The 270,374-nt window shown below is 47.9% G+C and overlaps 1 protein-coding gene and 1 long non-coding RNA gene across 6 annotated transcripts; one reads left to right on the top strand and one right to left on the bottom strand.

Annotated features, from left to right (window-relative positions):
• Nucleotides 1–37,624: 37,624 nt before the first annotated feature.
• Nucleotides 37,625–251,943, top strand: SLC2A9 (solute carrier family 2 member 9). Of its 4 annotated transcripts, none has more exons than XM_080797062.1 (14): nt 37,625–37,654; nt 40,986–41,084; nt 48,283–48,381; nt 74,980–75,140; nt 93,348–93,472; nt 105,811–105,956; nt 144,037–144,169; nt 170,897–171,084; nt 183,795–183,905; nt 201,517–201,618; nt 204,375–204,450; nt 234,376–234,503; nt 246,744–248,044; nt 250,576–251,943. In XM_080797062.1, exons 2-13 carry the CDS (start codon nt 41,022–41,024, stop codon nt 246,993–246,995), a joined length of 1,584 nt encoding a protein of 527 aa, XP_080653188.1. In that variant the 5' UTR covers nt 37,625–37,654; nt 40,986–41,021; the 3' UTR covers nt 246,996–248,044; nt 250,576–251,943. The 4 variants fall into 4 exon arrangements, with proteins under 4 accessions (XP_080653188.1, XP_080653189.1, XP_080653186.1 ...); XM_080797063.1 differs by lacking the exon at nt 37,625–37,654 and adding an exon at nt 38,265–38,375; XM_080797060.1 differs by lacking the exons at nt 37,625–37,654; nt 40,986–41,084 and adding an exon at nt 45,843–45,973.
• LOC308338776 lies at nt 42,966–46,768 on the bottom strand. 2 transcript variants are annotated; one of them, XR_013966431.1, is made up of 4 exons: nt 46,642–46,768; nt 44,934–45,135; nt 43,899–44,113; nt 42,966–43,221 (listed from the first exon to the last, which is right to left on the bottom strand). It is a non-coding gene; the product is annotated as an uncharacterized lncRNA (long non-coding RNA). The 2 variants fall into 2 exon arrangements; XR_013966432.1 differs by having other exon boundaries at nt 44,945–45,135.
• Nucleotides 251,944–270,374: the final 18,431 nt, after the last annotated feature.

Raw genomic sequence — 270,374 nt, 5'->3', positions numbered from 1 at the left:
ATCAAATCGCTCTGTGCGCTGGGCCCCTCACCTCCCTTCTGTGGGCCTAAATTTGTTTTATTTGTAAGCGGAAAACATTGGCTCAGATGATCTAGGGATCCCACCCGATTTGCAAGTTCTGGGGCAGCCCGTGACCTTTCTGGCACTGCCTTCAAAAGAGGGAAGTAGCACACATTTAGGCACTGAAGAACACTAAATTTCGAAACATTCCTATTAATCATGAAAGGTGATCTTGGCTAGAAAGAGAACACCATAAAGATGTCTAAATTTGCAGTTCCAATAAAAAATACTTTCTCCCTTCTGATTTCATCATATTGGTTCCACAGTTCATATATGAAAAGGGACCTAAGAAAGGAAAAGAGAATTAAATGTTACTCTGTAATACATCTAAAGCTGGGGCCACCTCAGAACAGAGTGGAAATGGGCTTCATGCTTCTGTATTTGGATTCCAGACAAATACTAGATCAATTTGGGTACCAATCTGAAAAAATAAGATTGCTTACTTGTCCTTACACCAAACTAAAAGTAGCTCCAAGTTTTTAAATTAATTTTAAACAATGGAGTTTAAATAATACTGGAAGAAAACTTCAGGGACTTTGTGTCCCCTCAGACATGTCATTCTCAGAAAGATAAAAACTATAAGGGACAAAAGATTGATACATTTGACTAATTTGTAAGAGTATCGAAGCAGGAAAAAACCCACAGTGACGGCATGCTTTTCTACACATGCTAGGCCAAAGAATGTGTAATGTTTTGATGCTCAGCCTCATTTTCCTTGAGCACACAGGATTTTTCAAATGGAAATTTGTCCGTATGTGGGACAGTTTTCAAAATCTGTGATAGAAATTCAGTGATAGAATATTGCATATAAACCAACCACATTTATGGAAAAAGACTACAGGCCTTCAGGTTGAGAAGGGCTGGGAGGTGGGAGGGTACCCACCAGCCAGCCAGGGTCCGCCTCCCTCAACTCCACTCCTCGCTAGAGACTTTTTAAAGCAGAACTTGAGTTTGGCCCACAATCCCTACCAGCAGAGGGAGAGCTTCATACTGCACCCTGTGCACTCTAAGGGAGAGTAGGGGGCACTTCCAGACAGGCGCCTGAGTTTCCGTCTCTCTCCCCACTCCTGACTTGGGAGGTCACATTCCAGAAAGGCTTGGCCACAGATGGAGGAGGGTCGCCAGACCTGCAGAGTGTGGCATGAGCAGCAAGTAAACCCGTATTCCATCCATCCCCTGAGATATTGTTACTGCAGCAGAGCCCATCCCAAGCTGACTTAAGACAGAAACAAAAAAGAACGGCTTGCGTATCGGGGTTGTCAGTGTCCACAACAGCATGCGTCAGTTTCCACGTCTGTGAGATGAGGGTTATACCAGTGAGATACTCCAGGTAAAGCTGAAGTCTGGGTTTGGGACACCTTAAATGCAATAAATGTGACATAAATGTAGAAGGACGTTGGCTAAAACAAAGTAACATGGTAGTTATCACTGTGTATGCAGGACACAAAATAAGTTTCCATCAGATGATATTGTATGACAAATTGTGGCCTGTGCCCCAAGAGGAGCATCTCAGGAAGGAAATCGGGGCAGGCTTCCCGGAATAGGCGGGCGGTCTCTCGAAGCTAGGGAGGAGGCTTTCAGAAAGCCAAACAGGAATCAGGTTGTGACATTCCTCAAAAATATCCGGGAGTATTTAATATCATCCAATGTCCTTGCTTCAATTCATTTGTCTGTCCATTCTATGGAGATAAACAAGTATAAACTTCATTCTTTAATACAAAAATCTTTTTTTTCCCCTATTCTTGCATTAAGTCCTAGATTTCTGTGACAATGCTGTTTTCTGACTTACTGCTGACTATCATAATCCTGTCTAAAATGAGTAGTCAGCAGCTACTAGGAAACAAACTGAGAAGAGAAGTTGATTCATGGGTTTACTGTAAGCCAGGATTGTGAGGGGTGCAGGGCACAGAAAATCTCGGGAGAGGATGAGGAAACGGCACCGACCTACAGCTTTCCCCACTATCCAAAAGTACAGTGCGCCTGTAAAACTTTTCCTGAGCAAAGAAGCAGTTACCATTAATCCCTTAGGGAAATTTAGTGGCATTCCCAGACCCCCAAATAAAACCTCTCTTAGGCTTTCCTGATACTTAGGACACACCTTGCTAACGGATGCTAACAACAGGTGGAGGTGAAGCCCGGATGCTCACACATAGTTCAGAGTCGGTGGCCCCACGCGGAAATACTGAGGGTAGTTCCCGCAGAAGGCGCTGGAGCCGCCACTCGCCAGCCAGGTTGTGTGCTGCCTCTGTTCAGGCTCCTCTCAGGGTAAACCCCACTGACCACTACTTTTGCTTTTACATTTTTCGTAAAAGTGAAAATCCTCTTTGGATTTCCTTCAGTTCATGAAAATGGGTACTTATGTAGGTCTTTCGTACAAGCGAAGGGGCATAACAACAAGTTTGGAACAGCGAGGGAAACTGGTATGTGTGTCTGTGCTTTCCACTTGTTGCGGTGGAAGTTTGGGGCCCAGTGTCCCTCCCACTCTTACCTGATGAGGTAAAAACCTTGTTGCCACAAAAGTGTTCTTGCTAGGGGGCTCATAACTTATTAATTTACCATCGATTCTTCATTTCTCAATTAATCTTCTTAATAACTGAAATCAATTCTTCTGTTAATCATTAATAAATATTGATATAAATTAATATTAATACAATTAATTCTTAGCCACTAACTGACTACTTTTAAAAGGAAAAAAGAACCTTGAAAACAATTGACCCCAGCAGGTCCCGAGACTTTAGAAATCCCATGTCAGGAAGGGGTGCAAATGTAAAAACTTCTTTTTGCCCGAGCCAGCCTAGCTCCAGTGACCCTACTCTGGGTCTTTTATTTTGGATTCTGCGGCATTTTGTAATTGTGTATCTGATCTGGTACCTTCCAAGCCCTAATTAAAAAAACAAAAAGAAAGAAAGAAAGATGACAACCATTTTGCCCACCAGACTAGTGCCTCGCAGGTAGATGGCCATCATGTTGCAGGGGGAGAGGGGAGCCGCTCAATCTGTTCCTATCACAGAGTGGAAAACCTTCACAGCCTGGTGAGTGAGGCAGCACTCTCTCTGCTTTTTCAGGTGTGGGGAATAGAACTGGAGGACTTGACTTGTAGGAACTTAGGACACAGAGGGACGGAGTTGGCTGCCAGGCCGGCCCCAGAGGGCAGGTCCACGGCTGCTGCCCGAGGATGGAACAGAGAGTGGGGGCCGCAGTGAGCAATGGAGGAGGCCTCAGGACTTGCCTTGAGGCTTGGCCGAGCCAAGGAGGCTGCCGTTGGACACATTCAACTTGAAGCCAGCAGAAATACGAATAGTTGTGCATTTCCAGGACCCACCGGCCGTATCAGACTCATTAGAACAGCCATTGGTCCTGGATCTGCTTCTCACCTCCTGAGGGATGGGGACAAGCTAAGTGTGTCCATGCTGAGCCTCCAGGTATAAAGTGGCAAGGGGCAGGGAAGCCAGATTTGGGATGACTTGCAGGGAACTATGGTGATGAACTTACTCTGGGACGTGTATTCTTGCATCATAAAGAAGTTAGCTTGAACAAGTACAGCCTTCACAGAAGATTGTGTTGTGTATCCTCCTTAACTCCCCCCAGAAAAGACTGTGAGAAATGTTGGCTAGAACCATCGGTGTGGCCACGTGGAGGGCAGCATAAGCTGTTCACAGGTGGAGACCGACACCGTCCTACTGGCAACCGAATTATAATCATCAGCTGCTTTCCTACGATGTGGTCATAAATTAGACTCACCTGCAGCTGAAGGATAAGTCTGAGACGTGGTTTTTTTTTTAAGAGATAGGGAGTGGGAAAAGTCACACTTCTGACTGTTCCAAGAGAATCGCCAAGGGGCCTTGTCTTCCGACTTTCTGCTTTCCCCGATGTCCTTCATGCTATAGGAAAGCAGGTGCAGCAATGTGCTCCAAATAACTCGTATTGCTGACAATCGCGCCTTTTTTTTTTAAATTTTTTATTTATTTTCAGCATAACAGTATTCATTGTTTTTTCACCACACCCAGTGCTCCATGCAATCTGTGCCCTCCTTAATACCCACCACCTGGTTCCCCCAACCTCCCACCCCCCGCCCCTTCAAAACCCTCAGGTTGTTTTTCAGAGTCCATAGTCTCTCATGGTTCACCTCCCCTTCCAATTTCCCTCAACTCCCTTCTCCTCTCCATCTACCCTTGTCCTCTATATTATTTGTTATGCTCCACCAATAAGTGAAACCATATGATACTTGACTCTCTCTGTTTGACTTATTTCACTCAGCATAATCTCTTCCAGTTCTGTCCATGTTGCTACAAAAGTTGGGTATTCGTCCTTTCTGATGGAGGCATAATACTCCATAGTGTATATGGACCACATCTTCATTATCCATTCATCCGTTGAAGGGCATCTTGGTTCTTTCCACAGTTTGGCGACCGTGGCCATTGCTGCTATAAACATTGGGGTACAGATGGCCCTTCTTTTCACTACATCTGTATCTTTGGGGTAAATACCCAGCAGTGCAATTGCAGGGTCATAGGGAAGATCTATTTTTAATTTCCTGAGGAATCTCCACACTGTTCTCCAAAGTGGCTGCACCAGTTTGCATTCCCACCAACAGTGTAAGAGGGTTCCCCTTTCTCCACATCCTCTCCAACACACGTTGTTTCCTGTCTTGCTAATTTTGGCCATTCTAACTGGTGTAAGGTGGTATCTCAATGTGGTTTTGATTTGAATCTCCCTGATGGTTAGTGATGATGAGCATTTTTTCATGTGTCTGGTAGCCATTTGTATGTCTTCATTGGAGAAGTGTCTGTTCATATCTTCTGCCCATTTTTTAATATGATTGTCTGTTTTGTGTGTGTTGAGTTTGAGGAGTTCTTTATAGATCCTGGATATCAACCTTTTGTCTGTACTGTCATTTGCAAATATCTTCTCCCATTTCGTGGGTTGCCTCTTTGTTTTGTTGACTGTTTCTTTTGCTGTGCAGAAGCTTTTGATCTTGATGAAGTCCCAAAAGTTCATTTTCGCTTTTGTTTCCTTCGCCTTTGGAGACATATCTTGAAAGAAGTTGCTGTGGCTGATATCAAAGAGGTTACTGCCTATGTTCTCCTCGAGGATTCTGATGGATTCCTGTCTCACGTTGAGGTCTTTTATCCATTTCGAGTTTATCTTTGTGTACGGTGTAAGAGAATGGTCGAGTTTCATTCTTCTACATATAGATGTCCAGTTTTCCCAGCACCATTTATTGAAGAGACTGTCTTTTTTCCACTGGATATTTTTTCCTGTTTTGTCGAAGATTATTTGACCATAGAGTTGAGGGTCCTTATCTGGGCTCTCTACTCTGTTCCACTGGTCCATGTGTCTGTTTTCATGCCAGTACCATGCTGTCTTGGTGATCACAGCTTTGCAGTAAAGCTTGAAATCAGGTAACGTGATGCCGCCAGTTTTATTTTTGTTTTTCAACATTTCCTTAGCAATCCGGGGTCTCTTCTGATTCCATACAAATTTTAGGATTATTTGCTCCAGCTCTTTGAAAAATACTGGTGGAATTTTGATCGGAATGGCATTAAAAGTATAGATTGCTCTGGGCAGTATAGACATTTTAACGATGTTTATTCTTCCGATCCAAGAGCATGGAATGGTCTTCCATCTTTTTGTGTCTTCTTCAATTTCTTTTAGGAGTGTTCTGTAGTTCTTCAAGTACAGATCTTTAACCTCTTTGGTTAGGTTTATTCCGAGGTATCTTATGGTTCTTGGTGCTATAGTAAATGGAATCGATTCTCTAATTTGCCTTTCTGTATTTTCATTGTTAGTGTATAAGAAAGCCACTGATTTCTGGACATTGACTTTGTATCCTGCCACATTACTGAATTGCTGTATGAGTTCTAGTAGTTTGGGGGTGATCCCCAAACCAGGCAAAGACCCTACCAAAAAGGAGAATTTCAGACCAATATCACTGATGAATATGGATGCTAAGATTCTCAACAAGATCCTAGCAAACAGGATCCAACAGCACATTAAAAAGATTATCCACCACGACCAGGTGGGATTCATCCCTGGGTTACAAGGATGGTTCAACATTCGCAAATCAATCAATGTGATAGAACAAATCAGTAAGAGAAGAGAGAAGAACCACATGATCCTCTCAATTGATGCAGAAAAAGCTTTTGACAAAATCCAGCATCCGTTCCTGATTAAAACGCTTCAAAGTATAGGGATAGAGGGAACATTCCTGAACTTCATCAAATCTATCTATGAAAGACCCACAGCAAATATCATCCTCAATGGGAAAAAGCTTGCAGCCTTCTTGTTGAGATCAGGAACACGACAAGGATGCCCACTCTCACCACTCTTGTTCAACATAGTATTAGAAGTCCTAGCAACAGCAATCAGACAACAAAGAGAAGTAAAAGGTATCCAAATTGGCAAGGAAGAAGTCAAACTCTCTCTCTTCGCAGATGACATGATTCTTTATATGAAAAACCGGAAAGACTCCACCCCCAATCGTGCCTTTTTTAATCCTCTCTTCCTTTCTCCTCTGCCTTCCTTCCCCCTCCTTCCTCCATCCCTCCCTCCCTCCCTTCTTCCCGCCTTCTTTCCTTTCCATTCTAGCATCCAGCTCACTGGTTTGGGAAAAACACTGATAATATCTGAGGGTTACAAAATACCATTCACCAAAAATGAAACCAACACTCCAGGTCTGGCCAAACTAAAAGGCCACACACACCACAATCCCTGGTCTGGGAGGAAAGCTGTTTTAGCTACAAGATGCGAACACATTTCTGGGTTTAGCTGGCACACGTGTCCTACAGAGACACCACCCATTTCCTTCCGGACACACACAGATGGACCAATTCTTTGGCTTCTGCTGATATAACTTGTGAAATCTTATCTGAGTCATTCTTATCTGGGTCAGTTTTTCAGTCTTGCTTTCAACTGGAGCAAGTTTGTCCCAAGCAGCTTTTGCTGATGCCACTTTGCAGCAAAGCAACGTCACCACTGGCCTCCCAGTAGACCGCCTGCCCACATCTGGCTCTCTTGGCCCCAACACTATGCACAGTTGGCATAGGATATGTCTGTGTTGTGCTGGACCCCCCTGTCCACCTCAGGAGGTGTGCTAGTGTCCCTGACCTCTACACACTAGTTTGTTAGTACAATCCCCTGCTTCAATTGTGATGACTCCAGATAGCCCCAGTCATTGTCAGTTTGCACAAGAGCGCCCCTTTCTATTTTGAAAGAGGCAATTTTTTTTTTTTAGGAAGAAGAGCTTTATAACTCCATGATCCTAGTAGCTTGATTCTCTGAAGAGAGCATGAATGAGATATTTGACTTCTTCATTCGTCCATTCCAAGTCCGCTCCATTATTAACCCACTCATGTAGTCCACAAAATATTCATTGATCATCTATTAGGTACCAGGCAACACATCCTGTGTTGGGAATCTACTGAACTTTGCGGGAAGACGGACACTGTTCATCTTGTTTCACTGGGTTTCTAGAGAAGTTGCGGAGATTGTGAAAAAGAGGACACTCTACCAAAGGAGCTGCGGGGCCCAGGGAGGGACATGGGGCCCAGTCGGGTGGTGGGGAGCGGGTGGGAATTACAGCCCACCTTCCCTGCCCAGAGCCTGGCTCCTTTAACACCCGCCTCTCCCTTCCCCTGCCTGCCCCCAAGTGGAAGGCCTTCTCCCATTCTGGGCCCTTGCTGCTGTGTCTGGTTCCTGCGGCCCCTGGCTGTAGTACTCAGCTGAGAACAGCAGAGAGCAGCTGGAGATCGTGGCTGGGCCAAGGCTGAGCCAGCCCGCTGAGATCCCTGGAATCTGGAAAGATAATTGGCTCCTGGCGGCCAACACAACAGGCAGGCCCTCCTTCCCTCACCTCTGCCAGGCTGCCAGCACGAAGCCAGTTTTCTGGCCTTCTGACCTCAGTAAAATTGGCTGGGTCTGTGGCAAAATGGCTAGAATCAGCTGAAAGGAATGGTTTTCCTATAACGGCCTCTGCTGTCAGACCTGCTGGGCATTGCAGGAAGAATGCCATCTCTCTTGCTTCCCACAAGCATGCTCCGGTGTTAAGAGCATGGGGGAAATGGCTTTGCTGTTAGTTTTAGGTGAGTGGAAGGGACCATCGCTCCCCATACAGACAACCCAAGGTCCGAAGCGGATCCCTCTTTTCCAGCCAATAATTGGACATTACTCTAGCTCACAGTTGGGGTGAGAGAGGGCTTGGTTGATGGGGCACAGTGACCTGGATTCTCACTTTCCCACCCCCATCAAAGCTTCCCAGTTCTCAGCAGCTTTCTGTTGGGCAAAAGTAGTGCATTGCAAGGATTTGTTCCGAAGAGGTGCTAAGAGATGGTGTAAGTTTAATTTCTCATCCTTCCCCCTACCTCCCCAGATCACTTAGCTGGTATCTCACTGGAAGCAAGCTCATGCCCCAAGAACTCATACCCCAAGAACACATTCAAGGGAATAATAGGACTTTTAGCTAAGTAGGGTTTCTCAACGTGTGGTCCAAGACCACCTGCATCAAAACTCCTCTTATATGGAATTTGAGAACAGACTAAGCTAACCCGTGTTGATAGAATAATGGCTACCTGGGGAGAGGGGAGGGGCTATGGATTGGGAAAGGGCATTTGGAATGTTGGGACTGTTCTTCATCTGGATCTGAATGGTGGTCGGACTGGTATAAACACATTTGAAAGAACATGTCTGTGCAGGTACATATGCTGGTGTATTTCCTATACCGCAATCCATTCTTGCAGCAGGATTACATTTGCCTTTATGATATCTTCTAATATCTAATAAGAGGATCTATTTTATTATTTTTCTTTTTCAAGATATTTTGGCATTATGTCTATCTTTCTACACATTTTTCATGATCAGTTTCAAAGTTCCTTTGTCAAGTTAAAAATTACCTCGTTGGCCATGTCTTCATTATTATTATTACAGAGTTGGGTGTGGGCTCCCCAAACATACCCTATTTAGTGATACCTACATAGATGGTAAATCTACAAAGAAAAGCAGAGGAATGATCAAATGGTTTCTTCAGGTCTGAAGTCTGGGCACAGCTTAGCTGTGTTCTCTCCTGGGCTATAAGCAAGGTGTTGGTTGGGGCTGTGGTCTCATTGGAGGACCTACTGGAGAAGGCTCTACTCCCCAGCTCACACAATTATTGGCAACACTCAGTTTCCCACAAGGTGCTGGGCTGAGGGCCTCAGGGTCTCACTGGCTGTGGACTGAAGGCTGCCCCAGTTCTCACCCGTGTAGCCAACACAGCACATGATGGATGTTACCATCTATGTAACATAATCACATACATGCTGTCACATATACTCCCTCACTTTTGTTATATTCTCTATGCCCAGAAGCAGGTCATGGGTTCTACCCACACTCAAGGGGAGGGATCACACAAGCACATGAAAGCCAGATCATGGGGCACCTGGGTGCCTCAGTCATTAAGTGTATGCCTTCGACTCAGGTCTTGATCTCGGGGTCCTGGAATCGAGCCCCACATCGGGCTCCCCAGTCAGCTAGAAGCCTGCTTCTCCCTCTCCCACACCCCCTGCTTGTGTTCCCTATCTCGCTGTGTCTTTCTCTGTCAAATAAATAAATAAAATCTAAAAAAAAAAAAAAAAAGCCAGATCATGGGGTCATCTTAAAAGTCTGTCCACCCTAGCTGGTTACATGAGTATTCATGTAATTATTTGTTAAACTGTGTGTGTGTGTGTGTGTGTGTGTGTGTATGTGTGTGTAATATTTCTAAACCTGCGCTATGTTTCACAATTTTAGATTTTTCCAACTGTAAAGCATTTTTCTTTCGATAAATTAGGTTGGATCTGAGTGAGTCCAGCAGTAGCCAAGCAAAAAGAGTCTCATGGCCATAAGTGACCAAATCTGAAATGAAGTCTAGAAGTGACTCAAGGGCTCAGGAGACCTGACTCTTTTCTTTAAAGATACTAGAAGTTGCTGCGAACACAGAAGGTACTCTGCGTGGCACTTGGAAACTTTTGAATTGTTTCAAAATTATTTCGGTGCCTAATTTTTACTTGAAAAAGAAAATTGTTTTAACCTAGAACTAATTTGAAAAGAATCAACATTTTTGCACTGTCTACCATGTGCACAGACCATCTCTCCAAAGATTGAATCTTCTCCAATATCCCTCAATAAAGTTCGTTGGTTGTGTTCATTAACCTACCTCAGCTCTCTTACTAAATTTATCCCTAGATATTTCATGTTTTTTGTTGCTATTATGAATAGGATCTTTGTTTTTCAGTATGACTTCTGCTTCCTCTTCCTATTCACCAGGAACATGACTGAATTTTGGATATGCACCAAGATTTTTGTTAAATGACTTTGTTGTTTTTTTTTTTGTTTTTTTTTTTGTTTTTTTTTTTTTTTTAAATATTTTATTTATCCACTTGACACAGAGAGATCACAAGTAGGCAGAGAGAGAGAGAGAGAGAGAGAGAGGGAGGGAGGGAGGGAAGGAGGAAGGGAAGCAGACTCCCTGCCAAGCAGAGAGCCCGACGCGGGGCTCGATCCCAGGACCCTGGGACCATGACCTGAGCCGAAGGCAGAGGCTTTAACCCACTGAGCCACCCAGGCGCCCCTGTTGTTTTTTTTTTTAACGAAAGTCTTTGTTAAGTAACTAACGACTCTGCTCCCATACTAATTTTAATTTCTGTTTTCGTAGGTTCTCTAGGCACATGATGGGGATGTCTGGGAACTCTGGTATGTTTTGCCTTCTCTTTTTCAAGTGGCTATAGTGGCTATATAATCCTGATTTATGTCTTCCGGAAGCAAAGTTCTTAAAAAACATTAACCTTCAGAGTCAGATAAATCCAAGACTGTCAGCAACATTCTTGGGCAACACACTTAACCCCTCTGTTCCTCAGTTTCCTCTCTTGTAGCCTGGGTCCATCACAGACTCTTCCTTATTGGGTAATTGTGAGGATATGATAATACTTACTTTTAACAGTGTCTGTCTCAAAACTCAGCACATGTTAGATTAAGCATAGTTGTTACTATATTTTAAGAGGAACTTAAAGAAAAATGACAGAGAAGAGACACCCAGGTTATTAATACCATGCTGAGTGGTGGGAATAGGCATAAACTGATATATGATGTATGTTGCATTTTCTTCCTCCCAGGGACTGTGCTAGGGGCTTTCCAAGCATCTTCTTAATTGACCAACAGCCTCAGGGAGGTATAATGGTTGTTCCAACATCACATAACTCACTTGGAGAGAAGTGGGACTCAAGCCCAGCCCACCTTGCTGCAAAGCTTGTGCTTATCTCTGTTGGTCCATCCTGAGGAGAACATCAGACATTCATTCTGCCCAGGGGCTCTCAACCTTGGCCAAATATTAGGAACATATGAGGATTGCTGGCAATGCATCCATGCCTGAGCCCCACCACAGACTAAATGGGTCTGGCTCTTCAAGGGTGACTCTGACACTGCTATCCTTTCAAGGCTCCCTAGGTGATTATAATGGCCAGGGTTTGAGAACCACTGATGGCCCCAGTGTGGCCTCTACAACATTGACATTTCAGATAGTGATCATGGACGTCTGGAAGTCTGGCCCCATTTTCCAGATGAGTTCAAGATAAGCTTAAGGCATCCTCCCTTTCTTTACCATAAATTAGTTCATCCTTGCCACCTGTGATGATTGTTCTATGCACCAACTTAGCTGGGCCATAGTGCCAGATTTGTGGTCAAACATTGTCTTGGATGTTTCCATGAAGTTGTTTTCTGGATGAGATAAACATTTACATCAGTAGACTTTGAGTAAAGCAGATTGCCCTCCATAGTGCTGGTGGGCCTCATCTAATCAGTTGAAAGCTTTCAGAGGAAAAAGACTGACTTCCTCTGAGCAAGAAGGAACTCTGCAAAAGATAGCCTTTGGACTTGGCCTACAACTCTTCTCTCAGTCTGCAGACTGCTGTTTTGCCCTACAGATTTTGGACTTGTGTCTACATATATATATATGTATATATATCATATATATGATACATATGTATCTATCTATCATACACACACACACATACAGACACACATCCTATTGGTTCTGTTTTTCTGGAGAACGCTGACTAATCACTACCATAATGGAAGCTGACCTCTTGTTCAACACAATCATAACTAAAGCACCCTACTTTTGTTTTTCTTTGGAAACCACAACTAGAGAATGGGTGATACAGAGGCATGGATTTTCAGTCTAGGGGAGAATAATACAGATCACTCAGTCCAGATGAAACAGAGGCACGAAGGCAGAATTATCCCTGGGGTGATTTTGCCCCTTAGGAGACATTCGGCAATGCTCAGAGACATTTTTGTTGTTGTCACGGGGGTGGGGGGGTGGGGGCTGGGGGCTGAGGGTTCAAGGGTGCTACTGGCATCAAGAGGGCAGAGGTGCCAGGGATGCCACAAAACATCTTGAAACACATAGAATTATCATTAAAAGGCGAGAGTGCCAGGTTGCGAAACCCTGGTTAGGATGGGGAAATAGTCGTTAAGGAAATTAACTTCTCACCCGGTGAAAGGAGGGGGATTGCAGTCACATCAGGAAGGAGCTCGAAAGAGGCCCCGGGAATCTGACAGGCGGACTGGACAAACAGGCGGGGCAAATATCACGGAAAAGGCCAAGTAGATTCAGGGAAGCTCTTGAGAGACCAGCCCTATGTGGAGGGAGGACTGGGAGTCTGGCCAGTGGGAACCTCACAGGCGCGACGTGGCTCGAATTAGGCTCCTAAGCGGCCATGAGCTCAGAAACTCTCCCAGAGGCGCCAAGAGCTGAGCACGAGACCAGAGGCGGTGAGTGGCTGTCTTGTGTTTAGTGGCTGTGGTTTGTGCTGTTGTTTTAAGTATTGGGGGGCCCAGTGGGCAGAGCTAGGCAGCCAGAGTTCTGGCCTTCTCTCTCTCTCTCTCTCTCTCTCTCTCTCTCTCACTCTCTTTCTGTCTCTGCACACAGCTTCACATCCTCCCTTCTCAGCAGCAACGGGGATGCATCCGGGGGGTGACAGCCGTGGGGGGATGTTCCAACACAAGCAGACAGCCCATGCTCAGCAAGGTTTCGTAGAACGTTCCCAAAGAAGTGCAAATTAGTGATAAGCAAGCAACACTGCAGCTCCTTCATCTGTAAAACAGGGATAGGAAAACACCTAAGGTGGTTGCGTGAAGCCAATGGGATGACAGAGGGACAGGGCTGAGAAAGCTCACACCCCAGGGGGTGTTTCCAGGAGGACGTGCAAAACACAGAAAACCAGAAACGCAGCACTGCATTGACATGGATGGCAAGCAGCATACATGTGACGAAGGGCACAGAAGCCGGTCAGACACACAGGTTGGAGGGGCACGTGAATACCCAGGGAAGCCTTCCAATTCGCGGGGAACTCTGTACGCGACAAGTGCTGGGTGCTGCCTTTAACCCAAGTGGAGACTGGAGACTCGGAGCCTTCGCTGATCAGAGGTGGAGCTGGAAGGGAGGAGCTGGAAGGAGAGGCCGTCCTGCCTCGCTAGGCTCGGGGGAGGAGCTGGGTCAGCCCGGGACACCACACCCTAGGACGGCCAGGGGAATGACAGGGACCCGTTGGTAGAAGGACATAAGACCCTATGGACTCACTTATTCATGATGTAACCAGCAAAGCAGAGTGCTGCATTTCCCATAGCCGCTGTTACAAATTCCGACCAACTCAGTGGCTTAAACCGCAACGCGTTTACTCTCTTACAGTTCTGGAAGTCAGAAGTCTGACATGGGTGCCTTCAGGCTAAAATCGAGATGTTAGCAGGGTCACGGTCCTTTCTGGGGGCTCTCAAGGAGAGCATTCATTCCCTTGAGGCTCAGGGCCCCTCCTCCATCTTCTAGGTGGAGGGATGGGGGATGGGGCGGGGGAGGGGCAGAGTCCTTCCCACATCCCATGGAGTCTCTGACTCTTTCTCTTCTGCTTCCTTCTTCCACTTTAAAGGACCTTTGAGATTATACTGGGCTCGCCTGAATAATCCTAGATAATCTTCCTATATTAGGGCCAGTTTATTAGCAACTCTAATTCTGTCTGTGACCTTAATTCCCCCGGGGCCATGCAGCCTAACACAGCCACAGGTTCCCGGGGTTCACGAGAGGAATCAGGGGTGAGAGAGAATCGTGCTGCGCACCACCAGGTCCCGGGCTGTGCAAAGCATGCCTAGGGCAAATCAGAGGTGGTCTCTTCTCTCGTAGGGGTGTGCCTCCTAGAGAGGAGACAGATACAGAGAAGGAGTCATACGTCCCAAGTTTTAATAAATGATAGAGAATGCATAGTGTGGTCCAGGGATGGAAAGCTATGGTGCACAGTGTGACAGTTTTCAGCCTCACGGTGTCCAGAAGCCTCTGAAGAGGTTATGTCTGAGCAGAGCATGGACTGTGGAGGAGGAAAGACATTCTGAGGCTGAGCTCCAGGCAGAGGGAGAAGCAAGCACCATGGCCCTGAGGCATGTTTAGGGGATTGGGAAAAGCCAGCTGTGTTGCTGGAGTAAGGTGACAAGGGGAAGAGAGGAGGGAGATGAGACTGATGACAAGTGCAGGGGTCAGATCACTGGGTCATCCCTGGCCAAATGGCTTGGGTTGAAATCTAAGGAAAATGGGAAACCACAGAAGGGTTTTAGAAAGGGTAATAGCACGCTCTGGCTGACATTCAAAATGCTCAGTCTTGGGGCTCCTGGCTGGCTCAGTCAGTAGAGGGCATGACTCTCGATCTCCGGTCATGAGTTCAGGCACCACACTGGGCATAGAGCCTGCTTAAAAACACACAGGTGGTCTCAAAACCCTGTATCCAGGCATCTTACTAAAGCAGAAAGGTATCAGTGGAAATAACATAAAGGGCTCAATAAACATATTTTTAAAATAATGATAAATCTGGGCACTTTGGTGACTCAGTCGGTTAAGCATCTGCTTTTGATTTCTGTGCAGGTCGTGATCTCAGGGTCCTGGGATCAAGCCCGGAGAGACTGGCTCCATGTTCAGCCCAGAGTCTGCTTGAGCTTCTCTCTCCCTCTCCCTCTGCCCCTCCCCACCCCCATGCATAAGAACTCTCTCTCTCATATACATAAATAAATCTTTAAAATAATAATAGATACAATGCTCTGTCTTATTGCTGAGAGCCAGTGGATTGCAGGGGAGGCAGGGGGAGGCAGGGAGAGCAGGACAGAGACACTGCAGGGGTGCAGGAGAAGGTGGGGATGGCTGACCCAGCGTGGAGTGAACAGAACGGGCAGCAGTGGGGTTGGTCATACCACTGGAGCCCGCAGGAGAGGTTATGTCGGGCGAGAGGAGCAGTGAGGGAACAAGGAAGGTTAGCTTCTTGGCTTAAGCCCGTGTGTGTGTTGACTGAGACCGAGGGAGGATGGACGTGCACGTGGAAAACCAGTGGCTTCTCTTTGGCCTGAGGGCTCTTTAAGGGAAGGGGCTAGTGAGCTCGGAGAAGAGGTCCTTTGGGTCAGGGGTACACGACACTCCCTGCCAACGGGTGAGTGCCTGTCACGGGGAGCAGAGATCCTCTATGCCCTTAGATGCCAACACAAAGCCCAGGGAAGTCCAGGTAAACAGGCAGACTGCAGCTCTCCTACACCTCTCGGGATGGAAGGGGCATCAGCCATGGGGTCCGAGGAGCTCACAGCCTCGACTCTGCTGTCACGGGGAGTGCGATTGGGACAAGTGACTTCAAGTCTTTGCAACTCCATTCACTACTCCTTAAACAGCAGAAATAGCACTACCATAATGTTAATGACCATGGCAGACATTCAGCTCGTGCCTTTCCTGTGCCCCAGGCATACCTTTCCAGGTAATAACACACTTGCCACTCACAGGAGCCTGACGACACAGGTGCCGCCGTCATTGCCCCCTTGGATAGAGAGGAGGCTCAGAAACGGGGAGGGGCCAAGAGCACACGGCAAGTGTGGGGAACAGTCATCACACATTGTACTGTGTCTACAGGAAGCAGATTGGAATGTGCTTCTCCTTCATCACAACCTACCAGGGATGTCGCCTGGAACGCAGTGTGTAAGGTCATGAAGGTTTTGTGATGGTGCAACGCTGTGCAGTTTCAGCGTCAAAAGTAAACAGCCTCAACAGTCTGAAATTGCAGACGGGAACCAGCAAGTTGGCATAAAACGTGGACTGATGGCAAGGCATTCCGCATTTCAATTTCAGATCCAGTCCCACCGAGTCTCACAACATGGCTCGGATCCCATCTGGAATGTTCTGCTCCATTGCAGGGGTCCCTTCTTGGAGAGGCATCCTAACAAGCTGGAACCTCTGTGATCTGATGAACGAGATCACATCAAAACAGGATGCCTGTCTCATGTGAGGACATCAGGGACAAATCCATGGGTGACAGATGGGAGCAAAGTATCTGTAATCGCTGAAACTGATGTGTGACTGTAGTCGACCCTTGAACCATGGGCCCATCAGGGCGCCAACTCTTCTGCACAGTTGCATATCCACACATAACCTTTGACTCCCCCCAGAGTTAACTACGAATAGCCCACTGTTGACTGGAAGCCTTACAGATAGCATGAGTAGTTGATTGGCCCATGGTTTGTATGTTATATGAATTATATGCTGTGGTCTTTCAATAGAGTAAGGTGGAGAAATGTTACTAAGAAATTCCCAAGGAAGAGAAGCTATGTTTGCAGTATTGTCAATGGGGACCCGCACAGATCAAACCTGCATTCTCGGAGGATCAACTGTATCCCCACGATGCACAAGGGACTTCTGGAAATTCCCAAGAAAAACAGCAGTGGGGATGGAGGAATAGACAAGGATATTAACAGGCAAATCATAGACACAGAAACAGGAAGCCTGATCGATCCTTTAAGGAGAGTTTCCACCAAAGCAAATTCCCAGAGGCTTGAAGATGAAACCAGGGCACCTGTTCAACTAGTCGCACTGGGAGACTGGGTGACTCACTGGTGAGGGCAGGTCTCCGTGTGCAAGGGACCCTCAGCTCTACGGTTTGGGACCATGATGACTCAGCAGGCCATGCTCGGTGTTGGTGGGGATGTGGCTGGGGCAAACTTTCTCAAGTTAAATGAACTCATTACTATCTAGAGCCAAGTAATCTGTCCCCACAAGGGGACAGCTAGGAGCACATTTGCTGTTGTACTGGCCTTGAGCTTCTGAAGGCCATCTGGGTCTCCATCCCAGGGTAACGATTTCCCATTCATCCAGTAAAGCTGGTACCATTTCTCCCATTTTACAGATGAACAAATTGAAGCTCAGGGAAGCAGAGTAACTGGACCAAGGTCGTACTGCTCGTAAATGGCAAGGCTGAGACTCACATACTGGTTCCTACATCAGTGTATCTGTCTGCCTGACCACCCCCTCATGACAGGAAAGAAGAGGCAGAATTAGCGAAAAGCCTTCTTTCCTGTCACTCTCATGGCTCCTGCCATCTTGTATTCCTTCCTTTGTTCCAGATAAAAGCAGGAGAACAGATAGGATTACAGAAAAAAGAAGTCTGGAAGGAGTGACGGTAGAGGAGTCATTCTGACCTCCTAGAATTCTGACTTCAGTTGAGATTCTTACCCGGGGCCCCTGATGACGTTTTGCATCATAAAAATTCCTAAAAGAAAACTAACAACAAGCATATGCTGAGACCAGTTGCCAGGCACCATTCTAAGGATTTTCTGTCTGTGTCAGTTAATCCTCACAGCAACCCCACGAAGCAGGTGGGGTGTTTATCATCTCGCTTTATAGGCAAAGGAGCAGAAACCCGAGAGGTTAGGTAACTTGCCCAAGGTCACACAGCTGGACCAGGAGCCCAGGCTGTCTGAGTCTGGGCTCCACACTTGCAGGAAGCAGGGCTTAGCCTGGGAGGCTGTGCTGTGAGGCAGAACCGCAAGCCTGCATTAGCTTCTGCTCCGCTCCAGGCTAATTTGCTTTGGACAGATCACAGAACCACCCTGAGCCTTGGTTTTCTTGGCGACAGGCGTGGATAGAAAAGGTGTTCCTCCTATGGTTGTTATAAGATGTAATGTCTGCAAGACAATTAACAAAGGATTGTCAGCCATGTGTCATTGTTGGGGGATTGCACATGTGTTCCCTAGAGGGATCGGTGCCCCAGAAGGAGTGTGGGATGCTGTGTGTGGAGCACGTGGACCCCGTGGGGGTGGCCAGAGGATTCCAAGGAGCGGGGTGGGAGGAAGGGTGGTGAGTGCATTTAAGAGGGAAGTGAAGGAGGAGGGGTTGAGACGCTGCCCTGGCAAGGAGACAAGGTGGGTTCAGCTGACCCGATGTGGGCTGGGAAAATCCAGCCAGCTGGCTCCAGAGGCTTGAATGGGGAAGGGAAAGACATGGGGGAGGGCCAGCCCCCAGGCTTTGGCACCCGGCAGATCTGACTTAGAGTCTCTCCTCGTCTCGGCCTGTGTGTGACTTTGACACCTTCCTCAGGCTTTCCTTGTTTAGACATGGGCTCTTGCTGGCGCCCTCGCCAGGCGCTCAGGGACTCAGGAAGTGAGCTGAGGCTTGTAGGCGGGCCGCATGTGGCAGTCGCTGGGAAAACCACGCCTTCGCTGTCCGTTGATGGCCAGAAGCGCAGGGGGGCTGAGCTCAGCAGGCCCTGGAACAAGTCTGCCCTCGTGACTTCAGACAACGGGCCCCATTCGCCGGCTTGGGTTTCCTGATTTCTTCTTTACAAAAACAGGAAGGAAAACTGGTGATGTCCCTTGGCAACCGCCCCTCCCACCCCCAGCTTTCTGTCTATGCAGTTAGTTCTCTCTCTCTCTCTTTTTAGATTTTATTTATTTATTTTGAGAGAAAGAGTGAGACAGAGAGCACAAGCTGGGGGTGGGAGGAGAGGGAGAAGCAGGCTTCCCGCTGGGCTGGATCCCAGGACCCTGGGATTATGACCTGAGCCGAAGGTGGACGCTTCACTGACTGAGCCACCCAGGGGCCCCACAGTTGGTTCTTACAATAAAAACGTATTCTTTTTTTTTTTTAAACTTGACTCTTAGAAGATCAAGATGGGTTTTTTAATGAAATGTTAAAAGTCAGAATTAGAAGAAAACAGCACCAGACAAAAGAGGGAAAGACTCTAAGATTTTTTTTCTCCCTGTGTTCCCAACTTGCTCCACCACCAAAACCCAGCAGAGGAACAGAGTATTTTTAAGCAGACGCATGCCTCCGACAGACAGAAATACCAGTGTCATGACCGACGGTACACATGGAACCCTGGTTCTCAGAAGACCTTGCAACCTTTCCCCAGGAAGTAGCCAGGCTTTCGTTTTTGTATGTGAGCATTTAAATAGGGTAAAACAGGGAGAGGAGAAGGAGTGATCATGAAGCATCAGGGGAGGGAAGCATTGGGCCGGGGGAAGTTGTCAGATGCTCACTGGATGGGCTGATGGGGTGAGCTTCCCGTGTCCTCCTTGGCCTCCTAGTGGACAATCTGCATGGAAGGAATCAGTCTAAAATGTCCTGGCTGAGCACCTTGGCTCTACTCTCAGTTCTGCTCCAGGACGGCTGCACCTGCCAATGATTTCCAGACGGCACGCTGGAACAGACCGTTGAAGGAAGGTCACCTCCATGCAGGCTCCTCACTGCACAGATTGCCTCTCCTTCCTCTGCCCCTGGCGCTGCACATATTAGCACTATGTCTGACTTCATGGATTGGTGCTTGGAAACATGAGTATTGGTTCTTGGTTCTCGTGTGGTGGGCTGTTCCTGTCCTCATCTGCGTGCCACTCTAGAGCATGTTCCCATAATAGCTCAGCCAGCCTTTCATTGCACCTTTAGCACTAGGTCACTGAGATTTTGTGGGGCACTTTCTATGAGTCAGACACTGTGCTGACTGTTGGGGGGGTACAGCAGTGACAGGGACAGACACACAGTCCCTGTTTGGGGGAGACAGCAAACACCAGGCGACAGAATGATCTTAAGTGTGACAAGCCACTTAAGGATGCAAACCAGCCGCTGGATGGAGAAGAAAGGCAGGGTGTGGGGACAGTGCAGAGCATCCTTGCAGTGCAATGGGAAGCTGGCATTGACCCTGCAGGAGAGGTGCTGAGAGCAGGTGGCAGCCAGGTGACAGATGAGGGGATGCTGAGAGGTAGTTTGGATCTAGAGCCGGTGAGCATTATGGATGCACGAAGAGAAGGATTCATGATGAAAAGGAAGCAGAAGGAACAAGGAAGCTGCCAAGGTTTCTAGCTACCGAAGGATGCTAGAAGAGCTGCTTACTGGGATATTAGGGCAACAGGGGACCCAGGATGGGGGAAAAAGTTTGAACTTGGGAAAGTGTTCTGAATCAGATAGACAAATTTCAAGCAGTCAGCCTACAGATGCCCTGGTCTTCAAGGTGCACGTGATCTGGTCAGGAATAGAGTTTGTAATGAACTGTAGCATGCATCACAAAACCAAGATTTACGTTAAATCGAAAACCAGGCAAGCAGAGGAACACCCACTGATTCGGGGGAGGGGTGTTCGCTGGAAGAAGGACATTTGAACTGAGTCCTGAAGGAAGAGCATGTGGAGGAGGGATCTGGGCCAAGGCACAGTCTGGGGAAGGACTCATACTATCCAGGGAAGGAGGAAACAGTGCGGGCAGCATGGGTGGAAAGCCAGGAGATGTGAGGCTGGAGAGTTACACGTGAAGGCCAGCTTCCAGAGAGCCTCATGCGTCACACTGCGCACCCCGACGTCGGGCCGCGAAGTGGATGACCAGGTGCACCGCCCGAAGCTCTGGCCATGGGAGCCGTTCCCCAGCCGTCACCTCTCAGGCCACCTCTGAGTGGCTGCAGGTCAACAGTGGATCATTTGGGCTTGCACCCATGCCAAGCTGATGTATGCACGATCGGCTCCGATGACTTTCTTGCTTGGTCAGCCGGTGTTGTGGACTGGATCTGTGCACCCTCCCCAACCCCCCAGTTCCTCTGTTGAAGTCTTGACCCCCACTGTGACTCTACCTGGAGATATGGCCTTTATGGCTGTGATTAAGGTTCCAGAGGCCATAAGGGTGGGCTCTGCTCTGATAGGATGAGTATCTTTTGAGAAGAGACATCAGAGAAGTCGCCCTTCCTCCCTCTCCGCCAGGTGACGGCACCCCGAGGAGGCAGCCATCGGCGAGCCAGGAGGAGAGCCGTCCCCAGAACTCAACCGTGCTGGAACCTTGATCCCAGACTTCCAGCCTCCCGAGCTGTGAGAAAACAAATTCCTGTGGTTTGTGCCACACATTTACGGTGTCATTGTTACGGCAGCCTGAGCAATCCAAGGGAATTTCCCATAGGGCCAAAGGTGTGAGCAGCCAAGAAGCAACTATCTCTCACCTCTGTGCTGGTAACTGTTATGCTCCATATTGGATAATAATAGTACACCCCTCGCTCCAACCACGGTCGGCTGGGAGGGACTTGTGGATCCTTAGAACAACATGTTCTGGATGCCTCAGATGGTCTACTGGGATGACACTACTGCTGAATGTTAGCCAGAGCTCACAGTCAAATCCTTTTCATTGAAAACCAACAAAGACTTGGTCCCTTAGAGCTGGAGAAAGGATATGGCCATTCAGAGCTTCTCAGTGAACGCATTTTAGGAATGCTAACCTTTTGGAGGTACCCGGCCCCTACCAAGCCGGGCTGTGGGACTGGCTGGTCCAGAAACTTGCTCTAGAAGAAATCGATCCTATTTTCATATTTTCCCCTTTTCTGCTCTCATCACCACCTCCATTGTGATTAAAAATGCCAATCAGTAAAGGAGAAGACTGCCATTTCAAATTCATCCCTGAGTCCTTGGGCTCAGGAGGGACTCTGTGCTGGCAACCTCAGGTGCAGACACCTGGGACTGAATGAAGGAGTCATTGCTCTGTGTGACCAGCAGAGAAGGCAGAGGAACGGGACAGATGCACACACATCGCAGAATTGAGGGAGGGCTAACAGGTGGCACTGCAGTTAGCAACTTGGCTGCCTGGGTCCCATGAAAGCTTGTAACTGGGCCAGTGGGGAGAGTGGTAGGATTTATTCATGACGTAGGCCATGGTGGGGGGAGGGGGGAGGGACAGTTCAAAACCCTGCCTTTGCTACTTCTTGGTTCCTACAGGCTAGGCAGGAACGGCGAGGCCAAGGGGAGGAAGACTCGCATATTCTGCTGAAGAATTTAGGCTTTTTATATACCAAAGGTTTGAAGCTTAGTTTCTCCATTTTTAAAACAGGAAATACTATAACCAGAAGATTTGGGGGTTGATGTTGAGGGTTCCTTGTGGGGGGGGTGGAAGCAAGACTTAGGTTGAGTTTAGAGAGATGATTGTGACCCAGAGATGAGGGAGAGGATGGAGAAGCGAGTTCCAGATCCACTCAGCCTCAGTCCGAGACACAGGGAGGCAGTCCACGGCTAGGTGGACACGGGTCTCCGGCAAAGCCCTGTGGGGGTGGCACACCAGGACTGGGGGACAACGGGGGGGTCTCACAGCCACACACCTGACTCACGCGACTCATCTGTTGCCAGACAAACAATCTTAGGGCTTTCCAGTAACATCATGTAACACAAGACACTCGAGGCAGTTATGATAAGCCAAGAACGACGAGCAGCGTCTCAATTTTCATGGAACACAGGACGAAAGGAAGAACTTGAGTCAGACATTCAGAGACTCATGGGCATTCGAAGAGGATGGAGAGAATGTGTTACCAAAAATGGTGTGTGTGTGTCGGAGGGGTGGGGGGTAAGCTTTCCTCCAGTGCTCCACCGAGCCTCATTCCGAGTCTTACTTCATGGCCACGCTTGTCCTGCTCGGAGAGGTTAGAATTTCCCTTTCCCAAAAAAGGGAATTGTAGCTCAGAGTGCTTCCGTGGCCTGTCCAGGGTCACAGGGCTACGCCCTCAGAATTGGAACCCTGCCCAGTGTGTCTGTAGCCAGTCTCTGCGCTGCTCTCATTCCCACAAGACCCTTCCCGGAGAGTCTGAAGGACCGTCCTGGTGCCTCCGCAGCCCGATCTGAGGACACAGGCCATATGGTGATAGCAGCTACGCCGGCCCCTCTGTTCCCCGTGCGCCAGCGGCATGCACTGTCTCCTGGGATCCTTGGAACCGCCGTGTGAGTGAGTCACTCTTGTCGGCCTCACCCTCATCTAAACCATCATCTCTCATGTGGACAAGACTGTGTCCTCCCGTGTCTCCCCAGTGCTAACACCCCAGCCATGTAACTGCCTGAGATGCCAACCTTGTCATCCCGCTCAACCCCCTGGCCAGGTTTAGAGACCGTCAATCCTTCCCATCCCTCTTAGGATTCAACCCCGCATCCTTAACCTCATCTACAAGGCAGGCTAGGCCCAGCCCCGTGGTCCCTCAAAGCCTCACACACACAAGTTCCTTCCAGCCTGGGCCTTCCCACCTGCTGCCCCTTCCCCCTGGACTGGTACACCACCCCCATCCCACCTCCACACATGGCTGACTAATGGTCACTCCTAAGCTGAGGTCAGAATTTTCTGGTGTTGCCTCTCATACCACCTTACACCATTTTCTAGAATTTTCTGTAACTGCACCTGAACATCTACATGACTGTGCAGTTGTTTCATGTCTGATTCCCCATTATGTGTGAGGGCCAGGAAATTGGACTCTTTCTGTCTTGTTCAATTCTGGGGCCATAATTCACAGAACAGAGTGGGCCTGACATGGAGCAGGTGTTCGGGGCACACCGTTGAATGAATGAATGCGTGAATAAAGGAATGAATGAGTGGGTGAACCCCAAACAGCCCAGCTGCATGCCTCCTCTCAGAACCCCGTTTTGCCTCTGTTAAAGTGTGCCGGAACATTCTATGTCTGTGACTGTCCCCCACCCCCACCCATGGTGCATTCCTAGGGGACAGGAGTGAAACCTTATTCATCTCAGTGTCCGTGGCGCTGGGAATCCAGAATGATATCAGCTTCAGGCTGTGTCGTATCTTCCCCCTCCTGTTCTGCTAACTAGCCACGTCACTCTGACTCATTTGTTTCTTCATCTCCAAAATGAAGTTCTGTGGCATGACTCCCTGATCCCTTCATTGCAAGGGCTGATATTCTAGGATTGTATAACCAGAAGCATCCACTGCTTCCTTTGGAAACAAACTACATTTGGGGGATTCCTGTCAGCATCTTCTTGTGCCCATAAGGAGGTGCTTTGGAACCCCCAGAGCGTGAGCCTCCAAACACAGAGCCGTCGTGGGCCACCTGGGAGCAGAAAGGCCTCCTTCCTTACTTTGGAAAATACACAGAGTGTCTCACTGGTCTTTAGCGGGTCAGGAAATCTGAAACTAATTACTTAGGATCAACACGTAAAGCAGCCTGTTTCCAAAGTGCTTTTGTGCAATTAGGATTTGCCAGGACTTAACGGTTGTAAGCCAGCCAATTAGCTACACAAACGACTGAATAATGATAAATCATATCTTTATAATGCAGGTGAAGTCTTGACTTCTCAAGGAGATGAGATTTTATTCCTTTTTTCTAATCTTAGAAGAAACGAGAGGGAGGCCTGAAACCGCTGCAGGGATAAGTGTGGTGAAGCTGGCCTGTTTGTGGAGGGTGGTGCTCAACCACACGCCCTTGACCCACGATGCCCATCCTTTGGCAAGCCTCTTCCTTGGCTGCTGGCACAAACCGGTACACGTTTAGAGTCCGGTTGGCCCTTAGTCCGGCCCCGCAAGAAGGCAGGGCTGCTCACCTCTCGGCCACTGGAACGGTGGAGAAAGTGTCTTGTTCGGGACCCGGAAGCGGGTGTCAGACTATTTGAACGAACATCCCAGGAATAGAAGAGCCAACATTTGATCCTCTAAGCCTCAGTTTCCAAATCTGTAAACTAGGGATGATAACGATGTCCCACAGTGGGGGACCATGCTGTGGGATCACGAGGTCATTCACGTGCCGTGACCCAGGGAAGTGTAGTACATCTCAGAGTCTCAGTGAGAGGAATTATTTGTTTGGACGTGGACCCCAGAGACCAAAAGCACCTTTCCATCTTAGACTAGGGTTTCTCAAAGCGTGGAACTCAGGGTGCTTTGGGGTTGGTTGTGCGTGAGCATGCTTTTATTGACACGTTTATGCCTACACTTTAATGTCCATTAGATTGTATGCATATCATTGCTTAAGGCAGTGGTCCTTGACCATGGCCACACCTTACAATCGCCCAGGGAGCTTTTCAAATGCCAGAGCCCACAGAGGGGTCTGGCTTTGAGATTTCATACAACATTCTGCAAGCTCCTTCCTTGTGAACAGCCAGGCTGAGAACTGCTGGCTTAGGGCAAAGCCGGGTAAAAAATAGAAATAACTCAAAGTAATGGATCATCAAGGTGGCAAGCTGAGGCTGAAGCTGGGGAAACGCAGAGAAGCCGCTGGTCTGTTTGAGGCCCACATGTCAGGATCAGCTGCGGGGGGGGTGGGTCGGTGCTCCTTAAATTTCAGACGCCTTGTCCCCTGCCAGATTCATTGAATCAGAATCGTAAGGGGTAGACCTGGAAGATAGATCTTTTCTCTCATCAGCCTGCCAGCCCTGGTTCTCTGGAGGGCGTTCAGGAGCCATTCATTTGTGAAGGTCAAGGCCATGCCCAGGAGGAAGGGAGGCACTCCGAGGTCTGCCCAACAGGAGAGGGAGGGGGACGCTGACCGGCCAATGTCAGCCAATCCCCACTTTGACACTCGAAATGTGTTGAGCCAGCATTCACTCCAGAGCAGCGTGGGGGCAGAGAGGCTGTAATTCTGGGGGCCCTGGGGACTCCCTGGGGAAGGAGAGGGGGCATGTCCAACCCAGTTCCCTAGGACAGGAAGGAGACAGACAAGCAGGACAAACGCCCCATCCAAGAACAAACTGTAAGAGTCTGTGTGGCAGGACTGTTTCCTGGGTGGTAACTTCATAGGTGAGCTTCGTGTTCAGACGGGTAGCAGGACAGTGAATAACTTCCCTTCTAGAATCTCCAATATTTGCTGCCCAGAAGGCGTAGATGGGTCATCTGGAGAATTCCATACCTACTTTTGCCTGCTGTGCCTGCAGTCTGGTCGCCGTAGGAGCTGGGAGACTGCAGAGAAATTAAAGAGGAAGGAAAGCCTGCATACGCTGAGTGACCACCCCCACCCGCCCCCCGCCCCCCCCCCCCCAGCAAGTGTCTACACTACAGGCAGCAGGCAAGCCACTTAGCCTCTGAGTCTCAGTGTCTGCATTTCGAAAGTGGGTTCCTGCAGGAAGATCAGGGGGATGACCCTCAAGAGTGTATCTCAGGCTCTGGCACAGGGTAGGCTCCTGATACTAACAAGTGGTTACTTGTCACAGGACCAATGCAATGCCTACTGATTCCCATCTTTGCTTTTGCACCGACCTCTCGCTTGGGGCTCTCCCTGACACCCGTAAAATGAGCCTCTCAATTGAACTCAGTTCCAGATACCCTGGCTTGAGAGCTCTCCAGGAAGTGGTGGGCTTTCTTAGCTGGAAAGAAGCCATGCTGGGAGGGGGTTGAAGCCTGTCATGGGGGCAGGGGCGACTTCTGTTCCTTTGAGCATCCCTTCTCAGGGTCTCGTCTGGCAGAACCCCACCCAAGGGCGATGGTGGCAGCTCTTTATTCCAGCCTTCCCACCTCGGGGGTGGTACTTGCCACCATCGCATCCCGGGTTGCCATTGACATTGAAAAGAGATGAGACGATGCAAATGAACCAGTAAACAGAGTGAATAATACTTTTATTGAATATAGTCATTTACTTGTATACTTACTGATGGATGGGTGGGTGGGTGGATTGACTGGTCAGGATGACTTTGGAAACTGTAGAAGGGAAGAGCCTTGGGGAGCGTCTTGTCATGGGAGACGTGGGGAGAGGCCCGGGCTGAGAACCAAGAAACCCAGTTCAGTTGTGACTCATTTAGAACTCCCCGTGCGACCTCCAGTTACCTCTCTGCCCTTTGGTCTTCTCGTCGTTAACATAACCCCTGGGTTCCCCACAAAATTCCGGGGAGGACTATCTCTGATGATAAATGCAAAGGCATTCTATAAATTGCAAAGCTCTCAAAAAATGCCGTTTTCCCCCAGTTATTATTTAATTTGCATTATCATCACCCGTTCCCCACGAACTACCTGTGACACTGGGGAGTAGCATCTCCGAGCTCAGAAGGTCCCAAAGACATATGCCCACTTCACTAATGCTACCTTTGCCTGAGGGGATCCTTTCTGGGCTGCCTGGCCACAGCCCTGGAAAGATAAGCCTAAGTGGGAAAAGTGCCCACATGAGCCAGGAGTCCAGACACCCAGAGGGACATGGAGTCCAACAGTCTCTAGTGAAAATGTCCCCCACAAATCCAACTCCCTCTCCACTTGGTGGTTCTTAGTCAACACCCATTTGTTGTTTCTTAGTCTATGAGTCCTGTTTTGTCCATTTCATTTTAGCATCAGCGCCCTCAACTCTTCCCGGATCAGGTGGGTCAGAACCACGTCCGTGTGGGGAACTGCCAAAGCTTGGGGGTGTGTGTGAGCTGAACCATGTCTCCCCCCAAAAAATGTGTTGAAATCCTAACCCCCAGCATCCCAGAACATGAACTTATTTGGACATAGGGTCATTGCTGATGGAATTGGTTAAGATAGTGTCATACTGGAGTAGGGTGGGCCCTGATCCAATATGACAGGTGTTTTTATAAGGAGAGGACGCACAGGGAGAAGGCTAAGGGACGCAGATGGAGACTGGAGTTAACAGTCACATACCAAGGAAGGCCAAGGGTGGCCAATGACCCCGGAAGCTAAGAGAAAGGCACAGAGCAGCATCTCCCCTAGAGCCTTCAAGACAGCACCTTGATCTTAGACTTGTAGCCTCTAGGACTTGTAGCCTTCAAGACAGCACCTTGATCTTAGACTTGTAGCCTCTAGAAATTTCTATGGTCTGAAACTCCCTGGTTTGGGGTACTTTCTTATGTAGCCTGAGGAAATGAGTACAGTCAAGGACTCTGCCTTCCAGCCTTGCCTCATGTGGCCACACTGGCTGAGCCTCCGTGGCCAGGTCTCCGGACCTCACATTTTGTAGCTGTAAGAAAAAGGGAGTTGTGTTTGCCAGTTTTGTTGATAATTAGAATTACTTGGGACACCTACTAAAAATCATTGCTTGTTAGACCTTTCCTCTGAATTTTCGGAGTCAATGGGTCTGGGCCAGGGCCAGAAATCTACGTGGTTTTTTTTGTTTTTTTTTTTTTTAAGATTTTATTTATTTATTTCATCAGAGAGACACAGCGAGAGGGAACACAAGCAGGGGCAGAGGAAGAGGGAGAAGCAGGCTTCCCGCTGAGCAGGGAGCCCGATGTGGGGCTCGATCCCAGGACCCTGGGATCATGACCTGAGCTGAAGGCAGATGCTTAACAACTGAGCCACCCAGGTGCCCCAGAAATCTACGTTCTTGAGAAACTCTCCAGGTGGGAGCAATGCTTGGCATCTTGCCTTCACTGCCCTCCCTGGTGTTCCAGGCTTCTCAAGGGTCAAGCTTTGCCCGTTGACCCCAGGTGCTCTATTGTAAGCCTACTGTGGATGGTGTGTGTTTTAATCTGTATCCCCTCACCTTGCAAGCCCAAGAGGGCAGAAGCATGTCTGTATCTCAGCCAGAGTGCCTTGGAATCATGCACTGAACAGAGGGGTAAATGATATTTCCTGCAGATATACCGCTCTGGGATGTGTGACCCAGGACCTTGGAGGCTCTTGTTCTCAAGCTCTCTGATGTGCCTCCCTGCCACCAGTCTGTCCCAGGCCCTGGCTCCATTCCACCCTCCAGGCTCTTTTGGAGGAACACACAATACAGATGTAACTCTAAGTCACTTGATCCCATGGACTGAGTTCTGTGATTCTTCCCATTTCACAGATAGGGTAAAAAAAAAAAAAAACAACAAACCCTGAGGCTTCCAGAGGTCAACAGACTTGCTCAAGGTCACAGAGCAGGTGTGGAACTGCGGTTTGAACTTAGGGGGCCAGTGTCAGCACCCAAATCTCTTCATCACACCCTGTGCCTATAGGATCCTGTCCAGGCAACTAGCCTGGCCCATCTTTTGGCCACTTCCCTCCCTGGAAAGATCTGTCCCTCTCCTCACCCATTCACTGCACTCTGGTTGCTCCTCCCCTATTGGCCCCTCTCCCTGAGCTGCTCTTCCATTGGAAACTCCTTTCCTTCCTACCCAGAGAGCTGTCCCTCTGGGCAGCGACGGAGTAAGCTTCTGGGGTATGTGGCCTTTGTAACACATACGTTGTAACCATTTAACTTGCCCACCTGGCTCAAGCCCTCCCTTCCTTCACGTCTTTGCTCACATGTTACCTTCTGGGTGAGGGCTTCCAGAACCATCTTTTAAACATTTGCAATGTCCTACCCCATAGCCCTCTATACCTCCTTCTTTATGGTTTTCTGATGGCCCCTCTCTAATCTAATCTAATCAACTATCATTTAATAGTTGTGTGGTCTACCATCCGACACCTTTCCCGAGAATGCAAGCTCCATGAAGACAGGGAGCTCTGTTTGTGTGATTTCATGGCTCCATCCACAGTGCCTGGGACCAGGACTAGGCAGCCGAACAGGGAAGGAGCACGTCCCCGGGCTGCTGTGTGTCTGTCTCCCTCCTGGGAGTGTGAGCGCCTTTCAAGAGGGACTTTCTCTGATCCATTTCTGTACCTCCAGCAACTATCAATAGGCCTGGCTCTCAGGATGACCTCAGCAAGCCTGGGTTGAATGAATGGAAGGCAGCTATGCTCACCACTATACCACCAACGCCGACCTGGGTTGAATGAATGAATGAGGAAGTGAATGAATAAATGAATGGAGGAGAAGGTGGATTTCTTTTCCAGAACAAAGTTTGCTTGGCACAACGCAGCCAGTAAGCATCTGTTTATTGCCTTGCTGGAGGCTGCTCCTCAGGGTAGAATGCACTCCCAACACCACCTCTGGGACGTTTATAGCCCCAGGAGGTCATTATGCTGTGCACGTTGAAAAGAGAGATCAAGTGCCGCCAGCCTGGGCAAAGCCGTGCCATCAGCTGGGGTGTCAGTCTCGCTGGTGCCCCTCCCTGGCTCTGTCACTTTCCCTTCCCTGGAGGGAGAACTTGGCTTCCCTTCACTTGGTGAGAGAAACTGGCCTCCTCACCCCAGCCTCACAGAGGATGTGCCTTTGCTTGCTCAGAGGTCCCTGGGAGCTGCTTCTCAGGAAACAGAGAGTAGGAAACGGACAGCAGCCGCAGGTGACCGTCCACTCCCCACTCCCTGCGCCTTCTCGCCCCCCCCCCGGCACTTGGATGTGCTGCTCTGGGCTTTTTCTCTCTGTCCCCACATTCCGGCCCATGCCTCCGCAGACCCAGGAGAGTGACTGTCCGCTTTGGAAAGCTAAGGTGCTTGTGGGTGTCCCTTCTAGGTCCACTGCTGCTTCTCCACCCTGAGCATTGTCACAGGCCAGGAAAGGATGGCTTGCTGGCTGGAAGCTGGGTTAACAGGGTAGCCGAGCGGAACCTCATAGGCCGGTGCTCCTCTCTTGCTGCAGAAGCCACAGGGCTTTCCCTCTCCTGGGTGCAAGGGTGTGGATCCTGGGGGTGTCCCCAGAGCGGGAAGGAGTCTTTGCCTCTGGGCAGAGGGTGAGCCCAAATGCTCCTGGCACAACTCAGAGGGTGTGTGGCCAGGCCGGGAAGGTGCTCCAAGGTCAAGGGGATCTCAGAAACTTCATCAGTCTGCCTGGGAGAAAGGGCCTGTATTAACCTTCAAGGTAAGAGCCAGGAGACAGTTTCAGAACTCTGCTAAGCACACAATTCGAAGGAACCCACAGATTCTGTTTGTTTGTTTGTTTTTTCTTTTTATGCTTCCTTAAAAGTTAGCTCATTGGTTTAATTCATTCTTTCCTTCAAGAAGTAAAATGGCTCTATTCATTGATCTATTCATTCCTTTAAGTAGCATGTTGATTTTCTCCCATTCATCCTTCTGCTGATTAATTAATCAGCTAATTAATTAATTACAAATATTTATCAAGCTCTGTGTTTCAGACTGTATTCTAGGTGCCAGACACAGCAGTAAACATGACTGGATGGCTGGGCTAGGGTTTCAGGAGGGAACCGAACCCACCCCAGACAATAGGGGTGGAAGAACAGATGAAGAATGGCCAGGCTCGGAGCCATTACCGCTGGCCCTGAGGGCAAGGGAAGGAAGTGGCATTGAGAAGCTAGGCAGGGAGGACGGCCACCTGCAAGGACCTGCACTTGGGGACGCCACTCAGGGACAGCTACTGCCAGAGCTGCTGAATTGGCCATGGGGGTGGGGGTAGCAGGGAAGAAGCGCCCACTTCCTTGTCTTCCTCTGATCTCTTGCCCACACTTTTCTTGGGCTGACAGCTGGTTGCAAGGGAGTCAGCCAATGCCATCCCTCCGGGCCGGCTTCCCAGGGCAGGAGCAGGATGGGGAAGGTGGGAGCGGGAGCCAGGGAGGCAAGGAGGGTGACCAGCACGAGACCCAATCCCAGCTGTCTGGACTACACATTCTAGCTGGAGGACAGAGATCAGCAAACAAGTAAATACTCAGCAGGGGGTGGTTGTTGGTGCCATGACAAAGGAAAATCCAGGCAGGATAGATGGAGGTCATCGAGGGAGGGGATTAATTACGAGCTTGCATTTTATATCAGGGGTAGGGGGACCAGCTCCAATGGGTCCTATCTGGGTGGAGGCCAGAGGGAGGTAAGCTGTGAGTCCTTTGCAGATCTGGGGGAGGGTGTTCTGGGCTGAGGAACAGCAAGCACAAGAGGCTCTGAGATAAGGGTGTAATAGAACCGCTGGAGGACACGAAGGGAGCCAGTTGACCAGAGTGGGGGGTGGGGAGGGGGAAGGCGGGGGAAAGGGTCAGGTATGAGTCACAGGCCCTTGCTAAGTCCTGAAAATATAACCCTGAACTGAGAGGGTCGGTGCCATCGGGAGGGACATTTTCTGAGCTCGGGAGGGATGAGCTCCAACCTACACTATAAAGAGCTTTGAGCTCTGTGGGGAAGTGGGGGGCAGGGGCAGGGGCGGGGAGAACAGGCAAGATGTGGTGGTACTGGCTCCTCCCAGAGCTGCCAAGACAGCTGGGACTAGGGCTGAAGAGCAGGAACTGATGGGAGGCGGTTAGATTCTGGATCCCTGGGGCGGGGCGTGGGCAGCAGGTGGGATGGCAATGCCACTTACCAGGATAGGAAGACTGTGGAGGAGCTGGTTTGGGGGGGAGGAGCGAGGAGGGTGGCAGGCTGCGGACCTGGGTGAGTTTGAGGTGCTGATTATTCATTCAAGTGTGCTGGTTGAGTGCAGCCCAAGGGGCCCACCCTGGCCTCGGACACATGACTCCCTCCAAGGACTTGCTCGGTTAGGAACTGACCTGGCCACTTCATCGGCTTCATTGGGTCACCTTCATTCTGAAGTTCCTATTAGGCCCCAAGCACCCATGTCATGTGGGCTGGCCTGGAACGTGGGACACCTGGGCTGGGATGTCGTCAGCAGGCAGGTGGGATCAGAGCCGCCCAGGAAGACAGTGCAGACTGAGCAGGGTGAGGGGGAGGGGGAGGCCCCAAGGAAGAATTTGTGGAAGGCGGCCAGAGAGGCAGGAGAGAACCCAGCAGCCGCTCAGATGAGCACTTCTGCATCTCAGGAAGATCTGAGCCAACTGGCATCTGGCCCACAGCCCTTCCTTGGACATCTAAGGGCCACACACTGAGTCTCCCTGGAGATCACAATTTTCCCGGGACCTGCTCCGTTCTTGTTTGTCAATTCTGGTCAAGCTGAACAAGAAGCTGGGAGGAACTCTGAATGAACAGCTAAGTATAAATATTTACTTGGATCTTCTGAATTTCATAAATGGTTGGCTTACAAGTGTTAAAAATGGGTACAATGGACAAGTCTCTGCCAGGTGTTGAGTATTAGGGCCATACATTATTAATCCCCTCATAGGGACCTGTTGTCGTGTTTATGATCTGGGCAAGGAAGCTGAGCTCAAGGCGGTTAACCGCATTGTTTAAAGTCACACGGCTGGCTGGGGGCAGTCATGGTGGGTGTCAGAACCTTGCTCTTTCCTCCTAAACCAAACTCATGAGCCAGGAGGAAGGGCTGAATCTCCAGACAGTCCGCTCCCATTTTGTTTTCGTTTTTGTTTATTTTTTTTAAACAAGTTGATATTTCAAACTTACTCCAAAATGGTGATCAAACTAAGCAGAGGTCTGCCCACGCATCTCCTTAGGTCAGAGTAAGAGTTCCCCAAGGGCTCCAGGCAGCCCAAAATGATATCAAGCAAATGTGCTGTAGGCATGCACAGAGAGGCTGTGCATTCAGATTCTGGAAATATGCAGAGAACGTGGGAAGCGGGAAGCAAGAAAACCACTTGGTTAGGAGGTCCCTGACCTCCCACTGCTGGACACTGAGTGCTGTTGCCACCAGCCTCTTATGAGAGAATGCTTCCCTTCCTCCATGGCACTGGCAGCTCTGGGTCAGACTTAGAGCCTGGTGCTGGAGGGACCCCCTGGCAGCCAGTCTATAGTGAGCACTTTCACTGGAACTTTCTGCAGTCAAGAGAGTTCAGTGGGCACGGCGGCTTCTCCAATCGGTTCATCACCAAATATGCATGAAGGACCTACTACGTGCTGGACTCTGTTCTGGGCACTGGGATGACAGCAGTGATGGGAGACAAGGTCTCTCCCTGCCCCCCATGGGGTTGCATTCTGCAGGGGAGAAAAGACAGGAGCCCCGAAACAAATAGACAAAAAAAGAGAATGTCAGGTATTAAGTATGTTGAAGAAAATAAAAGGTAATGAAAGAGAGAGAAAGAGGGAAGGCAGGAGAGAGAGGAAGAGGGAGTGGACAGGGACAAGGAGGAGGAGTCAGGGAAGCAGGGAGAGACAGACAGACAGATAGGCAGGCAGGCTTACTGGCGTCGTGTGGGTTTGGTTTAGTCAGGGAGGCGAGAGAAGGCCTTTCTAAGGAGATGTGTGAGCTAAGATCTGCAGGACAAGAGTGAAGCAGCCCTATAGTGGTTTGGGGATGGATCTCTGGGCAGAAGGAGCAGCAAGTCCAAAGGCCCCAAGATGGCAGAACCTGGGTGTTTGGGAGGAAGGGAGAAGGCCTTGGTGAGGAGTGTGTGTAGGCCAAAGGAGAGAGTAGAGTGAAAAGTTGGAAAGGCAGACATGGGCCTTGTCACCAGGGACCTTCAAGACCTTCTTAAGTCCCGCAGCTGGAACCCAGGCCAGGAGGGGCCAACCCCTTGCTCTTCTTGCATTACTTGGATGAATGATGGGGAGGGTCTGACTCTGGGCACAGGGAAGGGCACGTCAGGCCCTGTTCTAGGAAAGTCACCAGAAACTGTAAGCAGAGTGGGTCCTGAGGCTGGGTGTTTGTGGAGGATGTCACTCCCGCCACTGGATGGAGAGCAGCTGTAGGAGTCAGGGGAGGAGGGAGTCAGGCAACTGTCTGGAGGTTGTGCAGCAGGATCCGGGGAAAGATGGGCCATCTGCCTGGGGTATAACTGGGAGCCTCGCTGGTGAGGGCTGTCACGATTCGGACGGGCACCAGGAGGGAATTCCAAAGAAGAAAGGAGTCTGCTTTTTCTGACTAGCGCCAAAACATTTTCATCTCCCCCAAACCAACCCATTAAGTACTGGCTTCCCACTGGCCCCACCCCCAGCCTGTGACCACCACTAGTCTGCTTCCAGCCTCTATGGGTCCACCTTTTCTGCACATTCCATCCAAATGGAATCATGAGACAGGTGACTGTTGGTGTCTAGGGTTTTCACCTCCACCTAAGGTTTTCGAGGTTCAGCCACATTGTAAACATGTATCCCGGCTTCATTCCTTTCTGAATGAGTAATCCAGGTGTGGATAGACAGCAACTGTGTACCCATTCATTAACTCATGGATATCTGACTGTAACTGTGTATCCATTTATTAACTCATGGACATCGGGACTCTTTCTACATTTGAAGTACTATAAATAGTGCTGCTGGGAGCATTCAAGTACAAGTTCTATTTGAACCCTTGTTTTCGAGTCCCTTGAGTATACACCCAAGAACAGTATTGCTGGATCTCAAGGTAATTCTATGTGTGCTCTTTGAGAAACCATCAAACTGTTTCCCACCATCGCTGAAGCAGTTGACATCTCCACTGGCAATGTAGGAGGGCTCTAGTTTCTTTACTCCTCGCCAAGGCTTCTAGATTTACTTATTTATTTGAGACAGTGAGAGTGGAGGGGCAGAGGGAGAGAGAGAAGGAGGAAGCAGACTTCCTGCTGGGTGCAGAGCCTGACGTGGGGCTCAATCTCCAGACCCTGAGATCAGGACCTGAGCAGAAACCAAGAGTCAGATGCTCAACTGACTGAGCGACCCAGGTGCACACCGCCCCCCCCTTCAATACTACCTTAGTTTAGTTTTTGGTTTTTAGTTGGTGATGTTAAGGTACCTTTGTATATAGCCTAGAATGATCCAATAGAAAAGGAGAGGTTGATGATGCAGAAGGGAAATGGGATAATTGCTGGAAGAAGACCCCTGAGAAGGTGAGAGGAATGTGCCCACAAGACCCACAAGACAGACCTTCCAAAATGAGAAGTCTTTTTGGATGCTGGATTGCCAGAAGAGAGAGAGAGTGAGAAATGTGTCTGACACCATGGTCCTGAGGCTCACTCTGATGGGTTTGTCCTTTCTGGTGAGAGGCGTCCCCCGCACAGCAGCAGTGAACAGAGGGTGGGCAGGGGGTGGAATGGGTGGTTTTTCTTTAAGTGTCAATTGGGTGACCTCAGGAACCCCAGTATGCTTGGCCACAGAGTGGAGCTAACAAATCCTTAATGGCTGCTCTTAGGATTAAATGAGGCTGTGTATAACTAGTGCCTAGCACACATTCGGTGCTTACTAAGTGCAGGTCCCTTCCACTGGCTCATCCTTCTGACTCAATTGTGAATTACCTGTTGGAAGTAATAGATTTACCCTTCTTTGCAGCCTTCTCAGTATCTGGGAATGTGTTAGCCACATACTAGGTGCTCCACAAACACTTGAAAAAGAATGAATAAACAAGAATAAAAACATTGATCAACAAAGAGATACCCCCAAACAATAGCAATACTGCGTGCTTGCTACACAGCGGGCAATTCCAAGGGCAGCATCCTGTTTGGTCTGTACAACATGACCCTCAGATGAACACTCCCTTATCCCCACCTTGAAGATAGGTGACTTGTCCCGTGTGACGTGGCTGGGGAGTGGCAGGGCTGGGGTTCGAGGTCTGACATGAAATCCCAGGCTCTTAGTCATCATGTTACACTATCTATCCAGATGCTGGTAAACCAATGGTTGAATACTCCTGGCATTGCAAATGATCTGCTGTAGCTAAAAAGATGTCAAGAGAGAGAGAGGTTGGGTGACTAACTGGGGAAAGAAAAGGCTGGGCACCAGCTGGATGACTGTGGAAGCTTTGAAACGCTTGGGGGAACAATCACACTGCCCAGGTGTGTCTGCACTTCCTTACGCACAGCTGAAATCACGCTGCGCACAGAAATATCGTCTTCCTGGTGTGCAAGTTGTGTCAGACATCAGAGGTTGGTTGCTAAAAACACCGGTGGTAGATGCTTTGCAGGGATCAGGTGATTTCTTCCCACTCTCCAGGCCACCCTTCTGTCAGCCTCAAGGTCGGGAGACTGGGGAAATGGGATTAGCGATGAGCAGGTTGCCTGGGTGCTCTGAATTGGCACCAAGGGAATTAGATGGGCTTTTCCAGGTTCCCCAGTTGGTGCTGTCTCCCAGGACCTAAGCACATGCCTGAATCAGGCACGGAGTCCCTTTGCCATGGTGGGGGGGACGCCCAGGAGCCCGTCTTCACTTCCCACGCTATCGGCTCTCTCTGTGAACTGGTCAGGAGGCAGCTGTGGGTGCTCTTGACTGACCTTGGATCTTGCCCCACACTGCCCCGCTGTGCTCTTGGATTCCTTGCCTCTCTGTCCCTCGAATCTCTGCACCACTCCAGCCTTCCATTTATCTCAGGGTCCTAAAGGCAGAGTAGGATTCGCACGTGGGCATCTCTTTCGTGTTAGAGGGACAGGTCAGGAGGACATTGTGGCATTCCTAGAATAACAACAACAGAAGTGCCCACGGGTACAGCATTTCAGAGTCTACGTCTCTCATGTATTTCTCATTGGGCTGATTGTCTTCCTACATCGACAGAGTAATGCGAGTAAACCCTTCATCCTGATCCTTTGGGCTTAGGACCCGATCACTGTACACCCACCTGGGTCCTGCTTTACAGCTGCTGTGTGTCACGTCACTTAACCCTCCCTACCGCCTGGCAGGCTGGTCCCACGCTGGCCACACCCTCAGAGTAGCAAGAAGCCCTCTGACACCCAGGAAGTTCAGCCTAATAATCAGCAGGGGTTTTGAGGGAATACCTTTGCCTTTGACTCTGGTCCAGAACTCGTTGACCCTCACCTGGCACATATGTGATAAGCTGGGTTAGCCCTCAGTAGTCCACTGTTAATCATTTATCTCTCACAGGTGGAGATAGGCTTCTCCGAATGTTTACAATAACAGCTGGATACCGGTTAATCATTAACTCAGCTTTCTTTCACAATTTCCCAGGCTTACATAGGATTATATGCAGAGCTGAGTTATCTAGGAAGCATATGCTCCTTGTTCTTTAGACTGTAACAGGCAAGGGAAGCTCCAGGAACCAGGTGAGTTATGCTCACAGACGTGAATCAGCTTTGAGGATGATTTCAAGAGTCTCTGAGACTCATCAAGCTGCTGGAATAAGGGAATTGAAAAGTGAAGGACCTGAAATTCAAAATTTGGTGAAGATGAAATGAGAAAATACACAGGAAGTGCTCAGCATGGTGTTTGATCAATGTTAACCTAAAAATGTAATTGATTATGAGTGGTTATGGCTCATGCAATCATTGCGATGCCTGATAATCCAGCAATCTCCTTCTACCTGCTCCCCTCCTGCCCCCTCCCTCTCCTATTTCTCTCTTTCTCTCTCTCTCACAAAGCTGCTCTATTTTCTGCATTCCCTTTCAATATGTTTTAGGGTTAACTTTAGCTCAATGCCAAAGTCAGCAAAGACCTCACCCTGAAAATTAAGAATAAAGACATAGCCAAGTGTTACTCAATCAAAAACGTGGTGGGGGGAGTAGGAATTATGTGGCATTTCCTGGTGACAGGCTGTCAGCCAGGGGCTGGACCGTGCACGAGGCAGCACCCGCAGGCCTTTCCTGGGAGGTGGCCTCCAGCCTGCATGAGCCCGCTTTGGGAGGATAGACTCACCTGTGCTGTTGGACTGATGTCAGCAGCACCTTTTTTTTTGCCTCTGTCCCTCCTTCCACCCAACACAGGCTTGCGAACCGTGCTGTGACTTGAAGCTGTCTGGGCTCAGATCCACCCTCTGCAACAGGCTGGGTGGGTAAGGATACTTCTCCAAGGCTTGTTTGATTTCCAGCATGGCTGGGCATCACCATCCACATGGTGGTGCCCAAGAAACTTTCCTTATCAGTAGCAGAGGCGGTTTTCTAAATATTTAATCCTAGGTACAGCCGAGGGTGCGAGGCCATCAGATGGCTAGGAGCAGAGCCCTGGTGCACCCGTAGGGTGGGCATTAACCCTGTAGCTGCTGGGCTGGGGCAGATGGGCACCCTGGGGGCTGGCGATGGTCATCAAAGGGGGTGGCGCAGTTTGAACTTGTAAGTGGCACGGCCACACCCGTGGACCCTGGCAGAGGGTGATGTTGCAACAGCAGCACTTTCCCTATTTTTACTGCAGATTGGGAAGACAGGGAGCTAGTGGTTTTAGAACCTCATGCCCAAAATGTCTAGTTATACTGTGTTCTATTTATTCTTGATTCAAGTTCAGCCTTCGAGAATTATTTTGAGGCAGTTTAGGGTTCTCTACTCATACACCAGATGGTTCCCACTCCTTTTTTCTCGTAACTACTTATAAGACAGCATCTTAGAATGGCATTCCACGAGGACCCTGACGAATGACCGGTCTATGCTCCACAGAGACCATTTGCTGGGTGTCTGGTGATGGTGGTGACCATTTAGCATTTACCATGTGCTTCATATACACAGACTCATTTCATCTTCACAGAAGCCCTGTGACATATGTCCTGTTGCTCTTCCTCACTTGACATATAAAGAAACAGAGATACAGAGAGGTTAAGCAACTTGCCCCAGGTCACATAGCTAGAGAGCTAGAGAGCTGGGGTTTGAATTCATGGCTCCCTGTGGCGTGGGAAGCATGCTGTCTGCACCTGGCCTTGTGCCGTGCCATGGGACCTGATGTCTCAGGGATGATGAGGTCATTGTTGTCTCTGTGGTAGTCTCTGCAGGGTGAGGCACAGGGTCTCCCCTTCAAGGCTCACCTCCTCTGCAGAACTGTCCATTCCTTCTGGAAAAAACTAAGCCACTTCCTTCTGTGCATAGAGAGGAGGAAAGGCTAAGGGGTGGCCAAAGGAACTTGAGAATTGCCTGAAAAGGGAGGTCCAGTGGACTGGAGTGTCCCGGGGTACGTGCTGGGACGAGACAGGCAGGGTCCCTCATGGTTGGGGGGACCCCCCGAGTGCTGCCCACAGAAGCTCACCAACCACATTCCCATCAGGCCAGCTCAGATGACTTCGGGATCTCAGAACCCATCATCCTATCAGAACTAAATATTCTCCCAGAATTGTTTTTGCTTGTTTGTTTGTTTGTTTTATGTCTATCTGACACCTTAAAGACTTAATTAAAATTTTTAAAATTTAACGTAATTTTTTAAAACTTGCTTTTCTAGTTATAGAAGTGGGTTTGTGTGTGTGCGTGTTTGTGTGTGTGTCAAAAATTGGAAAAACATAGGAAAACAAACCAGAATAAAATGGGCTAAAATATCACAACCAAGTAGGAACTTCTGTTCTGTTTTGCTACTTCCACGGCATCTATTTTCACTTCACATAAATATGTGATGCGTCCTCTACTCATTTTGGCCGCCTGGGCTCCTGCTTCTACCCCACCTTGGGCTGGGCCAGGCCCCCCCCCCCTTCCCCAGGCTCTGGGAGCCTTCTGTATGCTCTTCCCAAATGGGCTTTTCTAGAATGGAAGCACCATGAGAGCAGGGCAAAGTCTGTCATGCTCTTACATAGATTTTAGGAGCCTAACAAATAATCGTGGAATAAACAACTTAATGTCTCAACACTTAAAAAATCTTAATTTTGTATAAAAAAACAAATGAGCATAGTTTATGTCCTTGTATCACATAATAGCATGGATTGTTACTATGTACATCTACTTTGAAGGTGAATCTACTTTTATAGATCTCTCTCTGTCGAGAAAGATTATGAGCATTTACCCATGACGTTAATTTTTTAACATCGTTTTAAAATGCAACATGAGTTTCCATATGTGGATGTACCATAACTTCTTTAAACTTTCCTGTTAGGTGTGTTTTTCTATACTGATACCCATTTGTTAACAATCACAGGCTGAAATCTGTGCGTGTTATTACTGCTTTTGGATAACTTTTTATAAATGGAGTAGTTGAGCCAAAGGGCCTATTTATTTTTTATGGCTCTAGAAACTTATTTCCAAACTCCAGAAAAGCTGCACATTTTTCTACTTCTGTCTTGCCAGTGATTTCAGTTGCAATTTTGGTGACTGTTTCCAATTTGACAGGGAAGGTTGGCACTTGGTTTTAATGAACACCACTTTTATTTTCACGTCTTGGGAACAGAAATTTTGGTGTTTCCAAGATCTTCCCCACCATAAGAATGACCATCTGATTGAGAATGTTCTGGGGAGGGGCCTGTATTTAATAAGCAACACGGTGGGTGTGGGAAACACAGATGTCCTTCATCCTGCAGATGGAGACACTGAGCCATGAGAAGAGCGCCAAGATGCCTCTGTCCCCAGGGGAGCTTGGCACTAACATCCTATGTCCTCAGCAGGCAAACCACCCCCCCCCATTTGGGGACCACCTCCCCTAATTACCCATTGGTGACAGCAAGTATCTAATGACTTCTTCCTTTTTTTCTCTTCTTAGGAACAAGGAACCCCCCTAAAATCTGAAAAATACACCATGAAGCGCAGTGAAAAGGACTCAGCAGATTCCAAAGACAGTGATTTGGCGAAAAAGAAATTGGTCAGTCCTGGTTTCCTTCTCTCTCCCTGTTCTGGTGATGTTGGGGCAGTCCCTCCTGGCCCCCTCGCTGCTCCCCAGGGAGATGTAGGTGGAGGCGAGGTCAGGTGGAGAAGACAGAGTGCGGGACAGGAGCAAAGGTGTGTGGGAAGTTGCCACGTGAACAGGAAATCATGTACTACTAGGCACGGGCCACTGATCGTATTGTATTTTGGTTGATGGTGACTGTAGCGTCTGCTGGTGGCCTTTGGGACCTGGGGAGGTGGTTTCCACTCCAGAGGTCATTTCACAAATGAGGGGACACTGCTGTGTGAGAATGATGATGTCACAGTCCTTGAGGATATACTGACCCCCACACCCCCGCCCCCGCAACTACAAGGCCCAGTCCTCCTGCCCCAGAGAGGCTCTCCCTCCTCAAGGATCTTTGCACCTTCTTTCAAACCAGACTCCAAAACCAAAGCCAGACAGCATCTGTGCTGCATGGGGCCTTTACCCGGCTCTCTTCTTTGCTTCTCTTGGCCACACCACAGCGAACCCATCACCACTGTCATTCTGCAGGCGAGGAACTGTGGCTCAGGCAGGGATGAAGCAGCTTGTCCAAGGCTTCGTACCTGGTTTGAGGGGGAGCGGTCTTGAACCCTGGTCCCTTTGTGCCTCATTTCCTGTGATAGCGGCAGAAGCAACCAGGACACAGAAGAAAATATGTCCAGATTTTTAATAAACCTTATTTAGCAGGACAAAGAGACACACAGGTGTATTTATCAAACTGCCAGGGAAGTGTGGCACTGGCAGGTGGAGAGTGACTGTCCCCACCTCCAGGTGTGAAACAGAGGCCCAGGGAGGGTCCAGCTACCCCACAGGTCCTCCAGGGACATGGCAGAGTCACGTTAGATAAATGGTCATTCCCTCCAAAGATGCACTCATGTGAGGTGGGGTCAAGGCTTTCCTGTCTAAGCTTTTGGTGTAATTTAGGAAGTGGTACAGTCATCTCAGTCATTCTGCTCAAACGACAGTCCATGAAAAAACTCCCCCTTCTTTTCCTTTCTTGGCCTTTCCTGGTAGAGAATTTTCATCTTGTCCAAGCTGACTTTCCAGCTTCAGGACATCATCCAGAGGACCGACTGACTTCAGTTCCAGAAAATATCTACTTGGCCCCTTCCCCGAGTGAGGTGGGAAGAAAACTGGGAATCCAAAGAGGCTCAGGAAACTGGATTAGCCCACTCAGGCTGCCAGGACCTCACCACAGGCTGGAGGCTTAAACAAGAGCGATACGCTTTCTCACGGCCCTGGAGGCTGGAGTCTGAGATAAGGATGTTGGCGGGGTTGGTTCCTTCGAGGCCTCTGTCCGGGCGTATTGATGCCCGTGTTCTCCCCATGTCCTTACAGGGACTTTCTTCTATATGTGTTTGTGTCCCAAGCTCTTCTTATAAAGACACCCATAATCTCGGATTAGGGTCTATCCTAGTTACTTCATTTTACCTCACTCTCCTCTATAAAGACCCTGTCTCCCAATACATTCACCTTCTGAGGTGCTGGGGGTGAACAGTTCACCTGATGAATTTGGGGAGGGGGACAGAGTTCACCTCACAAGAGACACAATAGAGTCTGCCCTTGGTGAGTTCCGGTCCAGAGGGAAAGGCACACATGAGGACTGATGCTTGTAAGCAAGGATGGACACAGCCGGTGTAGCTGTGAGCAGCATACGGAGCACAGAGGGGCAGAGAGAGGCCCAGCGGAGTTTCGAGGGGAGCTGGTGAGAGAACAGAATGCTGAATGAGGAAAAAAGTTATGGGTAGTCAGAGGGCAAGCCTGAGCAAGGGCCAGGAGAAGCTGGCAGAAGTAGGTACTCAATAAATAATGGTGGATGGGCGTGTGCTTGCAGGAATCAGCGTCAGATGAGGGTGATCGGGCCCCAGCCCCAGCACACCTGGGAGCATCTGTCTAATGGTCATATCCTTGATAGGGTTAATTTTCCCAATGTGACACCGTGGGCTGAGCAAATGTGGGAATGGCACCAGGTCTCCCAAACGTCACCTCCTCCGGTGCATCTGCGTAGCCCCTCCTCTGATGGCTGCCGGAGGAGTGGTGACATCATGGGTGTGAACACAATTGGCCAAGGGCAAAGCTGTGTAGACATGTTCTGTGAAGGGCAGGACAGGGGTGCTTGAGTTATGGGAAATCCCGGTTAACGGCCGTGGGGTCTAGGGAGGTGCAATGCATCATGTTTGCCCCGGAGAGACCCATCTCGAGCACTGGAACAGATCTTAGCAATTGTGCAGTGACATCAACTTGACCCCAGACCTCCCCGTTTACTGTGGAGGACAACTAATTTCCTACAGGGGCCCAGACCTTTCTACCCAGAGCAGATAGGGTGGTACTTGGCTAGAAAAGAGTGAGAGCATTGGGGTCCGGATAGAGCATGTTATCTGGGGACAAAGTGGTTTCAGTACTAATGAGTATTCATCGTAGGCTTGCTGTACGCCAGCTGCTGTTTTAGCTTCCACAGTTGGGCATGCTTTTCAAGTATAAACTCATGGAATCTTCCACAAGTCTATAAGGTGGACACTGTTATGCCCATGTTACAGACAGGGACACTGCCCCACAGGGAGGCTGAGGGAACTGCGCCCGGGCTCACCGGTCCTAAGTGGCTGAACGGAGGCTCAAACCCAGGCAGTGCGCCACTCGTGTCTGGGTTTTAGGCCACTAAGCTGTGGCAACAGGAAGGGACAGCTCCTGTCACCTTCACCAAGGTTTCCCAGAAAGTAGAGCTATTCGTTTTGTCACCCTGAAAAGCCCCAGGAATTTGAGATCGCTCACCTGCCTCGAGGCAGGCAGTGCAGTTAAGGTGAAGGCTGCTCTCTGAGGAGTTGGAGGCTGGCCTGGAACTTGAGCTCCTGCTCTGCTCTCAGGTGTGTGACTTCGGACCTGGCTGCTGCCTCTGGGCTGGTTTCGGGGGCAGGCCGAGGAGAGAAGTTATGGATGGCCAACTCCACCAATAAGAGGACCTCTTCAGGCCAAGCACCGCCTCCAGGCTGGGGGACCAAAAGGGAAAGCAAAGTCTGTGCAGGTCCAGTCTTAGGATTGAGGGCAGGGCCTGGTGCAGGCTCGGACAGCTGGTCTCCTTCCAGCCCTGCGACCTGGATCTCCTCTGGCTTCTGGCCTCGGAGCTCAGAGTCAGCAGGTCTTGAATCAGGGAGGCTGAGGCAGGAGAGGTGTACGGGGATCTCTCTGACAGGGGCTTGTGGCCACACTGGGAGCCCACTGCTGGTCTGCGGACAGGCTGTGCTTGGCGGGCAGGGCCTTTGATGCTTGCTGGCTCTGGAAGCCTTCACAGTGTGAGGGAGTCCCAGACACCAGAGGACCCCCCCACCCCCCCACCCCCCCGCTTCACACCCAACTGTAGTTGCATATTTGTGTTGACCTCCTGGGTCCTGGGGCCTACTGAGTTTTCAACCCCAATGGGAAAGCATAGAACAATTTTAAATGTCGAGGGTTGGGGGGAGATCACCCGATTCAGTTTGAGTTTTAGTGAGATCAGGTGAGACCCCCTGTTAGTGATGAGGAAGCCAGGCAGAACACGCGGAAGGGCCTGAGCTAAGGACGGGGAGGAGGAAACGAGGATGAACACGAAGTCCCCATCAGGACAGCACAGTGTGCGTCCCCCAAGACGTGGGGAGGCAGCTGGCCCGCTCCTTCCCTGCCCCTTCCGACACCTCAGGACCCAGTCATGATCAATTACTCTACTCCCCGCCCCGCCCCACCCCGTACCCCAGGGCATCTATGCCTGTGGGTTTTGGCGTATGCTCTCCCAACCCCCACCCCTCCTCTGCCTGCATATTGCCCCTGGCTTACTCAGGAATCACCTCTTCCAGAGAGTCTTCCATGATCCAGCTGATCCACTGAACCTAGTTTGCTTGCTTTTTGTCTCTTGGTGGACTTGATGCCTCCCTGGCCCTCGAGGGGTTCTGCATTCCCCAAACACGCCTTTGCCAGCTGGCCTCGGTATCTGCCTTCTGCCTGTGGGAGCAAATGGCCGAGGCAGGCTGTCCCAAACCTGTCATGATAAAAGGTCCTTCTCTGACATCTGGGGCAAATTGGGAACGTGGTGAATTAATTCTCGTGACGTCGAGTATGTGTGGAGGCGTCTTGCCTCCTTCATGCTTTCCCTGAGCCGGCCCGGGTTGGGCAAGAAAGAGGTTTTCCTGAGCCAACGTTAAGTGAGCAGGACAGAGTAATGACCGAAGGGCAGATCCCTTTTCTTCCAGACCCAGAGCCTCCCCATCTGCTGGAGAACAGCAGGGAAGACATGCCCACGTCCAGCACAATGTGTTTTCTATCTGAGCCTCAGAATGACTACCAGACCCACCGTTCAGGCAGGATCAGTCTTCTGTTTTGCACTTGTAAACGCTGTAGCTCAGGAAGCAGTGACTTAGCTTAAGGACACAGTTAGAGGGACAGGGTTGAGACCTCACCAGGCTTCCACTGCCACCAGTGATGTTCTTTTCTGTCCCTATCCCTGGGGAGGTACACTGGCTTCATGCCCAGTGCTCTCTCGCTGCACGAGGTTGGGAGGGAAAATCAAAGGTGCCGAAAGGAAAATCCATGCCCCGGATGGTGATCCCTGAGAAGGCAAGTTTCCCTTCCAGGCCTCTTGGGTTGCTGCTCTGACTGGGAACAGGGGAAAGCCCACGGTGCCTATTTCCTGTTCAGACAAGACAGACTGCCGCATTTCCTGCCGGGTCCCCGCCCCCTCATGGACTCTGCCTCCTGCTCAGAGATGCCCTGGCACAGCCTGTGGCCAGAGGAGCATGGACTCCCGGGCCTGGGCTCACACAGGGGCTGCTGAGCGTGGCCGCGCCCGGAGAGGGACACCAGGCAGGAGGACGAGAAAGGTAAACATAGAAACTAGTCTCTGGACTATGCCACGGGGCTCAGAGGCCCAGTGTGGGCGGCTGTGTTTCCTCCCTCCACTGCCTGGAAGGCTTGGGGCGCTGGGTCGTAGAAGCCTGCCGTAGGTGCTGGCATCCTGGTCCCCATGACCTTGGCTGTGGAGCTCCCACTCTGGAGCTGTGGTTTCCTCTGGCAACGTGGCTGTGCTCATGAAATGAGTCCACAGCAGAGAACTGCCTCACGTGTGCTGGGTGGCATCCACGCTTCCTTTCCCGCCCCTGCACCTGGTACCCTCTGTCCCCGGGGTGGGTGATGAGAGGGGGTGGGTACAGGCTGGCCGAGCAGGGACAGGGGCTCCAGGGAGAGGCTCCCACCTGCCCTTCTCTATCCTCCAGTGGATGCAGACAAGGGGCCCGTGATCAGGGCTGGAAGCAAGGGGGCCCAGGGACAGAAGGCACCCAGGACAGCCCAGGGAGTCAGGAGGAGTGACATCTGAGCCGAGACCCGGAGGATAAGGGACTATGGAGAATGGGTATTTTGTCCAAAATGCAGTTCTGTTCCATTCATCTTCTCTGTTTCATGAAGTCCAGGCCTCCCCTTACTGCAGGAAAAGATTCTGGCCCCACACCTGGCAATGTCCTTCCCAGTGGCTTATGAACCCCCTTCTCACCTCCATCCGATCACTAGCATTTCCCGAAGACCTTCTCTGCAGCAGGCTTGGATCCTGGAAGCAAGACCTCCACCCTCAGAAAGTAAGACCCTTGCCCATTGTCCAGCCTCTGCTGCTAACGCTCGAGGGCACAGTGTTAACTCAGCATAACAGCCCAGGAGGTGAGGTCTGTTATCATCCCATGTTCAGATAAGAACACTGAGTCACAGAGCAGCTATGTAACTGGTCCAAGGTTACAGAGCTAAGTGGCAGAGCCCGGCGTAGGACAGAGTTGAATCATAGAGAAATGTCAACATGAAGAAGTGGACTTTTCCAATGAGATTTTGGGAAAGAGGATGCTGGTCATGGGTCTTGGATACAAAAGTCTTTAGAAGGGAGAATTCTGGTTGTACATAGCCACACAGGCCAGGCCAAGAGAGACCTTGGCACCTGACCCAAGCAGCAGTCATTCTGTGTGGCTGGACCAGAGGAAAAGCAGAAAGCGTAAGCAGCCTTTGGAACCCTCCCTGTGTGCATGCAACGTTCTAAACATCCTTATTCAGAGACACATCGAGTCCTCAACCACCTGCCAGCGCTGTTCTTAGATCCATTTTCCAGTTGGGCAAACTGAGACCTAGAAAGGTCAAGAAACTGACTCTGGTTCCCACAGCCGAGTGGTCAGAATGTCCAGCATTGCATCCTGTGCTAGAGGAGACTACTGGGATGGGCAGAGCAGGAAATTGGCTATTGGGGTCCTGCTTTCCCTTCCAAAAGGTATTTGATGGGCACATTTCCCAGAACTGTGGACCTTGTCTCTTTTGTTTGCCACAATATCCCTGGAGCTTTAACAAGGACTGGCCCGAGAAGTGCACATGCATTTCCGGATAGCAGAGAAAGTGGCTTCCAAGAGCATCTAGGTCCCCTCCATCTGGAGCCTGGCCCATGTTCCTCTGGCCAGCTTCAGATGGCAAACCCTCCCGCCTCCAGCTCCTGCCAGCTGGTCAGCTTTGGCCAAGGGGCCCAGATGTTTCCACTCCAGGGCCCTGTCCTGATTGTGACCATCCTTGGGTGAGGCCAAGCGACAGGATCACCTGAAGGCAGAGGCCTCGTCCTCCAGGCTGAGCCATGTCTGTCTCTGTAGGTCCTTGGCCGGGGCACTCACAGTGGCCTGCAGATGGACAGCTGAGTCTGGACCAGCACGTGCAGGGTGTGTGTGTGTGCGTGCGAACGTGTGCGTCCCTGCGCAGCTGTGAGAAGCTTTAGACCCCTAGACACTGTGCCCAGACAGAGAGGCAGTGGGGGAGAGGTCCCTTGGTGCAGCGGGAGATGGCATGGGCTCCAGCCCCCATCCCGGACAGCACCACGGACACCTCTGTGCCTGCTTGCTCACCTACGACATCAGGATCAAACAGCACTGATCTAAGGATTCCACGAGAAAATACCCAAAACAATGCCTGGCCCATACCTCTTGTAAGCATCAGCGGCTACTACTGGCGGCTGAATCTGGCTTTGCTTTTTTGCTCCTATGTGTTTCAGAAAGTGGCCAAATTCAGCAGAAATAATAGTATGTGGCTGCATACAGAGCACCTGCTAAGGACGTCTTGTGGGCCCTAGCTCTGTGCCCAACTGCCAGATCTGACGTGCTGTCCTCTCCTTTCCCAGGACTGGTCCTGCTCGCTCATTGTGGCCTCTCTCGTGGGCGCCTTTGGCTCATCCTTCCTCTACGGGTACAACCTGTCGGTGGTGAACGCCCCCACTCGGGTGAGTGCCCCGCGACTATGAGATCGGCCCAACAGAGGGCGCTGCGGCCGCGTGGAAATCTTCCGGTGGTAGCACCTGGCAAACCTTTGCAGGCCTGTTCTGTGCCAGACCTTTGCCACAGGATCTAGGAGAAGGATAGAGAGAGTGAGAACAGCTCCCGCCTCGAGGGGGAGATAAGAGACCCAGAAACAGATAATGTCACAACACAAGGGGTTCAGTTCCTTGCTAGAGTGTCCTGGGAGAGTGCAGGGCAAGGAGAGGGGTCTTCGGAGTTCCCAGGGGCTGATCCCGAGGGTCTTATTCCTAGGCATGGAATCCAAGGAGTCACGGAGAGACCTTATGCATAGATGTTTTCCTGATGTTCTTTTTGTGTTTATGGCTTTTAATCACAGCTAGAGGTCACTTGGGTGTCTGTTGGTTAAGATCCATTGTTGGCTTTTGTTTTCATCTGGAATCAAGACATTAGGTATGTCAATCAAGAAGAAGAAGCTGTAAAGCAACCAAAAGTGTTTATTTGGGGTCTTAGGGTTTGCAATGTGGGAGGCACAGAGAGCACCGAGATTGTGATTGTGCTCGGAATTGCAATGGGAAGTGCAGGCTTACAGAGGCAAAACCCACAGGGTTGGGTAACTTGTTTCAAAGGAATTGTGGACAGAGCTTAACTGACCACCGGATGCAGGACTGACTCTGTAGTTAACGGGTGTTACATTATCTCTAGCTCATTCCGCAGTAGAGGAGGTGTTCCAAGAGGTGGCCAATGTGCAATTGGCAAGTCATAATGGACAAAAGTCAAAAGTTCATGGTGTTCTCAGAGTTGAAACAGGAGCCATGGGCCCTGCTTCCTCAGTATCCTCCGCACCCCATTTTGAGGGGCTGTCTTAGGAATACTTCCCTTTTAGAATATCCTTTTACAGGCACAGTTCCCCAGGCCCTCCTAACACCTCCCTGTTGGTTTGCAGGTTTGGTTTGGTTCTGCCTACCTAGACTATTAGGTCTGGGGGGGTGCTGGCTTCTGCTTCATCCACCTCCACCCTTGAGGGTAGAGGTGGATGAAGGGTAATAGAAGGCTTCCTGGAGGAGGTGATGCCTCAGCTTTGTCTTAAAGATAGAGCAAAAGCACAGAGGCTTGAGATCTGTGAAAGATCAGGAAAGCAAGTGTGATGCGGTTGGAACGCAGGATGCTCTTTGGGGAGCCTAAGGAAGGAACTAAAGTGTCAGACTGAAGCCAGGCTATGGAACTTCCTGGAGGCTTTTTGGGCTTTTCCTTGTCTGGTCCCCAGCATCCCCTGTGCAAAATGCAAGGGAGGCTGGACCATGGGTCTCAAAGTGTTCCCAGGAGCCCTGGACTTTGTAGAGGTGCCTTTTTAAAATTCAGAAGTCCTTCAACAGTCCTGCAACATCTTTTATAGCTGGTTTGTCCAAATCAGACCAAAAAAAAAATCAGTGCCTATATATGTAACAGTAATATAGAAAAATAATTAACAACCATGAAATCTAGATGTGAATGTTCATTATTTTCTTCCCTTACTTTCCTATGCATTTGAAAGTTTTATAACATAGTCGAAAATAATTACATCATTACATCTTTGCCAATGTGTCTACATATGGAAAGGAAGGGGGAGGTTTCCAAATCATGCTACTGAACACGTCCTGTTCAGGTTGTCACCAACTATCTGGACAATAATATAGGAAGGATGTCTATTGTATTTCTCAGTTGATGAGCTGGAACGAATAATGAATGTTTTAGGAAATGAAACGTGTTAGAATCATGAGTCTGGATAGTTCTGATTTTTTTTTTTTTAACTCTGTTAACTCTTGTACATTTTGGGGTTTCTAGGCAAGTTCATTTGAAAACTGGATTCTGACGCTAACACCAGTTTGAAAGCCAGAGGCCTAGATGGCCTCCCCGAACCTTTGCAGCAGCTTTGACTTGGTCATTGTGATGTCATTCTGACATGGGGATCTGAGTTGCCCATACTTGTATTTAAAAGAAGATTGAAGGGATGCCTGGGTGGCTCAGTCGGTAAGCCACTGCCTTTGGCTCAGGTCATGATCCTAGGGTCCTGGGATCGAGTCCTGCATTGGGGGGTCCTTGCTCAGCAGGGAGCCTGCTTCTCTCTCCACCTCTGCTTGCTTGTGCGCTCTCTCTCTCTCTCTCTCTCTCTGACAAACAAACAAATAAATAAAATCTTAAAAAAAAAAAAAAAGGAAGATTAGAAGTTGACATTCTTGCTTTATCTTGACAGTTCAGCAGAAACTCCAGCAGAGGGTGGAAAACCTTTGCCCTCATGGTTTGTGGAGCAAGAGGCCCTGTGAAACTTGAACCCTGAATCCAGTGATGTAGGTGGAAAAACACAAGTTCACGCCCCAACTGTGGGAACAGGAGGAACAACTCTGTTATTCATCCATTTAAAACTTGTTTTTAATTAATAAACTTTATTTCTTAGAGCAGTTTTAAGGCAGTTCACGGTAAAATTGAGTGGAAAGTACAGAGAATCTGCCCATATCCCTTATCCCCACAGCGTACGGCTCCTCCCTCTACCACTGATCTGCCCTAGAGAGGTGCATTTGCTGTCGTCAGTGAACCTGCCTCAATTCATCTTCATCCCCCAAAGTCCAGGAGTTACATTTAAGGTTCACTCCTGGTGTTGTGTATTCCAGGAGTTTTGACAAAATGTGGAATGACAGGTACTCACCATTGTGGTATCTTACAAAACAGTCTCACTGCCCTAGAAAGCCTCTGTTCTCCCTATTTCTTTTTCTCTCCCTATTAACCCCCTGGCAACCACTGATCTTTTTACTGCCTTCATAGCTTTGCTTTTCCAGAACGTCATATAGTTGGAGTCATACAGTATGTGGCCTTTTCAGACTGGCTTCTTTCACTCAGGATTATGCAGTTAGGTTTCCTTCCTCCATGTCTGTACATGGCTTGAAAGCTCATTTGTTTTTTAACACTGAATACTATTCCACTATCTAGATGGACCTGTGTCTTGAGCCCCTCACCTGTGGAAGGACTTCTTGATGGCATCTAAGTTTTGACAACGATAAATCAAGTTGCTGTAAACATCCATGCATAGGTTTTTGTGTAGACAGAAGTTTTCTATTCACTTGGGTCAATACCAAGGAGCATGATTGCTGAATCGTATGGAAGAATATGTTTAGTTTTCTAAGAAACTGACAAATCATATCCCTAAGTGACCACACTGTTTTGCATTCCCAGAAGCAATGGATGAAGGTTCCCATTACTCCCCATTTGGTGTCCTTAGTGCTTTGGATTTGAGACAATCTAATAGGCATGTCCTGGTGTCTCATTGTTTTAATTGTAATTCCCTAATGACATATGATGTTGAATACCTTTTCTCATCATATGTTTTTTGCCATCTGTGTATCTTTTTTGGTGAGATTTCTGTTCAGATTTTTGCCCATTCTTTAATCAGATTGTTTGTGTTGTTATGGTTGAGTTTTAAGAGTTCACCACATATTTTGGACAACAGTTCTTTATCACATGCGTCTTTTGCAAGTATTTTCTCCCAGGCTGTGGCTTGTCTTCTCAGTCTCTCGACATTGTCTTTCCCAGAGCAGAAGTTTTTAATTTCATTGAAGTCCAGCTCATCAATGATTTCTTTTTTTTTTTTTTAAAGATTTTACCTATTTATTTGACAGACAGAGATCACAAGTAGGCAGAGAGGCAGGCAGAGAGAGGAAGGAAAGCAGGCTCCCTGTCGAGCAGAAAGCCCAATGTGGGGCTCGATCCCAGGACTCTGGGATCATGACCTGAGCTGAAGGCAGCAGATTAACCCACTGAGCCACCCAGGTGCCCCCATCAATGATTTCTTTCATGGATTGTGCCTTTAGGGTTGTCTCTAAAAAGTCACTACCATGCCCAACGTCATCTAGATTTTCTTCTAGGCTGTTTTAGGAGTTTTATAGTTTTGTGTTTTACATTTATGTCTGTGTCCTATTTTGAGTTAATTTTTATGAAGGGTATAAAGTCTGTGTTTGGATTCTGTGTGTGTGTGTGTGTGTGTGTGTGTGTGTGTTGTTCCAGAAACGTTTGTTGAAAAGACCATCTTTGCTCTATGGTATTTCCTTTGTTCTTTTGCAAAGATCAGTTCACTATATTAACGTGGGTCTATTTCTGGACTCTCTGTTCTGTTCTATTGACTTATTTATCTGTTCTTTCAGCAATACCATGCTGTCTTGAATACTGTAGCTTTATCAAAAGTCAAAGTAGGATGGCATCAGTCCTCCACCTTTGTTCTCCTTCAATGTTGAGTTGGCTATTCTGGGTCTTTTCTTCTCCATATAAACTTTAGAATCAGTTTGTTGATATCCACACAACTCATTAGCTTTCTACCTAAGGGTTTCATTTTCTTTAGTGCTAATGTTATTGGTAGTGTTTTTGATTTAAAATTTCATTTTTTTCATTGCTGGTATATAGGAAAGAAATTGACTTTTATATATTAATCCTGTTATCTTGCAACTGTGCTACAATCAATCACTGCTTAGTTCCAGGAGTTTTTTTGGTCAGTTCTTTCAAATTTTCTACGTAGATGACTGTGTCATCTGTGAACAAAGACAGTTTTATTTCGTCTTTCTCAATATGTATATCTTTTGTTTCCTCTTATTGTCTCATTGCATTAGCTAGGACTTCCAGAATGATGCTTACTTTGAATTTAATTTTCTCTTCTTTTTCTAGTCTCCCAAGATGGAAACTTACTGATTTTAAGTTTTTCATTTTTTCTAATATATTCATTCAATGCTATACATTTCCTTCCAAACACTACTTTTGCTGCATCCCGCAAATTTTGATGAGTTATATTTTCATTTTCTTTTAAATCAAGTTATTTTAAAATTTCTCTTGAGATTTCTTCTTTGATCCATGTGTTATTAAGAGGGGTGTTGTTTAATCTTAAAAGTATTTTGGGATTTTGCAGCTATATTCTGTTACTGATTTCTAGTTTATTCCATTATGGTCTGAGGTCACACACAGTGTATGATTTATATTCTTTTAAATTTGATAGTTTGTTTTATGGCACAGAATGTGGTCTATCTTGCTGAATGTCCATGTGAGCCTGAGAAGAATGAATATTCTACTGTTGTTGGAGGAAGTAGACTATAGATGACCATTGTATCCCATTGGTTGATGGTTGAGTTCAGTTATCTTCTCACTGATTTTCTGCCTGCTGGATCTGTCCATTTCTGACGGAGGAGTGTTTCAGTTTCCAACTATAATAGTAGTTCATCTATTTTTCCTTACAGTTATGTTAGCTTTTGCTTTATGTATTTTCATGCTCTGTTGTTAGGTTCGTATACATTAAGCCTTGTTATATTGTCTTGGAGTATTTGTCCCTTTATCAGTATCTGATGCCCCTCTTTTTCCCTGTTAACTCTCCTTGCCCAACGTACTTCCTGTTTGAAATTAATATAGTTATTACTGCTTTCCTTTCATTCATGTCAGCACAGTATATCTTTCTCCTTCCCTGCACTTTTAATTTGTATATGTCTTCATATATTAAGTGTGTTTCTTGTAGACAACATATAGCTTGGCCTTGTTTTTTGATCTACTCTGACAATCTGTCTTTTAATTGCCATATTTAGTCCACTGGCACTTAAGGTGATTATTGATATAGTTGGATTAATATCTCTATATCTGTTACTGTTTTTTATTTGTTGCTCTTTTTCTTTGTTCCTGTTTTTGTCTTTCATAATTCTTCTGACTTTTGTGGTTTTAACTGAGCATTTTACATGGCTCTGTTTTCTCTTTTCCTAGCATATCAATTTACCCCCCCCTTTTTTTTTTACTTTCTTTAGCGGTTGCCTGAGAGTCTACAATATACATTTTCAACTAGCCCAAGGCTACTTACAAATAATACTATCTTACTTCACTGGTAATGTTAGTACTTTATAATAGCAAATAACAAAATATTTCTAATTGTGTTATTCATTTCACTTGCACATAAGCATATTATATGGATAATCAAATATATCACTGTTGTTATTATCTTGAACAAACTGTTATCCATTAGATTAAGAATAAGAAAAAAGGGGGCTTTGTAGTTCAGTTGATTAAGCACCTGACTCTTGGTTTCAGCTAAGGTTATGATCTCTGGATCTTGAAATCAAGCCTTGTATCAGGCTCTGTGCTCTGCAAGGAGTCAGCTTGAGATTCTTCCTGCTTCTCCCTGTGCCCCTGCGTGCCTCAAGTAAATAAATAAATCTTAACAAAATAAGAAAAAAGTTTCCATTTTTACCTTTACTTATTCATTCTCCTACACTCCTCTCTTTATGAAAATCTGAGTTTCTGAGCAATCTCAGGTTACTTCTCTCTGAAAAACTTCTTTTGATTTTTTTTTGCAAGGCAGATCTACTGGTAACAAATTTCCTCAGTGTTTGTCTGAAAAAGTCTCTACTTCTTATTCACTTTTAAAGGATAATTTTGCAAGGTATGGAATTCTAGGTTGGTTGGTTGTTTTTTTTTTCTCAGCATTTTGAGTATTTTGTTTTACTCTCTTCTTGCATAGTTTTTGAGAAGTTGGGGTGTGGATTCTATCTTTTGTCTGCTGTAGGTAATTTTTCTTCTGGCTTCTTTCAAGAGTTTTTTTTAAATCTTTGATTTTCTAAAGTTTGAATATGATATGCTGGGTGCAACTTTTGTTTTGTTTTGTTTTGTTTTGTTTTGTTTTGTTTGTTTTATACTGTTTGGTGTTTTCTAAGCTTCCTGGATCTGTGGTTTAGTGTCTGATATTAATTTGAGGAAATTCTCAGTCATTATTGCCTCAAATATTTCCTCCTTTCCCACCTCACTCCCTTCTCCTTCTGGGTGTTCCTACTGTGTATATATTACACCTTTTGTAGTTTCCCCACAGTTCTTGCATATTCTATTCTATCTTTTTTTTTCCTTCAGTCTTTTTTCTCTATGTTTTTTCAGTCCATTCTTCATTTCTGTTATAGTGTTTTTGTCTGTTTTTTTTTCTTGTCTGCTTGTTTTTAAAAAGATTTTATTTAATTATGAGAGAAAGAGAGAGAGAATGAGCAAGGTGAGAAACAGAGGGAGATGGACATGCAGACTCAACACTGAGCATGGAGCCTGATGCAGGGCTTGATCTCATGACCTTGAGATGGTGACCTGTGCCAAAACCAAGAGTCAGATGCTTAACCAACCGAGTCACCCAAGTGTCCCTTCTGATACAGTTTTTTTGATCTCTACCAATTCTTTTTGATTCTTTCATAGATAACCATCTCTGTGCTTACATTGTTCATCTGTTCTTGCATGCTGTCTACTTTCTTCCAATTAAGCCTTGAGCATATTAACCAATCAAAAAATTTTCTGGTTTGATAAGTCCAATATTCCTGCTATATCTGACTCTGGCTCTGATCCTTGTTTACTCTCTTCAGACTGATTTTTATCTTTTAGTATGTCTTGTAATTTTTTTGAAAGATGAAATGATGTATTGGGCAAAAGGAACTTCAGTAAACAGACCTTTAGTAATATAAGGCATGAAGGGAAAAGAAGCATGTTACAGTCTTATGATAAGGTCTCAGTCTTTTGGTCCTCTGGTGACCCTGGACCATGAACTTCACAGGGCCTCTCAGGTTCTGCTCACTCCCTCCTTAGCTGGGACAGGATGGCTGGAGAGGGCTGGTGTTGGGTATTTCTTTTGCCCTATGAGGATGGTTGGAGGAAGCTGGCATTGGGTATTTCCCTTCACCAAGGTAGGCTAGGCTCTGATAAAACTCCAGCAGGTAGATTAAGCTCAGGTAAAATTACTTCTCTTGGGGGCAGGGCTTGCAAAAAATGGGATGCTTTGAGGTATTTCAAAATGGTTCTTTTCCTCTCCCCTGCTGGAAACATGAGGGGATTTTTCTTGGATATTCACTGGGAAGATCTGGTAGATCTCTTGGTGGTAAAACTCACAAAATTTTGTCACAGGGGTTGTGACAGGGCACCCCTAGAGTTTGTAACTCTGAGCCATGTCCATACTGAGCCTCCAGCAATCTGTCAATCAGAGTTCAGGTTTTTCCTATCCTAGTGCTGCCTCCTGCAGAGGTTTCTACTGTGGGTTTTTGCCCTGGTAGGTTGTGGTTCTCTGCATCTGCCAGTCTGTCTCTTCAATTGTCAGGACAGTTGTTTGTCCTATAACCTCATTTCTCTGATCTAAGAGTTGCCAATTTTCAATTCATTCAGCTTTTTACTTGTTAAGACAGAGTAGCAACTTCTAAGATTTTTACATGCTGGACTAGAAACCAGAAGTCTCATTTAACAAATATTTACTGAGGGCCTATCAGGTGTTTAATGCTGGGAATCAGGGAACACAACATGGCATTTGAGCTGAGTCATGAGATGTGGGTAGGATTTCCATGGGCATCACGGAAAGAAGAGGAGAGCTGAAGCATATCTAAAGGCCAGGCCATGCTGACATGTTGGGGATAGTTAGTAGAGGCGTGATGTGCTGATACCCAGGGGAAATATGGGGATGGGATGGAATAAGAGGTGGAAAAGCAGGTGGAGCCAAAAGCAAAGGGCCTCAAATCTGAAGCTACAAATTGAGATTTAGTCTGTGGGTATGGGGAGCCATGGCAGATTCATGAGGTAGGGATGATACGACTTGTCTTTTAGAAAAAAACTTTATTGTCAGTGGGAAGAAAAGAAGGGTCCAGAGCCTGGAGGTATTTAATGGGAGAGATGATGAGCTGAATGGAGAGGGTTTGATTATCTGTCCTTCTAATCCAGGAGAGGAGGTGATTTCTGAAGATCTACACATAGTCAGGGTGGCTTTTCAATTTCATAATATTAGTAATAAATGTTATGACAACTTCAGTAACAACACACATGGAAGGATCACATTTTAGGTGCTAGCCCTTCCTTCAAACACTTTCCATGCACTCGTACTGGGCATCCTCATGATGACCTATGAAGTGTGTTTCATCATTATCCCCATTTTATAGACGAGAAAACTGTTGTATACTGTTAACTGGCTTGGCTTGCCCATGGGCAGAAAATAAGTGGGTGCCGGAGTATGACCCTGGCCAGTCTGGCTTCAGGGCTCATCCTCTTGGGCATCGCCACTGTCCAGTTTTAGGTAAAAACTTTAGGTTTCATGGTCATTGGCCACATTTTTAATCAGGTCATTTTCTGTACCGGCCAGATTCACACCATGAGATGTCTTGTTTGGAATGTTGTGGCTGTACTTTTGTGACTAGTGTGCCCAGCAAACTGTTGAGTCATTGTGACAGTGTGAGGCATTTTCAGCCTGGTGGTCTCAGGCTTTGGGGACCATGGCTCATTATACATATTTTAGAGGGACCAAGAGAGCCCTAAATGCAGTGCAGTGCCCAGCCTGCCTAGATACAGAGGACTGGGAAAGGTCACCCCTAACTGCTTCCCAAGCTCCACTCTCCAACATTGTGGGAGAACACAGAGTTGATCACCAGCCTGCCATTCCTGTAATAAAATGCTGTATGCTGGGTACATAGATATCTCATAGACATGCTAATGTATTAGTCTGCTCAGGTGGCTATAACAAAATACCACAGGCTGGGAAGCTCAAACAACTGACATCTATTTCTCATGGTTATGGAGGTTGGAACTCTTACGTAAGGGTGCTGACATGGTCGATTCCCGATGAGAGGCTTCCTTCTGGTTCACAGATGGCAACCTTCTCACCATGTCCCCATGTGGTAGAGACAGTAAAAAAGCAAGTTCGCTGATGTCTCTTCTAATAAGGGCACTAACCCAGCCATGAAGGCCCCATCCTTGGGACTTCATCCAACCTTAATCACCTCCCCAAAGCTCAAGCTCCAGACACATTCACACTGCAGAGCAGACCTTCAGCATATGAACTCGGGGAGATTACCATTCAGTCCACAGAAGTTAGTAATTGACATTTCATGCCACATCATGGATGAGGAAACAGAGACTTAGAGTTTAAGCAACTTGCTCAAGGTCACACAACTAGGAGGTAGCAGAGCTGGGATTTGTGCTCAAATCTCTCTGACTCCGAGGCCCATGCCATTTTGACCCCTTCACTGTCCACTATTACCCGTCCCCAGAAGTCCAGCAATGGGGGAGCCTCGGGATGATAAACTAAGGCAAAGGATGATTCTGGGAAAGGCCAAGAGGACCCATGATGAACCCAATGGGCTGTTAACCCGTGACACCCACCACCTGAATGGCTGTGTGGACTTTATTTATGGCAACTCCGGAGTTTTGGGGACCGATTCTGATGGTATTGGGATTGTGGCACCACTAGGGACCTACAAGGGCCTGATTCCTGCCCTTGACCCCTACTTCCTAGGGGCTGTCCTTGGAGGGAGCTCTAAACCTGGCCAGCATGAACCAAAAGAGAAGTGAAGGAGTCCTTTCATATTGGCCAGGCCAGCCCCCAAGCCCCCCTCCCCATTCCCATGGGGTCTTAGGGTCAGGAATCCCCTCTTGTGCTCTGTCTGAAGGTGTTCCATGGGTCATACCTAACATTTCATGTGTCTGTCATGTTGCTACTCAAACACAGAGAGGGTAGGTAGGCAGTAAATCCCCTGGACCTGTTCTGGGTGTTTACCTTGCATGTTAGATGTCGTTAAGTCTTGGGGGTGGCAAGACAAAAGGACACATGTCCTTGTCCTCAAGACCAGAAGCAGTGACAAGATATGCTGCGCAGAGACATGAACCCAGGGTCAGAGAAGTACATTCTTCTATCTGGGGAAGGCAGGAAGCCAAGCCTTGGCTTGAGGGAGAGTATAGAGCTTTCTGGGAATGGGGATGAGCTGGAGTGCTAGATGGCAGGCTCTCAGGGGTGGATGGGGAGGAAGCTGGGAAGGGGGCCAGGGCCAGCCCAAGGAGGATTGCAGGGGCTAGAACAGGAACATAAGCTAGCACTGACCAGCCTTTGCGCGCCAGAGCAGGACCAAGACCAAGGCTCAGCCTGGGAGGCCCTCCCAGGGTGGGAACCACCGTAAGCAAGAGACCCCAGCCCCTGCACACAGGTGCTTTGGCAGGGGTAGGGGGCAGTGACAAACCCCTAGTCAGTGACTCATAGTGACACTGTTGGAACAAAAGAGGCCTGGTAGAGGAGCTCAGCTCATGTCCAGGGATTGCTTGATGCTCTCTGCCCTTTGCAGTGGGCATGGGGAGGGGTGAGTGGGCATCTCCAGTGTCCAAGAATCCAGGATGGGAACAGAGATCCCAGAGTGTGACTTAATGCACATGGGAAGGGCCTAGTGGTATTTTTTGTGTGGGGGCCAATCTGCATCAGGGCTCTGGCATTGTGGAGGGATCCCCATTTGCATGAGATGCAGATATTGGGGGTGGGGAGATGTCTGCCCGTAGAGATGGCAGACAGAAGCTGCCACAGGGGGTGCTGATGAAAATAAGTCACAGTGGGGACACTGACCCACATGAAGGGATGCTGGTTTAGCAATGACACAGGGCCCCGAGGCCCCTGCTAACCAGCTTTGTCTCCTCAGTGGTGGGATAATTGGGGTGCAAGTGGTGGTTGGGGGAGCACAGAGGGACTGCAGGCCATGGCTGTGTACCACCAGGTAGAGCAGAATTTCACAACTTGAAGAACGAACACGGTAGCAGACATTGGCTCTGGCCACTGGCCAGCCACAGCTGCCCAAATGTTCAGTGCTTCTCTCTCCCCAGGTATTTGGAAACCATCTGGGATGCTGATAATGGAAATGATTCCACTGTGAGCACTGACCATGCCTGTCTGTGTTAGGGTCAGTCTATAGGGCATCAGATTTCATTCTCATTACAGTCCTGTGAGGACGCCATGACTCACCCCATTTCATAGATGAGGAACCTGAGTCCCAGAGAAGTTAATGTGTCCAAGTTCCTGGGGTAGATTGGGGGGCTCTTTAACCCCCACTCCTTAAGTTTCATTGGTTTCCCCTCAAAACAGCCATTCTCGAATGTACATCATGTCCATGCCCCATTTGGAAGGGAACATCCACAAGCCATACACATCCGTGAGGGGTCCCTTGGCCAGTTTTGGACAATGGGATGTGAACAGAAGTGAATATAAGCCACTTGACGCCAAGCCCTTGAAGACATTCCAGAAGGTTCCTCAGTTCTTTCTTCCCCCAGATGGCACAGGTACAAGATGGCAGAGAACTGTTCAGCAGGTGCTAGGCACTACATGGACTAGACAGAAGTCTTTCCTGTCTGCAGCCACAGAACCTTCAGAGTTTCTAAGCTGTGGGCAGTGTGTCCACCACCATGACTAAAGATTCCAACAGCTACCCTTCAAGGCAGTCTAGCCTGGCCCACCATGGGGTCTTCTGGTTGGTTTTCCTATTTCCGCGGTGGTTCCTACAGTTTATCCTCAACCCAAAGGCCAGAGGGATCTTTGACCGAGGCAGATCTTATTGTTGCTTGAGCTTAAAACCTTCCAGAGCCAGCCAGCCCACTAGAAGCCCTCCCAGATTGGGGTAGCCTGCATGCCCAGGGGTCTGCTGCTTAGTGAGCACCCGGCCCTCACTGCTGGCACGTTCCCTCCCTGCACCTGCTCATTCACACTCACCTGTCCCCCACTGCCGCCTCAAACACACATGCACCTTGGTACCTTAGCCCCTTGGCATTTGCTATTCCCTTTGCTGGGGACTGCTCTTTCCCACACATGCCTGTGCTCTGTCCTTTGATGGCTTCTGACCTCTGATCAAATGTCCCCTTCTCAGAGACGTCTGATATTATATATTTATTTGCTTCTCTTCTATCTTTCCCTTTATTTTAGAATTTAAGCCCCATGCAGACACAGTCTTCACCCCGAAAGGGTCTGGCATGCAATCAGCCTTTATAATGAATATCTGCTGAGTCATGAGTAAATATACACATTTAAGATTTTTTAAAAGTTCTTTATGTGTAAATGCAGTTCCAAGACAAGTCCTCTAGACCTCCTCATCCTCAACAAAATTGCCGACTGTCCTCCATAAAAATTCTAGAGCTGCCTCAGCCCCATTCACACAGATGCGGACGAGAACTCAGGTCTGTCTACTTCTGAAATTTTTCTTTTTTCTGCTCCACCAGCTGATTTGCTGGGGCTTGTGCAGACTTTTGGCTTAGTAGGCTACAAGGTCTTCATCCCAACTACTCCGTTCTGTCTTTGTAGTGAGAAGGCAGCATGAGACAATAAATAAATGAATGGGCAAGGCTGTGTTCCAGGAAAACTTTATTTACCGAAGCATGAAGTGGGCCAGATTTAGCCAACTGGGCCATTGTTTGCTAAACTCTGTACTTGAGGTTCTAGGAAAAGAGCGAGACTCCTGTAGATGCTGGGCTCATTAGACCCTCAAAGAGCTGGCTGGGTTTATGAGCAATTAACCCATGAGTGGTGAGTTTTCCCATAGATGTTACATTTCTTGATATTTTTTTCCCGTGTCCATTTATTGTTACTTGTCTAAGCCTTTGTCTTCTCTTTACAATGACTAATTCTAATAGACATAGTTATACCTGTCTGTCTAGCCATCCATTCCTCCAGCCAGCCAGCCAGCCACTTCTCTTTTTCTCTATCTACTTACCTGTCTCCTATCTATCTTACCTGTCTTCCATCAATCTACTTATTTATCTTCCTAACTATCTATCATCCATCACCCACCTGTCTACCTAACTAAATCATTTCATGCCTTTGTAAAAGGCTGTGCATAATCCAGGGCTAATTTACACACCAATCAAATGTAACGTGATGCCTGAAATTTTCAAGCAGTCATGCATGCAAGCTCAAGATGCCAATATGAAATCTTGCGAATGGCCTCAGATCTGTGCCATTTTAAGCCTTGACTTTTAGTAGAAGAATACTGCTTGCCTGAGGTCTGCTTCAGTACTGCTTTTAGTACTGCTACAGTAGTCTGGGGCTGCCAGAGTTGTGGTGGGAGGTTTTCCCCTGGTGCCTAAGGGTGCCCGATTTTCGGGTTCCCACCTGAGAGGCCATTGAAGGCTGGATGAGGGTGTTTAGAGGCAAGATGGGAGTTTCTGGGTTCATGGGGTTGTTGTTGGGAGATAAGGTAGGTGCCCATACTTGGGAAGACAGAACTGTGTCTTGGGTGAGGTGTGGTTTCAACTCAGAGCATGAGTAAAAATTCCTCTTGCTCGTGGATACTGACCTGAGAGCCTACAGGAAGATTCTGGAAACAGTCTTCTGACGAAATGCAAGGTTTGAGCCTGAGTGGACAATACAAAGCCCAGGCTCTAGTCTTAAGAAGTCCCACGACGATGAGGGTAGAGCCAAAGGTGATGGGACTCAGCTGCAGCCAAACCAGAGGAGCATCTGGGGAAGAGGGGTGGGACAGCAGGATGAAACCACAGGCACATGCAAGGGGCCTGGGAGAGGGGCCAGCCTCAAGCAGAAAGATCACTGGGGTGGACATTAAGAATAGTTGCCAAGGGATACCTGGGTGGCTCAGTCAGTTAAAGGTCTGCCTTTGGCTCAGGTCATGATCCCAGGGTCCTAGGACTGAGTCCTGCATCGGGCTCCCTGCTCAGTGAGGAGCCTACTTCTCCCTCTGCCTGCTGCTCCCCCTGCTTGTGCTCTCTTGCTGTCTCTCTGACAAATAAATAAATCAAATCTTTAAAAAAAAAAAAAAAGAGTCTCCAAGAAAGACCAGTGTTGAGCTAAATGAGTGTGTTGGATAGGAACCATGGGTTACAATGGAAATGAGAAAGCAAATAGGGACTGCTGAGGCTGGAAGAACAGACAGGAAGGTGGGCAGGAGGGACGCTAAAGGGCTAATTCCAAGGATGGAGAGTGAACACCTGGCACTCGTTTGCTCATTCCTGGCCTATAGTTCAGGCAAGTGCCTGAAACAGCAGACAGGATTCTACAGGTCCAAGTGTCATTCCACAGAATCTTGGTCATGCTCAGGGGAGCTCCTGGTGCAAAGATTTGTGATGACTTCAGATGCTGACTACCCAGAGGTAGGCCAAGTTCGAAGTTAAGAGCACAGTTCTCTAAAGACTGGCCTCATGTCAGACACTAGCTGCAAGCTTGGGGATCCCAGGACTGGTCATCCTTCTTACAAACTGGGGAGTTCCCACTACCCTCTCAGTTTTGATAAGTTGCTCGAACAGCACACAGCACTCAGGAAAGCTGTAACAACTAGTTTTATTATAGCTAAAAGGAGACAAATCAGAACCAGCCAAAAGAAGAGGTACATAGGGTGAAGTCCAGGCGTTTGAAACACTAAGATTCTGGTCTTCTCTCTGCAGAGGTAGGATGCATGAGCCTCCCGGTAGGGGGATGTATAACAGTACTCGCAGAGTACTGTACCCCAGGGGTGGTCACCCAAGACTCTGTGTCTAGAGTTATTACTGGGGTTTCCTTCCATAGGTATGATTGATGGAGTCAATGCCCAGGCCACCTTCCCTTCTTGGAGGTAGGGCTAATATCACCTGGTGTGAAGCCCCAAGCCTCTGATCACCTGCTTGGTCTTTCCAGTGGGGTCAGCCCCTTACCTGAGTTGCCTCATCTGCATAAATTTCCAGGTGAGGGCTAATCAGCCCACCGTGAATAACAAAGACACTCCTATCCCTCAGGAAATCCCAACGGTTTAGAGGCTATTTTCCAAGTGCAGGGACAAAGGCCAGCCAAATTCTTAATTATCCAACTGTATACATGTGATGTATGTCGTACACATGTATGTTCTCAACATGAAAATACTCAAAGACGTTTGTTAAATGAATCCGTGAATGACAGCAGGAAGGAGTGAGAAAGGAAGAATGAAAAGGAGAACTTTGGGCTCTAACTGACTATCCCATGCCCATGCCTTGTCAATTACGACTTAATTTAAACAAAACCAGAATCCAACAAAAGAAAGTGAATGGTTAGGCTTTTATAATGAACTACTCACCGTTCCATTGATTTCTGAGTTGGTGATGTTTGGTCTTCTGTTGGCACTGGAGACAGTTTGACCCCCCCACCCCCACCCTGGTGTCAGTACAGCAACCCCGCCCCCCCCCACTTATCTGTGGGTCCACTTTCCATGATGTCAGTTGCCCTCCATCAGCTGTGTCCTGCAAGCAGATGATCTCCCCTCTGACGTATCTTCCAAGGTCAGGAGGGGTCTGATGCTACGTCCTGGTGTCTCTGTCGCTCACCACACCTCATCTCCCCACCCAGGCATTTTATCACACCGCACGTCGTCACGAGAAAAAGAAACTCAAGTACAGTACAGAAGGCATCATGAGAGAGAGAGAGGCTGCATTCACATAACTTTCATTACCGTGTATCATTAAAATTGTTCAGCTTCGTTATTGTTACTGTTAATCTCTTACCGTGCCTAATTTAGAAATTAAACGTCGTCATAGATATGGGTATGTAGCTAGAAGAAAAAACATAGTAGATCTAGGGTTCAGTTCTCTCTGCGATCTCAGGCATCCGCTGGGCATCCTGGAATGCACGCGGGGTGGATTGTGGGGGGCACTGTATTTAAGCCAAAGGTTTCAGCAGAACACTTAATTTGACTCCCTATGAGTTACCAGCAGAAATGGTGTATTTCATCCTTTTTGTCTCCCCTAAAGGCAGGTAAACAAGTGGGGATAAAAATAAAATCATCTCTCTGCAAGAGCGGAGCTGCCCCAATTAGCTGCAAATGTGAGATGCCAGTCAAAGGAAGGATTCCAGCGAACCAGCAGGCAGAGAACCCAGAAGCGAGTTCTGGTCCTTTCAATTAATTCCACCCCATACTGCTGTCTGAGTAACTGCTCTGGGAGCCCCAGCACCATGAGGGAAACAGAGACACAGGGCAGGGCTCCTCCGTGGGGCCCCAGGTCTGCTCTCGGGGAACCTGGCAGAGCGCGATGAGTGTGGATCCCGTCAAAGACACGATGAGTGTGGATCCCGTCAAAGACATCGGTGCTGGACGGGTAAACAGAGAGGTGTGCTGGGGCTTGGGAGACAGCTGAGGTTACAGGAGAACCCATGCATTTGTCATTACAAGAACAACTGGCAATTATTTTGACGAAGCAGGTATCTCTGGTTAATTTAAGTGTGGAACAAGACTGCCTTTGATTTTTATATCTCAAGGTCTTTCTCTTTTGTTTTCTTTTCTTTCTTTCTTCTCTCTCTCCTCTCCCCCACCCCTACCTTGTCTCAGTAGTTATGTAAGCCAAGCTACTTCTATTAGCAAAAGCAAATGGCACAAATTCAATAATTTAATAATAAAACTACTGCTATGAATCACTTTCTGTATTTCTCATTTGTACGGCAGCCCACATCGCAGAAACTGAGATAATAATCCCATTGCACAAGTGAAGGAGCCTGAAGGGGGGAGGCCGATGAGCTGGCCCAAGGCCGCTCGGCTCATGGGTAGTATAGTAGCTTGTACCTGAAAAAGAGACTAACAACCTCAGCCCCACCTAGAGGTCATTTTTAAGCCTTTTTCTAAATTAATTCTGTTTCCAAAGAGCATCCAAACCTGCTATTTTAAATCTTTTTGGGGGGGCTTAATATCTATATTACAAACATTTTTCCATGTTTTTGAAAATCCCCCATCGCCAGGATCTCGGGTAGTATATACCACGGTGTCCTTGGCTGTCGCATCTTCCTAATGTGGGTCTCTTTGATGGTTCTCAATTTTCCTCTAGTGTAAGACGCTGCTACATTGTTTAAATTGGGAGTTGTGAGTCATGGTTTGGTTTGCTTTGGTTTGGATTGAATCAGGGCTGGCAGATCAGCAGGCGGTGGGAGGAGGGAACTTTCCAGGCCTGGGGGTATTGGTGTCTGTGTTTTCTAGATGGTGGCTGCCACCCGGGGCCCGCTCCAGCCTCTCAGGTCCCCAGCTGAGTGGAGCTCAGAAGCCTGCAGCTTTGATTCAGAGTTTTCCTGCTTCCTCAAGATTTTCTGGGGGAAGTGCCTTTGTTGAACCTAATAGAGAAGGGACCATGGCCCCATCAGGGCTTGAGGAAGCTCTGTGTTGAGGTGGGGGGCAGTGCTTGCTGCAGCCAGATGGAGGGAACGGAGGATGGGTTAGCCCAGCAAGGCATGCGGTCAGGAAGACTTGGAGGGGCCTGTCAGAGTTGAGACTGCTGGTGTGAACAAACCCAACTAGTAAAACTAGAAACATTCTGTTTCTGACCCATCAGAGAGAGGCACTGAGATTTACTGAGCGCCTACTGCGTGCTGGACATCATGCTAGGGGTTACGTGCCTTCACTTAATCCTTCCCGTGATCCCCATCTGCAGGCTGGGGCTTTTATTCCTTTTCTATAAATAAATTACTACAGAACCAGTTCTCAAAACCATCACCCTGAACTTGGATAGGATCAGATGCCTATGAAAGCCACCAATGCCTCAAGACTGATTTTTAGAAGCCGAAAGCAATTTGAACAGTAATGAAAACTCTCATCATTTTTACCCCAGCCAACCGGAGGACCTAAAGAAAGGAGTGGAAAGTGTTATTTCAGAATAAATGACAGATGTGTCCATGTGAATGCACTGTTCCCCTGCAAACACAGCTTTGCAATAGCTCTCCTGCTCTTCTAGCAGGAGAGAGGCCCAGGATTAATTTTCCTTGAATTAGGAAGATATTTGGGAGTGCACACACTGTCATGCTCCTGCCTGGGGCCAGATAGAAAATGAAACTTTCTTTCTTCATGTCCTATATAATTAAACTCAAAGCATCCCGAGAACCCAGAATGTCCTGGAAGTCTACTTGCCTGACTATTGCTTGCAACGATGTTTCCTCTTTCATCGGGTATAGTTTTCATTGTGGAAGCCAAGCTGTGGGACTAGAATATACTCTGGTGTCTCAATACAGAGGACTCTTTCTCACCCAGTCAGTTCGCTGAAGTCCTCCTGGAGACTCACACAGCAGGGAGGAAAACCCCACCACAAACTTGCAGACTAAACTTCAAGCTGAGTCTCAGTGGGACCTGGACATTGTCCTTAGGGCTGGGGGCTGCGTCAGGTCCCCAGGATCACCCCCCAGGTTTGGTAATTCATTAGGAGGACTCAGCATGTCAGGACTCACTCCTCTCTGCCCAGGGCTGGGATTTACTCCAGGGAAGGGATTCACTCTAGGGAAAGGATTCAAAGCCAAATCAGCAAAAGGGAAAGGCTTCTGGGACAAAGTCTAGAGGAAGCCAGGAGCCAGTCCCCAGAGTCCTCACCCAGTGAAGTTGCTTCATTCATCCTCCAGCAATGAGTGTGACAACACATGTGGGAGGCTGTCCCCTGGGGACAGGGCAGTCCCCTAGGGGCTGGTCCCCAGGGCACCATCTACTTGGCCGGTGCACAGCTTCTGACTCCCAGAAACAAAGCAGGTATGTAGCACAAACTGGACTCTAGACAGTGGGAACCCTCTAGCAATCCAAGCTCCCGACAGCAGCCTATGGTCAACCCTGCATGCGGGCCTTTCAGAGAGCCGTCTCAGGCCAGATATGTTCACTTTCCCTGCACAGGAGGTCTTACCTCTGCTAGGCAGGTGACATCAGGTGGCACTGCTGGGCTTGCGGATTGTCCTTGTGGGGTCCTTATTTCAAGGAGCCTGGTTTGGTGGTGGGTACTTTGGTAAGGACTTCCATATCGTTTTCCAGTGTGTTCCGCAGTGTGGGCTGTCCTTCCAGATCCCTAAAAGAGTTATAGCCATTGGCCTGCTCGATGATGCCATGCCAAGTGTGCTATTTATGTGTATTTGTATAGCTCTCCTGAGAATATTTTTAGATGAATTCATGACAGGCTCTGTGTGAATCAGTAAGGAACATTAATATTGTAAAGCAGGCTACAAGGTAATTTGCCTCCCATTGTCTGGCAATTTCCTGCCGTTATTTGGAGGTGTTCTAAGCTGGTCTTCCTGGCTGGGAATTGTGTGAGCTCAATTCGTTGCCAGAAGTGTAGCCTCTGAGTAGTTGGCTGGGGAGTTGGTGGTAATTATTCATGGGATTCCTAGGCTGGAGAACTAAACAAATCTAGGCCCTTTATTTTATAGATCAGAAATAACGGTCTCCACCCTGCCAGCAGCCACCCCGACTTCTGATTTGTATTGTGTGCTTTGTGGGGACCCAGATCTGTGCTTTGTATTCATTCTCACGTTAAATCCTCATAGGAACTCTTTAAGGAGGGAAACGATTTAACAGATCAAGGATCTGAGGCACAGAGAGGTTAAGTCACTTACCCAAGATCGCCCAGCAGTGAGGGGACAGAGTGGATCAAGTGGATATCAGGGCCCTTCACCACTTAGAAGCCTGCCCTCAGAGGCAGAGCCACTTGCTGGATGTCAACAGGGGACTCAGTGGCCTTCTTGGATTTAACCACGTGACCTCTTACTTATTTCTTTGCAGCTTAGGCTTAAGTCCGAACTCGCTGTAATATGAATACTCCCGGATGAGTTCACGAAAGAGTTCTCTTCCACTCAACATCCCTTGCCAGCTGTGGGTCTTTCTGGCTGGGCCGGCCACCTCCAGTCTAAACTTACTGAAACAAGCCCTATGTTGCATCTACAGGGAACGTTGTAAAGCATAGCTTCCTGACTGTATGCTCGGATCCTCCGACCACTCCCCCGCACCCACACGATTATGGACTCCTCAGGCTGAGAGTCAAGACCACTTATGATGAGCGTCTGGGTCTTTGAGGATTCTGTTTCCTCTGTTGACCACTGTCCAACCCAAGCCCACTCCCACCTGCTCTTCTTGCTCACCTGATGTGGTGAGCATGGCCTGGCTGGGGGACCATGGCCTTTCTTGCTTCCTTCCTGCCATCGCTGCACTTGCTTCCACTGCACGTTGTGATTGTGCGTTTACTCCACTGTTGTACCTGCTAGCTAGACTGGAGCTCCTTGAAGGCAAGGGGCTGCAGCACTCCACTGTTGTACCTGCTAGCTAGACTGGAGCTCCTTGAAGGCAAGGGGCTGCAGCACTTGTGTCTAGAAGACAGGATGGGAACCTGGGCTCCTTGTGGTTAGGAAGCAGGGGTGCAGAGCCAGAGAGAAAGACAAGAATGGGCCTCTTGGAAAGAGACCCAATGGAAAAGTGCAATGTGGAATCCATGAATAAGATGGCCCAAATCAGGCCTAGAGATTAGCTAGCAAGCAAGCTTAAAACGGTACTTCATTGCAGAATACTTTTTTCAAATGGAGTCTTACAAGTTGCCCAAAACATAAAAGGAAACCTCTAGCTGAAGGCTCATGTCTCCTACTCACCCTTTATGACTTTGCTGAAATCCTCCCTCTTTCTTAAAGACTCAAGGCACAGTAATTGTCATGGCTTGGGCTTTGGAGTCAGGTGGATTGTTTTCAGATAGAGTAGCTGCTCTAACAATCAACCCTTAACTCTCAGCGGCCTAACACTGTGAAAGTTTATGTCTCATCCACGCCCCCATCAAAAGCCTGTGAGCAGCGGCACTCTGCTTCTTGGAATCTTTCAGGGACCCAGGCTCCTCCAGGTGAGTGGCTCCACCATTCCTTAGGGCTTCAGAGGTCTATGCTGGTTATTTTGTGAATGATCAGACTATAAGGAAAGGGAATGAGTGAGTGAGTGAGTGAGCAAAGAGAAGGCACACAAACTCTTAATCCCTCAGTGGAGGTGACACACATTTACTTCTGCTCCTACTCCTTTGCTGAAAAGTAGCCATATGACCACACCCAGAAGTAAGGCACTGAGAAATGTGACCTGGCAGTGTGACCAGGAAGAGGAAGAGAGCCCAGACATTGTGAACAGGGGTGCTGGGGGTCGTCAGGGAAACTCTGTAATTCCGCTAGATTCTGTATGGCTTTCAGATGCATTTCTCAACTCTAGAGTTTTCTGTTCTTTTTTTTTTCTTAAGTATTTTTTTTAAATTAACATATAATGTATTATTTGCTTCAGGGGTACAGGTCTATGGATCATCAGTCTTACATAATTCACAGCACTCTCCATAGCACACACCCTCCCCAATGTCCATCCCCCAGCCACCTTATCTACCCCCAACCCCCAGCAACCCTCAGTTTGTTTCTCACATTAAATCCTCATAGAAACTCTTTAAGGAGGGAAACGATTTAACAGATCAAGGATCTGAGGCACAGAGAGGTTAAGTCATTTACTCAAGATCGCCCAGCAGTGAGGAGACAGAGTGGATCAAGTGGATTTCAGGGCCCTGAGATTAAGAGTCTCTTACGGTTTGTCTCAGAGTTTTCTGCTCTTAATAAAACCTTGCAGCATGGCTGCAAGAGTCAAACAAGATGAGCTATATAGGTGTCTGATAATGTACTGAGCGGTCAACCGGGGCTCATTCTATGTCTTCTCTACTCCCCTAATCCAGTTTTCATTGTGCAACAGAGGTACTGATATGATCTCCTTTGTCTTTTCTATACTGAGCTGGAATCGAGTAGTGATTAAGAGATGGGCTCTGGAGTCCAACTACCAGCATCTGAGTCCTGACCTTCCCACATGCTGATGGCATGACCTTGGGAAAAGCTCCTAATATATGCATCTCTAAGGTTCCTCATCTGACTAAAGAGAAGTCAAAAAGCGGGACCTGTCTCATAGGCTTGTGGAGGGGATAGAATGAGTTCTTCTGCTTCCAGTTCTCAGGATAGTGCAAGGCATGTTATAAATATGTGTGGGTTACCTATTTTTATCACTACAAGGTGACTGACACACAGCATCTCAATTTAAAACACAAATACTTATTAAAGCACCTGTTCTGTACTATGCAGTACGAGTCAGTGTTCTCATGTATCAGGCCACAGATCACAACTTGATGAGTGTCTGTGTCATGAATTAGCAGAACAACCCTCATCACCTGGCTTCTACTATCACGTAAGCCTTCAGGCTGCCTTTCATCTAGGACTTTGCTCTATTCATCCCTGGAGAAGACAAACATTTAGTCATTAAAGCCATCACTTTGCAGCCAGCTTTCAAGATGATTGAGAAATGTGTCTCTGCAGTGGGCATGGGCTTTGCTGCAAGTCTTCCAGCTGTCTTCAGCTCTCTGCAGAGACTTCTGTCCATCCTCCAGCTTCCCCAAACTGAAATACGAAATCTCTGCAGGGATGCCCAAAGCAACACCTAGGAGTGTGTGATATGAAAGCTACCCCCTTTCTCAGCAGGCTCCAAAATGCCTGGAAAGGAAGAGAAAAGTTGCTCCCCAACAGCATCGCTCCAGTTTCAGCAAATCAATTCTAGTAAACTGGTCGCTGCTGCAGGGGTAGTGTTGAGAGGCTCTCTAGAGTGGGTGTTAGCAAGGCTCCTTGCAAGATGGTTGTAATTGCTTGGATCAGTGTGAGATTGAAGTAGAGACCAAGGTCACATCCAAGAATGGCCTTCTATGTGTTGGCAGGTAGGGCAGAGGGGAGGCTCCTGCTTATTGGGCAGCAGGAGAGGTGCCTGTTGAGTCCTGGGGACTGATTCCTTATACCAGCTTCTCCGAGGGTCTTCACCCTGTGAATGCTCGCTGTCTCCCTATGGGTCCTGTACCTCTGCCTTCCTGAGGCCCCTTCAGCTCCCTGCTTAGCAGTTCATCACACTCTTCCTCCCGCTATGTTCTCTGCCCCTTGGTGGTCGCCCTTGTACTTCAGGGCCCAGCAGAGTATCTAGCCCATAACAAAGACTTAATTGATACTTTTAAATCAATAAGTGCAACATTGTACTTGGCTGCTTAACGTTGCCACCTTGACTGTGAAGCTCGGAGTCCTGATAGCAGAGCTGTCCTTTAGCGCTCAGATGTGAGGCCGACCTCACACAATCCTCCCCTCCTCCACCTGTTTAACAGGTGACCATGACCGTGGGCAAGTTGACAACTCTGGGCTCCCTCATCTGTCAATGAGGCATTCTGCCATCCGGGTTGCCGTGGGGCTGAAATAGGATAATTTCCGTGTTTTGGTAGAGTCTCAGCAGTTGGAAACAAAAACAGCAATTTTGTCTGATTGAAGCTGAAAGAGTTGTTGACAAAATAGCAGCTCGCAGGGTTGTTGGCAGGGCTGGTGAGCCAAGCCCAGAAGCTCTGCAGCCTAGGTGACGCCCCACCTCACGCCCAGGAGCTGCCACTGCCAGCTAGTGCTCCGCTGGTACAGGACACCGGGGCTCCCCCACAGCAGCGGTTCCCAGACCCATTACCACCCTGAAAGGAGTCCCAGCCCCGCCTCCCGCAAAGCCCCGCCTCCTGCAGAGCCCCGCCTCTCGCAGAGTCCCGCCTCTCGCGGAATCCAGGCCTCTGATCCGCTGATCCTGAGTCACGTGGCTGCTTGCTAGCTGCGAGGGGGATGCTTGGAGAGCGGGGGTCTGGCGCCGTGGACACACAGTCGTGAGGAGTCCTGCCAGGACTGTGGGGCAGGAAGCTCCCCCAGATGGGAAGGGGGCTCCTGATGCTGGGCACAGGGTGACAGGCGGCCACACAGGACACGGACAATAAGGGTCAGCGTTGATGTGCAGCCTCTGACAGCACGTGGTTCCTGGGTGAGCTAGCTGAGCCGGCAGCAGCTGTGGTGGCCCCACGAGGTGGGTGGTGCCCGGACCGGCGTGGGTGGGCCCAGTGGTGACACAATGTGTCAGCCTGCTGGGGTTGCCCAAACTAGGAAACAACAGGAGTTTATTGTCTCCCGGCCCTGGAGAAGAGAGGTGTGAGATCAGGGAGCTGGCGGGGTCAGTTCCTTCCAGGGCTTGTGAGGGACGGGTCTGTTCTAGGCCTCCTCCTTGTCTTGCGGGTGGCCGTCTCCAGCCTGTGCTTCTTCACATGGTCTTCCCTCTACCCGGGCCGCTGTGTCCACGTCTCCCCCTTTTGTTAGGATGCTAGTCATTTTGGACCAGGTCCACCCTAATGACCTCGTTTTAACTTGATTACCTCTGTAAAGACTGCCTCAAAATACCTCACAGTTTGAGGCACTGTGGGTTAGGACTCAACCTATTAATTTTGAGGGAAGACACAGTTCAACCCATTAAAGAATGATTATAAATCTAGCACCCCGCTAAGTATAAGAAGATTAAGAACAGAGGATCCTGCCAGATGCCTCACCCAGATCATTTCTTCCACCGTCCCCCCTCAGAAGTAACCACTGACCCGACATTTGCAATAATTCCTTGTTTTCCTTTGTGGTTTTACAATTTATTTGTAATTCCCCCAAAACATCTATATTTGCATATTTTTGAATTTACATATGGCATCATACTATATGTATTCTTTTGTTTCTGGCTTATTTTGTTCAATGCTATTTTGTGTGAGATTTTATTATATGTGTGTTTGCACATTGCTGTAATTCATTCATGTTTGTGATGCTTGTGTTTTTCATTTGATGACTATCTGTTCTACTGTGGGTGAGCATCTGAGCTGTTTCCCAGTTGGAGCTGTTGTAAGCAATGCTACATGGAATTTTGAGTAGGTGTATCCTAGGACAGGTGGAAAAGAGGAATTTTTTTAAGAGGAATTCTCTAGAAATGGATTTGCTGGGCTGCAGGTTTGGGGCATCTTCAACTTTACTAGATGAGGCCGAACTGTTTTCCAAGACAGTTATACAAATTAAACACAGCACATGAGAGTACACTGCTGATCACTACTTGGTCTTACCATACCTGTTAGTTTTTAGCCTCCTGGAGATTGTGTGAGCTTCACTCAGGCACTGGCCACTGCTCCAAACTCTACTGTGACCCTCATAACAGCCCTGAGACATCAGTGTCATCATTCCCATTTTGCAGATGAGGAAGCAGAGGTCCAGCTGGTTTAAATCATTAGGAAATTGTTGTTGTGCTGGGATTCAAGCTCAGGTCTGTGCCTCTGGAAACTATGTTTATTCTTGAGTGTCATATATAGCTCTGGAAAGGTTTGTGGGCCCATGTCCCATATCAGTAGATAACTGAGCATCTTGGGGATGGAGCTCCCTTGAGGAGCTTAGTGCCATGACCTCAGTCTTTGGTGCACATCAAAATCACCCAGTCACCATCACAAACCCATCAAATCAGGACTGACAACAGTGGGGATCTGGACAATGCCACGTGGTATCTTGTTATGGTTTTAATTTGCATTTGCCTGTTGACTAATGACATTGAGCATCATGTCATTAACTTACTGGTCATTTGGATTTTCTTTGGAGTCTGTTCAAGTCCTTTGCTCATTTAATTGGGTTGTTTGTCTTATTGAATTCTTTATGTATTGTGGATATAAGTCCTTTATAGTATATGTGTTGTGAATGCATTTTCTCAGTCTGTGGCTTGTCTTTTCATTTTTTCAAGGTATCTTTTGAAAAATAGAACACTTTAATGTTGCTGAAACCCGAAAGAATATTTTGTTTTTGTTTTATGGTGTGTCTTTGCCTACCTCAAGGTGGGAAAGACTTTCTGTTATATCGGGTATGTGCATTTTTAACACATTTCCCATTGGTTCTGCTGTGTGCCAGAGTTGGAGAAGCTTGGGTATAAGTGGTTACCCTGGATTTGGGGTCAGATCTGAGTTTGACTTCCAGGTTTGCCACTTAGAGAGCAAGTCATTTTGTCTCTCTGAGCTTCAGTTTCCCTATCTGCAAAATGAGGCAAAATAGGGCCCATCCACAAAATTTGTTAGAAGGGTTCAATGGAATAAAGCTCAAACAGAACTTAGCAAAATGCCTAGTGTGCAGAAAATGCTCTATAAAATTTGTTTTTCTTTACCTACTGGTTGGTTTCAAGCAGCAGGATGGAATAACATGGTTTATTCTTTGTTTTCAGTACATCAAGTCTTTCTACAATGAATCGTGGGAAAGAAGGCATGGGCATCCTATAGACCCAGATACTCTGACTCTACTCTGGTCTGTGACAGTGTCCATATTCGCCATCGGTGGCCTCGTGGGGACTTTAATGGTGAAGCTGATCGGAAAAGTTCTTGGGAGGTTAGTGGGGGTTGTCTCTGCTTGGGGATCCTCTCTGTGGTATTTATAATATGTCTGTATCATAGTGAAGGTCCCAGAAGGCAACAGAATTCCATTTAAACAGTTCAGCTGGAGAGATTTCAATGCCAGAAAAGCAAGGGGAGGAGATAGGGCTCCCGAGGTCAGGGAGGAGTGAAGACCATGGACAAGGCCGACAAGCAAGAGCTGAGGTTGTGAGGGCTGTGTGAACTGGGCTATGTCAGGCCGCATTGTCCAAACAGGGAGGGAGTAGGGGAGAAATATCCTGCCTTCTCTCTCCTCCCACCATCCAACCTACCACCAGTGCCCGTCAATGGTCAAACCCAAGTAATAACCAGAAACACCAGGAGCCTGCTGGTGTAGTCTGGGAGGACCAGCTCCCAGCGTTCAGAGCAGGACAGGGAGGGAGGAAATGGATCTGGCTGCAGGGGCAGATGGAGAAGGGTCAGCAGAGCGTCTTCGCAATTGTTCCAGACAAGTCCTCATAGGACAGTGTTTTGTTATATGACTGAATGATAACTTACTAAACCAATCTCCCATGGATGGACATTGAGTTTTTTTTTTTCAGACCTTTTGTATTGCAAGTACAGCTGCAGCGAGTGTCAAACACTTCATGTTGAAATTTCCCACCTGGGTCCTCTCTAGTCAGGTCCAGTTTACCTCCTCAGCTTCATTTCTCACTTCTTTCTGTCCTGAAGACTTCTCTGAGATCAGACTGATTATCAGTACATTTCTCCAGACACTTTCTCTGCGTCTTCACTTGGAACTTCCTCAGGGATTTTGAGGTGTTAAGGGAAAAGTAGAGTCTCTGCAGCATTCGTGTCTGAACTTGACTCATGAGCCTTCCACTCTCCAGTCGTGTGCCTTTGGCCAAGTCCTTTAATGTATTTGAAACTCAATTTACTCCTCTATAAAGTGCCTGCAGGAAGTGTTACAGGGACCAGAGAAAGTGAGTGGAGGGAGAAGAGTCCGTTAATAGGAATCCACTAAGTAGAAGGTACCCTTATTTACCAAACGGCTTGCTGTCCTCCTCACCCTCCTGACACCCTCACATAGCAGGTGCTCCCCAGCTCTCCATATTGCAGTGACCTGAACTGGAAAGGAGATTCAGCAGACCCCAGAAAATCTTTCCACTCCTCAGGCCTAGAGAAGCACTATTTAAAAAGTCGCTACCCCTTTCTTTACCCTCAACCTCACATGCCCATCAAGGAGCAAGTTAGAGCTGATGGTGTTTCAGAGCAGGCTCTCATGAGGCTGGGGCAGGGAGCCAACCTGAAAACATGCATATCATGCTCATGCAGTCCCCCAGTGAGGCAGGGGAGGTGCTGCCATCTACCTTGACCCTAAGGCCACTTCCAGTGGTAACTTGTGGGAACTCTGCCCTCCAGAGAAATACAGCTATTGCATAGTGGAATGAGGGCTGCCGTCTGCTGAGGTCCCCCAGTGTTCCAGGTGCGCGAGCACACACACACACACACACAGTCTTCTTTCATTTGCTCCACTCCCTGAATTCTTGAATGGGGCATGGAGTTCAGAGCTTACACGGTGCCTGAGCTCAGGTTGGACCCAGCTATACAGCCTCGTGCCCCTTCCACTGTGCCAAACAAATCATGAGTAGGGCTCTGCTGGCAGTGGTACTATAAAATCCGTGACTGTTTGACCGCAGGGAGGTGACTACATGGTCCCCTGATCGGCCTCACCGGCCAGGGTCCATGAGACACTGTTACTAAGCCCCAGTCCTCTGACCTATTCTAGTTAGATAGAGTCACCCCTGGCCCCTGGATTTATGGCCTGTCACATACACCTGCCTTGTGTCTGGCCATGGCACTTACACCCCCAGGCTGCCCCACAAGGAGTCTCTGAACCCAAGTGGATGGTACAGGGACAGCCACATTGTAGTCGGGGTCAGGATGCTGTGGCCCAGCAAGTCCTGATGCCCCAGTTTGCCAGGTGTGTGCTGTGGGACTTTGCCCCCTCACCTCTCATCCAGCACCTTCCCCACATGTAAAACGAAGGCAACAAAAGCGGCTTTGCAACTTCCAGCAGCATGGTGCAAAAACAAAAATAGAAGGAAGGAAAAGAGATAGTAGCTATCAAAGAAAGTGATTTTCTAAGTGAAGGAGGAGTTCTAGGTTGGAGAGAGATTCTATCAAAAGGTGTTGGTCCTTATGCCCCAGCCAGCTGCCAGTTCCTCTTTTCATCATCACAGGAATAAAGGTTGAACTGAGATGAAGTCTCAGCTTGAGTAGGAACTGTTGGGAGGAAAAGGAGCAAAACCCAAAGAAGTCTGCTGCCATTTATTCACTCCCTGCTGCACAGCAGTGCTTGACATTCCGTACTTCCTTACTTCTGCAACCTGTATTGTTGTCCCTATTCTACAGGTGATGAATCTGAGGCTCTTAGAGGCCTAGCAACTTGTCTGAGGTGACAGAGAATGAGGTTGACCTGAGATTCAGATCTGGTCTGTTTGGCCAGAGCCTGTGACTTTCCTATCATGTGGTGTCTATTAAAACTGCCTCTTGATGCCTCACTGTTTGTTTCCCGGGGCAGGGGCTGTTGCGGAGAAAGAAGAGGCTGGGCTTAATGAGGAAGGCTGCGATGGGGTCCCACAGTAGGGGCTCAAACTTGAGACTGGTGGGGGAAAATTTAGGTGGAGTTGGGGATCCTTGGAGTCAGGTGGGTGTGGTCCCCTGCAAATCCAGTGGGGAGCTATTCCTTGCTAGGACATGCTGAATTTATCTCTCACGGGGGTACAAGTTCCTTGTCTCCTGGAGTCTTTGGCTTGGAGAATTCTGCTTGAATCCCTCTGCTTTTTTGGGGTCATCTGTCTCTGGCCACCTGGCTCTAGTGACAGAGCTCTCCTTCCCTCATGAGACAGGTTGGTGACCATGTTAGCACATGGATGCTGGCTAGAGGTTGGGGCCATGTATGAGTCATTCAAGTTCTCCAAGCTTGGCTTAGTTAGTGACAAAACAAATATAAAGCAATGGCCTATCCAAGGGTTGTCATGAAGATGAAACGAGATGGTGGGTATAAAGCGCTCATCCCAGTGGTTGACATGGTGTGTCAGTGCCCACTTTATGTTGGCTAGTGTCATGGTCATCCTTGTCCCCATCCTCACACGGTCTTCCTGCGGCCCATGAGCCCATCATTCAACGGAGCTGGCTGTGAATATGTTCTTCCAGTTGCACTGAAGTCGGCCTCCTTAACGCTTATTGCTGGATCTAGTTTTTCCCTTTAGAGCAGAGCAGAGGAAGTGTGCAAAAAACAAAACAAAACAAACAAACAAACAAAAACAGAGGGAAACTCACCTGGACTTTGAAATCGGGTCCTTAAGCATCTTCTTTTTTAATTAAATAACTTATTTTTTAATTTCTTTTCAGTGTACCAGAATTCATTGTTTATGTACCACACCCAGTGCTCCATGCAATACACGCCCTCCATAATACCCACCACCAGGCTCACCCATTCCCCCACTCCCCTCACCTCCAAAACCCTCAGATTGTTTTTCAGGGTTCATAGTCTCTCATGGTTCATCTCCCCCTCTGATTTCCCCCAACTCACTTCTCCTCTCCATTTCCCAATGTCCTCTGTGTTATTCCTTATGCTCCACAAATAAGTGAAACCATATGATAATTGACTCTCTCTGCTTGACTTATTTCACTCAGCATAATCTCTTCCAGTCCTGTCCATGTTGATACAAAAATTGGGTATTCATGCTTTCTGATGGAGGCATAATACTCCATAGTGTATATGGACCACGTCTTCCTTATCCATTCGCCCGTTGAAGGGCATCTTGGTTCTTTCCACAGTTTGGCGGCTGTGGCCATTGCTGCTATGAACATTGGGGTACAGATGGCCCTTCTTTTCACTACATCTGTATCTTTGGAGCAAATACCCAGTAGTGCAATTGCAGGGTCCTAGGGAAGCCCTATTTTTAATTTCTTTTTTTTTAAATTTTTTATTTTTTTAATTTCTTCTTGGTGTATTAGAATTCATTGTTTATGCACCACACCCAGAGCTCCATGCAATACGTGCCCTCCATAATACCCACCACCAGATCAGGCATCTTCTTGAGCAAGCCGAGTAACCACATTCACCCACCCAGCAAATATTTTTGAACACTGACTAGGAGTCAGACACTGTGACTGGCACTTGGGTCTCAGCGACAAACGGCAGAGTGCGAGCCCACTTCCTAGCTGTCAACAATCCACTCTGCACATCATGGCGGCACCTGAAAGCCCTGCGGAGGGGGGATGGGGAGCAGAGATGCAAGAAGAGGCAGCTGGTGACTCTTTCAGTTTTAAATCTGTAAAGTCCAGGTAAGCAAGCCCCACTAAGGGGATGGCTTGTGAGGGCGGCAAGAAATACTATTTACAAAATGCGTCATGTCACTCACGCCTGTGACAGGAACACAACCAGTCTGGCTCGGGCCCAGATGGAACTAATTGGCTCACGCAACTGGAATATAAGCTCAGCTGAATCCACCTGTCTGTTTTCTCTGTCTCAGCTCTGCCTTGCTCTGTGTTGGCTTCAGGTATAGGTGCTCTCTCCCTGGTGAGTGCAAGATGGCCCCGGCAGCCCAGGGTGACACTGCTCCTGCTCAGCATCCCCAACACAGGCTTCTCCAGCCAGGAGTTTTAGTAAAGTCCCAGGCCTTCATCTCATCTACTTGTATGAGGTTGCATACCCTTGGAGCTTCTGAGCCAGGGCCAGTTTTGCCCCTGCCAGGGACATTTGATGATATCGGGAGGCGTTTCTGGTTGTCACACCTAGGGGGTGCTACCAGCACCTAGCAGAGGCCAAGGAGGCTGCTGAGCATCCCACAATGCCCAGAACAGCCCCCATACAGAGAATTTTCTGGCCCCAAATGTTAATAGTTCCCAGGTTGAGAAATCCTGGTAAGTAGCATTCTAAATTTAATTTAAAATTACTGTATCATGTGCCCATTCTTGGAGCCACAGTGAGGTGGGGTTGTGACCACCATGAGCCCCCACATAAAGTGAGGGTGGGAATGTTTCTTGGAGGAAATCCAGGGGACTCCCACCAGAAGAAGTGTGATGGGTATTGAACAAGCAGTAACAACCAGTCTCCCATACATCATGCCAGGCAAATAGCAGGTTCTCAAAAGTGTTATTTTTCTCCTCTTGTTCTACTTCGAGATTTTGGGTTTTTTTTTTTTTAAGATTTTTATTTATTTATTTGACAGACAGAGATCACAAGTAGACAGACAGGCAGGCAGAGAGAGAGGGGGAAGCAGGCTCCCTGCTGAGCAGAGAGCCCGATGCGGGGCTCGATCCCAGGACCCTGGGATCATGACCTGAGCTGAGGGCAGAGGCCTTAACCCACTGAGCCACCCAGGTGCCCCCTACTTCAAGATTTTAAAGTGCGTCTTTACTTTATGGGAATGAGAAAGAACATTAGCTCTTTAGATGCTTGCTGGAGGAACCCGCAGGGTACATGGCAAGCACATATGAGGCTTGAACAACAGAAATTTCTTCTCTCGCAATTGGAGAGGCTGCAAGTCCAAGATGAAGACGCCAGTGGGATTGGCTGCTCCTGAGTCCATTCTCTTCGGCTTGCTGGGGGCTCTCTTCTCACGGTGTCCTCACACAGCCTCTTTCCCTACGTTCGAGCACCCCTGGCATCTGTTCTTCTTATAAGGACCCCAGTCCCACCGGATTAGGACCCCATCTTTAGAACCATAATTACTTCCTTGAATGCCCAATTTCCAGATGCAGTCATGGGGGTGGGGGTTAGGGCTTTAACAGAGGAATTGGCACACAGTTCAATCTGTAATAGAACAGACACACTGGTTGCTGACTGTCTCCTCTTTCAGGCTGGAATTGTCTTAGGAAAGTGAGTTCCAGGAGCAGAGCCTGCGAGGGGGATGATATGTTTTGTGGAGGGAGGGCTCTTCAGGAGTTCCCTTGAAGGTGGTAGAAGCAGAAGAGAGAAAAGGGGCAGAGAGCTAAGACAGGCTGTGTCCTCTGATCCGGTCTGGCCTTGGCTGGCCTGCAGGGGTCTGGAGCATGAATCATACCCTGGAGCTCACCCACCTGGGGCCACATTCTCCTCCCACCACTCTCCAGTCAGTGGCTGCAGGCTGCTCTGGAGGAGAGGACGTCTTCTGGGGTAGGCAGTCCTCTGGAGAAGGGCCAACAGGTAGTCTTGAGCAGCCACAGACACAAAGCAAGGGATGAAGGGGAGAGCTGAGGGACAGGTCCCCACTGGGACTCCTGATACTCCACCTCCATTCTGCCAGCCTCGGAGGCTTGCCATGAACTGTGAGAGTGACAAGGACTCTGGGAGAAGAAAGCCCTCCTGGGGTTCAAGGTAGATGATGCGGAGAAAGACTGGGCCTGGCGGACGTGGACTTCAGGAAGGCAGCAGTCCGAAGTCTAAAACAGAGAGTCAGCCAACCCCAAACGTGCAGCAACTTTGCTACAAGTTGTTTCCGCACCATCTGTTTGTCTGATTGTGGACAGGACCCATTTGGCATTACTGATGCACGAGCTGGAAATGACAGTTAAAAGTCAACAAATAGTCACTCCTGCCCCACACTGCCCACCACACATCTGTTAGAACCAAACACTGGCCTCCTCTGGGCTCACATAGGACTTTCTCTTTTCCTCTGTCATGTCACTTAGCATTTTATGCTGTTACCACTTAATTACAATTACATTTATGTCTTTTCGCTGCAAGGGGAGCTCCTTGATGCAGAAAACGTGTGTATATATGAGCCCACATGGTGCAGAAGCTTGTACACGCTAGGCAAGCAATAAACGTTTGTTGGGTAGATGGAAGAACTCATGAAGGAATGCTTGATGCTTGAGGGGTTTTCTACTATTACTTCCCAAGGTGGCCACTTTTCTCCTGCTTGCATACTTTCATTCACTCATGCATTTATTTTCCCAAAAAGTATTTATCGAGCACTTGCTATGTGCCAAGCACTCAGGGGTGAACAAAGGGAATAAAGCCCCTGGAGTCACAGGTCTCCTGGCAGAGGGAGCAGTAAGTGCAAATATCCTGGGGGGTGAACAGGCTCAGCTTCCTTGGTGTTAAGACAGGATGTCAGTGTGGCTGGGGCCAAGTCAATGAGTAGAAACTGAAGCTGGGGAGGTCACTGAGATTGGATCCAGAGGGCCTTGTGGGGCAGAGTTGGGACTTTGGCTTTTACTCTGAGTAAGACGGGAAGTTACTGGAGTGTTTTAAGAGTGGGCCTGCCTCACAGTTTGAAAGGCTTGCTGTTATCAGTGCATCTGGGGAGGCCAGTTAGGAGCATCGTGCCATCATCCAGGTGGGGTGATTTTGTTGGCACCAGGTGTGAAAGGCAGTAAGAATTTTATGCATTTGGGACATATTTTGGAAGTAGAGAAAACAGACCTTACTGATGTATGATATGTGGGGAGTGAAACAGAGAAGTAAAAAATATTGCTAACATTTCTGGCCTGAGCATCTGCAAGGATTGTAGTGTGTTGTTTTGGTTTGGGTTTTTCATTTGTTTGTGTTGTTTTGAGGTAGGGAAGCCCATGTGAGGAATAGGGGTTTTTTGGGGCAAAGGAAGAACAATATTAGGAACTCAGTTTTAGGTATATCCACCGTGAATGGCCCATTAGACCCCCTCGTGAAGACACGCAGCAAGTGGTTAGATATGTGGATCTAGCCCTCAGAGGGGAATGCAGAGCTCGGATGTATGTCTGGGTGTCGTCAGTACGTAGGTGACATTAAAAGCCGGGAAATGAGATCACCTAGGAAGTGTATGGAGGCCAAAGGAATGGACTCAAGGGCTGAGACCAGGAGCCCTCCAACACTGAGAGGGTTGGGAAGATGATAAGGATCAGCCAGTGAGGAAGGAACAGACCCACCACTGCATGAAGGCTGGAAAACACATGAAGGAAGGAAGTGGTGATCCCCTATGTTCAGCGCTGCTGAGAAACGAAGACCAGGCCTGAGCTGTGGTCGATGGATTCAGCAATGTGAAAGGGTGTTCCAAAGGCATGGTGGGGAAGACCAACACTGGAGTGGGTTTAAGAGAGAAGAATAACTTGAGACAATGAGTCTAGATGAGTATGGTTTCCTTCTAAGATGGGAGCTACAGCAGGGTGTAAATGAGTTATTCCAGCAGAGGGGGAAATCGGTAGTCAGGAGCAAGAGATGAAACTTGCTGAAGCTACTCTTGTGCAGGTGAGAGGGTCAGGGGAACTGGTCAGTAACTGGAGGGGTCAGCCTCAGATGAGAGCAGGGGTGGTACATCCATAGGAACACGAGGGGAGACAGTGTGTGCACAGAAGCAGGGAGTCGATGTATGTGGAGGAAACACGTGACATCCTCTCCAGATTGTTTCTGCTTTTTCGGTGGCGTAAAAAGCAGGGTCATCAGCTGAGAAGAAAGATAGGGGATTTGGAGAGAGAGAAGATGTGCGAAATAGTCCTGTAGGAGAACAGGAGACCGAATAATCCAGGGAATCACAGAATGACTGCTAGGGGTCCCGAAAGCCCACTTGAGATCAGTGCTCCTGAATTTCAAGTGACACCAGTCAACACAGTTGTGGGTTTTTCCCCAGCCATGCTGAGCTCTGTGGTGCATGGGTGAGGTAGGTCAGGATCTAACCAGGGTTGGGGTTTGCCAAGCATGTGTAATGAAGACAATTGGGTCCGTGGGTCAAGGAGCTGAGGGTGTATGGCTGTTTAAAATGATGGATCATGGAATTCCGGCTGGGTAAGCAGGAATGGGTGGACATGAGGAAGGTGAGGATTGGTGGAAACAAGGTGTGATCTCGGTTTATAGGCTAAGCCAGGCTAAAGAATTGTTGGAAGGGTGGGTGGTGACAGCCGTATATCCAAAGGCTCCCCATTCCACTAGGCCTTTACAGAAGTACTTTCTAAATCCAACCTAAATATTCCCTGTGTCTTCCACCACTTGGTCCTGTGCAAGCATGACATAGTGGAAGCTCTCACATTGTCTCCGAGCCTTCTCTTGTCCAGGTTCAGTGTGCTGAGTCCCTTTGGCCCTTTCTCAGGTGACCTACTCTCCACCCTCCTCATCACCTTATCACTCTTCCTCATATTTGGCCCCTTCTGCTGGGAGCTGATGATCTTCTGGGCTGCACAGGAAGATTCTACACTATGGGAAAACTCAGGATGATGGGTCAGGTGTCCCAGGTGGGGTTCTGTGCTCAGAAATGGCATGGCCCTGTCTCCCTTGTTTCTGTTGCCATGTTCATCCCCTGGGAAAAATGGGGGTGGGGTGGGGAAATCATTAAAATCCCTATGTCTGAACCCCAGTGAGTCAACTTTGTAAATTATTTTGCAGGTAAGGTTTCCATCTTCACTGGGACACTGTCAGGCTGGGGGTTATTTTGGGAAAGAATATATTAATATGATGAGCTTGCTTAGAGGGTGTATGGCCCTGTTTGCAAATATTTAAAGTCAGACCTGAATGTGATTCTAACATTCTCTGCATAGCACAAAATACACCATCACGTCCAGTGCATGAGCTAGGTCTGAAGCACTTTGTGGCATCCTCGGCTCCTCTTTCTCTCTGCCTCTGTCCAGTCCATCTGTAAACCCCATCAGCTGTCTTCAGAACATACCAGGATCTGACTACGTCTCCACTGCTGCCATCCTGGTCAAATCACCATCAGTACTTGAGTGATCCATCGTCAGATCTTCCTAGCTGGTCTCCCTGTTTCCACTCTGACTTCTACAGCCCTTGGTCAACATAGAAGACTGTATGATCTTGTTAATAAAAGGTGTCAGTCAGGGGGCCATGCCATCCCTCTCCTTAGAATCTTCCAAGGGCTGCACATCTCTTTCCAGGTGAGAACCCAGGTTGTCATGGTGGCTCATACAAGACCCTCATGAGCTCCCCTGCCCGTCTCTCTGCCTTCATTCCACTACTTGTTCTCCTGCCCTCCTCTGCCTCCAGCCCCCTGGCCTCACCGGCATACCTGAAAATAGCCCATGTCTTTATACCCCCCTACTAAGATTGCTGCTCCCTTATATCTGTATGGCTCATCTGCATTCCTTCTGTGCTTAATGTCTGTGCTTAATGTCACCTTCCCAGATGTCTCCCTGTGTAAACTTCCTCCCCTCCCTGCATTAGTTTTCTCTACAACACTTGTCACCATCTGACATGCTACATATGTTTTATTTTTATTTGTTTATTGAAAAGAACACAAAAGCAGGCTCTTGGGCATGTTCACAGCTATATGCCAGACCCTAGAACAGTGTTCATCACTCAGTCCACACTCAGATGTGTGTAGAGTGAATGAATGTCAGTGGAATGAATGAATGATCATTGAAAGAATAAATGGCTGTGAGTAATATAGCAGCCGCCACTGTGGATAGCTCTGTGTCAGGGTTACTGGGATGGTAAATCTCCCATTTAATAGTATGTCCGCTTGACCAAGTACTCAAGTTCTGGATCTGTTTACTTCATGTGGGAAATGGGGTAACAAGATTACCTAACTCATGGGTGTCCAGTGAGTATAAAGTACTTAAAATAGTGCCTTGGCACATAGCAAGTACCCAGTGAATATTACCTATCACCATGGATTTTGTTTTATTTCTTTTTTAGTTTATCGAGGCACCAAATAAGTTCTAGGTGCCATCCTCAGCACTTTTCATAAATCATCTGATTCTTACAGGAGCCTTACAAGATAAACACTGTTATGCCCATTTTACAGTTGTGGAAACCAAGGTTCATAGGGTGTAGGAAATCTGCCCAGGGTTGTTTAGTTAGCATGTGGATGGGCTGTCCAAGCGGGAACGTTATTGGAGGTGGATTCGGGAGAACAGTATTTATCCTGCCCATAGACTTAGAGGCTAAAGGAAGACTCAGAATAGGTCAGAGCTGGGCAAAAAGGAGGAAGCTTGGCTTAAGATGACTTGCCTTCTAGAATTTACTCCTTCATTTATGCAACAAAGAAATATGAGGCACTTGCATGTGCCAGGAATAAGTTTAGTCCTTGGGGCTACAGCGACAAGGCAGAATCTCTGCACCCATGGAGCTGATACTCTAGGAGGGCATATGCCAACATAAACAAAAGAAACGTGGGCTCATATTCTTTGTTGTCTGGGCCACAAAGAAAAATAGAAAGGGTGGTAGGGTTATGGGGGATGGGCCCTGCAGCTGGGGGGAGTGGCTGCATCAGATAGTGTCAGAGATGGCATTTGAATCACTTGAGTGAGATATGACTCTGACAATGAATAGAGGGCCTCCCAGGACAAGGGTTGTGGGTCAGGAAGGACCCTGGCACCCCCAAGAGATGGCAGGAAGGCTCATGAGTGTGAAGACATGGTGTAGCAAAGGCCATTTCATGCAAGGTTTTGTAGGCCCAGATGAGGAGTTGATCCTCAGTGTAGTGGGAAGCCCTAGAAGGTTCTAAGTAAGGGGAAGTATGTCAGTGTTTGCTTGGCAAGGATCGATGTAGCTGTTCTGTGGACCATGAATTATACATCAGGCCAGAAGTGGAAGCAGGAGTCCCCCATGGCTCCTGCATTTGTCAGAGTGTAAGGAGACGGTGGTCTGCTCCACTGTAGCACTGTGGACTGGAAATGGAGAAGTACTTTGCCCTGGGATGTATTTTGGAAGTGGTGTCGGTAAGACTCCATGATGGAGTGCCTGGAGGTCAGAAGGAAAATAAGAGAGGGAAGTATTATTCCCAGATTTTTGATGTAAGCCACTAGGAAGATGGAGTCTTTATTTACTCAGATCGGGAAGACTGAGGAAAGAGGGGTTTAGATGTATTTGTTGGGGGATTAGCACTGGGAATTCAAGAGTTCCATTTTAAATATGCGCGGATTGAGATGCCTTTTGGACATGCAAGTGGAAATGCCTAGGAGGCAACTGGGTGTGTAAGTCTGGGTTGAGATGACTCTAGGCCAGAGATACAGTTGGGAATTGCCATCAATTAAGGTAACAGGACTAGGTGAAATCACCCAGGGAGCAAGTGGACAGAGAGAACAGACCAGCCTTGAGATGAGAAGGGGAGGCTGGTAGGGAGAAAACAGGAGAGAGTGGATCCCAGATATCCTGAGAAGACTGTGTTTTAGGAAGAGTACACAGTCAACCCTATCAGATGCTGTTGAGAGGCTGTCCTGGGGGAGACAACAGCTGTGTTTGTCAGGTTGTGTGTTCCTGGTCATCTTCACAGAGGCAGTCTCCACGGAGTGGTAGCAAGGATCCAATCAGTGGGATGAGGAAAGAAGGGAAGGGGAGCAGACAGTACCCTTTAAGGAGTTTCACTCTAAAAGGAAGCTGACACAAGGGGCAGTGGCTGCAGAGGGATGAGGGCCAAGACATAATAGCTATGTTCGTATGGGAATGATAGGGTGGAGGGTGGCTTCTCTCCAGTAGTGGACAGCCAGTGTGCAGGAGCCCGATGCATCCTACCTTTCTGGGGCAGCTTTAGCCACACGAAGGTGGCTGCCACCTTGTAATGCCTCCACCTCCTCCTCAGTGAATTGTCCAGGTCATGGGTACTGCTGGCTACAGGTGTGAGAGATGAAATGAATGAAATGAGACCATTTATGTAAAAGCCATGCTCTTCCTAGACTCTTCAGATGGCCTCTTGTTGAGTCTGCATCAAGTATTGGGATTCTCTAGGGATGGACCAAAGATTCTCTCTTCTTATGTGGTGTTGGTGGATCTGATGAGAATCCAGCCTTGAGAACCACCAACTAATGCCAGCATTATTGCTACGAATGTCATGACCATCATCCTAGCATCAGAGGTCCAGCTTAACTGGAACAGGGTCATAGGAGTTGATGTCTGACTTCTGATCAAACCCTTCATTTCTCAGTCTATAGGTTACAGAACATGTTGTTTTGCTCAACATCCAGGAATCCTCTGAGTCTGGCCTCAGCATTCCTCCCATCTCTCTCTCTCCACAACCTCTTCACAAACTTGACTTGCACTGGGCTCTGCATCCACAGGGGTTTGTGCTGTGAGGTTTCAAGGAGTAGAACTGAGGCCAGAGATGGAGCTGCAGGGAGAACCCTTCGGCCTTTTGTGGGAAATCACTTTTTCACAGACAAGCTGCTGCCATACCTGGGATGGAAGGCTAAAAGGCTGAGGCAGCACTGCTGGGACCTATGAGTCAGACCCACTCAGTGGCGAGGGGCAGGGTGCTGGCATCCCGGAAAAAAGGCTGGGGCTGCAGAGCAGATGCACCTGCTGCTATGGGAGCAGGGAGATAGGGAGGGAGATACCCAGACTCCCCTTTTTGCCAGAGGAGATTAACATCAGGCATATCTTTGGCCAGGCATACCAGAGAGCAGGAAGCAGAGAGTTTGGGAAATATAGTTCCCTTGGAGACAGCAGAGCGGAGGAAGGATTCCCTGGATAGACAGGCCAACGACAGGCACAGGTCCCACTTAATACACTCTCAGCATCAGTATCTTTACTTCTAATTGACTTCTATGTGACAGATCATTTTTCTGTGTCCCTAACTAGATTTAAAAACCCAATGAAGGCAAGGACAGGGACTGACTTACTCCCGGTGGTAGACCCCATGTCTAGCACTCACTAAATACTCGCCAAGGGGAAACGCTCGTGACAGCCCTCGCTGCTATGAGGGTGCAGGTCTTCCCACCACCACCCTGCTCTCTTCTTAAGAGATATGTCAGTTCCTCAGAAGACTGAAGGGAAGGGCTGTGAGCACTACACAGACCCAGGGCACTAGCCTGCTCTCACTGTGCTTTGAGGTCTCAGTAATAACAGAAATTAGTGCCTTTGGGTTCATCGTTTTGAAGCCTGAGTCTGTGACCTTCTGCAGGAAGGTCAGTTTAGAGGGGAATATCTATTTTAAGTCTTGGCCAAATCATAATTTCCCTCATTATAACATCCATTTAAATTAATTTTTTGACAGGGAGATTGTATTTATATCTTGAATAATTAATACATTCATATGGTATAACTTTCAAAAGGACCAAATGAGTGTCAAGTAGAAAGTTTCCATTGCATTTCTCTCCAATCAGATCCCCATCCTGGAGGCAACCTGTGATGCCACTTTGTTGTGGATCTCTTCAGAGGTTTGTGTCTGTTTTTTCATGCATGCATACACGCACACCCGCACACTTCTTCATCACACAAATTGTTGCATATTCTACAAAAAGTTCTGTACCTTGCTCTTTGCAGTTAACAATCTATCTTTTTAATTTCTTTTCAGTGTACCAAAATTCATTGTTTATGTACCACACCCAGTGTTCCATGCAATACGTGCCCTCCATAATACCCACCACCAGGCTCACCCAGCTTCCCACCCCCACCCCTTCAAAACCCTCAGATTGTTTTTCAGGGTTCATAGTCTCTCATGGTTCATCTCCCCCTCTGATTTCCCCCAACTCACTTCTCCTCTCCATTTCCCAATGTCCTCTGTGTTATTCCTTATGCTCCACAAATAAGTGAAACCATATGATAATTGACTCTCTCTGCTTGACTTATTTCACTCAGCATAATCTCTTCCAGTCCTGTCCATGTTGATACAAAAATTGGGTATTCATGCTTTCTGATGGAGGCATAATACTCCATAGTGCATATGGACCACATCTTCCTTATCCATTCGTCTGTTGAAGGGCATCTTGGTTCTTTCCACAGTTTGGCGACTGTGGCCATTGCTGCTATGAACATTGGGGTACAGATGGCCCTTCTTTTCACTACCTCTGTATCTTTGAGGTAAATACCCAGTAGTGCAATTGCAGGGTCATAGGGAAGCTCTATTTTTAATTTCTTAATTAAATAATAATAATAATAATAATAATCTCCACACTGTTTTACAAAGTGGCTGCACCAACTTGTATTCTCACCAACAGTGTAAGAGGGTTCTCCTTTCTCCACCTCCTCTCCAACATACATTATTTACTGTCTTGTTAATTTTGGCCATTCTGACTTGTGTAAGGTGGTATCTCAATGTGGTTTTGATTTGAATCTTCCTGATGGCTAGTGATGAACATTTTTTCATGTTGTCTGTTAGCCATTTGTATGTCTTCATTGGAGAAGTGTCTGTTCATGTCTTCTGTCCATTTTTTGACATGATTATCTGTTTTGTGTGTGTTGAGTTTGAGGAGTTCTTTATAGATCCTGGATATCAGCCTTTTGTCTGTACTGTCATTTGCGAATATCTTCTCCCATTCCGTGGGTTGCCTCTTTGTTTTGTTGACTGTTTCCTCTGCTGTGCAGAAGCTTTTGATCTTGATGAAGTCCTAAAAATTCATTTTCGCTTTTGTTTCCTTTGCCTTTGGAGACATATCTTGAAAGAAGTTGCTGTGGCTGATATTGAAGAGGTTACTGCTTGTGTTCTCCTCTAGGATTCTGATGGATTCCTGCCTCATGTTGAGGTCTTTTATCCATTTCGAGTTTATCTTTGTGTATGGTGTAAGAGAATGGTCAAGTTTCATTCTTCTACACATAGCTCTCCAATTTTCCCGGCACCATTTATTGAAGAGACTGTCTTTTTTCCACTGTATATTTTTTCTTGCTTTATTGAAGATTATTTGACCATAGAGTTGAGGGCCCATATCTGGGCTCTCTATTCGATTCCACTGATCTATGTGTCTGTTTTTATGCCAGTACCATGCTGTCTTGGTGATCACAGCTTTGTAGTAAAGCTTGAAATCAGGCAACATGATGGCCACAGTTTTGTTTTTCTTTTTCAACATTTCCTTAGCCATTCGGGGTCTCTTCTGATTCCATACAAATTTTAGGATTGTTTGCTCCAGCTCTTTGAAAAATGCTGGTGGAATTTTGATTGGAATGGCATTGGAAGTATAGATTGCTCTAGGCAGTATAGACATTTTAACAATGTTTATTTTTCTGATTTATGAGCATGAAATGGTCTTCCATCTTTTTGTGTCTTCTTCTATTTCTTTCATTAGTGTTCTGTAGTTCCTCAAGTACAGATCATTTACTTCTTTGGTTAGGTTTATTCCCAGGTATCTTATGGTTCTTGGTGCTATAGTAAATGGAATTGATTCTCTAATTTCCCTTTCTGTATTTTCATTGTAAGTGTATAAGAAAGCAAATGATTTTCTGTACGTTGACTTAGTATCGTGCCTTACTGAATTGCTGTTTGAGTTCTAGTAGTCTGGGGGTGGAGTCTTTTGGGTTTTCCATATAAAGTATCATGTCATCTGTGGAGAGTTTGACTTCTTCATTGCCAATTTGAATACCTTTTATTTCTCTTTGTTGTCTGATTGCTGTTGCTAGTACTTCTAATACTATGTTGGACAAGAGTGATGAGAGTGGGCATCCTTGTCATGTTCCTGATCTCAAAGGGAAGGCTGTCAGCTTCTTGATCTTCCCATATAGAATATATAAAGCCCCTGTGCTTTAATGTGTGTACAATGTACCATTATAGAGATGTGTCATAATTTATTTAAATAGTCCATTGCTGAAGGACACCTGGGTTGTTTCAGTTGTTCACTGTTAGAAGTTGTTCATCAACGTAGAAAGCTGTTGCCATGAGCAGTCTTTGTACCATCATCACTGAGCTGCAAAAGTCATTAGCTTTGGGATTCTCTGAGAAGATGTAGGAAGTGGGAAAGTTTAATGAAATGTTTGAGATAAGTAAAAATTGTGTAAAGAGCCCTGGCCTGGAATTTAAGGGTTCTAACCTCCAAAGGTAATAACAAAGCCCCTTTCAAGTCCCTAGCTTCTTGCAATTTACAAAATAATTTAGTGTTTGTTAACTGATTGAATCATTAGGGAAAAATGTCCTGTGAGAAGCTATGGTGTTTTCCTCCAGCTTCTTGATTCACTAGCTGTATGACCTAAAATAAGTTTCCAATTTGTCTATGTCCTGGTTAATTTATCTATAAAATAGGGTTGATAAAGTGCCTACCTTATAGGATCATTTTGAGTAGCAGTTGAGCTATTCACATAAAGTACTTAGAACAGGGTTTGTCATATAGCCAGTGTTCAGTAAGGATGAGCTATTATGATCATTTTGTAAGTGAGGAAAGGAAAACATAGAGCAATCAAGTACAAAGTCACCTAGCTCATAAAAGCTACAGCTGGTGCAGGGACTTGGGTCTCCAGGCCTCCAAACAAGTCACACTTCTCAATCAGGAGGTCTTAGGGATATGTTCACAGAATAGTGAGAGTAGTCCCAGGACAGAGCAGCTAATAATATTGCCATAGGGGTTTGACTGACTGTGTTGAAGGGGATTAGTTCAATCTCACAGTTAGTGCTGTAGTTCATCAAATTGAAGATGTCATCACATGTAAGAAGCATTGCTACATGAACTGCAGAAGAGGGAGGGAGGGAGAGAGGAATGGAGAAAGAGAGGGAAAACAAGGGAAGAGAAGGGAAGAAGGAAGGAAAGGAGGGAGGGAGAAGAGAAAACCTGCCAGTTAAAGCTGTAGGATACTGCACTGGTTATTAAGCTATTGTCTCTCCACTCCAAACTTACTCCTGATACTCTGCTCTATGATGCAGGGGCTAGGAGTGGCATGCCTCATCTGCCCTTTGACAAGAGGGGCACTAGAGGAGATAAGTAAAGCGGCTTGGTCCTTTTGGTTTGGTTGAATTTCCTACTAGTCCCAGCAGTGAACGTGGCAGTTGAGTTTAGTTCCCAGATTATGTCTACACCCCAGAACATGGTGCCCCTCAGAGTAGCAGCCCCAGTGGGCCAGCGCCCATCCTTGAAGATAAACCAGGGGTTAAGAGTCCCTCTTCCAAGCCCCTAAAGTGTCAGCACCAAATGGACAGCACCTCTCTTCAGAGATTCCCCCTTTGACATCTCAGTCTCCCAGTGCCTGCCTAACCAACTCCCTATGTTAAATTCTCTCTGTGGTTTCCATTTCCCTGCCTGAGCTCTGACTCTTGGATTCTAAGACACACCTTGATGTCAGAAATGTTAAGTGAAGGTCTTAGAATTGATACATATAGTAGTGCATCAGGTAATTCATAGATTGCGGCAATGCTTTTGAAGGTGACCTAATCAGTCCTGGTGGTGAACTGAGAGGGAGGAAGTGCCTTGCTCAGAGTCACACAGCCAAAGGTGGCAAGTGGAGGCTTCTGGGGCTCTGGGCCCTCTTTCTGACCCTTAGGCTAATGCTCTTTCTACTGTGCCTGAGTCTTGCTCTGCTGATCCATTTTGAAGGCCTGACCCCTGCTTCTGAGATGGGTAGGTTGATGTCCTCATGGTGGGCCTCCTCATCCAACCACCCTTTGTTTTCCAGGAAGTACACTCTGCTGGTCAACAATGGGTTTGCAATTTCTGCTGCACTGCTGATGGCCTGTTCCCTCCAGGCAGGAGCCTTCGAGATGCTCATCATGGGACGCTTCATCATGGGCGTGGATGGAGGTAAGCCTTCACCAAGGCAGGGCAGGACATGATCCTCGGGGGTGTTTGGAAGTGTGAGTGGTGTTTGGAGCTGTCACATGACTGGGCTCCTACTAGTATTGAGTTGCCAGGGACCAAGGATGCAAGAAGTCTGCATAAAGGAGGGCAGTCCCATGAGATGAACCACACACGAGGTTCTGGCCTGAGAACCGAGAAAAACTAAGTGAGAGAGACCCAAGTCAACTCTGGAGACCTGGATGGTCTTCAGTAGTATGTCATGCCTTTTTCTTTGTCATCTTCACTGTAAAATTCATATTCCAAGGTTGTCTATGGTTTCCAGGGAGTTTTTAATGAGGGTTGTGTTTCCTCTCTGAGTCTCTGACTTATTCATTCTTTCATGTATTCACTGAGCATTCATTATGGAGAACCTGCTGTGTCTGGCATTCTTCTCCATCATGGGGACACAGTGGTGAACGAAGTCCCCGAATCCCTACCGCTGCAGCTTACATTCTAGTGGGTGAATGGATACATAATTGGATGCGCAAAGTAGATAGGCAAGCCCTAGGAGAAAATTGAAGCAGGACAGGAAGATAGTGGGGGCTATTTTAGATAGGCCAGCCAGGGAGGACCACTTAGTGTAGGAAACATATGAGCAGAGATCAAAATGAACCAAGCGGGAGAACCAAGAGAGTATCAGGGGAATTGGGTTCTTGACCAAGAGAAGAGTGCATTGACCCTTAGATGGACTCCCTGCTTGGCATATCGAAGGGAGAATGAGGAGGGAGCATGGCTGGAGCTTGGTGAGCTGGGGAGAGTGGTTGCAGATGACATTGAAGAGGGGCTGGTCACATCATGTTGGGCCTTGCAGGATTTGTGCCAAGGGTGATGGGAAGCCAGAGGAGGGTTGAGAGGAATGTGACATGAGCTGGTTTGGTGTTTCAGTAAGATTCCTCCTGCTTCTGTGTAGAGAAGAGTATAAAGGAGGGTAGGAGTGGAATCAAGGAGCCAGTTGTCCAGGGGAGAGAGCCATGGAGGAGGGGGCAAGATGACAGCCGGGAGGCAGTGGGGTGTGAGAGAGCAGGAGCCTCAAAATATGTCATTATACCCAGCCAACCAACCAACAAGCCCTGCTTTCTTTCTAAATATTTCAGGTCAGTAAGGTTTCACTTGTAGGCATTTGTGGAAAGATTGCAGGCTTTTGGATTAGAAATCCCTGCCTTTGTGTTGAAGTTCTGTTGTTTGTCAATTACTGACTCTGGCAAGTTGCTTAAATGGCTCTGAGCCTCAGTTTCCCCATTTGTAAAATTGAAATGACAATACCTACTTTGAAGGACTGTCATAACGCTCACAAAATGCTGTGTGTGTGTGTGTGTGTGTGTGTGTGTGTGTTACATATGTATATGTAATCTGCCAAATGCTGTTGGAACCTGTGAGCTTGTTAAAGGCTAATTTCCTTCCTTGCTGATTCTTGCACGCTGCAGGCACCAGGCTTTTGGGAGTGAGCCCAACCACAAGTATATATCAGGGAGAGGTGAGCAGGAGAGTGAGGACATGAGGAAGGTCAGGGGAGAAGACTTCCTGTCCCTTCCTGCTGCTGGTGGGAAATATTCAGGATTAGTAATAACCAGACTCAGGGTGAAATTACTTCTCTGTCTTGGTATTCAAGTAGAAAGGAGTTGGCTATAGAAAATGTTATTTGGTAAGAATAATGTCTGGAGTTTATGTGGTGCTTTACAGTTAACCAGTCCTGTTCATGGTTTCTTCTGCTCTGATCTCCTGCTAATGCTGAAGGACTGTCAGTTTGTCATTTTTCATCAAGGACACCATCAAGGCTCAGAGACATGTGACTGAAGTGGTTAAGGCTGAGGTCTGTGCGTTTACACTGACTGCCCCCCCCACCCCCACCAAACCTAGCTTGATTTCATTACTTTGTATCAGTTAGGTTTTGTTATCTGAAGCCATTAGCAAACATAACATAATGGCTTCAAGCAATAACCCTTTTGCTGAGCTTGGGGTTCTGCAGGCTGGTGGGGCAGTTCTAATGTGGGCCACCTCTGCGGCTCACCAGTGGGCTCACTCCCATGCCGCCGTGTGCTGCAGCCCAGCCAGCGGAGGGCTGACTTTACATGGGCTCGCACACCTATTTGATTCTTAGCAGCTGGGTTGGTGTCAGGGGATCCCAGCAGGACCAGCTCATCCTGGTTGCACATGGTCTCTCAGCCTGCGGTAGGGCAGCCCCGTCTTCCCATGGGATCCTCAGAGTGCCAGAGAGTGGTACTGGGGGCAGGACCCCATGTGCAAGCACCTGTCAATTTACTGCTCGTGGTGCTTGTCAGTGTCCCACTAACCAAATCAAGCCCCCTGGCCAGGGGCACCATCAGTGTTGGAGAGACCTACGCCCTAGAGATGCAGATTCAAGGGGTGCTGTGAACCAGTGGGGCCACACAGCAGCATTCTGCCTCACAGTCCTGGCCTCTTTCCTGGGCTGGCAAAGGGGCTCAATCAAAAGCCCCCCTGCTCCCCAGTGGGATGCAAAAATTAACTGATGGCAGGAATGTGTGAGAAGCGCATACTACATTCCAGGCCTATGGTGCCTTCCCTGTCACCGGGAATGGTGACGGGATCATTGCCATTCTTGGTGTTATTCCTTTTATTCTCAGCTAATAAGGTACACATCCCAGATGTAGACTGAGATGTCCGGTCAAAGGCCCTGCCCACTCAGGACGAAGGCTAGGTGAGATGTGGCATGGATGGCCTTTCCCAACAGAGGCCATGGAGGGTCTGCCTTTCCAGCACATTTACATTTTATCTATTAGCCTCTTTCCAGTGGTCTTGCCTCTCCAGTTCTTCTGGGGAAGGTGACACTTACTTCACAGAACTAGTTTCTCTCTGAGTTTCCTTAATTAAAAATAAGCTGGACTTGAGAAAGGTCATTTTTACAAAGCCTCATATTCAAGTCAGATATCTGTTAGACCCCTTTTCTGATGATATTTCCAAAAAGAAACAGGAAAAAAAGTAAGAACAAGGAAGGGAGAAAAAACCAGACCCCTCTGACTTCTGGAATACAACCTACTGGAGGTGGCCAGGACATGGAGGCTTCCTGTCATTTATTCTCGTCAGACCCTCTCAAAGCAGAGCTGGGGACTTGCAGGCATTTAAAGGAAGGCATTTGGTCAGAAATAAGGGAAAATTGCTGGCCAGGAGATGAATTGTCTGTCCTGCTCATAATAAATAATTTAAAGCCAAGTGATAAGCCTGGAGGATTTTCAGAAGGCTGTGCTGCTCAAGCCAGGTTTGTGGGCGGTATTTGGAGCCATAGTAGAAGCCCAGGACACCTTCCCCAAGCATCCTTTCTCTAAAAAGCTTGGCAAAAAAAAGAAACACATTTTCACATTGAAACAGACTTGGTGCAGCTTGGTGTTAGAGGCAAAATCCATGCAGATGGTAAGGTCAAATTAGAAGGGTACAGAGGTGTTTTGTTGTTTGTGGAAGATTGCATTGGACAGGTTCCCGCCAAGCTGCCCCAGGACCGCCCACACTCCCAGGGGTACAAGTCCATGTCCGCACTAGGAGCTCTCTGATAGACAAGCTTGTCAATCATATTAGCTGGTCTCTGGTGGACACATTTGAGTAGCAGCATTTAGAGAAGTATATGACATGGGAAGAACATGAAATCAGGATCAAGGATGCGACTTTAAGTTCTGGTTCTACCAGTGACTTACCAGGTGACCGTGGGACCATCATTTCACTCCTCTGGGCCAGTAATATAATCTAGAAAGTAGGGAGGATTGGACTCTGAGATCTGAGGTTGCTACCAGCTCTAAAATTCTGCTTTGGCTCCTTTTTGTACCCATCTTAGAGCTACTATCTTGAATGTTCTCTGGAAGCTTCTGGAGCTCACATGTCATGCAGAGCTGTATTGTTTACTCATTAAACAACACAGAATAGGAGATTGTGAAATAAGAGTATAGGGCAGAAACACTGGCCCTCCTGTCTGGTGGGGTCAGCTTATGTGTACCATGCCCCGAGGACCTACCCAGTCATGTCCCAGCACAGGCTCCTAGCAAGGCTGTGGGCCACTCTTATAAGCAAATTGTTATTTATCAATATTCTGCTTACTGCCCCAAAGACATCCACATCCTCATCCCTAGAACCAGCAAATGTGAGCTGGTGGGGCAACTGGACTTTGTAGATGGGATTAAGTTAAGGACCGTGAGATAGTCTTTACCTGGATTATTCAGGTGAGTCGCATAAGATCACAGGGGTCCTGATAAGTGAAAGAGGAAGGAGGAGTCAGAGCCAGAGCAAGGAGACCAGCAGTTGAGAGCAGAGGCTGCAGTGATGCAGGGGTGGGGTGGGGGTGGGCGACAGCCACAAACCACTGGGTATGGGCACCTCTGGAAGCTGGGAAAGGGGTGGGGGCAGACTTTCCCCTAGAACCTCCAGAAGGATCATAGCCCTGCCGTCACCTTGATTGTAGTCCCAGTCCCATTTTAGACTCATAACCCCTAGAATTGTGTGATAAGAAATTTGTAGTGTTTTACATCACTAGGTTTGTGGCAATTTGTTATAGCCACAGTAGGAAACTAGTAAAAACACTAATACTATTATTCACTTATTATTATGATTTGAGTCAAATCATAACATGACAAAGAGCATGTGAGGTGTTCAGAAGGGTGGATTCTGGTCCCAGCCCTGCTGCTTACCAGCCCAGTGACCTCAGAGAGACTTCTTCATCCCTCTGAGCTTCCATTTCCTCAAAGCTACCTGACAACGTTCAGGTACTGTACAGGGGTGCATGTGTGTCTATGTATTTCTGCGTGTGTGCATGTCTCTGTGTTTGTGTATGTCTGTGTGTCTGTGTGTTTCTGCATGTGTGCATATATGTCTCTGTGTTTGAGTCTGTGTGTGTGTGTGTGTCTGTGAATATGTGTCTGATTCTGTGTGTGTCTGGGTCTGTGTATGTGTGTTTCTTCATGTGTGCATGTCTCTGTGTATGTCTGAGTGTATGTGTGTTTTTCTGCATGTGTGCATATATGTGTCTTTTAAATGTCTCTGTGTTTGAGTCTGTGTGTATGTGTGTATATGTCTGAGTCTGTGTGTGTTTGTGTGTGTCTGAGTCTGTGTGTATACGTGTGTGCCTCTGCGTGTATCTGAGTCTGTGTATGTGTGTTTCTGTATGTGTGCATATCTGTACATGTGTATATGTCTGTGTATGTGTCTGTGTGTCTGTGTGTTTCTCTGTGTGTGTGCATATATGTGTCTGTGTATGTCTCTCTGTGTTTGAGTCTGTGTGTTTCTGTGTACATGCATGTCTGTGTATGTGTGTCTCTGTGTGTGTCTGAGTCTGTGTATTTCTGTGTATGTGCATGTCTCTGTCTATGTGTATGTCTGTGTGTCTATGTGTTGGTGTGTTTCTGCATGTGTGCATATATGTGTCTGTGTATGTGTGTTTTTGAGTCTGTGTGTCTGTATATGTGTGTATGTGTCTGAGCCTATGTGTGTGTGTCTGGATACATGTGTATGTGTCTGAGACTGTGTTTGTGTGTTTGTCTGAGTCTGTGAGTATATGAGTATGTCTCTATGTGTCTCTGTGTGTGCCTAAGTCTGTGTGTATGTGTGTTTCTGCAGGTGTGCATATATGCGTATGTGTCTGAGTCTGTGTGTGTGTGTGTGTCTCTATGTGTTTCTGTGTATGTGCATGTCTCTGAGTTTGTGTGTGTGTCTCTGTATGTGTGTGTGTAAAAAGAAAAAAGAGAAAAAATTAAAATACACAACTAAAATAGCATATAAATCAGGAAGACAGTAAGTAAAGTTAGTGTGTATTAAATTATTAGCATTATCCAGGAAATACTAAAAGTACTAATTTATATCAGATTTAACTAAGACACAGATTCATGAAATGATCTTTGGAGCAATTCTTAAAAGAAGAGAAAATAGCATAGAACAATCAAATGACTTAAAAAAAAAAAAGTAATCCAGAAGAAGGCAAAAGAGGAGAGAGAACAGAATATTCCAACTAAATTGAATTTAAATAAGGAATTAAAAAAGAAAACACAGGATATAGAAGAGTGCCACATAGAACAGCCAACGGTAGGATGTTGTATTTAAACACAAGTATGCCAGTACTCCAATTAAAAGGAAGAATGGTTACGTTGGATAAAACAAATACCTGTGTATATGCTGTTCGTACCTTAGATATAAAGATATAGGAAGATTGAAAATAAGGTGATGGGAAAAACCCACGCCTGTAAATCCGGTACAGCAACACTGCTAACTGACTAAGTAGATCTTAAGGCAAGAAGGATAACCAGACATGAGAGAAGCTCTCAGTTCATCAGGAATACAACCATTCTAAAGCTGATATGCACTTCGTATAGAGCATCACGATGTATAAACAGAAAATGAGTATAAACTGAAAATTAGTCAAACGAAAATGAGAAATATGGTCTCAGTATCTGATAGAACAAGTGGACAAAAACAGCAGTAGGAGGTTTGAGCGACACAGTGGACACCTATGAGCTAATTAACATATATGGAACACTAAATCTTAGGACCATATAACACGCATTCCTTTTCAGCATTCATGGGCCATTTATAAAAATTCACCATATGATGAGCCATAAAGCAAGTCTTAACACATTTCAAAGGATTAAAGTTGGACCGTGTTCCCTGACCATAACAGAATTGAGTTAGAAGCTGATTACAAAAATATAGGGACAAAATCCTCATAAGTTTGGAAATTTAGATGTAAGTAGCATACACACTAAGTAATGAATGTGTGTTTCCAAGTAACTGGAGGGGCAAAAAGAAATCACAATGGAATTTTTTAAGTCGTTTGAATTAAATGATAATGTAAATACTACATAGGACATTCTAAAGCCATATTTCAGGTAAAATTTACAACCTCAAATGCAAATATTTAAAACAGGAAAGGCTAAAAATAATCTAAGATTCCATCTCAAGAAGTTAGAAAAGGAAGTTTCATTGGAAAGCATCAGCAAGGTCAAAGTAAGTTCTAGAAGAGATTAATAACATTGATAAACACCTTGTGAGACTGTTTACAAAGAGAGAAGGAATTAATAACTAATATTAAGAACTAAGTGGATAGATCCTGAAGCATAGATAGAGAATATATCATGATGTGATATATTTGAAAATGTAAATGAAATGTACAAATGCCTAGAAAGAAAAAAACTTAACCAATAGCAATGACAGAAAAAATAGAGTATCTGAATTGTCCTAGTCTATTAAATAAGTTGAACATATACTTGAAAACTTCTCATCAAAAGAGATTCAAGTCTCCTTTAAAAGAGAACAATGCCAACTCCTTATAAACATTTCCAGGGGAATACTTCCCAACTCATTTTATGAGATGAGCATATCTTTGATAGCTAGCCCTATAAGAACTTCACAGGAAAAAAAATTACAAGTTAAGGAACATAGATATAAAAATCCTAAACAAAGAATTAGCAATTTTAACAATAAACATAACAATATTTCAACAATAAAACATAAAAAGATAATATGTTGAGACTGAGCTGAGTTATCCCAGCAGTGGAAGATTGGATTAACATTTGAGAATCAATCAAGATAGTTCATATTTACAGAATACATTTTAGACAAAAATCATATTATTTGATATATGCAGGAAAGTCATTTGATGATGTTCAGTATCTATTTATGGAAAAAAGGAAAGGAAAAACCCATATAGTCAATTTTTTTTCTAAACCAACTAATTTTCTTAAACTAATAAAGGCTACCTATCAAAACCTATAGCACTCGTCATATTGAGTACAATGTTAATAGGTTTTTCTCTGAGCTCAAGAGCAAGACAAGATATATGCTGTCACCACTCCAAGTCATCATAGTACAAGAGGTCCTAGCTAATGCAATGAGGCAAACAAAAACTTTTTAAATGTAAGATATAAAGATTGGTAAAGATGAACTAAAACTGTCATCTGTCACAGATATCACGAATGTATAAAACATCTAAAGAATGTGTAAATAAGCCTCAGAATGTGTGAGTGGATTTGGCTGCCAGGGTATCCAGATAAAAGGTCATCATACTTGTATACTTGTAATACTAAATGCAATGTCATCTTTCTATATAAGGTCAATAAACTAAAAGTAATTTTATTTGTGTATAGAAAATTAAATTTATAAGTTATACCATCTGAGATGTTATAGAAACCATTACCCAAGAATAAGTCCAATGGGAAACATGCAATGTCTCATCTTCTTATTATCTACAAAAAATCTATAAAATATTGTGGAGAGAAATTAGACCATAAATAGGGGGTGGTCTGTGTTCATGAATTGGAAGACTCCACGTTATGAAGGTTTTCCCTCTGTATTGATCCGTAGATGCAGCGCAAACCAAAGCAAATCCAAGCAGGTTTTGTAAAATGGAAATTGCAGGTTGCTTCTAAAATCTATATGAAAATGCGTAGTGCTGAGAATTCATCAGATCATCTTCCAGAAGAAAAATGGGAACACTTAATCTACTGGGTATCAACACTTAGAGAGTTACAGTGGTTCAGACAGTACAGATTGGGGCAAAGACAGAAAAATAGATCAGTGAAAGAGAAATGAGACTTCTGAAGTTGACCCATGCATATATGGGCACTTACCTATGGCAAAGCGGTAGCTGGAGAGCTGAAGGGAAGGGGTGTCTTTTCAGCAAATGATATCCAAGTCAGCTGGGGTCCCCAGCGGTTGTGAACTGCAGGCTGGTCCTCGGTTATAATTGTGCTCTATGAGAACGGGCCCCAATGGTAGCCTGAGGGGGGCTGCCGACTCCAAGAATGGAGCAGGCATGTATATGCACCTATGTTTTGGGGCTTGGAAAATTGTATGTGAAATTTGCTTAAAATGGAATTATTTTATGTGTTGCATCTTTCCAGAAACATGGATTTTTGGGGTAACAAGGAAGGAGAGTACTCATCTTGGCAACCATAAAAGAACTCTTTTTGCTTATGTGTACAGCCATGGAATTTCTACAGTGATAGCTTTAGTTACTATTTCTACAGCTTAGCTGTTTATGTAAAGCAGAGGTTTATGGGTCAAGAGTTGGTGTGTGTATTTTTCTGCTGCCGCTCCTCCTTGGGGAATTGTCTTAGGGATAAAGTACAGACTGCACCATCCAAGATGCTGAATGCTGCATCTGTATCGACACTGACATTTTCATTCCATTAAAAATGAAACTTGAACACTACTTTACCTCATACACGCAATCCGTCCCACGTGGATTGTAGCTCTAAAGATAAGCAGTAAAACAGGAAGTTTTCTAAAAGATAACGTGCTATATAGACTTTCCACCATCTTAGGATAGGGGAAGATTTCTTAAACAGGCAGAAAAGCACTAGTTTAAAGTAAAAGAATTGATAAATTGAAATACATTAAAATTAAAGACCTCATGTAAAAAAATCACCATTCATGAAGGACGAACACAGAGAGCAGGAAAATATTTGCAGTGAATGAAATCGACAAAGGGTTCATATACAGAATACATTAAGAACTGTTACAAATCAATAATAAAAACACAGAAAAACTCTTACAAAAATGGCTAAGAGATGGAACGGGCATCTTCACAAAAAATGGCCAAAAGATACATAAACTCATATTAGTATTCCTCAAAAAGTTAAAAATAGAACTCCCTTATGATCCAGAAGTGACAAGACTGAGTATTTACTTCCACAATACAAAAACACTAATTTAAAGGAATACATGTGCTCCTATGTTTATAGCAGCATTATTTACAATAGCCAAATTATAGAAGCAGCCCAAGTTCCCCTCAATAGATGAATGGATAAAGAAGATGTGGAATACACACACACACACACACACACACACACACACTGGAATAGTACTCCGCCATCAAAAAGAATAAAATCTTGCCATTTGCAATGACATGGATGGAGCTAGAGAGTATAATGCCAAGTGAAATAAGTCAGTCAGAGAAGGACAAATACCATACGATTTCACTCATATGTGGAATTTGAGAAATAAAACAAAAGGAAAAAAGAGAGCGACAAACCAAGAAACAGACTCTTAACTCTCTAGAGAACAACTGATGGTTATCAGAGGGGAGGTGGGTGGGGAGTGCGGGGAATAGGGGCTGCGGATGAAGGAGGCACTTGTGATGAGTGCTGGGTGTTGTATGGAGGTGTCAATTCACTATATTGTCCACCTGAAACTAATGTCACACTGAATGTTAATCATGCTGGAATTAAAATAAAATCTCTCATTAGTAATTACTAGTGAGCAATTAGTAATTAAATAAGTAATTTAATGCAGATTAAAGCCATGATTGCTAAAAATTAAAAAGACCAGTAATGCTGAATATTGGCCAAAAATGTGGAGCAAAGTATATTTCATACATCTCTCATAAAGGTGTAAATTGGTATGATAATTTCAGGAAATTGGCTCTATTAAAACTGAACAAATGTATCTTATGGTTGCAATTTATATATATAAACGTGCATACATGTGCACCAAGACTTGCTTAAGAATGTTTAGGGGGCCCTGTTAGTGTTGATCCTAAACTGGAAAGTGCTGGAGTGTCCATCAATAGGAAGGTGGATGAAGTGGGATATACTCATACCTGGGACTATTAGAAAGCAATAAAAACAAATAAATTGCAGTTACATGCATGCTACAACATGGATGCATTTCACACCCATGAAAAACACGAAGAGATGAGAGACAAAAGAAATGCATCGGCTGTGGTTCCACACACGGAGCGTTGGTGATAGCAGTCAGGCTGGTGGTGGCCTCTGGGAAGAAGGGGGAGGATGAGGCTTCTGAGGAAGCACGGGGTGGGAGGCTTCTGGGATGCTGGTAGTGTAGGTTGATTCTTGACCTAGGTGGGGGTTGCACATCTGTGCGCATTTTGTGATCATTCCCCGGACCACATTGTGCAATTTAAAGATGTGGGTCATATTTTCATTTTCAAAAATTAAGACTATTCTGTTTAGTAAAATGCTTTGGACTGGACTCAATTTTTTTTTTTTTTTGCACCCCAGTAAGAAAATGTACATTTCCAGTTGTCCCTAAAGTATTTCCTTCAGCATCTCTGATTTCCCTAAAGAATATTTTCCAAGGTCCCTTCTGCTTTTCACAAGCTGAAAGCCGCTGCTCAAATCGGACTCTAGGAGGACTGGGGCCGCTAAGCAAGCCCTGTTTGAGGGAGTGTGCCCCTGACCGCTCCTTGTGCACCATCAGGCCGTGCACCTCAAGGAAGGGGAAGGCCTATGAAATGAGGCTCTGTGTTCCCAACATGCTGTGAGTCAGCCTGGGACAAGTGCATCTGTATACATTGGCAGGCCTGTAAAGGGCTTTTCCACACAGCTGCAGGTGGAAAACATTCTTGAAACTGACAAGCACTTATAAAATGCTGTAAACTGGCTAATACATTATCTGCCCGACCTGAGTGCCCTGATTCACATAGAGGCACTGCTAGCTAGTGGGAAGAGCTCGAGTTCCAGAATCAGAGACCTGATCTTCGGGGCAAAATAATCTCTTTGGGCATCTCTGGACGTCACTTGGTGATTTGGGAAAGTTACTCCATCTGTACCGCAGCTTCCTTATGTTTAGAATAAGGATAATAATAATACATTTACTTCAATGGCTTACTATAAAAATATATAATATATGTAAAGGGATAAGAAGGATCCCTGCTATTTGGTAAGTCCTGGCTATGTTGGCTGTTTAACACCACATTTACCATCACTGACACCCCCTCTACCATCACCTTCACATCCACCACCTCCATTATCATCGTCACCACCACATCCTCCTCCATGGCTGTCACCCCCACCATCACCTCCAGCATCCCCTCCACCACCTTCACCTCCATCACCATCACCACTACCACCACTATCACCTCCATTACCACCATCACCACCACATCGTCCTCCACAGCCATCACCCCCATCCCACCACCACTACCATCACCTTACCCCCCCATTGCCACCATCACCCCATCACCACCATCATCACCACCACGATCACTACCACCACCACCATCACCAACACCACCATCACTACCACCACCACCGTCACCATCACCATCATCACCACCACCACCACCACCATCATCATCTATTTCCCCTTCTATGAAATCTACCTCCCATGCATACATTAAAGATGAAATAATATAGGGCATGTGAAAGCATTGGCAGTCCATGCAGAATGCTGGGAGTGGCGTTGTGGTTACGCTGCTGTTCTTGAGAGGGCACGTGGAAGAGGGAAGGGCTCTGACCCGTCTCCCTTGAGGATGACGGCCCTCATACGGACCACGGTACTCCTCCCTCGGAGAAGACTGTCCTCTCATGGCTGCCATGCTTCCTTCACAGGCATTGCCCTCAGTGCGCTCCCCATGTACCTGAACGAGATCTCGCCCAAGGAGATCCGTGGCTCTCTGGGGCAGGTGACTGCTATCTTCATCTGCATCGGCGTGTTCTCCGGGCAAGTGCTGGGCCTGCCTGAGCTGCTGGGAAAGGTAAGTGTGGCTTGCCAGCCCACCTTGACCCTTCTTATTTCATGCTGTCCTCTCAGTTCCCCGTGTCCCTTCCAGGACCAAGGGTAGTCGGGAGGTGAGCCCTGCGTCCAAAGGCTTATCTCTGTGTCTTGGAATTCCCGAGTGTTCAGGCCTTTCACTTATTATTGGGAGACAGCTGCTGAGTTCCTTTGATTGCATTGTTTTTTTCGGGGTTTTTTTTTTTAGAACATAAAGAACACATAACAAATTCAAACCTTACACAATGTTCAGATCCGCCCACCCAATAGCTGTTGTCAGCAGCTCAATTTGTATTTATTGAGGCTTTCTTCTTTGCTTATACAAACCTATATAAACATATATACATTTTTAAAATGGAACCATGCCATGCATGTTGTTCAGCAGCATGCTGTTTTCATTTACTATAGCTTGGGCATCTTTCCAAGATGTTTTGCTTTGCTCTACCTTGCTCTTTCTTTCCTGCATACATATGTGGTTGCACAGTCTTCTGTTTTGGGAAGTGGGAGGGTCTGACTTTGAATCCCAGTTCAACAGCTGACTTGCTGTATGGCCTTGGCAAGGAGGAAAGCCTCACCCAGGTTGGGGTGGGGAGAGTGGGATCAAGGAAGGCCTCCCAGAAGAGGTGGCCTCTAGACAGAGCTGTGCAGCTGAACAGGAGTTAGGCAGGTGATGATGGGGTTTGGAGAGAAGACATTGCAGAGGGGGGTAACGGAAGAAAAAGCCTGCAATGAGGACTAGCCCTGCCAGGATTCAAGTACCTTGAGGTTCTAGGGGAGAGCCTGTGTGCAGAGCATGAGAGGCGAGGTGCCTGTTCATTGAGCCTCAGTAGACTTCATCCTGGAGTACTGGGGAGCCCAGTGGCACTTGAACAGGGAAGTGACATGGCCAGCTCCAAGTTAGAAGGTGGCTCTGGGGGTAGGGATGGTGTGGACATGTGGACTCGGTGGGGAAGGGACGGGAGGGGAGGACCCGGCAGAGACTGGAGAGAGGGACTGAGGCAGTGGTCCTGGGGAGAGGGGGAGGAGATGGAGTCCATAAACTTGCTTCCTGTGTGTCCCACCAGGATGAGGGAAGAAGGGCATGGCCTTCCCTCCTACACTGGAAGATTGGAGGGAGGGAGGAGATGGATCACTGGTACTGAAAAAATTTAATTTAATTTAATTTAAAAACCAAAAATCAAGGGCAGCGCTGTTGAGATCACTGGCCATCATCAAGGGAACTCAGTCTCCAGCCCTTTGTCCTCCTTGGAGGTTTCAGGTCACTCAGTTGGTTGGCTCCGTGGCATCCAGCCCCCATCCTTAGATGCTTTCCAAAAGTCACTTCATTAACATAAACTCAGGTGTGGCTTAAAGGGGTTCTTATGAATATCAAGACACCTTTATTACCCTTATCACTTAGGAAATTCCAAGGGTTTGAGGAGCTCTGTGTCAGGAATGAGGAAGACCAAAATATATGTTTCTTTTTATAATTCACAATAAGACAGTAAGAGCTTAGGTAGGGAGATATAGGGCCCCTTTCTGCCTGAGCCTCGGTGACCCTGGCGCCAGCTCCTGACTCATTCAGGGAAGGTTTTGCAAGCTGAGGAATCAAGCCTGGCAAGATAATGGGAGCTGGATGGCATTTATCAGTTAAAAATATTTTCGAGTGTTTGCTGACACTTTTTATTATGTTAAAATATGCATAAGATTTAGCATTTTAACCATTTTTGAAGTGTATTGTGTAGGCCTTTTTATACTTGACCTGATTCCGGTCACTGAGGAAACATCTTCTCATCTTTCGTTATCAGTCCTTTTGGGTTATTATGGCGGCTGTTTTGTTTTTCTCATTTGCAAAAACAAAAACAACTCACACCTCACATTTGTGGTTGTCACATGCGTGATGATTTCTATAATTAACGCGAGCATAGTGGAAACAGTCTCCTTACCCAAGTGAGATCCCACATTAAAGAGACTCTTTTGCTTTTGGTTTTTAAACTATTTTAAAATTCTAAAAGTCAACATTATGTGTGTGACATTTGGCAGTGTGTCAGTCGCCAACGGCCAGTGATCTCAACAACCCTGCCTTTGTAAAGAAGCCTCCATAACCCCCCACAAAGGATGGGGTTCAGAGAGCTTCCAGGTTGGTGAACATGGATGATTCTGGGAGAGTGACATTTGGGAGAAGGAAGGAAAGCTCCATGCCCTCCGCATGCCTTTCCCCATGTGTCAAATGTGTGATAAAAATGATGTAACAATGACAGCCTCTACCCCTTAAATGTAAAAATATATTTTAAAGTCAACAAATAGGACTATGGTTCTTGGAGTAAGAAAGTAAACAAACATCTGCCCCCATAGAGGCTAAGTTTTTCTCTTTCAAGATAAGTTCTAGCTCCTTATCACATGGCTCATCTCACATCAGCTTTGTGTCCTTCCTGCCACTGGGAGCTCAGGCGATTGTAGCAAATACCACAGGCTGGGCAGCTTCCAAACAAGACAGTTTGTACCCCTCATAGTTCTGGAGGCGGGAAGTCTGAGATCAGGGGACCAGATCTGGAGAGGGCCCACTTCCCGCCTTGTGGGCCGCTGCCTTCTCACTCTGTCCTCAAATGGGGAGAGAGATTCTCTTTTTCAGGTCTTTTCGGATAAAGGCGTTCATCCTACTTGTGGGGGCTCCACCCTCATGACCTAATCACCTCCCAGAGGCTCCACATCCTAACATCATCACCTTGGGGTTTGGTTTCAACATGTGAATTGGGGTGAGGGGGCACAAACATTCCATCTGTAAACTGTCCCTCGGTCTTTCTTAAACCTCTGTCTTGTCTCTTCATTCACTCACTCCTTTACTCATTCAACACATTCTTGAATACTGAGTTGGGTGCTGGAGCCGCAGCTTTGGGCATGTACGTGAACTGGGTATATTCTGACATTTATGATGTTCATGATCTGCATGGACCCTGTGACCCTGGGCAGCTCACCACCTCTGTGAGCCAGAGTCCTCCTTGGTAGCAGGCATGCTTCCAAGTGCCAAGTCCCCAAGCTCCATTCCAGCATGACTTCCCCTGGGGAACATCTCTGGCAAACAATGACACTGTTCCGCATGTCCCCGGAACAGACACCTTACACAGGTACCTGTCCCATATTATCATTTCGGTTTGCCTCTGCGTCTTTTCCCTCTGGTAGATCCTGTCTTACTAATGTGTATGTACACGAAATCCAGGGGTAGCAAGTTAATTCCCTCATGCAGCAAATATTTGAAAGGTGCTCTGTACCACGTGTTGGGCTGGTTTTTAGTGGCCGTGCACAGAGGAGATCAGACTAGTCCTTGTCCTTGGGGAATTCACAGGAAAGACAAGTAACCAGAGATCACCAGCATGATGGGGGGAAGGTAGGGCACTGTCCTAGAGCAGGGTGCCCAGAATGGTTGGTTTTCCTCTAGAAGTGACATTGAAACGCATGCCTTGAGGATTAGTAGGATTTACCCAGGCCAGGCTGATGGAAGGAGAGAGAGGCAGAGGCGAGAAACTGTTCCAGGTGGAGGGGAAGGTATAAGTGAAGGCTCTGTCATTTGTCCAGAGCTGAAGCCCCAGGGGGATGGGGCACTGAGAGGGAGAGAGGAGGGGGGCATTGGGAAGGTAAGAGGGGCCACATTCCGGGAGCAAGGAGCCCCACATACCATGGGGTGCAATGAAGGGTGGGCAAGATGAGGGGGCTTAGTGGTCCTGTGGTGACTGGGAGGCCGAGCCCCATCCAGTGAGACCAGCTGCTGCTATTTCCACGCCAGATACTGGGCTACAGCTGATAAATTTTCTGATTTCCAAGAGAAGTTAGAATCCCAGTATTTATGTTGTATTTCTTGATTTTTAAATATTGGAAACCATTTGGCAAGGAAGGAAGGAAGGAAAGAAGGAAGGAAGGAATGAGCAAGCCTTCCATTTGTGGGCTGGATCCTGCCTGGGGTTGACTTCTCACAAACCCTGATGGGGAGCAAGAGCACCTGTGGAGGCTTAGCTTTGTTCAAGAGTCCTGAATAGTCCTCCACAGGCGGAAGTAAGGCAACAATGGGATAAGCCATGCACTTGAGAAAAAGAGGCCTGCGTGGCTCAGTCAGTTAAGTGTCCACCCTTGATCTCGGCTCAGATCATGATCTCCTGGTCCTGAGTTCAAGCATGCATTGGGCTCCACACTGGGTGTGGAGCCTACTTTAAAAAAAAAAAAAAAAGACTTGGGATGCCATGTGGAGAAAATATTAGACCCCAGTCAAACCCAGAGAGACTGCACTGGTCCAGTGTGGAGATGGGAGCTTGGATTAGAGTAGTGGCAGTGGGCACAGGGACAAGCAGACGAGCTCGCCTGGTGAGTGGTGGGGCACAGTGTCCAGGGGAGGAGGAGTCAGGATAAGTCCTGTTGTCCTGCGCATCAGATGCTGAGATAGGGAGTCCTGGAGGAGAAGCAGCTTTGCAGGGGACAAGATGACAAGGTCACTGAGATGAACTGCCCAAGTCACAGAGCAACTTGAAGGCAGAGCTGATTTGAAGACCCAGGAACCTGGATTCCCAGTGCCTAAATTCCCAGGCAGGGGTTCCCCCACAGTAACAAAGCTTGCAAGCCTGGTGCTGACCAATGGCACAGTGCCCAGGCCCGCCACTGGCCCCGAGCCAGCCGAGAAGGTGAGCCATGGCTCCCCAGAGGCTTCTTCCCATCAAGTTGGATTTTTCCAGAGTCTTGGACCTGGCTAGAGGATATGTAACTCAGTAACTGCCTTATTTTCAAAGCCATGCTCCAGGAAGATGGATATGGGGTGTCCATCACAGGGAGGAATGTCAAATGGAAACTCTTCATTGATCTCTGCAGGCACTGATGATATTCTGGTTACGTGAGAACCACAGTTATTTCACCTGAGTGTAAGAATCTCATTTTCTCTGTTTTCATCATATTTCTCATTTACCTTCAAAGACAGAGACAATTGAACTTGTGAGGGGAAAAAAAAAAGAAACCCTAAAGAGAGCAGGACTGTGTTTCCATGCAAGCAATTGCTTTGAAATGCAGAGGCTGGAGGAAGTAGTGGGAAGACTTCTAGAACAGACCCCCGGAAGGCAAGACAGGGAAGTAAATGTAGGAATTAACACTTAGCTGCAAATTTAATCAAACACACATCATAGAATATGTGGGAGTTGAACATTTATGTGACATTTTATGCTTCCAAAGGATATTTTAGAAATATATTAATTAGCTGTTTCTCCTGCATTGAGAAAGAAGAAAGGAACTTGGATGAAAATTGTAGGCAGAGGTGTGAGAAGACAGGGGACCACGTGGGGCCATCAGCGTGTGGTTCATATGCCTGGGGGTGGGGGGCGTCCGTTCCGGGTGAGCTAGCGGGCCAGGACAGATGGGGGGGGGTGGCTCCCAGTCCATCACTGTTCTTGGGGCATACACTTCACAGACGACTTACATCCATTTTGTTCTTTTGTAGAAATATCTTGTGCTCAGTTCAGAACATTTGGAAAACGTAGAGAAGGAAGTAAAACCACTTGAAATTCTGGCGTATTAGGGGAGGCAGTTACTTTGAGCCTTTTGGTCTGTTTCTTTCTGTGTTTCTATATATCTGTTATCCAATAGAGATTAATACTGTGCCCAGCTTTGTGTTTGGCTTTTAGAAAATCTCCACCATATCAAAGTCATTTCTGTATCTCACTAAAGACTCTTCATAAGCACACTTGTAAAGTAGTGTCAGTAAACATTCAGCAGTAACTTCGTAATTCCATCAGAAAGGTGCCCTGCGACTGTTGTCCGTTACTGAATGTCTTAGCCTTTTGAATTTTCACCGTGAATGATATCAAAACAAATACCTCTTTCATAAATCTTTTTCTTTAAAGTTTGCATCTAAGTTCCAGTTAACATACAGTGTAGTATTAGTTTCAGGTGTACAAAATGGGGATTCAACACTTTCAGCGCTCATCACAAGTGTGTTCCTTAATTCCCATCACCTGTGCCACCCATCCCCCCCCATGAATATTTTTACTCTTTCCTGTTGACTTACTTGATTCTTCTGATCATGATACCCATTGTGTACAATATGGAAGAATGTGGAAAATAAGAGCATTAAGCTTCTATATTTTACCATTTCTGGATAAAGATTCTAACAGCTTTTAATTTTTCTTGCTATTATTTTTAATCATATAATCTTAGACACACACACACATTTACTTCATTCCATGTATAATTTTCTATATGCTGATTATATTGTAACATTATGTTGTGAACAAGGCATTGAAATTATTTGGCATGATAATTTTAATAATCATACAATATTTTTTGAGTTACCATGGCCTGTTTCATTGTTCCTTTATTTTCTGGAAGTTTGGATTCTTCCCAGTGTTTATTAGTGAAACACTGCAATTTGAGAACTTGAGATGAACAATCCTCTCCATAAATCATTACTCAACTCTCTAATTATTCATGTGGTTTAGTGCCCCAGAAATGGAAACAATAGGTCAAAGAATACAAATTTATTTAAGGATTTTTTTTATTATGTTAAGTTCGCCGCTGTATAGTACGTAATTAGCTTTTGATGTAGTGTTCAATGATTCATTAGTTAAGTATAATACCCAGTGCCCATCACAGCACATGCCGTCTTCAATACCCATCACCCTGTTACCCACTCCCCGTACCCACCTCCCCCCTGAAACCCTCAGATTGTTTCCCCGGGGTCCTAGTCTCTCATGTTTCATCTCCCTCTATGATTTCTCCCCCTTTGGATTTCCCTCCCTTCCCCTATGGTCCTCTGTGTTATTGCTTATGTTCTACATATGAGTGAAACCGTATGATAATTGTCTTTCTCTGCTTGACTTATTTCACTTAACATAATCCCCTCCAGTTCCATCCAGGTCAATGCAAATGGTAGGTATTCATCCTTTCTGATGGCTGAATAACGTTCCATTGTATATATGGACCACATCTTCTTTATCTGTTTGTCTGTTGAAGGGTGTCTCAATTCCTTCCGAAGTTTGGTCATTGTAGACATTACTGCTATGAACACTGGGATGCATGTACCCCTTCTTTTCACTATATCTGCATCTTTGGATTAAATACCCAGTAGTGCAATTGTTGGGTCATAGGGTGGCTCTATTTTTAACTTTTTGAGGAACCTCCACACTATTTTCCAAAGTGGCTGTACACCTTGCATTCCCACCAACAGTGTAAGAGTGTTCCCCTTTCTCCACATCCTCTCCAACACTTGGTGTTTCTTGACTTGTCAATTTGTGCCATTCTAAGTGTGGTTTTGATTTGAATGTCCCTGATGGCTAATGATGATGAACATTTTTTCATGTGTCTGTTAGCCATTTGTATGTCTTCTTTGGAGAAGTGTCTGTTCATGTCTCCTGCCCATTTTTTGACTGAATTATTTGCTTTTTGGGTGTTGAGTTTGAGAACTTGGATATCAGCCCTTTATCTGTAGTGTCATTTGCAAGTATCTTCTCCCATTCTGCGGGCTGCATCTTAGTTTTGTTGACTGTTTCCTTTGCTGTGCAGAAGCTTTTGATCTTGATGAAGTCCCAAAAGTTCATTTTTTATTTTTTTATTTTTATTTTTTTATCCTTTTTTTTATCCTTTTTTATTTTTTTATTTTTTATTTTGTATCCTTTGCTTTTGGAGATGTGTCTTAAAAGAAGTTGCTGTGGCCAATGTCAAAGAGGTTACTGCTATGTTCTTCTTTAGGATTTTGGTGGATTCCTGTCTCACATTGACGTCTTTCATCCATTTAGAGTTTATCTTTGTGGATGGTGTAAGAGAGTGGTCAAGTTTCATTCTTCTACACATAGCTGTCCAATTTCCCCAGCACCATTTATTGAAGAGACTTTTTTTCCTTTGGATATTTTTTCCTGCTTTGACGAAGATTAGTTGACCATAGAGTTGAGGGTTCCTATCTGGGCTCTCTATTCTGTTTCATTGGTCTCTGTGTCTATTTTTGTGCTAGTACTATGCTGTCTTGGTGATCCATCTTGGTTTTTAATAGACTATATGCAATGCATAAAATATCTTCTGATTTTTATTAAGCTATTGATGCTTTTCTGTTACCTGACAATCAATTATTGGATGTGTTATAATATTAGAATGTCTTATATTAAACCATCCTTACCTTCCTGGGATACATCTTCCTTGGGCTTTATGGAATATTTTTATATGTTGTTAAATTTGATTCATTCGTATCTTGTTTAATGTTTATATACTTAGGTCCATAGATGAAATTTGTCTAGAATTTTTTGTGTTTAACCCATATTTTTATCTCTCTTCATCTTTTACTCTTTGTAGAGTAGTTTCTGTAACATTAGTTGATAATTAAAGCATCAAAAGAATTCACTAGTAAAATACTCTAAACCTAGTTTTTCAGGAAGAAATTCTTTGAAGAAACTTTATCAGTTTATTCTTTAATATTCTAATCTATTTTCTCTTGGGTCAGTTTTGTTAATTTCTATCTTTTCATTTAAGTCATGTATTTCATTGATGCTTTCAAATATGTGTGCTGCCATACCTTCAATTATATAAGTTTTAACATCCTTCATGTCTGTATGTCTTCTCATTCAATTTAGTTTTACCTGGTGGATTTTGCATGCTCTCTCTCTCTCTCTCTGTCTTTTTGTTTTGTTTTTGTTTTGCTTTCTCTTTTTAAAAACAAGATTTCCAAGTGGTTGCCTCTAATTTTGTTATTTGATAGACTAAACTCTGTTATTAATTTAGTGCTTCCCAGAGTCATTAACTTCTGCTTTGTTACTATTCATACATTTTTTTCTTTGAACTGAGATTGCCAACATTCGTGCAATTGTCATATGCCACTTTCTCAGCATGATTGTTTTCTAAATAATTTGTCATTTTGATTCTGTATGCAGAACAATTAATTATTTCAAACAATGTTCTCAATCCTCAAGTAGATGTGACTTTGTTATTGTCCCTCATTGCCAGTTTTGCTTTGTTGTATAAAGAGAAAGTAATCCATTGTGTCTCCCACTCTGTGGCCCATTTGTGATCCACCTGGGTAAACATTCTATGTTTGCTTAAGGACAGTAGCTCTTTCTTACGCCACTATACCCTATAGACCTGGCATTACCAAATGGTCATATTTCATCCCAGTCATTATTGTTGATCTACAAAATAACAAAGGGTCTCATACCAAAGAATTCCACCATGAGATTAAAAAGAGATAAGAAAATGTGATTCTGTAACAGAAGAGTGAACTCCAAACGGAAGGTCACGGAACAGCTTCAGCTGCAGCATAGTACAGTGTGGCGCAGTGTGGAGTGGGATGGAGTGGTGCAGTGAGGTGTAGCACTGTGTGGTGTGGGGCATCGCAGTGGGTATGTGGGTTCCAGTGCCAGACTGCATAGGTCTGTATCCCAGCACCGCCACTCCTTGCATGGTGGGATTTTGAGTAGGTTACAAAACCTCTCTGGGCCTGTCTCCTCCCCTCTTCAATGGGATTACAGTGGCACCTGTTTCATGAGCCTTTTGTAAGGCTTGGAGAAGGATATGCATGCCAAACACTTGGAACAGTGCCTGCAACTGGTGCTAAGTTGATGTCAGCCAATATCTCATTTAATTCATGTAGCAGCATTTGGGACGAAGTATTATTATTTTCTGTTTTACAGATTAAAAGCTCAGCCTCAGATAGGTTTAATTATTATTACCCAGCTGACTGCAGCAGGAAGGCTGTGCACCCTAAGTTTCCTGGCTTTGAAGCCTGTGACCTCCTTGCAGTAGAACCAAAGTCCAGACTTGTTTTAGGGGAACTCAGGAGAATGTTCCCAAAGCTTAGAGTCCTGGGATAGGGAGCCAGCTGGGGTGGTCCTCTTCAGTCTTGTGTTTTTCTCAAGTAGACTGAAACCCTGAGTGTGTGTGAGCACTTATTTTCTGTGAGCTTTTGACCCAGAACTCTCTGAACCTACCAGCCCTGGAAGAAAAGAGAGCTTGATTTTATAAGAATATACAGGAAACATATTCATCTATGTTAAAATGATTTCAAGCCCCAAATAGCCCAATATTCTCTTCTGATAAGAATCATCTTTTTTTTACGGTGACTTCAAAATCATACCTTTCCTCTTTGAAATGAAGAATCTCATTTTGGGCATGACCCAGCTGCTTTCTATAGCTGGAGAAAACATTCAGCTGGGTTGCGAGCCACCACATGATGAATTTCCTTTAAGGGAAACAGGAAACGAGAAAATTGGAGACTGTCATCTCTGCATCCTTCCCTCACTTCAGAACTCCTCACAGGTTGATGGCCATGCTCCTTTAAATGACATTCAGAGACCCAAACCTTTTCTTTTACATAATTCAGCCTTTCCAAGTGGGGACAGTTCGAGTCCAGTTAGCTCCTGGAGTTAGCTGTAACTCAGAGTCTGCCTCTTTAACAATATGAAAAGGAATTATGTTCTGTGTGGAAAGTGGTAGAGCTAATGTCTGAAAACTGTGATGATTAGGGTTTATTTGGTGACAGCCCACAGCTGTGGTCAAAGTGCTCCCTTTCCTGGCTCCTCAAAGTGTGGTTCTTGACCAGACCAGTTCCTTCCAAATCTGAAACTCCGGGGTGCAGCAGCTCAGCCCTCTGTGCTTTTTTTTTTTTTTTAATTTTTTTTTTTTTAAGATTTTATTTATCAGATAGAGATCACAGGTAGGCAGAGAGGCAGGCAGAGAGAGAGAGGAAGGGAAGCAGGCTTCCTGCTGAGCAGAGAGCCCGATGCGGGGCTCGATCCCAGGACCCTGAGATCATGACCCGAGCCAAAGGCAGAGGCTCTAACCCACTGAGCCACCCAGGCGCCCCAGCCCTCTGTGCTTTAATGAGCCCTCTGGGTGCTTCTGATGCCTGGTCAAGTGATTCAAAGCAAGGACCCCAAGACCAACACCCAGGTTAGGATCTCAGCTCTACCCCTCACCAGCTTTGTGACTTTGGGCAGGTTACTTACCCTCTCTGTGCTTCCGTATCTTTGTTGGTAAAAAGAGGATAAGTGTGCACAGCTCACAGAGTTGTTGTGAGAATTTATGTTTTCAGGACAATGCCTGGCATGTGGGAGTCAGTCTCTCAGTGTCAGCTCTGTTCCGTTTCCCTGTGTGCACAGCGTGTGCTAGACGCTTGATATATGTTATGTCCTTCCAGTGAGCCTTCAGAGTTGATTGTTCTCATGTCAGTCTTCCCCAAATAATCCCTTCTCAGACGCAGAATTTCTTTGTCCCTTTGTCCCTTTGTGGGGTCAAGTGGTCATTCCCCTGCTGGACTTTCCCGGGAACTGAGGTCAGAGAGCTCATCTTTGAATCACGGTGGGTCTGCCCAAGCTGTTGGTGACACTGAGATGCTCCCTAAATGTGGAAGGACTACAGAACCTTCCTTGATCTCAGAATGACAAAGAATACCCCAATTCACGAGTTTTCTTTTTTTTTCTTAAAGATTTATTTTTTTAGGGAGGGGAGGGGCTGAGGGAGAGAGAGAATCTCAAGCAGACTCCCCGCTAAGCATGGAGTCCGATGTAGGGCTCGATCTCATGAGCCTGCAATGTATCCTGAGAACATGACCTAAGCCAAAACCAAGAGTTGAATGTTTCACTGACTGAGATCCCCAGGGGCCCCCAATTCATGAATCTTCTAATGCTTCTTCACTTCCAAAAATGCAAACAGACCCCCTCGCTCACTGGCTGTGAAGTTTGTGAGCAAGACTCGGGCCACTGAGTACTACTGACAGTGCTGTGACTTTGGGCGAGTGACCTCTCTTGACCCTGAGCTCCTCACTTGCAGTGAAGTTGCCCTGGGGCTCCTCTCTCCTTCTGGTGTGATGGCTCATGTGGTGTGGGGATGCATGTCCCTGGCTTGGGGACACTTGAGCCCCTCTGTCAGCTCAGCTGGTATCTTAGTCTACAACAAGGAAGTTTGGAGGGATACAGAGATAAATTTAATAGTTCTTAAAGCCATGTCATCTGGAATCTCAAAGAAAGTCTTTGAAGCTTGCCTGAACTTTGCTGTCCTGTCTTCAGGACAGCTACAGGGGAAAATGAATAGTTGAACTGCCCACTTGAGTGGGTGGCCTGGAGTGGGTGTTGGAAAGCAGAGAATTCCTGAGCCCACGTCAGGAAAGATGAGTGGTTCTAGAGATGGCTTGGCCAGGAGACTCCAGCCCTATGACTCCCATGATGCTGACAACCAGGCTGGGATTGCCTTGGGGTGAAGCCTTGAAGGCAGAGGGATTCAGGAAAGATCAGCCTGAGAGCACAGTCAGCATCATCAGACCTGGGCCCAGAGCTCCAAGACTTGACATGTGCTATGGGCTCCTCTGTTCTAAGCTCGGTCCATATGTTAACTCATGGAGTCCATGTATGAATTAGGCACCATCTCTATCATCTCCATATCACAGATGAGAACCCTGAGCCACAGAGAGATTAACAAATGTGCTTCAGGGTCACCCAGGTAGCAGGCAGCACAGCTGGGTTTGAACACAGGGTGGTAGAATTCCTACTGCTGCCATTTTGGCCTTGGCCTTTCTTGGGCAGATCCCAGCTCAGCAGAAGCTCTTATATCAAGATGCTCCCAGTCCATGGGCAGCTCTTCCTACCTGGTTGGTCTGGTTGGAACATGTTCCTGTCAACAAATGCTTCTGAACAACAAAGATGCACCCTCCCTGCCTCCCGGTGTTTGGCCATTATGCCATCATTCCATTCCAAGTGGATGTTGGGAAGATGAGGAGATGGAGTAGAAGCTCTGTGATCCAGTCATTCCTGCACACATGTGCTGGGGGCCACATTATCTGCAGCCTCCAGGGCTCTTTGTGCAGCAGAGTGTCCTCATGGAGGGCAGTGGGGTCCACAGACCCCAGTCTCAGAGACATGCAGCACCTGACTCTGAGCTGCACAGTTGCCGAGGAGGACGGTGCCCCCAGCCCCAGGCCGACAGGCCCAGCTTTGTCCACAGCACCATATAGAAGCCACTTAACAGGTCCTGAGCCCTGAGCTGGGTGCTGCCACGTGCCCTCAAGCTCTCCCAAATACCCCCTGGGGTAGAGGCTCGGTGCAGGCGAGAGGACTGAGGCCCAGGGAGGCTGAGCAACCTGCAGGGGGTGGCAAATCCCTCACCTAGCAGAGGGGAGAGGAGAGGGTAGACCGGGCACCAGAATATGCAAAGGGTACCTTGTGTGAAACATGGGCTCTTTCCATAACCCTGGACCTGGGAAGTACCTTGGCTGTCCCTGCTTGACAGGCTGGAACATGGAGACTCAGAGCAGGAACCTTGCCTAGAGCCATCTGGCTGGTAGTCTTGGACATGATCTGAACCTGGGTAGGGGCAGGCATTGCTAATTTGTTGTAGTGGGTGAGACCCCTTAGTATTGTGTTCAGTCCTTCATCTCCTGTCTGTGAAGACAGGGGTATGTGAGTCAGCGGTCATCCTGTGAGCAGGGAACATGCCTGCCACCCAGAAGGCACATAGCAAGTGTCACTGAATAAATGGGTGAAAGCTTCTCCCCTGTTTCTCAGAAGGGTTTCCCAGGTCAGGAGCTGTGTATTCTCCACCAGCATCGTGTAGTGTGATCTGCACAACACACAACAAGCCTATCAGCTGGGATTGCTATGATTTATACCCATTTTGCGGAAGAGCAAAACTGGTCCCAGCAGAGTTTGGAGAACTTGCCCAAGGCCACACACTAGTAGGAGTTCTGGCCAGTACTCAGGACCCCAGCCCAGGAGCCCTGGTTCCTATCACCCTTCCATAATCAGGACTCTTGGCCCAGGGCTCCCTCTCTCTGGGGAGCTGCTGCCCAAGATGCAGGGTACAAAGTTTGCGGTGCTCAGGAACACTGGATCCAGATCTGGCTTGTCACTGGGCATCCTCTAGTGTTTACAGCCAACAGGAGCCCAGAGCCTTCATTTGGACCATTTGGACAAACTCTTGGTGTATTCATTCATTGGACAGACATTTCTTGAGTGCCTACTCTATGCCTGGCACTGTTCCATGCTCTATCCAGCAGTGGACAAAACAGACCAGGATCTCTGCCCTCATGAACCTTGCATTTTATTAGAGGACATAGATCAGAGACAAATGAATATATGACGTGAAGCAGAATAAAATGGGAAGGCAGGGGAGGGTGGCGATGGAGGCTGCTTTAGACAGGATGGCTGGTGCAGGGAGGCCTCTGGGGCTGAGCGGAGTAGGAAGCCGGGGAGTGGCTGAGGCAGATCCCTGGGAAGCATGTCATAGCTCTTCTCCAGAGATGCCTCTGCTGGACCACTTTCCTGACCTGGCTTTTCCCCTCTCCCTGCTGCTCCTGCCATCTCCCTCTAAGTCTCCCTCTTATTCAACTTTTTTCTCCCTTTCTCCCCTTTCCCTCACCAATGCCCCCAAATTCAGGCCCTCCTCTCTCCTCTTCTGGGCTGCTGCAGACAACTCAAATCTGTAACCTCCTGTAGCCATATAATTCTGATCAGCTCATTTTGGTCAAATCACCCAGTATTTACTGAGCGTCCATCATGTACCAGACCCTCTCCCAAAGATGAGGGCTGTGAAGTCCCACCTGCAAGGGGCACATGGAAGGGACAGCAGACAGTGGGGGCCTGTGTAGGAATTCCAAGGGTGGGAAGACCAGGGGAGCAGCCCCAGTGCAGTAGAGGAGGACCAGGGAAGCCTTTTGGAAAAGGTGGTGTCCTCCCTGACCTTTAGGGTATGACTGGGTAGCCAGTTGGGGGATTGGGGCGGGGACACTGTCCCAGGTCAAGCAAGCAGCCTGTACAAAAAACCCAAACCAAGAAGACTGAGAGAGCGCTAGGCACATTAAAAACCTGACAGTGGCTCAGTAAGACTGCCAGGGAGGCCAACAGAGGTGAAGGGAACAGGTCAGCTGGGGCCACGTGCACATTCTCCCCAGCCCTCCTTGCTCTTGTCATTTCAGTCCCACCTGCTGAACCACCTTCTCTGGCTGTGCTTTGCTGGGGTCTCACCAGCTCCTCCGTAGAAGGGCACAGAGCATGGTGGGATGCTCCGACTTGGAATTCGTCAAGTTACAGATTTCCTACCCCTGCTGTTTTCTAGCTGTGGAACTTGGACAAGTTCCTGCTGCTCTCTGAGTCTCAGTTTCTATATATGTAAAATGGGCGCAATAATGCATACTCAGTGGGGTTAATGTAATCTTTGAAAGACATGCTGTATGTAAAGCGCTTATCACTATACTCTGTAATAGTTGCGGTCTGGCTAAACAGTGGATGCTGTGTCCACCAAAGGAAGCCCAAATTCCTCAGTCTGGCCTCCAAGACCCCCACATTCCGGTCCAGGGTCCAAGCCTAATGCATCTAACCTCTAGCACCATTCAGCTGTCCACGCTTTCCTGAATGTCTTCTGCTCTTCCACCATCCTGTAATCCTCCTGCCATCCCCTCTGCCTGGTACCATTGATTCTCTCTTACCTCTTTCAATCCACGTCATTTAGCCTCTAAGACAGGCCCAGCTCCAGCAGTTACGAACTCTGAAAAGGAATATAATTTAACAGCCTTTCTGAAAATAGAAAGGAGAAGCTAAACATGAGTTGAGCTTGGCCTGATGCTCCCAACAAAAGCTTTTCCCTCGCTCTGCTGAATTCCCATAAAAGCATTTTCTGGGCCTTCGGTCTGATAGGGCAACGTTGGGACATGCCCTTTCTTACTGCTTCCCTCTGACTTCACATTGACTGCAATCCCTTCGGGGGCCAAGCCTCTCTGCTTCGGATTCACCTTTTCTCTCCCTGCACTGCCTGGTGTGGATGGACGTCACCGATATTGTTGACTGACTGAAAAAGCATTTCATCGGGGAGATTAAGTGGCCTCTTTTATTAGCTTAATTCGATGGAGGGCACTCAGGGGTTGGTGAAGGTAGAGCTTGCTTTCCAGCCTGAAGGGCCTGCTCTGTGTCTTCAGTGCCAGTCTGTGCAGTTTCGTGGAGGCTGAGAGACTTGGTAGGCTTAGGGCCCTGGGGAAACGCAACCCAGACGCCGTACTTCCATAATTAGATGAGGCAGATGCTGCTTCTGGCAGACTTCAAGTCCTAATGTTGGAACCATAAGATTCCTCTCACATGTAACTTGACCTCTGAGCTTCTCAAACAGCCCTCACTGATCACAGTTCCTTCCTATGCTTTGAGCACTGAGGGGAGAGTATCACCCTGTTAGCCCGAGTCCCTGTCCAAGAGAGCTTGGTGTTGGAAATAACAGTGCTTTTAAAGAAATCATCCCGTCTCATCCTGTGCACACACACCCTTACCCCTATGCACACACATATGCACAACACATCCTGTGCACACACACCCCTACCCAACCAGCTATGTCATACCTGGCTATGATTCAGCACCTCCCTGAGATCAGAACATTCAGGTTGCTCAGGCCCAGGCCAGTTCATGTTGTGTGGATGAAGCACAGCGAAGGAAACTGAACCTAGAGACTAGGGATTCACCACCAGAATCTCGAGAGGGTGCACAAAACACCAGAAAAGTATCCCCAGTAAAAATATTATGTTAGAACAATGCATGGGAATGGTTTAAAAAGGAATCCTATACTACTAAAACACTTGTAAGGAATAACAGTGGTCCATTACTTCACCCACTTGAGTCTCTTACAGTTCTTTTAGCTGTTATTTGATAATTCTCCAACATTTTAAGATAATTTGAACTAGTTTCTTATAATAAAGCATATCTATGTATAATCTTTATCTATATATAAATAATTGGTTGTAACACTACTTCTAGATTCATTAGTTTTAGACATTTTCATTGATGTCCTAGTGTAATAATTGAGGTCTAGGCATTCTTACACTACTACCTCTCTTTTTCCTTTCTGTATCCTATCAATACAGTTACAGCACAATCTTTCATTAATCACTGGTTAATATTTATATTGTGATTATGTACCCCAGTTGCTTTCCTTTTTCATGCAACTTTTTGTTTCCCCTAGAGTTAGTAATACCTTTGTTATTTCTCACTTTCTTAGTTTTCTTTGTACCTACAGTTAATTTTTTTTTTCAAATGCTTTAATATTAAGTATTTGGCAATAAGTTTGCAAAGTGCTAAAATATATTGCAAATGTTCTATGAATTTGAATTTTGTACCTCAGTCATCTGGCATGTTGTTTTACTCTAAACTGGTTGTCTCTGGTCCTGCTGCAGACCTGTCCTGGGTTTCCTATGTCTCTCTAGAAGATAAGATCCACTGGTTTTTGGGTCCCATGTCTTCCTCATTTATTTTCTTGCTTTTCTGAATCATTTCCTCAAGTACTTACCTAAGAAAACATGAGGGAAGGAAAATCTTTTGAAACTTGCTATGTCTAAAAATTATTCTACACATGCACCCAGTTGGTGGTAGGTTAGATAAAGAATTCTTGGGCGGTTATAATTTTCCTCAGATTTTAAAGGCATGGCTCCCCTATCCTCAAGTATCTGGCAATGCTGATAAGAAATCTGATGACTTTATTTTTGCTTACTTGTAAGTAAACTATTTTTTACTTCTGGAAGCTTCTAGAATTCCTTTTTATCTCTTGTTTTATAATTTTACAATTTATGGCCTTTAGTGTGGATCTTTTTCCTTCATTGTGCAGAGTTCTCAGGAACCTCTTTCAGTATATAGACCCATGTCCTTTCATTCTGGGAAATTTCATTTGTCACTTCTTTGGTAGTTTTTTCCTCTCCATATTTCTATTTTTCTCTTTCTCAAAATCCTTGTAGTCAGATCATAGACTGACCTTCTAATTCTGTTGTTAATTTTTCCTTTCCTTTCCTTCACCTCTCTCTCACATGGGAGTTTTTCTCAAATTTGTCTTCCAACTTACTTATTGTGTGTTTTTATTATTTGTTATCATATTTCTAATTTCTAAAGGGATTTTTTGCGTGTCACTTTTGCATGGTATCCAGTTCTTGTTTCCTAAACACAGCATCTGCATCTATATCACAGTAGGTATTACTGATGGGGCTTTTGTCCCCTACATAAATTATTTTGTCCAGCTACTACATTTTCTGCTTCTACTCCCAATTTCTTTCTTTTCATTGGTTTCTTTTGGTCTCTCTTCTAGTGCAGGTCAGAGACCTCCTCAAATGCCTGGTGCTCCCATCGAGAGTTAAAACAGGCTGAGCACAAGCCCTGGGTGAGGGATGGGGCTCCACTCAGGGAGAGGAAAGTGTGAGCAGCATTGTTGTCGGCAGGCCCTAGTACATCAGCGGGAGATGGCTTTTCCCTTTGGAGGCTGGTTTCTCTAAACAGAACAGGAGGTCCATGGCTTGCAGGAGCAGGGTCAGATGCAGGTGATTAGGGGCTTAGAGACTTATTTTCTAGTTTTCAGCTAGAAAATATGTTTTGTTGCTGGGCCTGGTATGCCCATGCCTGAAGGTACCATGTGGTCCCACTAATTATGAGAATGAGCCAGTCTACCATAGGGAAGAGAGCTGACTGGCTGCAGGCATGGGCAGAGGATGAGGGTCCGTGTTCTTTCACACAACCACACCTGCCTTCAGCATTCCCTTGTTCCAAGCACTGGGGTCTCGCTTCCTCTTGGTTCCCCCCAAGGGCTCGAATTGCCCCTTTCCCCACTTTGCTATCCCACCTTGCCCACTGTCACCACTACTGTTTTCTTGTTCTCACAGTTAATACCATTGTATTCCTGGACTGTCACTTTCAAGAATCAGAGAAGGTAATGGGCAGTCTGCCTTATTTACCAGATAATTTCCATGCCTTTTTTTTCTCAATCCTTTAATACCCAATATAGAAAAGGTACCCAGGAAACTTCTAATAAATGGATTTTAGAATGTTCAAATTACAAAATGCTAGACTGAGAAAACACAAAGGAAAGCCTGCAGTATGCATATCATCATGAAGGATGGAGGCTCAAATGGCACCCAGTCTCCTCTGGAATGCCTCTAGTAAGAAGCTTTCACTATTTCTAGAGCAGTGGTTTGTAGGAGGAGGGGGTATGCTTCAGAGGGGCCTATGATACTTATTTAAAAAGGAGGGACCTGAGCCCTACCTAAGACCTCCTGAGCCAGAATCCTTAGGGAATGTCTGATGGACTCAGAAAGGTTTATACCTGCTCATCCACATTTGGAACTGTTGAAAAATGGAGGTCAGACCTGTCAACGTGTTGGGGTTCAACACAAGGCCTGGCTACAAGAGCAACAAGTCAGCCTGCTTTGCTCCCCAAGGGAGCTTAGGGGTCTGCAGAGCTGACACCCACTCACCTCAGGTTGCAGCTAAATCTTCACCCAGGGGAAGAAACAGAAAGAGGCCTCACCCCTGTGTATACAAGTCTTTATGAGGTTAGCTCCACCCTGCCAGCCAGTGTGGACCAATGTTGGGCCACCCAATAACCCAGTAACTGGTGTGGGGGTGAGTATGGGGTGGGGCAGAAGGCCAGGAGTGTGTAGGCAAAGTCACTCTTCATGCAGCCCAGGGCAGTGGAGAGCGAGGGTGCCCCATACCCGTCCTAATCTAGGTCTAAGCAGGTGTAGTTTTAAACAAGTTTTCCAAAGGGACAACTAGGCTAGAACCCCACATCCATGGCCTGGTGCTCTGGGTAGTGCGAAATAGTAACAATGGTAAACACTGTGCTACTCAGAACCGGACACCAGGCTGAGCACCTTACATGCTGCCTATTTCACTGTCATGAAGGTCTGTAATGTAGGTTTTATTATCCTTATTCTACTGATAAAGACACTGAGGATCGTAGAGGTTAAATATCATGTCCATAGAGCAAGAAGTCAAAGCCAGAGGGGCTTGGCACCAAATGCCTGCACCTGGGCTCACCTGGGCTCACCTGGGCCCACCTGGGCTACTCCAGTTCTGTAAGTGACAGGATAAAGTGGGACTTTGGGACAGGCAGGTTAATGCCATGGAGTCTCTAGTCACTGCTCAGCTGTCATACCATGGGCGAAGCACCTTCCCTGTCTGGGATTTTGTTCTCCACCTCTTACCCATGGCCAGGGCAAAAATAGTTTCAGGGCCATCTGCAAGACAGAATGATTCAGAGCTAAAGTTCTGCCCCATTTTGCCAAGTCCCTGGACCAGAGTAGCAGATATGTGACCTGAATACCCTGAAAACTTAAAATTTCAGGATTGAAGAATTTAAGTATTCTAACTCATGACTCAAAGAGACTTGGTCAAAGAACATCAAAACCATAAATGCATATGATTTTAGGGCTTTTGCAAAGCATTTACAATACAGGAGTTACAGGACATTTGGCTCATACAGTCCTTGAATCGAAATTGACCATAGCGGGGGCACCTGGGGGGGCTTAGTCGGTTGAGTGTCCAACGCTTGGTTCTGGCCCAGGTCATGATTTCAGCATGGTGGGATGGAGCCCTGCATTGGGCTCCATTAGCTGGGAGTCTGCTTGAGGTTCTTTCTCTCCCTCTCCCTTTGCCCCTCCCCCCATGTACTCTCTCTTGCACATGTGTGCTTTTGCTCTAAAATAAGTAAATAAAGTCTTAGAAAACAGGAAGAAAGAAAGAAAGAAAGAAAGAAAGAAAGAAAGAAAGAAAGAAATTGACCATAGCAGAAAGATCTGACTTCTTTTAGAATGCAGAAATCTCTTTCAAAAGAGCTCTAACATTCGGATCACTACATTTGTATCTTTAGGGTAAATACCCAGTAGTGCAATTGCTGGGTCATAGGGTAGCTCTATTTTCAACTTTTTGAGGAACCTCCATGCTATTTTGCAGAGTGGTTGCACCAGCTTGCATTCCCACCAACAGTGTAGGAGGGTTCCCCTTTCTCCGCATCCTCGCCAGCATCTGTCATTTCCTGACTTGTTAATTTTAGCCATTCTGACTGGTGTGAGGTGGTATCTCCTTGTGGTTTTGATTTGTATTTCCCTGATGCCAAGTGATGTGAAGCATTTTTTCATGTGTCTGTTGGCCATCTGGATGTCTTCTTTGCAGAAATGTCTGTTCATGTCCTCTGCCCATTTCTTGATTGGATTATTTGTTCTTTGGGTGTTGAGTTTGCTAAGTTCTTTATAGATTTTGGCTACTAGCCCTTTATCTGATATGTCGTTTGCAAATATCTTCTCCCATTCTGTCAGTTGTCTTTTGGTTTTGTTAACTGTTTCCTTTGCTGTGCAAAAGCTTTTGATCTTGATGAAGTCCCAATAGTTCATTTTTGCCCTTGCTTCCCTTGCCTTTGGCAATGTTCCTAGGAAGAAGTTGCTGCAGCTGAGGTCGAAGAGGTTGCTACCTGTGTTCTCCTCAAGGATTTTGATGGATTCCTTTCTTACATTGAGGTCCTTCATCCATTTTGAGTCTATTTTCGTGTGTGGTGTAAGGAAATGGTCCAATTTCATTTTTCTGCATGTGGTTGTCCAATTTTCCCAACACCATTTGTTGAAGAGGCTGTCTTTTTTCCATTGGACATTCTTTCCTGCTTTGTCGAAAATTAGTTGACCATAGAGTTGAGGGTCTATATCTGGGCTCTCTATTCTGTTCCATTGATCTATGTGTCTGTTTTTGTGCCAGTACCATACTGTCTTGAAGATGACAGCTTTGTAATAGAGCTTGAAGTCCAGAATTGTGATGTCACCAACTTTGGCTTTCTTTTTCAATATTCCTTTGGCTATTTGAGGTCTTATCTGGTTCCATATAAATTTTAGGATTATTTGTTCCATTTCTTTGAAATAAATGGATGGGATTTTGATAGGGATTGCATTAAATATGTAGATTGCTTTAGGTAGCATAGACATTTTCACAATATTTGTTCTTCCAATCCAGGAGCATGGAACATTTTTCCATTTCTTTGTGTCTTCCTCAATTTCTTTCATGAGTACTTTATAGTTTTCTGAGTATAGATTCTTTACCTCTTTGGTTAGGTTTATTCCTAGGTATCTTATGGTTTTGGGTGCAATTGTAAATGGGGTTGACTCCTTAATTTCTCTTTCTTCTGTCTTGTTGTTGGTGTAGAGAAATGCAACTGATTTCTGTGCATTGACTTTATATCCTGACACTTTACTGAATTCCTGTACAAATTCTAGCAGTTTTGGAGTGGAATCTTTTGGGTTTTCCACATATAGTATCGTATCATCTGCAAAGAGTGATAGTTTGACCTCTTCTTTGCCTATTTGGAAGCCTTTAATTTCTTTTTGTTGTCTGATTGCTGAGGCTAGGACTTGTAGTACTATGTTGAGTAGCAGTGATGATAACGGACATCCCTGCCGTGTTCCTGACCTTAGCAGAGAAGCTTTCAGTTTTTCTCCATTGAGAATGATATTTGCAGTGGGTTTTTCATAGATGGATTTGATAATATTGAGGTATGTGCCCTCTATCCCTACACTTTGAAGAGTTTTGATCAGGAAGGGATGCTGTACTTTGTCAAATGCTTTTTCAGCATCTATTGAGAGTATCATATGGTTCTTGTTCTTTCTTTTATTAATGTATTGTATCACATTGATTGATTTGCAGATGTTGAACCAACCTTGCAGCCCTGGAATAAATCCCACTTGGTTGTGGTGAATAATCCTTTTCATGTACTGTTGGATCCTATTGGCTAGTATTTTGGTGAGAATTTTCGCATCTGTGTTCATCAAGGATATTGGTCTGTAATTCTCTTTTTTGATGGGATCCTTGTCTGGTTTTGGGATCAAGGTGATGCTGGCCTCATAAAATGAGTTTGGAAGTTTTCCTTCCATTTCTATTGTTTGGAACAGTTTCAGGAGAATAGGAATTAATTCTTCTTTAAATGTTTGGTAGAATTCCCCTGAGAAGCCATCTGGCCCTGGGCTTTTGTTTGTTAAATAGCACTTTTTTTTAAAAGCAAAACTACTGAGCCCATAATTACATTTTGACATTGACCCCACAAGTCTCTGTGTGTGGAACATGGCAAAGTTTAAGTCTCCAGAACCAAAAAAGACCAGTGTGGAGCTTTACTATAACAATATTTTTCTCTTCCTAAGATGTGTGTTTTGAGACTGATAGTATTTCTTTAAGGAGGTCATGTATTGTATGGAGCATTGGGTGTGGTGCATAAACAATGAATCTTGGAACACTGAAAAAATAAAATTAAATTAAAAAAAATTACCTATTCCAAAATGACTCCAAGAACAAAACAAATGCCTCCCCAAAATTCCAGAAAGTAACAACAGAGATGAGGAAATTGATTCACCACAACCAGAGATAAGAGCGGCCATGCCTTTTGAAATCACATAAAGGTGGGGAAGGAATGAAGCCAGAAGCAGTGGATGTCAGTTTAATTCTGAGAGCTGTTCTGGTAAAAGCTGTGGTAGGAAAGTAGTTGGAATTCATGGCCTCAGTGTGTGACATGGGGAGTTGTGCAAGCTTTGTCATCCAAGCTTGTTTCTTTTACCTACTACTCTCTCCCAGTGAGCGTTGCAAGACCAGCACTTATCCCCAGTGGTTAGAACACTGTGTCCCAGGTACACAAACAAGAAGCCATGTGTCTTTATTTTCCCACGCCAACTCAGTCCAACCCAAGTTCACACTCCCTGGGGCCAACCAGAGTCTCCTGTGAATGGCTTCCTTGGGTACTCGCTTCCTTCTCAGGGTCGTATTAGGATCCCAAGGCCTACATGTGCTCTGCTGTTTCTCCCAGTGTTTCTTCCGTGGCTCCTCCTGTCTGGGAGGGAATCGGCTGAGCAGATTACACTTGCCCAGCCTCCTGCCCAGTCTGGATGTCCTTGTGATAGCAGGTGGTTCTGCCGGTGATAGATATCCTCTCTCTGGCCAGCCACGCTGAAGGACCCTTGATGTTGTCTGCAGCCGTGACTCTCGGGGGCCAGTCACCTTAGATGTCCATATAGCCATCCCCTACATGAAGTTCTGCCACTTCCACAGAGCTTTAAGCAAGAGAAGGACAGCTTTCAGCTCATCACAGAAACTACACTCTTGTGTTCTTTCTCAGTTCTGAAGACTCAGATCACCCTGTTTTCTCTTATTCTTTCCTCTCAATAATACCTAGACTTTCAGTTCCTGCCTATTCTTTCCTTGGAAAGCCTTGAGTGATTGAGAGTCTGGATCAGAAAAGAACAAATTTGGGGGTTAGGAAAATGTTAATTGTCTTTCCATCAGAAATGAATATGTTTCTCCGGAGCAGAAACATACATTCTGCCTGGGCTTTCTCATCCTGCTAGTCTGACTCCTCGATGATTCCTGTTTAACTACTGATCAGCACACACTCTGGAGGCTGTTTTGTTTGTTTGTTTTAAGACTTTATTTATTTGAGAGAATGAGAGAGAGAGAGAGAGCATGAGTGAGGGGCAGAGGGAGAGGGAGACGTAGGCTCCGTGCTGAGCAAGGAGACTGATGTGGAGTTTGATCCCAGGACCTTGGGACCACAACCTGAGCTGAAGGCAGACTCAAGGGACTGAGCCACCCAGGTGCCCCAGGGCTAAGTTTTGACTGAGCGTTATCCAGTAGCCCAAGCACAGTTCACCAAAAGAGAGCTCCGTGTGCTCTTGTTGGAAGTAGAGTCACCCCAAGTCTGTCCTCCCCATCCCTCCCCCCACCACATAAAACACAGCTACCACCACAACAGGAAACATTAAAAAAGAAATTGACATTACATGGACATGGGTTCCAACATCACCCACTCACTGGCAGTCCTGAGCACATCCAAGGTGCTACTCCCTGTCCTACTCAGAAAGTGATGAGATAGAGAGGCACCTGGGTGGCTCAGTCAGTTGAGCATCCAACTCTTGGTTTCAGCTCAGGTCATAGGCTCTGGGCTGTGAGATTGAGCCTCACATCAGGCTCCACGCTCAGCATTGAGTCTGCTTGAGATTTTCTCCCTCTGCCCCTACCCCACTTATGCTCTTTTTTTAATAAAATAAATAAATAAATAAAATCTTAAAAAGTGACAAGACAGGAAACACCTGTGGGAATAGTCGAGCTCAGGAATAGATGGTCAGAAATTAGCAAGACAGGAAACAACGTGTGTTGGAGAGGATGTGGAGAAAGGGGAACCCTCTTACACTGTTGGTGGGAATGCAAGTTGGTGCAGCCACTTTGGAGAACAGTGTGGAGATTCCTCAAGAAATTAAAAATAGAGCTTCCCTATGACCCTGCAATTGCACTACTGGGTATTTACCCCAAAGATACAGATGTAGTGAAAAGAAGGGCCATCTGTATCCCAATGTTTATAGCAGCAATGGCCACAGTCACCAGACTGTGGAAAGAACCAAGATGCCCTTCAATGGACGAATGGATAAGGAAGATGTGATCCATATACACTATGGAGTATTATGCCTCTATCAGAAAGGATGAATACCCAACTTTTGTATCAACATGGATGGGACTGGAAGAGATTATGCTGAGTGAAATAAGTCAAGCAGAGAGAGTCAATTATCATATGGTTTCACTTATTTGTGGAGCATAACAAATAACATGGAAGACACGGGGAGATGGAGAGAAGGGAGTTGAGGAAATTGGAAGGGGAAATGAACTGTGAGAGACTATGGACTCTGAAAAACAATCTGAGGGGTTTGAAGGGGCAGGGGGTGGGAGGTTGGGGGAGCCAGGTGGTGGGTATTAAGGAGGGCACATATTGCATGGAGCACTGGGTGTGGTGCAAAAACAATGAATTCTGTTACGCTGAAAAGAAACAAATAAATAAATAAAAGGAATAGATGGTCAGGGAAGGCTTCTTTGAGAGGTGGCATTGAAGGTGACTGGTTGGAAGGAGCAGGCTTACAAAAATGGGGAAGAGGTCCAGGCCAAAGGATGGCAAAGGCAGGGATTAGAAAGAGAAAACATGGCTGGGGACAGGAGTGAATGGGGAGGGTGGTATGAGACAGAGGTCGAAGAAATAGATAGGGGCCAGATATGGGGAGAAAAATGGCTTCAAATCTTTTGCTTCTGGGGCACCTGTGTGCCTCAGTCAGTAAAGTATCTGCCTTCAGCTCAGGTCAAGATCCTGGGGTCCTGGGCTCGGGCCTTACACCAGCCTCCCTGCTCGGTGGAGATTCTGCTTCTCCCTCTCCCTCTGCTACTCTCCCCGCTTGTGCCCGTGCTCTCTCTCTCTCTCAAATGTATAAAATCTTTTTTAAAAATCCAACTTTTTCTTCCCAAAAACCCACATAAAGTTTTGTTTCCATCCATGATTAACCCTCCTACTTTAAACCACCAAGAAACAGACAAAATATATGAAACTGGTTTTTAAAATTGGGCAGCAGTCAGTGCAAGCCAGCAGTTCTGAGAGAAGGAAAACAAATAAGGGAGACCCCACACCTGCCTCAGCAGCATGATCGGGGGGAAATGCTGGAGAGGAAGGAGCTACCGGGAGGAGAGAGACAGAGAGAACCAACTCTGGATACCAGCAAAACACAAATACAAAAGCAGCAGGAGATCTGTCGCATCAAAAATCAGGCCATGGTGTCCCTCAAAGTATTCATTTAGAAGCTGGTATGTCTAGAAGGAACAACAGAGCTGGCCGAGCCAGTCTTCTCAGTGGGCTGATGAGGGAACCATGGGAATGACTTGCTCGAAGACACAGGACGGCCCAAGGGCAGTAATGACAGTCAGTCAATCAGTTAAACCAAACTCGGGCATAGCACCAACTCCGTGACAGACACATTCCAGGCACTTTGCACATATTGACCTATGTCGTTACGACAATCCTGCCGAATGAGTTGACCGGCATCATACCCATTTTGTAGATGAGGAAACTGAGGCACAGAGAATTTCAGTAACTTACCCAGGGTTTCTCTGCCAATGAGCAGCAGAGCTGGGACAGGAATTCAGGTGTCTTCAATCAATGACCCACCACCTTCGCAGGGGATTCAGTGTCTTTAGCTTAGGGCAGCCAGACCCCTCAACCTGTGACCCCCAGCCCCCACACTGAGGCCCTGGACCCCAGCCCTGCAGGTGCTCTCACGTGCAGTCAATGTGCATTCGCTGCCGGCCAGTGATCTCTAATATAATCAGCTTCTCGGCCACATTGGGCTCCAGCAAGAGAAATAGGCACAAAGACAACATGAGCCCACTGCCATATTAGAAGGGGTGTAACAGAGGCCTGTGCCAGTGGAGCACCAACAAGGGATCCTTTATTTCTGCCTGCAGGTGTCCGGGCAGGCCTCACAGGGAGGTTTGCAAGGATGAAGCAAGAATTTGTCAAGCAGGCCAGAAGAAGTCAAAGGTTTTCCACACAAAGGGAACTGCACCTGCAAAGGCTCAGAGGTGTCAGAGACCAGGAGCTCCCTGAGAGAGCCTGGAACCCCTGGGGATGGGAAGGGGCCAGGGAAGGAGCTGAGGCTGCAGTGCTGGCCACGTGGACCACTTTGAGTGCCAGGCTGAACAGTATGAGCCTTATTATTCTGGTAGTTTCTTTCCACGACAGGGTGTGGCCTCTCCTGAGACTCCCAGACACAGGCTCCGCTGGTGCTGGCTGGCCATCTTCGCTGGCCCAACCAGCCTTTTCTCTCAGGCCCCTCCACCCACCTGCCTGCTTGTGGGGACGCACAGTCTGCAAGTGGGGACGCCCCTGTGCTGAGGGGCTGGTGACAAGAAGCAGTGCCAGAAAATAGCCCTTGGCTTGAAATCTCTGCACTTTCTTTGGGTTTGGTCTCCTAACATTTAAGGTATTTGAAAGATAAGGAGGAAGAGTGAGGCTCTGAAAAGACCCTTCTTCATAAAAAACAGTAATACTGAGTGGAGCCTCTGCTCATCCGAGTGTGACAGGCACCCAAGGGGCTGGGACGTGTTGACCACAGCTCTATGAATAGGGGGCGTGGTGGAGGCAAGAAAGCTGTGAACAGGACACCCTGGGTGGAGCTAAGGATAGGCCTCCCCACCTGCGCTTCTGTTCCCGCTGTTACTGCCCTCCGACCCGCCCTGTCCTTCAGGACATGCTCCCGGGCTGAGTGAAGGCAACGTGAGTGAGCTGAGGAAAGGAGATCCTAGCAGCACTCTGGAAGTCCAGCCTCGCACCCTACATGGGCTGAAAGCCAAGGGCACTCAGGTGGAGGGGATGGGCATGTGTACCTCTATGCAACCTACATCCCACAGATGAGGAGACAGCGCCCTAGATAGAGGGGTGCCATGCTCCTTCTCAGTGCACTCAGCAGAGGGCCACTAGGGCTGTCTGTGTCCAGAGTAGGAGTACCAGCTAGCTGGACAGAGGCCCCGGCGGGCGGGGGAGCAAACAAGGAGGAGGGGCAGAAATTCAGTGGGGGCCCCTGGGAGCTGGTATGCTGGTCCTCAACTCCTAGACTTCCTGTGTGGATCTGAGATGTGAGTTTCATATACTCAACCCAGACTCCATGTCAGGCTCAGGGCAGCGGGTCTAACCTCAGCCCACTCTTCGATCAGGATGGGCCACCTGCACTGGCTCAGGACCACAGCAAAGGGGAAAAAGAACTATCTCTTGGGTCGCGCCCATGTACCAGGCCCATGCTTAGGATATCATCTCTATCACCCCCAGAGCAACCTGCAAAATAAGTGTTCATCACCGTCCGCATTTTCTAGCTGAGAGAACTGTGATTCTAGAGAGAGTAAGTCATTTGCTCAAAGCCCCATAACTTGTAAGGAGAAGAACCAGAATTTGAACTTGGAGCTAACTCCAAAGCTGAACAGAGCTACAGAAGGGAAAGACTGGCATCCAAGGTCACAGAAGCCTTGGTAACCTGGGTTGCTCCTTGGCCTCTCATGCCTCATGGGGCACCTGGGTTGCTCAGTGAGTTAAAGCCTCTGCCTTCGGCTCAGGTCATTATCCTGGGGTCCTGGGATCAAGCCCCACATCAGGCTCTCCGCTCAGCGGGGAGCCAGCTTCCCTTCCTTTCTCTCTGCCTGTCTCTCTGTCTACTTGTGATCTCTGTCAAATAAATAAATAAAATGTTAAAAAAAAAATCGTGCCTCACACTGTACATAGGCCCTAAATTGAGGTCAGCAACAGGAAAATGCAATTCACATGGATGTCCTTATGCTTTTAAAGCCTCAGAACAAACCATTATTTGTCTCCCTTTCTTGAGTTCCACTCGGAGGACACTATCCGACGGTAGATGACCTACAGTGGGGAAGGTGGAGGAGGTGACAGACAAAGCCATGGTGTGAATGAGTCTGAACAATGAGACCCAGAAACCAGGATGACTCAGCTAGAACACAGAAGGCTGACAAAGGGATTAATAATGGGCTTCAAGTGCAGAGAGCTTTATTTAGAAGAAAATGGGGCTACCTACCTAATTCCACAGGAAAGAGAAAGGCGATCTCTATAAATGTAAAGTCAGGGAAGTCAGGTCTGCCTCAGCAAAGTGCAGCTGAGGAGTCCCTTCTGTCCATGAGGCTAGCGTGGGGGTTGAGAGTGTCGTGCTGGGTACCACGTCGCCTGGGGTTAGTCCCCGCTTGGCCATTTAGAGCATGCATGACTCTGTGCATGAGTTAACTTCTCTGTGCCTCAGTTTCCTCGACTGTAAGATGCGGATGAAGGCAGGGGTATTGAGAGGATAAAACTGAGTTACTGTGTATGAACCACCCAGCAAATCTGAATGCAGTGGGTGTCAGTCTCTTGCTGTAGGTTGGCTCGGAAAGGTACTCCGCAGGACCACAACCTTTTAAAACTGCGTGGACTTCTCTCTCTCACATGGAGAAGGGACAATCTTGGTTTTATGGAAGATCTTGCTACAGGATCCACTGTTCTCTCCACCTCAGTATCCTTATCAGTACAATGGGAATAGTAGCTTCTGACCTTACCATCCCGTACGACTGCTTGAAAAACTAAGCAAGGCATAGGACAACAAAACCTTTGACAAGCAGGAAAATGTTGCAGGAAGGGGGGCGGGGATCTGGCCTGTCTTAAAAAGCAATTATGGGTCACTACTCGGGTGCTTCCCTCACACCTAAAACTCACAGCATCTTTCTGAGAGGCGAGTGTTATGCCCTTGGAGGGTAATGTCAGTATTATTTCTTACACAGGAAAAGGCAGGAGTACTCTGAAAGCCCATGTTCTTGAGATTCCTATTATTGTTCTGTTGAAATAGAATCAGAACCTGAATACATACAAGATTAGTGATTCTAGAACAATAGGTTTGCTGCAGTGAGTTGAACCATAGTAGCCTGGATTGGGCTCTGTAGGGTCAGATGGTATTGATTTCTGCATGACCTAGAGTGGAGATGGTGACAGATGGACCCATCGGCAAGCCTGTGTAGACACAGCTGGGCATAGGTTCCCCCCTCCAGGGCTCTGTAAAGCTGAGGCCAGCAGGGTCCCTCTCTGAAAGGTGGTTATAGGGATGGCAAGGTCAAGGGATTCCATGCACTTTTGTGATTGAGGCTGAGGCCCTTGGAAGACCTAGCTCAACAAGAGAGGGACATTCACACATTTCCCCCAGCATACCTTCTGCAGGTGAACACATTTCCACCCTGTTTTTCCTTATGGAATATCTGCCCTAGCTCCTTGCCTTGATGGAATCCCTGATGTTTCGGTAATAGACAGAGCCAGAGCCATTGGAGCTGAGCTGGAGTGATCTCTGATGAGTTCTGTATAGGATTCTCTCTGGAGAAGCAGGACGGGGTTGAGCCTAATATTATCTGCTTATAACTTTTCTATTCACTCAACAGCTACTGTGAGGGAAGGTGATGGTGTGATGTCAGGAATAATGTCCTGGAAGGAGACCCATGTAGGAATCAGAAGAACCAGGCTTTCATTCAGCTGTACCCCGCCCCGGTTTCTCACCTGACCTTGCATCGGTTGCCTGACCTTTCTGGGTCTCAGTTTTCTCTTTTACTTATTTCTATATTTATTTATCTTTAGACTTGATTTTTCTAAAGATTTTATTGATTTGAGAGCCAGAGAGAGCACGAGCAGCAGGAGGAGCAGAGGCAGAGTCAGACTCCAAAGCATGGAGCCTGATGCAGGTTTCGATCCCAGGACCCTGAGACCAAAACCGAGCTGAAGGCAGACAGATGCTTAACCTTCTGAGCCACCCAGGTACCCTATGGGCCTTGGTTTTCTCTTCTATAAACTGGAAATTGTAATAGTACCTCAGAGGGGAATATCTTTTATGGCATTTGGCCCTTTAATAGGATACCATTTGGGAAGTTGGAGCATTAAAAATGCTAAAGTACTTTAAAAGCAGGGGTGTGTGTTATTTCACAGTTCCGTCTCCAGCAGGAGCATTGCTGGCCTGTGCCCTTCATCTCACCCAGCTTGCACTCAGTCAGCAAGCTTTAATGGGACACCTGCCACGCGCCAGGCACTGGGCTGACACATGAAAGAACATGGCAGGGCGATGGCCCTGAGGAGCTCACTCTAGTCAGAGAGACACACCCAGAAAGAAATCCACCACTACACGAAGTAATGAGAGCTTTAATGGAAGTCTGTACCTGCTGGAGATGTCATCCATGGGTTGGAACGTTAAACATGGAAGGATAGGTAGGTGCTGTGCAGGTAGAGGGCAGGCATTCCCCGGAGAGGAAGCAGGCTGTGCAAGGGCATGGCATCAGCAGGTAGAGTCAGAGAGGCTCTTAGATCTGATAGGCAGGACCAGAACGGAGGCACCTGTGCTGCTATCCAGCCTGCATCAAGGCAGGCATCTTAGCAGGGTTCTGATAAGACAGGGCTTTATACCCCGGGCTGAGAGATTTGGGCTCCACCTCCAGGTCAACGGGAAGCCCCTGAAAGGTCTTAGAGAAGTAATTTGGAACACCACAGGCACCTTGCAGAAGGATCACTCAGGCTATGAAGGATGGAACAGAATGTGGAGGATTTGGGGACAGTCGAGATGCTGCAGCATGAATCCAGGTGATCTGTGGGAAGGAGGTCCCCTAAGGCCAGTGCTAGCAAAAGAGAAAGGGAGGGAATGCATGAGAGAAAGACTGAGAAACAGCTAGTGGGGCCACAGCAGGGCAGGCGGTCAGTCAGATGTCAGTGGGAGGGCTGAGGGCCAATGGCAGGTGTGTAGACATTAAGTTTCCAAACTGGGTTTCTGGATGGGTGGTGATCAAGGGCCAGGACTGGGTAGCCTGCGAGGTCAGAGACCCTGTGCTTGGATGTGGAACCAAGAGTTGTCAGTAGAACTGCCACTGAGTACCTGGCATTAGAGGATCCCCAGGCAAAGAAGAGAGCTGGACATGGACATTGGGAGGCATGGGTCCACAGGCATGTCCTAGGTCGGGTTTCCAGGCAAAGAGACCCTGAGATGGAGGTCGGTGAGCAGGAAGCTGATTGGGAAGTGTGCTCAGCTCATACCTGCCAGGAAGTAAGGGAGGTGACCCTCAGCAGAGGAGGGAGGTGAGCTGCCCTCAGTCATGCAGAGACCTTGGCCCAGCTCTGGACCTCGGAGGACCCCTCTGATTGTCCCACTTTCAGACAGAGGAGGAGGGGCAGGCCTTTGTGTCCCCACGTCAGCCAGCCCCTGGAGGCAGGTTGCTCCTGGGGAGGGGTGGGCAGGCTTGGTGGACAAAGCATCTTCCAAGGGTCCATCCTGGGGAGATCCAGCTGTGGTCCCACAGCCAACAGTACTCCTGGCAGTGGGGGATGAGCCCCTTGGTTCTGCGCCCTGCACCATCATCCCCTGCAAGGGGAGGGGATGCCCTGGGCTCTCACTGCCCCTGGAGCCCCCTGCAGAGCATGAACAACCTGGCTCCCAGGCCAGAGAACCCAGGATCTCTAAGTAGGGGAGACAGTGGGCATCAGTAGTTTTTAAAACTCCCCAGGCGATTCCAATGTGCGGCCAAATTGAAGAGGCATGGCCCTGGGGGAACACTGGAGATGAACAGAAAGAGTACTGGGCTCACATCGCCGGTGCTTGAGGAAGCTGGAGGAGAGCCAATAGAGCTGGCCTGGGGCTTAGAGAGAAGTGGGGGCCCACAGCAAGAACCTGCCTGGTGCCCTGCCTGGGGGGAGGGTATGGCCCAGCTCCTCTGAAATGTGCCTGGGATTGCCTTTAATCAGGTATGCCGAGGGGACAGACATGGAGACACTGTTTTTGAAAGAAGAGTTCATTGTTCACAGTTCCCAATTGCAGGCCCGAAGCCACTCCACACAGGGCCCCAGGAGCAAGCACAGGGTCCCTCAGGAAGTGGAAGGAGGGAGGGGTGAGCAAGGCCTAGAGCCTTTATTTTGGTTTTGGCACCAGGTATGGGCAAGGCAGGGGAGACGAGCTTGAACAAGTTTAGGGCTGCATAGTTTGAATGATTTCAGGCTCACTCTGGGCTGTAGGGGCCATCTAGCTGTCTGCGACCTGACCTTTGGGGAACTTAGGGCAGGAGAAATATTGGTTTATGTGTGACTGTTGGATAAAGGAGGTCACTGCGGGTGTGGGCTCTGGTTGGTTTGCTTGTGGAAAGCATGCTCTTGGCAGGTTGTTTACGATGACCAGACTCAGCCACCCCTGGGAGGGGCAGTCTCTGCAGGATCAGTAAGGACCCCAGATGCCAAAGCATCATAAAATACAGAAAATGAAAAGCATAATTAAGAAACCTGCCCCACGGGCCCTCAGCTTGGAGATCGGAGTGGGCTAGATTTCAGCAGCAGTACCCCGTGGGACTTACACAACAGCACACGGTAGCCTTGCCCCTGGATTTCTTGGGGCTGCAGAGGACATGAGTCTTTAGAAGAGTTTCAGGGGTGCCTGGGTGGCTCTGTTAGTTAAGCGTCTGCCTTCAGCTCAGATCATGATCCCCAGGTCCTGGGATCCAGGCCCACTGCCCAGTGGGGAGTCTGCTGCTCCCTCTCCCTTTCCCCACCCCTGCTCGCTCGCTCTCTCTCTCAAATAAATAAATAGAATCTTTAAAAAAAAAAAATAGAAGAGCTGCAAACTCCCAAGTCAGAGGAACTCCAGGGGGAGAGAGGGTGGGATGGAGGGGTTGGACACGGGCCTGAAGCTGCAGAGGGGAGAGAGGAGTAGGAGAGAAATAAGAAGCAGCCATCCGCCCTCTGCCCCCACCCCCACCCCGGATTCTTTCTGCCACAGCTCCAAGCCCAAAGCAGGCTTGGACTGGGGTACAGAAAATTTGCCGTTCAGTCAGGTTTATTTTGATTATTGTTTTGAAAATGACCCTGAGACTCTGTCCTAAGATTGAGCCCCTGTGATGGGGCAGAGAGGAGCATCCCTACCAACTAAACATTAAAGGAACATAGGAGACCAAAACCAAGGTTGTACTTTTTGAGGGCATCACGAATGGTGTGTGTGTAACACATGTTGCGTTTGTGGGGTGCTGAGCACAGAGCTTGGCCCACGGAGTGCTCGACAAACATTCAGCTGTTACTATAATCAGATCCTGAATGTGATAAAATAGAAAAATACTTCATTTCGTCCCCCCCATTGGCTCTGTGAGGTAGGCTTCATTCTTGCCCTTCTCACCTCCAGCAGCACCAAGTTGCTGGCCCAGGAGCCTGTCCCGTTGGTGGTCTGAGTGCTGACCAGCCTCGCCTCCCCTGTCCTGCTTGTCTGGGGGTAGAGGGCCCGCGGCCAGGTCTTTCCTAACTTCCTGACTTAGGGTAAGATCAGTGGTTCCAACTCTACTTAAGATTTTGTGCTGTCTCATCACAGTCCAGGAGGATAGTATTTATGGAAAGGCCTGAAGTCATCGACAGCTTGGGGGCAGTGCCACCCAGAAGTCGATTTTAAAAAGGAAACCTTGCAGACTCAGGAACAAGATAATTGCATTATTGTGCAACCCACTCATCTTACCCGAAAAGGAGTTGGAAATCATCCTGGCCAACAAGATGATGCATTTTTCTTTCCTCCTGAGTAAAATAAGCAGGGTTAAGAATCCTGACCTCATATTTTACCCAACATAGGAAGCTCTAACTGGCATCACGGAGACTCATCTGAGATTGACTTTCCATAACACCTCGTGGTCCTGTGTTAGGCGAGTAATACATGTTCTTTAAAACATGCCTTCTGCTGTGAGCAGCTCCTGAAAAAGAGAGTGAGAGGCTATCCTCAGCAGTTTGCCAAGGGTTCTGTGTGAAGGCGATCAGTGTGTACAAAAGCCCCTTCCCACACTTGCTCGTTTCTTCCGCAGATATGCTGTGCCAGGCACGGTCTCTGCCCTCAGGAGGCAAGCAGTCCGAACTGCGGTACAGAAGGTTGAGTCCTGGGTTCTGTGCTGGGACCAAATGCCCAGGAGCACCGTCGAGAGCCACTGAAGGTTCTTCGGCCTGAGGTGATGGGAGAAAGTCAGATCCCGTGTCTGGTGCCATTGTGACCCCTCCCCTGTAGCTGAGGCACCTGGGGTCAGGCTCCACTGATCAGAACTCAGGTTCTCAAGACCTGATGTTCAGTCATGGCTCCGTGACCAAAATGTGCCTTAGTGAACTGGGTAACCCCTCTGTGGGGCAGTGAGTACTTTTGAAATGTGAGCGTGGTAATGGTCTGTACCTCAGAGGGCAATGCGGTAATTCAAGGAGATAATCTAGGAAACGGGCTTCTTACCACACTCTGTCTCATTGAATGTTTACAATGTGCGGGGTCCTGCTGAACCCTTGATAGACCCATTAACTCATGGAACGCTCCTGACGACCTGTGAACAGGCATTCCTGTTATCCCTATTTTACAGAGAGGAAGACTGAGCATAAGCACTTAGGGTGCCCAAGGCCACAGAGAACGGGCAATAGAGGCAGGATTCAAATCCAGACAGCTGTGGGATTTGGGGTTTTATAGCAACCAAGTGCATGAACTCCACTGTTGGCTAAGCTTGGCTTCTCCTGAGTCAAGTGTCCCCCAAGGTCTACTCTGGACATTCCTGCCATTTTCTTTCCCTGGTCCAGACCACTAGCATCCTAAGCTAGGAGTGGCCCACCCTGAGGTCAGTGAATCTGCTTTTCTCCAGAGGCAGAGTCCAGACCACAGCCACCAGAGTGATGTCCTTAGGAAAGATTTACGACATCACAGATCACAGGCTATACCACAGACTTGGCTTGTCGGTAATAATAGAAATCCACTCACTATGCTCCCTGACAGTGTGAGACCAGATCTGCTGGACTGTAGATTCAGGAAGGTGTGCAGAGCCTTCCCCAGCTCCTGGCGGTCCTCGGAGCCACGTCCAAGTGTCATGGAATGGCAGCCAAGCTGCCTCTGACCAGCCTCCACCCCAGGTCCCATGTCTCTGTCCCCCCTTGTCCTGCGCTCCCGCCACAGTGCTGGTTTCTCGGTGAGCCTGGGAGGATCAGGCCTTAGTTGTCAGGCTGTTCCTACTCGCACTGTCCTTCCAGCTCCTCTCCTCCTTTCTCCCTTTGGCAGCTTCTAGGATCTCACCCCTGAAAGCGCCCCTCTGGGAAGATGCTATGGGAGGAGCTTGGCGTGATTCCCTCTGCACAGCTGCTGGCTGGCTAGCAGCCCCTAGCCTGTGCTCTTATGTCTCCACATCTGGAACGTGCAGCAACAGCTCTAGCTGCCAGGAGGTGAAATGAGACAGTTGTGTGACAAGCTCACACCATGCCTGGCACATAGTAGGAGCTTAATTGGGTTAATTCCCTTGTCTTTGCGCCCCCTCTCCCCAGCTTTCTGTTCTGCTCTTACCGACGCAGCAAGTAAACTCTAAGAAAAAACAAAATCAGCAACAAGACACACACACCAAGTTGGCATAGTGAATGTCCCACTTACACATATGATACTCTTCTTTCTTCCTCAGTCTTTAAAAAAAAAAAAAATGGAGCTATAATTCACCTCCCATAAAATTTACTACTTAAAGTGGTTTTTAGTGTATTCACAAAGTTGCATGATCATGGCTCTTTACTAATCCCAAATCTTGTCATCATCCCCCCAAAAAGAAGCCCATCCCTGGGGGCAGTCACTGTCCCCGTCCCCACTCCCTCTGGCCCTCAGCAACCGCTAGTCTGCCTTCCACCTCCCCAAGCTGGCATTGGTGTTTGGAGTTTGGTGAATATAAATCACTGTTCTACAAAGAAAAGGAAGTAGGACCAAAGGTCCCTGGAAAATCAGGACCTGGTCTTTGCCCTTCTGTGAGCCAGTTGGCCTGCTCCATGCTTCAGGGGTCCCTCCCCGCTCGACTCTCCAAAGATCGGACAACTGGGAACTTACGGGGGTCTCTGGCCTCCAGGGCCTCCTGAAGGAGCCAGCCCTGGGAGAACCCTAGACGGACGTTCTGCCCCCGAGGGCGCTCAGAACCCGACCTGAAGCTAACCCAGCCTCCCCCTGGTGCAGCGGCCCTGTGGCTCATTGTGTGAAGTCTTAAGTTCTGAAGGTGCCTCCTTGCGGGCCTCCTTTTGCTTTTTGAGGAAATAGAACATGCCAAGAATTTGGCATTGAGTGTTTTTGCCTTTTCCCCATCAGAACTGCCTCCCATTGGCCTTCTCTTCCTGCAGAGACCCAGTGAGAGCTCCCTCTGTAAACCTGGGTTTAAAAATAAATAAACAAATAAAGCAACTCAAGAAGAATGCTGCTCTGACCAGCATAGGAAGAGCACCTGCTGCACGCGAGCTGCATTGAGATGACGGGTGCCGCTTGAGGTGGCCCAAATGCCCCTCCGGCGCAGACTGTAGGGCCCTGCCTGCTCAGCCCCAGACACGGAAGAGTCCCCTGCCTCAGGGGCCAGCTGTACCCCAGCCCCACCACACCTGCCTGCAAGAATCAGGGAAGCTCCAGCCACTGTCCTTGTATGTCCTCTGACAGGACCAAAATGGGCTGCATCTCATGGGCCTTGGAGGCATCTGGGGGCTGACACCAACAAAACAGTCTTTTTTCCCATGCACCTACTGTGTGCCAGGCCCGACAGCCCAAGCTCTATCTGATTGCACTCTCAGGACAGCCTGTGGAGTGGCTGTGGCTGTCCCCATCCATGGTTGAAGAGACGCAGGTTTCCAGGGGCCACGAGTGTGGTTTCCAAGGCCACACAACCAGGAAGTCTCACCATGATGCCCCAGGGGTCATGGTGTCAGCCAGCCCTGATATCCTTGCATGGCCTTGCCCCACCTGAGCCTCTCAGGTCGCCACCTCACAGGTGGTTATGAGAACTGACCTACCTTGTGCACAGAGAACGCCATACATGTGAGGCTAACCCTGTGTCCGTTCCGTTGCTCAGCCTGTTGGTGGGGATCACAGTGGTGTGGGAGGGACTTCTGCAGAGGGCCAACGCTGTTTTTTCCAGGGGCCCAGCCCCAGCAGGATGACTGGAGGCCACATCCATTCACTGGCCTCCTGTTTCTCCCTTCAGGAGAGCACCTGGCCATACCTGTTTGGAGTGATTGCTGTCCCGGCCTTGGTCCAGCTGGTGAGCCTGCCCTTTCTCCCTGAGAGCCCACACTACCTGCTCTTTGAGAAGCATGACCATGCGGGAGCCGAGAAAGGTAGGGGCCCATGGCCTTTCCCACACGGTTCCAGCCTCTTCACGGAGTCAGCACTGTAGGGCATGCTGGGACCTGGTGCCATTCTTTTCTACAGGTGCTGTGCTGGGTGCCCCTGGACACTCTGTGTTGCTTTATCTTCCCAGCAGTCTGCAGTGGGGACACAGATCACACAGGGAGCTTGGAAAAGCCAGGGCAGAGCAGGATAAGACCCAGGTCTGCTCACTTCTAGGTGATGTCTCACCATTGCCGCCGCTCAGGTGGTCCCAAGCACAAGACAACACGAACCTATTATCTTAGCGGTTTAGGTCTATTTGGCTCTCTCCTTATATTCTCACTTCTTCACTGCCCAGTTCTGCTGTCCTAACACTCACAGGAGAAGAAATGTGCAAGTGCAGAAAGAGCAGCCATGTCCTGCTGGCCCGGGGCTGGGTGCCAGCCTCCCTGCAAAGGAGACAAAGCATGCCCTTTGACAAAGCATACGTGAGAGAAACACAACCCCCACAATGGGGGTGGGGACTGGTCTTAGGTCGCTTTCCTTAAATCCCCTGAGTGGCAAGATGCTGGGTCAGATGCCAAGAATGCAGAATCAGAGGCACTCCTACAAGGCCCCGAAAAGGCAACCTGTTTTGCCCAGAGATAGACAACATGGAATGAACAAGGCATCCTTCTTGTAGAAGGAGACAGCTGACAGCAGCCCCGTTGCGCGGGAGGCAGGAGGGGCTGGGTGAACCCGTGTGGCCTTCCCATGCCCAGCTCTGCTGCCTGACCTTATTCTAACCTTCCTGAGCCTTGGGACCTTCATCTGTAGGAGGAAATGATAGAAACCTCCCTCTGGGCTTGTTATATATAATGATTAGATGATACATATGAGGTTCATAGTAGCATTTGCTGTCATTATTCTGAGAACTCTGTCCATTTTCTTATCCATATCCTATCCTCTGATCTCAATTTCACTAATGTCCACTCTGAGAAAAAAAATTGAGAGTTATATAGTCTTTAATACAACTTGTGCAATGCTTTTTAAAACCCAAACAACCTAAGTACTTTCTGAAGTAACAAATGGGCTATTATTAATTGCCTCTATTTGCCTAGCAGTGTACGGTTGGGATCCATTTTCTCATTTACAATATTCCCGTAAAAAACGTGGAATCAGAGAACATTTTCATTACCTTCACTGTTTATGCAAAAGAACTGAGGCGTCCAGGGTTGATGTAAGCTGACCGAGGCTGTGGTTCTCAGTTTTTGGTTTCTGGAGGCCTTTAAAAATATGCTGGGAGCTTCTTCAGGAGACAGCCCAGAGTCATGAAATTCTCAAGAGCATGGCAGTGGGGGTGGCACTTGAGCCCTATTCCCCTCCAGGGGATGCTGGTTAACAGCCCTCCCCCATCTGAGAGCCACAAGCTTCTAGAGAAGGGCTGGAACCAGAGGAGAGTTTCCTCCCATCCCAACTCACGCACAAAGGGACATCGGTGGGTTGTGTTCTAGGAGATTCTCTCGGGGCCCGTGAAGAGGCAAACCATCCAGAAGTCAGGCTGCAGAGTAGGAGGTTGATTGTCAGACGGGGGAGGCTCTGGAGCAAAACCAACATGGCTGAGAAAGAGCCGAGGGGATCTGAGCCCCCAGAGTAGCCAGGTTATGGGTCGGTGGAAGGTGGTTATTCCTCCAGTTCCATCCCTGCTGCTTCATCGGCAAAAGCTCTCAGGAAACGCATCAGTAAGCACAGTCGGATGGGCCGTGCACGTAAATGCCTGACAGTGAAAACGGTTTATGTCACAGCACAGTAGGGAGTGAAGGAGAAGTCCGGTTATAAAAAACGATAAATATTACACGAGTGCTTTATGCAAAGAACAAAGATATTGTTGGCCTTAGATTGAAAGAGAATTGTGAAATTTGCATCTGTGCTAATAAAAGTAGAGTTTCACACCAGATGTTCAGCAAACGCTGGATATTTACCGTGCTGGGTACTCTGCCCGGTGACGGGGAGAGAGGGGAGCATCAGACCAGCATTCCAGCCCTCCGAGGGACGAGGGCAAGGGTAAGAGGAACAGGAAAACTCATTAATAGTTCATCTCACCTGAGAATTTTGTCATTCTAAGTACTTCACATGTATTAGACCATTCAAGCCTCTCATCTGTGGAAAGTAGATCACATTATTATTCCCATTTTAAAACAGACAGACAAGAACTGAGGACTGGTTAACTTGACCGAGGACACAAAGCTAGCAGGTGGTGGCCCTGGGATTCGGACACTGACAGTCTTGCTCTGGAACCTCTGAGCATAAACAAAACACACTCTATGACTGAGCACCTTGTTTGGCACTATGAGAGGTACGCCTTGTCTGGTCTTTGGGTAATTTGGGGGACAGGGGCCCTGTAGCAGTCAGTTATTGCCATAATAATTATCCAACTACCTTGAAACTCATTGGCTTGGGATGATAGTATTTATCATCCCCAAATCTGTGGGCCAGTGGTGAACTTCTGTTCGTCTTGATAGGTCTTGCCCTTGCAACGCATCTTGTCTTAGCAGAAGTTCTCCAGCATGCCTGGGGGTCCACTGGCCGATCTGGGCTGGCCTTGACTCTGTTGCACGTGCTGATCTTCCAGCAGGCTAGCGCAGGCATATTCTCACAGCGAGCACACAGGTCCCAGAAAGGAAGTGGGAAACACAAGTGATTTTTCACGCTTCAGATCAGCTGAGATCCTGTTGGCCAGGGTACCTCATGGGGTCAAGTGCACAGAGTGGGAGAGGGTGCACAGTTATAGAGCAAAGGACACACACGTAGGGAGGTCATGAATCAGGGTCATCGATGCAACCCATCCACACCACAGCCCTCTTGCAGTCTTTCCCACCCTGCCTCACCCCCGGTCCATAGTTGTAGGTGGGTCTCATTTATTGGTGGCCCTCTTGTCAGTTGAGGAGAATCCCCCAGTGCTTAAAAATAGGGAAAAGGAGTAATGTCCTTACTTCCATTATGAGAAGGAGAGGATATTTAATGGATAGAAATGAAACATTAGCCTAGGCAGTGTGCTAGGGCAATGCTCCAGACACAGGGGTCAGGAAGGTGGCACTGAGCAGGACTGTTTGGGTTGTAAGAGACAGACGTTGCAGCCTAAGCAGAAGGGAAACTTTTAAGTCCTGTCTCTGTGAGTGGTATTCGAGGGCACCAAAAATTAACACCCCGCTTTCTGGCCCACACTTGGCAGCAGTGGAAAGATGGATGCAGGAATGGAAGAGATGAGATAAAATGTCACGTTCAGTGACAAAGACTCCTTGGTCACTTGGCTTTAGGTCTGATGTCCAGGAGAGCCTCCTAAGGTGGTATTCATGAGCTGACAGGCTCCGGGACAGGCCTGCCCTGAGACACTGAGAATACAGAAGAAGAGAGAGTACGTGCTCCTCCAGCCAGACAGACCCCCAAATGAGAGAGGAGCCAGGCCATTGTTCTCCCCAACTTACCAATTAGCCCAGTGCCGCCTTCTCATCTCTTGGAGAAGAGTGAATAAGAGACGGAGTGAATGGCATGCTAATGAAATGCCCTCCAGGAGGAAAGTCGTATCAGGAGCGAGCAGTAAGTGCTAGGCAAAATCGAAGTTTATTTCTCTCTTACGTAAGAAAACGTTGAAGGTAGGCTGTCTGTGACTGTTAACGATTCTCCGTGGTGTCAGGGACTTCATTCCTTTCAATCCCTCCACCTGCCATCCTTGGAAGGTTGCCTCATGGTCCAAAGTGGCTGCTGTCACAGCTGCATTCCAGCCAGGAGGAGGAGGGTGAGAGGGAGGGGTGACTTGCCCTGCTACTCGAGAAGTCTTGAAGGCTCGCATACTCGGTCTGTTTGGTCAGGACGTTCTCCTGTGGCCTCTCCTAGCTTCCAAGGAGCTTGGGAAGTGTTCATTAATGAGCCTATTCTCAGAGAGTCAGGGCTGCTCCGAGGGGAACGGGGAGAAGGAATTACAGCAGCAGTGGACCTGTGACAGGCTCTGACACAGCGTAACCAAGAAGCACAAAAAGCACTGTTGGCCGGGACCAGGCAAACAACCAGACCGAGGCATTCTGGGCACTCTGAAGGCTGGTAACTTGTGGCTCCTTCCAGAGGGCCCTGTTCTGACAGCCGATGATGCTTAAAGGTGAGGCTGACTGAGCTCTGGAAATGAGCTACAGAACCCGCTCAGCCAAGCCCTGACTTGAGTGGGAACTGCCTTCATTTGTGGCTCCTGAACACTTCCGTGGCTGTCCCGCTCCCACCCTGTGAGGCCTGGCTACCACCTTCTGGTAAAGTCAGCCATCTCCAGCTCACTACATTTCTAATGATGCCTCATGCCTTAGGGAGTGTCATGGTGCCTCTTATCTATAGAGGGCCTCAGTGACCCTGGCTGGATGAAGGGACTGTGCCCCCGAGTCTGTCCACATCCTAATCCTCAGAACCTGCGCATGGCACCTTACATGGCCCAAGGGGCTTCACTGATGTGACTAACTCAAGGATCTTGAGGTGGGGACAGTTGCCTTGGATGGTATGGATGAACCCTGTGTCATCACAAAGCTCCTTGTGAGTGAAACAGGGAGGAGGGACACGGTCCGAGAAGGACATGTGGCCATGGAAGCAGGTGTCAGTGTCAGAGGGAGACTGAGGGTGTCCTGCAGGTGCAGGACAGGGCACCTCTCGAGGCTGGAAATGGCCAGCAGGTGGAGTCTCCCCTGGAGCCTCCAGAAGGATCGCAGCCCCGTGACACCTCGGTTTTAGCCCCGTGAGACCCATTGTAAATGTCTGACCACGCACGGAACAACTTGGTGCTGTTTCGAGCCCCTCGTTTGTGCTGATTTATTGCAGCTGGACAGCAAACTCTGTTAAGGCAGGGACATCAGTGAAGGCTGAACTATGACTCTGTCTTACTTTTAAATATGGTTCCAACATTTTTTTTACTTGAACTCTCAAAATTGCCAGGTGTTCCGATTATTTCTATTTTTCTATTAATAATTGGGCGAAAGGTCTTTGTGCACGAAGCTTTTAAAGATTTTTTTTTTCCAACGCACCATCCTATTGCCAAAACTTGTGGAGTGCCTCTGACCTCCCAGATTCTCTGCTTTCCTGGAGTCTTCAGGACACCCAAAGCCCAGGGGAGGGACCCGCATTCAGAGGTTGAATAGCTCACTGGGGCCCCACAGCTGGAGACAGCAATGAGCTTCAAACTCCGTATTTGTGCTGCCTTGTGTGTGTGTGTGTGTGTGTCTTTGTAATTGTAACACACAGCATATGCATACAGACGAGTATATTAGCAAAACATAGCTGACCCCTTGGTTGCTGCACTTTATTAAAGCCCAGAAAATTTCCTCTGCAATGTTACGATTTCCTATATTTGAGCCAGGCTTCAACTCCACATAGGCAGCTTTTACAGCAGGGAGTGGTTAAGGAAATGTGTATCTGTATTCAGAACTGAAAATTCCATCCGCCCACTTGGTTCACTTGTTGAATAATTATGTAGCATTATGAAGGCATCCTTAGGACACAGAACATAAAATAAATCCATGGGAGCACAAAAGCATGGAAATAATAGACAGAAGGAGGACAGCCCAGGAAGAAGGCAAGCATAGGTGGAGATCGCTCTTTTGTGAGGAAGCTGTGTTTTGTGCTGGGCAGGCTCTTGATAAGGGAGGACGTCTGCAGCCTCTGACACACCACTGGCATCCACCAAAAACAAAGTCGTGTGCCTGGGAAGGATGCCCTGGGGTGACCAGCCCCTTTCAGGCCCACTCTTGCCTGGGGACTCTTGGCATACGTGTCCCCCCTGGAGATGACAGGAGAGAGGGGGAGGGGCAGCTCTAGTGCCCTGTGTTCACACCTGCCAACTAGAAAGATGGCACTGCCTCCTGAAGCTGGCAGAGGGACTTGGCAGAAGGAGGAAACGGAGTCCCTCTGAGGTCCTATTCCTGTCTCTGCTCTTAGAAGACCAAGTCTTCTTCCATCGGTGCTCTGTTTTCATGTTTTTGGGATGAGTGACCTCTGAGTGTCACACCCCCACACCCCTGGTCTCCCTGGAGTAATTGTCTCTCAGAGTTCCCTTCGCCCTGGCTGGAAAGCCTGCCTGTGGGCTGGTTGCCAAGCTGACAGACAGGTGCCTTCCTACAAAATATCCAAGGGTCAAAGGGGGCAAGAAAACATAGCTCAGAAACCACCCCGAGCTCCCAGGGCACGAAGGCATGTCTTGAAATTACTCATAGTCCCCTTCTAGAGAGCAGCACGGACTCCCTTTAAATTGAGAGAATTGTCAAGGGTTCCAGCCAAGCAAGGGTTGCTTTCTGTATTGTGTCTGTGGTTGGGGCCGATTTTGTGCAGCCCTGAGTCTGCTGGGGCTCTCTGCTCCCCCAGAGCTGAAGGAATTGCCTGGAGCCCCAGGTTTCCAGCATGAGGAAGGTCCAGGCTCTCTTCAGGATGTTTTGGAAATCCTGAGCATTTCTGGGCTCTAGAGTGTCATGGGCACCAGCTTCCTTGTGTGCTGCTCTGTCTCACATCATAAACACCCCAATGTGAACTTCAGCCCCTGCTTTGGTTTCCTCAAACACCGTAGCAGCGGGCACATGCCCTGCATCACTGGAGCATTTCAAGGCATATTGAAGATTTGGGGAAAGGGCTCCAGGCACAGGGTACCTACCGCTCAGCACCCTCTTCTTTCCCCTCTCACCACTGCCCATTGTCCCCTCTGCCTTCCAGATGGCTCTGGAACTCGTCTTCTTCTCCTGCTAACATGCTTTCCCTTCCGAAGCTGGAATCAGACAGCAGGCATATTTCAGCAAACACCTTCCACTCCAGGTGTTTGTCAAAATGCTTTTCTAAGCCAAGTCACTTCCATCCTTCAGAGACACTCAGGTGTCAGCTCTCAAGTTTACATGCTCCTCTTCTCTTTGTGCACCTGGTGACCTTGCTGCCACTGTTGTGATGCTCCCTGGCTGTTCGGAAGGCACCCGTGTGTCTCGGTGCCACACTGTGGGACCAGAGTGGACAGAGAGGCAGCCGGGCTGGGGGTGGCCCTGCTTCCCTGCACGACACCTGTGAGCCCAGGGGAGTTGCCCGTTGCCTTGGACATGGACTCAGTTTTCCCACCCTGTGAAATGGGAGGAACACAGTGCTTATCTCCAGGGCCCAGAAGGATGCTCAGACAAGACCATGGATGTGAGAATGCTCTGTGATGGGCGAAAACATGCAGCAACATTGGGGCAGGGATTATAATTGTGTGGCTGAAATCAGCCCACCAGCAAACATCATGGTAGCTCAAGTAGGTCCTGGTTGAGAGGGTGAAGGAAACAACCTCCCGTAGAGGCCACGAGCTCCCTGCACCCGGCCATAGCCTCAGGGTCCCACAGATCTCTGGGGCATCACAAAGATCCTTGCACACCATTCTGTAAAACTGGCCCTGCCTCAGAAGGCCATGGGGAGGACCCAGAGATGCTGCCTGGGTGGAAATGTTTGTCTTCCTTTTGGTCTAACTCATTCCCATGCAAGTCTCAGTGCTTCTCCATGGAGTTCGGACTTAGGTGTGTGAGTCACTGACTGTGTCACCCTGGGTTCTCTAAGAAGTGGGTGCCAGGAGGATGAAGCAGCGGGGATTTTTTCAGAGTTGTTGTCTGTGTAAATGTGGAGGGAGCCAACAGACTGTGAGGCTTGTGGGACCCCCAGTGGGCAAGGGAGGGATGGGGCTGGCAGCATCAGGCCCAGAGGAGCCCTCTGTCCCTAGAACAAGGATACCTTAGTTTCTCTGCTATGTTCTACCATTGTCTGCAAACAGTCCCTGAAGGGTGCGGCCTGGACACCCAGAGTAATGATTTGCAGAGCACAGCAGCTGTGGCCCTTGGTCAGATCTGTCCCCATGGCCAGGGGCCTACGGGCACGTTCTGCTGGCCACCACACTGACGGAAGCCATGCGCCTCTAGAACCATGCACTCCACTGAGAAGTGAGACAGGGCAACGCCTTCCCTGAGGTCCCCAGTGGGGCGGGGGTGGCCACGTGTTAGGGATCCCCCCAGAGAAACAGAGCCAACGGGGTGTGTTATCTGTGTACATATTAAAAATATATAAATATATATGCAGAGAGAGATTTATTCCAAGGAATTGGCTCTTGTGATTGTGGAAATTGTTACGGCGAAAATCTGCAGGGCAGGCTCCCAGGCTGGAGAGCCAGGGAAGAGTCCGGTGTTGCAGGTTAAGTCTGAGGCCATCTGCTGGCAGAATTACCTCTCTTTCTGGGGAGCTCAGTCTTTTTCTCTTTAGGCCTTCAACTGATTGAATGAGGCCCACTTCCATTATGGACAATAATCTGCTATACTCAGAGTCTACCAATGTAAACGTGTGACTCTCATCTAAAAACTCTCTTCACCATGATATCTAAACCAGAGTCTGACCAAATAGAGTTGACCCTAAAAAATGTGGGGGTTAGCGCCTACACAGTTGAAAATCTATATATGAATTTTGACTCTTCAAAAACTTAACTACTAATAGCCAGAGGTTGCCCAGCCTCTGCCATTACTGATAACATGAACAATTAACATGTATATTATATGTAACATGTATTATATACTGTGTTCTTACCATGAAATAAGCTAGAGAAAAGAAAATGTTATGAAGAAAATTATAAGGAAGAGAAAATGCAAATAGTATTGTATTTATTTAAAAATCCTTCTGTAAGTCAATCCACACAGCTCAGGGGTCAGCTGTGTCTGGGTGCCTTGGCCAGACACTCTAGCACTTGACATTAACCATCACGGTCCCACACCATCCCTCCCTCCCCTAGTCATCTCCCCCAGCACTGGCCACGCTGTGTGTCACCGCCTGTTTCTGTCACTCTCCCTCTCTCCCCACACAGTGAGACTCTCAAGGGCAGGGACTGCATCTCCTTTTTCTTTTTTTTTTTTTAAGGTTTTATGTATTTATTTGATAGAGAGGCAGAGAGGGAACACAAGCAGAGGAAGTGGGACAGGGAGAAGCAGCTGCCTGCTGAGCAGGGAGCCCAGTGTGGGGCTCGATCCCAGGAGCCTGGGATCATGACCTGAGCTGAACAACTGAGCCACCCAGGAGCCCTGGGACTGCATCTCCTTAAATGCCATGTTCCCCCACATCCAGCACAGGCTTCCTTTGGCTACACATTGAATAGACAATCAAGGCCTTGAAAAGAAATCAAGCCCTCAAATGTGTGCTCCAATCTGTTGAATTGGAAAGGTCATTAAAAATACTGAATTTCCCAGAATTCCTCAGCAGGGCATGGGCAAATAGGCCTCTCCTTTCTACAGATGAGCAACTCAACACAGAGACATTTGGAAACTTGCTGTCATCCCCAGCCTGGCCACTTATGGGACTGGAGCTCAAAAGCCAGGCCCCCGGACTCCCAGGAGGAGGATTCTTACGGTTGCGTCCCTTCTGGCCTCTCCTGGGTCCTATATGATAAGGATGAGATGGGGTTCTGGCTGAAAGGCCCCACTTTCTCGGAGGAGGCAGCATATGATAGTCACCCACTCTCAGGACTCACCAATTGAGAGCCTGCCACTCTCATGAGTAGAGAGGGATCCATGGGTGTACCCAGGCAACAGAACATAGCCCAGAACAGCCCTCCAGATATCCCATAACTTGTTCTTCATGGACTGGGCATTTAATGAAATGACAAGGATGCTGATATTAACATTTCATGAACCAGGGAGCTCCCTGCAGGGGAGACTGGAAGGGAGACTCCTAAGCCCCCAACTTGGGGCGCTGAGACTCATCAGCTTTGATAGGGCGGCCCGTGGGTGGGATAGAGCTGGCAGAAACTGGTCAGCAGCAGAACTGCGTGTGTGTCCTTGGAGCATCTCTGCCATTTATTTCCCAGGCATCAGTATCCTTGAGCCCTTCCAGATAGCAGCTACTGAGAGAGACCACAGAATGCAGTGTTACCCTCTGGCCAGGGTCAGGAGCCCTGGGCCTGTCACACTGCCTCTCCGGGCTGTGGTGTTTCCACCTGTAGAATCAGGACTGGCCAAGATGCTTTCTTCAGGCTGGTCTGGCTCTGGGTTCTGAGTTCAGGACCTGGAACATTGGGACAGAAGTGATGTCAGTCCCAGGGCTCCTGAAAGCAAATGCTCAGGGTCTGTTACCACCGACGAATGAGCTCACACAGCACATGGTCACAGGTGTCATTGCTGGAGTGTCCTGCTTTCCATCTAAGCAGCACAGAACAATGAGCACTAACTGGGTTCAAAATGGTTCTGACCATTTGAGTTGCCATGATTCTCTAGTGTGGGAGGCAGAACAGAATCCCCCTCCTGAAGGATGGCCACATCCAAATTCCCAGGACCTATGGTTGGCTATCGTAGGTTACACGACGATGGCCCTGAGATCACACATGGAATTAAGGTTGCTCATCAACTGACTTCTGAGATGGGGAGATAAGCCAGGATTTCCCAAGAGGGGCCCATGTGATCACAAGGATTCTTGTCATGGAAAAGGAAGGCAGATGAGAGAACCAGACAGGCAGCAGCATGAGAAGGGTTTGGCCCGAGCTTGCTGGCTTTGCAGGTGGAGGACGGACAGGGCCACAAGCCAAGGAATGCAGGCAGACTGTGGAGCCTGGAGAAGGCAAAGATATCCTCTCCTAGAGCCTCCAGAAGGAGCACAGCCCTGACAATACCCTGACTTCAGGCCTCTGAAACCCATTGCAGATTCTGACTTCCAGAACTATGAGGTGATATGTTCACGCTGTCCAAAGTCACGGAGTTTGTGCTAATTTGTTACAGTGGCACTAGGAGACCAACAGAGGCTAAGTGTGCAGCATCCCTCACCGTAATCATCACCAAGAATAGCCTCCCATGTTTCTGCTCCTCCTTTTATAGACATGGAGAAAAAGATGCTGAGGGGTTCAGCCACATTATGTCAAGGCCACAGAGCTAGCGCCCTGGTCAGCACTCCCCTCGGGAGGTGAGGAGGAATACTTCAGAAAAGTACTGGATCCTGGGGGGGGTAGGCACAAAGGCATGGGGCGGGGGGCAGGAGGGGTCAGGCAGACCCCTCACCAACACTGCGGCCAGCACATCGTGGCCGCAGAGAGGATGCCGGAGCCGCTGGTATGATGGATGCCAGAGCCTCCATCTCCGAGGCTGAGCAGCGGTCACTACCACTCAGGGTGCTGGGGGTTTGGTGGACCAGAGACAGAAGAGGCTCTTTCTCCCTCCTACCCCTGGACCTGCATCCGCACTCTCACAGATGGATCTGTCAGGGATCAGCAGGCATGGGAGGCCAGGCAGTGCGGTCTGCAGGTCACAGAGTGACCGGGGACTGAGCCCAGTGGGCAGAATCTGACATTGAGTCTAAGTTATGAGTAACCTCCTGGAGTCACCATTCATTCCATGCCCACTTATTAATGGAGTTTTTGTCATATACCTGGCACATACTAAGCCCAGGGGGTAAAATATGGAGCAAAACCAGACAGGGCCCCTGATTTCTGAAGCAAGCAGTCAGTGAGGGAGTCCGACAGGAACCAGGCCACCTCACAGATGAGTGTGAGTTGACCCCATGCCAGGAGCTATGAGGGAAGGAGCACAGAGCTCCTGGGGGACACCCAGGAAGACTTCCTGGGGTGGAAAGATGAGTTGACATAAGGGAATAAAGGAACAGGGCAGGAATCCATCCACAGCTCAAGGTTTGATCATAAACCCATGAATACATATGGCTGGCTGGGGCAGACCCTGGCCAAGGGAGGATGCCTGCTTTTGTTGTGGTCATTTGCTTGCTTGTTTTTTTCTTTTAGTAAGTACTTCCACTCTTTCTACCTTGGAAAGCTACCACTGTTGGCTGTCGCTCATCAGGGATAATCCCTGGCTTATCACCTAATTGATACATATCGATTGATTCTCACTGTATAGCCGTGGGTTTATTTCTGGGCTCTCTCTTCTGTTCTGCTGGCCTATATGTCTGTCTTTTTTATGCCAGCACCATCCTGTTTGAATTACAGTAACTCTACAGTATATTTTGAAATCAGGAAGCCTGATGGCTCTGCTTTGTTCTTTCTCAAGGTTGTTTTGGCTATTCATGGTCTTTTGTGGTTCCATATGAATTGTAATATTTTTTTTCTATTTCTGTAAAGTATGCCATTGAGATTTTAATAAGATGGCATTGAATCTGTTGATGGCCTTGGGTAATATGGCCCTTTTAACAATATTAACTCTTCCAACCATGGACACAGGGTATTATCTTTCCATTTCTTTGTGTCTCCTTTAATTTCTTTCAGCAGTGTTTTATAATTTTCAGTGTAAAAGTCTTTCTCCTCCTTAGGTAACCTTATTCCTAAGTATTTTCTTCTTTCTGATGCTATTGTAAAGGAGATTATTTTTCTAATTTCCTCTTAGGGAAGTTTGTTATTCATGTATAGAAATGCAACTGATTTTTGCATGTTGATTTTGTATCCTGCAACTGGACTGAATCTATTTGTTCAGTTCTAACAGTATTTTGGGTGAAGTGTTCGAGGTTTTATGTATAAAAGATCATGTTGTCTGCAAGCAAGGATGATTTTACTTCTTCCTTTCCAATTTGGATGTCTTTCTTTCCTTCTCACCTAATTGCTCTGGCCAGGGCTTCTGAATAGAAGCCGTGAGATTGGGTATCCTTGCCTTGTTCCTGACCTCAGAGAAAAGACTTTCAGTTTCTCACCATTGAACATGATGTTGACTGTGGGCTGTAATGTCTTCTGGATACAGGATAACTAGAAAACTGGGTATCTTTATGCAAAAGAATGAAGTTAGACCCCTAGGTTATACCATACATAAAAACCAATTTAAAATAAATTACAGACTTAAATGTAAGACCTGAAACCATAAAAGCCCTAGAAGAAAACAAAAGGAGAAAGCTTTCTAATACCTGTTTTGGCAGGGATTTCTTGAATATGATGCCAAAAGCACAGGCAACAAAAGCAAAAATGGATAAGGGCAACTATATCAGATTAAAAAGCATCTGCACAGCAAAGGAAATAATCAATAGAGAGCAAAGGTAATCTACAGAATGGTAGAAAATATTAGTAAACCATATGTCTGATAAGGGGCTAATAATATCCAGAAAATAAGAAACTTTTGCAATTCAATAGCCAAAAATCTAATAACCTTATTTAAAAATGGGCAAAGAGCTTGGATAGTTATTTCTCCAAAGAAGACATATGCTTTATCAATGGACATATGGAAAAAATTTCAACATCGCTAATGATCAGGAAAATGCAAATCAAAACCACAGTGAGATATCACTTCACAGCAACAGGACAGCTAGAGGTGGGGGTAGGAGGTTTGGTGAGCCTGGTGGTGGGTATTATGGAGGGCATGTATAGCATGGAGCACTGGGTGTGGTGCATAAACAATGAATTCTGGAACACTGAAAAGAAATTTTAAAAAAATAAATAAAAATTTAAATATATATATATATATATATATACACACACACACACACACAAACACACACACACACACAAACTCAAAAGGCAAATGTTGGCAAGGACAAGGAGAAATTGGAACCCTTGCACACTGTTGGCGGGAATGCAAAATGATGCAGTCACTATAGAAAACAGTAGGGAGTTTTCTCCAGAAAATGAAAAATAGAAATACCATTTGACCCAGCAATCCCACATCCAGGCATTTTTCCAAAAGCATTGAAATCAAGATCTCAAAGAGATATTAGCACTCTTAAATATTTGATGCAGCACCATTCACAGTAGCCGAGGTGTGTAAAAAACCTAAATGTCCACCGATAAATGAACAGATAAAGATGTGGTATACACATGCAATGGAATATTATTTGACTTTTAAAAAGAAGGGAATCCTGTAGTGTGTGACAACATGGATGAACTTGGTGGACTTTATGTTGCATGAGATAAGCCAGTCACAGGAGGGAGAGTGCTGCCTGACCTCACACCCTTAAAATAGCCAAATTAGTCAAGTTCATAGAACCAACAGTGGAATAGTGGTTGCCAGGTGCTGTGGTAGAGGGGGAAGTGGGGAGTTGCTATCAGTGGATATAAAGTTGATGCAAGATGTGTAAATTTGAGACATCTGCTGTGCAACATTGTGTCTGTTGTGCACTTAAAGACTGTTTTGTGCACTGGGGCGCCTGGGTGGCTCAGTGGGTTAAGCCTCTGCCTTCGGCTCAGGTCATGATCTCAGGGTCCTGGGATCGAGCCCCGCATCAGGGTCTCTGCTAGGCGGGGAGCCTGCTTCTCCCTCTCTCTCTGCCTGCCTCTCTGCTTACTTGTGATCTCTCTCTCTGTCAAATAGATAAATAAAATCTTAAAAAAAAAAAAAAGACTGTTTTGTGCACTAAAAAACGTGTTCAGTGGCAGATCTCATGTTCAGTGTCTTTACCATAATAGAATAATTTTTTAACTTTGTAATAATAAATTATTCACTCACTAATGGAAAAAAATAAGGTTTAGCTATAGAGATCCTAACAGTATGAATGCAACTGCTAATTTCATTATGTGCAAAAACAATCCTTACAAAGACAGAACGTCAGGAGACATTGAAAGAGTACTCTGGGGAAAGAGGACTCTCCGTTCGCCTAATGGCCTGACCTGACCTCTCAGACAAGGGATGCATGACACAAGATCTGCTCTCTGACCACCGCCTGTCAGGATCAGCCTGAGTCATGCTTGCACCAACCCAGACATGCAGCACCACGGGAGTGGGAACAGAAGCTCTGCTGTGTGACCTGGACACATCACTTCATGTCTCTGAGCCTCGGTTTCCCCATCTGTTCGAAGGCAAATAGGAGCACTGAACTTGTGGGGATTTCATGAGGTTCCCACATGCAGCACCATTCAGCTGGAGTTGCAGTGAGTTGTGTTTTTGTCTCCCACTAAAGGACTTCTAAGCAGAAACTGTGCCTTTTTCTTCCCCTAACGCAGGACACCTTCGCATCCCCTGGCACATAGCTCTAAAAAGCTGTAGGTTAATTGAAATGAACTGAATTTGGTTCTGTTAGTTTTTCATCTCTGTGGTTTCTTTTCATTATTTGTTGAGGTACGTGCAAAGAAAGACCAAGTTGGAACACTGACTCCCTCACTTTCTACCTGGGAACTCTGGTACATTTCCCAATTCCTCTGAGGCTCAGAGAGCAGAACAACACAAGGTTATCTTGGTAAGGTCTTTAAGACACCTAGCCCAAACAGCTGGCACATAGTGTTACACACAAATGTCAGCCTTCTCTCCCCTGCTTGGTCTCTTGACTCCCCTGAATGAAGACGAATCTTTAACTGGTACAAAAATCCGGTTACATAACAACTTCCTCTCCTAGCCCAGAAATTGACCACAGCACCCAACAGCTTTTCTCTCCACTTGGGAAATGCAAATTCTCATTCCTTTTTCAAGTTCTTTGGAATTAATGATTAGAACATGGCCAGGAATATGAATGAGGTGTGAACTATAAGAAGCCTTTACTTTCAAGTGTGAGGGCAAGGGTGGGAGCCCCAGCAGGCAGAGGACCCAAATAGATCAGATGAACTATGTAAGTGACTTGGAGATCCAAGAGAATGGACCCCTCTGGGAGTGTTATTTTCCATAAGTAAATGTCTTTTTGAAATGGACTCACTGACTATGAGTTTCTGAGCCCATTTCCTCTCTCTCCATGGACAACTAGTTAAAATTCAAAGCGTCTGTCCTGTCTGCTCCCCGTGCCCTAGAGGCCCTCATCTCATTCTCTCGAAGGCTTCCATAGAACCTGCACACTTCTTGGGTTCTCCACTTGCTTGAGAGACCTTGTCCTTCTTCCTGTTCAATGCCTGAGTCCCTCCCACAGTATCTCTGACAGGTAGTCATCATGCCTTTCCTTGCACACCCCTAGTGATGGGGAGCTCACTGCTTATGAAACTGCCTGATCTGCCTTTGACCACATCAGTCAGACAGTTCTTCCTCATGGTGAGCTGACTTCTGATGGATCACAGCCACTGCCATTGGTCCTCATTCTGACCTCAGGGCCAATAAGTCCAACCCTATCCACATCCAGGCTTGTCCTCCAAGAGGATCCCCTTCTTCAGACTAAGCAAATATGAGGAGAGATCAGTTACATTCATCCAACGTGGTTTGAGCACCTGCTGCATGCCAGGCTCTGAATAAGACTCAGCCTCTGGCATGAGGTGTCATGAGCCTTATGTCAGCTTACATCCTGTCTTGATCTGATAAGACCACAGAGATGACAAGAGCAGCAGTGACAACCATTTACCAGCCTCAGGACACCCCCAACACTGCACTAATGTGCTTTGTCCCCTCCCTGCATGGTTTCCTGCCCCTTTTTGAGTAGGGTCCCAGCTCCAAAGGCAGGTTCCAGGCCTTCCTCTAGAGATTAGAAGAAGGGAATGTTACTTATGAGCTCTGGGTGAAAAAAGAATGCAAGAGTTAGTTCAAGCCAATCTTCTCTATGCTTCCAAAGTGTAATGACATTGGTGCTGATTTACACCAATTTACACAGTTCAGGTCTATGCCTCACTCTGATGCAAGTGATAGGCGAAAGGATGGGTGAGACGAAACCTGAGGATGCATCTGGGCTCTTCAGGAATTCAGGATATGGAATGAAGACTTAGGAAGAAAGGCAGGGAAAGAAGGAAGGGAGGAAGCAATAAGAGAGGGAGAGGGAGGAGGGGAAGGAGGAAAGATCTGAAAGCCCTGGTTCTAAATTCCCAGGGATAGTAACTGCACATCAGGGACAAGGCGTTTGGAGGCCTTCCAGGGGATCTATTCACAGCTTCTCCATCTACCAGCAGTGAAAGCAGTGTTTCCTCTGGTGTCCCCATCACACCACCCTAATGTTCACTCTGATTTCAGCCTAGCTGACACGGACAATCCCATGTCAGTGCAGACATAGGCAGACGTTTCCTCTTCCAGGACACCAGGTGACTCCCTGCCTACTCAGGCCCTCTCTGCAGCCCCAGTGCAGCCCAGCCCATCTGCGGGACAATGTGCATGCATTGGACTTAATGGCCCCCAGAGGCAAGAGTTGGTGGACAGATGCCCAGCCTCCCCTGTGGGACCGTTCTAGGAGACATTCCATGTTCTACTCAGAAGTCCAGCAGAATTGACCCCTCCGTCCATAGTAGACCCCTCAGTGACATTCCTTGTGTAGCTTCCCCTTCCCCATTTCACTCTCCCTATCCCCTCACACCTGCTTTCTGCAACCATCACGTGTATCAACTTCCTACACCCAATCCTTGTCTCAGGCTCTGCTCTCAGGAATCCTAGTTCTCCTGACCATGGGCAAGTTTCATCTCTCTTCTCACCTGCAAAGTGGGGACAATGGTGATGTCTCCTTCAGGACATGGATATATGAAAATTAAATAAGAAAAGGCCTATGAAGCATGTGGAAGGGTGGTTGGCCTAGAGTAGCTCTCAGGAAGCTCTAGCCGCTGTCATTGCAGTCTTGGCCTGAATGGTGATGAGAACTCAAAAAGAACCTCAGAAGATACTGTCGATCCAAAAGGAAGGTGGCAGCAAGGCTGGCTGAACTTAACACATTTGGAATTTGGAATTCGTCTTGCAGTCCCATCTGCTAGGAATGCAACATCTGGGGGAGGGGGAGCTGTAGCCTATAGATTTCCACCCTCCCAGTGTCACTCCATTTTTCCTGCAAAATCAGGAGACGATGTTGCCTTTTTATGTTTCTTTTGATGAACATGATTTAGCAAAACCCGGTCAAGCTCATCATTTGGAACATTTTCAGACAGGAACGCTTTTGAAACTGTGTGCAAGGATTTTGTGCAGATGTAGGAGTTTGACCCGCCGACTGGCATGCCGCACTTTGGGTCCCTGGCCACATGGTGATGGCTCCCTTTCCGCACATTGCTTTCCACAGAGTGATCTCCTTTGAAAAGCTGCTTTCTCACTCTCCTTAAAATGTCACCTTTACCTTGAATAGGTAGATTGTTTATGTCTTAAGTCTTCAAAACTTGGCCAGGCTGCATGCTATTAGCAGGCACTGAAGCTGACAGTGGGCTCGCTGCCAGAGTAGAGGTGGCCGCTGGCTCCTGTCTTTGTGTCTGCATCTCAGTCTTATCTTAATCCGTGCCTTCCCTGGATGATTCTTTATAAGCCGCCTGTATGTTCATCAGGGTTAATTCAGTTAAAACCAAACTCTACCCATTCCAAGTCCAAGACCGGCCAATGGGGTATGTAAGCTGAAATGTATGGCTCTAAGCTGCAAGCAAAGTCGAGGAGTCCCCTGTCAGCCCTCCTCATGGCAGAGCCCCCACCACCCTCACGTGGCTTGTGGGAAGGCTCCAGGGTCAATTAGTCTATGACAACATGTTGTAACAGTACGGACAGGACTTCTACATCTTCTACCGCATCCCGGGCTGCGGATCCCACTACTGTCGGTCATAAACTCAAGCTTCAATCCCAGTCACTGCTGGAAATAAATGCTTCGGTGAAACCTCCGAAGTTTTAGAAGCCCTGAGCCCCGCTCTGGGCAGAAGAGGAGCTCCGCGCTGTGCGGGGCACATGACTGCAAAGGCCTGTGGCCCCGTGCTCCGCCCGGGATCCCTTTCCTGCCTTGTCAGGCCCTCCTGGTCACACAAGGGAAGTCTCCAGGCTGCTGTGCACTCTGCTGTTAACAAGGCCATCCAGTGCAGTGGCTACCTAACAGAGCACCACAGACGGGGGACTTAAAACAGGAGGGCTTCTCTCCCAGTTCTGGAGACCAAGAGTCCAAGTCAACCTGTCAGCAAGACCGGCTTCCTCACCCAGCTTCTGGTGTGTGCCTGCCAACCTTGGCCTCCTGTGACTTACCCTGCATCTGTCCGGGCTCTGCCTCTGTCCTCATGGGGCCATCTTCCCTGTGTATCTGTCTCTGTGTCTCTTCTCTTCTTCTAATTAAGGGCCCACCCTATTCCAGTGTGACCTTATCTTAACTGATGTATTAATCACATCTGCGAAGACCCTGTTTCCAGATAAGGTCACATTCACAGTTACCAGGTTAGGACATCTCTTTATAGGGACACAATTCAACCCACAATGGAAGGTTATAGTATTTTGTACCCTTTGTCAGGCTAAAAAGGAAGGCAAAAGAGAAGAAGGAAGGGATGGGGGAGTGTAGCAAGTGTCTCCTGGAATAGTTAACAGACCTCCAGTCCTCGTTGCCCATTAAGAGCTGTAGTGTTCTGAGGACCTTGTGTGTGCTGACATTTAACACCGCCCGGATGCTGCTCCGTCCATCTTACAGATAAGGAAACTGAGGCTCGGAAACATCAAGAAACTCATTTGGCATCAGACTAGTTGACAAGAAAAGAAGCAAGGATTCGAGTCCCAGGCAGTGTGGCCCCAGGGTTGAGATCCTTAACCACCCATCCCACCAGTACGCACCCAGTCACAGGTGTGTGCAAACCAGGTGGGTGTTACTGTGTCACACAGTCACCCCAACCCCACAGAACCTGAGGAAGCAGAGGTGTACACTCGAGACGGCCCCAGGCGCCAGGCTGGTAGGCAACAGATGCTGGACAGATTCCCATCAGTCTGTCCCCACCGCCCACCTCCACCTTTCCTCTTTGCCACACACCTCTTCACATTTTGCTCGGGGCATGGCTCCCATGGGTGTTTGAGGGCCCAATGTGGGCTTCAGTCAGCTTCTAGCTCTTTTTCTGAGTTGGCCAGGCACAGGCACAACCTCAGACACCCCTTTGCTGATCTGGAAACTTCAGGAATGCCAGTCAGACCATCAAGAGTACCTGCTCTTCTTCATTTCTTTATTTCCTGCTGTCTGTGTGAAAATAGGCTGGCAGAATGTTAGGGCTCAGCCCTTGGCGAACGTGAAGGAAAGAAGCTCTACGGGACTGTACTCATTTCCCTAATTGGCATGCCAGCCCACTTCTGAATCCCTGAGGCCATCCAGGCTCCAGCCAGGAGCAGGCCCACCCAGTGGAGGTCGAGGCCTGTGTTGTCCACCTGGGTATAGCTGACACGTGGCATGTGAGCCACCACCCAGCTCTGCCAGACTCTACCCTGACCCAGCATCTACTGGGTAGGGGGGACAACCCCAGCATCCCTCGCAGTTGAGCTCCAGGCAGCTGTGAACACTCAGGTAGAATTAGCTGCCCACAGACACTCAGCACTTTCCAGGGCTAGGCCCCTCTCCAAGTATATGCCCATTGCCTGGTCCGCAAGCCACAGCCTACAGGCCAGGGATTATTGGGGCACAGCGATGTTAAGCCACTCAGCCACGGTCGCCCACCTAGGGCAAGGGCTCTAGCCCCAGAAACCTGGCTCTAGAGCTGTGAGCTTACACACTAGGCTTGGCGCTGCTCAGCTAGGGTCTGTGGCCCTGTCCCTTCCAGCCCTTCCTCCTAGACCTCAGACAACCCAGGCAGACACACCCCAGATTGGCCCTTATTAGGTTTTGCATGATGCTGGCTTCACTTATCCCTGCAAAGGGACTTTCGGGGTGTGGCATCCGCAGCGAGCGAGGCTCTGGGCTGCTGCTCTGCATCTTTCTCCTGAAGAGCTGACATAACGACCCTAGAGATAGGTGGGCCGAGGTCAGCCCTACCTTGCAGAGGAGAACTCTAAGTCTTGAGAGATCAGATGCTATTCCCATGTCACACTGAAATGGAGTTGGGTGGGGAAGCCACCACTGTCTAATTAAAATGGCTCTGTGTTAGTATCTTGGGCTGTTCTAACAAATTACCACAAACCAAGCAGCTTAAAACAATACAAGAATAGGTGAAAGAAATCTGGTACTTAGTGATTTAGTTTGAGCTGCTGGATCAAGCCTCATCTGAAGCAAGACTTTTCAGCAATTCCTTTAAAAAAAATACCAATTCATTATCTTACATTTCTAAGGAGGTCTGAACTCCAGAAGAGGTCTCACTGGGCTAAAACCGAGGTGTTGCAGGGCTGCATTCCCTCTGGAAGTTCCAGGGAAGGATCGTTCCTTGCCTTCTCCTGCTTCCAGGGGCACCCCCCACTCCTTGGCTCATGACTCCTCCTCCACCTTTGAAGTGCATCCCCTCCATTCTCTGTTTCTTATACATCTTATCTGAGTCTGGCCTCCTGCCTTCCTCATATAGGGGTCCTCATGATAACACTGGGCCCACCCAAATAATCCAGGATAACCTCCCCATCACAGGATCCTTAAACTCAATCACATCCACCAAATCCATGTGGCCATATAAGCTAATATACGAATGGGTTCTGGGGACGAGAATATGGACTTATTTAGGAGGACATTTGGGCTCTTTCTGTTTTTCACGATGTGATATTTGCCTCTACTCTCTGATCCATGTCCTCCATTGGGATTCTTCCTCCAGGCCACAGGGACATCCTAGATCCACTCCCTCTGTGACACATGTCACATAAAATTAGAATAAAATTTCCTGATATACTCTTGCAGGGTATGAGTAGGTGCTCCAGCAAATATATGTAGGAAATGTGGAGCAAAAAAAAATTGAATAGATGTCTTTGTGCAGGACTTATCAGAACATTTATTTCTACTGTGAAATTTAAACCAAGAGATAGAGTGTACAATGATACTAAACTTCTTTGACTGAGGAATTTTATTCCACGGAGCTTCTCTGGGAATTGGCATTCCACAAAATGCACGTTAGGAAAAGTGAGTGACTTTGATGAGAACACTGCCTGTGCAAGGTCTGTAGCTTTTGTTCCTCCAGCTCCCGCACTTGGCACACTGTCTGGAGCCAGTACATGCCGAGAATTGGCCCTAGATGGGGCCCCCGTCTCTATCAACCAGCCCTGAGGCTGTCCCTTTAAAAAGCCAGTGCTTCTCCCCCGGGGCTGTGTGCTCTGGAGAATCAGCCTGGGGAGCCTGAAACTCACCTGCCCACCAGTCACTGGGCCTGGTAAAGCCAAACCACCCCCATCCCCCACACCCAGCATCCCAGACCACAGTCGGGCCTGGCCTCAGGTGGGCCTTGAAGCTGAGGCCATGGAGGATGCAAGGCCATGTCTGCACTTGACCGCAGGAGTGTGGCCTCTGGGAGAGAGGATGGCATTGGGATCTACCACAGGAAGCCACAAATGGGAAGCAGCCTGTCCCCTTCCTGCCCCCACAGGAGTCTGTGGCCAGCCAGGTGCCATGGTCAGGCCGAGTCACAGAGAGGTCCTCCTGGTCTCAGTGGACCCCTGCGGGGGCCTGAAGCCTGGGAGGGGCTCCAACCCAGGATGGAGCCTGTGCCAGGCCCCCGCAGGCAGTGAATACCTTCTGGGTGCCTTGACAGCCCACCTGTGGATCCTTTTGTCACTGCTATTCTGCTGTGCAGGGTGGCCGAGGGCTGCGGGAGCCTATAGTCTGTCAGCCGTGCTGCACTCAGACACCGGTTCCCTCGCTGAGTTCACTTTGCCACCACTCGCCGTCATGTTCCTCTGTTCCCGTCCACTCCATCACAGCCCCACTTCTGTGCCCCTGACCTGCTCCTCTCTCACCCCAGTCTTGATTTCCACGCTTCCTGCAAAGCACATCAGCTGAGGGGCACCTGGGTGGCTCAGTCCAAGGAGCAGCTGACTCCTGGTTTCAGCTCTTCATGATCTCAGGGTGGTCACGGGATCAAGCCCCACCTCGGGCTCTGTGCTCTGAGATTCTCCCTCTCCCTCTGCCCCTTCCTGCTCGAGTGCCCTCTCTCTCTACTGAAAATTAATAAATACATCTTTAAAAAAATAAGACATCAGATCAGTTGAATATACAGTGTTCTAAATGGAAGAAATAAGATAATCATAATAATAATTATTAGACACCATTTACATGCAAGGCACATACATTGTTTTTTTTCCTCCTGGAGGGAAATCTTATGATTTCCATTTTGTGGAAGCCACTTAGAGAGAAGCACACAGGTCACGTGGGAGGGACAGGCTGGGCATGAAGCTGGACCACTCTGTTCCCCCCCTGCTTCCCACTGTACCACGGCCTCCCTGGAGTAGCTCCTACCTGGGGGCATCACGGGACAGCAGGGGGGTTGGTGCATGGCAGGTGTGTGGCTGCATGGCAGGAGGGAAAGTGCCCCAAGGAGAAGGTACTTCCCTATGTGACTGGGGCTGGGAGGGCTTCTGGAAGACCTGACTACTGAGCAGGTCCTAGGGAAAGAAGATTCTAGACAGACCACAAAGGGCCAGAAGGAACCACATGCGTGAGGCACAGAGGCACACTTTGGGAGTGGGTGGCGGCCCTTCTCAGGACAGATGGGGAGGGGGCAGTGTTGTGGTGAAGGGGGCTGTGGACAAGGGCTCTGTGGGACAGATAACATACGGACTGGGTCCTGCTGCAGGGAGCAAGACAATGAAGGCTCGACTGCAGGAGGATGGTCATCTCGGAAGATGAAGACTGGCACGAGAATCCCATTGGGGAGATGCTGAGGCCTGAACTCAGACAAGACCTAGGGACTGAGAGGAGTATGCAACTCTTGAGATCAGGAAGGTGGCATCGTGGGGCTCAGTGATAACATGAGACCTGTGGGGGTCCCTCATTTCCTGCTTTCATCTCTAGACCTTCCTTAGCCTTTTCTGCCTCACTTCCCACCAGGGGAAAATCAAGGAAGGCTTCTTGGAGGAGGTGGTGTCTGAGCTGAGGCTCAGAGAACAAGACCAGGTGCAGAAAGGTCAAAAGAACATTCTAGAGAGAGAAAAGAAGTAAAAGTACCATTGTCTTTTGTTTCTCCTGAGTGCCAAGGCATGTGAGGCAACTTTCTGTGTTTTGGCTCACAGCTCAGAGGGCCCTCTCTCTTCTGACAGCCAGAAATGCCCCCCTCTTGTTGGTACCTCTCATGACTTAGCTCAGCTATTTACTGTTTCCAAGAGGACGTTTGTGAGCCCTGTGCCTGAGAGGATGCAGAGGGGATAGGAAGGGCCCCAGAGCTAAATCCCACAGGGCCATTATTAGGGGTGTAGTGAGGCAGTCATGGCTGGAGGTGCAGGGGGCTTATCCCGCAATTAGGGATGCCCACAGGGGCCAGGTCCCCCAGAGCAGCCTCGCACTGGGAGAAGGGAGGGGGCCGCCGGGGAGGCAGGGACGGTACCTGCTCAGGGATGAGGTCCTTCTGGGAGGAGCCAGAAGCCTGTTTGAAACAGTGGTTCTGAACTGGGGGTGGCTTTGCCCCAGGAGACATTGGGCAGTGTCCAGTGACATTTTTTAAATCACTTTCTTAGTGAGATGTAATTGACCTGTGGTATTTGGTGTCACGTGCTCAACATCATGATTCAGTGTTTGTATAGAGCATAAAATTGTCACCCCAATCGGTCCAGCACAGGCACACCACACAGTTACAAATTTTTTCTTGCGATGAGAGCTTTAAGATCTATTCTTTTAGCAACTTTCAAATATACAGACAGCAATGTTAACTCTAGTCATTGTTTTGTCCCCAGGACTTGTTTATTTTATAACTGGAAGTTTGTACTTCGGACTGCCTTTGCCTGTTTGCTCACCCCTCAGCCCCCACCTCTGGAAACCCCAGTCTCTTCCCTGTATCTCTGTACCTTTGAGTTTGGTTTTGGGGGTTTTGTTGTTTTGTTTTTGTTTTTGTTGTTTTAGATTCCATATGTAGATGAGATGGTTCGGTATCTGTCTTTTTTGATTTCCCTCACTTAGCATAATGCCCTCAGGGACCATCCGTGTTGTTGCCAATGACAGAATTTCCTTCTTTTTTTTTTTTTTAATTTTATTTATTTGACAGACAGAGATCACAAGTAGGCAGAGAAACAGGCAGGGGTGGGGAAGCAGGTTCCCTACTTAGCAGAGAGCCCGATGCGGGGCTCGATCCAGGACCCTGAGATCATGACCTGAGCCAAAGGCAGAGGCTTACCGCACTCAGCCACCCAGGTGCCCCAGGATTTCCTTCATGTTATAGCTGAATAATATTCCATCATATATATATGTGTAAGTACAAGTATATTTGTGTGTGTGTGTGTGTGTTTCTGTATCCCTTCCTCCATCAGTGAGTGGTGCATCTCTGTGTCTGCCATGAGACTCTCCCTCACCAGATACTCTTCCTCACCCAGTCACAGGAAACTTGTAGAAAGGGATGTGGGGGGGGGGGTGGCTCAGTCAGTTAATTGTCCAACTCTTGATTTCAGCTCAGGTCATGATCTCAGGGTCCTGGGATTGAGCCCTGCATTGGGCTCTGTGCATAGAGGGGAGTCTGCTTGAGATTCTCTCTCCCTCTGTTCTCCCCACCCCCACACACTCACTCTCTCTCTAAAATAAATATATCTTTTTTAAAAAGTAAGGGATATGGAACACATAGAAGGAAACAATTTTTATGAACACATATACAGCAGGAAATTAAATTGATGCTTTAAAAGAAGGAGATCACAGCTTTTAAGAAATAAGAGAGATTTTTGTTCCAGGAAACAGTTAAATGCTGAGCGTCAAATTTAGTCGAGAGCTTCCTGGCAGCCAAGGTGAAAGAGGAAAAAAAAGTCTCTAAATTTCTCTTTATTTTACATGGAAAGCACGTATCTCAGGAAAGAGAGAGAACTATGTTCCTGCCCTAAAACTTTAGGATGACTTTATGAAATGAATGCTGCGTTTTTGAACTTTGGGAAAATATTGGCCATACTATGGTGTAGTGACTGATATGGAAATGTTACTCATTCAGCTACTTCTCCCATTTATCCTTAATAAAATCCTAAGAAAAATATTAAATCATCACTAAAAAAAAAAAAAAAAAAGATTCTGAAGCCGTTTTCAGTGTACTACTGGAAATAACACCCCAGAAGCTTCACAGGCTTGCTTTTTGTAGAATCTGGAGCAAGTTTAACAGCCTTTTTCTTCTTTTTCCTGCTGCTAAAGAAGAGCAATTTCACATGCCCTGCAGTGCAGAGCGTGTTTTCAAGGATGATGCCCACTGTGTCTGGGATGGACTGTCCACAGGAGCCGTCACCAAAGCCACCTTTCTCTGTAGGAGGATAAATACTAGAGCACTGAATATTTAAATCTGTGCTCTAAAAGTGTCTCCTATTACCTGATTATTATGATCTCAGGGGTCTAATCAGTCCACCCACCTTTGCATCTGTATACGTGAAGGTTTGCACAATTAAGGGTTCGGTAACAAATGGCAGGTTCGCTGAGGCTGGAAATTTGCCGTTTTCAGCCTGGAAAAGGCATAAGTCATGAGGGTGAGTTTGAATCCTGGGAAAAATAGCTCTTTGAGAATACATCCACCCACGGTTCCTGTGTTTCCCGGAGTCATATGGAAACGGCCTTGGAGGTCATTTAGTTCAGTTCTTCTTCCGATGATAGGATCTACTCCCAGCATCCTGGCCAAGTGGCAGGCAGTCTGACCATCTGAATACCTCTAACAAGGATGAGGACATGGGGCCAGGCAGACAGGAGGCACCCAGTAAATATTTATCAAAATATCTGGGCTAGGGTCAATGTACATACATGATCCAACTACTACCAAAGCCATGTGAGGCCAGAATGCTTACAAATAATGGACAGATGTGCTGTGGTCACAATGGGACTTGAACCCTGGGTGTCCTCCTCTTTGTTCTGGGGGCAGTCAGGAGACTCCTGTTGTCTCCTGGCTCTTCTCCTAGCCAACCAGGTGACCTTGGGCAAGTCACTGTACATCTCTGGGGCTCTGTTTCCCTATTTTCAAACAAAGGCTTGGAATTTCATGGGTTCAAAGCCCCCTGCCAGCTCTATCCCTAACAAAGTGTGTGTCTGGGTGGTGGGACAGTCCCCAGATAGCCCAGTGTCAGACTCAGCAAACATCCTAATCCCTGCTAAAAGTCTGTGATTGTCCCTCTTTGCAGCCTTCCAGACTTTCCTGGGCAAAGAGGATGTCTCCCGAGAGGTGGAGGAGGTCCTGATAGAGAGCCGCATGCAGAGGAACATCCAGCTGGTGTCTGTGCTGGAGCTGCTCCAGAGTCCCTCCCTGCGCTGGCAGGTCATCACAGTGGTCGTCACCATGGCCTGCTACCAGCTCTGTGGTCTCAACGCGGTGAGTTGAGGAACTAGAGGGAGGTGGGGGTGGGACAGGGCTTGGGCCTCAATATCAGGATCCGGTCCCAGCTCTGCCACCTCTACCAGCTTTGTGCCATCAGGCAGTCACACAATCTGATCCAGCCTCAGTTTCCTGATCTGTAAAATGGACTGACATAATACAGAAATAAGCCATGCAGAGTGTTCAATGTAGCAGCTACACGGTCACCCCTTAGTGAATGCTATCTATCATTATTATTTCTGGTCCCTAAAACTCAGATTTCTTAATAAAATGGGTAAGTGAAAGATGATTTAAATAAAAGTACTCTTGGTGGGGCTGATTTGAACATGAAACTTTGGCCTAAGAAGACCTTAGGCTTGAAAGGAAAACTTTTTCAGAGCCTGAGCTGATGTGGGCAAGGATATTGGACAGTGGAGGTTCACCAGACCCTCTGATAGATTCTGCTGTCCCTTCTCTCCTGGGGGGCTCCTGAAGGGAGAATCCAGGAATCCCAGGGAGACAGACTCAGGATCGTTATCACTGTTGCTTTGGAGAAATGGTGGGTCTGCCTCAAGGAGTAGTGAGTTCCCCATTTATGAAGCTGTGCAAGCCAGTTGGCAGGGCAGTGTAGAGGTACATACACAGCTCAGGAGAATGGGGCTGGGCCCAGAAGGAGGAAAAAGGGGACCTTCCAAAGAGCCTCAGAGAAAACAGCTCCTCTGTGTTCACGACCCTGGCATCCTGAAAGTCAGCCAGGAGGGTGTTTGGGGCATGTAAGGGGAGGTGACATGAAAGGGGAGGTGTCCCTGTCTGGAGAGGGAAAGGTGACAGCATGGAAAGTTCCAACCATAGTGTTTTGCCACATTTCAACTACTCTTCCTTTTCTTTTTTTTTTTTTTTAAGATTTTATTTATTTATTTGACAGACAGAGATCACAAGTAGGCAGAGAGGCAGGCAGAGAGAGAGAGGAGGAAGCAGGCTCCCTGTGGAGCAGAGACCCCGATGCCAGGCTCGATCCCAGGACCCTGGGATTATGACCTGAGCCGAAGGCAGAGGCTTTAACCCACTGAGCCACCCAGGCGCCCCTCAACTACTCTTGATTCTATTTTTGGAAACACTGGGATGAAATGAAATCGTCTGCCGACTTACTTGTTTGTACCTTTTTCCTTGGTCTGTTTAAAGTCAGCAGAAGGAGGAAGGGCCTGGGCCAAGGGCATAGCCTTGGACAGATCCTGCTGTTTCCTCCTCTTTGCACCTTCAGGCTCAAAGCCACCCTCCCTGTTCTGAGAAGGTAGAGAGGAATCCATTTCTTAGAGTTAACATTTAAAGTAGTAAAGCCACATATGGAATCTGTATTTAATGAGGCATTTGGAGCGAGAACCATGACATTTCTAAACAGAATTCTCTCCTCTCCTGGGACATAACTTCCTCTATAAATCCCGCAGGGTGTATCTCAACCCTGCTGCATCGCCATAGGATGGGGAGAAACCTTCTCGTCCGCTCCAAAGGCTGGCATAGGGGAGGGCTCAGCTCCCAGGTGTCCCACCATCCTCGTCCTCGTCCTCATAGTGACTGCCTTTCATCTGTTTTATTATTGTCATGAGCGCATTTAACGTGAGATCTCCCTCCTTAACAAACGTTCAGCTGTGCCATGCTGGACTGCCAACTGTAGGCATGGGGTCACACAGCCCCTCTGCAGAGCCGACGTGTCTTGCTTCACTGAAACTTCACACCGCTGATTGGCAACTCCCCATTCCCTCCTCCTGCAGCCCCTAGCAACCGCCACTCTGCTCACGGATTCTCTGATTTTGGCTGCTTTAGATACATCATGAAAGTGCAAGCACCCGGTGTTGGTCCTTCTGGGATCAGCTCTTTCCCTCAGTGTAGTGTCCACCAGGTTCATCCGTGGGGTCATGGGCTGCAGGCTAGCTTTCCTTTCCAAGGCCGGGTAATAGTCCATCGCACACACACAAGCCACATTTTCTTCATCCATCTGTCCATCAACAAACATTTAGAATAGTTCCACACCTTGGCTTCCATGAATAGTGCTGCATTGAATGCTGGCATGCAGATCCCTCTTCAAGATCCTGATTTCAACCTGGATAAAAACCCAGAAGTGGGATGTTGACTCATATCGCAGTTCTGTTTCTAATTGTTTGAGGAACCTCCATGCCATTTTCCAGAGTGGCTGCATCAGTTTACATTCCCACTGACAGTGTGCAATATTCTAATTCTTCCACATCCTCACCAACACTTTTTTTTTTCCATAAGAGATATCCTAACAGGTGTGAGGTGATGACTTGCTGTGGTTTCGATTTGCGTTTCTCTGATGATGAGTGATGTCGAGTGTCTTTTCATGTGTCTGTTGGCCATTTGTAGTTCTTTTCTAGAAAAACATCTGTTCAGGTCCTTTGCCCATTTTTTAATGGAGTTGTTTGGAGGCTTTGGGGAGGGTTGTTTTATTGTGTTTTGTTTTTCTGTTGAAATGTAGGAGTTCCCTATATATTTTGGCTATTAATCCCTTATCAGATACATGGTTTGCCAATATTTTCTCGCATGCTGTAGATTGCCTTTCCACTCTGTTGATAATTTTTTTTTTGCTGTGCAGAAACTTTTTAGTCTGATGTACTCACACTTGTTGATTTTTGCTTTTGGTGTCATATAAAAAAAAAAAATCATTGCCAAGACCAATGTTTTTCCCTTATATTGTCTTCTAGGATTTTTACAGTTCTTATGTTTATAATCTTTAATCCATTTTGAGTGAAGATTAACATCCAATTTCATTCTTTTGTAGGTGGATATCCAAAATTTTCAACACCATTAGCTAGACTATCCTTTCCCCCATTGAATATTCTTGGCACACTTTGGCAATCAGTTGGCCACATTTGGGTCTATTTCTGGTATCTCTATTCCGTTTCCTTAGTTTATATGTCTGTCTTTATGCCAGTATCACACTGCTTTAACTACTGTTGCTTTTTAATATATTTTGAAAAGAGGAAATGTGATGCCTTCAGTTTTGTTCTTTTTAAAGATACAGTTTCATGTAAATTTTAGGATTTTTTTTCCTATTTCTGGAAAATATGCCACTGGGATTATAATAGGGATGGCATTGAATCTGTAGATCATAATTTGGGTAGTGTGGCCATTTTAATAACATTAAAGCTCCTGATCCATGAATGGAGTATTTTTTTTCCATTTATTTATGTATTTAATTTCTTTCCTTAGTGTTTTGTAGTTTTCAGTGCAAACGTCTTTCATTTCCTTAGTTAACTTTATTCCCAAGTATTTTTTGATGCTATTGTAAATACAATTATTTTCTTAATTTCCCTTTCAGATGGTTCATTTTAGTATATAAAAACACAGCCGATTTTTGTATGTTGTTTCTGTTTCCTGCAACTTTACCGAATTTATTAGTTCCAACAATTGTATGTGTGTGTGTGTGTGTTGTGTGCGTGTGTGTGTGTGTGTGTATCTTCAGGGTTTTCTACATTTAAGATCATGTCATTTGCAAACAGTGATGATTTTACTTCTTTCTGCTTTGTTTGACTTTTCTTTTTTTTTTTTTTTCTTGTCTAATTACACTGGCTAAGATCTCCAGTCCTGGGTTGAATAAAAGTGGTGAGAGTGGGCATCCTTGTCTTGTTTCTGATCTTAGAGGAAAAGCTCTCAGTTTGCTGAGTATGATGATATTATGATATGATATGTTAGCTGAGTATGATGTTAGCTCTGGGCTTGTCATGTATGGCCTTTATTATGTTGAGGTAGTCTCCTTCTATTTATTGTTTGTTTAGGATTATTTTTATTTTTTTTATTTTTTAAGATTTTATTTTTTTATTTGATTTGAGAGAGAGAGAATGAGAGAGAATGCACAAGAAAAAGAGAGATTTGGAGGGAGAAGCAGACTCCCTGCAGAGCTGGGAGCCTGATGCGGGACTTGATCCTAGGATTCCAAGACCGTGACCTGAGCCAAAGGCAGTCGTTTAACTAACTGAGCCACCCAGGTGCCCTGTTTAGGATTATTTTTTTTTTAATTTTATTTATTTATTTTTTACTGACAGAGATCACAAGGAGGCAGAGAGGCAGGCAGAGAGAGAAGAAGGGAAGCAGGCTCCCTGCCAAGCAGAGAGCCCGATGCAGGGCTCCATCCCAGGACCCTGAGATCATGACCTGAGCCAAAGGCAGAGGCTTTAACCCACTGAGTCACCCAGGCGTCCCTAGGATTATTTTTAATCTTTAAGTCAGAAGTAATACTTCCCACTTGGCATGCTTAACTTGAACGGAGCAAAAAGTTCTGGACCCATATCCATAGGCCAGGCTTTCTGTCTCACTGTGACCACAAGCCTGCAGGGGGAAGCCTAGACCAGTCACTCACCTTACCCAGCCTCTGTATGCTCACCTGTAAGAATAATAATAAAGCTCACAGTCACTTAACCCTTAACACGAGCCAGAAGTTTTCCCCATGGCTGTCCTGTGACTTAGACACTGTTAGGCACAGAGATGTTGAGACACTTTCCCTAGGTCACACAGCTACAAGTGGTAGAAAGGGGATTTGAGCCCCAGCGATTTGGCCACAAGGTCTAGCCACTTGAGCCCTTAGCAGGGAGGGTCCCCAAGGCCGCCTTTGAGCATCTTCATATGCGTCACTGGGCTGTGTCCCCAAGTCATCCCTAGGCAGCCAGTGGGGCAAGTCCTATGCTCACTGTTTTACATTAAAAAAGACAAACACTGGTTAGCAGCCACCTCAGCATCAGAGTCCAGCTGTCCTGGGCCTCAGTCCAGTTGTCCTCTGCACCACTGGCCTCTCAGTCCAGATAATACGTGAGCCAAGAAGGAATGCTGTCTACCAGGTGAAAAACTTCAAATGCCCTTTAAAACTTGCTTTCCTCCCTTAATTGTCCCAGAAATTATTTGGGGGGACATGGTCTATAGTTTAAGATGTTGCAAATACTGCTCGGCATCTCCCTATTTATCACTTTATTCTAGCCCCAAATGTCCTGCAGGGTAAATGGTGCCATCCTCATTTTCTAGAAGAAGAAATGAGGTTTCCAGGGGACCAAGCGCTTGCCCTGGGTCACAGAGGGAAGGGTGCCTGTGCTGTCAAATTCACACTTCCAGGCCCCGGTACCCTGCCTTGAAGCACCTGTCCAGGCTTGGCCAGCCTGTCTCTAAGCCCAGGTGTCTGCACTAACCCAGCCATTCTCAGCCTCAGCACTGTGCACACTCGGGGCTGGAAAATCCCTTGTCCCGGGGGACTGTCCTTTTTACTACAGAATGTCTCAGCATTTCTGGCCTTGGCCCACCAGGTGACAGTAGTCTACCCCACCAGCTGTGATGACCAAAAATGTCTCCAAACGTTGCCCAGTGTCCCATGGGGGTAAAATTGCCCTCAGGTGAGAATCACCATATTAAGCAAACATTATGTATTGCCCAGTGCATTTTTTGCTAAGAAGTCAATAAATAGTTTCCGCATACCTTAGAAATCAAGAGGAAGTTGGATTTAACATTTTAGTTGTTTCTAAATTCTTTTTCAGTGTGGGATTGTTTTTTCCCTCCTTCTCACAATGGCTTTCAAATTCCCTCCTCTAAAATTAGACCTGTCACTTAAAATTCCTTATTTTCTGCAACTGCCTTCCTCCTGAGCGGTTTGTCCTTTGCATGAAAACCAGACTTTTGTGCGAATGTTCTGTCTCTCACCGGCGAGGAGCCTCCTGGTTACAGAGCCCTTCCCTGGGGTGGTCACAACAGCTCATACACCCCCACTGCCACCCCTCTCACCATGACCATCCTCGGAGGCTGCCTCTCACGGTCCCTGTGCCTCCAGCACCCAGAGCCACCCATGGTGCACAGGAGACACCTGAGCATTTGGGGAAGAAAGAGGGGAGGTGAGAAGAAAAAGGGGCAGGGAGGGTGCTGCTTATACCAAGTCCTTGGGCTGTCCTCAGACTTCCTGGATCTTCTGGAATACCAAAGGTTATGGAGGTACTCTTACCTACACCTTGGGTCCTTGGGTTGCCCTTTCTTCCTCCAGAGTCCTTCCCCCTTGAACAGAGCTCCTCTGGGCCTCAGTTTCCTATCATGGAAAATGGGGATGACAGTACTCAGTCCGCAGAGCTACCGCGGGGATTATACGAAATGATGTGGAATGGCTCACAGATGCTAACCGCTGAGCTTACTACTCTTCCCAGCAAGGCTGTTTCTAGCACTGCATTCTGTTCTCGATGCCACACATTTACAAACTTTGCTCCTCCCACTCTGCGTCTTGGTTGGGAAACAAGACACTGGAGCTTGTTAGATATGGACAGAAGACAAGAGTGCAGCCTGCGGATAAGCCCGGTGATGCCCATTCTGGACCCTCAGAGGCAGTTTATGGCTGCCTGGGCTTGTCCACTCAGTGGCTGCCCAAGCATCACAGTGTTCCTGGGTAGTTGTGTGTCCCTCTGGTCTGTCACCTGTATAACTGTTGTGTAATTCTTCTGTTTGCTGCTACACCTGATCTGTGAGGGCAAGGACAGGTGTGCATGCTTCCCCCATGTGTTGTGATGCTTACAGTAACTGCTGTGCCTAACGGAGCAGCATCCTGCGCCATCCTGTGCCATCCTGTGCCATCCTGCACCCTCCACAAACAACCAAATGGCAGGGAGGCAAGGCTGGGAGGGTGGAGGGAGGGAGACAGGAAGCCTGAGACAGGACACCTTCCCCCGAGCTGGCTGGGAGCCCCGTGAAGGTCCATCTCCCTTGCCCAACCATCATCAGGAATTCTGAAGCCCAAATCCCAGTTTGCACAAAACTCCTAATCACAAATTCAGAAGCATTGTAAATAGCTTTTGTTTTGAAGTCTCTTCCCAAATAACATCCTAATTCAAATTACAAGAATTGAATGTTCTGTTGCCTTAGTAACTGAGACCATCTCCCTGAAAGAACTTGCCGTGTCCCCAGATGGAAAGCGTCCTACCTGGAGCCCTTCTGTGGGGCTGCCCTCACACTGTGGTCAAGAGCACATGTCCTGGAGTTAGCTGTGTTCAACCCCAAGCATTGAGCTTGTGGGCCAAGAGGCAATTTGCCGTGACTGCTCTGTGCCTCAGTTTCCCCAGCTGTAAAGTGGTGCCTCTTTCATTCGATGGCAAGGAGATGGATGAAAGGTTGTATATAATGTCCTCAGCACCGGGCTGGCCACACAGGTGGTGCTTGACACCCTTAGCTATTATCTTGTCAAAAGAACCCTGCCCTGAGACCACAGTGCCTGGGTTTCCACCCACACCCCGGACCTCCCAGCCCTGGAACCCTGGGTGGGCCGTTTAACCCCTCTGCCCTCAGTCACTGAGCTGTGAATGGACAGGAGACTCAGAGGTGGTATCAGCTGGCTGAAGGCTGGGTCGGGGAGAGGTTGTGTTTTCACCTGTAAAAAGAAGAGTGAGACTAGGTAATCCAACACTCTTAGAAAAGCTTTTAAGAACTAGCATATCCTGGAACACCTGGATGGCTCAGCCATTAAGTGTCCAACTCATGGTTTCAGCTCAGGTCATAATCTGAGTGTAAGGGATCAAGCCTGGAGCAAGTAAAATCTTTAAAAAAAAAAAAAAAGACGATATGTTCTGGACACTCTTCAAGTCCTTACTGTGTATGTTCTGGATTTCCATGAAGAGTGAGGGGCCGGGCGGGGTGGGGGGGGACGCTCCCAGCTGAGTGCTGAAAGGCCCCCCCGATGGGCCATCCAGTGGGTGCTCATATACACAATCAGGGTGTGAAGTGGGCCCCAGGAGAGGCGGGGGAGGCGGTCACTCATTCCTGCCCCTCTGTGGTCAGAGTAAAGGGGGGCTGATGGGGTCGGGAGCGACACTAGCTTAGAGGGTCTGGGGCCCAGGCTCTCAGGCACTGTCAGGAGAGCAGAGAGCCTTCCTTGGAGCAGGGAGTCCTCCTCTCTTTGCAACAGGAACTATGGTTACTCTTTCCGGAATGTACTGTTCCCTGCAGCTCTCAGATCTGCTGGCCCCAACAGAACCCCCAACCCATTCCACCTCAGGAGGGGAGTCAGATGCCTCTCACCCCAAGGCAGTGGGGGCCGGAAGGGGTTGGGAGGACCTGAATGGACATCCCAGCCCTGCCACTCTCAGCTGCTCTGTAGCCCTCACTGGTTGAACCTTACTCTCCTCATCGGTTAAATGGGGGCAAGGCACCTACCTCACTGGATTGTGTGAGGATAAAGGTAGGACATGTGGGTGATAGGTTTGCAGGGTATGGTATACAAGCCCCTTTTTTCCCCTCTGAAATCCAGAGCAGATTAGAGAGATTGGCACAGGAATCAGATGGGTGGGGATGCGAGTGTGCCGTCTACTCTGCTCCAGGGGGAGCTGGATTGGAGGGTGTAACTCCAGAAGCGGATGTGAATTCTGCATTCCCAGATTTAAGGTGCCTACCCAGGCCCAACAAGAGGAAGCAGCCCCAGCCCAGCTCCACTGGGCAGGTCCCCCCTGCGTAGAGAGAGCAGAGGGGACGCAAGGGCCTGCAGGAGGCGGGTCACAGACATCCCAGTAGGGGGCGCAAATAAGCCTGTTAGTGCCTCCTTCCAAGGGCCCCTGTCAGCCTTATCCCTTACTCCCTATGTGGCTCCTTGTCCCTTGGGCTGAGAGAGAACAGGAGATGAAGGGAATGGGGGTCCCAGCTCTACAGTAGGTGAAGCCCTGGGACCTAGTGTTTATAAGTGACAAGATCTCCTCTGTTCTCTGCTTCAGAATAGATCCTGTGTGTCACCGTCGGTTTGGGGAGACCATCTCTGTGTTTACAACTCTCTTCCTCTGACCTCCACTTCCATCTTGGCGCCTTCTCTCTCTGACCTCTTACATCTGGCTCTCTTACATCTCTAGCTCCCCTAGATAATTTGGGACGATTTCCCCATGTCAAGACCCCTAAACTTAACCACATCTTCAGAGCTCCTCTTGCCGGGTCTCGTAACCCATTCACTGGCTTCTGGGATTAGGACGTGGACACCTCTGGGGGAGCAACTCTGTGTGTGTGAGCACGTGTTAAGGCCATACTTTACATTCATATTCTGTAAGAATCAGCCTGTTCTGGGCAAGGACAAACCAGGGGGTTTCTTGCTTCTGAAGTTTGGCCAGAGAGATGGGTTAAAACACATGTCTCAGTAGGGGACCAACTGCAGTCAGGGTCGTGGGCATATATGGGAGTCGGGGGGGCGGTGGGGGGAATGGTGGATGGAAGAGGAATCTCTCGTCAGCCAGCTGCATGGACAGCCCCAGCATAGCCCGAGCAGCGGGAAGAATCGTGGGGCCGGAAACAAACAGGCCTGGGTTTGCACCTTGCTCTGGCCTTACCGGCTGCGTGTGGTCTTTCTGCTCCTAAGGCAAGGTCATCTTCACAAGCTGTTGAGAGAGTTGGAAATGATGACACCTGTTATGCTTGGTCTCTAACATACTGTCAGGAGTTAAGAGGGAGGGCTTTGGGGCATTGGGGGCAGGCAGTCAAGAAGTAGGCTGAGAAGCAGCTCCAGAGGGCCTTCCTCCCCAGGGCATGCGCAGAACTGACATTTTCCTTTACCAAAGAGCAATGGTGTCTCAATAGAGAGATGGAAATCTTCTAGAATGATACCCACCATTTTTTATCTACCAATTCTATAAAAGATGCTTGGGGTGCCTGAATGGCTCAGTCCGTTAAGCGTCCGACTCTTAATTTCGGCTCATGTCATGATCGAGGTCTTGAGATCGGGCTCCACGTCAGGCTCCATCCTCAGTGCAGAGTCTGCTTGTCTCTCTTCCTCCCCCCTCTGCCCCTCCCCCCCTCGCAGTCGCACCCGAGCTGTCTCTCTAAAATAAATAAAATCTTTTAAAGATTCTTTACTTCATCACTTGAGAAATGTTTACAACCACTCTGAAAGACAAATTTTTTTTACCTTCTTCAGAGACATGTAACCCCTTGCCTACAGACCCGCAGCTCACCAGAGGCTCGTTGGGTTTGGAATCATATGTTTGGGCCTCCAAATTGCTGATCCTTCCAGTCCACCAGCGCCCCCTGCCCCCCCTACCGCCCACCGCAGGAGGGGACTGTCAGCAAGCAACCCTCGGGAGGGTTTGCTGTGGAACACACCCCACCTTTCCTTGTGCTTCCATGGTGTACAACGCCCTCAACTGCCTGATCACATAAACCTTAGCAGGAGTAGAGGCAAGAGGCCGTCCCCCTCTATAAGATCATGCTCTATAAGATCATTTAGCATGAGACAAATGGCTTCTGGAGCCGGCAGGACAAGACAGGCAGTGTGTGTGTGATGGGCAGGCCTTCCCCCCACCCCCTCCAAGGAGCAGCCCAGCAGGACCTTCTCATAAGCCCTGGGAAGGGGGAGATGGTCTGAAGGGCTGATTTCTGCCTATTGATGGATAAATGCATTTACTATGAAATGACTCTAGATCCGCTTTTATGAGCACTCCCCCATGAATGTAATTTTATGCACCGTGACCCTCTTTGCTGACACTGAAGCCCCTCAGGGAGGCCCAAGGCAGTGTCGCTACAGGGAATGTTGCAGGGGGAGGCCACGGGGGAAGGCCAGGACACAGCGCCCACCAGAGAACACATACTCCATGGGGTCAGAGGCTGGCAGCTCTGGGGTTCAGACTGAAGCAGCACAGTAGCCTGGGAGATGAAAGGAGTCTGTAGAGCCGTGGCTGTTAAAAATCAGTGAATCTGGGTGAAGATTAAGAAAGGCCTTTAAACCCCTCTGATCCAGCTCTGAAGATCACAGTTACCTCCCAAAGGGGAGGAGATTATACAAACAAATCCGGTGAAGACTGGGGCTTTCTGGAACAATTTTAGGTTCTGTCACAGCCCTAAGAGCTTTAGGAATTAATGAATTTATCAGGAACCACTTCTGTACTCTGTGAATGTGGAAGCAAAAGCAGAATCTAAAATTCTAATTTATCAGCTCAGACAAATGTGGGGCAGACACCAGCAAGAGGGTCTTTGTTTTAAGAGAACGTTAAAATGCATTTTGCTGAGAGAGGCATCAATGCCAGCGAGCTCACAGAAATTCCAGTAGCTGTTTTTACTGGCCTCTGAGTGTGCCTATAACTTTAGGAAGAATTACTCTTCTCGCTAAAAGATAAACTATCTGTAGATATTTGTAGGTCCTAAATTATATCTTCTACCCCAAGGCATGGAAAATGTTTTGCTAAACAAATGCCAGTAACAAGACGAATCTGTACAAATGAGAGCTGTTTCCAAAAATGAAGTGAGAGCAGTACAAAGAGCGTGGCCAGCCAGCGTCGGGCCTGACAAGTTATAAGCAACAAGCTCTGATGTTTCTGCTAAATAACGATCAGGGTATAAATGCTTCCAAGTCTTCAAAGGTGGCGGGTTTCCTTGTCAGATGTTATGTAAAGGACAGCTTGATTTTCTATCATTTAGCAAACTCGTGCTCTTTAAGGAAATGGCTGGGGTGGGAGGACACAAATGGCTCATGTCCAGCCTAAGGACCCAAAATTTACTATTTAAGTAAATAGTGAACAGTGACAATTCTTACCCAATTCCTGACACCCCATGGGAGGGGCATGGCTATACTCTTTGACCAAGGAAGGGAAGGAAGCCCAGCAGGACAGAGTGAATTGCTCGAGGTCACAGAGCCTGTTTAAGATGGAGCCAGGTCTCCAACCTCCAGTCATTGTTCGCCCGATGCCCTGTGAGTGTCATGAGGGTTAGGTTTGGTCTCAAGCGGCAGAAACCTCCACACTGACCTAACTTCCCATGAGGGAAATTGGGAAGGGAGGGCAATCCAGGTTTATGTCTATTGTCCTGAACTAATTATTAACTATCTCAAAGGTGCCCAGGTTTGGTTAATAAATTATATTATCACTCCAGTGAGCAAGGACACAGGCTCCTTCTAACTTCTTGGTCTAGCATCTGAACAGGTTCCTTCCATCCCAAAGCAGGGACTCTAGGTGTAGTTGTGCAGGTTGTGTGTTATGCAACCCTCAGGGCATCATTCACATTGTCCCCATTATAGATTTATTGTGACAGTTTTCTAGTGGATGACCGTAAAATGTCTTGTGGATCAGGAACCTTTTTTGTTTCTCACAAAGTTACCATGGGGGCAGCCATGCTGTCCTGGTGTCACCTAGTTATCCATTAGGGCTGCTGAAGCTCCAGCCATCACGTTCACCATCCTGACAGCAGAAAGGAGGAAGGACAAAAAGTGGGATCAAACCTCCTTAGTGGAAAGCTCCTTTTAAGAAGATTTCTGTTCAGGGCACCTGGGTGGCTCAGTGGGTTAAAGCCTCTGCCTTTGGCTCAGGTCATGATCCCAGGGTCCTGGGATCGAGCCCCGCATTGGGCTCTCTGCTCAGCAGGGAGCCTGCTTCCTCCTCTCTCTGCCTGCCTCTCTGCCTACTTGTGTTCTCTGCCTGTCAAATCAATAAATAAAATCTTTAAAAAAATACTTTAAAAAAAAAAAGAAGAAGATTTCTGTTCATATCTTATTGCCACAATTAGATCAGCACATGTTGCTCCCAGTACCCTAGCTCTGTTAGTAAAGAAGAAGGGCAAAGGTGGGAGAAGGAAGAAAACAAATAGCTGGTCACACCACTCAGCTCTATGCTGGGTGTAACAGCAAATTGCAGAGACCACCTTGCACCTGAATTCAATTGGGGAAATAGATGCCTTTTACTGACACTCCCTTATTTTTTTGTTTGTTTGTTTGTTTTGTTTTGTTTTGTTTTCCGACATTATAGATTTGGTTCTACACCAATAGCATCTTTGGAAAAGCTGGGATCCCACCAGAAAAGATCCCATACATCACCTTGAGCACCGGTGGAATCGAGACTTTGGCCGCCATCTTCTCTGTAAGTAAACTGAGAGCTATTCCTGAGAACACCATAGTGGGCGAACAGCGTCATGGGGCCTCCCAGGCAACAAACGTGCTTGTCTTTAAAGGAGCATGTCCTTTGTCACTCCAAAGGTATCTAAATTTTAGGATGTTCACCCATCTAGAGAATATTATCTATATTTTGCTCTCCTACCTATTGTCTTTCTTTTAATGCATAGTTCCCTTCTTTGAACTCTCACGTGGTCACAGATGATACAATATGATGAGCACCCAATAAAAAGGGCTGTTTCTCTCTAGGGTCCCAAATCTGTGTCTCTGTGAGCCTACGGTCCATTGCCATGACTTTAAAAACATTTCCACATTAGCTGTCACCTTTCTCCCCTGAAGATGTAGGAGTTTGCAGGCAGAAGAAAGGGGAGAGAACATTCCAGCCGATTGGTGTAACAGGGGGTGACTTTAAAAATAAGCAAAAGTGTCCAAAGGAAGACACAGAGTTCATCCTTCTTTCTCAGCCTCAAAGATTCACAGTAAACATACCACAGGGAGGGAGTTGGGAGACTTCAGAATTTTGCAGAAATTGCACAGGTTGGGGCCATCAGACCAGATTAGATTTGAATCCTGGCTCTGGAATTTCTTGGCTGTGTGATGCTGGATAATGCTCTCAACCTCTCTGAGCTTCAGTTCCCCCTTGTAGATGTCTGGTTCTCTTCTAACTTGTAGATGGGTGGTCTGTGCCTCCTGTCTATGACAGGGCTCCTTTCCAAAGGATAGAGAGGAGGGTAGAATCAGAGGGAGGTTCTCTGACCTGCACGGAGGAGCTCATTTATTTCCACCCTCACACCGACGGCTTCTGGCAGGACTGAGGCCGTGCAGTCAGGCAGAGGCTTCCGGTGGCATTTCTGACTCATCGCTTGTGACAGAATGCTTTGTTTTGCTCCTTGCTCATAATGGGTCATTCTAACAAGATGCCTCTAAAGATGGGTGTCGGTAAAGTGTTGAGGACTGAAGATCGTCTCCTTTCACTCACGGTATTTTTGTTAGAGAAAAATATCTCACTGTTTCACCATCTGGGAATTTCTCCTTTTGAGTTATTGCCCCTCCCTCCACCGTTGTGGTTATGCATGCTTACATTAATCCATGGAAACGCACAGTCAGTCTGGAATGGAAATGGTGGGAAACAATAGGGTTTGGGGGGAGGGGGTGGATAAAGTATTTTGGTGTTGTAAGGAATCATCACGAGCTCATTAGGGTATATTTGTAAAATTCAGAAAAGCAGGAAGAACCGAAGAAGAAATCTACAAGCATACGTACCTTTGGGAAAATGTCCCCTTGGCTTTTCTGTCCTCGGTGTGTTCTGTTCTTACGCTGTAGTCACCCTGCTTTCGTTTGCATGATCTTGTGCCAGACTTGCTTTCCATTTAACTTTTCTTTTTTCTTGTCTAAGCAATGTTTTGTTGAAGTGTAACGTACATACAGAAGAGCATGCTGGTCATCGCCCCATGCAGGCTCTGTGGCTCTTCCGAAATTGGCTATTTGGTCAGTTCCCTCTCCACTGTCTGCAGAGTAGGGCTCTCAAGTGTCTCCCCTCCGAGCCTGGATGACAGAGCCACACTGCCTGGATTCTGATCCCCCCTCTGTCCCTTTTGAGCTGTGAGACCCTGGGGAAGTCATTCAACAGCTCTCCGACTCAATTCCCCATTTCTATAATAAGGACACTGCCCCTTGCCTGGGTGGCTCAGTCCATTGAGCGTCAGACTCTTGATTTTAGCTAGGTCATGATCTCGGGGTCCTGGGATTGAGCCCCGCATGGAGCCCCATGCTCAGCAGGGAGTCTGCCTGAGGTTCTCTCCCTCTCCCTCTTCCCCTCCCCCCACTCGTTCATGCTCTCTCTCGAATAATTTAATTAATTAAAAAAATAAATAAGGGTGCTGCCCTTGCCTCATAAGGATGGGGTAAGGATTAAACAAGTGAATACAGGAGGGCAGTGCCTGACAAGTGACGTGGGCTTTCAGAGAGTTAACCATGCTATTAGTCAGTAAATAAGGCTGTGACAAACACCCCTGCAGAGAGCAGGATTTCACAAGGACTCCCGAAGTCTTCTGAAAGGTGAGGAAACCAGGTCCCAAACCATTGGCTCTCTCAGGGTCACACAGCCAGTAGGGTGAAAACCCGAGGGAGTGGGGAGAGCTAGTATCGAGAGTCCTCACTGCTCCCCAAGACTCTGAGATGCCTTACTTGGGATCTCATCATTGCTCATTCACATCACTCCTGAAAGTTGGGCTGTCATCTTCATTTGAGAGAGGAGCAGAGAGAGACATGAAGCTTCCAACCCTGTCTCCCCGACTCCAGACGCCCTTCTTTCAGTCCCCTCTCCCTGGCCAGCTGATCTTCATTACAAGCTGCCAGTACTGGCCAGAGTATGTCTTGGAAGTGTTATTCCCAGGAAGGAGGGAAAATGACTTCCCCATCCTGGGAGAGGCAGAGAGGACCTTTGTAAACTCAGACAGGGAGTCAGCCTGCTGCTGCCTTCAAATGTGGAGCCTGATGGACCACGGTCACATGGCACATGTGTTCTAGAGCAGCAGGGACCGCTGTGTGAGCCCGCTGTGGGGAGTAGCGGTTTCCCAGCTCCCATGGAGGCATCATTAATTCATGCCGGCTTTCATTCCACACCCATTTCCTGCTTGTGCTGGGAGGTCACCCATGAAGTTGTCGTGTTCTAGAGAGAAAGATCCAGAAACAGACATGTGCCACGGACAACACTGGGATGAACTCTCCTGGGAGGGCTTCCTGAGAGAGGGCCCAGGAAGATGAGCACTGAAGGTCCAGAAGTTGTTAGCCAGGTGAGGGAAGGCCCTTCCGTTGGGCTGCCTGTGCACACGGCCCCAGTCATCATCATGCCTCCCAGTGTATCATCAAAAGGAACTGGAGATGCAGAATTCACTGGGAGTCGTTCTCAACATGGTAGCCTTCACGCTCATTCCCGGCGTACATCGAGAAGAGCCCCAGCATGAGTCTGGGAGTCTGAAATGAAACAGTGTGTTGGGGAAGAAAGAGCAGGACCCGGCAGCTCTGAATTCAAATCCTAACCACCCATCTACTAGCTGAGTGGCCTGGAGAAAATTGCCCAACATCTCTGAATGTATTTGTCACCTTTAAAATGGACATAACCAGGCCTACCTGTGGTAACCAGAATCCTGGCTCCCCAGCAAAAGAGGCTTTGCAGGTGTGAAGATGTTAAGGATCTAGAGATAGGGAGGTTATCCTGGATTAACCAAGTGACCCAGAGTCATCACTGGCGTCCTTCAAAGTGAAAGAGAGAGGCAGGGGTCAGTGTCAGAGAAGGAAATGGAGGGAAAGAAGCAGAGGCTAGAGTGGCAGTTGCTGGAAGAAGGGTCCACAAGCCACAGCAATCAGGTGGCCTCCAAAAGCTGGGAAGGCAAGGAACAGATTCTCACGCAGAGCCCCCAGAAGGATCACAGCCCTGCCAACAGCTGTGATTTTTGCCCCTTAGGCCCATTTTAGACCTCGGACCTCAGAGCTGTAGGAGACTGTGTTTCAGCCATTATGTTTGTGGGTGACACAGCCCCAGGAGACGAAGCCACTGCCTTCCAGAACTGCCGGGGAAGCAAACCTCAAAGGGCAGGAAGGCCCACTGCAGCATTGCCGACAGTCAATACCCAGTAAATCCTGGGGCCTTTCCAAAGTTTTTATTCCCTTGCTTCCAAAGATGGGGACACTGTTTCATCCAACCCTGTGAGGCAGCCGCCTATCAAGAAGGACTTCCCAGTGTGTTTTCTTCTTCCTGAGATTTTGACAGTCTGCTAAAATGGCTTTGGGGCATAATCAACTTGAGAAGGCCATGTTTGTTCATTTGATTGGGAATTACCCTTGGCTCCTGGCATTGCTTATCAGCGTGGATGTCTGTAAACAACCGCATCTTGCAGAAACAGCTGGTTTTCCAAATGGTCTTTCTCCACGGGGCACCAACGCTCCGAGTGAACTTTCACCCCGTGTCACCGGGCCCCACGGGCCTGAGCAGGGGCTGTGACCTGGGGCGGCGGCGGCTTGTGGAGCACGAGCCTCATTCCTTCGAGCAGTGGAGACTGCTTCTTCAAATCGGGGGAATGGTTCCTCACAATAAGTTTGTGTGGTTGTCAGGAATGTACTATGCTGTAGTGTTGAAGTTAAAAAAAAAAAAAATCCTACTGGTTTCCACCGCCCCCCTCTGCTTCCAGAACAAACCCAAAATGAAAACCTTTAGAGTTCACAGCTACATCACGAGACCCTGGGTCTGGTGTTGCTGATGAGAAAGTGGGTCCAGGTAACAGAGCAGGATGGTGGGGTGTTTGGGTTCTGTGGTCTCATGGCCCTCAGCTCACTAGCTGGGTGACCTCGGGCTGGTTACTGAACCTCCCTGAGCCCCTGTGTTCCCTAAGGGAAAGTGGGAGTAATACAAATCTATACCTCAACAGGTCTCATCATGAGAATTAATCAGTAATTCACAGCACTTGGCATAAAGCACGTTTTCGGTAAATGTTAATTATTATTATGGGTTGAGTTGTTAATCCTTATATAATAAACAACATTTATATGTTGAAGTTCTAACTCCCAGTACCTCTGAACATAGTCATTGCTAAGATAAGATCAATCTGAAATAGGGGGACCTCTAATCCAATATGATTGTCATCCTTATTAAAGGAAGGGGAATTTGGGGGCGCCTGGGTGGCTCAGTCAGTTAAGCATCTGCCTTCGGCTCAGGTCATGATCCCAGGGTTCTGGGATCGAGCCCCACACTGGGGAGTCTGCTTCTCCCTCTCCCACTCCCCTTGCCTGTTCTCGCTCTCTCTCAAGTAAATAAAATCTTTTTTACACATTAAAAAAAAATAAAGGGGTGGGGGGATTTGGACACAAACATGCATACAGAGAGAACGCCATGTGAATTTTGAAGGCCTGCTGAAAAAGTCAAGGAACTACCAGAAATCAGGAGAAAAGCCTAGAACAGATCCTTCTCTGAACCTTCAGCAGGAGCACGGCTCTGCTGGCACCTTGCTCCTGGACTCCCAGCCTGCAGAACGATGAGAGAAGAAATGTCTGTTATTTAAGCTATTTGTGGTCCTTCTTATGGCAGCCCTAGCAAACAAATACAGCCTTTGTTGGTTATGAATATTCCAGAAGAGAACCAAACATATGCTATGGAAAAAGCTGAAAATGCCTTGCTCTGGGGCCAGACTGTTTATTCCTTCAACGCTCAGCAAATGCTGGTTGGGTCCCTGCTCTGTGCCAAGTGTAAGTCTAGCTGTGTGGGGTGCGTGCATGGATGGAAGAGACGAAGGCCCTCACCGTGGAGAAGGCGAGCTCCTAGCCAGGCACAGATAATGAATGGCAACATGAGTAGGTCAAACTGTGGTGGTCTAGGTAGGGAAGGATGTCGTGAGGAATGTTGGTGCCAGTTGAAGGGGACCAAGATGGGGGCAGTTGCTGTATTAGATTGCGACTGGGCTCAAGGGATGAGGGAGCTGTCACCCAGATATCCAGGTTGGAGGACAGATTAACTCAGGGGTGCGTAGGTCTGTAGGGTAGGCAGGGCACCGATCAGGAGCAGTGACCTTCAGTGGAGAGAGACACAGCCAGCCAAAATGTGCCTGGGGAAAGGGAGCCAGGGACCAACACCCTGGTCTCGTTCATCTTCTCTCCCTCCTCATTTCTTACCAGTGCCCAGGCTGCTGACACCAGCTGGATGCAGAAGGCAAGGGGGCCATTGATCTGTGCATGTGGCCCTCCTCCAAGACACAGAGCAGGGCAGAGCAGGGACGCGGAGAGACACCCAAGCAGGAGCAGGTCTGTAAGATTGAGGGAGGTCAGCTGCTGGAGGGGCGCCCCCGGGGTGCAGATAGCAGAGCACCACAGTGCATTTTAGAAGGATCCCTCCGGCCTCTGTAAAGACAGATGTGAGCAGAGGTGGAGAGGGCAGAGCAGGACGGCTTCTAAAGAGGCTCACTTTCCCAGGGAATTATCAGAACAAGGGTGCTGTAAACCTGGCTTCCAAACGACTAAGTTCAGCTCATTCTCCTTTACAGATGACATTTCCTCTTGATAAATCACAGTTCTGCGGCACTTCTGTGAGCCGCAGAGCGGCGGGAGGAAACAAGCCCCATCTCCACTAAAATGTTAGAGTCAGCCCTGTTTATCTAATGCAATTTACAGGCACTTGGCAGAGGGGAGGGGCCACATGAAGCAAAAGACGAACCGATTTCTCCTTCCGCCCCCAAACTCCCAGGGGAGGGGGGCAAGTAGCCGCCAGGGCTCCATCCATGCCGGCAGCAAGCATGTGGACAAGGGGGCTCCTCTGGTTCTGAGGGCTCTTCCTCACGGGAGGAGCAGGGAGGACCACCCCAAGCAGACAGGCAGTTCTGCCCTAGAAATCCGTTTCCCTGCAGTCCCTGCTCCCACCCACTCCCAAGTGATAATATCTTTTTATCCGGCGGTTCTATTTCTGAGTTTGGCCAAGGACACAGCGGCGAGCAAGTTCATTCCCTGCGGCCCACCCTCTGGCTCCCAGAACGTGCTCCCAATGCTGTATTTCCCACCAAATGTCTTCTGATTCCCTCCCCATCTCTCTGTTAGGCTTCCTTTGGCTTCCTGGCATCTGGGCTGGTCCCACCAGCTCCACCCATCAAAGGGAAGGGAAGACACAGCTCCTGGGGGCTCCGGTGGAGACTTTGTTCCTTCATGTTAGCTCCAAGTGCCAGCTGCCCCCCCCAAACTCACCTGGTCCCCAGGCTGTCTCGGCTCCATGCTCCTGATGGTGGAGCACTGATTTCTCAGTCAGCTGGCCACTCTGTGGTTCTTCCTCGACTCCTTTTCTTTAAGAGCTTTTTTCCCACTTGCCCCAAATTGAGAACAGTTTATTTTTTATTTTTTAATTTATTTTGTGTTATGTTAGTGACCATAAAATATATCATTAGTTTTTGATGCAGCCTTCCAAGATTCATTGTTTATGCACCACACCCAGTGCTCCACGCAATACGTGCCCTCCATTATATCCACCACCAGGCTCACCCAACCTCCCACCACCCTCCCCTCCAAAACCCTCAGTTTGTTTCTCAGAGTCCACAGTCTCTCATGGTTCTTCTCCCCTTCTGATTTCCCCCAATTCACTTTCCCTTTCCTTCTCCTAATGTCCTCCATGTTATTCCTTATGTTCCACAAATAAGTGAAACCATATGATAATTGACTTTCTCTGCTTGACTTATTTCACTCAGCATAATCTCTTCCAGTACCATCCATGTTGATGCAAAAGCTGGGTATTCATCCTATCTGATGGTTGAATAATATTCTATTGTATATATGGACCATATCTTCTTTATCCATTCGTCTGTTAATGGGCATCTCAGCTCTTTCCACAGTTTGGCAATTGTGGACATTGTTGCTATGAACATTGGGTTGCACATGCCCCTTCTTTTCAATACATCTGTATCTTCGAGGTAAACATCCAGTAGTGCAATTGCCAAGTCATAGGGTAGCTCTTTTTCTAACTTTTTGAGGAATCTCCACACTGTTTTCCAAAGTGGCTGCACTTTGCAACTTGCATTCCCACCAACAGTGTAAGAGGGTTCCCCTTTCTCCACATCCTCTCCAACACTTGTTGTTTTCTGCCTTGTTGATCTTTGCAATTCTGACTGGTGTAAGGTGGTATCTCAACGTGGTTTTAATTTTAATTTCCCTGATGGCTAATGATGATGAACATTTTTTCATGTGTCGGCTAGTCATTTTTATGTCTTCATTGGAGAAGTGTCTGTTCCTGTCTTCTGCCCTTTTTTTGACATGATTATCTGTTTTGGGGTGTTGAGTTTGAGTTCTTTATAGACTGGATATCAGCCCTTTGTCTGTAGTGTCATTTGCAAACATCTTCTCCCATTCCGTGGGTTGCCTCTTTGTTTTGTTGACTGTTTCCTTTGCTGTGCAGAAGCTTTTGATCTTGATGAAGTCCCAAAAGTTCAATTTTGCTTTTGTTTCCTTTGCCTTTGGAGATGTGTTTAAATTTATGATCATAAACCTCTTTTTTTTTTAATTTTATTTATTCATTTGAGAGAAAGCAGGGGGAGGGGCAGAAGGAGAGGGAGAAGCAGACTCCCTGCTGAGCAGGGAGCCTGATATGGAGCTCCATCTCAGGACCCTGAGATCATGACCTGAGCCGAAGGCAGATGCTTAACCAACTGAACCACCCAGGCACCCAAATGATAATAAACTTCTTAAGAACCAACTACCTTTTCCTTTTTTGAGAAGGGGGGGGGAATTGTATTTCCCTTAGAAGCTGTAGAAGCTAGGGCTTTGACCCAAGGAAAAACTTTTCCCAAGACTTGAGAACTTGGAAAAGCCTAGTCTAGTGCCAGGCTTTCCTTTTATTCCGTTTGGTCCCTATACATATCTGATTTTGCACTTCAGTTAAAATATCTCACAACCATTTAAATTTAATATACTTAAGAATTGTGGGCCATCCTGGAAAGAATCATTTAAAAAGTAGCTTTTTTCATTTCTTACAACTTTGGCCCAAACAGATATCACAGATCTCACACATTTATCTTTTTTTTTTTTTTTTTAAGTAGGCACTATGCCTAACATGGGGCTTGAATTCACCACCCTGAAATCAAGTGTCACATGCCCTACCAACTGAGCAACCCAGGCAGCCCTCACACATCCATCTGTTCAATAGAAATTTCTGAACGAAGTTTATTTCAATGGATTATTTTTAGTTTTCAATTTAAACAGCCTGTTCCAAGTAGAAAATTATTTCTGGGACCCTGTCTTCCGAACAGACCTTAAAACTCCATTAACTTGCAGATACCCACAGCTTTCCAAGGTCTCTGTTTTTCAGACAGAGATTTTTTTTCAGACAGAGATTTGTGAAAGCAAAAATTAACACTCGCAGACTTAAAACAGAAGTACTAGCAATACTGAAACTTGACATTCCTTCTCATGCAGCCTGCCTTTGCTGTCTCGTCTCTGCCGAGAGTGCTGAGTTCGCAGCAAAGAAACCATTCCCGTTCCTTTCTGTCGGGTGTGGCCCGCAAACCCTGAGACAGCAAATGAAAAGATGACTTCAGACACCCGAATAAGAGAAAGGAGAGGCCTGGGGACAAGGCGCTCTAGCGGTGAAAGGCCTTAAGCCAAGCTTTGTCTCCACTGTTATTGGGATGGTATCAATACATCAGGCGTAAGCACAAAGCCAGGAGGAAAGTGTAACCTTCGTGGTCAGGACAGTAATATACAGGGCAGTGTGTGATAAGGGCAAGGAGGCAAGGAGTCCATGGAGTACGTGACCACCACAGGTGCCTGTCTTCCTTCAAAACTCCAACATTGACTCCCTGGATGAACTTTGAGCCGCATAAGAATCTGGCCACTTTCTGCCAAGAAACTTCAAAGGAGGCCTGGTGTTCCGGGCACTCCTCCTTTGCTTTTCAATTAGTCTCATCCAGGAAGGCATAGACAAGTCAGATTTTGTGTCTCCAGGCACTGTGCATTCCCACACTTTCTCCCATCCTTCCAGAACTAAAGCCTTGGCAGTAATCCAGCTTCTGCCTGAAGACTCAAGAATGGCTGGTGTGGCAAGGGCTCCTCAGGGACCCTACCACCCCCAAATTGTTACAATCGAGGACAGCCATTTGGGATACTTGGGTTCAGGCCCCAGTTTAGGAGACATCGTTCCCCAGTGTTGTGTGTGTGTATGTGGGAGAGAGAGGCACAGTAGGTTTCAAGAAATGGCTGTGGTAGTTGTCACCCTGTTCCCCTTCAGTCCCTGGTCTTTATGTGTGCCCCTAGGCTAAGTGCCAACCTATCACAAGCACCCAGTACACAGCTGTTTGAATAAGACCCAGTTGAGGTCACTTGCGGAAAGGTGCATCTGAAACCAGGACAGAGTGCTCTCCTCATGCTGGGATCCTCACCCCCCACCTGGAAGTGGCCAGGTGGCTTGTTCTGAGGGTGTCCAAGCCCCCACCAACAGCCCTTCCTCCTTCTGGAGCCCCACAGCCAGCCGTGTGGCCCCCTTGCTCACAAGGAGCACATCAAGGCACGTAGAGGCTGACTTTATGGGAAGAACAGAAAGGGAAAGGACCCCCTGGAATGGGGCAGGAAGAACAGGGCATCCCTTAGGATCTTGTTGAGGGATGAACTGTTAGAGGGCTCTGCAGTCCCCCAGATGTCAGGAATTCTGCCAAGCACGGAGTAGTTATTTCACACACTTTATACTGAGATGTACGCAAAGAATTACAATAGAGACAGAGATTGGCCTATAAAATTCATACAAAGTTATGTCTATAAATACTATAAATGCACATTAAGTCAGCTTTGAGTCGCTCCTGAAATAAATGACATTTCAGATCCTATTTTCCTTCCCTCCATCCCTTCCATCTCTCTTCATGTGTTTCATCATTGAACAACACGCCAAGCTCTGCTCTGCGTTGGACATGACCTCCCCATGTTGGTTTGCCAAAGCTGCAAAACAAAGTACCCCAGACAGAGGGAGGCAGGCAACGGACATTTATTGTCTCACCATTCTGGAGGCCAGAAGTCTGAGATCCAGGCCTCAGAGGGCAGAGTCCTCCTGAGGCTGTGAGAGAGAATCTGTTCCAGCCCTCTCCTGGAGCATCTGGTGCTTGGCTGGTGATCTGTGGTGTTCCTCAGCTTGGAGACCACTACCCTGACCCCTGCCTTCATCCTCACATGGCGTTCTCCCTGTGTGCCTGTCTGTGTCCAAATTTCCTCTTTTTATAAGGGCACCAGTCCCACAGGATTAGGGTCCATCCTAATGCCCTCACTAAATTTGAATACCTCTGTGAAGACCCTATTGCCAAATAAAGTCACATTCTAAGGTAGCAGTGGTCAGGACTTCAACATATCCTTTTTGGGGAGAGGACAATTCAAACCACAAGATCCACCAAGGGCAAGGACTCCTGTCTCCTCCATCTCACTGTCCCTATGCCAGAGCCTCATATGAAGAAGGAAGGCCATGGGAGACTGCGTATATCTTTTTGCTAAGTCTTTATGTGCCAGTGAGGAAAGACAGTATAGGGCAGGAGTTAAGAGCAAGACTCTGGAACCAGAATGCCTGCCCTTGAATGCTGGCCCTGCCACTGTGTGACCTTGGGCAGGCTGCTAAACTCTCTGAGCTGCTACATACCCATAGAGGTGTTATGAGGTTAAAGTGTTACTATATGTAAAGCTTCTAGAACCATACCTGGTACATAGTAAGTGCTATAGAATGTTCACTGCATAGTAATCAAGACAGCATTGTGTTGGCATAAGGACCGCTGTGCAGACCAACGGAACAGAACTGAATCCAGAAATACAAAAGATGCCAAAGAAATTCAATGGGGAAAGTTAGTCTTACCATAAATACCATAAAAACTTCATATTCACGTGGAAAAAACAAAAGAACCCTTACCTCATGCCACATACAAATTAACTCAAAATGGACCATGGACTGAACCATAGAAGCTAAAATTATAAAACTTCTAGAAGGGAACATAGGAGGAGGTCTTTGCAACCCTGGGGTAGGCAGAGATTTCTTAGATGGGACAGAAAAAGTATGGACCCTTTTTAAAAAATTGATTAATTGGATTTCATCAAAATTAAAAACTGTGGCTACATAGAAGAGCTTCTGAAGGAAATGGAAAGGCAGGCCAGACTGGAGAATAGCCACAAAGTACCCAGCTTACCACAAGCTTGAATTCCGAAGATATAAAGGACTCTTAGAATACAACAGAAACAGGACCAGGAGCCTGTTTAGAAAAAGAGCCTGTTTAGAAAAATGAACAAAAGACTTGGGCAGACACGGTACAAAAGAAGATATCAGAAGCATCATTAAATAGATGATGCTGTCTCCACACCATAAGGCAGCAAGGAAATTAAAACTAAAACCCACACTGAGATACGACCATTCACCTTAAGGATGATTAAAACCAAAATAGCTGATAATACCCAGTGTTGATGAAAATGTGGAGCCACTGGAACTTTTACACATGGCTGGTGGGAATCTGAAATGGTACAACCCTTTGGAAAACAGTTTGGCAGTTTCTTATAGAAAATTTTACCCATACAATCCACACATTCTTCTCACGAGTGTTTACTCAAGAGAAAGCAAAGCACATATCTACACAAAGAGACTTGGACCCCAATGTTTACAACAGCTTTAGTCATAAGAGCTCAAACTGAAACATCCCAGACATCCATCAACTGGTGAATGGAGAAACACACGGTGGTATATCCATTCAGTGGAATACTACTCAGCACTAACAAGGAATGGTGTATACAACAGGGATGAATCTCAAAAGTGTAACAATCTCCAGGGTCCCTGGGTGGTGCAGTTGGTGAGATGTCTGACTCTTCATTTTGACTCAGGTCCTGATCCCAGGTCATGATCTCAGGGTTGTGGGATTGAGTCCTGAGTCATGTTCCACACTCAGCATGGAGTCTGCTTAGGATTCTCTCTCCCTCTCCCTCTGCCCATATATGTACTTGCTCACTTGCTCTCTCTTGCTTGCTCTCTCTCTCTCTCCTCCTCCTCCTCTCTTTCAAATAGATAAATAAATCTTCTTTTAAAAAAATATTGCAATCACCAATATGGAATTCTAACCTAATCGAGACTAATCTAATCTAGAGTAATGGAAAGCACATCAGTGGTTGCCTGCAGCTAGGGAAAGGGGCATAGGGAACTTTGGCGTGATAGAAATGTTCTGTATCTTGATGTTGTCATGCCTTTATGGGTGTGTAAGTTTGTTAAAACCTACCAAATTGTACAGTTAAAATCAGTACATTTTATTGAATCTACCCAAGAATTTAATCTAAGTCAGTAAAATTGATTTTTAAATACTAACAATGACAAAAGACCTTCTATTATTCCTTCAGCAGTCCTAGCACTGTGGGGTGGGCAGTAGGTGCTGGGTACATGACTGCCAACTGGCTGAATAACCCTGTGGCCCAGGAGTTCCCAGAAAGGATTTCTTAGAGGTTGATAGTCCATCTCCAGCTGACCTCACGTAACCTTCAGAGGTCACTGTTCATCTTGAGTTAATGTTTTCACTAATGACTTTAATGCTGAGTGGAAAGACCATGTTTACCCTAATCCCTTTGGACAGGCTGCCCTTTAAAACAATTTAAAAGAGACAGAGACGAAGAAAGGAGCCCTGCGGACTGATTGGATTTCCCACTAGGGTGGACAGAGTTGTTTTCATCTCTTTCTTTCTCACAGCTCTTTCTTTGGCGTCTTCCTACACATCTTCAGAGACTGTTCCCAAATCAGGGACAGTGTTTCCAGCTCTGTCTTGGCTCAGGCTACTGATTCATCAGGAGACTTTAGGGAAATGAAACAGCTGGATTCCCATGCTGACCCCAAAACTCTTGGATGTTGGCCTCATGATGTAAGACAGTAGGTGTCAACAAGTTTATATCTGGGACACACTTGCTGACACTGGAATTGTTGCTGGTACCTTTGAAGAAACTAAAACAAACCAAAAGAAAAAAGAAAAAAAAACACTCAAAACACCGAAGTCAGTAACAAGTACACGTTAATCTTGATGTAACAATGCAGCACATGTTCATCTCAGGTAGGCAACTTAAGTGCTTGGCGTCTCACAGTGGCTGTGATGCTCATCATGGTAATTTCTCTCGTCATTTGGGCTCTGTCACTGGGCACTGGAACCCAAGGAGACAAAGCTGCCACACATTCCAGCTGTGAGTCACCTTTGTCTTGAGTGCCAGTTCCACTGTGGGGAATGGCGATGCCATCCTGAGACTGTAGCAAAGACATTTCACACGGTGAAGTCTTCCATGTGTGGGTGTTGGAAACCCCCAGGGACAGGAGAAGAGTAATGATTTTTGACTCAGGGAATTGCATGTCTAATGCTTTACCTAAGTCTATGTTTCAGACTTTCTTTTTAATTAAAACAAAGCTTATTGGGGAAAATTTGGAAAAGACCAAAAAATAACAACTAAAAGAATAGTCACATATTTCCCCAAACAGAGTTAGCCATTATAAGCTATTTTTGCATAAATTTTTCCAGGGTAGATTAGTTCAACAGAATCATAATTTACCAAACTATGTCCATGAGGATATGGGAGATAGAGCTCTAGGTCCTTCTCTTTTCCCTTAAAATCATAACCTAAGGATTTTTCTGTTCTTTAAAATTCTTTTTTTTTTAATTATTTTTATTAACATGTAATGCATTATTTTCCCCAGGGGTACAGGACTGTGAATCATCAGGCTTACACATTTCACAGCACTCATCATAGCACATACCCTCCCCAGAACCCATAATAAAATTCTTTTAAAATATGTGAATTCCTAGGTCATTGTCATCTGGATATTCCAGTATTTATTGAAAAATTCAATCATTGGTGGACTTCTGGATGGTTTCTGTTTCCTCACTAGTATAAATTACCCTACATTTGAAGATCTTTGTCCATGAATCTTCCACCAAATGTTTGTTTTCCTAGGGTAAATACCCAAAGGCAAATGACTGAATCCAAGAGTGTGTATATGTCTTCAGCCATCCCTGCCGTGTGTGAGAGCATGTGTTCTGCTTCTTTATCTCTCAGTAGCTCTGTGTGACTTTTGGCAAACCCCAGAACCTCTAATCCTGGGTGTCCCTGACCTTCCCCATCCCCCACTCCAACCCCCACCCAGGGACCTGTTGCCCCTATGCGTGTTGCTGTTGCCCCAAAGTCCCTATCTGGGCCTTCCCTTTGATGGGACCCAAGTCATGAGGGTTTGAGGGGGAGAGATAACTTAGATACTGGCCCATCTTTCTCTTTAGAACCTTCTCAGTAATTGCTGATCTTTGCTGCCTTCATGGGTCTCAGTGGGCCTGGCTTCCCCCTGAGTGACCATACCATCTTCATCATCCTACTCCGCAGTGTGTGAACTCTCACACCTATCTCACAAAGATAGCCCTCCAGTCAGTCAGCATACATTGGCTCAACATCAACCAACATGTTGGCTCAACACTCAACATGTGCTCTTCTAGATTCTGAGAAAACAAGATGAGGCTCCCAGCCTTCAGGGAAGGACATGGTCAGGAATAAGGTGCCATGCATCTGGGTGGGACAGGGGACTATTACAAAGTGGTGGCTTGGTCTCTTTCCAGTTCAGAAAATGTTAATGTCTCAGGAACCAGAAGAGACTTTGTAGATGATCCCAACTCTACCTCCTACCAGCCACATGACCTTAGACAAGTTCCGAAAACCTTTGTGTCTCAGTTTATTTACCTATAAAATCAGACAACTAATTGGTTCTCCTTAATAAAGTTGCCATGGGTATTAAGTAAACTGATGCATGATAAATGCTTAGTGCAGCGTCTGGCCCATCACAGGCACTGGGCAGATGGCCGTCATCCACCCCAACCCAGCGTCGTTGGAAGAGAGCAAGGAAGACATGGAAGGGTACCTGAATGACTCAAAGTCACACAGCCATTTAGGGGCAGGAACTGGGATGGACCCAGGCCAACCCTTGACCCCATATTCTGGGGTAGCTGGGTGGCTCAGTCAGTTAAGCATCCAACTCTTGATTTCAGCTCAGGTCATGATCTCAGGGTCCTGGGATCGAGCCCCATGCTGGGCTCCATACTCAGCTGGGGGTCTGCTAGAGGATTCTGTCACTCTGCCCCTCTTCCCAATTGTGCTCTCTCTCTCAAATAAATGAATGAATGAATGATACCTCCCTCTTCTGCCATTTGTTGGAAGCTCTGTTGCTCACAAGTCTGCTTCCGGCACTGTGAGTTCTCGGCCTCTGATCTCATAGCTGCTCTGCAAAGATGGTCTAACCGTTTCCATTCACCAGGTGAGGAACTGAGGTTCACAGAAGCCAAATCACCTGTCCTGAGTGCAGAGCCAGGACTCAAACCCAGGTCTGCCCGTTTCAGGTCCATGAGTCTCTGGATGCCACCTGGGCTCTGCTCTGTCAGGTCAGGGGTCAAGGGAGGCCAAGTTTAGCTGTTTGAGTCTGCCCCGCCCTCCTAGACTGCAGCGGGAAAGGCTTCCTAGGGCAGTTGCAGATGTTTCCCAGTCATCTGGCCATCAGCCAAGCATGGTTCCTGCTCTGACTTTCCACACCAGAGCCCCCCAGTTCCCTTGGTGTTTCCACCAAGATACCCAGGCAGCACCCCGTGGCCAACTTGCAGGTACTCCGCTGGCCTAGAGCTGTGCCCACTCATCTCTAGGTGTGCACTTGGCCATGTGGAGCAATGGCCCATGCCAGCTCCAGGAGAGCTCAACCAGAGGGCTTCTTACCCCCTGCCCTCCTCAGAGCAGGGATGAGGGAAGAGAGAAAGGAGGAGGGCCCTGGGTTTCCTGCAGCAAGACTCCTTCAGGCTTTGAGGCGGGATTGTGGCAGTTCGGTTTTATGCTTTGGCTTTTGAACCATCACATGAAGCTGGCAGACAGGAGGAGCACCTGCTCCAGCTTCGTGGCCCTCCGCAGTGTCGCTCCCTTCCCTTATCCAGACCAGTTGGCTCTTTTGACCAGGGCCTTTGTTTACACTGGTCCCTCCGTCTGACAAGCTCCTGCTACTGTTGCCTCCTTCAGGAAGCCTTGCCTGATTGCCCAGTGGAGAAAAGCTGTGCATTTTTATTCAGATGCTCTGAGTTCAAGTTTTCTCCCCTCCCCCACCCATCTCTGTCTCTGTCTCTCTCTTACCAGCTGTGTGACGGTCAGTGAGATACTTCACTTCTCTGATCCTCAAGGTTTTCTTTCTGTGCACTGGGATGGGGGAGGAAAGAAGAAGGAAGTTCTTTGGCATAATCGGAAAACTCATTATGTGTTTTGAATGCAGTCTCTTATTGAACCACCCACCCCTTCCAGACAGCCTTGTTGGAGGCTATTTTGGACCTCCTTTCACAGATAAAACCACATCTGTAAAGTGGTTGACCCAGGATATAAACACAAGTCTGCCTGTCTCAGAAACTTAGCCACATCGCTACTTTTCAGGGTCATTGGTATTTGAAGGAGGTCAATGAAGAGCCCCACCTTGGCCCCGTTGAGAGGTAGACCCAGAGGCCAGCCAGATAGAGGTCAGTGACAGTCTTACAGCTTTGGGAAGCTGGGCCAGGGGACATGGCTTCAGGATTGAGTCACAGGAGCTTCCTGCTGTCACATCCCCAGAGTGAAACTGACCCACCCAGGCACAGGCAGAGTGGAAAACACCTGAACCTTGTCTGCCCACTCCCAGCCCTGGGCCCCTGCCTTGGGAGAGTGCCCCTACAAAGTCAACACCACAGAAGTATTAGGAGTGGAGCGGCCTTGCCTTCTGTGGCAGGCAGGCTCCAAGGAGCAGGTGAAGGGCTACAGCAATCATGTCCATTGGGTTCCTTTTGCAGATAAGCTCACCCTTCCATAACAAGGAGAGGTAAGTGTCTGAACATGTGGCAAGTGCTCAAGGATGGTGACTTCTTCTCCCTCCCTTTCTCATAAAGACCTTTTGTTCTTTGGCTATGGCCATGGAGAAAGTGGCTGGGCTATCTGAAGGTCAAATATGTCCTTTACCATGACCCCACTGCTGGTTCCCAGCACCACGTTCCCCTTCTCCTGCTGCTAGAAGTGAAGTAATAACCATCTCTCTTATCCTGACCTAGGGCTTGGTCATCGAGCGCCTGGGACGGAGACCCCTCCTCATGGGCGGCTTTGGGCTGATGGCCCTCTTCTTTGGGATCCTCACCATCACGCTGACATTGCAGGTGAGAGGATATGCCTGTCATAGCCTGAGGGAGGTCAGCATGAAGCTGGCTTCCTGCTTGGGTGCTCTGGGACTGGGTTCCAGCAGGGTCTCTGCTCCTCAGGCCCCCATCTCTAAAATGAGACAGTTGTCCCTGTACCCAGGGGTCTTAGGAGGATTAAATGAGAAAATGTGCCTACAGTACTTGGAAGGGCACCTGAACATGGCAAGTGCTAGGGGAATGTAGATTTGGCAACTGAGGCGTGAGTATAAATGAAGAAGCTGCTCAAGGTTCCCCAGCTAGTAAATGGCAGAGCTGGGATGAGATTCCACAATCTTGGGGTTTCCTTCCGTGTCCCTCCCACCCCGCTGCACGGTCAGGACAGCTTGCAAGGACAGAGCACCTTCTTGGTGCCTGGAGTCTGGCTCAGCACCAGGGGAAACGTGAGGCAAGGTCACGGTGGTCAATGAATCTTGGCATTTTCCAAAAACGAATCCCTGAGTGGAAAGTCACATGTGTCAATCATTTGCCTCCATGTCCCATAAACCTCTCAAAAAAGGCATTATTGGGGGTGCCTGGGTGGCTCAGTGGGTTAAAGCCTCTGCCTTCGGCTCAGGTCATGATCCCAGGGTCCTGGGATAGAGCCCCGCATCGGGCTCTCTGCTTGGCAAGGAGCCTGCCTCCCCCTCACTCTGTGCCTGCCTCTCTGCCTACTTGTGATCTCTGTCTGTCAAATAAATAAAATCTTTAAAAAAAAAAAAAAAGCAATATTAGCGTGGTGGCACCTGATGATCAGCAACTCGTCCTTCAGAAAGGAAGTGCTGCTGGGTGCTCTTACCAGGCAGGAGTCAGAAACGTCTTCGGGGGGGGGGGAGGTTGTGATGTGCTGGCAGTGACCCCTCCCTCCCAAATGCCTGACCAGGGTTGTCCTGCACACGGTGCCCTTGCAGGCCCCTCGGACTGATCGAGCTGGGTCCTTCACCAGTTGGGTGATGTTCTGGGATGTTGTCTTTCTGCAGCTGTGGCAGAGCTTTGGAAGAGCTGCCTAGAGCAAGTGGGCCCCCCTAGGCCTCACTTCACAAGGTTTCAGAGCTCTTCCCTGCTTGGCAGACCTTGTCTGCCTCTGTCCCCCCTTCTCTGCTCCCCAGCCCCATTCTCTGGCAGCCTCCAAAGAGCCTGCCCTTTCCTCTTCCTGGGGCCTTCCTCTGATCAACCGGCTTCTCTGCTTTCCAAACTCAAGAAGCTCTGGGCATCTCTTAGATACCTCTTCCTCCAGGAAGCCTTCCCTACCCCATGACTCAGTGAGGCACCCTCTGTGTTCCCAGGGACCCCAGGGGCAACCCTGCAGTATCACTTCTCATACAGGATTGCCTTTCCCTATTGACTCCTCTCTCTTTTCTTATATAGTCTTGGGAACAGGGGCCATGCCTGTATCATTTCTGTATTCCTACCTCCCAGTCCAGTGCATGGCACCCAGGAGGAACTAAGAACAGTCTGCCAAATGAACAAATAGATGGATGGATGGATGGACAGATGATGGATCATGGATGGATGGATGGATGGATAGATGGTGGATCATGGATGGATGGATGGATAGATGGTGGATCATGGATGGATGAGTGAATGTATGAATAGATGATGGATGGATGGATAATGGGTGGGTGGATGGATGAATGGGTAATGAGTATATGGGCGGATGGATGGATGGATGGATAGATGATGGATGATGGATAGATGAATGAATGAATAGATGATGGATGGATAGGTGTATGTTGGATGGATAATGGGTGGGTGGGTGGATGGATGGATGAATGAATGTATGAATAGATGATGGATGGATAGGTGTATGTTGGATGGGTCAATGGGTACATGGATGGATGGACGATGGATGGATGAATGCATGGATGATGGATAACTTAGTGCAACAGTGGGCCATGCAGTGTACAAGAACCTACAATACTCTCTCAATCCTAGGTCCTCCTTCAGCAAGAGCCAATGGACTTCAACATGGAAGGGCTGCTGTCCCACTTCTCAACCCATCACCCCCCACTCTGAACATTTGCTGCTCTCCCCTGTGCTGTTCTCTCCTGTGTCTCTGTGCCTTTGCTCAGGTAGAACTCTCTCCTGGAACTTTTTTCCTTTTGCCCTTGTATGACCCCAGCTTAACCTCCCAGAATCTCTCTGGTTTGGGCTCAGGTGCCCTAGCACCTCCAAACATGCTCACCTTGTCTCATCACTAGTGACACCATGTTCTGATGATCAGACGTCCAGTCTGCTAGGACATCTTTCCATGCCCAGCACTGAGCCACCCCAACCCTGTCAGACAATTGACAGCCCCTCCAAACATACTCAGTGACACCAGTTATCTCCTACCTGTCAGGACAGCAGGGGTAGAAAGGTGGTGTTTTACACAATAAAAGGGATTAACTAAGAAAAATTTTTAAATGTGATTAATACCAGTAAAACTTCTCATATTGCCTGCTTCAGGCAGAGCTCAGTGTTAGTTACTTGTTTATTTACCACCTGCTGTATGCTGCAGACACTGCTAAACTCTAGGGAGGCATCATCTTCTTTCACCTCCCATCTGTAAAATGGGCAGATAGAATGGCTTGGGGGTTGTCCTTATCCCCATTTTATGGACACTGAAACCAGGGCTCAGGGATGTGAAGTGACCTGCCCCAGGTCATGCAAATGGATTGAGGAGGTGCGGAGGTGAGAACCCAGGTCCTCTCTGCCCCGCGGCCTCCTCTCCTGCCCACACTCTTGCTCTCTCTCAGGACCACGCTCCCGGGATCCCGTACCTGAGTATCATCTGCATCCTGGCCATCATCGCCTCCTTCTGCAGTGGGCCAGGTAAGGCATGCCTCCTTCCTCTCCGGCACTGCTGAGCTAGGGTGTTTTCATCATACCCATGGGAGCTTGGGGCCCAGGAGGGGCAAGACCTGGCCGGGAATGGAGGGGGAAAGAGAGTCCCCTCCCTGTTGAAATGCAGCGGTGGCCTTCATTTCCATCCCACAGATATTAGGTAACAGACTCACCCAGAGTTGGGCAGCTGATAACACAGAGCAACCTCACAGCTACAGTTAACAGTTGCAGGGGCTCTGAGCCAGATGCTGTAGCTTGGGATGAATGGAAGATACTCAAGTTAGCAGTCTGTGCCCATAGAGAAGTGACCATTTAGCATGGAAGGTGTTTATGATAATAATGATGATAATAGTAATGTCTGAGATATACTGATCACCAGGTATGTGCTCGCTGTGGCCAAGTACTTGGTGTGCATTATTAACTCACTTAAGGCTTGTGACAGCTCTAGAGAAGGTGGTGGGGATGGGAGCAGTGTGCATGGAGGGAGTTGTGGTGGGATCACCACCTGACTCCCAGGGCCCTGATTACCACCTTCTACGGTGGCTGTACGAGGAGTCTGGAGTGTTCTGAGCCTCAGTTTCCCCAGGACTCGCTTCCAGCCCCAGCTTTGCCATTTCCCGAGTGCGAAAGTCCTCTCCTCTACTGGGGCCTCAGTTTCCCTGGCTTTGTGTCTGTGTCCCATGAGACAGGGGTCCCCCTCAGCTGGGACTGAGAAGGGTGTCAGGGAAGGTCTGACACTCACACACATCTGTCTGGCAGGTGTTGCTGTGGTTATTTCTGTTTCTGTGTAGAGGAAAACAACACTACACTTCTATCAGAATACGTAGAACTGAATTTCTCTTTCTCCCTTTGTACTGCTACTTTTCATGGGCCATCATGTCCCACATCCTGCCACATCTGTGATGGATGAACCACATCCATCCCAAATTCAGGACGGTGGGCTGTTACAGTGAGATAGCAGAATACGCTGTGAAGTGAGGGGGCAGGCGTTATGCACACACACGTGTGCACACAGACACACACACCATGGGGTGACGGTAATCAGAGGGTGAAGAAGACGGAGGCACCCTCCCAGTGGGGCAGTGCACTGACCAGAGGACCAACAAGGGCACATGTAAATGAGTTCAGACCTATGGTGCCCCATCACCCCTTCTGTGGGCAGCGTTCATATGGGCACCCCTGCAGGCAGGCAGCCAGAGGCCCCAGGCTAGGCCTCTGCAGACTGGGGAGCAGACCAGAAGGGCAACCTCTGCTCCCGCAGGGCTTACAGGCTGATGTAGACATCCCACTTGAGACATCAGGCCCCGGGGTTCCTCTCCGGACCTCTTAATCTGAAATCAACACCTGCATGCGTATGCATGCGCAAGTATAGGCACCTGCACACTCACATGCACACATGCACACACACACATGCACACACAGCCATACGTACTCGCTTTCATGTCATCCTGCTTTACTTGCTTGGTCCCACCCTCCCTGGCTTATCTGTTTCCCGTATATCCTCGTTTACTTAATGCACGGATTGGCAAACTTTTCTGTGAAGGTCCAGATATGAATATTTTTACAGACCACACAGTCTCCGTCACAGCTACACACCTCTGCAATGGGGGGGCAAGCAAAGCCATAGACGATGTGCATTCCTGCCAGAAATCCCTCTGTCACCAGAGTGCTTCAGTCAATGGGGAGCTCACTACCTCACAAAACTGTCTGTCTGTAGTCCGGCAAACTACAGCATGTGGGCCAAATCTGGTTGAGAGCTTGTTTCATATGACCCCTGAGCAAAGAATTATTTTTCTTATAAATTTTAAAAGAGAAAGTGTGGGGCACCTGGGCGGCGCAGTCGGTTAAGCTTCCGACTCTTGGTTTCAGCTCACGTCGTGATCTCAGAGTCATGAGCTTGAGCCCCAAGTGGGGCTCCATGCTGAATGGGGAGTTGGCTTGAGATTCTCTCTCTCCCTCCCTGTGCCCCTCTCCCCCACCACTCACTCACTCTCCCAAATAAATAAATAAATCTTTAAAGAAAAGAAGAAGTTGAACATTTACGTTTTAAAGGGGAAAAGAGAAGGATATGGCAGAGAGCACATGTGGTTGCCTAAAAATGCTAATGTATTTCCTATTTGATTTCTGTAGACAGTCTGCCAACCCCAGCTAGAGGCCCTCCATTCTGACATTTGGAAGGGAGACTGCAGGTAGGGAAGGAGGGATTTCCACACAATGGGAGCAGCCAGCAAAAACACCAGAGTGATAAAGAAATTCATGTCAAAGGAACCCAGGTTCTGTGTTTTCTAACACACCCGTGTGGTTCCAGCATGCGGTCAGATTTCAGGACCCTGGGCTAGAGCACTGGTTTTCAACCTGGCTGAGTATGTTACAGTCACCGGCTTAGAGGACCACAGTGAACACTGAGTGTCAGGCCTCACCCGACACCAGCCAAACCAGACTCTGGGTTCTGGGTGGAGCCCAGAACCCCTGCCCAGAGCCTGGAGTGAGATGCCAAGTGCAGAGGACAAGTCAAGATGCACTGGATGCCAACCCAGAGAGCCCGGGGCACTGCACTAAGGATTTATGATTTTATCCTGAGCTCTAGAGAGATCTGTTGGGGGTTTCAAGCATAAACAGCACAGGGCAGATGTACAGTGGGAAGAGGGGATCGGGGAGGCAGATAGAAGGGGAGGGAACAAAGCAGAGGTAGAGGCATCGGCCAGGGCCCGACAGGTAACGCAGTCTGCAGCAAACCACCAGGACAAGGGCGAGGGCAGTGAGCCTGGGCACTGCCTCCCTGACAAGGACCCCAGCATGACCCCAGGACAAGAGCAGGTCACAGAGGGGAAGCTCTCCACTTCATAGTGTGATCTTAGTGCTTTCTGGGTCATCTTCTTCCATAACAGCTGTTTTCCTGGGAAGAACAATGAGCGTTCATGTTGTAACTCAATGGACATCTTCCATCTGCTTCACAAGTAGGCAAAATTGGACTCGTCCACAAACCTGAGGTGCTTTCTTGACCCAAACCACTAAGCTTTGCCTTGGGTTTTGTCCCAAGCCCTCGCCCTTCCTACGGTGGTGTTGATTTTTCTCCCACTGTGCGCGAACACGGTTTTCTTCTTCTGATCACAGAGACTGCTGCGTCTCCGGCGGTTTAGATTCTAAGCTCTCCCTCAGCTTCTGGGAGCCTCCCTGAAGCGAGATCCCCGACCCTCCCTAATCCCAGATCAGCGGGGGCCCTTTACCCTCTGCTCACCAAGCCCCGCCACAGTCGCCCAGCTGCCAGGCCTCACCCGCTAGGAGATTGCCAGGCTTTAGAAACTTCTCTTGAATTCACATTGACAGTGCACAGCTTAAGCCCCAGGGAAATTACCTGTCTAAGGGAGGCTGCCTCTTGGGTCGGGACATCATCTTAACTGGACCGGAAGGAGTGGATCCAAGGAGGAGCCATCCTGGGAAGGTGCAGCTCAGAAATGTTGATAGATAAGGGGCTGAGGTACTCCCTGTTTGAGGGTGCTCTCCCCCTGGCCAAGATTGAGTAAAAAGGATCATCCTCCAAGGAAAGACATCAGGAGTTTGCCCGAGGCAGCTTCTGTGATGAGCAAACCAATTCAAGGAGGCTTGACAGGGAGTTGAAATGAGGTGAAGGGAAAGAGAGAAACAGGGCAGACGGTTTCCTGCTACATATTTTATCTGTGTGCATAACCCTGAGGCAGCGGCCACGACAGCTAATAAATGAGGCACTGTCATAAAAGAGCTTTATCTTTGAGGGAAAGGAGATGCCACCAAAGCACTTCAGTTACAGTGTGAAAAATCTGACAATGTGGGGGCTCTGTGCCGGGCACCAACCCTGGCACCAACTGCCTTCCAAGGGAGGTTTCCATGCTGGTGGGGAGGACAGACACCCCACTGTCTACCCCGCAACATGGGGTGTGGTCACTGCTCCTAGAAGGTCACTCTGATCCAAACACTCCAGAAGGCCAGATCTCCCCTGATGGGGACATACCGGGTGCCTGGTGGCTAGAAAAAGGGCTCCCCTATCTATCACGTTGATTTAATCTACAAAGACAATTATGGACTCTCATCTTAGAGAGAAACATAGATAGATGATAGATAGATGATAGATAATTCATTCGCCCTTTTCACAAATAGTGAGGGCGTACTTGGAGCAGGCGTCCTTCCAGGCCTGGAGACACAGTGGGGAAACACACACGCACATACACACACACAGGATCTGTCCTGGAGGGAGCTTGCCTTAAGTAACAGACGTCAGGGTCCTACTGGGAGGACATGGCGCACTCAGACTGGGGTAATTGGAGGGATGTTTGATAACAAGACAAGCTGTCATGGTAAAGGCAGATTACAGGGAAACGTCAAAGATGTGATCATTTAGATGGTCTCAGCATATGACACTAACTGCCGATGTCCACCCCTCCATCCGCTGGCCATGCAGGAAGTATGCTACTGTAGCGGGGTGAATAGTGCGTGCCCCCTGATTCGCATCTGCTCAGAACCTCACAATGTGACCTCGTTTAGAAGTTGATCTTTATAGCTGTCATTAGTTAAGGATCTCAAGAGGAAATCACCCTGGATTGAGGATGGGCCCAAAAATCCAATGACTGGTGTCCTTATAAGATGAGGAGAGGGCATGTGGAGACACACAGAGGAGAAGGTGATGTGAAGACAGAGGCAGAGAGTTTAGTGACACAGGGACAATCACAGAGCACCAAGGACTACCAGCAACACCAGAAACTAAGAGAGCTCGGGACAGCTCCTCCCTCAGGGCCCCCGAGAAAATGAGCCCTGTCTGTACCCTGACTTCCACGCTGGCCTCCCGAACTGGCAGGAAACGCCTTTCTTTTATTTCAAGTCACCAGGTTTGCAGTGATCTGTTCAGCAGCCTTAGAAACTAGCAGGGCACAGAGTTGGCAGGAAACTACTTCCTTACTCTGGCAGCTGTAGGTGCAGGGCCAGCGGTCATGGAAGTGAGGAGCTTGCATCGTCTGACACTTAATGGCAAACGGATGGGTGGCAGCCTGCTTGCCTTGTTCACGGGCAGGTTCTGCTTATTCAAAGAGACCAAGCAGAACTTTTTAAATGGATACATCCTGCTCAGCACTAGGTACTTCGCCTCATTCACCCTGGTCCTCACAGCACCCTACAAAGGAGACACCCTGTCCCCGACGAGGGCGCCTCCACTTTGGGGAGCCTGCCTTGACCGCATGACCGGTGCACGGGCAGCCCGTCAGGATCTGAACCCACATCTCCCCTGGTCTGCGGTTTCATCTTCCCTGCCATTCTTCCTCCTTCACTTTTGCCAACACTTGGTTTTCCTACTTATCTCTTTCCCCGAGTCTAAGGCAGAGTTAATTAGCAAGCTTATCTCCAGAAACCTGAGTAGGAAGATGTGGCCGTGCTCTATGATTTGCTGCTACATCCTCTCTGGAAAGGATCCTTCCCTCCAAAGCAATCCCAAGTAAATGCTGCTCTGAGAATCAAAGTGTCTCCAAAGTGTCAGCGTGTAAGCCTGGGTTTTCAACAGAAACATGGAAAAATTTGGTCCCGCAGGCCCTGAAATGAGTGACAAGCCCCTGCTTCTAGACTCTTCTGTCTTCCTGCTAGCTGTACCTGAGCAGTCCCTGGGAACCTGGCAGAAAATGCTGACACCTAACTGTTCGCTCACAACCGTGGCCCTGAGAGCCTGGCTCTCGATGTGAGGGTCTTAGTTTCCAATGGCTGCTGTCACGCAGGACCAGGAACAGGAGCCTGGAAGGGACGGAAATGCATTCTCCCGCAATGCTGGAGAGCGAAGTTGGGCATGAAGGAGGGAGCAGAGCTGGCTTCTCCGGAAGCCCTGGGGGACAGTCTGCTCCAGGCCTGTCTCCTGGCTTCTGGTGGCTGCTGGCTTCCTCCACTTGTGGCACTGCGGACCCACACTGATAACCCTGGGATCACTCACTGAATCTTGAGGAATGAATTGAATGCCGTTCTTCCGGACAAGTCAGGGTGAGGCAGAGCTGTGCCTGCTTCCTGCGGCTCCTGCTACAAAGGACCAGTAACTCAGAGGCTGAGAGCCACATGAATTTCCTCTCCTGCCACTCTGGAGGTCCCAAGTCTGAAACCACTTGCACCGGGCAAGGACGGTCTCAAGGGGATTTGCTTGCTGGCCTTATTCCCACTGAGAGACCACCCACACCCCAGATCTTGTGTTCCATCCTCAGTCCTCAGAGCAGCACATGGCATCTTCTCTTGGCACTGACCTCCTGCCTCCTTTGTATAAGGACCCTGTAGTTATTATACCAGACCCACCTGGCTTGGATAGGATGTTCCAGAATAACCTCCCTATCCCAACGTGCTTAATTTGATCACACCTGCTACGTCTGTTTTGTCACGCAGATTCCGGGGCTTCAGATGTGGATACCTTTGTGAGAGAGCCAGTGAGGGGTGGAGGGGTTGGGACATTCGGGTCCTAATAGCCTTTCCTAAGGGTAAAACACATGAGATAGCAGCATATATGGGAAGTGGGCAAGTGGTCCAGGAGGCTAGTGGCATTATGGGGGAGCTGGGTGTTAGCAAAGGGGACTAGGAGGTAGGCAGAACCAGATCGGACCTTCCCCCTGCCACCACTCCAGTGTACTCAGCTTGAATAGTGATTGGATGAGTCTGTCACCTGCCATAACCAGGAAGCACAGACCGAGAGGTTTAAATGGCAGGGATGTACCGTCTCATGGATCTAGAGGGTTGAAGCCCCAGAGCAAAGTGCAGGCAGGGTTGGTTTCTTCTGAGGCCTCTCCCCTTGCCTTGTAGACGGCATCTTCTCCCTGTGTCCTCGTATGGTCGTCCCTCTTTCTCTTATGAGGACAGCAGTTATCATGGATCAGGGCCCACCCATCTGACCTCATTTTGTCTTAATCCCCTCTTTACAGGCCCCACCTCTGAATACAGTCACATCTCGAGGTTAGGACTTCAGCATGAATTTTTTAGGGGGTGTCAAGAGGGGATGACACAATTCAGCCCATAACCTGATTCAAAGTAAAAAGCCTGGAACAAGAAGCCTCCGCAATTCAGACACCAATTCTACCTCTTACTAACAAGTGGCTTCAGGCAAATGGCTTAATCTCTCTGGGCTTCACCTGAAGATTAAAGATAACCACAGGACCTACCTTGCCGGGCCCTCCTAAGGCCTGAATCCACCTATCCATGGATAGGTGGAACCATGTGGCAGGCATTCCTATAGGTGCTGGGGAGACAAAAAAAAGAACAACAGAGACAAAAACGCCTGTCACCGCGGAGCACTTGCTATAGTGGAGGGGAGCACTTGCTATAGTGGAGGGAGACATGAGACAATATGAAAAGTCATTAGTAAAGCGTGCCGGATGGGATAAGCACTGTGGTGAAAATCAGATCAGGGAAGCTGGTTGGGAACCACCTCTGGGAAGGTATTGGGGTTGAACCGGGTTGTTAGGGAAGGCCTCGGTGGCAAGGTGACAGTTGAGCAAAGACGGGAAGGACTGGAGGGACCAAGGCATGCAGATAGCATGGAAGAGCACCCCAAGCAGAGGGAAGAGTCCGTGCAAAGGCCCTGAGGCAGGAACATGTCTGAAGTGTTGCAAGAACAGCAAGGAGGCCACTGAGGTCAGGGAGTGAATGAAGGAAGAGCGGCTGGAGATGGAATTGAATTGCGAGTGATGGGAGACAGGAAGCGGCAGGTCAAGTATTGCTCTGCAGGCCATTTTAAGAACTTCCGGCTTTTTCTTTGGGAGAGATGGCAACCCTCTGGAGATTTGGGGCAGGGGAGTGACAGCTTCTAAGCTCCATTTTAAAAGGATGTTCTTGACTGCTGTGTTAAAACAACCTGTAGGAGGCCAAGGGTAAAAGCTGGGAAACCAGTCAGAAGGTTCTTACAATCGTGCGGGCAAATGGTGGTGACCCCTTGGACCAGGCTGGCAGTGGCGGAAGTGATGAGAAATGGTGGATTCCAAACACAGTAGTATTTGTAAGTTTTAATGGACTGAACGCTTTGGCAGGTTGGATGTGGGATGTGGAGCAAGATTGGAGCACGACCAGAGTGAAAAGACTCCAAGGATGGTGCTGCTGTTAACTGAGGGGGCCAAAGGGACCAGACTGGGGTCAGTCTTAGACGTGGTAGTGTAGTCGTGACCATTAGCCATTCCAGCACAGGTGAGCTGCCACGTTAAAGTACAGGACCTGTCACAGGGTAGCTTGTCCAGAATCTGATGCCAAGATGTAGTTCAGATGAGGGATGTTTATCAGGGGTCCTCGCCCACTGAAGGGAGGCAGGGGGTGGGCGGAGAGAAAGGTTGGGCTGTGATGCAGGCCCAAGGACAGCTCAGCCAACACTGTAGGGAGTCTGCAGTGGAAATGGCTGATCAGATAGGGCCATGCCATAGCCCAGGCCCTTCTACCCCAGTACCTACAGTCACTGGAAGTGGGCCACCCCAGGAAGGGTGTGAGCTGGGGCCAGGTGGGTCTGACTGAGGCTCACCCTAACATAGCTGGAGGCATCTACCAACAGCCCTCCTTCCCTGAAGCCTGATCAGAATAGTGCGACTCCATGCCTGTCATGTCCACATCCCCTTATCTGCAATTCCAAAATTCAAAAGACTCATAAAAAACAATTCTTTTTAATAGTTCTTTTTAATAGTTTGGCACCAAAACATGATCTGAGCAGATGTGAGCCTCTTTATTGTCTTTTTGTCCTGCTCAGTGAGATGCCTGATGATCCTCACCTTAAAGCTCTCCTTTTCCTCAGGCAGTGGCAGGTCTGGTTTCTCCATCTTTCCCCGCTGGCTGTCCCTTCTTTGTCCTCTCCCACTCTTGTCTTCTTCCTGTTCATGGATATTGGCACTCCCTGCTTCTGCCCTTGACCCATGCTCTTCTCTGCAGATGATCAGGTTGATCTTTCCACTGAGAGTGTCCACGTCGACTCTTCTTCTGGTGCCCCCACTCCTTCTCTCCACCTGCACTTCCCTCCCAAGTTTCAGACCCAGGTGTCTACTTCCCTACAGGTCAGCCTCACATAGACATGGTATAGGTTCCTAAAAACTGACCATGCCCAGTAAGAAATCATCATTTCCTCCCTAAATCTGCTTCTTCTCCTGTATCCCCTTATTTCGAAGTATGAAGCCACCAGTGACCTACTTGGTCTGTAGGTCATGCTAAACTCTCCATCCCCCTCATTCCTCACTCCCACACAGGCACTGGTTTTGACATGGGCTCAAACACCTCTGTTAGTGCTCAATAAGGAAGACAACAAATCTCAGCAGAGTACTGCAATTTAACAATTATCATCATCACCACTACCCCCACCATCATCACCACCATCATCATCACCATCACCACCACCACCCCCACCACCCCATCACCATTATCACCATCACCATCATATCACCATCACCACCATCACACCATCATCACAATCACCACCATCATCATCCTCACCACCATCATCACCACCACCACCCCCACCACCCCATCACCATTATCACCATCACCATCATATCACCATTACCACCATCACACCATCATCACAATCACCACCATCATCATCCTCACCACCATCATCACCATCACCACCATCATCACCATCACCACCATCACCACCATCACCACCACCATCACCATCATGACCATCACCACCATCACAACCATAGTCATCATCACCACCATCACCACCACCATCACCATCATGACCATCACCACCATCACCACCATCATCACCATCACCACCATCATCGCCGTCATCACAATCACACCATTGTCACCATCACCACCATCACCATCACCATCACCACCATCATCACCATCATCACCATCATACCATTGTCACCATCACCACCATCATCACCATCACCACCATCATCACCATCATCACCATCATACCATCATCACCATCACCACCATCACCACCATCACCACCGTCATCACCGTCACCATCACCGCCATCACCGCCATAACCGCCATCACTGCCTTCACTGCCGTCACCACCAATCATCACCATCATCACCATCATCACATCACCATCACCATGAGCACCATGGTCACTGCATTATCATCACCAATACCATTTATTGACACTCATTATGGGCCAGGCACAGGGTTAAGTACATTACCCACATTACCTCCTTTAATAAGAAACTCAAATTAGTTGAGACAGAAAATGAGGCATTTCTGTTCACACCAGAAATGCATGTGGACTCAGAGTCTGCAGGCTGGGGCTGGCAGGGGAACAGACCTGAGAGAAACACCACTTCCACTTTAATTTCTTCTCTAACAGTGTTAATGACCAGACTCTTGTGGGGGCTGAGGGAATGGTATTAACCTTATTTATATTTGCATTTTTCCAAGTGGGATATAATTATGTGATCATGATTCACTTCTCTGATGTGTCAAAAACAAGCTGCAAAATGAAAAGTGGCCCACTGTGTTCACACACTGTCCATCATTTAATCTTAAGGAGGCAAGATTCATGCTGATAAAAGTAGTTGAAGGATTTCCACTCAGCTCCCCATATTAGAGGCAGGATGGCCAGCATTTGTGGGGGATCTTAGGCATCCAAAAGTTGACCATTAAGGAGCAAAAAAAGGTGATGTTCCCCAGAGAGACTACATGAAGTGGGAAAGGACCTTGGCTCAGAGCCCCTCCCATTGGTTCATATCCCCACACAACGACCAGTGTGGCCTTGGCCTTCTCACCCTCTCTTGTGTCAGTTTCTCCACATGTAAAATGGGTCACAGATGTCCTGAGGATGAAGTGGGTCAATGTGCAGGAAGCAAGTGTGGATGTGGCCGCATACAGAAAACTAAAGGGAAAATCTTCCACGTAGAGGCAGTAACGAAGGCAAGAACCTGCCTGGCAAGTTCCAGAACAGTGTTGCCTAATAGAAATATCATTCAAGACACAAGTGTTACTTAGATTTTTCTAGTAGCCGCATTCAAAAAGTAAAAAAGGAACTGATAAAATTACTTTTGATAATGTATTGTATTCAGCCCACATATCCAAAACTTCATCATTTCAGCTTGGAATCATTATATAAAATGTGTTAATAAGGTATTCTAAATTTCTTTTTTCCTTTTATAATCTCAGTCTTTGGAATTGGCGTATACTTTATACTTCCAGCACATCTCAGTTCAGACTGGCCACATGTCAGGCACTCAACAAACCCATGAGGTGAGGGCTGCCATGTTCAGGCCATCCTGGAAAGAGCAAGGACGTGTGTGTGGTGGGAGTGGCATGAACAGAGTGGAACGTATGAGACGAAAAGTCAGAGAGTGGGAAGGAACTGTAAGGTCCCACTAGGTCAGCTGTTGGCTCCCAGTGTCGTTGGAAAGTGTAGGAGGGCCTGATCAGAGGGCTGATGGAATCTGATTTCTATTTCAAATGTTCACTTTGACTGCTGCGGGTAATAGATTGGAGGACAGGGTCCTCAGAGACCTGCTCTGCAACAAGTCGTTCCAGAGTAATAGTACCAGTAGTGGTAGTCGTGGTGGTGGTAATCATAGTAATAGTAATCCAACAGAAACAACAGTCACTTTCACATCTATCATATCACCCTGTTAGATCAATGTACCCATTTTACAGATAAGAAAACCAAGAGTCTGAGAGGAAGTAATTGGCCCCACATAGCATAGTTAGTATCAGAGGAAGGACTTGGACCCCTTCCCCTGGGCCACAGTCCCTCCCACTCTCCTGGAATGGCTGGCCAAAGGCAGGGGTCCCAGGAGAGGCACCCATCCCTGCCTCAGTTCTCTGCATTATGTCCCTTCATTCAGGAGCCATATGGTTTGAAATACTCTGTTTGCTAAGAAGGCACATCATGGGCCCTGGAGCCAGATTCCCGCAAACCTGAGTTCCTACAGGAGTCTTGGGCTGTCTCATCAGTCTGCTGGTGGCAGATCTTCAAACACTGCCAAACACAGAACCAGCTCTCACTCGTTTCCTTCTTTTGTGTTCTGGAAAGAGAGTAAGAAACTCACTCCTGCCACATGACACTAAGAGAGAGGCATGGGCATGGGGTCTGATCAGGCCAACCCCTTCTGACTACATGTGACACCCTCAGAAAGTCACTTAGCTTCTCTAAGCTACATTTTCTTGCTGCAAAATGAGACTAGCAGCCCCCATCTTGTTTAGTGATAGGGCCAGTGCTTGGCACACAGAAGGGGCTTGGTGAGTTTTAATTTCCTTTCTTGCCTCCCTCCCTTTATTGAGGCATATTTAAATGGATTCCGTAACAACACAAATTATAAATTCAGAGTCCTAGAAAGAACTGATAAATGGTCTGATAGAAATTTGGTTTTCACAAGCTCTCCAAGGTGATAAATACATGGTAAATTAATGATGAAATTAATGATGCCATGACTTGATTTCCTGTAGAAAATTCTAGAACAGGGTTCCTCAACATCAGCACTATGGGCACTGGGGATGGATAATCCTTTGTGATGGAGGTCATCCTGGGCATGGTACAATGTTGAGCAGCACCCTTGGCCTGTACTCCCCAGCTGCCTGTAGCACCTCCTCTTAGTTGTGACAACCAAAAATGTCCCCAGATGTGGCCACATGTCCCTTGGAGGCAGAACAACCCCCAGTTTATAACTACTGTCATAACCTGGTATTGTGGAGTAAGTACAGGCTTCAGACTCAAACCAACCTAGCTCATCACCTGTTGCAAGTCAACCTGTGTGTGTGAAAGTATGAGTGTGTGAGTGTCTGTCGTCATGTCTCTGCTTATTTCCTTGTGTCTAAATAGCAGCCTTTGCTTGAGTGTCAGCTGTGTGTCATGTATTAACTCCTGTGAATCCCACCAGAAGCCTCTGTGATCATTACCCTTTTACAGGGGAGGAAACTGAGGCACACAGAGAGAAGGGGTCATACAGGGTCCCACAGCCAGTTTCAGGCAAGCTTGTTTTCAAGTCTGAGCATTTCAGCTTCATGCCGTGTGTTCTTGTAAATCCTGCTCCATGCTGTGAAATGCACATGAGGCAGTAGGACCTCCCTAACACCACTAGAACCTGGCCAGGCACATAGAAATGCTCAGTGAACACTAGTTCCCCTCCTCACTTAGTCAGTTTCATCCAAGAAGATTCTTAGGGTCCCACATTCCATGGTTACATCGCGAAGTGTTTATATTGGAATAGGAAAGGAGCTTAAAATCTGCTAATGATCTTCTCTTGTGTTAGGGTAGGACACCTGCAGTGGTTTGACTCAGTAAGTGGGGAGAAGGGGGTACTGAAACAGCAGAGGAAGAATCAAATGCTCTTGCTCACGTGCTCAGAAGAGGTGGGAGCTGGGTCTTCAAACCCATCTCGTGTCTTCAAGCCAACACCTTTCTGAAGCACCTTGTCTGTATGAATGGGGCATTTTTCAGACATCTGTATTAGATTCCTGTTGCTGTTCTAACAAATCATCACAAACGTAGTGGATTACATCAGCACATGTACTATCTTACAATTCTGAGTTCAGATGTCTACATGGGTCGGCACAGTTGTGTGCCTCCCTGAGGTTTCAGGGGGGAGTTCATTCCCTGACTTCTCTAGCTTCTAGAGCTTTCTACCCTGCTTTCTTGCATGGCCCCTCCTCCATCTTCAAATTTCTGCTTCTGTACAAATCTCTTCTTCAGACTTTGACCCTCCTGCCTCCCTCTTTTAAGGACCCTCATGATGACACTGAACCATCCTAGTGATCCAGGATCTTTCCCATCCTAACATCCTTCACTTAATCCCATTGGCAAAGTCCCTTTGCCCTGCAAGGTGACGTTATGTACAGGTTCTGGGGGTTGGGACATGGACTTCTTTGGAGGGAATGATTCTGTCACAGCCTCCTTCACACTTTAAGTTTACATGAGAGGAAATAAGCACCGAGAATATGAAATGGCCTTTCCTCTATTTTATGCCTCCCATGGGCATCTCAATGCAGTTGAGACTCTGGGCTTCACATTCACACAGCAGGTCCCCCTGGCACGCTGCAGTTCTGAAGCTATGCTAAGGAGACATGAAAGTCTTTGCTACATCAAACAAGCCTCCGGCGAGAGAGCTGGTTCTGAGAGCTCATCAAGCCAGCCGCGTGGACGGCTGTTTCTCCCAAACAGTGGCAGCCACTAATGGGAGGTCTTACCTGCGGCCAAGTCTCCTCTATCAGAACCAGTCAGGGAAACAGGTCCATGCACATGCACAGCCTTGCCCTGGGGTTCTCCATCTGTGCACCCAACATCTTGATTTAAGCAATATGGATGCAAATATAAAATCAGGCTTGTTAGAATTCTGTCTGAAAGGGGTCCACAGGGACTCTCTTTGTGAGGAAAATAATACGTACTTGAGTGCCTGGATTTTGTCTGCATTGGCTATTTGCAGTATACTTTTTGCTCTCTTACCAATTCTCTGTTATGTCCCCAATTAATTCATTCAACAAAAGATTTCGAACACACACTAGGTGCCTGGTACTACACTCCATACTGAGGTTGCAGAACTAGAGTTAGAGATGTTTTCCTTTCATCTAGAGTTGAAAATCTAATTGAGAGGACAGACACTCAAACTGATGGTTATAGATCAGCCTTGGAAGTGTAAACATAACAAGTTTGACTGGCAAGTCTAAAAGTCAGGATTTGGGAAGGTAAGGTGGTAGGTAAGTGCATTCTTAGTTTAAAAGTACCTACCAATTATATGTTAATTTAAAAAGTACTTACCAAGCACTTCTTATGTTGATCAGGCAACTGTGAATGGTGATCTCACGGTGGGTGGGGAAGGGGCCCTCTCAGACCACAAGCTGTCCCCCCACAAACGCATATTTATAGAACCCTGACTAGTGAACGAATAAATACGTTAAAATGAGCAACAAATGCTAAGAAGGAGTAAACAGAGTAAGGGACCAGAGTCAGGGAAGAAATAGCAGCTTTAGTAATGGGTGAATAGGAAGGTCCTCTTTGCGAGAAGACAGCACTGGAGGCAAGACTTGGATGCTAAGAAGGAAGCATCCCTCTGAGGATCAGGACAAGAATGTGCAAAGGTCCTAAGGCAGGAACTTGTTTGGAAGGGTCAAGGAAGGCTGGAGTGTTATTAGCAAGGGAAGGAGATAAAGGTAGAGAGATAGCAGAGGCCCAGGAACAGAAGAGCTCACAACTCCACTAAAGAGTTGGGATTTTCTCTTCTCTTTTCTTTTTTCACTCAAATATAATTAACACACAGTGTCCTATTAGTTTTGGGTGTACACCATTATGATCTAACAATTCTGTACATTACTCAGTACTCGAGGATAAGTGTACCCATCATCCCCATCCCCTACCCACCCACCCTCTGGCAACCACCAGTTTGTTCTCTGTGTTTTAGAGTCTATTTGTTTATTAGATATGTCTCTCTTTATTATTTTCTTTATTTGTTTTGGTTCATAAGTTCCCCATATGAGTGAAATCATACAGCATTTGCCTTTCTCTGACTTATTTTGTTTAGCATTATATTCTCTAGGTCCATCCATGTCATTGCCAATGGCAAGTTTTCATTCTTTTTATAGCTGAGTAGTATTCCATTGTCTATATATACACCCACTCTTCTGTATCCATTCATCTGTCGATGGACATTTGGGCTGCTTCCATATCTTGGCTATTGTAAATAATGCGATAAGCCTATGGGTGCACTATCCCTTTGACTAGTGTTTTTGTTTTCTTTGGGTAAATGCCCAAGAGCAATTATTAGATCATATGGTAGTTCTACTTTTAATTTTCTGAGGACCCTCCATCCTGTTTTCCATAGTGTTTCCAAAATTTGCAATCTACCAACAGTGCACAGGGGCTCCTTTCTGTCCACACCCTAGCCAACACCTTTTATTTCTTGTCTTTTTGATACTAGCCATTCTGACAGGTGCAAGGTAGTATTCTACCGTGGTTTTGATTTGCATTTGCCTGGTGATGAGTGATGTTTACCATCTTTTCATGTGTCTGTTGGCCATCTATAAGTCTTTGGAAAAATGTATAGTCAGGTTCTCTGTCCATTTTTAAATTAGGTTACTTGTTTTTCTGATGTTGAGTTGTATATGTTCTTTATATATTTTGGATATTAACCCCTTATCAGATCTATCATTTGAAAATATCTTCTCCCCTTCAGTAGATTGTCTTTTTGTCTTGTTGATGGTTTCCTTCACTGTGTAGAAGCAGGGTTTTTTGGTATAGTCCCAATAGCTTTATTTTCCTTTTGTTTCCCTTGCTGTAGGAAACATATCTAGAAAAATGTTTCTACAGCAGATGTCAGAGAAATTACTGCCTATGTTCTCTAGGAATTTTATGGTTTCAAGTCTCACATTTAGGTCTGGGAAGCTGAGGGGATGCTTTAAGCTTCCACGCTGCACCTGCCAGCCTCAGAGGGGGTCCCAAAAGGGAGAAGGGAGATCTCAGCTAGGGCTTCAGAGGTGATCAGACTCAGACTTGTGCTCTTTCTTTCTCAAAGAAGTGAGTTCCCTGTCACTTGAGGTGTACAAGGAATCTTGTTGGTAGGATTCCATGGAAGGGAGCCAGGTTGACTGGGAGTCCAACCCTAGCTGGAGGGGCAAGGCCCAAGAAGGGACAACATGATTCCTCACGAGGCAAAATGAACGAGGAGTCTGAAGCCAGACTCCAAGCCAGTCCTGTCTAGGAAACAGAGGGTTCCAGTTCCTCTTTCCCTGTTTCTCACCTAGTCATTTGTCTGATGGCTCAGTCATTTGCCCGTTTCTAGATATCCTCCTTCATTTGTTCATGTACTGGTTCACTCATCATAACCCTTTCACGGAACACTGCCTCCTGAAGCCTCCTTTCCTGGGCCTGTCAGTTCAGTGCTCTGAGACCCATGGGCATGACAGGCAGCATCCCTCAGCATGCCGGGGCTGGCAGCCTGGCAGGCAGGGGGCAGCTAGTGATGTACAGTGAATCCGAAAAGTAAGGAGGAGTTTTTCAGGCATAGAGGGGGAGAAGGGGAAAAAGGGCAGGGGCTCCCCACAGAGAAGACCACCAGGTACAAGTTAACTTGTCAAGAGCGGTAGGTTCCCCCTCCTCTGCTGCTGTCTGAGCCACCCTGGCCCTTTCCCAGAAAGTCTGGAACTTCGTGGGGCAGGAGGAACCCAGGCTGTGGGAGTGGGCCGGCCAGACAGCTGTGGGATGGCTCGCAGGAAGGTTTCTGCTCCCCACCCTCCCTCCAGAGCCAGGCTGAGCTGAGCCGTGCAGAGGCCTGCGTGTCTACAGCCAAGCAGGGGTGAGTGCGGCTGGGTGTGCTGGTTCCGGGGGGAGCTTTTAGCTCAGGCTTCATGTCTGCCATAGCAACAGGAGCTGAGGGCAGCGCAGACTTGAGGAAGGTACCTGGAAAAGAAAGCTAAGCTCACCCCACTGTTCAGAGTAACTCCCAAGAAAAGGCAGGAGAAGGAGCACTGCCTGACGAGCTTGCACGTGCACAGAGTACTTAAACTTGGCCGCATGTCACTTATTTTCGCCTTCTCCTGGTCCCGTTTCAATCATTTGCATGTGGGCTTCCTTCTCCGCACTCCCTTACTCAGCCTCAGAGCTGACGTGGCAAGAAGACCAGGCCTCTCACCCCATCTCTGCTGTATTAGGTGAAGTACCTTGGGCAAGTCACCTCACCTTTCTGTGTCTTGGATTCTTGGTCTGTAAATTGGGAATAACATTACTTGCCTGGAACGAGTTTTAGGCACATGAGCATTAATCACGATGACTACGTAGATAGCCACACTGGAAGGGTTCAGCGTGGTGGGGGAAGGGGGGTGGGGGGGTGGTGGGGATTAGTTTTTTTAAGATGTTCTCCTGGACTGAGAGGATTTCATGGGGAGCAGTAGATGTGGGTCCAGATCCCATCTCTGCCACTGCCTTACCAGCTGTGGGACCTTAGCCAAGAGTTTTTACCTTGGGCCTCAATTCTCTTACAAGTAGTTTGCTCAGATTCTACCTGATATCCAGAGTGCCATTGTCAATGGCACCCATTGACTCTGAAGATGTCTGGGTTTAAAAAGCAAATCAAGGGTTCTTCCCACCCATCAATAAAGTGGGCCTGACAGTACATCCTCAGGGGGCTTCTGGAAGGATGAACAAGGAGAATGCAAAGGAAAACTCGTGATAAGCCTGAAAATGCCCAATCAGGCACCTCATGCCATGATAGGCCCGCCCATAGTCACATTCATGGAGGCGTCAGTCTGCTAGCCAAAAAGAAGTAGCAGTGTACATTCTACCACAGTCATGAAGACCTTGCACAGCACGCAGAAGTTGTTGGAAACTTCCTTCTCCTTCTCTGTTGATCTCAGCACCACTAATGTATTGAGCTGCCCACAAAGGCCACCTCCTGCCCACGGCAAGCCCCCAAGTCTCCCCACATTTGAAGCCCTGTACTTCCCCATCTCTTCTCCTCCTGCCCAATCATTCCCTAGGGAGATCAACTCAATCTCTTGGAAGTATGGTACAGCTTGACATCTTCTCTTACCCCCTTCTACACCATCAACCCTTACAACAATCAGGAAATAATCAAGTTGAGATACCACGGGGGTGACCAGTCGGCCCTGGGGGTTCCTGAGACCAGATGTTCTGCTTTCAAAGCCGGGACAAGTTGGTTACCCCAGATGCCCCAGGAGTCTCAATGAAAAATCAGTAGAGTTCAGTAAAGGGCAGGCTGGTGTGAGCCTCAGTCTCCAGCAGAGCAGGACTTTGAAAAACTAGAATGGGTTTCTCAAGAAAGAGACCCTCACACAAGGATTCAAGGAAAGCAGCTTACTTGGGGGTTGATCCCAGGAAGCACCTGGAGGGGAGTAGACATGTAAGGTGGGGAAGGAAAGGCAGATCAAGGAAGGGGCTTTACAGATCAAGTCACTCCCACATGCAAGCAGAAGAGAATCCAGCCAGGGAACTCTGAACAACTGTAGGAAGTACGCGTATCAGAGTCACTCTGATCCCAACGACGTATTTACAAGTCCCTCTGGCCTGGGAAGGGAGAGGTGTCAACTCTCCAGCCCTGCAGCTCAGGTGGAAAGGCAGACCAATGCCTCTCTGGTGATGCAGGCAGGCAGGGGGATTTGGGGCCAGCACTGAGATGCAGAAAACCGATGGGGTAAAAAGGGACCACCACTCACATCTGCTTGGGCATTCGAGGTCTTGAGCCAGAGAACACCATGCACCCACAGGATCTGAGATCCCATGTAGCCCCAGGACCGTGGCTCCTTCAGAGCTGTAGACCTAGGGCCCAGACAGCACTAACACCCCACATAGCACCAGACCCCCACAGGAACTCAGGAATTTGTGTTCACTGAATGAATAAACAAACCAGTCCATTCCACATCTGCGAAAACTAAGACCCAGGCTGAGAGTGGGCTTGCCTCCAGTTACAGGTGTCCCCAAGGTCCTGGCCCTTATTCCAGACTGCCTTACAAGTGCAGGACCCATAACGAAGACCCTTCCTTAGCCACTCACGCATGCTTGTCTGTCTCAACATCCCCTAGCCCACGCAAACAAGGAAGAGGGTTCAAGCTTAAAGCCTGCTCACAGAGCATGCCCTCCATGGCACTGAAGTAGAAGCTCCTTAGTAACAGATCATCAAAGTGTGGTTAGCCCAGCCAACAGAACACTTCTCTGTGGGTTTTTCTTGATAGATTTCAGTTGTCTTCTCTGACCTGCTAGTTAGCTGTCATCACTCATAACGATGTGGCAGCTCCCCATTTTTAATTAGAATTAGTAGAGTCAGTTTCATGTGGCCCATTTGCCTCTAAGACTCTTCAGGAACATCCTCTCTTCTAGAAACTCCAGATGTCCAAACTTAAGAATTTGACTTAAACGTCTGGATTAGAGAAACTCCATTAGAATAAAGTTTCTGTGATAACTGGAATTCAAGAGGGGACTCGTTTCACGTTTCCGTGGAGTGGAATTTGGGAAGGAATTTAAAGATGTCGCGTGATTGATCCCATGCAAATGCAAGGTAGAATCACAGAAGGCAGCCGTTAATGAGACTGAGAGGCACCAAGTGCTTTATCACAAATATTTTCCCAACCTTTTTTTTTTAATTTTTTATTTCTTTTCAGCGTAACAGTATTCATTGTTTTTGCACCACACCCAGTGCTCCATGCAATCCGTGCCCTCCTTAATACCCACCACCTGGTTCCCCCAACCTCTCCTAACCAGTGTCCCTGTCCACCTCCACTGTCCCTCTGTGACCCCGGCTCCGCTCTGTACCAGGGACCATTCTCCAGTGTGCAGTCTGATCCATCTCCCTCCTGCTAAAACCTTGTGCCTACAAACTTCTGAACCCCCCCCCAGCAGACGTCTGGGGACCCCCCAGCTCTGTACAGTCCTGTGTGGATATGCCTCTGCTGCCCCCAGACAGACACCCTCCAACCCCACTCCCATGTTCTGCACCCCCCCAGCTGGTTCCTTGACCATGTAATGAATTCCTGCTCCCCCTTAAAAGACGTGTTTAATGATCATTCTTTCCTATTTCTTCATCCATTCATCCATCCAACAAACATCTATTGAGGGACACAATTTGCTGTGGGGAAAGTGACAGTGAGCAAAAGAACACACTACCTACCCCCAAAGAGCATGATAAATAAGCAAAATAAATAAAGAAATAAAAAGATAAGGAAGGCTAGCATCCATGGAAGGCATAGGTGGGACCTCCTCCTTCCATCTAATGAGACACATTCCACTCTCTTTCCCCACTCCTGGAGAAGCCTCCCTTTCGTTTCTTTAGCAGACACGCTCCCTGTGGGTGAGACCACAGGCTTGGGTCAGGACCTTGTCTGGTTACCTGGGCTGGGCTGCAGCTAGACTACAGGAAAGGAAGAAATGTGTCACGGCTTATATGTCATGTACTGAGGGCCAAGCCCATGCTGAGTAAGTTGTCCCTATGCTGTGTGCCCCAAAGTCCCTCAGACCCTGGGCGCATTTCCAGCAGCGAGCACCACCTGAGCGTGAAAGGAGTGAGTCATTCCCAGGAAGAACAGTGCTCACAGCAGACAGGCTCATTGGGAAGGCTGAAACAGGGAGTCTCACTTCTCTCTGGCCTCCATCTCCCCCCATGGAAGGTAGGGCTGGGGCTGGACAGTTGAAGCCTGATTTTGCAGCATCTCTGAATGCAAAAGGAGCAGACTGTTTTTGCTCACTCAGTTCAGACCACTGACTCCTGATGACTTATAATTCTTCTTTGTCCAAGATCAGCAGTGTCTGAGGCCATCTCCCTGTGGAGTTTATCGCTCCCTTTCTACAATGATTTAAAACCCCACAGAGGGCAAACTTTTCAGGACTCTGGCACATAGTCAGTACTCAGCAAGCATCTACGTGATTGCATGATGGGAAGAAGAATAACCACGACAGTTGATAGCACTGAGCCTTTACAACATGTTCAACACAGTGTTTAAGGACTTTCGTTTGATCCCCAAAACAATGCTAAGAGGTAGGAGCTGTCCTTGTTTTACCCATGAGAAAATGGAGAGCCATCCATATGACTTCTCTGTGATCACACAGGCTGTAGGTGAAGAGTTTCTCGGACTCCAAAGCCAGTGCTCCCGGCCACCAGCATGGCCGCCTCAGTGTGTGTACCATGTGACAAGCGGGTGCTACCGCCGGCTTTACTGAGAGGCTAAGTAGCTTATCAAGTGCCCAGACTGTAAGAGGGGAAACCGAGGCTTGCAGAAAGCCCAAAGCCTCCCACCTTATTGGCCACGGAGCCAGAAGTGCCCACTGAAAGTCAGAACGGACGAGCCTCTGCAAGGTTGTCCCGGGGGAGCACCCCCACATCTCCCATCCTTCCCTGCCTGGGAAGCCCACCCCTGAAGAGGTGGGCATCCCTTCTGAGAGGTCAGACCTGCCCTTTCTCCATTTGGCTGAACAGGTGTCCTCCAAGGTGATGACCTTCCCGAGCATATAGCGCCCCCACCTTCCAGCGCTGCTCCCCAGCCGTGTCTTCTGAGTGCTGAACTAGTGCTGGTTGTCCTCATAAAACAAACCTGCCTGAAAGAGTGCATTTGCCCTTTCTCTGGTGTCTTCTGGAGATTGGGCAGGGGAGAGGGTTGTTGATCTGGATCAGAAGCTCTTGGTGATGACTTGTGTGGCCTTCAGCACCTCTTTCTGCTTCTCTTTGGCCTCAATTCCCTCACCTGTCAAATGGGTATTAGAATTCCTGTCTCCTAAGGTAGTTATGTGAACTAGTCATGTAGACTAGTAGATTCTGAAAATGCCCAGCACAGGGCTTGGAACGTAAATGTGGGTGAAAATGGACAGATGAACAGCCAAAAAAGGACGAAGTCTAGTGAGGTAAACACAGCAGAATATCCATGAAGAATTTTCAAAATTATTATATTAAATTGAAAAAAATTTAAAGGTATTTTTTAAACTGGTGCTTGGGGGGAAATATGTTTAAAGTATTAAGTAGCATATGGGCACACCTGTGGAGATTATTAAGGGGATTTAAAAGCCCTTATTAAAGGATTTTTAAAGTTGATGGTAATGGCTCCATTAAAAGAATGTAATAATATGAATTATAGAAAAGTTTGGACAGTTGCCCTTTATTTCTTTTATATGAAAATGAATTACGTTTTGATGTTTTACGTAGATACCTGGCAAGAGCTAGAAAACAGAGACGGGGGGTGAGGCAGCAGGGAAGGGAGGGCTGACAGCCGCGTGCAGGGAAACTGTCAGAAGCAGAAATGACAGCTGTCTGCTGGAGTACCACAGACGCACATTGCTAAGCAGGTTCCTTTTGGTCCTCAAAACGCCAGACAGGGGGCACCTGGGTGGCTCAGTGGGTTAAAGCCTCTGCCTTCGGCTCGGGTCATGGTCTCAGGGTCCTGGGATCGAGCCCTGCATTGGGCTCTCTGCTCAGCGGGGAGCCTGCTTCCTCCTCTCTCTCTCTCTGCCTGCCTCTCTGCCTACTTGTGATCTCTATCTGTCAAATAAATAAATAAATCTTTAAAAAAATAAAAAATAAAATAATTTTAAAAAAAAAAAACGCCAAACAGGTAGGGACTATGGCCGTCTTCATTCTGAGATGGGTTTTCCACAGTTTCCTGAGGGTCCCCAGTTGGATTCAGTTCTGGCAGCACATGGAGGTAACTTGCTGCTTACCCACCCTCTCTGCTCGTCCTTCAGTCGCCCACATGCTTACCAGCATTTCCTAGGATCGACTCACACACAAACCACATGTCGGAATCTGCTTCTGGGGGAAGCCAAAATAAGCTAGCCAAATAAAATAACAAGTAAGAACTGAATAAGATAGCAAGGTCTATTGGCCAAGAGACGGAATCACTTGGGGCTGACTTGCAAAGTCTAAGCTACACCACGCTACTAGCCAACGGTGTGAGTCCTCACCGGTTACAGAGTGGAAGCAGTAGCATGAAGGCACAGTCACCTTTTTATCCTTTTGAGCTGGGAGGTGCAGTCGAAAGAAGTCAGGACTTTGGGGTGCCCAAAATCCTGGCTCAGTTGGTTGAGGGTCCGACTCTTGATTTCAGCTTCTGTCATGATCTTAGGGTTGGAGGATCAAGACCCATTTTGGACTCCACGCTCAGCACAGAGTCTGTGTGTCTCTCTCCTTCTGTCCCTCCCCCCTGCTTTCTCTCTCTCTCTCTCAAATAAATAAAGGGGCACATAGGTGGCTCAGTCTGTTAAGCGTCTGACTTCAGCTCTAGTCACGATTTCAGGGTCCTGGGATCAAGCCCCGAGCCAGGCTCAGTTCTCAGCTAGGAGTCTGCTTGTCCTCTGCCCTACCCCACCCCGCTTGTGCTTGCTCTCTCTCTCTCTCTCTCTCTCTCTCTCTTCCTCTCAAATAAATAAAAGAAACAAATCTTCTTTTTTTTAATTTTTTTAATGAAAAGAAGGCAGGATTTCAAGTCTGAAGATCCACCTCTGTGTCCTGACTCTTGTGGGGTGGCCTGACCTGGTGGAGACCAAAGGTGCAGGTAGTGAAAGGATTCACTCATGGCAGAGCAGAAGAGATTATTGAAAGCACCACAAGGGCGCAGCGGGCGAGACAGCAGAGGAGAAACTGACTACCACATGAGGTGGTAGGAGCCATAGCATTGGGGCCAGTGAGGAGCTATGGGAATGTATGGAATTTTCCTTTTTTGGTACCTGTGCCCAGTTGTAAGTATCCTGTTGGTCAGCTAGGGCCTGTGGCTGTTTCAAGGTCAGTGGCTTAGTGCACCTGTTTGCATTCAACCCAGGGGTCACTGTGGGCCCTTGTGCCTTGATCAGGTTTCCATTGCTCAAGCCTGTTGCTTGAAAGTAGACTTTATGTCTTCCACTTTCAAGTGAGACCAATAACTTCAGCCCTTCATCTTCTACAGTCTCAGTTTCCTAATCTGTAGTCGTAATTTGTAACTCAGAGTTTGGTCATGAAGAAAGATCCAGTGAGACATGGCTTGCAAAATCTTTTTGTAAACAGTAAGATCCACAAATAAAGGGCCCCAACCAGAGAATTTGGAAGAGAATTTGGAAAGATTTGTCAAAATCCTTTACAAGAAGGGATTTTTTTTCAACCGCTCTTTAATTTTGAAGCACGTTGTTTTAAGATGAGCCACAACTGCACCACAAGAAATACCAATCCCTAACCTTTAGAAAACATGTCATCAGGGGATTTTAGGTAAGTATGTCATGTATAGCCTTATTACAGAATCTTCCTCCCATAAATACCCAACAAAATGAGCTTTAAAAAAAGTTAGGGGTACCCGGGTGGCTCAGTCGGTTAAGTGTGTGCCTTTGGCTCAGGTCCTGATCTCAGGGTCCTGGGATCAAGTCCCACATCCATCAGGGTCCCTGCTCAGTGAGGAGTCTGCTTCTCCCTCTCCCTATGCCCCTCCCCCTGCTCGTGCTCTCTCTCTTGCGCTCTCTCTTGCACTCTCTCTCTCTCAAATAAATACAATCTTTTAAAAAGTTTTTTTTTTTTTAAAGCAACAACCAAACAAATCTTTATGCAGGAAAAAAAAATTGACCAGCAGCAACCCATGAAGGCTGTTCTAGCATAGTACATTCTGTTTCCACCCTTCAGAAACACCACTGACCAGGGAACAGGATTCAAAATCCCCTAAGAACGCTTACTAACATCTATGATTTGTGGGGAAAATAGAGTGAAGAAGTGAGTCAGCAATCAGGGGAAAAGATAGCTCCCCCCATAGCAGCCCCCGCAAAGGCTTCTCACTTTCCAAGACTTTATCCTAATTTGAGGAGACCAGTTGAAGCCCACAGAAGCTGAGTGTACTTCTGACCTCCTGGCATGGGTTCCAGTGCACGTCAATTAAAATGTCAGAGATGGAAACAGAGCCCAGATGCTCCAGAAAGGGCTGCCCCCACCACATTTCCTCTACTCCCAACCCCCAGCATTGCCTTCCATCAAGGAAAAGTACTGAAAAACAGTACTCATGCCTCAAACCATGATTTGAAAGATAACCTGGAAGAAGATAAGAGAAGGTGTCAAGGATGAATCACCATATCAGAGCAGGTGGAAATCTGGATGGAGCAACTCACCTTATGTATAGAAAGACAAAGAGCAGTGGCATAGGGAATGTACAACATAGGACAAGAAGGAAGAAGGGACAAGGGACAAGGGACGGAGAAGAGAAAGAAGGAAGAGATTGCCCAGAGCATGAAAAATCTGTGCAAAAACAAGAGGATAAAGTCATTCAGGAAACAAAAGATATGGAAGAGGGACAAAAATCATCCAACGTAAGGATAATAACTTCTCTGGAGTTAAAAAGTCCAACAGGCAGAACAGGAGAGGATTTCAAGTCTAAGGTGGGAAATAAATGAATAGTAGATCTGTACTTGAGAAGGACACACTGCGTTCTAAGAAAGACTGTTATAGGAAGACCAACACCGGGCACATCATAGTTACTGAATTGTTAAGTTGATAACTTCAAGCATAAGGAAAGATTTCTTCAGGGCTTTAGGTGGAAAAAGCCAATCCTCTAAAGGATAAATATTAGAATAGTTCTAGGCTTCTTAATAGCACACTCAGTATCAGTGCCAAGCACCAAAATACAAGAGGAGATCATCTCGGGATGGAAGGTTTAGGGACAACTTTTGTTTCTTTTCATGCTTTTCTATGTTGTATGTTTTCTTAGTTGTTAAAAATGGGTAAATGTTACTCATGACCATCAGAAAAATATAGTTAACACTATTTTCATTTTGGAAAACAACACACACAAAAAAAAAGGGCCTACCAGAAATCCATTTTGTTTCCATATCAAACCTCATTCTTTCCCACTTTACCCTGGATTAAAGAAACAGACAGTGAGAGGCTCTTAGGAAACCTGGCTATCAATACCTGAAGACAGAAGAGAAACAAACAAATTTCAGGATTTGGGGGAGCATTCAGATACAACCATGAAGACTGCTAAGTTTTCTTCACATATTTTAAAAATTTTAAACATCTTAGTCTTGCTTGCATCACAGTGGAGTCATTAAGACTCATACTGGCATCACCCACCCTTGAGTTTGAGACACACTGGTAGTATGACTCGAGGAAATTAGTTAACTTCTTAGGCCTCAGTTTTATACATTAAATGGGAAAAATAGTAATCATAACTAGTGCATAGTAGTGGTAATTAAATGAAATAATGTATGTCAAGTGCCCTTTACAATGTATGCCATGTAGTTACTGTCACCACCATCAGCACCTGCAGTAGCACCATTGTCCTTTCTGTAATCATCACCATCTTCATTTCTATCATCATCACTTTCATCATCATCATCACTAACATTATCATCACCATCATCTCTAACATCATCATCACCATCATCACCATCATCATCACTGTCATCATCATCATCATCAACACCATCAGCAACAGCAGCATCATCACCATCATCATCACCACCAACACATCACCATCATCACCATCATCATCATTGTCATCATCATCACCATCATCAACTTCATCACAACCACCATCATCATCATTACCACCACCATCATCACTCTTTGCTAAGAGACCTTGGGCATGTCACTCCCCTTCTCTGAGCTTCAGCTAACTCATTATAAAATGGAAATAATGCAGCAGGAGAGTTTTAAATTATTATCATAGAACCTAAGACTTATTGAGGGTCTCCCTGTGCCAGACTTATACTGAGTGCCTACACACAGAAGTTCACTTAATCCTCACAAACACACCCATGGCAGGTCCCTACTGTCATCACTGTACAGGTGAGAGAGATTTGGTAGACCCAGCACTTAAACCTGTTCTTACTAAAACCAGAGGCTAAGCCCTAGTCCCCTGTGCTTCGCCACCTCCTTTGGTTGTGAGATTCAAGTGAGATCATGGAAATGAAACCAATCAGAGAAATAGGCTGTGCAGGATTCTTCAGGTTTCTTGTATTTGCCCTCCAGGGTGACCTGAAGGAAGAATAGAGGAGACCTGATGTAGACATCTTGTGAACTCTGTCTTAATCACTCCTCCTGGATCCTGCAGACCTCTACTGAGTGCCTCCTATGTGTATTCTAGGTGCTGTGCTAGAGTAAGGGTCATCACCAACAAACAAGTCGTGGCCCAGCCCTGAAGAAACAAAGAGACATGCCAAGAGCCATGTGTGTCAACATTCTCTGCTCCATTGTAAGCTGATGCACCAGCGTCAGAAATGTTAGCAGAGTTATCCACAGGTGCTTCCAGAACACACCTAAGGGAAGTCAGGGAAAGGAAACACCAGCCTTCAAAACTGTTCAGACTTCACATAAGTGTGAACTGACCCCCAAGGATATGCTACAAGGCTTACAGCAGTGTTAGCTGCAGAAACAGCTGAGAGTGTGACACACATACTTTCAACAAGGCAAAACTATGCTCTTTACAGACCTAAAGGCTGGTCTTAGGACATTTCAATGTGTAACCATTGTTCTTGCACAGTTTCATAGATACCTTTAAGATATGGAAAGTCTATTTTCTTTGTAGTTAACGGTATATCAAATCATTTCAAAATCAAATTTTGAGTGCCTAATTCAAGTAAGAAAATATCCATCAAGTATCTACTTTCTGCCAAAGATGCCAGGCCAATGGGGGAGGCTGCAGGCCCTGGAGGGCTCATGGTCTAGTGGGGGCTTGAGGGGACGGTCCATTCTCAGTCATTTTGATGTGTTGGCGTCCAAGGCTTGCTGAATAGAGGCGTAACAACAGTGAAAGCTCTGGAAAGACAGGCGTGAGTTGTCCTTCCTCTGTGACCTTAGGTTGCATGGTTGAACTTGACGATGAGTGGTATGGTTGTGTGCAGTGCTTACGATCAAAGTTTTGCCTCCATGGGGTGGAGTCTCTGAATTCTGCCCCTTCCTTCCATCCCCACTGCCACCATGCAAGCCCTCTGCATAACCATGGCCTCCCTTCCTCACTGCCCAGCAGCCTCCTGCAGCCCCTCCTCTACCTGCCAGTCCCCTCTCCAAATAGCTGCAGTGTCTACGAAATGCAAGTGGATCACATCAGTCCCTACTTGAAACCCAGCGTTGGTTTTCTTCAGTTGGTTTTCTTCAGTAGTAGAGCTCTCCTTGATCTACAGGATGCTGCCTAATTAGCCCTGCTTGTCTTTCCTGCTTCGTACTCTTCCTCCCACCCCTCCTTCAGCTGTGCAGACAGAGTGACCTCTGCGCTAGACCTTGACCCAATGTCTTTCATCCTCCAGGGTATCTGCCCTCCCATCCCTTTCCCCACAGTTTTCCCCAAATCTTAGCAAGCTGTATCTCCTCCTTCAGGTCACATCTCAGCCATCCCCTGCGCCCCCCAGATAGCCCTCCTTAGCCATTACAAACATAGGCTCCCCCCATTGCTGACTGCATTCCCTCCATGATTATCACATGTTGTAATTACTTATTCATTCATTCATTTCTTTTTTGATAAACACATCATCCTTTCTCCTCTACCAGATGAGGGAATTTCATGAGAGCAGGAATTGCCCCTGTTGTCCACCAGTGTGGGACCAGCCCCAACACACTCAATAATCATGGTCAAAATGTTCAGTGTCTCCCTGGAGTTTGATAAAAGCCCACCACCCTTGCTGTGGAATGCCAGCATATAGATCTGATTGACAGAGTGGGGATTCCATTGGGGAGGGGGGAGGTGAAAATAGGCCCCCACTGGTCATGCTGAGACCCAGGTCAAGGGTCTGGGCACAGGGCCCAATCCCAGGTCTCGCTGAGTTCCAGAAGAGGAGGGTGCAGACCTTGAAGAGTCTAAGCTAGGTGTGGTACCCTGTGGTTAGAAGTGTGTGCAAGCAGTCTGGGTTGCCACAGTGACCATTAGAGCGCTGGCATCCCTGAAGTGAGGGGTGACAGACATCCTGCAATTGCACAGGACGGTCATCAAAATAAAAAATTGTCCTCCCTTAATGCCAATGACACTTCCACTGAATAACACTCCACTGCTGGGGTGACGAGTGGTACCCACCACACATCCAGTCATGGGGAGATAAGGAGGACAAACCAATAGCCAGCTATGTGGGGGTTCCCATCCTGTCCAGCAAGGATTAGTGGGGAAACAAAGCTGTGATTTGGAGGTTGGAGTCCCAAGCCTGAGTTCCGGCTCTGCTCCTCAGGAGCTGAGTAACACTGGGGAAGTCCAGCAACCGCTCTGGGCTTCAGTTTTCTTACCCAGGTATGGTAACCCATACCTGCCTGACACGCTGTATCCATAAATGTCCGTTACCTTGTAAATCAGATTTGTACATGCTGTATTCATTTTGTAGTGGATTACAGCTTGATTCAAAGGGCATTCCGAGAGCCAAGAGGCTGAATCCCCTCTTATTTGGGTGGGCCGGGTCAGGAAAATGGTTTCTGTATGTTAGGAGTGATGGGCTAACTCCGGCACCCAGTCCTGAAGCTGTTGGTAACCCAGGTGGGGCCGGCTCATGGAGAGGGTGCTACCCTGCCATTGGAGGGGATGCTGGTGTCATGAGTCTTTCAGTGTGGTTCATTCTGTGCCCTTGCTCTGCCATTGCAGGGGGCATCCCGTTCATCTTGACTGGCGAGTTCTTCCAGCAATCCCAGCGGCCGGCCGCCTTCATCATTGCAGGCACTGTCAACTGGCTCTCCAACTTCGCTGTTGGCCTCCTCTTCCCCTTCATCCAGGTATGACTGACAAGGGGTCTGCTGCCCATGGGATGCCATCTGATTCGGCAGCCCTCTGCCTGAGGGGTGAGTCACAGAGCAGAGGCTGAGTCCCTCAACTGGAAACTCACACTGTTGTCCTAAGGAAGGCAGAGATATGCCTTGGCTCCAACCCTGAACCCTCTTTCTCCCTCCCGCACCTTCCAGGTGCTGCCCCCAGACACTAAGGGCTGCCTCAGAGGGAATGGGCTTCCTATCACCAAGGGTCTGCGAGGAAACCTAGGTTAGAATCTCAAACCCTCACTTTTGCAATGTGCTTGTCGTGGTGTTAGACAAAGTCCATGTGATAGTTACAGTGCACCCTGTTGTGCATTTAAATTCCTCACTGTCATCATAACCAAGCTGATGGGGTCACTGTCCCAAGGGTGACCATAGTGGACGGGAAAATGTGAACTCAGGAAATGAGTACAAGTTCTCTGTGTGTAGGTCAAGAGTCTATTCATTCACTCGCTCATTTATTCAGCACATACTTATCAAGTCCCTACTCTGTGCTGGGCACTGTTTCAGGCAGTGGGGATAGTGTGGGAACGAGAATGTGTGCTCTATGGTCCTGGAGTTGAAAAGGGAAGCAGCCCAGGAACAGAGCAGTCCCCTTCTCAGGGCCTATTTCAGCCCTTTCCCCCTCAATTAATAGTCTGCCTATTAATTGAGTAGCTTCAATCCCAGCATGCCCCAGAGACTCTGCTGCCAGCTTGTCTGAGTCCAAGGTCAGTAGCCCCCACCACAGGCCCATGTGGCTACTCCTGCATCATAGAGCAGCTACTCTGTGCCAGGTCCCCAGCATGTGGCTTTTCATGTGCTCATGGCATCCATGCCTAAGTCTGGGGTTCCTGCCCATCCCACTTTACTGCAGGGAGGCTGAGGCTCAGGGAGCAGATGCCATCAGCCCAAGGTCCTGCGGTCACCATCCAACCTGGTCCTTCTGCCCCACGGCTTTTACTGTTGGACATTCTCTGCCTGCCTTTCATTACTCTCAGACTCATCACGTGACTTTCACAGCATCTTTGACCGCATCTTAGCTACAAGCATCCTGCTTCTGAGTGTAGGTGCCATAGGGAACTCCTTGGGCCCCATGTCCATTTCCTCCCAACCTTGGGCATCTTCAGCCAGCACGACCAGAACATAACAAGTAACCTTTGCAGTGGACTCCTAACCCCAAATGGCTTCTTCCTAATTCATTCAAAGCCAGCAGAGTCAGGGATCAGTAACATATCCATTGCTATGGGGAAAATTAACTTCAAACCACTTTTCTGTCAACACAGATCTGCCTACCACTCTTACCATTTAAGTGGAGAAATTCTAGACCCCTCCACCTGGCCCACCACTAAGCTGTTTCTATGTCTGGGAAATAGGCCACAGTCTCCTGAGAAATTTGGGACAGGGGTCGAGAGGTGTGTAAAAGACCTCACTGTTCCCCCACACAAAACACTCCACCTGACTCTCCTGCCACAGTTTGGGAGCAGACAGCTCCGACGTGCCACCTTAACACTGACATTTGCTGAGCACTTGCTGTATGCCGGGCTCACTGAACCCCAGTCTGCACTGGGAGGTCAGGCCTTCATGTCTCCCTGGTTCAAACCAGCAGCATGGAGCTCAGACAGCAGCAGCCAGTCCCCAAGGTCACCCCCGTCAGAAGTGACAGAGAGGGCAATTGCCTCATCCTTGCCTATAAGACAAGGGGAGGAAGGAACCCTTGGTTAGGCAGCAGGTGATTCTGTCCAACACGCCCATTGGAACTGGGTTTGAGGAGTTAATTTATGTTTAGACATACATGTGAACAAGGCACCCGCGTGTGTTCACACACAGGCACACGTGTGCTCACACACACACACAGGCCTGAATCTCAAGGAGGTCTCAAGCGGATTGGCTCCGTCTGACCTTTCTTTCACATTGTTCACTTGGGAAATCACAGCCCATCCGCGGCTTCTCCCCAACAGAAAGGTCATGCTGCCTCTCCCTTGATATGCTCCCCGAGACTCTGTTGCGGGGGGGCTGGGCTTGTTCCAAGTTCTGGGGAGCTGTGCCAGCCCCACCTGCTCAGCTGGATTACTTGGCAGGGAAATGGCATGGGAGAGGACAGAGACAATGACAGGCCATTCAGCATGCATCACGCCATTGCATGAAAGGTCTTATTACGCCCACTTGTCAGTCAAGACAGGTTGGATTTGCTGCAGAAAGAAATAGCCCCAGGTCTCAGTGGCTTTAACTCACCCAGGACAATGTCTTACTCATGCTCGGTGTTCATTGTGGGGGGACTAGAATTTCTAGAAGGCCCCAGAGCTTCCCAACTCGGTCCCGGCAGGTGGAAGGAGTGTGGCAAGTCTCACACTGTCCATTAAGGCCATCACCTGGCACCAACACAGGTTACCACCATGAGAGTCCCCTGAGTGAAAACTATACCACCACTCCTTACCCCAGGGAAAATTCAGGTACCTTTATATCCAGAGGTAAAGAGCCAGAAATCTTAAGTCCTTCCATAATGACGGCCATCACCCCCTCTTTGAGGAGGAAAGCTAGGCTCAGCAGGACACTTGCCCAAGACCTCAGACAGTGAAAGCAAAAACATGGTCACACCCATGGATGTCACCCCCTGTGCCCTTCCTTGACCCCCAGGGCTTTTGTGTGTATCAAACTCCTTTCCATGATAACCCATTTTCTCACAGCCTTGACTACAATTTTAGGGAATCATGTTCATTTCAACTGGCTCACTTCCAGCAGGGTGTCCAGGAGCCTGAGAGGCTTCTGGGGCCACAGCTCCCCCCAGGACACCCTGTTGTGATGTGCTGGAGTATCTGGGGGCAAAGCAAGACCAGGACTCTCTGTGGTTTAGCAAGTCCCTCCTGCAGGAGCCCTGAAGGAGCCCCTGAGCATGCCAACACTGTCACTGTGAATGAAAATGCATCTATTCACGCCATGGGGATGATCTCATGCCAGATTGCACAGAGAAAGTCAGCCCGAGGGCTGCTCGGAGCCTGGCCTGGAGCAGGAGAATAAGGCCAGGACCCAGGTGAAGGGCTCAGGACTGAGAGGAACGCCACCTGCTCACAAAGCCGAGGGCCCCCATGCACACAGGACGCAAATCTGCACGCCTGTCCTAGGACATCCAGACCCGCTGTCTCCTCCCAGACACAACAAGGGCACAGGAGTCACAGGAAAGCTGTGGGCCCCCCTCCTTACAGGCTTAGGTCTGGGGGCATGGGGCAAAGCTGGGCAAAGTACAGGGGAGCTGCAAGGAAAGACAAGTGGTTGGGGGGGGATCTGGAAGGCAGGTCTCCGATCCATTCCCTGAGAGGTATTGGGCTCAGATGTGGTCACTGCCTTTGGCATTTTGGGGCTAGAGCTGGAGAGGTGTGTGGCTTCCACATCAGAGAGACTGCCTGACCTTGGCCTTGACCTTGCCTGGTAATGCCTGCAGCCACACAAGGCACATGGGCAAGTGGTAAGGGGAGGCCAAGGGTGGATGGATGGATAGATTGGTGGATAGATAGACAGACAGACAGACTGATGGATAGCTAGAGGCTGGAGGGAGGAGATAGGACAGATTGATTTGAAGACATTCATCAGACACTTACACAGGAGTCTGCCGGAGGTGGAAGGAGGGCATTGCAGGGCAGAAGGACTGAGAGCAGCACTGAAGATAAGAAGGGGCAAAACGGAGAAACACAGACAAGAGAGAAGCTTTGCTCCATCCAGCAGTGACAGGAGATCAGGAGGTACGGAGCCTGTGAGCTCAGCCCTTGCCCCTGGCGGCTGGGGGTAGAGTACAAAGGGATGGGTGGTGGAGGGAGAGGGAAGGAGAGCATTAGGTAAGTAAGCTGACACACAGCACACTGTAACTCAGGACTGGCCTTGGAGCTGCTCCCACCTGCCCCAGGCAGGGGAGGGCTGGGGGAGGCTGAGGACACACTGGCCCTTGGACCACTACCGTAAGGCATCAAATCAATGACATTATCCTGATGGTATAATTTCATGGGGCATCTTTCTGCTTTTTGTGCCAAGCCCCAGACCTAATGTTTTTCATCCATTTTCTCAGGAGTCCTGACAGCTGTTGTCGGGTTCATTCACTCAGCTGGTGTTTGAGGATGGCCCAGTGCGTCCCTCTAAGGGGGCAGAACACAAGGGCAGCTCTCTGTAGGGCCCTGTCACTGCCAGTCTTCCTCACCTGCCCCTTCCTCTCCTTCTTCTCCTTTTCCTTCTGTTTAGTCCTTCTCCTCCCCTCATCCTCTTCTCTCCCTCCTCCTCCTCCTTCTTTTTTCCCTGTCAAGTCATGAGGGCATGCTAATTATAAATGATCAGCCTCACCGTAGAGACTCTAAAGGGGTAAAGCCAGGCACATCAATGGCTTAAGGACACTTTCTTTCTTTTCTTCTAAATACATGTAATGTTTCGTATTTATAAAAATCAGAGCCAGTTTTTTTGTTTTGTGCTTTTGCTTTCCTCACCCGGCACGATATCGTGAGCATTCCTGGACACCAGTGGTTGTTCTCAAGGCACTTTCCTTCTGGAACCAGAGCTCCTGCCAGCTGGGGCATCTCCGGCGTCTCCGGGGCTGGGGATCATTCAGGAAGCGTGGAAGTTGTGAGCACTGACTCAAGCCGAGGAGCCTTGCTGGTCACACTGAGGCAGACACTGGCCAGGGGGCCACAGTGAGATTTTGTGAAATGTCGGTCTCCTGGCCCAGGACAGGGAAGGCGGCAAGTGTTCGTTTCCTTTCTGGCTGCGGGCTGGCCAGGGCAGAGGCCGGGCTCTGGGAGCTGCTGTTGGCTGTGACAACTGCACTTAGAGAAACGCAGGGTGTGCACGTTCTTGTTCCCACACCCCCCTTCCAACCCAGACCCTCCCATGGGAGCGGCTCCTGCTGCTGTGGCCTCTGCAGCTGACCTGCTCCATTCACAGCCCTTCCAGAAGTCCTCTCAGCCATGGTCAAGAGCCTGCCTTAGTCTGCTCACGCTGTCACAACCACATACCCCAGACTGGGGCTTAACCAACAGAAATGTGTTTTCCCACAGTTCGATAAAGGTCTTGGCAAAGTTGATTTCTTCCAGGACCTCTCTTCTTGGTGTCGTAAAAACCGCCATCTGTCCCCATGTCTTCATACAGTCGTCCCGTGTGTGTCTGTGTCCCAATCTCCCCCTCTTCTAAGGACATGTCAGATTGGGTCAGAGCCCATCACAGGACTTCATTTTACCTTAATCCCCTCTTTAAAGACCCTCCCTCCACATACAGCCGCATTCAGAAGTGCTGGAGGTTAGGATTCCAACATGTGAATCCTCGTGGTGGATACAATTTGGCTCATAACAGCCACCAAGTGCAATTTTTCAAGCATCTTGATCTTTTCATTTGTTTCCAAAATGTGTCAGTGGCAAGTGTCCCCAAGCAAGGACCTACAAGGGGCCCAGTCTATTCCCACAGAGAACAAATATCAGAGCTAGCATGGCTGCAGACGGGTGACATGATCCAGAACTTGACTGTGTCATATGCATCAGCAGGGGGCCCTGAGCTAGGTCCTTGCCCATTCTGAGCCTCAGTTTCCCCATCTAGAAAATGGAAAATCCTTCACTCTTCTCTCAGCCATGGAGAACGGAGGCTGCTGAGGACACAAGCAACCCATAGGGCTGCCTGCCCAGGCTGGGCTCACCAGCTGTCCTGACCGCCCCCTACACAAGCAGACCTCGAGGGTTGCAGGAGGGTTCTGCTGTCTGGGGACTCCCCACCTGGGGCAGTACCAGTAACACAGAAACCATTTCCAGTACAGAATAGCTTGGTGACTGGTGGCTGCTGTGGCGTTTGTTGTCCTTAGTCCCCTTATGTGCCAGGCACTACCTTAGACATAAATGAGACACAGGCGAAAATGCACAGACTTTGAGGTCACACAATCTGACCTTGAATCCTGACCATGCCTCTCAGCAGGGAGGTAAAGTGCATGCTGGTCAAATTTGTCCAACTGTGATTGCTCTCTGAGCTATAATTTTCATGTCCATATAACAAGAGAATGGCCCCAATTTTGCAGTGGTGCTCCTGAAAAAATTAGAGATGGAAGTCAAGTCTTGAGTAGTGTCTGCCCATGGACACTCAGGATCGACTACTCTCATGGTCATAACTAGTACTGTAAAGGCTGCTTCCTGCTGTGTGGCCCTAAGGACACTTGGGAAGAGGAGACAGGTCAGGAAGATCAATTCATGGTGAGTCCTGGAAGCTTTCACCACCCCTAACTCACTGAGCCATCCAGGACAAGTTGTCTCTCAAAGCTTGCCTTCTTCCTCCTCCTTCCCCTTCTCTCCCACACCCTGCCCCTTCCCACAGAAGGTTCTAGATATGCATGGATGGGGCAGCTCACCTTGACCCCTGGGAGGGGATCAATATCACTGTTTCTCTGTCCTTAGCCTCAGGCTGCCTCTTCCTTGGGCCTTTGCTATGGTGGCATCAGTGTGTCCCTCTGGTCAAGGGTTGTACCAGCCTGCAGATGACTGGGCCTCTGCCATGAGCACCAGTATTTCCTGGTTCAGACAAAATGTCATGCAAACATATGCCTGCTTGATTATACGGGAGTTATAACATTTCGTTTGAGTTCAGTAAAATCCAAAAGTGAGAAAATGATTCTTTTCAACTCGAAATTTATTGGGTCCTATCCTACATGCCTATGCAACTTGAGGAGGAAGCCAGTACAGACCAGGATCATGGGACCTGAAACCACATAAAAATGCCCCCTCACTTCTCCAGAGGGTCCAGCTGCCGCCATCCTGGGTCTAGAGGGAGGAAGGGAGCATCTTTCACTAGCTCCGTCTCCGCCAGGACCAGCACCAAGGCACAGTCTTGCCCTAACATTTCAGAGAGAACAGACATGCCCCTCAGAGGAACTGGTGTGGTTTGTGTTTCTCAGAAGGAGGCAGGCAAAGCAGAGCATCACTAGGCTGACCAGTGCAGGGACCTTTCAGGTTGAGGTTGAGGGAGTCAGTGACAGTGGGGGCAGCAGGGAGCAGAAAGATGCTGGCAGAGCCCCTGAGCCAGCCCCAAGCAGGCAGCTGAGGGGCGTAGGGGATTGCAGTGAGTATGAGGGAGGCCTACCCCAGCACTGAGGGCATGAGAGGGATTTGGGGTTTTTCCAAAGGACTCTGGGAATCCACTGCATGATTTTAAGACATGATCCATTTTGTGACTTTGAAAGAATTCTCAGGCTGCCTGGTGGCCTCTAGATTTGAGACAGGGGACAGGAAGAATGGAGGAGAAGGTGACAGACAGCAGAACGATGGTTACAGTGTGTATGTCGGGGGTGGCAGGGTGGCGGATGGGAGAAAGGAGGCACTGACTAGAAATGGCACAGGAAACTTTCTAGAGTGGTAGCAATGTTTTACGTCTTGACAGAGGACATAGTTACACAGGGGACTCATTGAATGCTACACTTGAGATCTGTGCAAGTTACTGTATATGAATCCAATCTGGATAAAAATGTGTATATTTTTTTTAAAAGAAGAAGAAAGGTAAAAGCCATTTCAGGATAAAGGCATCAGGATGCAGGAGCAAAGACAGGCAGAGAGGGAGGAAGCAGCCAGAGGTGATTCAGGGAAGACGGCAGTGCTTGTCTGAGAACCGGTGGAGAAGAGCAGACCTGCCAGGGAGGAGGGAAGCCCACGGGAGGCGTCCGCAGGGCATGCAGAGCTGAAATCCCATCATGCAGCCACGGGGCTGTGTCTATCTCACAGGTACCCGGGCAACTCCAACAAGATCCTACGTGTACACACAGCAGAGACAGAAGACATCCCTAAGACCCCTGTTTCCTCTGGCTTCCCCCAGAGACATCCTAGCATTTCAGGTCCACTCTGCTCCCACAGTGGAACAGCCATACCTTTGTAAGCTCTCTGCAGAGCTGGAGGGCAAGTGTGAGGCACTCGACTTCCCATCAGTTCTTGAGTGGCAGCCCTTGCACTGACACAGCCCAGAGCTTGGGGAGAATCCCCAGTGAGCCAGCATTCTGTGGGTCAGGGGAAAAAACCAAGCAGAAGGATTCTATTTTTGTCAAGTCGTGAACTTCTAACTTGAACCACCTCTTGTGCCTTCGATCTTCTCCATGGCAGTGCTCTCATTTCATTCATTTACCCACTCATTCAACGTATTCTTATTAAGACAGAGCTTTCAGTGATGCGGGCACTGTCTTGAGCTGGGGGGTATAATGGAGAGCAGGTGGCATGGATCCCGCCATCATGGAACTCACGGCCCAGGGCCTGTGGACGCCAGATGGCCCATGGATGAGTTTCAATAAGACCATGACATGCCCCCACTCCAGAAATGGCATTGAAAATGTCAAGTGTATGAGGTTTTTTTCCCCCTTTTGATAGAGAAGGGGTTGCATAGCTTTTTATCAGGGTCTCAGAGAGGCATGTGGAATGTCACCCGCCCTCACCTGTATGCCCTTCCTCCCATCTACTCAAGTCCCAAAACAGCTGCAACCTCCACACCTCTCATCCTTCAAGACTCAGCTCACAGGTGACTATTGAAATGTGGCTGAACACACCAGGTGCCTGACCCACCCACCCGGAATCCTAGATATACTCTAAAAGGTGTAACCTGCTAGAAAACAAGATGGGGTCCCAAGGTTATAGTTGTAAGAGGACATCTCTTAGCAGATGGGATGAACAGCAGAAGACAGGCTGGCCCAGAGTGCATCCAGGACAGGGCTGCTGAGACAATGGAATGGGTCGTTGGACACAGTAGACAGGGAGCTGGCTAGGCGTCCTCACCAGGGAATGGCCAGAGAAATGACAAAAGGAAAATTCCCAGACCTGTTGAAACACCAGTCCTCAGCATGAACAGCCTGCCTCATGCTAAGCAAATTTGGTATAAAGGATCCCTTTCTAAACACAGGGATGTGCAATTGAAGAACACTGAGTTAAAAAAGAATATCCTAAAAGTTCCACTGGGAATACTCAGATAACCTGAAAAGAAGTGATCATCAGATGACATCCCCCTGCTCCTGAGGGAGACTCTACCTATAGGGTAAGGGACCCTGTCTTCAAAGTCTGGAGAGGAAACTATTTTGAAATTAGAAGTCCATATCTTCACATACAAGAGAGGGGAAAAGGCATTTTCGGACATGAGAGGCTCAGAAAGCTTACCACGTGCCTTGGCCACCTGTGGCCTAGAAAACTGGAGATACTTGGTGTCCCGCAGCTCCAAAGCCTGTTTGCAAAATTGGTAAGAACAGAGTTTGAACTTGCAGGCTATGGGCTGCAATGCTAACCAATGGGGCCTCCGGCAAGCTGCTTAATCCCCTGAGCGCAGAGGACTTAGTTCAATGTCTGGCCCAGAAGCCTCACCAGACGAGGCTTGGTATTGATACCATTATTCACACCAATAGTGTTCCAGCTGCGGGCAGAGGCTGACTCACATCCACAGCAGGAACGAAGGGTCCTGTTTACATATCTGTTGCAAAGTCTAACCATTTAAAATATCCTTTCTTCTTGACCTAGCCATACCCAGTAGCAAGTAAAGTATTTGAATTTGCACAAGTTTCAATTCAATGTAAGATTTTTTTTTTTATTTATTTGACAGAGACACAGTGAGAGAGGGAGCACAAGCAGGGGGAGTGGGAGAGGGAGAAGCAGGCCCCCCGCCGGGCAGGGATCCCTATGCAGGGCTCCATCCCAAGACCCTGGGATCAAGACCTGAGCCAAAGGCAGACACTTAATGACTGAGCCACCCAGGTGCCCTTCAATGTCCTTCATTTCAAAGCGGAGACCTAGATGTTGTAATTATTCATAGTCATAAATGATAGGAAGTCGGGGCTAGGGGTAGTCTAGTCTGCCAGGCTGCCATCCCGAAGTACCACAGGCAGGGGACTTAGATAGCAGAAATCAATCTCTCAGTCTTGGAGCCCAGAAGTGCAAGGTCAAGATGCCAGCAGAGGTGGTTTTGTTACAGAACTTGGGGTTCTTTAACTCTTGTGTGTAGAAGTAGGCATGAGGCCAAGGATGGTGCAGGAAGTGTTTACTGCTAGCTCACTCCCAGGCCTGAGGAAGACAGCCTTGGGAAAAGGCGTACAGGGCTGCTCCCTGAACAGTGGTCGGGGAAGAATTTGAGGGGCTGAGGTGGAGAAGGGAGTACCGTCCTAGCCCTTAGGAGTTAGGAAACAGGAAGCTGGGTGTGGGGATGCGGTTGCCAGAGCCCTATGCCTTATTTGCATGTTAAATTTCCACCTCGGGCATGATTTTTAGCGTTATAATGAGGGGAAAGTCTGTGGGAGGCAGGGAGGTCCGCTGCAGCTCTGACTGGTCTGGTCTGGTCCTTGCAGGAGCAAGTCAGTGGTCAGTGAGCCCTGGAGCTTATTTCAGGCTTCAGGCTTCCAGCTTCCTGATGACCTGCAGTCACCTGCCAGGTGGCCTAGAGAAATGGGTTATCTGAAGGACTCGAGGTATCTGTCCTGCAAGTTCTGTTCTGCAGAGGAACTGCCGCAGAAAAGAGAACTGCAAACGAGCAGACAGATATTTAAAGAGCTTTCTTTTTGTAACAGACTGAACCTGTAAGGAGATGAGGGCCCAAGGGCAATTTCAGCCCAAGATCTGCTTTTCTAGGAAGATGCCTAAGAACCTCTCTCTGGCTCAGTTTCTGGTGTGGGCTTTCTTCCTGGCCGGCAGGCGGCCACCTTCTCACCATGGCTTCCTGCAGCTTCTCCTTGGTGTGCACAGGGAAGGGAAGAGCAATCTTTCTCTCCCTTTTCTTAAAAGGCCACCCATCCTATGGGATTTGGACCCCACCCTTATGACCTCATTTTACCTTAATTATCCCCCAAAAGCCATATCCCCAAATACAGTCACATTGGGGGTTCGGGGTTCAACATCTGAATTTGGGAGGCCCATAAGTCAGTCCATAGCAACAGGGAAACTTTTAAGACAGTTTGACTTGTCAGATTCAAAATCTGATTGACAGATGGATTGATTTGTTCACTCCATAAATATCCACTGAGCACCTGCTGTTGTCCACACGCTGACATGGGCCCTGGGCCACAGTGATGAGCAAAACCGGATATCACCCTGCTGCCTCATGGGGCGGCCAGTCTTTCATCAAGCAGCCACACACATAACTCTGCAGTTATCATCGACATGCAGGGAAGGAGGGTGGAACCAGGAGAGATGATGATTCAGGCGCCTGGCCTGGGGCAGGGCCGGCTCCTGGAGGAGAGAGACAGGAGCTGAGCAGGTGGAAAATCACAGGAAGAGGGACCAGCAAGTCAGCAGAAACATGGTGGGAGGTGGGAGTGATGAGGCCCCAGCGGAGGAAGCACAGAGGAGAGGAGACCTCACCAACTCCCTGGACAAGCTAAGGACGTAGGTTTTCATCCCAAGAGCCAGGGGAAGTGAGTGAGAAGTTCTAAGCGGGGGGCTGGCATGAAATAGATATGGTTTTGCAAGACTCCTCAGGCTGCCTCACAGAGAGCAGACAGGGAAGAGGCCACGTGGATGGGGGACACAGGTGAAGAAGGTGAGAGGCCATGATTGCTTCAGTGAGTCAGGGTTCGACAAACTCCTACCCACCGCCTGATCTATCTTTCTGTAAATAAAATTCTACTGGCATGTAGCCATGCACATCCATTTATAGATCATCGTCTGTGGTTGCCTTCCCACAAGCTCAGAAGCTGGTGGGCCCGTATGGCCCTAGCCGACCGCTGGGCTGGACTTCCGGAGTGGGGGCATGAGGGGAGGCGACACTGGGGAGCTGTCTGAGGAAGGAAGCCTGCTGGGACTTAGTGCGTGGGTCCCACATGACACCTGAGGGGACAGGAGGTGTCACAAATGACTTTCAGGCTTCAGCCGGCCGGGTCCAGTCCCAGACACCCTCATTTATCGTCCCAGACACCCTCATTTATCGTATGTAAATATAATCTTAAAATAACGTTGAGCAAGTATGACATTTTGCTTTCACGATGACTTTTTTTTTTTTATAGGCCTAGTTTTCAAGAAAGAAAACAAAAGACTGCCATCACCTTGTGGGTCCCAGGGTTGGAAGCTGACGTAGTCATGGCTCTTGGGAGAACATCTCCTACAGATGCTAAGCCCAGCACTGCTGGCCGTTAAAGCCCACGAAACAAGCGCGGTGTGCCATCCAGGAATATTGATAGAGGCATGGGGAGCTATGAAAACCTGTGCAGAGATGGTTTCACACCAGTTTTGGGGTTGTCTACTTGATGTTCTTTGTCTCTCCTTTCCACAGAAAAGTCTGGACACCTACTGTTTCCTGGTCTTCGCCGCAATCTGCCTCGCAGGAGCTGTCTATTTCTATTTTGTCCTGCCTGAGACGAAAAACAGAACCCATGCGGAAATCAGCCAGGCATTTGCCAAAAGGAACAAGACACACCCACCAGACAACACTGACCCGGCTGCACCTGACACCAAGGTGACCGGAAGGCCTGAGCCAGACCCCACCTTCACTCGGGACAATTATGCCAAAAACGGGGTTGTCTAAATGGATGATCTCGCCATTCCAGGAGATCAAAGATTTCCCTACACAGTTAATAGTATTAAGTATTTAAAAATAAACCTTTGCTAATCAAACGTCACAACCATTTGGGTTTTATTCGTAGCTGAATCTCCAAACTCTTCTGGAAGGTGGAAGGGCTGTCAGCTTATGTTTCAGTAGATCCACCCTTCTGTTTGGCTCGACGGCCTGTCTCCTTCATGACTTAGCCCATGGTTTCAAAATGAAATTAGGGAAATAGCACTTGACGACTTTCTCACAGGAAAACAATCTAGTCTGACAAGGAGACACGGAGACGGGAAACCGCAGACTGAGGTGCTGGTTCCAACTCTGCCGTAAGCTGCCCTCAGTCTGGGTCCTGAGACCTCAAGGGACCCTGGGCTTTGGTCCTAGATGAACATTTTTGGAATTCAGTGGAAAGACTCTTTGTACCTTCTAATAAATACCTATTACCAACCTGTGGCTCGGCCTTGTGGACCTTAGGCTCAAGAAGCTGATACCAATACACCATCCTTCAGTTTCTGCCCCTCCCAGGCTGTGTCCCACGGGGCTAAAGACTTCCATGCCTGAAACTGTCTTCGCCTCAGAGCATCAGACGTGTCTCAGAAGGCATAAAGAGGATCAGGATGTGGAAGAAGTAACTTTCCAGTGGCTGGGGCAGAGACTGCAAAGGGAGTTCTGTTCTGTTCTGTTCTGTTCTGAAAAAAAAAAAAAAAAAACAATATTAAGAACGACCCGGAAGCTGAATCTAGTCTTGGTGGAAAGACAGGGCAGAAGACCCATGTCATAGCTCAACCAGTAAAGCTGAAGGCAAATTCTCCCTTCCTCTGCCTCTTTGTTTTCTATTCTAGCCCTTGACAGATTGGCTGAGGCCCACCCATATCAGGGAGAGCGATCTGCTTTCCTCAGTCCACCAACTAAAACGCGGATCTTGTCTGGAAGTACCCTCACAGACATGCCCAAAATAGTGCTTAACCAAGTATCAGAGCACCCTGTGACCCAGTCAAGCTGACACAGCAAATTAACCATCACAGAAGGTGAGTTTGCCACTACAAAGAGCGCTCAAGCAAACGTGGGGTGATGGCTTGTCTTGACTGTGGTTAAGAAAATCTGATCGTCAATTGTGGAAGAAGTTGCTAGGAGTAGATATGCTTGAGGACTCTTCCAGCCCTTCTGTGCTTGGGCTGTTTGGGTTTGAACGACGTCCAGCCTGTCATGGTAATGTACACCTGTGTGGTTTGGGTGATTCCCTGTGCTTGCCTCATGAAAGTGCATGTGATTTAGCATGTGTGTGTTTGAATTTATCTCACAGTAGGTGTGGGCCAGAGAAGAACTCTTATCTCTGGTCATAGCAACATCCTTGAAACCCCTTCAACTCCAGTTCCTCAGGCTTTTCTGACCATTCTTGATAAGGACAGACTTAGCTAAAATCTGAATTCTGAGTTTCCTTTCCCACCGAATATTCTTTCATCACCAGGCTTCTCCTTGGGTTGATTGCCAAGTCCGTGCACTATAACCCCAGCTTCGGTTTGGCAGAAAGATTTGGACAGTGTCTCAATATGGAGAGGAAGTGATAGGTGGGTGCAAAAAGTGCCAGAAACCCAAAAGCCAACTAAAGCACAAAAAGAGATCTTAGCTGTGGAATGTTGTCTTTCATGTGTAGACTTGAGGATTTAGCTTCTAAATAGTAGGTACCTAGCATGGGCTAGGCCCTAGGTAGGCTCTGAGGACACATCAGGGAGCCGGAAAATACCCTGCGCTTCCTCACATTGGCTCCTGCTTGCCACAGAAGACTTAAAATCAAGGAAGCAGCAACAGTCAAGTGTCCCGTCAGGATCCAGAGGACTGGGGACACAGAGATGGAGGAATGGTTCACAGGGCCACCTCACTGGGGGTCGGTGAAAGGTGAGAATCAGAACAGACCAATTCCCAGAGCCACACAGTCAGTGCCCACAGAAAAAGCCTCAAGAGAAACCCTCCCTGTCTGGCCAGAGGGACAGAGGAGGTGACCCTCTGGGGAGAGAATGTAAGGGGGGGTAGAGGAGAGTCACTGAAGACTAAAAAGTCCCTCCCTGTTTTTGACACTGAGGCCCATTCCAGTCATGAAGCTGAACTCCTGGGGTGGTGGCTATATGCTTGTGTGTATCCACCTGCTGGGCCTTATCAGCTGGTGCTTATCTTTAAAAGATGAAGAACTACCCCCAGGAGGGCAGAAGCCATGACCGTTTGACTCCAGCTAACATAGTATCCAGCACACAGCAGATGCACAATAATCATTGGTTGAATGAATGGGTAGTGTGCTAGGCAGAAAAATGTCCCCCGGAGATGTCTAAGGCCTAATCCCCAGGACCTATGAATGTCACCTTATAGGACAACAGAGACGTTACTGTTGTGATCGAGTTAAGGGTCTTGAGATGGGGAGATTAACATGGATGGTCCAGCCAGCCCAGTGTGATCCCAGCGGTCTTCATAAGAGGGCGGCAGGAAGGTCGTCGTCAGAGAAGGACTTGTGGGGGAGAGAGGAAGGGAGGGAGAGAAGAGGTAGAGGGGGAGAGAGAGAGATTGGAAGATGCTACACTGGCAGCTTTCAAGATGGAGGAGATGGGGTTGCAAGCCAAGGAGCACAGGCAGCATCCTGGGAATTGAAGGGAAACCATCTCTCCCCTAGAGACTCCAAAACGGATGCAGCCCTGCCCACATCCTGAATTTATTGTTTCTGACCATTAGAACTAGAAGATAATAAATTCATGTGGCTTTAGGGTACCAAGGTTGTGGTAATTTTTCTGGCAGCAATAGGCAACTGATACAGGTCGCCCAGGGCAGTGTCCCCACAGAGAGGGGTGAGTGAGCAGGGCACAGGGCACAGGCTCGCCAAGATGTGGAAAGAAGGTAGTAGAAATTCTTTATATATTCATTTTTCACTTTAAAGTTAATATCGCTGGACTCACTGTAGATTCAAACTCTGTCCCCACAACACAGGCCAGCCATTACTTGGATTTCACATCCCTCTTCTCCTCATTGACATCTTGAAGACCTTCTCTCTGCCTCCTTCCCTCAGGACCTCGAGAGGGCTGACTTCTTGTCTCACACATGTAGCACACAAGGAATTGCCTTTACTGGAGGAAGGAGCAGATAAAGGTGTGCACGGGCCACCATCTTGGACCCTGCCGCTGATGCCACATCCCAAGGGTACAGGGGAATAAGGACCCTGGGGCTGTATGGCGTGGACAGAACCACCCAGCAATGGCCTCTGCTTCAGAGTCAAAACTTCCATATCTTTCAAGTCACTCTTATTTTGAATTATTATTACTTGTGACGAAGCCTAAACTCAGCTCATACAGGTCGTAACAGGAAAGAGCCTGAGGCAAATGAGAACATACGAAGCAGACCCCATCTTTAGACACTCAGCAAGCTGTCCCTCTAGGGCACAGGGTACCCCAGGACTAGGGAAGCATGGATTCACATTCACAGATGACCTGGTGACAGAGGCTTTGCTGGGGTCTTGAAGCTGGCTGTGGTGCCGACCTGGGTTTTCTGCCCAAAAATACTGATTTCTCTTCCTCTCAAGTTTGCAGCCTCTGACGCCGGAGGTAACCTGTGAAGTAAATGTCAGATTCATTTCATCTGACTCAAGCCCTGCTCTTCCAGCTCCAAGTCCAGCCAAGTCTAGGGCTCCAATCGCTGCCCTGTGGTACTTCAGAAATTTGGCCGCTCATCTCCAGAACAAGGATTCTGGCATGTACCATCCCTTCCAGTGTGACAACCAGATACCTGAAGACCTGTGGTGGGTTGAAGCATCAACAGCCCCAGTGAATCACACCTCCCAGTCACTCATCCTTGTGTGACATCCGACCGCACTGAGTCTAGACGTGGCCATGCAACTCTCTGGATGCAGAGACATCAGAAAATATGACATGAGCAGAAGCTTAATAAGCATTCGTGCTCTCGGGCTTTCCCTCTTAGGATGCTGATGTTATCATGTGATGAGGAAGCCCAGTGTAACCTCTCTGAGGATGAAAGGCCAGCGAAGGGGAGGATCCCACTATCTCCACTGTCCCAGCCGAGCCCCGATCCAGGGACCCTGCAGCGGAATGCAGCTGTGTGTGTGAGTCCAGGGGACAGTAGCCAAAGGATCACTCAGCCATTCACAGAATCACAAGGAATAATAGCTTGTTGTTGCCTTAAACTGCCACGTTTTGGCATGGTTTGTAAAACTACATGTAGATAGCCCATGTAGACCATTCTCTTCCATTCTGTTTTGTCATTATTCACTGAGGTGTGTGGCACTGCTTAGAGCCGAAATCCGCAAACAAGAATAGAATTAATATTCTCTGGGGTGAAGTCTAGTTCAGTCATCCACGGACATTTGTTGAGCACCTAGTGTATACCTATCCTAGGTACTAAGGATACAAACATGGATGAAACAAATCTCTTCCTTCAAAAGGCTGAGAATCTGTGTGGAAACCAAACCACTGATCAGCAGCATGAGTCTGGTGGCCCCACTATGTAGAATGTGTTTCTCCTTCTCACTTGGATGATTTCTATTCATCCTGAAAGGCAACACTGAAGCTCCCTACTATAGGAGTGCTGACAACATTGGCTCCATCGTTGGTCCACCATCTTGCTCATATCCGCACAATGACCTTTCTCGGGGATACATGTTCCAGGCCCCCTGGAGGTTAACATATGCCCTGACAGGAATGTGAGGAGGCTTGTTCTGTCCCATCTTCCCTAAGGTGGTGTACAGATGGCCCCACTTTAGGTAACTCCCCTGTGACCTCACCACCATGCCCTCCCCCTAGAAAAGCTGTGGGTTATTGTCTGGACCTGATGGAGAATAGCAGCTGTATGGGGCCTGGATCACTTGTCCACTGGGTCTTCCCCCCCCTGGAAGTCCCCCTGAAGAAAACTCTGTCAACAGTTTGGAGTGGCTTCCTTCATCTTTCGGTTTCAACGTTCCTTCTCAGTCCAGAGGCTATTTTCTTGTTCGTCCTCCAGCTTCTAACACCTGCCCCTAAAGCTCTCTCTCTGCTTCCCCAGTCTTGGCTGGATTCTTTTCTTTGGCTTCTCACAGAAGCCTGTGCTCACCTATGTTCAGGGATCTAGCACAGCATCTCTCTCATGGCGACCTTTGTTCACTTGGGTAGCTCCCCTCCTAGGCTCCCCAAGAGCTCCTACAAAAAAATGACTGATTACTCTCAGGACCCCGTGTTCCCAGCAAGTGCTCATTATGCACTCACTGAACGAATTAATGTCCTGACAAAGCCATGAGGAGGATGGGAGGGACCCCTGTGGAGGAACTGGCTGTGGGCCATTAGGCCAGATACCCCCGAGTGGTAGTGTGGGAGCGTCATCTCGGTGGTGGTATTTGGCTTCTGCCCAGCTGAGGAGAGGCAGGGAGGAATTTGAGACAAAAGGGCCAATGACATGGGAATGGCAGCCAAACACAGTAGCTCTATGTACAAGCGTAGGAAACCACACTGGTCAGTGGTTTGAGTCTAGAGTGTGAAAATTCACGTGGGAGTCGCCTACATATGCCTGGAACCAAACCCGCCCCACACCTTCCATCTCTGGCTGAGCACAGGTCAAGACAGACAACACCCTATTCTGATACTACTTCTTACTGGAATAAATGAGGGGACTCTAGGGGGTCAGATCATTATAACCAGGCTTCCCTTCCACTGAACATTCCTTTGCCGGCTGTGAACCCCAAAGGAAGGAGGTCTCATTGAATGACAGGGGCTTGGCGGCTGCTCAGTTTCAGACATTAGCTGTAATTTACACCAAGATGTAGATATAATTATCCTTATCGGAATCAGGTCCCTTGGCAAAATCTGTACGTTAAGTCAAGTAAATTTCCTCTCATTAAATCACAGCATTTGAGGACTGTGGTTTGTCTCAGCCAAGAACGAGAGCTGGAAGTAATAAAGGCCAAGGCAAAAAGGAGTTGGGTTCTCAGCAAGACCTGTGGGTGGTGAAGGCAGAGGCAGACTTTCAGAGCGTGCCAGGAGCCCGAACCTCCGGCAGCCCCAGGACTGTGCCTCTTGAATTTAGAGCAGGCCTTCCTGGCCGCTCACCGCCTCACCATGTGGCAAATCGAGGATGCTGCATTCTGTGTGAGCTCCAAGAGCAGAAAAGAGCATCTAAAGGAAGATATTATTGGTGATGAAGCAGATACCTCGGAAATGGCCTTATAGTTTGTCCCACGAGTGAAACTAAAAACGAGCAGTTTCGTGCTAGACCTATGGTAGGTGTTTCACCCATGAGCCCCCCTCGTTTTTCACAAGAGGGTGAGGGGAGTTGTGAACATGCTCATCATGTCCATTTCTTTTTCTACTTGGAATCTAATGCAATGCTAATTAAAGAGCCTGGACTGGGCCCTGGGGACACTGGACGTGTCCTACCACCTGCCGAATGTCCAGCCTGCACAAGGTAAGTGCTGAATAAAGAGCGGCCGAATGAATTGTCAATATGATAATTTGTTGAAATCAGGAAATTTTGACAGATATGGAAACTACATTTAAAGACACTAGAACTCACCAGGCCAGCAAAATGTGGCTGCCACCGAATTGCACTGAACACACCCAGCAAATCAATGTCGGCAAGTCCCCTTCCAGTTGTGGGTGATGGAATCCTAATAGCTACTAGCTTCAGACTTAGAGATGGAAGATTTTCATTAGCTAAACTAGATGTCTAGGAAAGCAACCAGCTTCAGTCTTTCCTGGATTCAGGGGCTCAACATCACTCATGGCTCCTGCTCTGTCCCTGTCCTCTCTTGGTTCTGCTGCTCTCTGCTTGGCTCTCTCTGCTTGAGAGTCCCAATTTGTCAGCCCCTAGTAGCCCCCAGTCTTGCACATTCTCAGCCTGGCCACCCAGTGTGGGGAAGAAATCTCTCTCCAAATGCATTATGTATCTATTGCTATGGAACAAAACTCCCCAAAACTTAGTGGCTTAAAAGAACAGCCCTTACACTGCTCACAATTCTGTGGGCCAACAAATTGGGCATGGCTCAGCGGGGCAGTTCTTTGGATGCACGTGGAGTCCTCTGGGTTTAGTGAGGCATTTGTGGTCAGTTGGAGGCTGGTTGGGCTCAGAGGGCCTCATGCACCTGTCAGAGGCCTCAGCTGGAATGGCTAGAACATCTGGGACCTCCGAGCCTCTCTCTACATGGTCTCCCTCTGCATGAGTGTTTCCATCTCACAAAGTGTTCTAAGAGCATGAGAACAGACTCTCCAAGTCCTCTGGAGGCTGAGGCTTAGAATTCACACATCTCCTCGACTGATCAAGTCATGGAACCAGCCCATGACCAAGTCATGGGAACAACTCAAGGGGAATGGATTCTACCCCTTGATAGGAAGCACATGAAATCACAAATAGGCTGGAGCTGTGGTGGTGGTGCTCGGCTTCACAAACAATCTACCACCCTCGATGTCCACATATCAACCTCACACAGATTCTGGTTTCCAAGGCCGTGAACACTGGGACCGTAACCCATAAAGTGTCTCCTCCTCACTCGTTAATTACAACCCGTTTACCCCCAGGACTCTTGCCGCGGTCCCACTCTGAGCCCAAACGTGTTCCAGGGGCTGCCGATCAGATGGGGAAGAAGGAAATCTCCAGTTATCATGGAGCTGACATTCAAGTGGAGGGGATGGTGAATAAGAAGCAAACAAACAGGTCACAGACACAAAGCAAGTGGCGATGATTACAGTACAAAGGATTAGAACACAGTGTCTGGGTTGTGACTTTAGATCAGGTGGCCACAGAATGACAATGTGAGAATAGTGTCCCACCGTTACCCATGGAGCTCGAATGCCCACCTGCCAAATCAGTAACTCTGTTAGCTGGGCAGAATGGCCTCTAGAGCATCATCGTGCACAACACATCCTGTGGATAAAGGGCTCGCTAGGCTAGGTTAGCGCTGTATAGGTCGGAATCAGTTAAAACCATTAACGTTAGCAGCAGTATCTCTAATTTACTGAGCTGTGCTGGGTGCTTAAAATGAATGATCTCTCGTGCTCATGATGACTTTGCCAGTGCAGGTGTTAGTCTCAGCATTTAACCATTGGGGGAACTGGTGGCAGTGTTCACGGAGATTGAGAAATTTATCCCGAGGGAGGTGGAGAGGGCAGGTGGTAATGAGTTTGCAGGCCAGGAGAAAGCACTGTTTGGAATGTGCTGTGCTGCCCCCTTCCTCTCTCCAGATTGCCCCCCCAACATCCCCCTCCCTCTTCCTCCCTAAGAGCTCTGCTCCCCTCCTAATATTTCAGAGACCTGAGCCCCACCTTCCTCTGTCACCTCCTCCCAGAAGTCAGCAGGGTTTCTCTTTGCATGGGAAAGGCATCTGGCTTCCCAAAGCCAACTGGTTCCCTCCAACTTTCAATAACCAGGTGCTCCCCAGCCTCTGAGCCTGGTGAATCAGCAACCAGGTTCACAGGGCCTGGGGAGGGACTGGGGCAGGAGGATAGAACACCCGAGGACTTCCCTCCCACCCACCCCACCCCCACCAGGAACCTTTAAAGCATAAATGATATGCCCATTGGTATCATTTGTATTCTGAATTCTGGGACCTGCCCAAGATATCCTAGTGGATGAACAGTGGAGTTTGTAATTGAGCCTGAACACTCTTCAGTCCTAAACTAATCCTCATTTTACTGTGCCGCACATGTCAAAAATATAAAGGGATTTTCTCAACGAGGGAAATTAGAATCAATACGAGCCCCCTCTTTTCTTCTCCTGGTATCAAGAGCCTCCCAAGAAGGGCCACTTGGCCCAAACCCAAATGTTGTCTACCTCCAGGGCTGCATGGAATCACCAGTGTCTGATGATGTAAGAAACAAAGGCAGAAGAAAAATTATTAAATGTCCTTACTACCTACAGCCCACTGACGAGTCCTTGAAACAGGCAGAGTGACCTTCCTCTAGGAGCTCAGCTACCTCGTCGTTAGTACTCTGCCAAGGGCAAAAGGCAGTCTTAGCCCAACCCCCAGGATCCTGTAAGTCTACTTCAACATATAAAAATTCCTTTGGAAGCTTCTTTTGTCTCTACCCCCCAAGGTACATGTCGGCTATCATCCTCCAAGCATCTGACCCACCGATATGCATCTGAAAGGTCTCACAACTCAGGCTGTATTAGACCGTACTAAATGACCTTTTCCTGACAGCAGCTAGCTCCCTCAAAACCTCCCTGGAAACCTTGCTTCCAAATTCCTTAGAGACTTACGCTATCCCTAACCCCCTCCCAACTTGAAAGTACATAATGCACCACTCCTCACCACCCAGTGTGCCTCGTTCTGCCCATGGGTCGTGTCCCCGTGCTCTAACAAAACCACATATTTACATCAAGGATGTCTCAAGAATTCTTTCCTGGCCATTAGCTTCAACCCCTAACACCTTTCCTACATCTCCTGGGACAAGAAGGAACTAATGCCTGCCAGGCTGGTCCAAACCAGGGTCATCATGCTGTCCTTGCCTTTGTGTCCATGGTGCCCCCTGGGGTTGTGCAAGGCAGCCCTGACCCTAACCAAATCTGACCGAGGGGAGAGATTCCTAACCCAAAAGTCACCACTCCTCCAGGACTCCCACTGCTGCTTCCCTTGGAAGTGTGTTGCAAAGGGGGAGAGAATAGGCCTTTCTCAAAGACTGGATTTTTGAGCCTTCATCCCATGTGTGGACGATCTTTATTGGTTGGTGTGAGACACTGATGGAAGAATTCCAAAGATTCTCTTTTAGATATGCAACCACACTAACAACCTCAGGAAGTAAAAGGGTGTACGAGAAAGTGCCTTATACACCACACAGGACCCTAGAATGTAGGGAATTGCTCACGGGTTGGTAAGAGCTAAGCCAAAGAATAACTGTTGGCAGGAATTTGACCACTAAGCTCTGTCTCTGCCTCTCTCCATCTTTCTATTAACTCAAAACACTATAATCAGGGGCACTCAGCATGTGGCCAGCCCTGGGGATAAGAGATGCTCTGACACACCCTCACCACTGAAAGAGCCAAGGCAGTGAGAAAGGCAGCTGGTGCACAATTTCAGCACCAAGGGGTGAGTACTGGCATGGAGGGAAGCAGGGATGTTATGGAATTAACCTGAACAGACTGAGAGAGTCAGAGAAGGCTTCCTGGAGGAGGTGGGCTCTCACTAGAGTGAACCACAGATGAAGGAAAGAGCCCGCTACCTAGAGCCCAACCACAGGAGACAATGGTGCATGAGAGCCTGCATGTGGTCGGTATGGTGGAGTGTTGGGGTGGGGGGGTGCTCATTTAGAAGGACAGGAAGGTGTAGTAAGAAAAAGCAGGCAGGACCGAGCATTCCATTATGAGGAAGGCAAGCAGTTAGCAAATGTGCTTCGTGGAACCCTAGACCCCAGGTGCCTGGGAAAGAGGGGCTCCTTGGTCATACAGTTTGGGAAATCCTCCTTGTCTTCGACTTTCTTGGAGGGTCACTAAGTACATTAGTGCATTAACAGCTCTGAGAAGTCCTGCAGTGAGAGCCTGGTTTTTTTTTTTTTTGTTTGTTTGTTTTTAAGATTTTACTTATTTATTTGAGAGAGAGAGAGTGAGAGAGAGGATGAGAGGGGAGAAAGTCAGAGGGAGAAGCAGACTTCCCGCAGAGCTGGGAGCTCAATGTAGGAGTCGATCCTGGGACTCCGGGATCATGACCTGAGCCAAAGGCAGTGGCTTAACCCACTGAGCCACCCAGGTGCCCAAGTGAGAGGCTGTTAAACCGTGACTAACCCACCCTTCCCCAAATACATTTGCCCAGGAGAAATCGGATTCCTATAAGCGTCCAACCAAACACTCTGAAAAGTCTGCCAGAGCCTCTGGGGAGACTCTGAACGCCTTCTGAAGCACAGGAAGGACCTGGTTGGGTTGGTGTATCCCTCATTAGCCTGCTTCTAGACTTTCTCCCAATGTCACAATTATTGTAACATGTCACCCTTTAGTGTCCTTACCTTCTTTATCCTTCCGGTATCCCTCCCTTCTCACCTGCTGCAGGCGTTTCCCAAGCTCGGTTCAGGGGTCATTCATATCCTCCAGAATGCTCCCCAGATCCACCCTCCCCTGACCCTCCCCTGAGTAGATGGCCATACGCAGTCCCCAGGGTGACTTGTGGCACAGAGACCACAGCGACCACACAGGTTCCTTCCTTTCTAGGATCCTACTCAGCTTCCATCACTGACTCTGACTTCTCCTGCTCTTACTGAGGCTCCGTTGTTAGCCGTCATCCCTTCTCAAGTTCAAATACTGTCCTTGGACCAGATCTCCTATCCCTATGGTTTCAGCAACCCAACCAACAGATACGGACCTCCTGCCAGAGGTCCCTTTCCAGTGGCAGACCTGGTTCAGATACCTGGTAGACAGCTCCTCCTGGATGCCTGTGAGGCCCTACAAATCAGCACCTCCAAACCAGAACGCCCCTCCTCCTGCAATACAACTGTTCCTCTTCTGTCGAACAAACTCAGAACAGCAGCACCTGTACCTGCCAGGGCTGTATCCCGAGGGCTATGTGGACTTTCCTGTCTTCTCTCCATCCAGTCCTGACGTCAGATGCTACTTCCGGAAAGGATGCCTCTCCTTCGTGTGCCCTTTCCCCACTGTTCTGCCTGACCAGGGTTTCCCCATTGCCCATGGGCACCACTTCAATAGCGCCATGACTTCCGTCTCTCACACCACCTTCCCCATTGCAGCAGAGCCATCCTCTAAAGCACAGATGTGTCCCGTCCTGCCCCTGCTTCTGACACCCATGACTCCCCACTGCAGCCCTTCTGCCTCACGGGCTGTGCCCACTCATCTCTGGGACTCCTCTGCTCCCATCTTACCACTGCCCATGCCTTGTTCCCTCTGCCTTTTTAAAAAAAAACTTTTAATTCAATTTAAGTAACATATAGTGTATTATTTGTTTCAGAGGTAGAATTTAGTGATTCATCATTTGCACATAATACCCAGTACTCATTACAACACTTACCTTCCCCAGTGTCCATCACCCAGTGACCCCATCCCTCCACTCCCCATCCCCTCCAGCGACCCTCAATTTGTTTCCTAAGATTAAGAGTCTCTTATGGTTTGTCTGCCTCTCTGGTTTTGTCCTGTTTCACTTTGTCCTCCCTTTCCCTATGATCCTCGGCCTTGTTTCTTAAATTCCACATATCAGTGAGATTGTATGATCATTGTCTTTCTTTGATTGATTTATTTTGCTCAGCATAATGCCCTCTAGTTCCATCCATGTCATTGCAAATGGCGAGATTTCATTTTTGATGGTTGCATAGTATTCCATTGTATGTATATATGTGTGTGTGTATACAACATGTATATATATATATATATATATACACATATACCACATCTTCTTTATCCATTCATCTGTTGATGGACATCTAGGCTGTTTCCATAGTTTGGCTATTATAGACATTGCTGCTCTAAACATTGGGGTGCACGTGCCCCTTCAAGTAGCTATGTTCCTTTGTATAAATACTTAGTAGTGTGATTGCTGGGTCATAGTGTAGCTCTATTTTCAACTTTTTTTAAAAAGTTGAAAACTTTTTTTAAAGTTTTTTTTTTAAGTTTTAAAACTTTTTTAAAGTTTTTTTTTAAATTTCTTTTCAGTGTACCAGAATTCATTGTTTATGCACCACACCCAGTGCTCCAAGCAATACGTGCCCTCCTTAATACCCACCAACAGGCTCACCCAACCCCCCACCCCCCTCCCCTCCAAAACCCTCAGTTTGTTTCTCAGAGCCACAGTCTCTCATGGTTCATCTCCCCCTCCAATTTCCCCCAACTCCCTTCTCCTCTCCATCTCCCCGTGTCCTCCATGTTATTCCTTATGCTCCACAAGTAAGTGAAACCACATGATAATTGGCTCTCTCTGCTTGACTTATACTAGGGAATATTATGCCTCCATCAGAAAGGATGAATACCCAACTTTTGTATCAACATGGACGGGACTGGAAGAGATTATGCTAAGTGAAATAAGTCTAGCAGAGAGAGTCAATTTTCATATTTTCAACTTTTTGAGGAATCTCCATACTGTTTTTCCGGAGTGGCTGCATCAGCTTGCATTCCCACCAGCAGTGTAGGAGGGTTCCCCTTTCTCCACATCCTCCCCAAATCTGTTGTTTCCAAACTTGTTAATTTTAGCCATTCTGACTGGTGTCAGGTGTTACTTCATTGTGGTTTTGATTTATATTCCCCTGATGCTGAGCGATGTTGAGCATTTTTTCATGTGTCTGTTGGCCATCTGGATGTCTTCGTTGCAGAAATGTCTGTTCATGTCTTCTGCCCATTTCTTGACTGGATTCTTTGTTCTTTGGGTGTTGAGTTTGATAAGTTCTTTATAGATTTTGGATACTAGCCTTTATCTGATATGTCATTTGCAAATATTTTCTACCATTCCATGGGTTGCCCTTTAGTTTTGTTGACTGTTTCATTTGCTGTGCAAAAGCCTTTTATCTTGATGAAGTCCCAATAGTTCATTTTTGCTTTTGTTTCTCTTGCGCTGAATGCCTTTCCATCTTAGGGATACAAGGGAAAATTCTGCCCCATCACCCAGAGTGGCTTCTGGGATCCCCACTTGAGACTGATCACAAGAGTTGCTCAGGCCTTGACGGCCAAGCCTAGCCCCTAGGTGGGAATACCGGCCACCGCCCCTATAGCTGACTGGCTCCCACTGTGGCTGCTGCTGGCTGAACATCATGGAAGCCCCAAACCTATAAAGTTTGAGCAGAATCAAAAGCCCCTGAAAGACAGGCAAGTAATAATGCCAATGACCAAAGATGGACGATAGCTGGCCCCAGGGTGCAAAGAACCTCATCAAAATGGAAATAGTTTTGCTGAGGAAAGTCTGGCCTGAGGCAAAGGGAGGTTGTGCCCAGCTGCTGCTAAGAAAGTGAGCACGAAAGCCAGAATTCAAGTCCCTGCTTCTGCCCAGGGCACTGCGACAGCCCGGATTCCACCTGACCAAAGACAGAGCCCAAGGGTCAGGGCACCTCCCATAGACGGTGAGTTTTCTCCATGGTTCCATCATGGTCTTGAGCCACCCAGCTGCTGGTGCCAGAGTATGGTAGAATGGACAAGGGAAGAAGGAAGAAATAAGGCTGGGGGAAGAGTCAGGCTCACAGAAGTATCTGGGGTCCCACCTTGCTCATGGGGCAATGAGGCTCTAGAAGGATATCATTCCAGAGCCCAGAGAATAACAAGAAGCATGTACAGCCTTTCCACATAAAACTGTCCTGGCTACTGATAGCTGGCCAAGGATTTGGGCGATCATGGATTCTAGCCAAGTCTTCTGTCAAGCCTCAGGCTGACTCAAGACAGCCCGATCCCTGTGCTCTAATAAAAGCAGTGAGATCCCAGCATGTCACATCTGCTAACTTGAGCTGTGGAGTCTCAAGCAGTCATTCAAGTCGACAGGGATCCATCACGCACAGATGCTCTGCACTGGGAATGCAAGAGGGCGAGGGGCAAGGAGCATGGGGCCACCTACGGAAGAGCTCAGACCAGCTGATCAACAGACAAGCAGGGTGTGTGACAAATGTCAAAACAGGCTCTGGAAGCTCAAATGAGAGGCAGCTAGCCCAGCAGCCACAGGGAAGGTGATGGAGATCAGGGATGGCTTCCTGGAGGAAGAGGCACCTCAGCTGAACCTTGAAGCCAAGTAGGAACATGTAAGATAAATAAGGGAGAAAGGATGTCCTAGAAGACAGAATGAACAGAGGCATGGGAACATCAAACATCAGGATGGGTTCTGGGCGCGCTCAGCACTCCCCTGTGGCTGCAGCTCAAGGAGAAGGAGAGGACGGGTGAGCAAGGCCAGGCGGATGCAGAGGTCAAGAACGTTGGGGGAGAGGACCTCGCCTGAATGTGGTCCCTCGTGAACCAGCTGCCCCTACTTTTCCAGAGTCATATTTCTTCCCTCCATCCACACCAAAAAGCAAGATGCCACTTAGGTTTTGGGTTATTTGGAGCAAGAGGGTAGATTTTTCTGTCCCCAGAGCCAAGCACTGAAGCCCTAACAGCACGTATACATCTGAACAAGCCGGGCAGGTGGGTGTCAGGCAGCTAAAAACGGGTTTGGGAAGGGAGCGCGGGAAGAAGTTGATGCTTTTGGTCCCTTCCAGTCTTTAAGAATCTTAAAAGCCCCTCAGATGTTTCTCCCACCAGTGAGAGCATCTCCCAAAAAGCTATTTTGAGTCAAGCTCATCCTCTTAAGTGGCTCTTGCCTGCCTGAAAGCAGGGCAGCAGAGGGCCCATTTTCCTGGCTTTTAAGAGAAGTATCATAAAGGGACGAGAAAGCCCATTTTCAGGGAGGGGGGAGGTCCTGTGCATCCGGGCGCAGAATTGGGGAGACCCACTTCTGCCTCCCTCACACACACATGCAAGCGTTACCCAGGAGGGAAGGGAGCCTTCTCCACTATTCGCTCTCCCAGAAAACCCAGTGCAGCCTGACCAGACGAGGAGGGTGGGAAGAATTTGAAGTGTGCCGAGTGTCATCAGCCACTGAGCTCAGAGCTCTCTGTGTGTTCCCTCATTTGGAATGCAGCACTGCAGGGCAGCCTCTGGAGGTGGACAGCCTGAGATCAAGTGTAGGCTCCACCACACTCTCACCACGGGCCTTATATCAGCCACTTCCCCTCCTTTGCCTCAGTGTTCCCCAGCCGTAAAATGGGCGTGATGGTACCTACTTGTAAGACTTCAGTGAGACTGCGGTAAATTAATGAATGCCAACCTCCCAGAACAGTGCCCAGCACTTAAGAAACACACAGTGATTGTTGGCCATTACTATTACTAGGTCATCCGTAAGACGAAGCAGAAGTTCCCTTATTAGAAGCAGCTGGAGCCTGTGGCTGGCGGGTGTGCTCCATTTTCCCGCCCCTCCCTGCTGGGAGGTGCTTCCTTGGCCAAGTGAGCACAGGAGGGATCATGGGACTTCGGTTAGCCAATGAGACGGGGGTGGCAGTGACTTGCATCCCTTCTGGGCAGAAGCATAAAGAGGCAGCTCGTGGTTCACTATCTTTCTCTTGTCCCTTCCACCGCAAAATCAGCAGTGTCCCCGAGAGAGGTCAGCCCTGCAGCCCGGGTTCTGGAGTGATCCTGCAGCACGAGCAAGAACTAAACCTTCGCTGCTGCGAGCCGCCAAGGTTCAGAGGTTGGTCATCACCGCAACACAACCCAGCCTGGCCCAGCTGGTTGGGTAGATTAATTAAGTCAATAAGGTGGAGATGAGAAGCGATCCATACGTTACAACTAGTGTATTCTTAAAATATAAATGTGCCTTCATTCACCTGTTTTACGGAAGTCAAGAGCATTCTTTTCAGCGTCATTCGGTTGATGAGACCTCCATTTCGTCTCTCACGAGCCCACCTCTGACCCTCTAAACTGGAATGGGAGCTTGGAGACCTTCTGCAGCAATCTGAATACAGACTTTTTGAGATTTTTCCTAGTTTTAAAAAATAGTCTACAATTGTCTCTCCCACATTAATTTGACAGCAACTCTTTCAGCAACTCAAACTTTCAGAGCTTTCTAATTTTTAATTTTAATTTAATTTAAAATTAAAATTTAATTTAATTTAAATTTGAATTTTTAATTTTAATTTTTAAAAAATTACTATGACAACTGGAATAAAGGGATATAAATGTAGATGCGGGACTCTGTTAAGGCAGTCCTAGAAACTACTCCAACTGAGGGGTCCTCTTTCCCAGCCCAGGGCCGGCCACCACGTGACAGCAGTCCTCCTAGACACAAAACTGTGCGTGTCGCCAAAGGATTTTGATAACCACAGTCCTGTCTGTTCATCACACGGAGGTCCCAGATATGGAACTGTTGCCATTTTATGGTAGACGAAACTGAGGCCAGGGGAAGTGACTTTTCAAGATAAGAGTAAGGACTGACAGTTACTGGGTGTGAGGCTTCCATAATTCACAACCCAAAAAATAAAAATAAAAAATTACCCATGTAATTGCCAAAAACTCTTGGTATAAAAATGAGGCCAGCCATTGCAGCAGATGCGACCTTGAGGTTGAGAAGGCCAAGGACGCCAGAAGATCAAGTCCTCAGTAGACATAGAGACAAGACAGCAGCAGTAGACACTGCCATCCGTGCCCGGGAAGACCAGGAGGCACACAGCCGTCAGGGCCCGTGTTGGGCTGGGCAGATGTTGGGGGCCCCATCCCGGAGAGTAGAATGCTTCCTGCAGATACCCTGGTTTTGCACCTTACCCCCCCCCCATAGCTTCCAGAACACTGGTTTCCTGTGGACTTTCACTCTACTTTTGGAAAATCCTTTCTTTTCCTGTTTTCCTCCCAAGAAAGTCATCAAACAAACTCCGTTTCAGGGACTGCAGGTCTTCCTCAGCCTCCTTTCCTTCCAAGTTTCCTTCCTTCCTTTCTGCATGTAGAATGAGGAGGCTCAGAGGTCAATTCCAGTCTCAAAAAATAATAGGGCTTGGAGCTCCAGCAGAAGGGCAATGCTCTGAAAAACATCCTGGGTGTTTTACTGCTTTATTCCAAGAAGCAAGAACCACACCACGATCCTTTCAGACACACACCCCTCTCTCTCCACTGAACTGTGAGTGCTTAGACTCTCCCGTTTCTCAAGCCGAGCCCACCTTTCTTCCCTTCTCCCCATTCAGCCCGCAGGAAGGATGTAGTACCTACTAACTTAATAGAGTCCACGATTTAACAAAGACCATGACAGCCGCACACTTGCTCTGGTCCTAGCTCTGACTTCTGGTTGGCATTTGTGTCTTGGGCCTTCTACTGGTTGGAGATGAGAAGCAGCTGAGCCTTCCACCCCTGGAAGCCCTCCGATTTTCCAGGGCTCTCTATTCCTGCTCAAACCTGCTTAGAGATTCACCTGTTCTGGGCTCATGGACCAGGGGGTCATGGGGCAGACGTTCTGCTTCTCAGCCTACAGCCCCACAAGCTCCCTCAGTAGGCCCTCCGCCTTCCCTGTTAGTCAGATGGCAACTATTTGCCAACTATTTCTCTGCTGCTTGACACACGTCAGGATCTCGCCCACCTCCAGTGACAGCCGATGCCACAGACTCCACTCCTGCAGGATGAAGCTCTGCATTCCTGGTATGCTAATACAATATTCAGAATCCTCTGTGGGTGGTGTTCTTCCCGCTGAAAACTCCTGGTGTATGAGGGGAACGTACTTGGCTTTTGTGGCTTGTGTTGTTACTCTGGTTAAAGCAAGGTGGGGTGATGAGAAGAGAGATTCTGGCCCTGAGTCTTCTGTGATGACATCACTGTGGCATCTACTAGGCCCAGAGGCTTATACATGGTAGCTCCAACCGTCACAGAATCGATGTCCTCCTCCCCACCTTCCAGAAGGGAAACCTTGGGCCCGACCACCAGGGACCTGGCTCAGAATTGTGTATATTTTAAGTGATCCAGCGTGTTTTAGAACAAAGTCTCAGGTCTCCAGGCCCCGGGCCTTTCGGTAACTATCCGACTTCAACAACTAGCTTCCCTCCTGTGATCTGCAAGTTTTTCCGTCTTTAATACTGGATGGTTACACTAGAAAATCCCCAAGGTCTCCTTTCTCTCAGGGGTTCTTTTTCTCTAAAGATAAGAGTAACAAGGCTCCTCTGCTGTTAGTACTTTCCAATTCACAAGCCCATTCATTAAGTCTGATCGCTGCAGCCAGAGCCTTCCACGGAATGAGAGATTGACAGCCCCGGGGGAGGAAATAGCCCTCTTTACATAATGATTCTCACTATGATTTGGCTATAAATAACCCACGAGGAAAATGAGGCTTCTCAGCAGGCTCTGATTGTAGTGGGTGTTGGGATGCATGACCGTGACCACACAGATGCTCTAAACTGACGGGGAGGCTGCCGCTGCTGATTCCACAGGGCAGGTGCTCCTGCCTGAGAGGAGTATTTGGGTGAAGGGCTACAGCTGGCTGACAGAATTCAGCAAGTACAACTAACACATCAGGACACGACACAAGACTGTGGTCTTAGATGGCCACTGTTCACTGACTACCCAAGGGAGCTCCGGCAACACCCCCTGCACCTGCATCCCTGAGACAAGCCAGTGTGTGGGTTCATCAGACCCGTCCTGCCTGAAATCCTTCCCAAGGCCAGAGCAGGGATAGGGACCAGCAGAAGCCTCATCCACTCCCCTTCCTGGGCTCTCAGCAGCCCCTACTGACCCAGCCATGCATACACCCATTCCACATACTTTTGTTCAAGCCCCACTTAGCACCCGTCCCTGGGCAGGCACTCTGGGGGCCATGGAGGTGAAACTGGAGAATGCAGGCTTTCTGGGAACAGGGACACCCAGGATATACATGCATGTAAAGAGTAACAAGGGGGACAGCACCTGCAGAATGTGCCCAGCACTGTGGACAGACTAAGCAAGCAAAACTCCCAAGGAATCGAAGATGCTTCCCAGGAGGGAATGATGGGCTAGAGGATGTGGAAAGCAGCTTCTGGACAATTCAGGGGACCAGCGTTGATAACTTGAATCTGCCCTTCAGATGGCTGGAGTCACTAGCCCAGTTGGGAAGGTCTAGGCTTGCAGATGTGCCAGCCGGAGCTCACATGCATGCGGACCGGACTCCTGCCAAGATCAGAAGTTTCAGCCAGTCCTCATCGTGGTCCTGCTGCCCCTGCCTTCATACTTGAGTTCATGGCTGTCATGCCAAGAGCACAGCATTGGGACAGTCGCACCAAGGTATGGTTTTGGGCTCTGCCATTTTCTGGCTATGGGACCAAAGTGACTTAGCTCCCTGAGTCTCAGGGTCCTGATATGTAAAATGGGGTTGGTGATACCTGGTTTATAGAAATATGGGAATTAAAATAGTTCTTGCTGGCCCCCAGAAGGGGTTAAGTTCTCTTGGGGGCCTCCCGTGGCCTCCCGTGCCAGCTGTTGCTGGTGTAGTGACAGTGTCCTTGAGGGCAGGTCACTGACTCACCTCTGAATCTTTGGAGCTTGAGACACATCCTGGGAGCTGTTGGGCACCCAGGCAATGTTACTGTGGGAGACTATTCTTGTAGACTGTATTATTGCTTGGCACTAGCTCCCCTGCCCCCACGTGCCCCACCCCCACCCCAGCTGTGCTGGGTTTGGCTGTGTGACTTGCTTTGGCTACTGGTGTGAGTCAGCTTAGCAAGGGCCACATCCCTGCAGAAGCATCCAATGTCCTTTCTTGCTTGGTTTCACGTGGCCTCTTAAGATCCTGTCCTCCAGCAGGTCATGAACGTGCCTCAAACAACTGCTGCTCTTTTCCTGGGTCTTCTAGTGACAGCCAAGTGAGGCAGGCATGAACCCAGCTCACAGCCTGAACTCAGGCCCATCTGCATCCAGGCAAGCCCTGTAGAGCCCCATAGAGCTGGGCTTCCTGATGAGTGTGAGAAGTAACTATTGGTTAGCACTGAGATTTGGGATTGTTTGTTATGCAGCATAATCACAACAAAGCCTAACACATCATACAAAGTTAACTCAGTACTAAGAGTGTGCAGGTATTGATCTAAGGGCTTTATACAGAGTATTTCATCAAATCCTTACAGGATTCCATGGGGTGGTACTATAATTATCTCCCTCAACAAATAGGGGAACTTGGGCACGCGTTATCCCTAGGGTCATATAGTAAGTGGGAGCACAGGAATTCCAAAACAAGCACTCCAGCTCCAGGGCCTGAGTGCCATAACACCTCTGCCATACAGCCTCCCACAGGAGTTGACAAATTAATAAATTAATCTGCATGTGGGTCAGCCTGGGGCTTTGCCTTGAACCCCAGGCCTGAAGTTGTGACTTCTGCTGCCCTTCCTGCATTATGCTGGTTAGACACCCCATCCCCTGAGCCCCGTTTGCCAGCACAGTGCCAGGGTCTTGCCTCCTGATGATGGAACTCCTGAACAACCCCACTGGATCCTCAAGAAGAGAGACTATGTCTAGACTCTCAGATCCCATAATGGGAAACTCCAGTGCCAGCTGCTGGATTGCTGGCCATCCACTTTACCCCTGAACTTCCAGAATGAGTCTCTAGACTTGCCCAGTTCTCATTGGACCACATTCACCTGTTAGCCATTCAGAGACTATATCAGGTTCTCCAAAGAAACAGAACCAGTATCACAAATATATATGAAATGAGATTTATTAGAAGGAATCGGTTCATGCAGTTATGGAGACTGAAGAATCCCCAGATCTGTAGCCAGCAAGCTAGAGATAGGCATGAGACCCAATTAGCACATAGCCTTCAATCTGATGGGAAATATTTTGAAAAACTGAATTAGCAGTGGAATTGACCACTCCAGGAAAGTACACCATTCCTGGGTCGTCTGAGATTTGCTCACAGATTTCTTATCTGTCAGCTAAATGATAAATCCAAATTACCAGTTTTTAATCTGATTCATAATAAATATTGCTGATAGAAGTCATCAATAAATAACAAAACTGACAATCACACAATTATGTGGTAAATTGTTAAAAATCACACCCTTCTCCCCAAACAGAAAACACAGTGGCAGAAGGTATCGATGAAGTCTGATATGGAGGAAAGACACTGATCGATAAATTCATATCTTCACTGTGAAGTTTTTCAAGGAAATAATTGATTCCATAAAAACAAAGTTAGTAAGATTAAAACAAGAACATGGAAAGTAACACTCTAAATGGCTTCCTTGCACCAAAGAGAAAAACGGTCAATGCATTTAATATGTTCAGTGCATTTTCCTCTAGAAAATATTTGTTAGGGAAAAATGTGTGGATGTTGATAGACTTACGGTTAAAAGGTTTGTTTCCAGAGCCACAGAACCATCATCAGTGTCCAGTTGTAGGGACAAAAATGTCTGTTCACCTTTGCTCTTTTGCAAATGCTCCTCCTTCCTCCCATGTTGCTTTTCCCCACCTGTCCTCCGGTTACAAGCCTTTCAAGGGCTGGTTTAGATGCTACCTTAGCTACAAGATATTTCCTGATGCTCCATTTAGGTGGGAACTCCCCCTCTTTGAATTTTAATTGCTTTTTCCCACTTTCAACCTGTGTCACAGTTACTCGACTTTATCCACACCTCTTCCCCCCGGGGATCCACACAGCCTGTATCCTGTCCACTGGGCAATCCTGGGGCCCAGCTCACAACCCCAGCACCCAGGAGCTAGTCAATGAATCACAGAGGAATGACCAGGGGTGGAAGCGATCGCTTGCACACCAGTGCGAGTTTATGTCCACACACTCTCTTTCCCATGGAGGTGTGCCTCTTCTGTGTGCAATGAAATCATTGATCTTCTGTCAATGTTCCCTGAACCATGACAGCAGGTTGGGCAGATGTCGTTGGGGACTGAAGATCTGGGTCAGAGTTTGGAGCTCTTAGCTCCTGTGTGACCTGTATTCTACTAGGTACCTCGTCAACCCTGGTCACGTCGTTCCTCTTCATTTCCTGACTCCAGATGAACCAGGACCCCAGGCCAAGCTTGCTGGAGAAAGGCATGGCAGTGGCGGGTGGGGATGGTCTGGAACCACTCCAGGTGACAAGGTCAAGGTCAGAAAACTGCTCTTAATAACCTCAAACCGTTGTTGATACCGTGTTCAAGAAAAGATAGGGATTGATTGATGTCTTTGGATGGGATCTCCCAGCACTCAGGCCTGAGGGAGCATAAGCCACGTGGCCCTGAGAGGCCGAGTATTTAGTGGGGGGGAGTGGGCTCCAGAGCCTTACTGCCTGAATCTGAATCTCAGATCTGCCACACTCCCCGTGTGACCTTGGACAGGTCACTGGACCTCTCCCTCCATTTTATCGATGGTAAAGTGATGGCGTTAACTGTACCTATCTCCTGGCTCTTCTACGAACAATCAAATGAGTTAATGTTGATAAAATGTTGAGCCTGCAGCAAGCAGACCACAAACCGGGTTCTCACGACCCTCCGCTCAGGGTGCTCTTCGGCACCCCGAGGTCCTCCATGGACACAGAGCGTGAACATGTCCTGCACTTGCACAGGGAAACATGACTTCGATGTCTGAAATGTCCAGATGATTCTACCAAAGAGGGAGGGGCCAGGCAGGGGACAGAGAGTCACTCACATTCTTCTCGGGCTGTGGCAGCCCCTCTCCCTGCAGGAGGAGACCCAGTGCCTCTGAGCTTGTTTTCACTTCATTTTTAAAGCCCTATTTTCTTCTTTGACAACAGCTTCCTGCCACTTCAGCTTCTCTCTCATGAAAGAACAAGGGAAACAAAGAACAGGCCTTCCGGATGCCCTCTTGCTCCTGTGAGGGCTGCGGTTCATCAGTGCTAAATTACCATTCTCTACACTTCATTCAGCAGGAATGAATCAGGGTCCTAAAAATCCCTGAGCGTTTGTATTTAATCCACAAGCAACTTGGCAATGTTCCTTCATAATGGGGAATATTGTAGGAAA

This window comes from Martes martes (assembly GCF_963455335.1).
Source record: "Martes martes genome assembly, chromosome: 2".
Taxonomy (NCBI): Eukaryota; Metazoa; Chordata; class Mammalia; order Carnivora; family Mustelidae; genus Martes; species Martes martes.
This window is presented reverse-complemented; position numbering and strand designations above follow the sequence as displayed.

Excerpts from the sequence above, each read along its gene's own strand:
- SLC2A9 (XM_080797060.1), top strand. The coding sequence starts at position 45,890 with ATGGACTCCCGGGCCTGGGCTCACACAGGGGCTGCTGAGCGTGGCCGC. Across the intron at positions 45,974-48,282 it reads CAGGCAGGAGGACGAGAAAG|GACTGGTCCTGCTCGCTCAT; the intron begins GTAAACATAGAA and ends CTCCTTTCCCAG. Across the intron at positions 234,504-246,743 it reads TCCTCTTCCCCTTCATCCAG|AAAAGTCTGGACACCTACTG; the intron begins GTATGACTGACA and ends TCCTTTCCACAG.